Source organism: Symphalangus syndactylus, chromosome 22 (assembly GCF_028878055.3).
Source record: "Symphalangus syndactylus isolate Jambi chromosome 22, NHGRI_mSymSyn1-v2.1_pri, whole genome shotgun sequence".
Classification (NCBI taxonomy): domain Eukaryota; kingdom Metazoa; phylum Chordata; class Mammalia; order Primates; family Hylobatidae; genus Symphalangus; species Symphalangus syndactylus.
Window position 1 is genome coordinate 13,973,820 of NC_072444.2, and position 282,899 is coordinate 14,256,718.

Here is a 282,899-nt window from a genome sequence, read left to right on the forward strand (position 1 = left end):
CCCCTTTCAGAACCTGCTTCTGACCCTCCCCCATCTTCAGCTCTCCTTGCCTTTTTACTCAGTCTGGGGCCTATTCTCTACTTTCCCACTTTGACCTCTAATCCTGTCCTCAGTCAGCGCCCAGATTCCTCTACCGGCTGCTGAGACCTGCCAACTTGCTGAGTGATTGCCCTACTCAGTGCCGAAGGCCTGACATATCAGCCCGGCTCTCTCAGCAAGCCCCAGGGCTGTGAAGGAAACTGGGCAGAGGGTGCCACAAGAGTGGAGGGAGAAAAAGCCAAAGCAAGGGTCACCCATATCTCTACTCTGCCTGGAACCCACCTGCTACGCCTATTCATTAGAACATTCATGGCCATTTACGGAGCTCTTTAAGCTATGAGTCTTGCACACTTACAACAGCTCTCACAGCTGTGCCCCACTCCCCCATCCCTGGAGACCTACAAGGGCCCATATTAACTGTATTACTTCTCTGTTGCTGCTATAACAAAATGACTACAAACTTAGCCACTTAAAACAACTTAAGTTTATGCTCTCAAACCAATCTGATCTCACTGGGCTAAAATCAGGGTGTTAGCAGGGCCTTCCCTGTCAGAGGGTGTGGAAGATAATTGATTTCCTTGCCTTTTCCGGCTTCTGGAGGCTGACAACATTCCTTGGGTTGTGGCCCCTTCCTTCATTTTCAAAGCCAGCAACACGGCATCTCTCTGACCCTGTTTTCGTGGCTGCCTCTCTCTCTGACTCTTTTCTGCTGCCTTCTCCCACTTTTAAGGACCCTTCTGATTCCCTTGGACCCACCTAGATAATCCTGCATAGCAACCTTCTTCATTCCATCTGCAAACTTAATTCCCACTTGCCATGTAACAACACATTCACAAATTATAGGGATTAGGACACAGACATCTTTGGAGGTGACTATGATCCTGCCTACCACGTTAACCAACACAGAGTGGCAGGGACCATACAGCCCAGAGAGTACGTGCTCCTTCTCAAGGGAGCAACTGCTGCTCAGCTCCAGCTGTCGTCATCATGCATCAGTATGGGTTCAGTGTGGCTGAGTCTGCCAGTATTTCAAGTGAAATCAGAAAATTGGACTTTCAGGTGAAGATTTCCAGTTCTGACATCACTGTACAGACCAAAAAAGAACAAAAAATCTCATAGGCTAGATTTAGCCTGAAGCTACCCAGGTGTGACCTCTGGGACCTCCACCACATCAGCTGTGTGAGATGATTGAGATTTCTCTGGCATTTACAGGCTCTGCAGGTTCTGGGGGATGGAGAAGCAGTCAGGCCTAGAGGCCAGAGAGAATGTGGTCAGGAGCATAGCGGGTACTGAAGGGGGTGCCTCAGGGGAAAGTTCAGAGGGAGAAGGGACTGACCATCTCCCTAAGGGACTATCACCTGCAGGAAGCAGCAGTGCCTCAAAGGGTACAGGAAATCAGGCTGAGGCCGACCTGAAGAAATCAACCAGAGTGAGGTGGGCTTTATGGCTTGTGACCTCAGAACAAATCAAGCACACTCTACTTTCAAAAAGTATCAGTTCTTCCCCTCCCCACAAAACTAGAAACATTGGCTGGCTGTGAGAAGAGGATGGCAGGGGCCGGGGTGAGAAGGAGGCCTTTCACTTTATGCTTTTCGAGCTTTTTGAGTTTTTAACCAGGTGAAAGTATTATCTACTTAAAACATTAAATTCAAAAGCTTTTATTCATTTAAAAATATTTTAAGATACGATTGATTACATTAGAGGTAAAAACACGAAAGTAGTTGTCATGGTGATGCTACTGCACTTCCATGAAGATGGTATGTGTGGTCATATAGCAGGATGGTTTAGAAATGGTGAAATGTTCATACATTTGGCTAATTACTCCGGACCAATCGCCTGTCATTCAAACTGATGGCTGCTTTTCCTTATCCTTACATGCCAGCACTTGAATAAACCAGGTTGGTGTCTTCTGGAGTTCTTTTCCATTCTGACTGGCACAAAGCTAAGGCTCTGGAGTCAGTCAGCTTGCCTCTTCCATGCTGTGTGACCTTGAACAACATGCTTAGCCTCTCTGAGCCTGTTTCCTCATCTGTATAATGGCTTCATAGGCTTGTTATGAAGATAAATGAGTTAATGTGTATAAAGCACTTGAAACAGCACAAAATCAGTGCCCATAAATGTTGACTCTTATTATTAACTATTTTCACTATTCTTATAATCTTGTTTATTTTGAGTGGGGGGATTATTAAAACCATAACTTAAGACACGTAACAAAACAAGTAATGTAGATGAACTAAAATGAAGCGAATTTAACCTCTGGTCTCCCAAATCCTTACAAGCGCGCCCTCTAACAGGAGTATCATTGTCTATTTCATAGATAGAAAAACTGAGGCTTGGGGGAAGTGAGTGAGTTGCTCTAGGACACTGAGTTTGGAAATAGAGAAGATAGGAGCTTGAACCGCATTTTCAAGACTCCAGATCCCATGGCTTTCAACTCGAGGCTGTCCTACAGTATGATTATAAAGTAACAGGTGCTCCTTCCTTATTTGGTCCAAAAGAAAAAAAAAAATTGCAAGGCTGAGAGGGGAACTTGGCTTTTTGATTTGTTCAGTTTGGGGTCAGCCCTTCCCCGCTCCTGGCCCCAGATTCAGTAGATTCCAGCGTAGGGGGGTCAGGTCAGCAGGTCTCTGGCTTATATTCTGGCCTCAGCTTTGGAGCCAAGTTATTCTCTCCCCTGGGAGGGAGTCAGGGTTGGGGAGCGGGTGTCAGAGCCTGGAGACTGCTGTGGATGACCCTGGCCCAGCTGTGGCCTGAGCTATCTCACCAGGAGGCTTTCCCAGCATCCCCACTCTTCCCCAGGCCTTCTGCCATCTCTCCCACTTCTCACCATCCAAGAAGTAGTTGTTGCAGCTTGAAAACATGGCTGCTAGCAAACTTGTGGGTTAAATGCCCCAGGAAGATGGAGCGCACTGCCCAAGCAATTTCCAGGAAGCAGGACAGCCCAGAGGTCAGGAACACTTTGCAGTTTTGAAATCTGGCTCTTTTGCTTCTAGCTCTTTGGTCTTAGGCGGGTGGCTTCACCTTTCTGACGCTTCCGCAACTGTGAAATGGGATGATAATAGCATCTGTCACAAAAGTTGTTTGGAAGCCTGTGCAGCATAGAGAGACCCTGTCTCTACAAATAATTACAAAAAAATTGGGCCGGGCGCAGTGGCTCACGCCTGTAATCTCAGTACTTTGGGAGGCCGAGGCAGGCAATCACGAGATCAGGAAATTGAGACCATCCTGGCTAACATGATGAAACCCCGTCTCTACTAAAAACAAAAAAATTAGCCGGGTATGGTGGCAGGCGCCTGTAATCCCAGCTACTCAGGAGGCTGAGGCAGGAGAATGGTGTGAACCCAGGAGGCGGAGCTTGCAGTGAGCCAAGATGGCACCACTGCACTCCAGCCTGGGTGACAGAGTGAGACTTCATCTCAAAAAAAAAAAAATTTGCCAGCTGTGGTGGCATGTACCTGTGGTTCCAGCTACTCGGGAGGCTGAGGCAGGAGGATTGCCTAAGCATGGAAGGTTGAGGCTGCAGTGAGCCATGATCAGGCCACTGCACTCCAGCCCAGGCAACAGAGCAAGACCCTGTCTCCAAAAAGAAAAAAAAAAAAGTTGTTGGGAGAATTTTTAAAAAGAGATTTACTGGTGTTTAATTTACATACTAGAAAATTCACCAATTTTTACGTATATAATTCAATGATTTTTAGCACATTTATAGAGTTGTGCAACCATCACATCAATTCTAGAATACTTTCATCACCCCCGCATAAAACCCTGTATCCATTAGCAGTCACTCCCCTTCTGTCCCCTAGTCCCAGGCAACCATTAATCTACTTTCTGTCTCTATAAATTTGCCTCTTTTAGAAATTTCACATAAATGGAACTGCACAGTATATGGTCCTTTGTGTCTTGCTCCTTTCATGTAAGCATATTTTTTTTTTTTGAGACAGAGTCTCGCTCTGTCGCCCAGGCTGGAGTGCAGTGGCGCAATCTCGGCTCACTGCAAGCTCCGCCTCCCAGGTTCACGCCATTCTCCCACCTCAGCCTCTCCGAGCAGCTGGGACTACAGGCGCCCGCCACCACGCCCGGCTAATTTTTTGTATTTTTAGTAGAGATGGGGTTTCACCGTGGTCTCGATCTCCTGACCTCGTGATCCGCCTGCCTCGGCCTCCCAAAGTGCTGGGATTACAAGCGTGAGCCACCGCGCCCGGCCATGTAAGCATATTTTTGAGGTCCATCTATTTATTGTGTAGATTAGTAGTTCATTCCTTTTTTATAGCTGAATAATATTCCATTGTATGAATATACCACATTTTGTTGATCCATTCATCAGCTGATGGCCATTCGAGGCATTTCCACTTTTTGGCTATCATGAACAATGCTGCTGTGAACATCCCTGTATGAGTTTCTGGGTAGACATGTTTTCATTTCTCTTGGGTAGAGATCTAGGAGGAGAACTGCTAGGTCAGATGATAAATTGATGTGTAACTTTTTTTTTTTTTTGAGACAGAGTTTCACTCTTGTTGCTCAGGCTGGAGTGCAACGGAGTGATCTCAGCTCACTGCAACCTCCGCCTCCCGGGTTCAAGCGATTCTCCTGCCTCGGCCTCCCGAGTAGCTGGGATTACAGTGGGATTACAGGCATGTGCCACCACACCCAGCTAATTTTGTATTTTTAGTAGAGATGAGGTTTTTCCATGTTGGTCAGGCTGGTCTCGAACTCCCGACCTCAGGTGATCCGCCCGCCTCGGCCTCCCAAAGTGCTGGGATTACAGGCTTGAGCCACCACACCTGGCCAATATTTAACTTTTTAAAAATGGCCAAGCTGTTTTCCAAAGTTTTACCTTCCCATTAGCAGCATATGAGGGTTTGTTGAGATAATTAAACAAGATTATTAACACAAAGTGCTTAGCATAGCGCCTGGTCATAGTAAATCCTCAGTAAATGGCAGTTAGCACTAGCAGGTTTCAATAGAAACAGGAATAGTTACAGTACCCAGAGAACGGCTGCCTTCTTCCCTGAATAAAGTGGATCTCATAACCACAGTCACTCTGAAAAAACTGACCAAATTCTTTTTTTTTTCCCCTGGAAGTATGCTTACATTATTTGTGCTCTTTAGCCTGGCATTCAAAGCTCTCCAGATACCCCACCTCCATCTACTTCTGCAATCCTGGCCTGCACCTCTCCACCTCCTCGCTCCTGCCCAATCAAGTGATCTGCACCTGAGCAGCTTTGTTCATACCATTCTCTGCCCCCTTCCCTCCAGTCTTTCTCCTGCCCTGTCTTCACGTACCAAAATCTCATCTGGGCTGGGCATGGTGGCTCATGACTGTAATTCCTGTGGGCGGCTGAGATGGTAGGACTGCTTGAGGCCAAGAGTTTGAGACCAGCCTGGGCAACATAGCAAGACCTCATCTCTACACAAATTAAAAAAAAAAAATTAGCCAGGTGTGGTGGCACACATCTGGAGTCCCAGAGTTTTCCAATTGGTAGCCACTAGCTATGTGTGGCTACAGAGCATTTGAAATGTATCTAGTCCAAACTGAGATGTGCTGAATTGTAGACACCAGATTTTGATGACTAAGTATAAAAAATAATGTAGGAATAATAGTTTTTCTGTGTTCATCACATGTTGAAATCATGTTTTGAATAAATTGGATTAGGTAAAATATATTACTGAAATTAATTTTAAGTCCAGATACAGTGGCTCACATCTGTAATCCCAACACTTTAAGAGGTTGAGGTGGGAGAATAGCTTGAGTCCAGGTGTTTGAGACCAGCCTGGGCAACATAGTGAGACCCTGTCTCTACAAATCATTTAAAAATTAGCCGGGCTTGGTGGCATGCATCTGTGGTCCCAGTTACTCAGAAGGCTGAGGTGGGAGGATCACTTGAACCCAGGACATCGAGGCTGCAGTTTGAACATGATCATACCACTGAACTCTAGCCTGGGCAACAGAGCAAGACTCTATCTCAAAAAGAAATTAATTTCGCTGTCCTTGCTTTTTTAAGTATAGCTGCTGGAAAATTTAAAATTACATTTGTGGCTTGCATTATTGTTCTACTAGACAGCATTGGTATAAAGCATCAATATCCTAAATTTTTGTATCTGTTATCTGATATAATACCACAATTCTGTGGGGATGGATATCATGAATATTTCTTTTTTCCAGATATGAAAACTGAGGGAGGGTGTGACCTCCCCAAGGTCGCAGCTGGACACTGGCAGAGTCAGGATTCAAACCCTAGCTGTCTTGACTGCAAAGCCTGTGCTCTTCTTCCATGGGATTTTGCTGCACAGACTACTAAAACACCAAGAGCTTTTGGGGTCTGTCTAGGGTGTCTTTAGCTGGAATTGGGGTATCTCTGTTCAAGAGTCTGTCTAGGGTATCTTTGGCTGGGGTGTCTTTGTTCTTTGAATTAGACCAGTTCTGCATGGTAATGAAACATGCTAATCAGAAAGCCTGACTGAATGCTTGTCTTTCATAAACACAAAATATGAAAGCAGATTCATTAATATAAGCAATGCATTTGGAACAAATCAGATCTTAGAATCTGAGGGTGGAAAAAAAGGCTGAGGGCCACTGATCCAAACATCTCATTTTACAGGTGGGGAAACTGACGCCCAGAGAGGAAGAAGGGATTTGCCCCGGTTGTCAGGGAGTGGCAGAGCCCAGGCGAAAGCTGGGATTCCAAAATCCGGGGCTGAGTTCCCCAGTGTACCACGCTGTCTTCACATGGAAGGTCTCCTTCCTCAGCCACCTGGAAGCCCTTTGTCTTGAACCAGCCCCCTTCCTCCCACTAGTTTGTCCCAAGGACTAGAGAGGAGGGGGCCAGGAGACCCAACTCATTTCCCATCAGGGTCCCAAGGCCACCATCCGGTCCTGGGCCAGGAATTCCTTTCAGAGACTGAATTATACCGGGCCAAAAATAATTCCAAACCCTTGGAGGCTTCCATGAGTCCCCCATCCCTGCTCCATCCTGGTCTAGCTGGCCAGGCCTCCCCACAACTCCTCCCTGGGTCTTCCTGGGCTCCCCAGACTTCTCTGCCCAGCGCTCACCTGCACGCACACGTGTGTGGCGGGAGAGGGACATTTAAACAAACTGCCCACACCCTGGCTTGCTTTTCCCAGCCCTTCCAGATGGGCAGGAGAAAGGGCGACAGCGACGGTGCTAAATCCACCATCCCTGAGACCCAACCCAGGAAAGCCACCAAGAAACAGCAAGAGACACGGAAACAAAGAGGCATAGAGTGTGTCCCAGACAAAGAAAAAAAAAAGAATGTATAGATCAAGTCCCGGGGAGGGAGACGAGGGGAACAGACTTCAGCAAAAGGCATAGAGAAAGAGGTGGAGGACGAGAAAAGGGGACTCGCGAAAAGGAGAATTGGAAGGGAAAGTGGGAAGAAAGGAAGGAAATTAGAATGTGAGGAAATTGACTAGGGGAGGAAAAGCAGGGCGCGCGGGAGACGCTCAGCTGGCCGGAGGCGGCGTGCAGGGCGCGGGCGGCGTGGGGCGTGGGGACGCCGGGGCCGCAGGGACGCCGGGGCCGCAGGGGTCCGGGAGGTCCCGGGGGTCCCAGCGGGGGAGGTGCGGACCCTCCTCCCGGCGTCTGGCCCCGCCGCGGCGGTCCGAACAGCCACATTCCTTCGGGTTTCCCACACACTCGCTATCAAAGACTCCCCAAAGCCCCAGCTTTTCCCGCGCCCCTCCCCCGCCAGTGGCTGGAGAAGCTATTTTTCACCCCCTCCTGGTCTTTAATCTGTTGTGGGGAAAGAAAGCGGCTTTTGTTGGACGAGGGGCTGCGCGGGGGGCGGAGAGGGGGCGCCGGCGATTGTGTGTCCCGCAGCTGCGCGTCCGGGACCGCCGGGGGTGGGGGCCGCCGGGCGCGGGGCGCGGGCGGGGAGGGCCGGGTAGGGCCAGGGTGGGGCCGCCGAGGCGCGGGCAGGGAGGGCCGCGGAAGGTCGGCCAGGGCCAGAGAGGGGGCAGCCAGGGCGCGGGGTGCAGGAGGGGAGGGTGGCGGTGGGTGAGGGAGTGGAGGAAAAGGCCACCCGGGCGCTGGAGCCCATTGTCCTCTTGGCCTGTTCTGCACCTGGCCAGGAGACTGGGGGAAGGTGGACATACACTGAAGCACGCACACAGAAAGCCGCATACCCAGGGAAGATCCCATACTAGACCCGGGGACACATCACACACACCAGGCTGAAACACCCAGGAAGGAAGACATACGCGCACCCCGCGCACAGCCCTCAAGGAGAGCCCCACACCCAGACAAGGGCAGACAGCATATTCTCCGGTAGGAATACACTCAAACTGAGGCCGGGCGCGGTGGCTCACACCTGTGATCCCAGCACTTTTGGGAGGCTGAGGCGGGCGGATCACTTGAGGTCAGGAGTTTGAGACCACCCTGGCCAACATGGCGAAACACCGTCTTTACAAAAAATACAAAAATTAGCTGGGCGTGGTGGCGCACGCCTGTAATCCCAGCTACTCAGGAGGCTGAGGTAGGAGAATCCCTTGAATCCGGAAGTTGGAGGCTGCAGTGAGTCAATATTGCGCCACTGCACTCCAGCCTGGGCAGCAGAGTGGGACTTCGTGTCAAAAAAAAAAAAAAAGGAAACTGAGACAGACACACACACACACACACACACACACACTGCCTGACACCATAAAGTTCTGTGAAACAAAATCCATGTTAAATACGTATTTCTTTCTTCCATCCCTATTTTTTTTTTTTTTTTTTTGAGACGGAGTCTCGCTCTGTCACCCAGGTTGGAGTGCAGTGGCGCGATCTCGGCTCACTGCAAGCTCCGCCTCCCGGGTTCACGCCATTCTCCTGCCTCAGCTTCTCCGAGTAGCTGGGACAACAGGCGCCCGCCACCACGCCCGGCTAATTTTTTGTATTTTTAGTAGAGACGAGGTTTCACCGTGGTCTCGATATCCTGACCTCGTGATCCGCCCGCCTCGGCCTCCCAAAGTGCTGGGATTACAAGCATGAGCCACCGCGCCCAGCCTTTTTTTTTTTTTTTTTTGAGACGGAGTCACTCTGTCACCCAGGCTGGAGTGCAGTGGCATGATCTCGGCTCACTGCAACCTTCGCTGCCCAGGTTCAAGCGATTCTCCTGCCTCAGTCTCCTGAGTAGCTAGGATTACAAGCATGAGCCACCACGTCCAGCGAACTTATGTTGTTGTTATTTTATTTATTTATTTATTTAGAGACAGAGTCTTGCTCTGTCGCCCAGGCTGGAGTTCAGTGGCTTGCGATCTCAGCTCACTGCAAGCTCCGCCTCCCGGGTTCACACCATTCTCCCGCCTCAGCCTCCCGAGTAGCTGGGACTACAGGCGCCCACCACCACACACAGCTAATTTTTTGTATTTTTAGTAGAGACGGGGTTTCACCACGTTAGCCAGGATGGTCTCAATCTCCTGACCTCATGATCCACCCGCCTCAGCCTCCCAAAGTGCTGCGATTAGAGGCGTGAGCCACCCCACCGCACCCAGCTGAACTTAGTATTTTTAGTACAGATGGAGTTTCACCATGTTGGCCAGGCTGGTCTCGAACTCCTGACCTCAGGTGATCCGCCCACCTCGGTCTCCCAAAGTGCTACGATTACAGGTCTGAGCCACCATGCCCAGCCCCCAGTTTCTTATTAAGACAGTTGCCATTCTCCAGCATTTGATTCCTTTCTCCCTCCAACTGGTGACCTGGCTCATGCTGCAAACCGTAAACTCTGGACCCTGTTCTGCCTCCCAGTTGCTGTGTGACCTTTGGCAAGTCACTTCACCTCTCTGAGCCTCAACTGATACGAGGATTGAGGGAGATAATACATGTAAGATGTCTGGTTCATGACTGGCACTCTGCAAAAGATCCTTCTAAGCCTGCTGATGCTTGGGCCACTTGATTACACTCAAGATAGCTGTGGCCAGCAGGAAGCTCTCTCTGAGCTGCAGCCCCTGCCTCTAATTTCTGGCACCCCCGCATCTCTAGCTCACTGCAGAGCTCTGGCCCAGTTAGAGGAAGGGAAGCCCTTTCCTCTCAGGCAGGGTCAGCTCTGTCCCCAGGCCACATCCCTCCCTTCCCAACCTCTCTACTCTCTCAGCCATTGAACTACTGCTGAGACCTAGGCCAACACATTTGGGCAGGTGAATATTGTTTTTCAAGGCCTTTTTTGGACTTCATCTTTTCATACCTTGGACCCCATCATTCTAAGGCCTTTCCTGAACCCCAATTAGTGGAGTCCCAAATCCAACCATCAGCATCTGTCTACAGCAAATAACATTATGCCTGGGAGTCGTAGAATCAGAGTCATCCAGCACAGCCTGCATTTCAGTCTCAAATCCCCCCTCTAAGTTGTCTCCCAAAAGCAATTAATGGGGTGGAACTTAATTCAGTACAACTTTACTAAGTGCCTACTCGGTGCCAGGCACTGTGAAGGATATTGACTCCAGGGAGACAAATAAGACTTGATTACGAAGCAGGTGAGCTGTGTGCCCCATAAGGTGGTGGGGAGTGTTCAATGAAACTGAATGAAATTGCTTTGGAAGTAGTGAAACTCTGCATTATGAGAGTTCATGATTCTTTTTCTTTTGTTGTTTGTTAAGTCTGTAAATTCCTACACAACCTACTGATGCTCTCCAAAGTCTAGAAGTTTCAAACTTTTCCCTTAACAGAGAAATGAGGCAAAGGCTGTCTCTGTCCTCATTAGCCTAGAAGTGCAAGGATGAGAGAACCAGTCCTTTTGTGTCTGGACACTGAGCAGCTTGAAGATCTCTGTCTTTATGTGTATCAATGTTTGAGCCATAGGCCTGGATTCAAATCGTGATTGTTTTCTCCTTTTCCCCGTCAGCTGTGTGGATAAATCTCTTTGAACTTCAGGGTTTTTTTTGTTGTTTTTTTTTGAGACAGAGTCTCGCTCTGTTGCCCAGCCTGGAGTGCAGTGGCACGATCTCGGCTCACTGCAATCTCCGCCTCCCGGGTTCAAGCGATTCTCCTGCCTCAGCCTCCTGAGTAGCTGGGATTATAGGCACCTGCCACCACACCCGGCTAAATTTTGTATTTTTATTAGAGACGGGGTTTCACCATGTTGGCCAGGCAGGTCCCGAACTCCTGACCTCAGGTGATCCACCCACCTCAGCCTCTCAAAGTGCTGGGATTACAGATGTGAGCTACCATGCCCAGCTGAATTTCAGTATTTTTGTGGAGAAAATGATCATGATAATACCTACCCCCAAAAAACTCGAGGGCCAATTACTAAAATAAAATTTATGAAAACTTGAAAACATGACAGTTCCTCAGAAAATAAATTCCCTTCCTGCTTCCCTGTGGGTGTTCAGCCCTCAATCCCAGATAGTCCATGGGCATTCTATAGTTACTGCCTATCTGCTGAAGTAAGGGGTTAGTTAACTTCAGGGCGGCGTGGCTGACTGAAGCTAGGCTGACTCTGGGTTAGAAGAAGGAGCTCAACTCTAAAGCTGACTCCTAAAAACAGGAATAGTTACTGTGTACTTGCTTTAAGAATAATCTGGCCAGGCACAGTGGCTCACACCTGAAATCCCAGCACTTTGGGAGGCCTAGGTGGGTGGATCACTTGAGGTCAGGAATTTGAGACCAGCCTGGAATTAGCCCGGGTGCGGTGGCTCACGCCTGTAATCCCAGCTACTCTGGAGGCTGAGGCAGGAGAATAGCTTAGAACCCAGGAGGCGGAGGTTGCAGTGAGCCGAGATCATGCCATTGCACTCCAGCCTGGGCGACAGAGACTGTCTCAAAAAAATAAAATACAATAAAATAAACATCTCCTAAAACATAAGTATGGATATGAAGGTCTTTGATGGAGGAAAAGCTTTAGATTTCCAAAAAATTCCAATGCTTTCTGAGTCTCTCTGCATAGAAAACAATGTTTTCTCCTAGTACCCCAACACTTCAGTGACTGTCTCCCTACCTAATGGATTTGCCTTTGCTTTTCCCTAGCTGGTAGAATAAAACCCTCTCAGGTCCGGCCGGGCGCGGTGGCTCACGCTTGTAATCCCCGCACTTTAGGAGGCCGAGGCGGACGGATCACGAGGTCAGGAGATCGAGACCACGGTGAAACCCCGTCTCTACTAAAAATACAAAAAATTAGCCGGGCGTGGTGGCGGGCGCCTGTAGTCCCAGCTACTCGGAGAGGCTGAGGCAGGAGAATGGCGTGAACCCGGGAGGCGGAGCTTGCAGTGAGCCGAGATCGCGCCACTGCACTCCAGCCTGGTCGACAGAGCGAGACTCCGTCTCAAAAAAAAAAAAAAAAAAACCCTCTCAGGTCCAAGCTACCTTCCCAGGAGGTCCTTTGTGAGGGCAGAAGGAAAAGCATAGGTGCAGGAGGATACAGGCTTTGGGAGACAGGCAGATCTGGATGCAAATCTTGGACCTGCCGCTTATCTAGCTGTGTGACCTTGGGCAAGCACATTCACCTTTCTGAGCCACTGTCTCTCTGTCTATAAAAGGGATCAGTGGGAAAATGTGTGAGAAGGCAAACAGGACTTGGCAAACAGAACTCAATGAATGATGATGGTGGCGGTGGCGCTGAGTGCTTCTGAGCTAGAGAGTGGCCCATCCTGGAGGCCTTTGAAATCCCTACCCCTGTAAGGACTCATGCCTTAGATCCTGATGCTCCTCACATTCCTGACAAGAGCCTCAGCAGTAACCATTCAACTCACCTGGTACCACCTATCCCACTCAACCGGGCTACATCACATTACAGCACATAAAAATAACAGTTTCCCGCACCATTTTCCATCCCTTGTCCCCTTTGACTCTCCCAGCTGTGAGGTAGATGGATGGTATTTTCCTCCCAATTTAATAGAAGAGACAGCTGAGGCAGAGTGAAAGCAGGAGAAGTCTGGGCAAGGATTGAGCCTGGTATTGATTCTGAATCCCCTGTGCTTACCTTGTATCACCTGAATCTCGAGCAATACTTTGGGCTCCAGACTCTCTGAGGGGAGGAGAAGGAGAAGGGATGTTCTATGTGTGTGACTGCAAAGTCCTCACCACACCTTCTAGGCACTTATGAGCAAGGAGGTACATATTATGAAATGTGGCATTTGGGAATGTTCTGAGACCACAGCAGACCATCCTAATGCTATTAAGAGTGCTGGGCGCGGTGGCTCACGCCTGTAATCCCAGCACTTTGAGAGACCAAGTTGGGCGGATTATGAGGTCAGGAGTTCGAGACCAGCCTGACCAATATGGTGAAACCCTATCTCTACCAAAAATACAAAAATTAGCCGGGTGTGGTGGCGTGTGCCTGTAGTCCCAGCTACTCGGAAGACTGAGGCAGAAGAATCGTTTGAACCCAGGAGGTGGAGGTTGCGGTGAGCCAAGATCACGCCACTGCACTCCATCCTGGGCAACGGAGTGAGACTCCGTCTCAAAAAAAAAAGAGAGAGAGGGCAGAGTGGACAGAGAGTCAAATGAGAGGAGGTGTGGGTTCTGGCCACAGGTCAGCTACTGACATCCCGAGTAAACGTGAGGAAGTTTCTGAGGTCCCCATGATCCCCATGTCTAGAACATAAATGGGAAAAAGAGATGATAGATAGATAATAAATAGAGGCTCAGTTTAGACAAAAAGACATCTGCAATCCTTGTCACCATTACTTTGACTTTGAAATCAACAATTTAGAAAGCCCACTACCACGAAATTAAAAAAATTTAAAATTTTTTAAAAGACAAAACAGTATAACTTAAAGTTCTGCCAACTTTTCAAAGAAAAAAATCAGAGAGTACAACACTGAATTTTTTTTCTTTTCTTTTTTTTTTTTTTCTTTTGGCAGAGGAAGATTCAGTTCCTGGAAATGCTTACAAAATGATTCCTGACACTGGGAGGAGATAGAAGAAAGAAGAAGAAAAATTATACACATATATAGATAACGGAAGAAGGTGGAAAGAAAGGGAATAGACAAAAGAAAAGAAAGAACTAAAAGAGAAAGAAAAAAAGACTTTAAAGGGCCCCAATTGAAGGAACATTATCAAGTTCTCAGCATCTGCAATTCACAAGCCGCTCGCGGTTGGGGCGGTGCAGACCCCGCCCCTTTCTCGGGTGTCCGGCGCTCATTGGTGGGGGAGGCAGTCGCCGGCCGGTGACTGCCCGAGGAAAGGTTGCCTGGGACACGCATCCCTGTGTGAACGCATGACGTCCCACCCTGGCGCCAGGCTGTCTGGGGCTGAGTCTTAGATCAACACAGCTGTGGGACCGGGACCCACAGCTGGGCAAAGGAGCGGATTCCTCAACAAAAAATAGGATTGTGAGAAAAGTTCTGAAACAAAAACAGCGCAGACAAAAGCCTTAATGACATCCTTTCATAAAAATAAAAAATGCAAGAGGGGGGAAAAAGCTGGTAAAAGGAGCAGAACTGGGAACAGAAAGTTCAGAGGCATTTGGAATAAGAAGCTGAGGCTCCACCACCGCTAAACAAGTTGCAGAAGGCCTGAGCTAGCCTGTCCAGTCTGCTGTGGGGAAAAAGAAGTCTCTTGGGTTTAAACTCTATTCGGTGTTCCTAACTATAACCTGCTTCTTTCAGAATTAGAATCTTAGGCTAGAGAGGACCCTTAAAGATCACTTGCTTCCTCCCAACCTCCTCCTACCCACTATCTTTTTTTTTTTTTTTTTTAAGAGAAAATGAAGCCCAGGAAGGGAGGAAATTCATCCAAGGGCACACTGCAAATTATTGGCATGCACAGAACAGAATTTTGCTTGCTAATCCCACAGCATCCTTCTGCCTTATGTCACACAGCCCATGGGCATTTCAGCCTGGGAGCATCCTGGGAAATAATAAATGCGAAGGTGCTTTGCAAACCTAAACCACTATACAAGCCTGAGGCATCAGCTGTAGTAGTAGAGGAAGGAAAAGAAGGGAGGAGAATCTGGGTAGACTGAGCACCTTCCACACAACTGGCCCATACTGGGCCCCCCAGGCAGTAAGGAGACTAAGGTCAGATGAAGTGACCACATCAAGTGCTTTGCAGGGAAGAGGCATTCAATAATTATCGAATGAATGAATGAGTAGACCCAATTAGTTCCATTTTATAGATGGGAAAATAGAAGCACCCAGGGATAACTCAGCCAAAGTTCACACAATTAGTTTAAAAAAAAAAGAAGAATGGGCATTTGCACAGAAATCTGTCTGGCGTATGATTTGTCTAGAACCCTCTGGACTTGACCATTTTGCCAGAGAAATCTGCAAGACAGGAAAAGAAGGATCTTTTCTTTGGTTATACAGGAGTTCCTATAGCCACTATTTTGCCTTTCCTGACCAAATAGCTGGCACTTGACTGCTGTAGCATATAAAGACTGACTTGTCCACTCCCAGGTTTTCTTCCTCTTTTTTTATACTAAAGAGCCTGTCCTTGAAAAAAGCATTCCAGGAAGAAATCTTTCTTGGGCCACAGAGCCCTGTGGTTTGATGGAAAAGCACGAGGCTTCAAGACTGGCTCTGCTATTACTTGTAGTGTGACATTGGACATGTCTTAAATGCCTTCCTTGGGCCCCTCAGCATCCTTCACCTACATATCCAAATTTCACACAGCCTTGGACTTCTACAGTTGGAAAGGATTTTAAATAATCACTTAGTACCATCTTCTATTTTACTCACAAGGCAATTAAAGCCAGGGTACCTGGGCTTGTTCAAGATTACATGACAAATTATTGTCAGGGCTAGCACGATGAACCGAGGGCTCTCAATTCCCAGTCAGTGTCCTTTTTAATTGTTTTGAGACTGTCTTTGGCTCTGAGCCCCCCTTGTCCTGTTAATCAGTGCCACACACTATTGAACTCGTTTCCTGTGTTAATCTTGTCTTCCCAAATTGTGAGATTCTTGAAAGCAGGAGCCACTGTTTTATGTGGAGGGACTCCATAAATATTCACCAATGATTCATTAGGAAAGCAACTATTGGGGGAATCCCACTTGGCCATTTCCAAAATGGAAAGCAGCATCTTGGAGGTGCAGGTTCCCAAATGTCTAGGGAGGTGACAAGGCGGCAAGCAAAGAATCAAAGACTACTGAGCAGTGTCCTGTTGCAACACAGGACTTAGTTTGCCGGCCCTCTGGTTCTTTTCTTGGTCTTTCAGATGGAGCTGGAGCTACTTCAGCAGGGCGAAGAATAATCAAGTCCAGGTGGCTTGCCCTTCCACAGCAGAAAGGGACAGACAATAGAGCAATGAAATTACCATTGTTTTCTGCACAGAGGTGTGTGGAAAGTGAAGAGAGGGGAAGTTAAGAAACTTGCTGACCCAATGGGGGGCTCTTAAAAAGGTTTATATAGAAATTGTCCCATCTGTGCCTCCATATTTAAAACCTTGTCCAAAATTCTAATTGAACTCAGAAAGCACAACTGTGCATGTATTTGGCTCGTTATGGAGTTCATGGGGCAGAGGGTCCAGGCTCCCTTTTTCCCCACGCGAAAAGCATGGGCTCAAGCTTTCTTTTCCCTTGTTGCTCAAATAAATAGTGTTCTTTGCTCAAACCCCCTTTCCCTCCTCCTTCTGCAATCTCAGCGCCTAGCGCAAATCTGTTTTCTTCATTGTAACGTCAGCTTCACCGCAATTAATTTTTTTTCCCTCTGGTCACAAGATAATTCCTGACGCCAGTGAGTCTGGAGGTCAGGCGAACAGCAAATTGGGGAACAAGGCGGCACTAATTCCTTACAAGTTTCCCTTGAAAAATCTTTCGCTTAAAAAAAACGGGGGGTGGGGAAGCTTCTTTGCTGTTCAGGGATTTATGACCTCGGAGGAGCTGTGGGTTCGAACCAGTGTTGGGCTAAAGGCGGACTGGCAGGGGGCAGGGAAACTCAAAGATCTGGGGCGCTGCCAGGAAAAAGCAAATTCTTGAAGTTAATGGTTTTGAGTGATTTTTAAATCCTTGCTGGCAGAGAGGCCCGCCTCTCCCCAGTATCAGCGCTTCCTCATTCTTTGAATCCGCGGCTCCGCGGTCTTCGGCGTCAGACCAGCCGGAGGAAGCCTGTTTGCAATTTAAGCGGGCTGTGAACGCCCAGGGCCGGCGGGGGCGGGGCCGAGGCGGGCCGTTTTGAATAAAGGGGCGTGCCTTCCAGGCAGGCTCTATAAGTGCCCACAGCGGCGAGCCTACGCGCATTGCAGATCGCTGTAGGGGGACTTCTTTGGTTTTTCTTTCTTTTTGGGGGCACCTCTGGACTCACTCCCCAGCATGAAGGCGCTGAGCCCGGTGCGCGGCTGCTATGAGGCAGTGTGCTGCCTGTCGGAACGCAGTCTGGCCATCGCCCGGGGCCGAGGGAAGGGCCCAGCGGCTGAGGAGCCGCTGAGCTTGCTGGACGACATGAACCACTGCTACTCCCGCCTGCGGGAACTGGTACCCGGAGTCCCGAGAGGCACTCAGCTTAGCCAGGTGGAAATCCTACAGCGCGTCATCGACTACATTCTCGACCTGCAGGTGGTCCTGGCCGAGCCAGCCCCTGGGCCCCCTGACGGCCCCCACCTCCCCATCCAGGTAAGCCTCGAAGTCGGGACAGGGCTGAACACCCAGGCAAGGATGCTGCGGGACCCTCAGAGATCCCGATTGCCTTGCTTAACTCTTCCCTTTTTTCCTCCTTTCTCAGACAGCTGAGCTCGCTTCGGAACTTGTCATCTCCAACGACAAAAGGAGCTTTTGCCACTGACCCGGCCGTGTCCTGACACCTCCAGGTGAGTATCTCCTCTCTTGGAGAGGGAGGTTTAAACGGCAAGTCCTGGAGTTGGCAGGCGTTTTGAAAAATTGCCACTCCCTCGGTTTAGGGAAACTGAGGTCAGAGAGGGATAAGTGACTTGCCCATGGTTGCATCAAATGAATGGCAGAGTCAGTTTCCATGTGATGTGCATTTCAGCCTTAAATGCGCGTCGCCCCTGCCCTCCTGGCAGTGGCCGAGGGTCTGGGAAAGTAGACACGGGTCCGACTAAATACAAGTTTTTCTGTTAAATGTTGTATAGGGAGCTGTGTCTTTGGCAGCCCCCTCCCAGCTAGTGTCAATTCCAAGTGGGAGGGGTAGCGCAAGCTCCGCCTGTGGTCTTTGGCGCCAACTGGGTGGGGGCAGCGTGGGGCGCGGAGTTATCAGCTGGAGGTAGAGACCAAGTTTCCTCCCTGGCGCCGGCCAGTCTGCGGACGGCCCCCGCCTCGGCGCGCTTGGCGGAAACTAACTGCTCCTTGGTCTTCTTTCCTCCCCCGCCCAGAACGCAGGTGCTGGCGCCCGTTCTGCCTGGGACCCCGGGAACCTCTCCTGCTGGAAGCCGGACGGCAGGGATGGGCCCCAACTTCGCCCTGCCCACTTGACTTCACCAAACCCCTGCCTGGAGGCTGAACCTGGTGCTCAGGAGCGAAGGACTGTGAACTTGTGGCCTGAAGAGCCAGAGCTAGCTCTGGCCACCAGCTGGGCGACGTCACCCTGCCCCCACCCCACCCCCAAGTTCTAAGGTCTTTTCAGAGCGTGGAGGTGTGGAAGGAATGGCTGCTCTCCAAACTATGCCAAGGCGGCGGCAGAGCTGGTCTTCTGGTCTCCTTGGAGAAAGGTTCTGTTGCCCTGATTTATGAACTCTATAATAGAGTATATAGGTTTTGTACTTTTTGTACAGGAAGGTGACTTTCTGTAACAATGCGATGTATATTAAACTTTTTATAAAAGTTAACATTTTGCATAATAAACGATTTTTAAACACTTGTGTATATGATGACACCCGTCTCCACTAAGTACTAATGATGCTTTCTCCCACAGGGCCGAATTTAGGGAGCTTTGGGAAAGCGAACTTATTCCCATGAGAGGGAAATGAAAAACTGCCCAGTTGGGATGGGGTGGAGAGAGAAAGGGTTCATGATGGGAATCTCCTGTCCATTGAGGGGATGGGTGCAGAGAAAAGATCTGGGCTCTGCCCCGTGATTTCACGGATGAAGAAACCAGAGACTCATGCAAGCTCGCCCAGCAAGTTGGGGGCTCAGGCAAGTTGAGAACTGAGTTTTCATGTCCCTTGAGATCTAGCAGTAGCTTTCCTCTTTATTGTTGCTATTGACTATGCCATTCTAGCAGGAGATGTGGTAAGAGGAGAGCCTTAAGTTTGCTTCACCTGGTGCCCAGACATGGGTGGTGGTTGATAGACCAATTCCAAAAATGAATAAACTGATAACTGGGCCTAGTTTCATTTCCTTCTTGCTCTCTGGGCTGGCTTCCTTGCGGGCTTCCAAAGTTGGAAAAAAGGAGAGAGGAGGTCTCTCCTGAAATAGGTAAGAAAGATTTGGATGCTGGTTGGGAAGTACTGATACTAATCCCTTCTCTAATGCTAGGTGGTTGTAGAGTCCAACCCTGAACAAGGAATGTGAGGCAGAGACTCCACAGTCCTCATTTCTGCTGGTATTTCTACACCACCTCCATTGGGAAGCTATTCTGTAAGCATCCCTGTCCCTATTTCAGAAATGGGGAAAGGGAACCTCTGTGGGTATTACTTCTGAACCAGGTTTTCACAGCCCTTGAGAGGTAGAGATGGGATTTGAACCGTAATTTCAGTGACTTGTGGTGAACAGGAGCAGGGCTGGGGACTGGCCATTCCTTGAGGCCAGGCCTGGAAGTGGGGCAGAGAGCAAGATCCCAACCCATGCCTTCCCCCACACCCCTGGTGGCTCCCCAGGTGGGCTTTACCAGGTGCCTGGCCTCACTAGAGATTCCTGTTTATGGTATGATCTCATCTGTGTGTTGGTCCCTGGCATGAGTTACTTCAATATTTCATAACAAACAGGTCACGTCATCACCTTTAGTGCCTTAACCCTGGTGAGCTTGCTGGGGTGAACAGGGGCATGGGGGAGGAGGAGAACCTCTGGCATTGCCAACCAAACTCCCAGCCTTATCAGTGGTTCTTAACCTGTTCTGTGTCCTGGTCACTCTGATCTGAAGGAAGATATGAACACACTCTTCAAAAAATACACACAGTGCAGAGCAATAGCAGACTTCAATCCTCATGTGAGGAACCCTTGCCCCAAACCAAGTACAAGGCCTGGGTTGGGTCTATTTTGGATTGTTTTTTAGGTGTGCTGTGCTGGCTTTAGAGATGGCCATACAAGGGCATAAATCCCTGCGCTGTCACCTCCTAGCTGTATAACTTCAGGCTAGGGACTTTGCCTCTCTTGAGCCCCAGTTCTGCATCTGTAAAGGAAGCTGATTCTAAGGCAGCGGTTCTGCGGTGCTAAGCCCCACATTACACCATGAACTGCAGTAGAGCCAGGCATTGAGCTCAATATCTTATACCATTTTCTACCACAGCATGTTGCCTCCTGCTTGCTCAGAAGTTTCGGTACCGTGGAAGGCTAAAAAGGGCTGCGGTGGTCATCTGCCGAGTGACCTTGAGCAAGCATTCCACCTCTCTGAGCCATGCTCCTTCTGTGCCCTGCTGCCTCCCAGGACAGAAGATAATGGTGGGAAAGTTCTTTGAAATGCATCACACACCTACGAGGTATTATTAAGCTAATTCCAAGGAAATTGCCTGTCAGGACTCCCAGGACTGAGCTGTTCAGGTAGCCAGGACAAAAGATAGACCAGCATGCCAATCCATTAGTCATTAGAGAGTGAAAGCAATTTGGCCCTAGGTCAGAAAACTCCCAGAGAGAGGATAGTGTCTTCTGTCATAATCACCTATGGAAGTGCCTGCCAGGTTCCAAACTATTTTATCTTCATTTTTGTTCTAATCCTCACAAACCACCATGATGGGTATCATTCCCTGGTTTATAGAAAAAAGACTCAGGCTGAATAACTTGATCCAGCTCACACAGTAAGAAAGTGGCAGAGCAGGGTTTAGGAACCCCAGCTTCCTCTAGCTTCAAAGCTCATGCTCTTGCCTTCTCTTCAGATTGGCTCTTTTCCCTCGCCATTCCCACAGCCTGGCACATGCTTGGTCCCCAGGGAGTGCTTGTCCCAGGGAGCGCTCGTCCCAGGGAGTGCTTGTTGAATGAAAGACCTAAGACTCTCCCTCATCTGTGAAAGGGGGATGTCGGTACCTCCCTTCCATGTGTGTTGTTCGGATAAACTATAAGGCGCATAAAGTATCCACGAGGCTTCCTGAACTACAAGATTCACTGCTGAGTGTCTTGTGCAAATTGTCGCATGCGATCAGATTCAGAGCTGATGGCATCGGCTGTGAAATACAGACATTTGGGAGGTGTCTTTATTTTGTAAATAAACTAGCTCAGAACAGGCGAAGTAACTTGCTGGTGGCCACACGACTTCTAAGTAACAAAGGCCAGGATTCAAATTCATGCCTGTGACACCAGAAACGGTGCCCTTTCCATAAAGCCAGTTATAGCTCTCTAGCTGTGGACGCGCCGAACAACCTTCAATTATCTGTCTTGCCGGCCTCATCACCCCTCGTGGCCACCATTCTTCCCCATGCCCCAGGCTAAACCTGAGAACCTTCTGCCGCGCTCTTTCCCGCAAGTGCTGCTTCCAAGGGCTCCCCTCTGCCCACTCCCGGACCTCCCCGGAGACAGCCGCTCCCCACCAGCCGCGCTGCGGCGCCCGGGCTGGGGCAGAGCCTCGGCCCACGTGGCCCGGAGCCCGGCGGGGCGGAGCCGAGCCGGCCCCGCCTCCGCCCCGCCCCGCCCCTCCCGGCGCCCCACGCTCCCCCCGCGGGCCCTGGGGGCCGCTCGCAGGTGTTCGCTGGCGCCCGGATGTCTGAGCTCTGGCTCCGCTCTGGCTCCGGCTCCCTCCGCAGCCTGCGGGCGGGGCTCGCAGCCCATCCGGAGCCTCGCGGCGCCCCCGCCGCTCTGCCAGCAGCGCGGCCTCCCGGTTCCCAGCCTAGCGGCCTGGGGGGGCCCCCCACCCAGCGGAGTCGCTGACCCCACTGCTCTCCCGCTGCCCCCAGCTGCGCTCGGGCCGCTGCAGCCTCGGCGCACCCCCACCCGCTTCCTGCCCCGGCCGCGAGCCGCCCTGGATCGCACCCGGTTCCTTCCTTCCTTCGTTCTTTCAGGCAACTCGCATTCTTCGAGCGCCTGCGACGTGCCCTGCATAGGGCCTTACCGGCCTTCCGAGTGTGGCCCCGGGCCCGCTGGGCTCCTCCGAGAAGCCTCTGCCCTCTCGACTCTCCTTTCCCACCTCCGCCCCTCTGTTCCGTGAGGTGCTTCGCTCAGAGTCGAGCAATTTAATTGTTCTCTGATTAGTTCTCCTGTTAGAGGTCAGTCAGTGGCAAGGTCACGAAGTCTCTTTGTGTGGCTGAGATGAGGGGTCAGAGCGTGGCCGGATTTGGGGTTTCGCCACTCTGGGGCAGGCTTTAGGGATAAATGTGGGTAGTCAGGCTGTGGGGGTCCGTCTGTAGGCAGTGTCAGAGGCCAGGGTTAGTCCGTGTTTGGGTAGGGTCGGTGGGCAGTCGGGATCAGGGTAGTGAGACACCTTGAGACTGGGAAATGGGGGTTGCCTTTGACAAACCAGTTTAAGGAGGGAGGAGTTCTCTGAACTCATGTTCACCTCCCGCCGTGGCTGGGGGCTGACCAATGGCGCCCCCACGCCGGCCTCCGCCTTCTGAGCTATGGAGCTGTCCTTCCATCGGGGGACGCCTCCTCTCCTCACTGCCACCCTGCTTCTACTTTGTGCCCGATGCTGCAGGCAGAAGCTCTCACTGGGCCAGACTTGTCAAAGGGAGCCTGGGCTTACAGTGAGGGTGGCCAGGGTAGGGAGGCCTTAGGCTTCCTGGGGACCCCTACCCTGGAGCCACCCAGGAAAGTTGTTGTTCTTCCTTGCTGTCTGAGTCATTTGTTACAATTCTGAAGCCTGTCAGGGATGGAAGGACGGGCCCTTAGAGGTCACAAATGTAGCCCAGAGAGGAGTAGGAACCTGCTCAGGGACACACAGCAAGTTAGTGTTCAAGTCGGGATTGGAACACCAGCCTCCCACTTTGCTATTCAGGGCTCTTTTCGTGATGCTCTCCCTACCTCGAGTAGGGGTTGTTTTTCCCACTTTAGAGATGGGGCAGCGGAAGCCTGGAGAGGCCGAGAGACTGCCTCTTAGCTTGAGGATCTGCAAAAATGAAGTTAGGGAAGGGTGACTTCCCAAAGCATTGTCTCTTGGCATTGCCCACCTAGCCCCCTCCCTGCCACCCTCGTTAGGAGCAAATGGAACAAGGGTGGCCAAGCGTCGAGTTGGAAGGCGGGGAGGGAGAGAACACTGTTAAGAACTGCTGGGGAAAAGCTTAGCTGGGCTCTTAGGGAAACATATGGAACGCATTACCCGGAGTTAAGGTGGTCGCTGGCCAGCTGGCAGTTGGTCCCTTTGGGGCTAAAAATGTGCCTTGTGTGGCAATGAGGGTACCCAAGGCACGGCAGACTACCCAGAATAACCTCCCCACTCACTGATCCAAGTTACCAAGTTATTTCTGAATATTGTTTTGTTTCCTATGCCTGTGCCATTTCTTTTCTTCTTCTTCTTCTTTTTTTTTTTTTAACGGAGTCTTGTACTGTCACCCAGGCTGTAGTGCAGTGGCGCGATCTCAGCTCACTGCAACCTCCGCCTCCCGGGTTCACGCCATTCTCCTGCCTCAGCCTCCCGAGTAGCTGGGACTACAGGTGCCCGCCACCACGCCTGGGTTTTTTTTGTTGTTGTATTTTTAGTAGAGAAGGGGTTTCGCTGTGTTAGCCAGGATGGTCTCGATCTCCTGACCTCGTGATCCGCCCGCCTTGGCCTCCCAAAGAGCTGGCATTACAGGTGTGAGCCACTGCACCCGGCCTCCTATGCCTATGCCATTTCTAGCATCAGAAAAAGGGTTTCAAGGTCGGGCACGGTGGCTCACACCTGTAATCCCAGCACTTTGGGAGGCCAAGTGGGGCACATCGCCTGAGGTCAGGGGTTCAAGACGAGCCTGGCCAACATGATGAAACCTCGTCTCTACTAAAAATACAAAAAATTAGCTGGGCATGGTGGCACGTGCCTGTAATCCCAGCTACTGGGAAGGCTGAGGCAGGAGAATCACCTGAACCCAGGAGGCGGAGGTTACAGTGAGCCCAGCGTCTGGGCAACACAGTGAGATTCCATCTCCAAAAAAAAAAGAAGGGTTTCAAGACATGCCACTGTAGGTTATGCAGGGAAGAGATGAGAAATTGAGGACCATCAGGACAGACAAACATATTGCTCCATTCCCCACCCTACACCCACCCTGACTCTCTTCATCGGGGCCAGGGGCCACTTGGTCTTACAGTGGTTCCGTATCCACTGTTCATGATCCCAGGTTCCACTGAGGGTTCATCCAGGTGGGCCCCAAGGGTCCTAGATGTTAATCCCTGTCAATCACATTTTTCACTGCAGGTTCAACTCCATATACAAAGAGAGCGGCAAGAGAGTGTTTCAAAAGAGGCCATTCACTAGTGGGCAGCATTTTACAGTCTATGTGGTAACGTGGACTGGTTGGGGGATGCTTCCATTTCACCCCCCTCAGGGCTCATAGGTGTTAGGGGACCTGCTAAAGGTCACCGTGGAGTAACTGTCAGAGCCACAGTCTCCAGGATGGCCCCCTTACTCAGTGCTTTGGATGTCTGCAGCTGTTTTGAAACTTCATGCAAACCGATGGGTGCTGCAGAATTGGCCTCTTCCAGCCACAGCAGTAATCCTGTTACTTTCTCTCTGTGAGTCTGGGAAACAGACAGACACTGGTCGAAACCTCAGCTTTGTCATTTACCAGTTGTGCTATCACAGGTAAGTTTTTTGTTTTCTTTTTGTTTTTTTGAGACAGGGTCTCAATCTGTTACCCACGCAGGAGTGCAGTGCATGATCACTGCTCTTACTGCAGCCTTGACCTCCTGGGCTCGAGTGATCCTTCCACCTCAGCCTCCTGAGTAGCTGGGACTACAGGTGTGTGCCAGCATGCCTGGCTAATTTTTTTTTTGTATGTTGCCTAGGCTGGTCTGAAACTCCTGGGCTCAAGCAATCCTCCCACATTGGCTTCCCAACGTGCTGGGATTACAGGTCTGAACCACCAAACCGGGTCACAGGTAAGTTATTTATCATCTCTGAACCTCACGTGGTTGAATTGATGATTAAATTAGATGACATATGTAAAGCATCTGGTATTTGGTAGGCTCCAGATGACCCCCACTACAGAGTTTGCTGGGCTTGGTGTCAGATTCCTAGCCTTATTCCTTCTTCATCTTTCCAGAGTGGCAATGTGGTTGGCATAACCCGATCACAGCACCCCAGGACTCCTGTCCAACATTGCCGCTCTATATGCAGAGCCCTTTCACTCAGCCTGGCAGCATCCCATCAGCGTCGCAGCCCAGTGGATTGAGGAATAAATATAAACAGTGCAGAGACTAAAAGCAGAGCTCTGGTCCAGCACATCCACTCCCACGCTCTGCCACCCTGGACAAGCTCCTTCCCCTCTCTGAGCCTCAGTCTCCTCCCTGTAATACTGTGAGAACCCTGTCCACAGTTGTGTGCCGATATACTGAATGTAAAGCACCTAAAAGCCTGCCAGGATGTGGCAGGCACTCAAGAAGCATTACTAGATTCATTTCACACATGGAGAAACTGAGTCCCAGAGTGGGAAAGTGACTCGGGCAAAGATTTCCCTCACAGAACTGGGGATAAAAATCCAAATCTTCAAGCTCCCAGTCAGTGCCTAATTACTACTTTCTCATTCTTGGAATTTGTAATTATTTCATGACAAGTGTGCTTTTGGCTGCTGGAGGGACAGAACTTCAGAGGTTGTGAGCCTCCCCTGGCTCAGCCTGGCTCAGAACCAGCTCACTCATGAAACTATCCTCTCTTGCAGAGAACAGGAGTTGCGGGGACGAAGAACGTGACCCAGAGGCCAGAGAACCTGGAGGCCAGGGTTGGTGTAACTGTGTAGGTAAGAGCAGCAGCTTCGTGATCAGCCAGACCTGCATTTAAATCCTTCTCTGCCACTTCTTAGCTGTGTGACCAGCTACATGACACCATGTCCCTGAGCCTCAGGTTTTCATCTGTAAGCTTTCGATGGTACCTCTCCCATAGGGCTGTTGTAGGAATTAAATAAGTCAACAGAGGTAGAGTACCTGCTCCCAACTGGCAGCCCTTATAATTTCACGAAGAGGAAGCCAAAGGGGAGCCAGCTACTTTTTTTTTTTTTTTTTTTTTTTTTTTGAGACAGCGCCTCTGTCACTCAGGCTGGAGTGTGGTAGTGCGATCTCGCCTTGCTGCAACCTCTGCCTCCCAGGTTCAAGCGATTCTTGTGCTTCAGCCTCCTGAATAGCTGGGATTACAGGTGGACACCACCATGCCAGGCTAATTTTTGTATTTTTAGTAGAGACGGGGTTTCACCATGTTGGCCAGGCAGGTCTCAAACTCCTGACCTCAAGTGATCCACCTGCCTCGGCCTCCCAAAGTGCTGGGATTATGGGTGTGAGCCACTGTGCCTGGCCGGAGCCAGCTACTATTTATCCTCATTCTTGTGTATAAATCTTGTTGTAAACTTTAAAACAATTTTTTGTTTTATTTTTATTTTTTATATTTGAGACAGGGTCTCTCTCTGTCATCCAGGCTGGAATGCAGTAGCATGACCACGACTCACTGCAACCTCAGCCTTCCAGGCTGAAGTGATCCTCCCACCTCAGCCTCCCAAGTAGCTGGGACTACAGGTACCCATCATCACACCCGGCTAATATTTGTATTTTTAATGGAGACAAAGTTTTGCCATATCGCCCAGGCTAGTCTCTAACTCCTGGGCTGAAGCAATCCACTTGCCTTGGCCTCCAAAGTGCTAGGATTACAGGTATGAGCCACCTCGCCCGTCCTTGTAAACTTTTTTTTATTTACTGTCGCCCAGGCTGAAGTGCAGTGGTGCGATCTCGGGTCACTGCAACCTCCACCTCCCAGGTTCAAGCAATTCTCCTGCCTCAGCCTCCCAAGTAGCTGGGATTACAGGCACCGATCACCATGATTTGCATTTTTAGTAGAGATGGGGTTTTGTATTTTTAATAGAGACAGGGTTTCTCCATGTTGGCCAGGCTGGTCTTGAACTCCTGACCTCAAGTGATCCACCCACCTTGGTCTCCCAAAGTCCTGGGATTACAGGCGTGTGAGCCACTGCGCCTAGCCCTTGTTACAAACTTTTAATTGAACACACAATGGATAATAGAGACGTTCTAAGATTTGTCTAATGAAGTGCTTTGTGTTCCCATGCTCTTCCACATACTAGCTGTGTGAACTTGGACAAATGACTTAACTTCTCTTCTCAGTGTCTGCTAACAGTCCCTACACAGATGGTTGTTGTGAGGCTTAGTTACCATACAAAATTCTTAGATTAGTGCCTGGCACATAATAAGAACCACAGCCCCCAAATGCTAGTTGTCATTCATTATCTTAACATACCATGTGAAGCTTGTATTCTCTTACATTCTATAGCCATCTGTGTTTTAATATAAAATTGTGATGTCTCTCTTTCTTTTATTTTTATTTTTTGAGTAAAACGGACATTTCAGAACGATGTACCAGATTTTTATCACATGGCTTTGTGAGACCCGGCACCCAGCCAACTTCACACATAGTCACACATGTGCATGCATGAGGATACATGCATGCAGACACACACACTTTGAGAAGGCCATGCTACGCCAGGCTGTTTCCCAAATGGGCTGAAACAAGTCCCCGTGCCCTGAAGATCTGCCTGTCCCCTCTCCTGCCCACTCATCACGCTCCGTGGAGTGAGGCAGGAAAGGGTGATTGGCTCACAGCAGCAGCATAGCTCTTAGCAAACCTGACTTGGGAGAAAGGCCTGGCTCCAGCTCTTAGCCCAAGTGTCAGAGCCTGGGTCCCAGCACTGGCTCGATGCCCTCCTTTGCTGTGCAACCCTGGCCATGTAACTTCACCTCTCTGAGCCCCAGCTTTGTCGTTTGTGAAAGAGAGCTAACTGTTCCTACCTCTTGGGGTTATGAGGATTTGACAGACACATGGAAAGTGCCTGGCACATCGCTCTTGCTCCATCAATGAGAGCTCTCAAAAGTCTGGCTCGTTTTTTAGCTCAGTAAAGGCTATCTTTTATAGTCTTTAATAAAATGGGGCTGGCCGGGCGCGGTGGCTCACGCCTGTAATCCCAGCACTTTGGGAGGCCGAGGCGGGTGGATTACGAGGTCAGGAGATCGAGACCATTCTGGCTAACATGGTGAAACCCCGTCTCCACTTAAAAAATACAAAAAAATTAGCTGGGCGTGGTGGCAGGCGCCTGTAGTCCCAGCTACTTGGGAAGCTGAGGTAGGAGAATGGTGTGAACCCAGGAGGCGGAGCTTGCAGTGAGCCAAGATCACGCCACTGCACTCCAGCCTGGGTGACAGAGTGAGACTCCATCTCAAAAAATAATAATAATAATAAATAAAATGGGGCTATGGTCTATGTGCCTTACATAATTAATAGACTTTATTGCTTTTTGATGTATCTGTTAATCCAATAAAGGTGTTGTCTCCTAACACTATTTTATTTCATATTTTACAATGTCTGGGCAAGTCAATGAAGCCCACTGAACCTCAGTTTCCTTATTTCTTTCTTTTTTTTTTTTTTTTTGAGACGGAGTTTCGCTCTGTCGCCCAAGCGGGAGTGCAGTGGCGCAATCTCGGCTCACTGCAAGCTCCGCCTCCCGGGTTCACGCCATTCTCCTGCCTCAGCCTCTCCGAGTAGCTGGGACTACAGGCGCCCGCCACCATGCCCGGCTAATTTTTTGTATTTTTAGTAGAGACGGGGTTTCACTGTGGTCTCGATCTCCTGACCTCGTGATCTGCCCGCCTCGGCCTCCCAAAGTGCTGGGATTACAAGCGTGAGCCACTGGGCCCGAGTTTCCTTATTTCTAAAATGAAAAAGAAAAAACCTTCCTCACAGAGCTGTTTGGAGAATTTAACGAGATGGTATATGTGTGTCCAGGAAGTAAGAGATCTTTTTTTTGCAGCCCCCTTTCTCTCATTAGGCTGAATTTCTCAAAGACAGAAGGGAGTTATTATTATTTATTTAGTTAGTTATTTATTTTTTTAGACAGGGTCTCACTCTGTCATCCAGGCTGGAGTGCAGTGATAACCATCTCGGCTCACTGCAACCTCCACTCCCAGGGATCAGTCGATCCTCTCATGTCAGCCTCCAGAGTAGCTGGGACTACAGGGAGAGAGTTCTATTGACCTCTGTATCCCCAGCATTGAATATCTAGTAATACATTTAATGATAGCAGTGACGGTGACAACAACTTTCATTTACTGAACACTTACTGTGTTCGAGGCTCTGTGCTAAGTGCCTCTAAAGAGAAGGACAAGTAATAGACATGTAAACGATTTGCTTTTCTCTGCTGATGATTTAAACATGAAGGAATTGTTTTACATTTCCCTTGGGGAAGTTTTATATTCCATACTGGAGACAAAGTTTATTCTTGGGCCATGTACATTGTTTCGCCCAATCAGTTGTATAAAAATTAGAGCAATCCTTAGTTTACTTATCTACAAAATGGGGCTAATGATTAACTTGACTCATGTAAAGGTGTCCCATAAATGGGACATAAATGACAATGGTTTCTGCTTACTCCTTCCTTTCCTCCCCACATACACACACCCTTCCTTGGGGAGAAGGCAGTGACTAGGAAAGATTTGTTTTTTTTGTTTGTTTGTTTTTTTGAGATGGAGTCTCGCTGTGTCACCCAGGCTGGAGTGCAGTGGCGCCATCTCGGCTCACTGCAAGCTCCGCCTCCCGGGTTCACGCCATTCTCCTGCCTCAGCCTCCCAAGTAGCTGGGACTACAGGCACCTGCCACCACGCCTGGCTAATTTTTTTTTTTTTTTTTTTTTTTTTTTTTTTTTTGGTATTTTTAGTAGAGACGAGGTTTCACCATGTTAGCCAGGATGGTCTCAATCTTCTGACCTCGTGATCCGCCCACCTCGGCCTCCCAAAGTGCTGGGATTACAGGCGTGAGCCACTGCGCCCGGCCGTGACTAGGAAAGATTTGAAACTGAGTGGCAGAGAGCTGAGTCCCTTTGCCCCTCTGGGATTCTGTTTCTCCTTGGCATAGCATGGGAGATTTTTCTGGAATATTTTCCTGATTCTGAGACTCTCGAAGGCCTAGCTGAAGTCCTGCCTCCCTCAGAAAAATCTCCCTTAATTGCCACAGCACCAGAGTCTATTTACACAAATACCACATGCCCCTGTGATCACATGTTGCATATTCCAACTAGATTTAAGTCCTAGAAGATGGAGTTGTGTTAGTGTTTTGATTTCTGTTTTCCCACGTTCTCTCTTTTCTTTTCTTTTCTCCCCTCCCCTCCCATTCCCTTCCCTCTTTTCTTTCTGAGACAGGGTCTCAATCTGTCACCCAGGCTGGAGTGCATTGGTGCAATCATAGCTCACTGTAGCTTCAAACCCCTGGGCTCAAGAGATCCTCCCACCTCAGCCTCCTAAGTCTGAGACTGCAGGTGCACACCACCACACCCAGCTACTTTTTAAAAAAGTTTGTAGAGATTGGGAGGTCTTGCTGTGTTACCCAGGCTGGTCTTGAGCTCCTGACCTTGTGATCCTCCTGCCTCAGCCTCCTACAGTGCTTGGATTACAGGTATGAGCCACTGTGCTCGGCCAAGTACTTTGTTTTTTTTTTTGAGACAGAGTCTTGCTCTGTCACCCAGGCTAGACTGCAGTGGCGTGATCTCAGCTCACTCCAACCTCCACCTCCCAGGTTCAAGCAATTCTCCTGCCTCAGCTTCCGGCGTAGCTGGGACTACAGGCACCCGCCACCACGCCCAGGAAATTTATTTATTTATTTTTTAAACGGAGTCTCTCCCTATTGCCTAGGCTGGAGTGCAGTGGCGGGATCTCAGCTCACTGCAAGCTCTGCCTCCCGGGTTCACGCCATTCTCCCGCCTCAGCCTCCCGAGTAGCTGGGACTACAGGTGCCCGCCACCACGCCTGGCTTTTTTTTTTTTGTATTTTTAGTAGAGACAGGGTTTCACCATGTTAGCCAGTATGGTCTCGATCTCATGACCTTGTGATCTGCCTGCCTCGGCCTCCCAAGGTGCTGAGATTACAGGTGTGAGCCACCACGCCTGGCCATGCCCGGTAATTTTTTTTGTATTTTTAGTTAGACGGGGTTTCACCACATTGGCCAGGCTGGTCTCGAACTCTTGACCTCGTGATCTGCCCCCCCCCCCCCCCCCCCCCCGGTCTCCCAAAGTGTTGGGATTACAGACGTGAGCCACTGCGCCTGGCCAGGTGCTTCCTTTTCTTTCGAGGCAGGGCGGGCCTCACTATGTTGCCCGAGCAGGTCTTGAATCCAGGACTCAAGGAATCCTCCCACCTCAGCCTCCTGAGTAGCTTTCATCCTTTATAAGCATTTCAAAGTCTCCAAGTCATAGATGGAGCAGCTGAGACCCAGAAATAAGAAGGGCCTTGTCTAAGGCCACAGAGTGGGTACAGAGCCAGTCCCACATCCCAGGACCCCATCAACCCACCTGAGCTTAGGAACTCTGAGCACCTTCTTGGCACTAGGCTTTGTGCTCATTGCTTCCTCACACCAATTTTATAAAGTGGGTGTTGTCCCACTTTTGCGATAAGGACACGGGGACTCAGGAAGGTAAAATAACTTGCCCAAGTCACACAGCTAGTAAGGGACAGAATCATGACATGACTATCTGACTCCAAAATGCACGCTTTTTAAATACCTGGAGGCCTCTGCAGTTTGGCTGTTTGGGAGCCTCAGAGTTGCTTGAGTGGCTCAGTGGACAGCCTCTCAGAGTTTCTGTAGCAGTAGTGTTGTACCCCAAAGCGAGGAGTCGGTTACCAAGGCTCATCCCTGTCCCCAACTCCCTCTGTCCCAGCAGCTGGGGTCCAGGGGTTCACAGAGCAGGCACTCATGGCCCCTGCTCCAGCAATGATCTGCATGGCATGCCGCCCCATCCCCAAAGCCCATTGTCTCCCCAGGAGACAATATGGAGAAAGGACCCAGCCTAGTGGGCTTCCTGTATCCATCTGTAACCATGGAAACCCCTTAGGGAGACAATTACAAAACCCTCGTTGCCACCTCCCACCCTGCAGCTGTGGCTCCAGGAGCCCAGCCTCCAGCAGCAGAGGAATTACTGATAATTGCTGCTCCCCCAGCACTGCCACCACCAAATGGGACCCAGCTGGGCCCCCCTCCACGGGGATCTCCCCCACCCTCCCAGTCCCAGAATTGGTGTTGGTAAAGGGGCCTTAGATGGGTTTAAGGCCTAAGCTGTATTTCTTTTGCAAGAGTCAAAAGATCCTTGTAGCTCTCTACTGGTAAGATATGTCCTTGATCCCACATTTGGGCACAGAGAAAAAAGGGCTCAGCACAATTCTTAACCATTGAATGGTCAACCAGTCACCTGGGAAGGGCTTAGGTCTTCAGTGCATGACTCCCCTCTGGCGGCCAGTTGCTGCAATTGTCAGAGAGGAACAAAAATGATGACCTTGGCCGGGCGCGGTGGCTCACGCTTGTAATCCCAGCACTTTGGGAGGCCGAGGCGGGCGGATCACGAGGTCAGGAGATTGAGACCACGGTGAAACCCCGTCTCTACTAAAAATACAAAATACAAAAAAAAAAAAAAAAAGCTGGGCGTGGTGGCGGGCGCCTGTAGTCCCAGCTACTCGGAGAGGCTGAGGCAGGAGAATGGCGTGAACCTGGGAGGCGGAGCTGGCAGTGAGCCGAGATTGCGCCACTGCACTCCAGCCTGGGCGACAGAGCGAGACTCCGTCTCAAAAAAAAAAAAGATGACTTCTTTTCCTGGGTATTTACTGTGGTCCAGATACACACACATATTAGATCTAATCCTTACCACCTCTCGGTGAGGGGGGTCTTCTTGTCCTACTTGCACATGCTGAAGCCAAGGTGTCCAGAGAATATCCAGAGGAAGGATGACAAAGTGGTTGAGAGGGTGAACCTGGACAGCCCTGACTCAAAACCACCTCTACTGTCACCAGCCCTGTGGTCTTGGGCAAGTTACCTAAATGCTCAGAGTCTCAGTTTCTTCATCTGTAAAATGGGGGTGATGATATTACACATCTCATGGGGGTGATATGAGGATCATATGCGTGAAAGTTTATGAGCCTTCAGAAAGGTGACCCACACATAGTAAATAAAATTCAGGGCCCTGACACGCAAAGCTGTCCTTCAGGCATAATCATTGAACTACTCTTGGGCTCAGTTCCTTCATCTGTTCTGTGGGGCTAATGGTGGCTTCCTCATAGGGCTGTTGTGATAATTAAGCAGATCTGGGCATGAATGTGCATGCTTTGCAACTATTAGCTTTTTTTTTAACAGGGTTTCCCTCTGTCATCCAGGCTGGAATGCAGTGACACAGTCACAGCTCACTTCAGCCGTGACCTCCTGGGCTCAGGAGATCCTCCAGTCTCAGCCTCTTGAGGAGCTGTGACTACAGGCATATACCACTACGCCCAGCTAATTTTTAAATATTTTTGTAAAGACAGAGTCTCGCTATGTAGCCCAGGCTGGTCTTGAACTCCTTGACTCAAGCCATACTCCCGCCTTGGCCTCCCAAAGTGCAGGGATTATAGGAGTGAGCCACTGTGCCCGACTTCTTAGCATCATTTTTGATCTGCTTGTTTGGGGAGGAATAATCACAGGAGTGGGGTAGTGTAGGGGGCAGGGGGTGGGGGAGAGCAGTGGGCGGGGAGGTGGGTTAGAAAGTGAATTATAAGCCAGGTATGGTGGCTCACTCTTGTAATCCCAGCATTTTGGGAGGCTGAGGCAGGAGGATTGCTTGAGTGTAGGAGTTCGAGACCAGCCTGGGCAACATAGCAAGACTCTGTCTCTAAAAAAAGAGAAGTGAAAAAGAGAGAATAGGGAGAGAGAGGCAGGGAGGGAGTGAGTGGAAAAAAGTGAGTTATGTTGCTCTCCATGAGCCTGGAGGAGGTACATGAGAATTCTGGCTTCTGTGACTACTTTTTTGGCCTCACAAGGCCCCCCAACTCGCCATTTCCCCCCAAGCAGAGTTACAGAGGTACTCTGACAGTGGCCAGAGACTTTCTTGGAAAGTCTCTTGGAAAGGGATTGTGAGTGATCTTGCACCTATTCCAAAGAACCTTTCGTTGGCCGGGCTGCATGGCTCACGCCTGTAATCCCAGCACTTTGGAAGGCCGAGGCAGGCGGATCACCTGAGGTCAGGAGTTCGAGACCAGCCTGGCCAACGTGGTGAAACTGTCTCTACTAAAAATACAAATTAGCCAGGTGCAGTGGCTCATGCCTGTAATCCCAGCACTTTGGGAGGCTGAGGTGGGCAGATCACCTGAAATCGAGAGTCTGAGACCAGCCTGACCAACATGGAGAAATCCCATCTCTACTAAAAATACAAAATTAGCCAGGTGTGGTGGTGCGTGACTGTAATCCCAGCTACTCGGGAGGCTGCAGCAGGAGAATCACTTGAACCTGTGGGAGGCGGAGGTTGCAGTGAGCCAAGATTGGGCCACTGCATTCCAGTCTGGGCGACAGAGCAAGACTCCATCTCAAAACAAACAAAAAAACCTTTCGTTGAGTTTAGTTCAATAAGCAATTCTTGTCCTTGTACTCTGCAGTGGGTACTATGCTGGATATTGGGGTGTGAAAATTAAAAAGACAAGGAGAAGCTTAAATCTGGGGGTGGAGTGGGGAGGAAGAACATTAAAACAACTGTAATTACAATTGCAAAACGACGATAGAGGGCCGGCATGGTGGCTCACCCCTGTAATCCCAGCTCCTTGGGAGTCCAAGGCAGATCACTTGATTCCAGGAGTTCAAGACCAGTCTGGGCAACATGGTGAAACCCCTTCTGTACAAAAACAAACAAACAGGCCGGGCACGGTGTCTCACACCTGTAATCCCAGCACTTTGGGAGGCTGAGGCGGGCAGATCACGAAGTCAGGAGATGGAGACCATCCTGGCTAACACGGAGAAACCCTGTCTCTACTAAAAATACAAAAAAATAGCCAGGCGCGGTGGCGGGTGCCTGTAGTCCCAGCTACTCGGGAGGCTGAGGCGGGAGAATGGCGTGAACCCGGGAGGCGGAGCTTGCAGTGAGCTGAGATCGCACCACCGCACTCCAGCCTGGGCGACAGAGCGAGACTGCGCCTCAAACAAACGTACATACAAACAAGAACGATGATAGATTGAGATTCCTAACAAGAGGTGGGGTGCAGGGCTCAGGATCAGCTTCCAAAAGATGGCTGGCATAATCTACCACCACCCCTACTGTGGCCAACACCAAAATCACCTCGATTTCAAAACTGAATGTCTTGATTATTTCAAAAGAGATCTGGGCTGGGTGTGGTGGCTCACGCCTCACAGCATGTTGGGAGGTTGAGGCAGGTGGATCACTTAAGGTCAGGAGTTCAAGACCAGCCTGGCCAACATGGTGAAACCCTGTTTCTACTAAAAAGAAAAAAAAACACAAAAATTAGCTGGGTGTGGTGGTGGATGCCTGTAGTCCTAGCTACTCAGGAGGCTGAGGCATGAGAATTGCTTGAACCAAAAAAAAAAAAAAAAAGAAGAGTTCTAGCTGGGCACGGTGGCTCACGCCTGTAATCCCAGCACTTTGGGAGGCCGAGGCGGATGGATCATTTGAGGTCAGGAGTTCGAGACCAGCCTGGCTAACATGGTGAAACCCCGTCTCTACTAAAAAATACAAAAAAAAATTAGCCGGGCGTGGTGGCAGGCACCTGTAGTCCCAGCGACTCGGGAGGCTGAGGCAGGAGAAGGGCGTGAACCCGGGAGGTGGAGCTTGCAGTGAGTCGAGATCGCGTCACTGCACTCCAGCCTGGGCTACGGAGTGAGACTCCGTCTCAAAAAAAAAAAAAAAAAGAGTTCTGAGCCATTTTTCAATGTTAGCAATTGACCTCCCGGGTTCATGCCATTCTTCTGCCTCAGCCTCCTGAGTAGCTGGGACTACAGGCGCCCCCTACCACGCCCAGCTAATTTTTTGTAATTTTAGTAGAGACGGGGTTTCACCGTGTTAGCCAGGATGGTCTCGATTTCCTGACCTCGGGATCTGCCCGCCTTGGCCTCCCAAAGTGCTAGGATTAGAGGCATGTGAGCTGGATTCCTAATTTGGTCCCTGGTTTCTGTTCTCTTAGCCTGAGGAGTTAAAAATGCACCCTTTTAAAATTGAGTGCTGTTTAAGATCACGTGGGGGATATGGAGGTACACAGCATTCTCAATGATTTATTTATCTGGTTTAAGAAAGAAAAGAAAGGAAGAAACTTCTACCTGAGAGCAGAACGGTTTTTTCTGGTGGAAGAGATGGAGAGAGACATGTCAAGCAGGGAGGACAGCACAGGCAATAGGGAGAGCTGAGTAGTCACAGGGGGAGTTAGGAAGTGTGTGTTGGATTAGAACGTAAGGGGGCCAGGTGTGGTGGCTCACGCCTGTAATCCCAGCACTTTGAGAGGCCAAGGCGGGTGGATCATTTGAGGTCAGGAGTTCGAGACCAGCCTGGACAACATGGTAAAAACTCCTCTCTACTAAAAATATAAAATTAGCTGGGCAGTAGTGGTGCGTGCCTGTAATCCCAGCTACTTGGGAGGCTGAGGCAGGAGAATCGCTTGAGCTTGGGAGGCAGAGGTTGCAATGAGCAGATTGTGCCACTGCATTCCAGCCAGGGTGAGAGGGTGAGAGCCTGTCTCAAAAAAAAACCTAAGGCCCATGTGTGAAGGGTCTGAAATCAGAGGGACCTGGTGGTGGGGGTGTCTGGGCCGTGGTGGGGAGCTAGTTGCCAGACCTTGAGCTAGAGAGAGACAAGGTCAGGTGTGTGTGTTAAAGAGATCCCTCAGGAAAAGGGGGGAATAAATTGACAATTACAGGAATTATAGGGGTGGATCACGAGGTCAGGAGATCGAGACCATCCTGGCTAACATGGTGAAACCCCGTCTCTACTAAAAATGCAAAAGAAATTAGCCGGGCGTGGTGGCGGGCGCCTGTAGTCCCAGCTACTCGGGAGGCTGAGGCAGGAGAATGGCGTGAACCTGGGAGGCGGAGCTCTCAGTGAGCCGAGATCACGCCACGGGACTCCAGCCTGGGCGACAGAACGAGACTACGTCTCAAAAAAAAAAAAAAAAAAAAAGGAATTATAGGTGGCATTTCCCCAAGAGGCGCTGAGCAGCTCTGCTGGGACCTGACTCCCACGTGGGATGTCCCTCTTCCCGCATGGGATCACCTCCATGGGACCCAACATCTGTGAAAAACATTCCCAGGGCCTATCTGGAAAGAATCTGGCCGGTTTAGTAGCCCTGTCCTTCTCAGCGGGGCTGCATCTTTCACATCCTGTTTCTCTTCCCCAAGCCCATAGCGGGTGAGTTACCTTGTTGATGAGAAGACGCCTCGCAGACTTTGGCAGGTGCCAGGGTTGACCTCTAGGTGGCAGCCTTCACCTTTCAGCCCCACCAGCTTCCAGCCAAATGTCTGAGAGAAGGAAAAGGAACTAATGAAGACGCAGGGGGACCCACCAGGCGCCGCAAGCACGTTTACTGAGCTGCACAGCCACCCTCTCAGGCACACGTCATTCTCTCCACGTCACAGCTCAGAGACGTGTGAAGTCACTGATCCAAAGTCACACAGATGGGTGGCAGTTGGCTTCTCTGAGCCTCATGTTCTTTATCTGTACAGAGACTGACCCATTCCTAGCAATCACTAATCTACTTTTTTTTTTTTCTGAGACAGCGTCTTGCTCTGTCACCCAGGCTGGAGTGCAGTGGTGTGATCTCGGCTCACTGCAGCCTCTACCTCCCGGGTGCATACAATTCTCCTGCCTCAGCCTCCCAAGTAGTTGGGATTACAGTCATGCGCTACCATGCTTGGCTAATTATTGTATTTTTAGTTGAGACATAGTTTCACCGTGTTGGCCAGGCTGGTCTCGAACTCTTGACCTCAAGTGATCCACCCACCTCAGTCTTCCAAGGTGCTGGGATTACAGGCGTGAGCCACTGTGCCTGGCCTTTTTTTTTTTTTTTTTTTTTTTTTGAGACAAAGTCTCACTCTTGCCCAGGCTGGAGTGCAGTGCACGGTCTCGGCTCACTGCAACCTCCACCTCCTGGTTCAAGTGATTCTCCTGCCTCAGCCTCCCAAAGTGCTGGGATTACAGGTGCCTGCTACCACGCCCAGCTAATTTTTGTATTTTTAGTAGGGATGGAGTTTCACCATGTTGGCCAGGCTAGTCTCAAACTCTTGACCTCAGGTGATCCGCCCGCCTCGGCCTCCCAAAGGGCTGGGATTACAGGCGTGAACCACCACGCCCAGCCCCACTAATCTACTTTTTGTTTCTATAGATTTATCTATTCTAGCCTGTAATCCCAGTACTTTGGGAGGCCAAGGTGGGTGGATCACCTGAGGTCAAGAGTTCAAGACCAGCCTGGCCAACAGGGTGAAACCCCATCTCTACTAAAAATACAAAAATTAGCCAGCCGTGGTAGTGCACAACTGTAGTCCCAGCTACTTGGGAGGCTGAGGCAGGGGAATCCCTTGAACCTGGGAGGCGAAGGTTGCAGTGAGCCAAGATCATGCCACTGCACTCCGGCCTGGGTGACAGAGCAAGACTCTGTCTCAAAAAAAAAAAAAAAAAGATTTATCTATTCTAGATATTTCACTAAATGGGATCATACAAACATGGCCTTTCATGTCTGGTTTCTTTCACTTAGCATAATGTCTTGAAGAGTCTTCCATGTCGTAGCATGTATCAGTACCTCATTCCTTTTTATGGGGCCAGGTGTGGTGGCTCGTGCCTATAATCCCAACGCTTTAGAGGCAGGAGGATTACTTGAGCCCAGGAGTCCAAGACCAGACCACGGGATATAGTGAGGCCCCCATCGCTATTAAGAAAAAAAGGAGGCCGGGCGTGGTGGCTCACACCTGTAATCCCAGCACTTTGGGAGGCCGAGGTGGGTGGATCACCTGAGGTCAGGAGTTTGAGACCAGCCTGGCCAGGATGGTGAAACCCTGTCTCTACTAAAAATACAAAAATTAGCCAGGCGTGGTGGCATGCACCTGTAGTCCCAGCTACTCAGGAGGCTGAGGCAGGAGAATGGTGTGAACCTGGGAGGCGGAACTTGCAGTGAGCCGAGATCGCACCGCTGCACTCCAGCCTAGACGACAGAGCAAGACTCCGTCTCAAAAAAAAAAAAAAAAAATTACATTACTTTTTTTGGCTGAATAATATTCTATTATATAAATATACCACTTTTTTTTTTTTTTGAGGCAGGGTCTTGCTGTGTGGTCCAGGCTGGGATGCAGTGGCATGACTTCCGCCTCCCAGGTTCAAGCAATTCTCCCACCTCAGCCTCTCAAGTAGCTGGAACTACAGGTGCACGCCACCACACCCAGCTAATTTTTGTGTTTTTTTTGTAGAGATGGGGTCTATGTTACCCAAGTTGGTCTCAAACTTCTGGGCTCATTTGATGTACCGCCTTGGCCTCCCAAAGTGCTGGGATTACAGGCATGTGCCACTGTTCCTGGACTCCACATTTTGTTTATCCAATCATCAGTTAATGGGCATTTGGGTTGTTTCTACTTTCTGGTTATTATGGATAATGCTGCTATGAACATCTGTATACGCATTTTTGTGTGAACATATGTTTTCAATTCTCTTGGGTATATGGGAGTAGAATTGCTGAGTCGTGGTTAACTCTGTATAACTTTTTAAAAAACTGCTGAACTATTTTCCAAAGCAGTTGTACCAATCTACAATCCCACCAGCAATGAATGAGGGTTTCAATGTCTGAGAGTTCTCCACATCCTGGACGACACTTGTTATTGTCTCTCTTTTCTATTATAACCATTCTAGTGGGTTAGTGAAGTGTCATTTCATTGTAGTTTTGATTTGCATTTCCCTAATGACTAATGATGTTGAGCATCTTTTCATGTGCTTATTGGCCTCTGTATATTTCCTGTTTTTTTTGAGACGGACTTTGACTCTTGTCTCCCAGGCTGGAGTGCAATAGCACAATCTCGGCCCACTGCAACCTTTGCCTCCTGGGTTCAAGCGATTCTCCTGCATCAGCCTCCCGAGTAGCTGATACTACAGGTGCCCGCCATCACGCCCAGCTAATTTTTGTATTTTTAGTAGAGTCAGGGTTTCACCATGTTAGCCAGGCTGGTCTCCGACGCCTGACCTCAGGTGATCCACCTGCCTCAGGCTCCCAAAGTGCTGGGATTACAAGTGTGTGAGCCACTGCGCCCGGCCTGGCCTCTGTATATTTTCTTTGAAGAGTTGTCCAGCCAAATTGTTTGCCTTCTTAATAAATTTTGGTATACACACACACACACACACACACACACACACACACAGCACATTCACATCCCATCCCAGATTCACTTCAACGCAATGAACCCGAGACAGCTGTGATTAGCCCTGTTTATGAGATGAAGGAACAGAGGCCCAGAGTAATGCAATGATATGTCCAAGAGCCCATAGCTTATGGAGTGCCAAGATTTAGAATTGTGTGGTTTTTTCTTTATTTTTCTTTATTTTTATTTTGTTGAGACGGGTTCTCACTCTGTCGCCCAAGCTGGAGTGCAGTGGTGCAATCTTGGCTCACTGCAACCTCCGCTTCCTGGGTTCAAGTGATTCTCCTGCCTTAGCCTTCCGAGTAGCTGGAATTACAGGTGTGTGCCACCACACCTGGCTAATTTTTATATGTTTAGTAGAGACGGGGTTTTGCCATGTTGGCCAGGCTGGTGTCGAACTCCTGGCCTCAACTGATCCACCCACCTCGGGCTCCCAAAGTGTTGGGATTGCAGGCATGAACCACTGCACCTAGAATTTTTTTTTTTTTTTTTGAGACGGAGTCTTGCTGTCGCCCAAGCTGGAGTGCAGTGGCGAGATCTTGGCTCACTGCAGGCTCCGCCCCCTGGGTTCACGCCATTCTCCTGCCTCAGCTCCCAAGTAGCTGGGACTACAGGCGCCTGCCACCTTGCCCGGCTAATTTTTTGTATTTTTAGTAGAGACGGGGTTTCACCGTGTTAGCCAGGATGGTCTCGATCTCCTGACCTCGTGATCCACCCACCTCAGCCTCCCAAAGTGCTGGGATTACAGGCATGAGCCACCGCACCCAGCCTGCACCTAGAATTTTATGTACTTAATATTCATATAGTGTTTACTACATGCCAGTCACTGTTAGAAAAGCCCACGAACCCATCTTCCAACAATGTTCCAGTAAAAAGGTTACCACTAGCAGAACTTCCTTAAAGCAACACCTTGTTTCTCTTTTTAAAAAATAACTTTTTTTTCTCCAGTCACCAAAGTAATACATGTTTATTGCAGAATAGGAGAAGCACAAAGAAGATGGAGCAAGGATTTTTCTCCCTTGTTTCCCATAGCTCTGATCTGGTTTCTCTGTGATTTAGGATTCGTGTGAACAGGTGATGCACTGAGGAGCCCGGGACAAGGGATATGTACCTTCAGGAAGTGTCTGTCAAGCGGTTTGTATTCTGATTAATAGGACTTTGAGCACAAGGAATCTGTGGAATTTTTCAGGAGAAGATACACCAGCTGGAATGGAAGCTTGCTTTAGTTTGGGGATTTTTCCAGGACTATCTGGGGTTGTCTGGAACGGGAACTTCCTCACTTACCTGCTCTGTGGCCTCAGGCAAGTCGTGGCTTCCTCATCTGGAAAATAGTACTAAGCATCCCCAACTCATCTAGTTGTGGGACACAGTCTTTCCACTTCCAGCAATGTGTGCGGCACTGGAACCCCTGGTTCATTAGCAGAATGTACCCTCCTTCACATGGGGTTTTGGGGCTGAGTTCATTGTTCACAACAGCACTGTGCCTTGGGAGAGAGATCTGAGTTCAGATCCTGATTTCATCTTTAAACAGTTGTCAAGTTCCTTTACATATTTCAGCCTCAATTTCCTCATCTGTCCAAAATGTACCTGTGTTACAGGGTAGTTGGGAGGTTTCCACAAAATAATGTATGTAAAATACCTAGCTGGGGGTTTACGCCTAGGAAGTTCTCAGGAAATGGGAACTATTATCATTTATTTCAGGCCTACTTTGTGCCTGGCATCTCAGGGGAGGAAGGCACAAAAGTGAAAACAAAGCCTGGGTTCTGCCCCCAAGGAGTTTGAAGCTTGGTTGATTAGAGTAAAAGGGTCTTATGCACTGGAGATAGGATCAGAGACAGAAGAAAACTGCCAATTCTTGAGGCTCCTTATGAACCTGGTTCTGTGCTGAAAGCTTTATATGCATTATCTCATGAGATTTCCCCACAATCCTAGGAGGTAAGTGCTATTAGGATTAGAAAATCAGGATCAAAGATCAGAGAATTTAGGAAATTTGCCTGGGTCACACAGCTAATAAAGTATCAGGGCCTGAGTTTGAACCCAGGGATGTCTGACTTCAGATTCTTTGCTCCTTCCACTCCATTCGAGTTGGACCTTGAAGGATGAGTCAGATTTGGGCACATGGGGATGGAGGGGAGGAGGGGCCTGGAGAATAGGAGGATATGGAGCCAGGTAAGCAAAGCCTGGGAGATGGGGAAGTGTAAGGCATGTACGGCAGAAACTCTGAGGGTTTTGTGTGTGTGTGTGTGTGTGTGTTTTTTTTTTTTTTTTTTTTTTTTTGGTTGAGACAGGGTCTCGCTCTGTGGCCCAGGCTGGAGTGCAGTGGCACGATCTTGGCTCATTGCAACCTCCACCTGCTGGGTTCAAGCGATTCTCCTGCCTCAGCCTCAGTAGCTGGGATTACAAGCACACACCACCATGCCTGGCTAATTTTTTTTTTTTTTTTTTTTGTATTTTTAGTAGAGACAGGTTTTTGACATGTTGGCCATGCTGATCTCGAGCTCCTGGTCTCAAGTGATCAACCTCAGCCTCCCAAAGTGCTGGGATTACGGGCATGAGCCACCATGCCTGGGCTGTTTATTTTGAGAGAGTCTTACTGTGTCGCCCAGGCTGGAGTGCAGTGACATGATCGTGGCTCACTGCAGCCTTGACCTCCCTGGGCTCAGGTGATCCTCCCACCTCAGCCTCCCGAGCAGCTGGGATTACAGGCGTGTGTCACAACACCCAGCTAGTTTTTCTATATTTTGGAGAGACAGAGTTTTGCCATGTTGCCCAGGCTGTCTCGAACTCCTGGGCTCAAGAGATCTGTCCACCTTGGCCTCCCAAAGTGCTGGGTTTACAGGCATGAACCACTGTGCCTGGCCTGAAACTACAAGTATTTAGTCTGGTTCCATGTGAGGGCCTCTTTGGGTCCATTTCACATAAACCTTAGCCAAAATATATTAAGTACCTACCATGCACCTGACATTTCTCTAAGGACTTTATAACCAACACCTTACTAAGTCCTCACAGTAAATGGAGAGGTCACTTGTGCCGCCTCCATTTCAAAGATGAGGAAATTGAGACTCAGAATGGTCCAGCAACCTGACCATGATCACAATGCTAGGAATGAATGGGGCAGGAATTCAAGCTCAGGGAGGCAGATTTCAGATCTGTGCCCCACACCTCTTGCAAGAATTAGTTCCCAGGCAGTGAAACTCTAAAGCCAGCCCCAGCTGCCCGAAACTCAACCACAGAGAGCTGGCTCTCAGCCCCTCACTGGCTCCCTTCTCTTCTCCCAGCTCCACCCTGCCACCCCCATTTCCCTCCCTGGCCCTGGGGCCCTGCTCCTTCCCCAAACCTGCTCTGCCACAATTCCTTCCAGGTTCCCTCATCTGTAAAATGGGGATAATAATAGTGTCCGCCTCAGAGCAGTGTTGAGAGGATCAGAGGAGGGGCTCAAGGTGCTTAGAGCCCAGTGTATAGTAGGTTCTCAGTAAAAATCAGTGATCATCACCACCACTGTCATTTAAGTAGTGTCTCTGAAGTAATGTAAAATTGAATGAGTGATAGCATTATCCACATTTGATGGTTGAGGAAATTGTGGTTAAGAGAAGTGAAGCAGCGGCTGTCCAGTGTCACTTAACTAGGAAGTAGAGAGCGGAACTTACTTAATCTGGGCCTCCTGACTTTCTGACTTCAGATCTCATTAACTTCTCCTATTCTTTGCAGCCAGGCAGATGAGTGAATCATAATCAGTATTTATTACCTGCCTTCTGCACTCCAAGCCAGGCCCTAGATGCTAAGGGGCATTCTAGAGAGATCTGACCTAGATTCTTGAAGGAGCATAGAACCTAACTGATAAACAAGATATGAAAACAAAGCCTTGTTTTGTTGAGGTAGAAGACACTAAGGGTCCCAAGAGGGTAAGAGCCATTCTGGCTGAGAGGAAGCAGGCAGGGGAGGCTTCTTGGAGGAGGTGAGATTTAAGCTGGCCCTCAAAGGACCAATGAGATACTCAGACTAGAGTAAAAGGGTCTTATGCACTGGAGATAAGGTCAGAGATGTGACCGGGAGCGGTGACTCACACCTGTAATCCCAGCACTTTGGGAGGCCGAGTAGGGCGGATCGCCTGAGGTCAGGAGTTGGAGACCAGCGTGGCCAACATGGTGAAACCCTGTCTCTACTGAAAATACAAAAATTAGCCAGGTGTGGTGGCTGGTGCCTGTAATCCCAGCTACTCGGGAGGCTGAAGCAGGAGACTCACTTGAACCTGAGGCAGGAGAATTGCACCGCTGCACTCCAACCTGGTGACGGAGTGAGACTCTGTCTAAAAAAAAAAAAAAAAAAAAAGAGATACAACAACAGCTGCCAATTCTTGAGGCTCCTTATGATCCAGGTTCTGTGCTGAAAGCTTTATATGCATTATCTCATGTAATTTCCTCATGATCCTGTGAGGTAAGTGCTATTAGGATGAGAAAATCAAGGATCAAGGATCAGAGAATTTACAAAACTTGCCTTGGTCACACAATGAATAAAGTGTCTGGGCCTGGATTTGAACTCAGGGCTGTTGGCTACAAAGCCTGGGCTCTTAATCATCATGGGTTATTGCCACCTTGTCCTCAACCATCTAATGAGGAATTAAGCTGTGCACTGTCTGTGGAGGGCTTTGAATGCCAAGGCTCAGACTTGCATAAAAATCACACAGCACCAGGCGAGAAATCAGACCTGAAATGTAGCAGCAGCTTTTTACCACTCACTACCCAAGGTTGCTTCTCGGAGCCTCTCTAAACTGGAGTGATGAGGAATGTATTATCAGCAATGAAGGTTTTTGAATGAGGCAGAGAGGCTCTTGTGACAAAAGGATTGTTTAAAAGAAACCTAGAGATGTTCAAACATTTACTGAGTGTTGGGTCCTAAGAATACAACTGTGAACAAGACAAAGCTCTGCAGTGGGACTCTGACCTTGCTGTGCCCCCAGGCAGCTTGGGAGGGTAGGAGAACCCCTTAACTGGAAAAACAAGGGCTCCAGAGCTGGGACCTGTCCAAGATTCTATTGCCAGCTCTCAAATCAGGGAATCTCTCTGTATGACCTTGGGCAAGTTACCCAGCCTTTCAGACTATCAGTCTTTATCATGGGGATCATCATTCCTCTTCCCAGGATTGTTGGAATAAATTAACTAAAACAACGCTTGTAAGGATCTAGCATGGTGCTTGGCATCCTGTAGGCACTGAATAGATGTTAGTTTTCCCTACAAAGAAGTAGACTAGTTTGCCTCCGTCCCTTACCCCTCTACCATTAAAGGGAACAGGTTCCTGGCCTTCATTTCAGCAGGAAAGGGTCTATGAATGCACATGTGCTAGCTAAGCAACAATGCAAACTAACAAAAGGGCCTGTGGCCTGGGGAATACACTGCTGGGTCTGGGCTCAGGCCGGGACCCCGCGCCAAAATGTTTCCCTTCAATCCTAGAGAATCCGGGCCCATTTCTCGGGGCGCTGTGCACTGCTCTGGCCGCCTCTGCACTGTGCATCCCGGAACCACCCTGTCTCCGTCTCGCCGGCTGCTAGCTAGCGCGGCCGGCGGCTGGCGGCACCGACAGCAGGTGTGGCTGCCCCTTTAAGCAGCGAAGCTAGTGTTGCAATCGCCGCCTCGAGGACGGGTTCTTTCCGGGGGGTGGAGCCTGTACTGTTGCAGTAACCAACCGGAGCGCGGCATTTTCCGCGGGAGATCCGAATTTCGCGGCACGACGTTTGGCGCTAAAAAAAAAAAAAAAAAAAAAAAAAAAGAAGAAAAAAAGAGGCAGAGAAAGACTCAGGGACTAGAGAGCGAGCCGCAAGGAAGTCGGTGCAGTCGAGACCCCCCTCCCCATCCCAGCGCATCGCGTCTCCGCCGAGCTTGAGGGCACGCCGGGGACCCCTCTCCAGAGCCGGCCGGACCCCAGGTGCCGAGGCCTTGGGGAGCGCGGGGAGTCCCGGGTCGCGGTGCCCTCGGGACGAGACAGCCCCTGGCAGTGCCACCACCGCAGCCGCCGGGCGATCTCCAAGCGCTGCTCTGCTCGGCCGCGGGCCAGGAGGGGAGGGTCCGGCCTTGCCCCGCAGGCGTCCATTGGCGGCTTCCCCCGGCCTCCGCGCCATGCCGCGGGCCGTGTGAAAGGCGGCAGCGCCGGAATCCGCAGGTGTCCGCGGGCGCGCCAAGCCCTTTTGGGTAGGGGGCGCCTTACTCGCTATGCTGCAAGGGCCCCGGGCCTTGGCTTCGGCCGCTGGGCAGACCCCGAAGGTGGTGCCCGCGATGAGCCCCACAGAGCTGTGGCCATCCGGCCTCAGCAGCCCCCAGCTCTGCCCAGCTACTGCTACCTACTACACACCGCTGTACCCGCAGACGGCGCCTCCCGCAGCGGCGCCAGGCACCTGCCTCGACGCCACTCCCCACGGACCCGAGGGCCAAGTTGTGCGATGCCTGCCGGCAGGCCGGCTGCCGGTAATGCTGGGGGCCCCCACCGCTTCCCCCTTTGCTTTTCCAGGTGTAGGAAAGGAGGGGGGGGTGCCTGAGATCCAGTTTGAGTGGAGCAGGTAGAGTTTTGGGAAGAGGGAAGATGAGCTTTCAGTTTCCAGGACCCAGTGCCCCCAGTATCTGAGTAGAAGACCCCTTCATTTTCAGACTTTGGATGAAATAATCTCATCCATTGTAGTGGAGTGGAATGAGCACTGGATTGCGAGTCTGGAGGGAGACCCAACTCACTACTCCCAGTGCACTGTGTGACTTTGGGGAAGTCCATGCAGCCAACGTTGCGGCCATTCATTCATTACTTCATTGTTTGGCCAGAAACCAGTACTGGGTGCCTGCTATTGTCCAGGCAAAGAGTATGGCCTGGGGACACTGTGGGACTTTGGTAAGACAGAGGGATAGGTCTAGTGGGTCTCTCAGGTCCAATCTGCCATGGACAGACTCCAGATTGTCCAGCCAGCTCCTGGTATAGCCCCAAGTATCTGCCCTAGGTCCTCCCCCAGGCCCAGTCTTCGCTCCCAGACAACCTGTAGCAGATACAAATGTGGGCAGCCCCCTTGGGTTCTGTTCAGATTGGCTGCTCTCTCCTCAAGCTCCCGGGCTCGTTGTCAGAGAGGGCCCAAAGTGTAGTGGCACCAGGCTCCCTGCCGACCTGGGCTCAAGGTCTGTTTTGTGGGAGTGGAATTCCTGGAGCCCGTGTGAATCAAAACAACTTTAGGGTGGGGGGCGGAGTGGGAAAAGCCTGGGGGAGTGGAGGTGGTGGTGGTTGAGGAGCCTGGTTTCTGGTGTGACTCTGCCACTAATTCTCTGTGTCCTTGGACAAGTCTTGGCCCCAGTCTGGGCCTCAGTGTCCTCTCCTTCACAATGTGTGTGTGCACAGATGGCTGTGGGGCTAGCTCTTCTCAGCCACATTCAGCTCCAGGTCCTGGGTTTTGGAAGCAGGCTCCAGGGAGAGGAAGGGGGTGTTGTAGGTTTGCTTAGTTGTGAGTGCAGTGAATAAGTTTGGGTACAGGGATAAGACCACCTCCCACTGCCCCAGAGGCATCTGGTCAGACTTGTGCTAGTCAGCAAGCACGGATACCCAGCCAGCTCTGGATGCAGGCAGAGCCACCACTCCCTGCCAGTGGACTCAGGCTTTGCCCATTTTCAAAACGTTAACCTTCCTGGAGACCCTTCCTGCACATGATTTCTAAGTAGGAGAGCAGTGGGCAGGAATGGTATTATCCCCATTTTACAGGTTAAGCAACTGAGGATAACTGGGATTGGGTATCTTGTGTTCGGCGTTTTATAGCCTAAAACATCTTTGTAGTTTGTGAGATAGATGGCATTAATAGCTCCATGTTACAGGGGAAAACTGAGGCTCAGAGAGGGGATGTGACCTAAGGTCAGAGATGGGGATGGGGTAGAGTGATGGGACTCACAAGGCAGTCGGCTCTTCTTTTTTTTTTTTTTTTGTAGAGACGGGTCTCCCTATGTTCCCTAGGCTGGTCTCAAACTCCTGGGCTCAAGCAGTCCTCTTGCCTCAGCCTCCCAAAGTGCTGGGATTACAGGCATGAGCTGCTCTACTGCACCTGGTCAGGCAGTAGGCTCTTCTCTATGTAGCCTTGACTTTCTTTAATACTGCCTGACTTAGGAGCTGAGTTCCCCCCAGGGAAGGGAGCTTTGTGGCAGGCCCACTCTCCTCTGGCCTGCTGCTTTCAGACTGGAAGTTTCAGTAACAGCTGTGGTTTTACACTGCTTTGAACCCTCCCAGAGGAGCCCAAGTACATCTGTCTGTACCTCCCTCCCAGAAGGGCTCAGTGATCTTAGCAAGAAGGTCTCTCTTTTACTGAGTGCCTCTCCTGTGCCAGACACTGCTTGGCACTCTTCACCTTCATTATCTTGGTGGGGATGTCCAGAATGAGGCATCTTGCAGATAAGGAGACTGAGCAAAGAAAGGAAGTCACTTGCCTGGGTCACAAGCAAAGAAGCAGGGGAGTCTCCTTGCAGCAGACCACCCTAAAGGCCTGCCAGGCCCAGAGCTCCTGCTCCTGTCAATCCCCAGATGCCCGGGGCCCAGCCCCGTGGGCAGGCCTGCCCTCTGCTTACTCATTTTACAAGGGTGTGACCTGGAACGGCTCCAAACCCAACCCTGGGTGTGGCCGCTTGCTTTGTGGCCAGGCTGCAAAGTGCAGGGTGAGCAGGATTTGTTGGGGAGCTTCTGTTTAAAGGGACCTCAGGCACTGTCCAAGGATGGCAACCAAGTTCAATGGCAGAATGAAGGCCAGAACCCAGATCTCCTGGCTCCCTGTCCAGAGCTCTTTCCAAGTCCTCTGAGGAAGGCTCAGGGAATGCCCCTTTATCGCATGCCTCCTCTGGCCAGGCGCATGGCATCATTCTCTTTCATCCCGGCAGGAAGCTCTGCCCAGGCTGGCGTGCAATAGCACCATCTCTGCTCACTGCAAACTCCACCTCCCAGGTTCAAATGATTCTCTTGCCTCAGCCTCCCAAGTAGCTGGGATTACAGGCGCCTGCCACCATGCCAGGCTAATTTTTGTATTTTTAGTAGAGATGGGGTTTCACCATGTTGGCCAGGCTAGTCTTGAACTCCTGACCTCAGGTGATCCGCCTACCTTGGCCTCCCAAAGTGCTGGGATTACAAGCGTGAGCCACCACGCCCGGTCCTCCTTTTCTTTTAATTTGTCTACATTTTCCAAATTTCCTCTTGTGAGGCATGAGAGAAAATAAACATTTTAACACACAACTCTACAAGGCAGGTCAGGTGAGGAGATGTATGCTCAGAGAGGCAAGACAGTGAATCCCAGGCTGCCCAGCTACCAAGTGGCAGAGCTGGGATCTGAAAGCGAGGTTCGACCCCTTACATTTGCTCCTACCCCTACCATCTAACTTAGGGCTTAGGAGAGACCAGGCTCCACTCTGCGTGACCTTGGGCAAGTCACTTCCTCTTCCCCAAGTCCCAGTTTCCTCACCTTGGTGCCCGTAAGGGGGTTGTGCCTGGTGATCTCTGACCCTCTGCACTTGTGCAGCTGCCTGAGGAAGGAGCTGTACTCTTCTCCATAGGGGTTGGCTGGGTGGGCTTGAGTCCTGACCAGGCCTTGAAGATCCAGCCAAAGGGGCTGCCTGAGAGCGTCCAGGATAGAGCTAAGCTGGCCTCTGGCTGTGGCCATAGCCTTTGCTCTCCTCCCCTCATCGCAGTCTCTTTTCAGCTCACCCTTGAACTTTCCCCTTTTCCCACTGGTGCTCCCCATACATCAGTGCTAGCAGCTCCCCGGTGGGGACACTCCCTATGGGCAAAGTGCTGCACTATGTCACTGAATCCTCAGCATAGGTGGAGACAGTGATGCCCATTTTATAGGTGACTTGAGGTCAACTGATTTCCCAGCTAAGAAGGGGAAGGCCTAGATGCAAAGCCAGGCCAGTCTGACTCCAAGACTTGTGCTCAGCCTCACCTTGATCCTGATCCTCCTGGGCTTGTCGTCTGCCACCTGTGTTCTGCAGGTTCAGCCCAAGCCATAGGCTGACTTTCCTCTGGGCACTGCCCAAAGGTGTCAGGGAGGTATCCTTAGGGGGACACTTGCTGCACTGGGACCCTGGGAGTGCAGAATAAGGGTGAAGGAGAGTGAGAAAAGAGAGAAGGCTGTGTGTGTGTATGTGTGTGTGTGTGTGCACGTGCATGCAGTGATGGGGGCAGGTGGGCGTAGCCCAGGCCTTGGCCCAAATTCTAGCAAATCCTGGGGCAGCGTGTGTGGGATGCAGCTGAGGCAGCCTGGTACATGGCTTTGGAGTCAGACAGGCCTAGGTTCAAACCCTGGCCTGGCCTTTTGTGTGACCTTGGGCATGTGCTTACCCTCTGTAAGTCTCCACTTCTTGGCTTCCGAGAGCCAGTGCCAATACTGATGTGGCAGGACTGTTATGGGCGTGTAACAGGCCCAGCATAGATATTCTGTTCCAGGTCTTCCCGGGGTTCTTCCTGGTGTGTTCTGGTGGGGGAGGCAGGTGTGGCTGGGGAGGCCCTGGGCTGCCCCACCTCTGCCTCAGGTAGAACTCCACCTGAGCTTCCCTTCCTCTCCCTGCCCTTGGTGCTCCTGCTGGGGGATATATGAAGAATACTAGGATGTGCAGCCTTGGTCAGGATTGATGGAGGCCTTGGAGCTCCCCAAGCCTCAATTACTTCAGCTGTACAATGGGGATTAGTGGTGTGGGAAGATTCAGTGAAGTGATGAATGTTGGGGCGTGGTTCAGGGCATGTGGAAGGTCTCAGCCAGTGACTGGCACTTTCTCTAGTGACAGCGTGGGGCTAAATCTCTAGAATATAGGATTTCACCAGTTAGGAAGGTAGAAAAGGAATATTCGAGAGACTCATTCAAGAATGAGCAGTAAAGTGTTTGGATGGTTTCCAGGTCTGGGTAGTGGTGGAGAGCAAGAGTGTTATATCCAGGCTCCTCAAACCAAGGAGCAGGGCTCCTCAAATCAGCCCAGGAAGACTTCCTGGAGGGGGCAGGAGTGGGGGGAGGGGAACTGACAGCAGGAAGAGCTGTCACCACCTCCAACACCTGTCAGCCCAGCTGTGCTCAGCGGCAGTTAGAAGTCTCAGCCCTGCTGAGCATGACCTCACCACCAAATGTTAAAATAGGCCTCTCTGTCCAAGCCAGGGCAGGGGTGTCTGGGGGATCCAGAGTTGGAAAGAGGAAAGAAATGGGCTCGATGACCCCCAGAAGGATGTATGAAGGAAGAGGTCGAGATTAGATTTTCGGGAAGGGACTCTGTGTTTCCTGAACACCTACTGTGTGCTGAGACACAGGCTGAGAACTTTACAGAAGTTAAAGGAGCAGGAGCTAACCAGGGTCTTTCTCCCGCATGCAGACAGGGAGCTAAATAAGTGCTTCAAAGGGAAGCAACGCAGGGATTAATTCAGCGTGTTCCAGGGTTTTTAAGATGCAGAGGCTGCCCGGGTGGTGCCTTCCTTGAATCCTTACAATAGCCCCTTGAGGTAGGCATTTTTACCCCATTTACAGAGGAAGAAACTGAGGCTCCTAGATGTGTAACATTTCCCCCAACTCGTACAGTGAGCCTGCGAAGGAGCTGGAGATTCAAGCATGGGTCTCTGACCTATGTCCCAGTGTCCCAGTGCCCCAGCCCTGCCCCTGCCCTGCCCCTGCCCAGCCCTAACCAGGAGAGAGGCCCTTTCCGGGCCAGTGCAGCTCTGGGCCTAATTGGGGCCCGGGTGGCAACAGGGTGGAGAGGAGCAGATGGGTCTACGGTTTGATTTCCCCAGCAGGTGTTTCCCAAGCTTGGCGGGAACAGAGAGGGGGAGCGGGGGGGCGGGAGGGGGGTGTGGCCTCAGCTGCTTGTCCTTAAGACACGGGAAGGATTCATTGTCTGCCCCTCTCGGCAAAGAAAGAATGGCAAATGCAGTCTATTCAGGAGGCCCTGGGGCCCTCAAGCTGAAGTCCAAACATGGGGGTGGGGATGTTTGCACTGCTTCCCACTGTGGGCACCTCCCTGGGTTGTGGCACTGAGCCAGGAAGTCCCCTGGGTCTGGGCGGATGCCCAGCCCCGCCCTGATAAGGACCAGCTGTGGGACTGTGATGGGCACTCAGTCTGGCTGGGCCAGCTGCTTCTGTAGGGGGGCCCTTTCCCCACCCTGATGTGGTTTAGGCCCCACCCACTGCTTCCTCCTGGTATCATCCTCTGGGTGTGGTGGGGTGAGGAGTGGGTATAGGAGTCGGCTTAGGGCCCGTGGTTAAGGAACTCTGAGCCCTTGGCCAGACTGGCTTTGGTAGGGTCTTAAGTGCCTGGGCCTCAGAGGATGGGAGTTTTATTTGCCCTTCAGAAAACAAGTGTTCCCCTGAAAGCTCACTTCTCAGGTCACTGATGTTTTCCTATCAAGTATAGCAGTGCTTCACCAGGACTGGTGGTAAACTGAGGCACAGAGGTGGCTGCTAAGTGGCTTCATCGCTTTGGCCCCACATCAGGAAAGGCTAAAGGAGGAATGATGCTCAAAGTCTGCCTCTCTCTCCCCCTTCTCTCCAAGGCCAAAAGGAAGCTGGATCTGGAGGGGATTGGGAGGCCCGCCGTCCCTGAGTTCCCAACCCCCAAGGGGAAGTGCATCAGAGTGGATGGCCTCCCCAGCCCCAAAAGTAAGCAGTGCTGATGGGGCCTCTGGGGTGGGGTGGTGCAGGGGCAGAGGGCAGTGCCCTGCCCAATCACTGGTAGTCATATTTGGATCACTTTCCAGTTTACAAAAGCTTCCTGTGCATTTTATGATTTGATCCCGCCAGGTAGGTAGGCTTGTCTCTACTAATCAGGCAACTTGAGACTCAGAGAGCTTGAGTGACTTGCCCATAGTCTCAGAGTGGAGTCAGGACTAGAGCCTGGACATGTAAATCTTGCACTACTTCTATGTTTTTTTTTTTGTTGTTGTTGTTGTTGTTGTTGTGAGACAGGTCTCGCTCTGTCACCAAGCATGGATTGCAGTGGTGCCATCTGGGCTCCCTGCAACCTCCACCTCTGGGATTCAAGCAACTCTCTCACCTCAGCCTCCCAAGTAGCTGGGACTACAGGTGCATGCCACCATCCTTGGCTAATTTTTGTATTTTTAGTAGAGACACAGTTTCACCATATTGGCCAGGCTGGTCTCAAACTCCTGACTTCAAATGATCCACCCGCCTCGGCCTCCCAAAGTTCTGGGATTACAGGAGTGAGCCACCATGCCCGGCCAGTCTCGCACTACTTCTACCACACCATGTACTGCTCTCATGATCTAAACGCAATGACCAGTGTTTTATTTGGGAATTTATTATTCTTAAAAAGTTTTAATGTTTAGGTCAATGTAAATTTTTCTAAATCAGAGGAGCAGAGGCTAACCAGGGTCTTTCTCCCACATGCAGACAAGGAGCTGAATAAGTGATTCAAAGGGAAGGGAAGCACAGATTATTCCAGTCTCTGCCACCCCAGAGGGTTTTAAGATCCAGAGGCTGCCCAGGTGGTGCCTTCCTAAAGCTAAGTTGGAGGGGGTTGCTGCCTCTTGATATTTTCAGTCAATATCCTGGATAGGCTGAGCGCGGTGGCTCACACCTATAATCCCAGCACTTTGGGAGGCCAAGGTGGGCAGATAACCTGAGGTCAGGAGTTCCAGACCAGCCTGGCCAACGTGGTGAAACCCCGTCTATACTAAAAATACAAAAATTAGCCGGGTGTGGTGGCGCATGCCTGTAATCCCAGCTACTCAGGAGGCTGAGGCAGGAGAATCGCTTGAACCTGGAAGGCAGGTTGCAGTGAGCCAAGATTGCACCAGTGCACTCCACTCCAGCCTGGGAGAGAGAGTGAGACTCCATCTCCAAAAAAAAAAAAAAAAAAAAAATCCTGGTTAGAGCAGGAGTTTAAGCAACTGTGTTTGGGAGGAACACTAGTTTTGGGGGTCCAGGTAGGCCTCTGCCCCAACCTGACAGGTCACTCCTGTGAACCTCAGTTGTCTCGTGTAAAAGAAGACACAGCTAGATCAGGAATGGCAAGAAAGTTTCCTCTACATTTGATTGGTCAAGGCTGCCCAAAGCACTGTCTTGAAGGATCCTGAGGCTCATGATAACTGGTCCTTCTCCAGAGGAACCTAAGACTCTAAAACTCAGGTTCCAGAATTACTAGATTGGCCACTAACTTGCTATTTGACTTGGAAGTCACTCAATTACAAAAGTCCCCTCGTGGTTTTTTTTTGTTTTTTTTTTTTTTTGAGACGGAGTCTTGCTGTTTACCCCAGGTCGGACTGCAGTGGCGCTATCTCGGCTCACTGCAAGCTCCACCTCCCGGCTTCACGCCATTCTCCTGCCTCAGCCTCCCGAGTAGCTGGGACTACAGGCGCCCGCCACCGCGCCCGGCTAATTTTTTGTATTTTTAGTAGAGATGGGGTTTTACTGTGTTAGCCAAGATGGTCTCGATCTCCTGACCTCGTGATCCGCCCGCCTCCACCTCCCAAAGTGCTGGGATTACAGGCGTGAGCCACCGCACCCGGCCTCCTCGTGGTTTAAGATGCTGCAGCTGAGATATGGTCTTGCGACATCAACCTCATTGAGAAAGGGACCTTTTTCATGAACCTCCCCGACTTGATGTTACAGGACCGATTTCTCAGATAATCATTGTGATTCACATGGGAAGAAAAAGCAAGTGTGTGTCTATAAAAATGCTCTTAAATCCAGGCTTATCATTTCTACCCTATTCTAATTCCAAACTCTGGACATTTAAGTGGCAGGATAGGGTAATGGTTAAGAAGGAAAACTCTGGAGTCAGACTGCCTGGATTTGAATTCCAGCTTTGCCACTTTCTAGCTGAGTGAGCTGAGCAAATTACTTAAACTGTGCCTCAGTATTCTCATCTATAAAATGGGGATGATTGTACAGCAACCTTACAGGGTGTCGTAGGGTTTAAATGTGTTCGTATATGGAAAGCACTTAGAACAGTGACAGTAGTTGTGGGTGGTTGTGTGGCAGCCCTAAGCTGTGGTGGAAATGTGCATTTAACCAGGAGTCAGGACACTAGGCTTCCAACACTGCCCACTGGCTGTGAGACCTTAAGCAAGTCACCTTCCCTCTTAGGTATCAGGTTCCCTGTCTGGACAGTGGTGGTGATGGATGCCCTTGCTCACAGTGCTTTGTAAACTGGAAAGTGGTGAAAGGTGGTACTTAATGAGCCTACGTCAATGGACGAGGGTCCTGGGCGGGTCCTCCCCTCCTTGAGCTGTGACTGGGTCCCTTTCTTCCTCAGCCCCCAAATCCCCCGGGGAGAAGACTCGGTATGACACCTCGCTGGGGCTGCTCACCAAGAAGTTCATTTACCTCCTGAGTGAGTCAGAGGATGGGGTCCTGGACCTGAACTGGGCCGCTGAGGTGCTGGACGTGCAGAAGCGGCGCATCTATGACATCACCAACGTGCTGGAAGGCATCCAGCTCATCCGCAAGAAGGCCAAGAACAACATCCAGTGGGTGTGAGTGCCTGGGCGGCCAGTGGTACCCTCCAATGGGTACTTGTGCTGTGGGCGGAGCCAGAGGCAATAGCCAGTGGGTGTGAGTGGCAGGGGCAGGGCTGAGAGCAACATCCAATGGGCACAAGGGCTGAGGCGGACCAAGAACAACATCCAATAGGCTTATTGCTGGGGGTAGAGCCAATGTATGGTGAGGAAGAGCGCCGTGTACCTGCTGAAGTAATCGGAGAACGTGATGCGGGGCAGAGTGGAGAATGACATCTGGGAGGTGTAAAGGCAAAGGGAACCCCAGATTCTTCCTCTTGAGTCAGAGATCCCAAGATCTACTTCTTCTAGCTTAGGGCAGTCCCCTGGGAGCTGAGTAGGGGGATCCTGGACTCCCTCCAGATCTGAGATAGGAGTACTCAAGCCTCCTCTCTCCATTTCTACAGGGTTTAAAGAGCTGACCTATAGCCCTTGGCATAAATCCTAAGAGAACCCAAGCAGGGAAGTCAGGACTGAGGCTACTCCAGTTGGAGGAGGCTGGGGCATAGGGATGAACAGAGTCGAGAGCCCCTCAGAAGTGGGGTTCAGGCCTTGACTTGTTTCTTCTCCCAAGCCCAAGCCCCAAACCTCTAGTTCCAATCCCTGGTAGCTCCCTGAGAGACAGGCATGACCACTGATTTGCACAACCCAGGGAAGCACCCTCATAGACTACTTTTTGAATGGCCTTGTTCTGGAGTTTCACCCACAGACTGACACTGGGGGGCTGCTCTGTTCCCAGAGGCAGGGGAATGTTTGAAGACCCCACCAGACCTGGGAAGCAGCAACAGCTGGGGCAGGAGCTGCAGGAGCTGATGAACACGGAGCAGGCCTTGGACCAGCTCATCCAGAGCTGCTCTCTGAGCTTCAAGCACCTGACTGAGGACAAGGTCAACAAGAGATATCCTCTTTGGTTGGGGGAAGGTGTCAGGGAGCAGGAATCTGTTGCATGTTTATATCTATCCTGAGTTGATGCAGTAACTTACCCTAAGGGTCTGGCATCTGTTTCTTCCTTCCTGGGTGGCTTTTCTTCTCAAGTCTATTTTTCTAATTATTTCTTTATTTTTTTTAGAGACAAGGACTCATTCTGTCATCCAGGCTGTAGTACAATGGCATGGTCATAGCTCGCTATAGCCTCACACTCCTGGGTTCAAGTGATCCTCCCACCGCAGCCTCCTGAATAGCTGGAACTACAGTCATGTGCCACCATGCCTGGCTAATTTTTTATTTTTTGTATAGACAGGGTCTCGCTTTGTTGCCCAGGCTGGTCTCTAACTCTTGGCTTCAGTCGATCCTCCTGCCTCAGTCTCCCAAAGTGCTGAGATTACAGGCATGAGTCACTGTGCCTGGCCTCAAGTTTATTAAAGGTATTTTTTCATTATTGAAAATAAGCCAAGTACATTTCTTTAAATCTGGAAAATGGAGAAAAAGAATGACGAGCTGCCACCTTAACATAGCCATTGTTCCTGAACTGCACACAGAATGTGTTTTATTTAAATATAGTTGTAATGTAGTTGTGTGCCTGCTGAACATAGCTTTTTTTTTTTTTTTTTTTTTTGAGACAGTCTCACTCTTGCCCAGGATGGAGTGCAGTGGCACAATCTTGGCTCACTGCAACCTCCACCTTCCAGGTTCTAGCGATTCTCCTGCCTCAGCCTCCTAAGTAGCTGGGATTACAGGTGCCTGCCACCATGCCCGGCTAATTTTTTTTTTTTTCTTTTTGAGATGGGGTCTCGTTCTTGTTGCCCAGGCTGGAGTGCAGTGGCATGATCTTGGCTCACTGCAACCTCTGCCCCCTGGGTTCAAGCAATTCTCCTGCCTCAGCCTCCCGAGTAGCTGAGATTACAGGTGCCTGCCACCACACCCGGCTAATTTTTGTATTTTAAGTAGAGACGGGGTTTCACCATGTTGGTCAGGCTGGTCTCGAACTCCTGACCTCAGGTGATCCATCTGTCCCAGCCTTCGTAAGTGCTAGGATTACAGGAGTGAGCTACCACACCCGGCCTTCACACCCAGCTAATTTTTGTACTTTTAGTGGAGATGGGGTTTCACCACGTTGGCCAGGCTGGTCTTCAACTCCTGACCTCAAGTTATCCACCTGCCTCGGCCTCCCAAAGTGCTAGGATTACAGGCATGAGCCGCCACGTTCAGCCGAATATCTTTATACATAGAATGCTTTCCCATATTTTTACTTGTTTCCTAGGTCAGATCCCTAGGATTGAAATGATGAGGTCAAAGAGCATGGACTTTGCTAAGGCTCTTTCATGCATTTTCCAAAATCATTTCATATCTAATTGGTTTTGGATCTGACCTTGTATTTTTGGAAGGATGCTAGGCATTGTGAGAGATATAAAGAAATAAAACACGTTTTCCTGCCTTCTCAGAGCTAATGATCTAGTTTGAGAGATGAAGCCTTTACATGAGGCAACATTTTTTATGATTGATAATGTAAGGCAACATTATATGATTGATAATGTAAGGCAACATTTTTTATGATTGATAATGTAAGGCAACATTATATGATTGATAATGTAAGGCAACATTTTTTATGATTGATAATGTAAGGCAACATTATATGATTGATAATGTAAGGCAACATTTTTTATGATTGATAATGTAAGGCAACATTATATGATTGATAATGTAAGGCAACATTTTTTATGATTGATAATGTAAGGCAACATTATATGATTTATAATGTAAGGCAACATTTTTTGTGATTTATATCCCCATCTGCTTTCCAAAGGGATCCAAGGTAGCTTATGATATTAACAGGTTACGGATTGTATTATTTCTAAGTTGTACAAGGAGTGAGAAAGTAATGTTCAGAGGCTTAGGAGAGGTGGGTGAAGGTGCCTCCTGGCAGGTTTGGGGTTTGAATTTTGACCAGACAGTCACTTTTCTTGACTCTCCTGCCCTACGCTGGCCTATGTGACTTACCAGGATATCCGTGCTGTCGGCAACTTTAAGGAGCAGACAGTGATTGCCGTCAAGGCCCCTCCGCAGACGAGACTGGAAGTGCCCGACAGGACTGAGGTGAGAGGGGAAATATTTGGTGGAGAGCAGGGTTGAGACCCTGCCAGGGAGGGTTCCAGGCGGCTCTGCAGACTCTGTCCCTGGCACTGCCTAGCCCCATGCTTCTCAGGCCCATTCTGGTGTCCATGGCAATACTGGTGGCCTTCAAGCTTGGGCAGAAATGGCAGAAGCTGGAAAGGGCAACGGAGACTGAGTAGTGACCTGAGAAGATGTCTGTTCCTAGTTTCTTTCCGCATCCCACCAGCCCTGGGTTCCTGCGCACATGCACACTCATGCCCACACGTGACGGTGTCAGTACTCGTGAAAATCCTTTCATGCTGACCGTGCTTTCCCAGGTTAAAGACCAAAATTCCTGACACTCCCTATGAGGCTTCGGTGCTCTGAGGCCCCAGCTGACCTTGCCAACCTCCTTTTCCGTGCTGCCCCATCTGTCTTTGTTTTGGCCACACTGACCTGTCTGCAGTTTCTCCATTGCACTAAGCTCATTCCTAGTGTGAGATCTTCTGTTTTGTTTTATTTATTTATTTATTTATTTATTTATTTATTTACTTATTTTTGAGACAGAATCTCACTCTGTCGCCCAGGCTGGAGTGCAGTGGTACGATCTTGGCTCACTGCAACCTCCGCCTCCCGGGTTCAAGCGATTCTCCTGCCTCAGCCTCCCAAGTAGTTGGGATTACAGGCGCCCGCCACTACGCCCAGCTAAGTTTTGTATTTTTTTTAGTAGAGATGGGGTTTCACCATGTCGGTCAGGCTGATCTTGAAGTCCTGACCTCATGATCCACCTGCCTCAGCCTCTCAAAGTGCTGGGATTACAGGCATGAGCCACCACACTCAACTTATTTGTTTTTTTTTTTTTTTTTTTTTTTGAGACGGAGTCTCGCTCTGTCGCCCAGCCTGGAGTGCAGTGGCGCAATCTCGGCTCACTGCAACCTCTGCCTCCTGGGCTCAAGCCATCCTCCCACCTCACCCTCCTGAGTAGCTGGGACCACAGGTGCATGCCACCATGCCTAGCACATTTTTTGTTTTTTTTGTAGAGACGAGGTTTTGCCATGTTGTCCAGGCTGGTCTCGAACTCCAGCATAGAAGTGATTTGCCCGCCTTGGCCTCCCAAAGTGCTGGGATTATAGGCATGAACCACCACACCTAGCCGTGCAAGACCCTCCATACATGCTCTTCCCCTCGAGCTGAAATGCTCTTCCCTCTCTGCCTGATTTACTGCTATTCATCCTACAGGTCTCAACTCAAATGTCACTTCCTCAAGGAAGCCTTCTCTGATTACCTCCAGACTTCATAAACACCAGTGCTTTTCCACTGCCTTTAATCTCCATTTGCTGAGGTATATTTGGCATGATTACACGATTGCATTCTGCTTCATCTATTAGTGTGTAAGCTTCACAAGAGAATGTTCTGCTCACCTTGTATCCCTTGCCCAGAGCCTGGCATATTATAAGGACTCAAGAAATAATTTATTTGAAGGAAGAACTGGGGTTGCAGAGACAATTAAGGTCCCGCCCCTACCCTTGGAGGAGTTCAGGACTTAGTGGGAAAAAGACGCTGTCATTTATAGACTGAAGATGTGCTTTGAGAGCATAGAGAAAGGGTAGTTAGAGGAGGTATCCCAGGTGGGGACAGTTAAACTAGGTCTTAAAGAATGAATAGGGTTTTTGCTAGGTGCAGTTCTGTGTGAATACAGCCATGGAGACCTGGACATGTGCCTCGATGGCATGCGTGTCATCAGTTGTGGCTTAAGTTGCGGTTATGTGGTAGGGAAGAGACAAGGTGGGAAGACCAAATACTAGGACTCTTGGTTACAAGTAACAGAAAGCCAAGTCCAACTGGCTTCAGCAGGAGGTATGGGTAGGGGTGGTGGGAACCAAATGACAAGTCCCAGAGGAGATTCAGAGATTGCGGGCAAGGCTGGATGTTGATGCTCAAACTATGACTTCAGGTCTGTCTCACGCTTTTCATCTCTCTGCTTTTCTCTGTGCTGACTCCATTCCCAGGTGGGCTCTCTCCTTGTGGTGGCAGAGGTAGCTTTTATGATACCAGCTCAGCAACCCCAGTGGGAAGGGGGCTTCCGTTTCCCACAAGTCCAGCAAAAGTCCTGGGCCTAGTGCTGGTTGGATCCACCTGAGCCATGGGCCATCCTGAACCAATCATGTCACACTAACTTTCCTGGCTGCGTCACAAGCTCATCCACTGGCATTGGGGAAGGGTGCTGCCCCCCCGCCCCAAAACTAGATGACCTGAGAGTGGGGGGAAGAGTGATTTCCCACAGGAAAATCAAGGTGTTCCCCCTAAAAGAAGTGGGCTTCGGGGCCAGACAGCAGAAACAGCGGAAGTCCACCTTAGGCCAGATGGAGTTGGTCTCAGTGCCAGCCCAGGGTTTGAGCTTGCACCCATGGATGGCAGCAGCCACGTGCGTCTGTCCATACACACTAAGTGTAAGTGTCCAGCTGCCCAGAGCAATGACCTGGCTTCTCCTCCTCCTCCAGGACAACCTGCAGATATATCTCAAGAGCACCCAAGGGCCCATCGAAGTCTACCTGTGCCCAGAGGAGGTGCAGGAGCCGGACAGTCCCTCCGAGGAGCCTCTCCCCTCTACCTCCACCCTCTGCCCCAGCCCTGACTCTGCCCAGCCCAGCAGCAGCACCGACCGTAGCATCATGGAGCCCACAGCATCCTCAGGTAGGTCCCTTGTCCAGAGGGACAGGAGGTGGGGGGAGAGACCGGCCTTAGTTTTCCCTTCTACATCAATGTTTGTTGAAAACCTCCTGTTTTATCCAGCAGCTGGGGATGTAGTCATCCTACCCCACACATGTGCATTGTACTTAATGCTTTATAAAGCCTCACTAGGAAGGCTGGTGCTGCTCCAGGACAGAGGAAAGCCTGGATCTGAATCCCAGCCTGTCCACTTACCGGCTATATGACCTTGGACAATTTACCTAACCTTTCTTGGCCTCAATTTTTCTCATCTGTGAGTTGGGCGCAGTAATTAATACTGTCTAACTCATAGGATGTTGTGAGATTATAGCTCACGCCTATAATCCCAGCACTTTGGGAGACCGAGGCAGGAGAATCATTTGAGACCAGGAGTTCAAGAGCAGCCCGGGCAACATAGGGATACCCTGTCTCTACAAAAAAATTTACAAATTAGCCGAGTGTGGTGGCACAAGCCTGTAGTCCAGCTACTCGGGAAGCTGAGGTGGGAGGATCACTTGAGCCGTAGAGGTTGAGGCTACAGTGAGCTATGATCATGCCACCACACTCCAGCGTGGGCAACAGAGGGAGACCCTATCTCAAAAATAAAAATAAGAATAAAATTTTAAAAAATAGGCCAGGAGCTGTGGTTCCCACCTATAATCCCAGCACTCTGGGAAGCTGAGGGGGGAGGATCACTTGAGCCCAGGAGTTCAAGACCAGCCTGGGCAACATAATGAGACTCCATCTCTAATAAAAATAAAATAAAATAATAAAATTTGCCCATTAAAAAAAAATAAGACATAGAGGTGATGTGTTTTACCTAAGGTCTCCCAGCTGGGAGGCAACAGAGCCGTGTCTTGAGCCTTGGTCTACACACTCCCAGCCCAGTGCTCTCTCCACAAGGCATAGATCAAATCAAAGAAGGGGCTTCTGGCTGGGAGGTGGACAGTATGGTTAAGAGCTGGCTACCCCTGATGGAAGGTAGTACAGGTAAGTTGCCAGGGAGCAAAGTTCCTGAGAGCTTCCCAAAGAGGGTGGGAGTCTGGAAGGAGTACAAATGGAAGCCTTTAAACGCCCCTCTCCAGAACAGTTTTTGCCTTTTCCTGGGTCACACATCTGGTTAGACTGGCAGGATTCTTCAAGGCTGTGTAGGCCAGTGTTCCACTTTTTGTCTTCTTAGCAGCAGAATCCTCTTAAGTAGAACCCTAGTGTTTAGACAAAGGTAGAGCTAGAGCTGGGCTGATGGGAGAGGCTTGCTGGAAGGGCTCTGCAGTACACCGGTTGTGTCCATTTCCCTAACTCAGAGGTTAATAAACTATTGCCTGCAGGTCAAATCTGACCTGCTTTTAATGGCCCATGAGCTAAGAATGGTTTTACATTTTTAAAGAGTTGTGGGAGACAGGCCGGGCGCGGTGGCTCACGCTTGTAATCCCAGCACTTTGGGAGGCCGAGGCGGGCGGATCACGAGGTCAGGAGATCGAGACCACGGTGAAACCCCGTCTCTACCAAAAATACAAAAAATTAGCCGGGCGTGGTGGCGGGCGCCTGTAGTCCCAGCTACTCGGAGAGGCTGAGGCAGGAGAATGGCGTGAACCCGGGAGGCGGAGCTTGCAGTGAGCCGAGATCGCGCCACTGCACTCCAGCCTGGGTGACAGAGCAAGACTCCGTCTCAAAAAAAAAAAAAAAAAAAAAAGAGTTGTGGGAGAAAGAAAAAGAAGGCAACTATGTGACAGAGACCACAAGTGTCCCACAAAGCCTAAAATACTCTCCAGCTTTTTTTTTTTTTTTTTTTTTTTGAGACAGAGTCTCGCTGTCACCCAGGCTGGAGTGCAATGGTGTGATCTTGGCTCACAGCAACCTCTGCCTCCCGGGTTCAATCAATTCTCCTGCCTCAGCCTCCCAAGTAGCTGGGATTACAGGTGCCCGCCATCACACCCAGCTAATTTATTTATTTATTTATTTATTTTTTGCATTTTTTAGTAGAGGCCGGGTTTCCCCATGTTGGCCAGCCTGGTCTTGAACCCTTGACCTCAGGTGATCCACCTGCCTCGGCTTCCCAAAATGCTGGGATTACAGGCTCCAGCTCTTTATAGAAGTTTGCTGTCCCCATCTAACTCAACCCTTCTTTTTACACATGAATGAACAGAGGCCCAGAGAGGGCAAGTGGCTTCCCTAAGGTCACACAGCAAGTTGATGGCAGAGCTGGGACCAGAGCCCAGCCTCCCAACTCTTCTCTAATGATCTCTTCTGTGTCTGTCAGGCCTCATCAGGGACCAGAGCTTCTCCCTGTGCCAGCCATCTGTCCCTCGGGGCACCTCCCCAGTGCCTATCTCCCATCCCAGACCTGTGCCCCACCCTCTGGTCCATCCTCCTCCTGCTGTGCCTCCTCACGCAAGTGTCAGCATGCGCATAACCCTCTGAAGCTGGAAGCACCTTTGCTTCAGTTGTCCTCTGAGACCTTGGGTGGAGGTGGCAGATCCCAAAGCATAAACAAGGGTGTGAAGTTGTTGGTTTTTTTTTTTTTTTTTGAGACAGAGTCTCACTCTATCACCCAGGCTGGAGTGCAGTGGCACTATCTTGGCTCACTGCAACCTCCGCCTCCCAGGTTCAAGCAATTCTCCTGCCTCAGCCTCCCGAATAGCTAGGAGCACAAGTACATGCCACCATGCCTGGCTAATTTTTGTATTTTCAGTAGAGACAGGGTTTCACCATGTTGGCCAGGCTGGTCTCGAACTCCTGACCTCAGGTGATCCACCCACCTCAGCTTCCCAAAGTGCTGGGATTACAGGTGTGAACCACAGAGCCCGGCCCGGTGTGAAGTTTTTACCTGAGTTTTACAAATCAAGATCCTGAGGCCCGGAGAGAAGTAGAGGCTTACAGAGCAGTCAGTGGTGGGGCCAGCTCTCATGTCATGGCTGTCCCCGCCGACCCTTGTCACATGGACTCATAGTATTATCCCTGCTGAAAGGAGGAGGAGGAAGTTTTCCTGGTCTCGGCTCACTGCGACTTCCGCCTCCCAGGTTCAAGCGATTCTCCTGCACAGAAACACACACACACACACACACACACACACACACACACACACACACACACACGTGTTCCCTGCTGTGTTCTGAAACAGTATGGTTTTGAGGTCTGAGTGCCAGAAGCCATGTAAGAGAGGAAGCCACTACAGTCTTGGGACATGGGTCCTGGCCCTGGTTCTGCATTACCAGGGGAAGTGTTCTCTTCAGCCTCAGTTTCCCTCATCTGTAATGGAAGGGGTTTGAACAACATCGTCTCCGACATTTCTCCAGGCCCTGACATTCTGAGATGCACCTAAATGTAGCTGATGGCACAGGATTTGAAATTGGGAGACCTGGGTTCAAGCCTGTATCTCACCTCTTAGTGACTTGGTGACTGTGAGTGAATCACTTTTAACCCCTCAAAGCCTGAGTTCCCACATCTCTCAAATGGGGACACTTGAAATTTCCTCATGAATATTGAGTGGGTTATAGAAGATGACATGGCATAAATGTGATTTTAAAAAAAAAAAAGCTTATGTGGCCGGCTGCGGTGGCACACGCCTGTAATCCAGCACTTGGAGAGGCCGAGGGAGGTGGATCACTTGAGGCCAGAAGTTCCAGACCAGCCTGGCCAACACGATGAAACCCCATCTCTACTACAAATACAAAAATTAGCCGGAGGTGGTGGTGCATGCCTATAATCCCAGTTACTCAGGAGGCTGAGGCACAATAATCACTTGAACCAGGGAAGCAGAGGTTGCAGTGAGCTGAGATCACACCACTGCACTCTAGCCTGGCCGACAGAGTGAGACTGTCTCAAAAAAAAAAAAAGCTTATGTGAAGAGCATCTACTGAGCTGGGCCTGGTGCTGTTTTAGAGACAGAAAAGCGGTAAGAGCCATTCAAAGTGTGGTGGAGAGACACTTATTACAAAAGGTGATTCTATTTCTGGACGTGATCAACAGCAGGAGACAGCAAGGTCTGACCTATAATAGAGATTTTCACATGTGTTTTATCAGTTACTGCTTCTAATACTCATCCCTGTTTTTCCACATGAGGAAACAGATTTCTGGGGTTCCATGACTGGTGAGAGGAGGCGCTAGAGTGTGAGCCCATATGCTCCCCGCTCCCAAGCCAGGCCTCTGACTGTAACATCAGCAGCGTGCCAAACAAACCTTAGATTTTTTTTTAATGCAAATACATTTAATGGACTTCTTTGGGCCCTAGTTTTCTCATCTGTAAATAGGGGTAACAGCACGGACTCCCCTCAGGGCCGTTTGAGTGTCCAAGGAGGCTGAACCACGCCTCGCCTCAAGGGCAGTGCCACCACCTCCCCCATTAGCCTTGGTAAATGGGAGCAATTTTTAACGGGAGCAAGGGCAGCATGCAGACGCAACAAACTAGTGCTTATTTATTTATTTATTTATTTATTTTTATTTTGAGACATGAGTTCTCGCTCTTGTTGCCCAGGTGGGAGTGCAGTGGCGCGATCTTGCCTCACTACAACCTCCACCTCCTGGGTTCAAATGATTCTCCTGCCTCAGCCTCCCTATTAGCTGGGATTACAGGTGCCTGCCACCACACCCGGCGAATTTCTGTATTTTTAGTAGAGATGGTGTTTCACCACGTTGGCCAGGCTGGTCTCGAACTCCTGACCTCAGGTGATCTGCCTGCCTTGCCCTCCCAAAGTACCGGCATTATAGGCATGAGCCACCGTGCCAGGCCAAACCAGTGCTTCATATGCACTTACCATGCAGTCCTCTGAGTAACCCTTTGAGGTAGGTAGAGTTATCATGCCCCATGCAGAGGGGAGGAAATGGATGCTGTAAAATGTGAAGTCCAGAGCAAGACTCCATCTCAAAATAAATTAAATAAATAAATAAAAGGTGAAATCACATGTCCAGGGGTGCACCACCAGTCTCAACAGGCAGACTAGCATCCCATCACAGTTGTATCTTCAAAATAATACTTGGCTGGGGCTTAACGAGTGACTCCAATGTGGGGGATTCTCAGCATCAGGATATATGTGGCAGGCAATTTCCAGTGCCTCATTGCATGTCCCTGTATGGGAAATCACCATCTTACATCTAAGTGGAAATGAGCAGGTTGGGTGTGGTGGCTCATGCCTGTAATCCCAGCACTTTGGAAGGCCGAGGCAGGAGGATTGCTTGAGCCCAGGAGTTCGAGACCAGCCTGGGCAACAGAGTGAGACCCCCGTCTCTACAAAAAAGTTTGAAAATTAGATAGGCACGGTTGCATGCACCAGTGGTCCCAGCTACTCAGGAGGCTGAGGCGAGAGGATTGCTTGAGCCCAGAAGGTTGAGGCTGCAGTGAGCCGTGTTCACCCTACTGCACTCTGCACTCTAGCCTGAGCAAGACCCTGTTTCAAAAAAAAAAAAAAAAAGAAGAAGGCGAGAAAGAAATGAGCATTGAGTGCTGGAGAATGGCTACTGAAAGGTCAAATAAGATGAGGCCAGAGAAATGACCATTGGGTTTAGCAGCATGGAGGTCACTGGCTCAGGGACATGGTGGGGAGAGACCCCAGACTGGAGTGAGTTGAAGAGAGAATAGTAATAGGGAAGAAGAGACAAGATCAGGCTACTCTGGAGAAAGTTTTTTTTTTTTTTTTTTTTTTTTTTGAGACGGAGTCTTGCTCTCTCCCCCAGGCTGGAGTGCAGTGGCACGATCTCGGCTCACTGCAAGCTCCGCCTCCCGGGTTCACGCCATTCTCCTGCCTCAGCCTCCCGAGTAGCTGGGACTACAGGCACCCGCCACTGCACCCGGCTAATTTTTTGTATTTTTTTAGTAGAGACGGGGTTTCACCGTGTTAGCCAGGATGGTCTCGATCTCCTGACCTTGTGATCCGCCCGCCTCGGCCTCCCAAAGTGCTGGGATTACAGGCTTGAGCCACCGCGCCCGGCTGTGGAGAAAGTTTACTGTGCAAAGGAGCAGAAAAATGGGCCAGTAGTTGAAGAGGGTGATGAGGTCAGGTATAGTCGCGTGTGGTGGAGAGCAGAGTCAACATAACAAATTTACCATCGTAACTATTTTTAAATGTACAGGTCAGTGGTAATTAATACATTCATAATGTTGTGTAACCATCACCACCATTCGTCTCCATAACTCCTTTCACCTTGTAAAACTGAAACTCTGTACCTATTCCCCATTCCCCTCTCTGCCCAGCCCCTGACAACCACCCTTCTACTCTCTCTCCCTGCGATTTTGACTAAGTATCTCATGTAAGTGGAATCACACAGTGTTTTTTTGTGATTGGCTTATTTCACGTAAGCTTAATGTCCTCAGGATTCATCTATGTTGTAGCACGTGTCAGAATTTCTTTCCTTTTTGGCCGGGCACAGTGGCTCAGGCCTGTAATCCCGACACTTTGGGAGGCCAAGGGAGGTGGATCACTTAGGGTCAGGAGTTCGAGACCAGCCTGGTCAACATGGTGAAACCCGATCTCTACTAAAAGTACACACATTAGCTGGGTGTGGGGGTGCGGTGGTGCGTGCCTGTAGTCCAGCTACTTGGGAGGCTCAGATGGGAGAATTGCTTGAACCCAGGAGGCGGAGGTTGCAGTGAACCAAGATCGCAACACTGCACTCTAGCCTGGGTGATAGAGTGAGACCTGGTCTCAAAAAGATAAAAAATACATGAAAAGGGGTAGGGTTGGGTGTAGACTCTGGAAGGTGGATTTTGAGAGCAGGACAGTCCACCCAGGCTGAGGAGAGAGGAGAAGGGTGCAGTCATCCAGAGAACCGGGAGTTTGTCCTTGCGTGCTGAGGAGTTGGATGCTAGGGCCAGGCGTAACCTTTGTCTGTTTGTCTCCAGCGCCAGCGCCAGCACCAGCGCCAACCCCCCAGCAGGCCCCACCGCCTCCATCCCTGGTCCCCTTGGAGGCTACTGACAGCATGCTGGAGCTGCCGCACCCACTCCTGCAGCAGACTGAGGACCAGTTCCTGTCCCCGACCCTGGCGTGCAGCTCCCCTCTGATCAGCTTCTCCCCGTCCTTGGACCAGGACGACTACCTGTGGGGCTTGGAGGCGGGTGAGGGCATCAGCGACCTCTTTGACTCCTATGACCTTGGGGACCTGTTGATTAACTGAGTGGCCCTGCCTGCCCCCAGCAGCCTGCCCCCGACTCTACCTCCTCACAGACAGGCTGACAGCCCCTCTGCCTGCACAGGGACATTGGACACTAGGTGCTGCCCTCAGGGCATGGGGTCTCCTCGCCTTTCCCGCCCCAGCCGGCGGAAGCTGTGCGGGGAGATGTGAATGGTACGGGTGAGGAGTGGATAAGGGGTGTGTCCTCACCTTCCTAATGGAAGCTGGGCCTGGGGAGGCCCATCCAGTCGTCTGACTTCTGACCTCTCACGAGAAGGCTGCAGGTGAGGTGGCCAAGTCCAGGGAAAGGCCCTGCTACCTCCTTTTGAGGGGTAATTAGGACCCTCGACGTACCAAGAATTACGTAATGCCTTTGTATTTATTTCAGGTTGAGTTGTTTGTTTGTCCTCCCTGAATTTTAGCAGGGAGGTTGTTCTAGTTTTTAGTGAGACCTCTGCAGACAGGCCCATCAGGGCCCATCGCTGTCCATGTTCCAGGGCAGGTCTGGGTTTCCAAGGGAGGGGCCCGGGCCACGTCCCTGGTTTCTCCACCGTGGTGGGGGCTGGGACTCTGAGGGGCTGTCCAGTCTGCCAGAATGCTAATTGCACTTAGCCTCATAGTTCTAGTAAACGGCAGCTGTAGGCCCTTTTGCTTCTAGCCCTGTTCTTGGCCTCACATCTCCAGCTGAGCTGCTGGTCTTGGCTTCCTGGTTGCCTCTGTCCCAGAGATGGTCCCAGGGAGCCATCCTAGGGCAGGTAGCGCTGAGGCTCCTGTGGAAACAGGAGCCCCCTGCTCGGGAGACCCCTTTCCTGAGGCCAGAAGTCCTTACCTCTCCCTCCCCTTGAGATGTAAAAATCGTCCAGCAGAGACAAGCTCCCGCGGAAAACAGGAACATGAGGGCAGCTGTCATGGCTGTGGCGGGCACTTTTCCTCAGAGTTTCTGCCTTGCGCTGGTCCAGGAGCCATTTTGCACCAAGGACTTGGTAGGCAGAGGCAGCCCCACTGTAAAGAAGGGTCAGATTAAAACAACAAACTGCCAAAAGCATCCCCTCTGCCCCCCATGTGGCACTGGCATCATTCTTTGATTCCCTGGGAGGAATTTTTTCACCATATTTATTGAAGGGGATGGTTCCTTAAGGACGTCTCTACCCGTCAGAGCTCACTCAGACCCCAAGGACACAGGTGACTGGGGCTTGGTGACTTGTTCACTCCTTTTTTCCTAGGTATACTGAAGGGGTGACAGAGAGAGGTCTTCATGGCAGACCAGGACTTTGCAGCTAATGGGGAGAGGAACTCATGTGACCTCTTCAGGCCTGGGGTCCTGAGGGGGTCTTTTGGCTTCAGCCTGTTCTCCCAGAGGCTTGATCATCCCACACTGTCCCTTCAGTCCAGCTGCTCTTCTCCCCCACCCACCCCGGGATGTGGGTGCTCTGGGCTGAACCAATGCCGTGCCTTCTGGAGAGAGGCTCAGGGGCTGGTCTGAGAGGCCTGCCACCCACCCTTCAGGGAGCTAGATTTTCTCAGAGGCTCAGCTGGACAGCACTTTTTAAAAAAAGTTTGTAGCATTAAGCTGGTTTAAAATATGAAGTTGGTTTTGTTGGATGACTCCTGAGCTGACTGACTGATGTCTGAAGTTTGAGACGAGGGATTATTTCAGGGTGGGGCCCAATGTGATCTAATGCCCAGCTGGGGACAATTGTGCCTCATCATTTGCTCAAATTCCTGGGCCCCCAAGTTAGCCCCCTCCCAGGAGTGGTCAGCAGGTCACAGCTGCCCCCACTCTATAAGCAGGGCTAATTGCGTACCCTTCACAGAAGTGCTTTTGGTCTCCTCCTCAAATACTCACAAGGGTCTTATCAGAAGCCCGTCTTGAAGTCCGGCATGCGCAGGGATCCTGTGTGGGATCTTGTTTGTGGTGAGTGGGCTGCTCTGAGGTCTCCACTGGGCTGCCATTTAGCCATGTGCCATCTCTGAAGTCAGAGGTGTTTGACTCCCATCCCTTGGGCTCTGTCTGGAGCTTTCCCCAAGAATCACATCAGAGAAAAGGAAGAAAAGGCCTGCAGGACCCGCTGGGAATGAGTTTAATACTGAAGTCTGGAATGTAAGCTCATGCCCTAGAGGCCTCTCCATGTGGCTGGACGGGGGAGCTGCCCTCAGGCTTGTGCCCTGTGTCCTCAGCAGCTGTCTCTGTCCCCCTCTGCACTGTGCCTTTTGCACCTTGCCTGGCCAAGGGGCTAGACCTCCCAGGCTAAGCCTTAGATTCAGTGCAGGACACAAGCTCATGCCCCCTTCTTGCCAGTGACACTTGAAGCCTCCCGACTTCCACAGAGCGCTTTCAGGACGCATTGTGAGTGGTATTTTCTTTTCTTTCTTTTTCTTTTTTTTTTTTTTTTTTTTTTTCAGATGGAGTCTCGCCCTGTAGCCCAGGCTGGAGTGCAGTGGCCTGATCTCGGCTCACTGCAACCTCTGCCTCCCAGGTTCAAACGATTCTTCTGCCTCAGCCTCCCGAGTAGCTGGGACTATAGGCATGCACCACCATGCCCGGCTAATTTTGTATTTTTGGTCGAGACGGGGTTTTGCCATGTTACTCAGGCTGGTCTTGAACTCCTGACCTCAAGTGATCCACCACCTCGACCTCCCAAAGTGTTGAGATGACAGGCACGAGCCACCGGGCCCAGCCTGAGTGGTATTTTCTTTAGGGACCAGGTAGACTTTAAAACGAGGGTAGGAGAAGAGCTAGTTTCTTTCTGAGGTAAATAATTCCTGCCAGGAAACTTCCCAGCCCCACCAGCAGCCCCCCTAAAAATCACTCATATCCCCAGGGACTTCTAAAGCTTGGGCCTCCAGGAAATCATCCAGTAGAGTTGGAGATTCAGAGATTTCTTGAAGCCAGGGACATGCTCGTAACTCCTTTCCCATTAAAGGTGTTAGAATAGACCAGAGGGTGTCCCCTTTCCACAGTAATGGCATCGGCTGGTGTGCCTTCAGGGAGGAAGAGGGAGGTGGGCAAGCTTGAAAAACTGGCTTTAGGATGGTTCTGACTTTGTTCTCCCTCCCCAAGTGTTCTCAACCTCCATCCTGCAGTGTTCAGAGTTCAGGGAAAGGGTTTGGGTGCCCCAGCATCCAGGTGTTGTGTGGCTTAGCGCATGTGAAGTGAAAACCTTTCGGGGTTGTTTGGAAGCAGCTTTCTGGTTCTTGTCATTGTATCCTGAGGTCCCAGAACCCCATTCTCCCACGAGGATCCTCAGTGACCATGGTGGCCACACACCCGGCCAGCCTGCTGGCTCCTGGGGGAGCTGAAGAACCTTGCCTGTGGCACTTTTTGAGGGTGAGCTGGACCCGAGAGAACATGGTCCCCGTGCTGGGACTTGTGCGGGTCATTTCCCACCGGCCTGGTTTCACCTGGTCCTGTCTTGATGAGCACCGTGTAAGCCTCCTTGTATTGAGATAATTGGGCATTAGACATTAAACTGCAGCTCTGGGCATCTTGTCTTTGTCGTGCTTTCTGAAGCTCATTACCAACTGTGGATCTGGTCCCTCCAGGCTAGGTGTTGGGGGCTGTCCTGGCCAATGCCGGGGGGGTACATGATTGCCCAGTGGATTTCCCTCCAAGATACAGCCTCTTATCACCATGCCTGCAATCTCACCTTTAAGGCACTGAAAAGTTCTCAGCACCCAGATCTAAAATGTGATCAGCCCTGACTCTGTCTCCCCTATCTGGGCTATTTCCACAGCTTCCTGAATGGTCTTGCTGCCCACACTGTCCCTCCCACCCTCTACATCAGTGGGTCCAACTGTAGTCCTCAGACCAGCAGCAGCAGTATCACCTGGAAATGTGAGACATGCATATTCAAGACCATGCCTCACACTGGGTGCGTTGGATCACTTGAGGTCAGGAGTTCAAGACCAGTCTGGCCAGCATGGTGAAACCCCATCTCTACTAAAAATAAAAAAAAATTAGCCGGGCATGGTAGCGGGCGCCTGTAATCCAAGCTACTGAGGAGGCTGAGGCAGGAGAATCACTTGAACCCAGTAGGCAGAGGATGTAGTGAGATCACACCACTGCACTCCAGCCTGGGCTACATAGTGAGACTGTCTCAAAAAAAAAAAAAAAAAAAAGGCCAGGTGCAGTGGCTCACGCCTGTAATCCCAACACTTTTGAGAGGCCAAGGCGGGTGGATCACAAGGTCAGGAGATCGAGATCATCCTGGCTAACACGGTGAAACCCCGTCTCTACTAAAAAATACAAAAAAAAAATTAGCCGGGGGTGGTGGCGGGCGCCTATAGTCCCAGCTACTCGGAGAGGCTGAGGCAGGAGAATGGCGTGAGGGGAGCTTGCAGTGAGCCAAGATTGTGCCACTGCACTACAGCCTGGGTGACACAGCGAGACTCCGTCTCAAAAAAAAAAAAAAAAAAGAACTTATGCAATTAACTACAGTGCTGTCCCGAACAAGGGTCATTTATTTATCAGACATTTATTGGGCATCTACCCTGTTCCAAGGTGGGGTCATAACTACTGCTCCCTCCTTGTCAAGGGTGTTTACCTGCCTTAAGAAATTGCTTCCTCTTTCCCTGGGTGGCCAAGGCCTGGCAGGTGTGCATCTGCAGCAGGGTTTTTTTTTTTTTTTTTTTTTTTTTTTTTTGAGACAGGGTCTCACTCTGTCACCCAGGCTGGAGTGCAGTGGAGTAATCTCGGCTCACTGCAAACTCCGCCTCCCAGGTTCACGCCATTCTCCTGCCTCAGCCTCCTGAGTAGCTGGGACTACAGGCGCCCGCCACCACGCCTGGCTAATTTTTTGTATTTTTAGTAAAGACAGGGTTTCACCGTGTTAGTCAGGATGGTCTCGATCTCCCGACCTCGTGATCTGCCCGCCTCGGCCTCCCAAAGTGCTGGGATTATAGGTGTGAGCCACTGCACCCGGCCGCAGCAGGATTCTTGAGGTGCCTCAAGCTCTGGGTTGCAGCAGGGATAGAAAACCAGACATTTCAGGGGGTTCTGAGAGTTTCAAAGGGCTCAACAGTGTGACAATACTTTTTTGTTATGTATATTAAGCTGTTTACTTTGCTTGTAGATCCTTCCACGGATCCTGGAAGAGAGAACAGGTAATAAAACTGAAAACTGAACTTTGGAAAATCTGAGATACTGAGAACCATAAAAAGAACCAAAAGGGCTCTTCACTCATTTGTTCATTTGTTTCACAAAACTTTTCCTTTTTTTTTTTTTTTTTGAGACGGAGTCTTGCTCTGTCCCCCAGGGTGGAGTGCAGTGGCGCGATCTCAGCTCACTGCAAGCTCCACCTCCCGGGTTCACGCCATTCTCCTGCCTCAGCCTCCCGAGTAGCTGGGACTACAGGCACCCACCAACACGCCCGGCTAATTTTTTTTTTGTATTTTTAGTAGAGACAGGGTTTCACCGTGTTAGCCTGGATGGTCTCGATCTCCTGACCTCGTGATCCGCCCGCCTCAGCCTCCCAAAGTGCTGGGATTACAGGCTTGAGCCACGGCGCCCGGCCTTTTTTTTTTTTTTTTTTTTTTTTGAGACAGGGTCTATGTCGCTCAGGCTAGCGTGCAGTGACGCGATCTTGGCTGTACCTCCAGAGTTCAAGCAATTCTTGTGCCTCAGCCTCCTGAGTAGCTGGGACTACAGGCGCACACCACCACACCTGGCTAATTTTTGTATTTTTAGTAGAGATGGGGTTTTGCCATGTTGCACAGGCTGGTCTCGAACTCCTGACCTCAAGTCATCCGCCTGCCTTTGCCTCCCAAAGTGTTGGGATTACAGGCATGAGTCACTGAGCCCGGCCCACAAGCCTTTTTTGAGCATCTACTATGTGCCTGCCTCTGCCTGGTGCTAGGGAAACCATGCGCCCTCACTTTATGGAGCTTACAGCCAACTCTAATTCAAACCACATAAAGTTTATGGATTGAACATATATTTAAACAAACACCTTTGAGCCTCCATGTGCTGGCTGGTAGATCCCAAGCTTTAGCGCTCATCAGAATCAGAGGGCTTGTTAGAGTACAGCTTGCTGGGCTCTATCCCTAGAATTTCTGATTCAGTAGGTCAGGGGTGGGACCTAAAAATGGACATTTCTGGGCTGGGCGCGGTGGCTCATGCCTGTAATCCCAGCACTTTGGGAGGCCAAGGCAGGCAGCTCACCTGAAGTGGGGAGTTCAAGACCAGCCTGACCAACATAGAGAAACCCTGTCTCTACTAAAAACACAAAATTAGCCGGGTGTGGTGGCGTATGCCTGTAATCCCAGCTACTTGGGAGGCTGAGGCCAGAGAATTGCTTGAACCTGGGAGGCGGTGGTTGCGGTGAGCTGAGATTGTGTCATTGCATTCCAGCCTGGGCAACAAGAGTGAAAGTTCATCTAAAAAAAAAGGGCATCTCTAACAAGCTCCAAGGTGACGTTGAGGATACTGGTCAGGAGGACCACTGCACCAGATAACATGCAATGCCCACACTGGGATTCAGACATTGCAAAACGTAAAAAAGAAAGAGAACAATCCTTATTCCTGAGGAGCTCACAGCCCAGTGGATTCACTCACTTGCTCATTCATTTATTCAACAAATTAGGACCTTGTGTGCATAACATCATTTAGCTTCCGGCCAAGCGTGGTAGCTCACACCTGTAATCCCAGCCCTTCAGGAGGCAGATGGATCACTTAAGCCCATGTGTTTGAGACCAGCCTGGACAACATAGTGAAACCCCATATCTACAAAAAATACAAAAATTAGCCAGGCACGGTGCTGGCATGCCTGTAGTCCCAGCCCTTTGAGAGGCTGAGCTGGAAGGATCACCTGAGCCCAGAAGGTCTAGGGTGCAGTGAGTCATAAGCATGCCACTGCACTCCAGTCTGGGCAACAGAGTGAGGCCCCGTCTCAAACAACCAAAAAAAAAAAAAAAACCACAAACAAACAAAAATCTATTAGGTTGGTGCAAAAGTAATTGCGGTTTTCGCCATTAAAAGTTATGGCTAAATGGTTTCCGGCAAAACCCTATAAAGTAGGTATTGTTATTAGCCCCATGTTTACAAATGAGGAAATTGAAACTCAGAGAGGTTGGGCAGTGTGTACAAGGTCACACAGCATGTGATGGAGCCCAGGCCATGCATCCCCAGGAAACCCTACTGTTAACCTCTAGCCAAACTTCATGTATTATAAATATGTCGTTTAATAAAGTGTTATAAATGCCACCATCAAGGAAGAATGGAATGCTCTGGGAGCTCGCCTGGGCTCCATCTATGGAAAGATGGACTCGGAGAGGGTTGGGGATGGGGCCTGAAGGAGATGCTTGCCAAAGGAAAGAAGGGGAGAAGGCTGCACAGCAGGCAGAAGTAGCTGTTTGGGAAAAGGCCAGCTGGCTCCATGGTTAAAATACGTAGAACAGGGCCAAGTGTGGTGGCTCACGCCTATAATCCCAGCACTTTGGGAGGCTGAGGCGGGAGGATTGCCTGAGCTCAGGAGTTCACCACCAGCCTGGGCAACACGGTGAAACCCCGTCTCTACTAAAATACAAAAATTTAGCTGGGTGTGGCGGCGTATGCCTGTAGTCCCAGCTACTCAGGAGGCTGAGGCAAGATAATTGCTTGAAACAAGTGACCACAGCAAAGGGTGACCAGCAGGATGCCCAGTGTATCTGTTGGCTGGTGGTTGTATTGACCCAATTATGGCCACACACCTCTTCCTGGAGTGTGCAGTCCCTCAATTAAAGGGATCCCTGACCACGCTGAGTGTTCCCCTGGTCAGCGTTAGCGAGGCCTCTGCCCAGGCAGGTTATTTTCCCAGCATGGGGACCACTGCCCTCTGGTGGCCACTCTGCCAAATGCAGAAATTGGGAAAAGCTACCTTTTATTAAGATCTCTTTAGGGACTAGGTTTTAGTCTATGCAATCTTTTCAAAAACCTTATAGAATAGGCATTATTATCACCAGTGAGGCTCAAAGAGGTGAATTTACTTATGCGAGGTCACACAGCTAGTAAGGGTGAGCAAGAGAGGCGCTTCACCTGCCTCACCCTAGTCCTGGTCCTGGTGATACAACCAGACTGCAACGTGGCCATCTAAGCTCCAACACCCATACTTGTGACTTCCATGTGGTCCAGCCTCCTAACTGGCATTATGGGGGCTCCATTCTGACCTTTGAGATTTTCTGTGTGTGTACACTGCCAGATGCTGGGGAAACAAAGACACAGTCTTTTGCCCACAAACAGTCTGACTAGTGGTCCCTCAAATATAAACTGTGAGAAGACACCTGGCTTCAGGAGCAGCAAAGAAAGCATATTTGCATGTGTGTGTATTTGGTATTCTAAGGAAATAGGTCCTTGGGGAAGCCTGCAGGCAGTGTCCCAGCCACAGGGAATCCTCTTCCCAGACAACGCGTGCCCTAAGGCCAGCAATCCCCTATCCCACCACCACTACTAGGCTGTACTTTCAGGTCCCTGGGACAAGACCGATCCTGTTATTTCTTTATTTTCTTCTTCTTTTTTTTGAGATGGAGACTCGCTCTGTCGCCCAGGCTGGAGTGCAATGGCACGACCTGGGCTCACTGCAACCTCCGCCTCCCGGGTTCAAGTGATTCTCCTCCCTCAGCCTCCCAAGTAGTTGGGACTACAGGCGCCCGCCACATGCCCAGCTAAGTTTTGTATTTTTAGTAGAGACGGAGTTTCACCATATTGGCCAGGCTGGTCTCGAACTCCTGACCTTGTGATCTGTCCGCCTCAGCCTCCCAAAGTGCTGGGATTACAGGCGTGAGCTACTGCGCCTGGCCCCCTTTTTTTTTTTTTTTCTGAAATAGGGTCTCCCTCTGTTGCGCAGACTGAAGTGCAGTGGCACGATCACAGCTTACTGCAGCATCGACTTCCCGGGGCCAGGTCATCCTCCTATCTCAGCCTCTCAAGTAGCTGCGACTATAGATACACAACACCATGCCTAGCTGATTTTTGTATTTTTTTTAAGAGATGGGGTCTCACTAAGTTGCCCAGGCTGCTCTCAAACTCCTGGGCTCAAGCCATCCTCCTGCCTCAGCCTCCCAAAGTTTTGGGATTACAGGTATGAGCCTGGCCTCATTATTTCTCTACTTACACAAATCTTCCTCATGGTCTGAGCCCTTTTAGGACCACCACCTTCCCTTGAGCTCTGTAACCCTGGCAGGGCCACCAGCCACCAGGTCCTTTGGAGGTACTAGGGAAGCTTTTGTGGATGAATAACCATGAACTTGCAATACAGTTGATCTGCTGTCACTTCTGACGTGCTTGTTATCGTCAGGAAAATGCTCACCAGTGTGAAGGTCATTCATTCCTTTAACCCAGACATACCCACCTCTTCTCATGTTGCCAGCTTTTTTTTGAGACAGAGTCTTGCTCTGTTGCCCAGCCTGGAGTGCAGTGGCACAATCTCGGCTCACTGCAACCTCCACCTCCTGGGTTCAAGCGATTCTCATGCCTCAGCCTCTTGAGTAGCTGGGACTACAGGCGCACGCCACCAAGCCCAGCTAATTTTTTTTTTTTTTTTTAGTAGAGATGGGGTTTCACCAGGCTGGTCTTGAACTCCTGACCTCAAGTGAACCGCTGTCCTCTGCCTCCCAAAGTGCTGGGATTACAGGCGTGAGCTGGTATCAGCTCCCGGCTGCCAGCACCTTTTTTCCAAGTGTCCAAGGCAGTAGTTTCCCCTAAAACCAATTCACAAGTTTTTATTGAGCACCTACTAGGAAGCCAAAACACAGGGAGAGGAAAATTTTAGAGGTAGAGCTTCAGGCCTTTTATTAAGAACCTGCAATTGTCCTAATTGGAATTGTCCTAAGCCTGTTACTCCTCACATCCTAATTGTCCTAAGCCTGTTACTCTTCACATCACCCCAGGGGGGAAGGGAAGATGAATCTTTTTATAGATGAGAAAGCAGCTTGGAGAGGGATAGGGACATATCCAGAATCACAGAGTAAGAGGCAGAGCTGAGATTTGAAGCCAGGTCTAGCCTGATGACAACATCTCAGCTTCTGTGCCTGTGGTTCTCAAAGTGTACTCCCCAGACCAGCAGCATCAGAACTACCTGGGTAGTTGTTAGAAATGCGGATGACTGGCCAGGCATGGTGGCTCAAGCCTGTAATCCCAGCAATTCAGGAGGCCGAGGCGGGCGGATCACCTGAGGTCAGGAATTTGAGACAAACCTGGCCAACATGGTGAAACCCTGTCTCTACTAAAAATGCCAAAAATTAGCCAGGTGCAGTGGCGGGCACCTGTAATCCCAGCTACTCAGGAGGCTGAGACAGGAGAGAATCGCTTGAACTCGGGAGGTGGAGGTTGCAGTGAGCTGAGATCGCACCATTTCACCCCAGCGTGGGTGACAGAGCAAGGCTCTGTCTTAAAAAAAAAAAAAAAAAAAAAAAAAAAAAAAAAAAAACAGGCCGGGCGCGGTGGCTCACGCTTGTAATCCCAGCACTTTGGGAGGCCAAGGCGGGCGGATCACGAGGTCAGGAGATCGAGATCACGGTGAAACCCCGTCTCTACTAAAAATACAAAAAAAATTAGCCGGGTGTGGTGGCGGGCGCCTGTAGTCCCAGCTACTCGGGGAGGCTGAGTCAGGAGAATGGCATGAACCCGGGAGGCGGAGCTTGCAGTGAGCCGAGATTGTGCCACTGCACTCCAGCCTGGGCGACAGAGCGAGACTCTGTCTCAAAAAAAAGAAATGCAGATGACCAGGTCCCATTCCACATCAACTGAATTTGAAATTCTGGATGTTGGCCCCAGGAGTCTGCATTTTAATAAGTCCTCCAGGTGATTCAGATGCACGCTCAAGTGTGAGAACTGCTGACCTATGCTGCGATGGACTCCGTGGTCCAGGTGCCCACGCTTAGACGGGAACGACCCCCAACTGGTACATACACAAACAACTCCCGTCAAGACAAATTTCATAATAGCAACAGTGGAGGGAGACTCATTCTGGGGGTTCTGAAAAGGTTTCATGGAAGAGGCAGCATTTGAACTTGACCATAATCAATGGAAGGACTTTCAAGATCATAAATGGAAGAATAGGGCTTTCAGGTAGAGTGGAAGCAAGGAAGCCAGAAAGTACCTATTCATAAAATGGGAATATAGGTCAATTCATGACATGCTTTGCCTGCTAGGCTGACACATCTTGCCCTTATCCTGGAAGCAGTGGGAATCCCTGATCCTTGGAAGCTTTTTTTTTTTTTTTTTGGGACGGAGTCTCGCTCTGTCGCCCAGGCTGGAGTACAGTGGCGCGATCTCGGCTCACTGCAAGCTCTGCCTCCCAGGTTCACGCCATTCTCCTGCCTCAGCCTCCCGAGTAGCTGGGACTACAGGTGCCCGCCATCATGCCCAGCTAATTTTTTTTGTATTTTTAGTAGAGATGGGGTTTCACCGTGTTAGCCAGGATGGTCTGGAACTCCTGACCTCATGATCCGCCCGCCTTGGCCTCCCAAAGTGCTGGGATTACAGGCGTGAGCCACCGCACCCGGCCCCCTGGTAGCTTTTTGAGCACAGGTGTACTCATAGCTCAAAGTCCCTACATGTCATTGCCCAACAACAGTGTTGTTTTTGTTTTTGTTTTGTTTTGTTTTGTTTTTTTGTTTTTTTGAGATGGAGTCTTGCTCTGTCGTCTAGGCTGGAGTGCAGTGGCATGATCTCGGCTCACTGCAACTTCTGCCTCCTGGGTTCAAGCAATTCTCTGCCTCAGCCTCCTGAGTAGCTGGAATTACAGGTGCCTGCCATCACGCTTGGCTAATTTTTTTGTATTTTTAATAGAGACGGGTCTTCACCATCTTGGCCAGGCTGGTCTTGAATTCCTGATGTCGTGATCCACCTGCCTCAGCCTCCCGAAGTGCTGGGATTATAGGCGCGAGCCACTGCACCTGGCCAACAATGTTTTCTTACTTACCCATCATAGTAGGCAGAATAATGCCCCACTCCCAAAAGATGTCCAATGTCCTAATCCCCCGAACCTGTGAATATGTGATATTACATGGCAAGGGAAAATTAAGATTACAGGTGATAAGATTGCTAATCAGCTGACCCTGAGATGGGTGATTATCTTGGATTATCTAGGTAGACCTAACATAATCATAGTCCTGACTGGTCACAGTGGGTCATGCCTGTAATCTTAGCATGTTCGGAGGCTGAGGCAGGCGGATCATCTGAGGCTAGGAGTTCGAGACCAGCCTGACCAACATGGCGAAACCCGGTCCCTACTAAAAATACAAAAAAATTTAGCCGAGTATGGTGGTGTGCGCCTGTAATCCCAGCGACTCAGGAGGCTGAGGCACGAGAATTGCTTCAGCCTGGGAGGTGGAGGTTGCAGTGAGCCAAGATCACACCACTGCACTCCAGCCTGGGTGACAATTTGAGACTCTGTCTCAAATAATCATCATCATCATCATCGTCATTATCATCATAGTCTTTTTGTTTTTTGAGACAGGATCTCATTCTGTTGCCCAGGCTGGAGTGCAGTGGTGCGATCACAGTTCATTGCAGCCTCAACTTCCCTTGGCCCAGGTGATCCTCCTGCTTCAGCCTCCCGAGTAGTTGGGACTACAGGTGTGTGCCACCACACCCAGCAAATTTTTTGTAGAGATGGAGTTTTGCCACATTGCCCGGGCTGATCTTGAACTCCTGGGCTCAGGTGATTTGCCTGCCTCAGCATTCCAAAGTTCTGGGATTACAGGCGTGAGCTACCACACCTGGCCAATCGCAGTTTAAATTGGGTGGTCAGGATAAGCCTCCCTGAGATGGTGGCATTTGGGCTAAGACTTGGCAGAAAGAAGTGAGAACATTGGCCATGTGGATATCTGTGGGAAAAGCATGCCAGGCAGGAGGAGCAGCCAGTGCAAAGGTCCTGGGGCACAAGTGTGCCAAGTGTATTCAGGGAACACTAAGGAAGTCAATGTGACTGGAGCAGGGGAGGAGACGGAGAGTGAGAAGGGATGAGGTCAGAGGAAGGCAGACTAGGTAAGACCTTCAGGCCATGCCAGGCTTGGCTTTTGGCTTGAGTGAGAGGCATTAGAGGGTTTTGCAGAGCGCAATGACATGATCTGGTATCAGAGTCACCTGCTGCTCAGTTGAGAATAGGCTATAGGCCGGGCATGGTGGCTCACACCTGTAATCCTAGCACTCTGAGAGGCCAAGATGGGTGGATCACTTGAGGTCAGGTGTTCAAGACCAGCCTGGCCAACATGGTGAAGCCCCATCTCTACTAAAAATACAAAAATTAGCTGGGCATGGTGGCACATGCCTGTAATTCCAGCTATTTGGGAGGATGAGGCATGAGAATTGCTTGAAGCTGGGAGGTTGCAGTGAGCCAAGATTGTGCCACTGCACTCCAACTTGGGCAACAGAGCGAGACCCTCTCTCAAAAAAAAAAAAAAAAAAAAAGAATAAGCTGTAGAACAGCCAGGGTGGAAGCAGAGAGCACAATGAAGCCTCCTGCAGTGATCCAGGCAAGAGATCACGATGGCTTGGACCAGGCCACTAGCAGTGGAATGATGAGGAGTGGGGTTCTAGATATATTTTAGGGCTAGAGCCAGTGGATTTCATGATGCGGGGTGTGAGAGAAAGAGAAGAGTCAAGAATGTTCATCCTGAACGCTAGAAAATGGAAGTTGTAGGCCGGGCGCAGTGGCTCACACCTGTAATCCTAGCACTTTGGGAGGCCGAGGTTGGCAGATCACGAGGTCAGGAGTTCAAGACCAGCATGACCAACATGGTGAAACTCTGTCTCTACTAAAAATACAAAAATTAGCTGGGCATGGCGGCGCACACCTGTAATCCCAGCTACTCGGGAGGCTGAAGCAGGAGAATCGCTTGAACCCGGGAGGCGGAGGTTGCAGTGAGCCGAGATTATGCCATTGCACTCCAGCCTGGGCAACACAGCGAGACTCTGTCTCAAAAAAAAAAAAAGAAGAAAATGGAAGTTGCCACCAGTTTAGATGAGGAAGAGGTGTGTGCATGTGTGTGCATGTATGAATGTGTGTGTGCATAGCTGCTTTGGGTAGGGAAGCCAGGAATTCAGCATTGCATAGGTTAAGTTCAAGAAGGCCCCTTAGACTTCCAGGCAGACGTGTCTGGAGGCAGTTGGATATAGTAATCTGCAGGTCAAGGGAGAGGGTCCAGGCTGGAGTTACAAGTTGGGAATCATCAGGATCTAGATGATATTTAAAGCCATGGGACTGGGTGGAATCCCCAAGGGAGTGAGCACGGAGAGTGGAGAGGAGTCCTCAGTGCCGAGAAATCAGAAAGAAGAGGAGGAACCAACCAAGGAGTTCAAGAAGGAGCCACCAGTAAGAGAGGAAGAAAATCAAAGCAGTGTGGTGTCTTGAGGCCAAGTGAAGAAATCGGGGAGACATTAGGCAGCTGCTGGAGGGGCTGCAGGATGAGGACTGAGCATTGACCTCTGGGTTCAGCGGGTGGGGGGGTCACTGGTGGCCTTGATGAGAGCAGTTCAGTGGCTGGTGGGAGCAAAATTCTGATCAGGCGGAGTTTAAGAGAATATCACAAGGCCAGGCATGGTGGCACACACATGTAGTCGCAATGACTCTGGAGGTTGAGGCAGGAGGATCGGTCAAGGTTACAGAGCCATGATCATGCCACTGTGCTCCAGCCTGGGTGACAGAGCGAGACCCTGTCTCTAACCAGTGGCATGATCAAAGCTGTGTATAGCCTCACACTCCTGGGCTCAAGCAATCCTTCCACCTCAGCCTCCCGAGTAGCAGAACGTAGCAGGACTACAGACACGTGCCATCACACCTGACTAATTTTTAAATTTTTTGTAGAAACGAAGTCTCACTATGTTGCCCAGGTTGGTCTGAAACTCCTGGGCTCAAGTGATCCTTATGCCTCAGCCTCCCAAAGGCATGAGCCATTGTGCCCAACCCCTTGATGGTTTGATTTTATCTGGAAAAAAACTTGCTCCAGAGAGCAAGCATCCTGGGACCTCTCTGAGCTCATTTCTTACCCTCCCCACTGCTTCACCCCAGAGGACTCTCCTCTTGGCAAATGGCAGTTTGCCAGTGAACCAAAATCAAGCACAAGAATCTAATAATACCATCATAGGTGTTTAAACTAGAGTGACTCCATCTTGAATAGGGGCTGGGTAAAATAAGGCTGAGACCTACTGGCCTGCATTCCCAGAAAGCTGGGCATTCTAAGTTACAGGATGAGATACAGGTCACAAAGACGTTGCTGATAAAACTGGCTATGGTAAATAAGCCAGCCAAAATCCACCAAAACCAAGATTGCTGCAAAGTGACCTCTGGTCATCCTCACTGCTCATTATATGCTAATTGTAATACAGTAGCATGCTAAGAGACACTCCCACTAGTGCCATGGCAGTTTACAAATGCCATGGCAACGTCAGGAAGTTACCCTATAGGGTCTAAAAAGGGGAGGAACTCCCAGTTCTGAGCACCCCTTTCCGGGAAAACTCATGAATAATCCACCCCGTTTCGCATATAATCAAGAAATGACCATAAAAATGCGCAACCAGCAGCCCCTGGGGGCTGCTTTGCCTATGGGTTATCCATTCTGTATTCCTTTACTTTCCTAATAAACTTGCTTTCACTTTATGGACTTTGTGCGAGATCCAAGAACCCTCTCTTGGGGTCTGGACCCCTTTCTGGTAACGGTACCAGCAGAGGACTGTTCAAGCAGTTGCTCCTGACTCTCTATTTATTGATTGTATGCAGAAATGAGGAGAGGCTATCTTGAGAGGTTCTATTTTAAAAATTATGGCACTGAAAGTACAGTATTTGCATTAGGTACATCAAACACTTGGAATCCTTACAGTTTTCTCTCCTCTATTTTGACCCAATATAAACATAGTCGGGCATGACATACTATCAAACACCTATAGATTACTTAAAGATTACCCTAAACCTGGAAGTTCAGAAAAAATTTCACTGTAATTGAATTGTTCACATAATATTTAAGTAAAAACAAAAAGTTATTTTACTTAAAAAGAGAGAGAGAGAGAATGGCCAGGCTCAGTGGCTTAGACCTAGAATTCCAGCACTTTGGGAGGCTGAGGAGGGAGGATCGCTTGAGCTCAAGAGTTCAAGACCAGCCTGGGCAAAGTGAGACCCCTGCCCCCCGACCTCCATATAAAAATTAAAAGTGGCCAGGCGCGGTGGCTCACGCCTGTAATCCCAGCACTTTGGGAGGCCGAGGCGGGCGGATCACGAGGTCAGGAGATCGAGACCATCCTGGCTAACATGGTGAAACCCCGCCTCCACTAAAAATACAAAAAATTAGCCGGGCGTGGTGGCGGGCGCCTGTAGTCCCAGCAACTCGGGCAGGAGAATGGCGTGAACCTGGGAGGCAGAGCTTGCAGTGAGCTGACATTGTGCCACTGCACTCCACCCTGGGTGACAGAGCCAGATTCTGTCTCAAAAAATAAAAAAAATTAAAAGTTAGCCCAGTGTAGTGGCACATATCTGTGGTCCCAGGTACTTGGGAGGCTGAGATGGGAGGATCCCTTGAGCCCAGGAGGTTTAGACTATAGTGAGCCATGATCATGCCACTGCACTCCAGCCCGGGTGACAAAGTGTGACCCTGTCTCAAAATAATAACAATAAAACAAAACAAAGAAGGCTTTGAAGTCATGCAGACCTGGGTTGGAATCCTGGTTATATTACTTGTTCATTCTGACTTTATACAAATTAATCTCTCTGAGCTTTAATTTCAGTGAGATGGGAAGCATAACGTCACCTACTTCATAGGGTTGCTGTGTATTGAGTGAGCTATCACTTGTATAGCCCTTGGCCCTGTGACTAGTACATAGTAAATAAATAAATAAATAGGTGGGCCAGAGCCCCAGACCAGAAAACTGATTATTACAGTCCACAGTGGTAATTGCTGTGGTGGGGGATACTGGGTCCCGTAGGAGTCCAGAGTAAGTACATCAAGGAAGGGTTCTTGGAGGAATTGACATCTAAGTTGGCCCGCTGAAAGAACATGGGACAGCATTACAGACAGAGGGGAGAACAGTGAAGGGGCTCAATCACAGTGGGGACAGAGAGGTGAGAGATTAGCCTGTGAATGGCAGGAGCAGCAAGACCATGCAGGGCTAGACGTCCATGAAAAGAAGTTTGGCTTTTATTCAGAGAGCAATGCCGGGGGCACGGTAGAAAGTTCTAAGCAGAGGAGCAACAGAACAGATATGCAAGATTAGGGGCTGGGAGACCAGCGAGGAAGTGAGAGGTGGTGGTGGTCTGGACTGGGGTTGGCCTGCAGATGGAGAAGGTGGTCTCACTGGTGAGACTAGTGACAAGACTTGTTTGAGGGGAGGTTGGTAGAAGAAGGGAGGAGAAGGATGACTCCGAGGGGGTGCATGGTAGTGCCTTCCATCAAGACAGGGACAGAAAACAATCTGGTGCAAGGGGTGGGCGTACAAGATGGTGAGTTCAGTTTTGGACCTGTAGAGTTTGAGGTGTCTGTCTGTGAGACAGTGAAATGAAACTGTCTCATAGGCAGCTGGATACATAGATCTTGAACTAGAGAAGAGTACAGGCTGGAAATACAGCCTTGGAAGACGTGATTGGCTCAGTAATGGCTCCCAAAGATATCCAGGTCCTAATCCATGGAACCTGTAAATGGCACTTATATAGCAAAAGAGATTTTGCAGATGCGATTGAATTAAGGATTTTGAGATGGGGAGATTATCCTGGATTATCTGGATAGGCCCTAAATGTAATTACAAATGTCCTTATAAAAGGGAGGCTGAACACTTTGGGAGGTCCAGGTGGGCGGACCACTTGAGGTCAGGAGTTCGAGACCGGTCTGGCCAACACAGTGAAACCCTGTCTCTACTAAAAATACAAAAATAAATAAATAAATAAATAAATATAAAAATAAAAAATTAGCCAGGTGTGGTGGCATGCACCTGTAATTCCAGCTACTCCGGAGGCTGAGGCACAAAAATCCGTTGAACCTGGCAAGTAGAGGTTGCAGAGAGCCGAGATCACACCACTGCACTCCAGCCTGGGCGACAGAGAGGCATCATGCCTCAAAAAAAAAAAAAAAAAAAAAAAAAAAGAGACAGAGAGAGAGAGGTTGAATTAGCTGGGCGTGGTGTCATGCACCTGCAGTCCCAGCTACTCGGGAGGCTGAGGTGGGAGGATCGCAAAACCCCAGGAGGTTGAGACTTCAGTGAGCTGTGATCACTCCACTGCTTGGAGTGACAGAATGAGACCCTGCCTCAAAAAAAAAAAAGAGGGGGCCGGGCACCATGGCTCATGCCTGTAATCCCAGAACTTTGGGAGGCCGAGGTGGGTGGATCTCCTGAGGTCAGGAGTTCGAGACCAGCCTGACCAACATTGATAAACCCCATCTCTACTAAACATACAAAATTAGCTGGGCATAGTGGTACATGCCTGTAATCCCAGCTACTCTGGAGGCTGAGGCAGAAGAACCACTCGAACCCGGGAGGCGGAGGTTGTGGTGAGTTGAGATCACACCGTTGCACTTCAGCCTGGGCAACAAGAGCGAAACTCCATCTCAAAAAAAAAAAAAAAAAAAAAGAAGAGGGGTGGGGAGGCTGGGTGAAATTTGACCACAGGGAAGAAGGCAAGTAAGATGCTTGAAGATGCTGCTGCCCTTGAAGGTGGAAGGTGCCATAAGCCAAAGAATGCAAAAACTACAGCTTTCAAAGCTGCAAAAGCAAGAAAACAGATGCTCCCTTATAGCATCCAGAGGTAGTACAGCCCCACTGATACCTTGATTTTAGCCCAGTGAAAGTTATTGCAGACTTGTGACCTCCAGACATGTAAAAGAATAAATGTGGCCAGGCGCGGTGGCTCATGCCTGTAATCCCAGCACTCTGGGAGGCCAAGGTGGGCAGATCACCCGAGGTCAGAAGTTCGAGACCAGCCTGGCCAGCATGGCGAAACCCCGTCTCTACTAAAAAATACAAAAATTAGCTGGGTGTGGTGGCATGTGCCTGTAATCCCAGCTACTCGGGAGGCTGAGGGAAGTTAGTGGTGATTTGTTATAGCAGCAACAGGAAACTAGTACAGAAGACATCAACCGTTGGGATTGGATAAAGAAATCCAGGAAGGCTGATAGGGTGAGACATGCAGAGGATTTAGCAGAGAGCTCCCAACGACTCCAGCATTTAAGATCCCTGCGGAGAAAGTGCATCTCAGAAAAGGCTCTTGGAGCAGCCAGAGGGAGGAGGGCCACCAAGGAAAATAGTTCTCCTAGGATTCAGGGGAAAGGGTGTTTCAAGGAGAAGGGAGTGGTTAACATTGTCAAATGCTCCCAGAAGTCAAGCAAGAAAAGTGCCTGAGCTCAGGACTTTGAGGCTGCCCTGAGCTATGATCATTGCACTGCACTGCAGCCTGGGCAACAGAGTGAGACCTCGTCTCTAAAAATGAATAACAAGAAAAGTGCCTATTTGGTTTCAAGAGGAGAAGCTGACCTTGAAAGAACTCTTGGAATATTGGAATAGTTGTCTTCTCTATCATATGGTACACGTTTTTTCCAATTTTTAATTCTTTTTTCTTTCTTTCTTTTCTGGTTTTTTTTTTTTTTTTTTTTTTTTTTTTTTTTTTGGGACAGGGTCTCACTTTGTCACCTAGGCTGGAGTGCAATAGCAGGATCTCAGCTCACTGCAAACTTGACCTCCTAGGTTTAAGCCATTTTCCTGCCTCAGCCCACCAAGTAGCTGGGACTACAGGCAAGAGCCACCACGCCGGGCTAATTTTTGTATATTTTGTAGAGACAAGGTTTCGCCATGTTACTCAGGTTGGCCTTGAACTCCTGAACGATCCGCTAACCTCGGCTTCCCAAAGTGCTAAGATTACAGGCATGAGTCACCGCGCCCGTCAACTTTTAATTCTATTGCACAGTGGTATATGGTCATTGTATAAAAGTTAGGATATACAGATTCACCAAAAGAAAAGAAAATTACTCATAATGTCTTCAGCTAGTAATATTTTAGTGCATATCTTTCCGGGTTTTTTTCTTTTCTTTTCTGTGCGAGAAAAGAAAAGATTCTCTCAATCGCCGCCCTGTGGGGTAAAATACCATGAGGCCATTTTAAGAGGGGGAAATTCAGGCTTAGAGAAGCAAGCAATTTATCCAAAGTAACCAAGATTGGAATCTAGGTTCCTCTGACTCCAAAACCAATGTTCCTTGACGCGGTGCTTTCCTAGCTTTTTACTTGGAGAACTTTTCCCCAGAGGACCTCAGGCTTCAGAACTAAAACTAAGTGGATTTCTATCCTGAACCCCATCCCTCATCCGCCCCAAAGGATGGTGAGCCAGATTAAGGGGTGAAAGGCAGGAGCAGGAAGAGTAAAGGCGTGGCTGCGATCTACGGTCGGGTAAGAGGGAACTGGTACACGAACGTGTTCGGTTTTTCGCAACATCACAGTCAAGCGGGCATCAGGCTTCCCATTGTACAGATAAGGAAGCTGAGGTTCCAGGAGAAGTAATTTCCCCCAAGTCACACAGCTAGCCAGGGGCCCCGAGCCACATATCCCTGGGGCGGCGGGGGTTATCAGGAGGGAGTCCCCGGATGCCTGCAGAGCTGAGGCTAAGAGCTGGGCGTACGCAGCAAGGGAGGGGTGGGGCGATTCGGGGCGGAGCGAGGCAAGGAGATTGGGCGGGACTGGGGAGAGAGGAGTGAAGGGTGGCGGGGGGGCGGGTAGGGCAGAAGGGGCGAGGTCACGGGGAACTCGGAACGAATCAGCAGAAGAGGGAGGAAGAGGCAGGGGGCTCTAAGACTGGGCGCGGAGATGGAGCAGCCTGGGCAGTGCGAGGGAGGAGGATTTGGAAGACCCAGAGCGGGATGAAACGGGACAGAGCCCTGGAGGGGCAGGGATGGGGGAAGGCGGAGGAGTTTCGACTGAGGCCAGGGGCGGGGCATCGAGCCAGGGGGAGGGGTCTGAGGAGGTGAGGGGCTGGGGGCGTGGCCGAGGGGGCCGGCGAGGGGCCGGGGAAGCGGCCTGAGGCGGCGCGGGGCGGAGACCGGACCCGGGGCCGGGGCGGGGACCGGGGCCAGGGCCGGGGCCTGGACCGTGGCGGTGGAGGACGGCGAGGAGCCGGGGGCGGGACCGTCCCAGCTGAGGATCGGAGAGCGGCTGGAGGGTCGGGGGCGGGGCGTGCAGAGGGGCGGGGCGTGCGGAGGCCGGGACGGCGCCCCCGGCCGGCTCAGCGCGGAGCAGCTCAGTGCCCCCCGTGCCCCGCTCCGGCAGCCCCACGCTCGCGCCCGCCATGCCGGAGCAGTTCAGCGTCGCCGAGTTCCTGGCCGTCACCGCGGAGGACCTCAGCTCCCCGGCTGGGGCCGCCGCCTTCGCCGCCAAGATGCCCCGGTACCGGGGGGCGGCGCTGGTGCGGGAGGAGGTGAGGGGGCCGAGGCGGGAGGGGTCCGGGGGTCGGCGCCGGGCCTGGCCTTGACCTCCACAGGCGTGTCGCAGCCGAGCTGCGACGGCCCTTCACCGCGCCCCGAAGCCTGCCCCCTCCCTAGGTCTGGGAGGACCGAGCGCATCTCCAACAGCTGCGTCCTCACCGTCGAGGCGGGGGGAGGCCCGAGGGACCGTTTTGGGGGGCCTCGAGGTCACTTCGATGACAAACTCCACAGGTCGGGGGACGTACCCCAAGTGCCCCGCGTGACCGCCTCATCACATATGTGTTTGCCTAGCGCCTTCCAGCCTCAGTTTGCGTTTTCATCTTCGGAGCCCCACAAGTGTGCCCCCGAGTCACTCTCCTGAGAGGCAGGCTTCCCGCCTCAGTCCTGAACTTTCTTCCCCCCGGCTGCAGAGAGGCCCCCTCCCCCTTGCGGCTGGTTCGGAGATTTGGCCCGCGTTTGTGAAATGAATGCGGATGGGAAGGCGCCAGGAGTCGGGGTTCACCTTGGCCGGGCTGTTGGCAAGTTTATCGTCTCCTCTCCCCTCCCCTCTCTTCTTTGTCTTTCCCAGCAAAGCGTCCCAGGCCTTTTCTTTCGGCCTTGCAGGCTGCCCCACCCCATTCCCATGCTCTTCGGAGTTCCTTCCATTCCTCTTCTCCGAACCTGCTTCAGCTTTCCCCAGCTCCTCTGCAAGGAATATTCTAGGACAGACACCCCGTGGCCTTGGTCTAACGGAGAATAATGTGTTTTTGCAGCTCCCCATCCAAAGGATGCCCTCAATTTGGGTGGCATTTTGGACCTCAGCAAAGGCTCTAGCCTTCCACCCTTCACCCTAAGTGTACTAGGCACCCACTGCGTGGCAGATACAAAGCTCAGTAGTTAATAACACCCTGCGCCAGTGTCAGGAAATCTCTCCTTCTCTTCTCTCTTGGCAGGCTGACCCTCCATCTCGGAGTCTGTTTGTATCACTTTGTAAGGGTGATAGAGGATTGTGGAAGGAGCATCGACTTTGGGGAAGGCAGACCTTTTTTCTGTCTTTTTTTATTTTGAGACGGAGTCTCGCTGTGTTGCCCAGGCTGGAGTGCAGTGGCGCCATCTTGGCTCAATGCAAACTCCGCCTCCCAGGTTCACACCATTCTCCTGCCTCAGCCTCCCAAGTAGCTGGGACTGCAGGTGCCCGCCACCACGCCCGGCTAATTTTTGTGTGTGTTTTTAGTAGAGACGGGGTTTCACCCTGTTAGCCAGGATGGTCTCGATCTCCTGACCTCATGATCCACCCGTCTCAGCCTCCCAAAGTGTTGGGATTACAGGCGTGAGCCACCGCGCCCAGCCAAGGCAGACCTTTTTTCAAACGCTGGCTCTGCAGTTTGCCATTTGGGTGAACGTGGGCATGTGACCTGTTCTGTCATCTGTGGAGTGGGGGTAATAATATGTACCTCACATGAGACAATGCATATAAAGCATGTATCTTTTTTTTGGAGACAGTCTTGCTCTGTCTCCCAGGCTGGAGTACAGTGGTGCGATCCCGGCTGACTGCAATCTCTGCCTCCCGGGTTCAAGCAATTCTCAAGCAGCTGGAATTACAGGCATGCGCTACCACATCCAGCTCATATTTGTAGTTTTAGTAGAGACAGGGTTTCACCATATTGGTCAGGCCGTTCTTGAACTCCTGAGCTCAGGCAATCTATCTGCCTTGGCCTCTCAAAGTGCTAGGATTATAGGCCTGAGCCACTGTGCTGGCCCATGCCTCTTGATAAATGGAATGATTATCATCAGGTTAATCGGCAGATCTCTTTAGACAGCGATTGGGTCTCTTTTGTCTTCATTTGTCTCACAGAGCCTCGCCTTGTCTCATTTGTCTCACGGAGCCTAGCCTACTACTTTTCACATAGTAGGGGTACATGTTTTATTAAAATAAGAAGCAGCCGGTCAGGTTTGGCTTCCTTCCTTGGGCAGAACCAGTAGCTTGGAGTCCACTGCCTGTGGATGTGGGTTATGTTTTACTGTGGGGCTCACAGGGAAACAGTGCTGTCCAGCCCATCCTTTGGAGAGCTTCCTGAGGTTTGTCTTCATAGCCTCACATTTCATGACCCAGAATAGCTCAGTGCCATCCACATTCTTAGGGATTTCATGGTTCATCCTTCTCCCCAGGTTGTTCATTAGAATCTTAGAGCAGGAGAATGGGCTCCAATATGAACCTTATCCGGACGGAAATGCCCATTTATGCCCATACATCTGGCCTTGCCTGGCTGTGTAAGTGTAAGCACTGTGTGTTGGGGGAGAGGCCCTTAGAATGCGTCTGGAGGCCGAAAAAGGCTCTTCAGGGCTCAGCTTTGCCCCAGTTCAGGCAAGACAAAATCCATCCTCCTTTGCCTTCAGATTTTTGGTTTGGTGCATGTAGAGGTTCGTTGTTACAACAGAAAGGCTTGTGGCACCTAAACACAGCTTTTCTCTTCAGCATTTCAGGGCCCAAAAAGTTAGAGTCTGAACTTTGGATTAGACTTCCCTGAGGTTTCCTGTTTGGTTTTGCATTTGCATTTATATTTTACGATTACATTGTGTTTACACGTAGTTTGATGCTGCAATTTTTTCCCCCAGTTCTGGGCTTGACTAACCACCCCCAGGCTTGTAGCTCTATTTGACTGAATCAAAATGCAACTGATTCTCAAGTCAAGTCTTCCAGTTCTGACTGGTTTCCTGGGAGTAACTAGGGACCCTGTCCTGGGACTTGCAGCCCTTTTGTACAGTCCTGCTGGGAAGGACCCTGGGCAGATCACAGGAAACTAGAATGTCAGGGCTGAGGGACCCTTTTAAGATAGAGACCAGCTAGAAACTCTCTCAGATAAGTTGGAGAAACTGATGTCCAGAGAGGCCAAGAGACTTGTCCAAGCTCCTGCGGTTGGATAATGTGAAAGTTAGCATTTCTACCCACGTGTTCTACCCCTGGTCCTGTTCTCTTTCCTTTTAAAGTCCATCTGTCTGTCCTCCCTACGTAACTTCTCTGAACCTCGTTATTTTATCCTTAAAATGGATCTGTTAATCACTCCCTGCTTACCTTACTGGGTTGTTAAAGTTTTTTGTGTTCAATTATGAAGCACCATGCAAATGTGAGGGAGTATATTAAGATAGTCATTATGTCAACCAGCCTCTTCCTGTCTTGGGCCCGTTTATGCCCATCATCTCGTTGATATTCACAACAACAGGTGAAACCGGGCCTAGGGCAGTGGAGGCAGCTGCCCTGTGTCACATAGTGGGTCTCTCTGACTCTGCTGTGCTCTGCCTGGGCTCTGTCCAGCTCTCTGTGCCATCTCTATGGACATAAAGGATGCTAAGGACATAAAGATGCTACTTTGATTTGCTGACTGACTAGAGAGAAGTAGCCTGTTACAGGAAGATCAGTAAGAACCCCAGGAGTTTGTCCTGAGTCCCCAGAGAAAGGTACAGTCAATGCCATAAGAGGCAAGTGGAGCAGGAGAGGGAGAGAGCAGTAAGGACTGGTGCAATGAGGGAAGAGTTCCTGGAGGAGGTGACACTTCCAGGTGGAAGGATAGATGAACCCCACTTAGCGGAGAGTGAATTCAGAGACTGGTGGGAAGAGAGCATATTGAGAACCAAGTAAGCCATTTTGACCACAGCTAAGAATTCATACTATATTGTGTGCCTCAAACTGCTAGTGGACACACCCCCTCCAGTAGGTCTCAGATGAAGCAGTCTGCCACAAATAGGAGATCTTCAAAGGCTTGTTTTGTATATATTTTTGAAATTTTAAAATAAAGTTTTAATTGGACAAGTGGCAAATTTATTATTATTTTATTTTTTGAGACAGGGTCTCACTCTGTAACCCAGGCTAGAGTACAGTGGCACAATCATGGCTCACCGCAGCCTCAACCTCCCGGGCTCAGGTGATTTTCCCACCTCAGCCCCCTGAGTAGCTAGGATTACTGGCGCTGGGTTAATTTTTGTATTTTTTGTAGGGCTGGGGTTTCACTATGTTGCCCGGCTGGTCTTGAACTCCTGGACTCAAGTGATCTGCCCACCTCAGCCTCCAAAAATGCTAGGATTACAGGCGTGAGCCGCTATGCTCGGCCGGGGCATAATTTGTAATAAGTAATTTAAAACATAACAGAAAAGGCCTATGAACAACTATCTCAATCCCTATATTCTCCCCAGAGGTAATTGCTGTGGAAATGTACATGCTTCCCAATGTATGTCCTCATGGAAAATATATTATCAGTGGGGGAATGGGAGTGGCCAGGGGAATGTTTACCTAAATTGGTATCAGGTCTTATAATGCACAGTTTAAATTGTTTTGGAGTTACATTTTTCTTTTCCTTTGTGACTTTTGCTTTTTTGAATCTTGTTTTATAAAGGATTTCCTTCTTAATTTTTAATATTCTTGTGAATTTTACAATTTGCTTTGTAAAATGTATTTTAGTGTTAAAATTGTGTAATCTTAGAGATTGTTTGCAAGAAACATAAACCCTGTCAAGCTTGTTTCTGTTGGAGGGAAATTTGTTTGTTTGTTTTTTGATCGTCAGAGAAGAAGGTTGAGGGAAATTGGCTTTAAAGAATTAGAGGTGCCTCATGGGACTGAAGAGCTGGAGGTAAAAGTACACCTCTCCAGGGCCTGGAACTGGAGGCTGGGAAGTTGTCAGGAACTAAGGCAGCTGCTTCGTCATTCTTGTTCTCTCCTGCCTCTGCTTCTCTCTGCACATCTGATCAGTGCTTTCGCTCATTCATCATCACACAGGCCCCAAAGCACAGCCCTCATGCTCACGTGACCTCACTGGGCCAGTGTCTAAAGGTAACCGGACACAAGATTGAGCCAGTCTCATGTCCCACTTCCAAGTTCCTGGCAGAGGTTGACAGCCCGGCCCAGCTTCTGGACTGGTTCCAGTAGCTGGGTCTCCACCCCTGGTTTCATCAGCAGAGGTCATGGAGGGAAAGTGACAGGCAGGGTAAACATGGCCATTGAGACCTATGGTGTGGGAGGGGGCACTTCTCAGAGAAGGGGCAGGGCCTGGAAAATCCCCTCAGAAGTATCTATGGCGATTCCTCTTTATTTCACACAGTCCAGGTTCCGGGGAGAGGTGCTGTGCCCATCCTGTTCTGTACCTCCCCGGTTTAGATCATTTATGCATACTCTCAGGTATAGAAGAACCCGTTTAGAAAACTCAGGTATAGGAGTTTTTTTATTTTTTATTTTTTAATTTTTTTTGAGATAGAGTCTCGCTCTGTCGTGCAGGCCAGAGTGCAGTGGTGCAATCTCAGCTCACTGTGAGCTCCACCTCCCGGGTTCACGCCATTCTTCTGTCTCAGCTTCCCGAGTAGCTGGGACTACAGGTGCCCACCACCACACCCGGATAATTTTTTGTATTTTTAGTAGAGATGGGGTTTCACCGTGTTAGCCAGGATGGTCTCGTTCTCCCGACCTCATGATCCGCCCACCTCGTCCTCTCAAAGTGCTGGCATTACAGGCGTGAGCCACTGCACCTGGCTGGAGTTGTTGTTTTTTTTTTTTTTTTTTTTTGAGACGGAGTCTCGCTCTGTCGCCCAGGCTGGAGTGCAGTGGCGCAATCTCGGCTCACTGCAAGCTCCACCACCCGGGTTCACGCCATTCTCCTGCCTCAGCCTCTCCGAGTAGCTGGGACTACAGGCGCCCGCCACCATGCCCGGCTAATTTTTTTGTATTTCTAGTAGAGACGGGGTTTCACCGTGGTCTCGATCTCCTGACCTCGTGATCCGCCCGCCTCGGCCTCCCAAAGTGCTGGGATTACAAGCGTGAGCCACCGCGCCCGGCCTTTTTTTTTTTTTTAAGACAGAATTTCACTCTTGTCAGCCAGGCTGGAGTGCAATGGCACGATCTGGGCTCACTGCAACCTTCACCTCCCAGGTTCAAGCGATTCTCCTGCCTCAGCCTCCCGAGTAGCTGGGATTACAGGCGCCTGCCACCACGCCTGGCTAATTTTTGTATTTTCAGTAGAGACGGGGTTTCACCATGTTCTCCAGGCTGGTCTCAAACTCCTGACCTCAGGTGATCTGCCCACCACTGCCTCCCAAAGTGCTGGGATTACAGGCGTGAGCCACTGCGCCCAGCCAGGTATAGGAGTTTAAAAGATTTAAAAGATTAGAATGCTAAGGGGGTGCAGCAAGACTTGGAGAGTTTTGAATGCCAATTGAGCATTCTGACTTTTTGTTGGGCAGTGGGGACCAGTGCACCCAATCATGTTGTTCAAGGAATGGATGAGGTTGGCCCTGCCAGCATAGTGCCTGGGGGACTGCTCCATGCCAGGCCCTGCATGAGGCACTGGGCAGATGCATCGCTCAGTTGAAGAGATGCAGTCCCTGCCCTGTGGACCTTAGAGTCTTCTGGCAAAGCCTGACAGTAAGCAGGTAAACAAATAAGTCACAGCCGGGTGCAGTGGCTTATGCCTGTAATGCCAGCACTTTGGGAGGCCAAGGTGAGAGGATCACTTGAGCCCAGGAGGTTGAGGCTGCAGTGAACCCTGATGGTGCCACTGCATGCTAGCCTAGAGCAAGACCCTGTCTCCAAAACAAAACAAAACAAACAGAACAAATGTCAGAAGTTGCTCATTGTACTAAGTGGCACGAAGACTCATCCTCCTCGTCAAGGCCTTCTTTGAGGTTTGTTCCGGGTCCTCATCTCTTCAGGGAATCTTGTCCACACGTGTGGCCTTAGTTACCTCCCATCTCCAGGTGACTCACACATTTGTACCTGTAGCCCAGATCCTCATGTCCCAGTGCATACTTGACCACACTCCTAACTTCCCCCAGGCTCCCTTCCAGAGCTCTTTTCACAATGAATGGTGTGACCTCTCACCTCCACGTGTGCCCCTCATCACCAAGGATCATCAGTTTTCTTTTTTTTTTTTTTAAGATGAAGTCTCGCTCTGTTGCCCAGGCTGGAGTGCAGTGGCGTGATCTCGGCTCACTGCAACGTCTGTCTCCTGGGTTCAAATGATTCTCCTGCCTCAGCCTCCCCAAGGCAGATGGATCACCTGAGGTCAGGAGTGTGAGACCAGCCTGGCCAACATGGTGAAACCCTGTCTCTCCTAAAAATACAAAAATTAGCTGGGTGTGGTGGCACGTGCCTGTAATCCCAGCTACTCGGGAGGCTGAGGCACGAGAATCGCTTGAACCCGGGAGGTGGAGGTTGCAGTGAGCCCAGGTCACGCCATTGTACTCCAGCCTGGGCGACAGAGCGTTGCTCTGTCGCCCCAACAAAATATTATTTTATTAAGATCTAATTTGTCAATAGATTTTGACTTCTATGAGAATAGAAACTAATCTCACCCTAGTATTTACCATAGAACCATAGTGTGGTTTCAGAAAATATTAGTTGAATAACAAATAAATGAAAGAAAAAACCAAAAAGGAGCATTCATAGAGAATAATGGTATGGGGGTGATCCAGATGGAGGGGACATCTTAGGCAAAGGCGCTGAGGCAGTAAAGAAGCTGAAGTATATGTGACCCTGAAAGGGGGCCCAAGGGGCAAAAGCACTGAGATGGGCAAAGGGAATAGTGGCACCTGCTGAGTTCGGGTGGCGGTGGCAAGGCCATATTCAAGTTTAATGGCCCTGGTAGTGAGTTTAAGTTTTATTTCATATACAGGAAAGCAACATAATCCAGTTTATATTTTAGAAAGATCGTATCAGTTGCCGTGTGGAAACTAGATTGGAAGGGCCAGGAGAGGACCTAAGGAAGCCATGCTGTTATTTAGGAAAGAGATGATGGTGGTGTGGATAGGGTTGTGGTTGGTGGAGGAGGAGAGAAGTGCACAGATCGTAGAAGTGTTTTATAAGCAGTCAAGATTTGTTGATGGAGTACATGTGGGCAGTGCTCAAGACTGGGTTCCACATTTCTTTTTTTCTTTTTCTTTCTTTTTTTTTTTTTTGTTTGATTGGGATGGAGTCTCACTCTGTTGCCCAGGCTGGAGTTCAGTGGCACCATCTCGGCTTACTGCAACCTCCACCTCCCGGTTCAAGTGATTCTCCTGCTTCAGCCTCCCAAGTACCTGGGATTACAAGCGCCCGCTACCACACCCAGCTAATTTTTGTATTTTTAATAGAGATGGGATTTCACCGTGTTGGCCAGCTGTTCTCAAACTCCTGACCTCAAATGATCCGCCCGCCTCAGCCTCCCAAAGTGCTAGGATTACGAGTGTGAGCCACTGTGCCTGGCCTTACATTTCTGATGGAAGGGTGCCATATACTGAGAAGGGGAAATCTGGCAGGGGAACAGGTTTGGGGAGAAATCAAGAAATCTTTTTTTTTTTTTTTAATTTTTTGTTTTTTAGAGACAGGGTCTCCTTCTTTTGCCTAGGCTGGAATGCTGTGGTGCAATCATAGCTTACCACAGCCTTGAATTCCTGGGCTTAAGCAATCCTCCTGCCTCCACAGGCACATGCCACCACATCCATGCTAATTTGTTTCTTCTTTTGGTAAAGATGAGGTCTCGCTGTGTTGCCTAGGCTGGTCTCAAACTCCTGGGCTTAAGTGATCCTCTTGCCTTGCCCTCCCAAAGTGTTAGGGTTACAAGCATGAGCCACTTGCCCCTGGCCAGGAATTCTATCTGTATATCTTTATAGGTCTTGAGACATCCAAGCAGAGATGTCAAGAAGGCAGTATGTGAGTTTGGAATTCAAAGGAACGGGCTGGAGATACACATTGGAGAGCTGTCAGCATCGAGACAGTGGGTTTCAAACCTGCATCTGTGTCAGAATCACCTGGCGTCATTCCCAGAGAGTATGATTCAGTGGAGGTATCTTAGGCTTTTTCTGGCAAACAAGAGAAACCATCCTGAGCTGATTTAAGCAGAAAAGGGCTGCAGTGAAAGGGAATGTTCAGTAGATCACAGAATTTCTGGGAAGTTGGAAAATGGGCTGGGCAGCAGGCAGGATCTCAGCCAAAATCATGCCACGGAGCCAATTTGGCAGGACACTGCTGCCACACACTAAATGCCATTGCTGTGTCACTGTCCCCTGGACACTAGGCACCATTGCTGCGGTTGCCACCAGCATTGGAATGGATCTTCCACTGTGCTCCTGATTCAAAGTCTGTAGTGAGGGCTTCTGATTGGTTGAGCTTAGGTATAAGGGAGGCTGGAAAAGCAAGAATTTGTTGTTTTCAGCTTTCATAGGAGGTGAAACTCTGCCAAGACTTGTGCAGTGAGGAAGTCCCCAGACATAGGAAGGAGGTCAGGTGCCAGACTGGCACACAATGACAGATGTACTTGACAGCAGGTTTGCCAGCTTGTGGGAGTGTCTGGGAATCTGCATTTAAACCAGCACCCTGGAAATTCCCATGCAGGTGCTGCCTGAACCATATTTGCATCCATTGCTTGAACTGGTACTTAAAGCTGTGGGGGCTGGGCGCGGTGGCCCACACCCGTAATCCTAGCACTTTGGGAGGCTGAGGCAGGGGGACCACTTGAGGTCAGGAGTTTGAGACCAGCCTGGCCAACATGGCGAAACCCCGTCTCACTAAAAATGCAAACAGTTAGCCAGGCACGGTGGCACGCACCTGTAATCTCAGCTATTCGGAGGCTGAGGTAGGATAATCACTTGAACCTGGGAGATGGAGGTTGCAGTGAGCTGAGATTGTGCCACTGCACTCCAGCCTGGGTGAAAGGGCAAGACTGTGTCTCAAAATAATAAAAAAATAAAAAATAAATAAAGCTGTGGAATGGACAAGATCACCTAGAGAGAGGAATGAAGAAGGCCCAGGCCCAAGCCCTGGGGATCCTCAGTATCAAGAGATTGGGATAGGAAGAGGAATTAATAAAGGAGACCAAGAACGGGCTGCCAGTGGGGAAGGAAGGAAATAAGACAGTGTTGTGCCTCAGAAGCCAGGAGAGAAGTGTTCTGAGGAGAAGGGGTGCTCGGCTCTGTTAGATGCTGCCCAGATGCCCAGAGGTAAAATAAGACAATGACAGACACAGCCTCTGGCTTTGGCAACATGGAGGTCATTGGGAACCTTAAGAGCAGATTTAGGGCCGGGCGCGGTGGCTCACGCTTGTAATCCCAGCACTTTGGGAGGCCGAGGCGGGCGGATCACTAGGTCAGGAGATCGAGACCACGGTGAAACCCCGTCTCTACCAAAAATACAAAAAAAAAATTAGCCGGGCGTGGTGGCGGGCGCCTGTAGTCCCAGCTACTCGGAGAGGCTGAGGCAGGAGAATGGCGTGAACCGGGGAGGCGGAGCTTGCAGTGAGCCGAGATTGCACCACTGCACTCCAGCCTGGGCGACAGAGCGAGACTCCGTCTCAAAAAAAAAAAAAAAAAAAGAGCAGATTTATGGCTCACGCCTGTAATCCCAGCACTTTGGGGGGCTGAGGTGGGTGGATCACCTGAGGTCAGGAGTTCGAGACCAGCCTGGCCAACATGGCAAAACCCCATCTCTACTAAAAATACAAAAATTAGCCAGGTATGTTGGCAGGCACCTGTAATCCCAGCTACTCAGGAGGCTGAGGCAGGAGAATTGCTTGAACCCGGGAGATGGATGTTTCAGTGAGCCGAGATCGTGCCACTGCAGACACAGCAAGGCTCCATCTCAAAAAAAAAAAAAAGCAGATTTAATGCCATTTTCGCCTCCACACCATCCTGGACTGATTTGAGGAGGGGGCAGATGAGAAGTTCTCCCTAGAAGGGGAGCAGAGACATAGGGTGTGGCTAGAGCCCTGGGATCAACACGGTTTTCTAGGATGGACTGGGGACCCAACTGCACTGAACCAGCCTCCTCCCTACCAACAGCCTCTGCACAGGGGGCTGAGGGTCTTCCCAGAGTTGTCAACGTTGAGCCTGTCTCTCAAAGTCTCCTTCTCTCCCCGAATTTGTCTTTTTTTGTGCTCACTTCCTTGCCTAGTGTTCAGCTGTTTCTGGCCACTGAGGTGCAAGGAGACAGATGACTCAGGCAGATTTGGAGGCAGAAACTGTAACTTTAGGTCAGAGCAGAAGGAACATCTTTACCTGAAGGCAATTTGATCATATCATTCTCAGACAAGATGCTGCTAGAAGGTCCCTTCGATGGGCCTAGAACTTGGGCCCAGGGCAGATGAGGGAGTGAGACCCACAGGGGCACAGTGAGTGGCTTCTGTGACTCTAGGGCAGGGCCCTGGGAAAACTGCGATTCCACCTCACCAACGTCACTGGAGGTGCTTTGGAGGGCATGGGAGGCTGAGCTGGGAACAGCTGCTGGAGGTTCTCTAACTTGACTGGTTTTAGACCTTGAAAGAGCTTTTAAGAATCTCAGCTGCCGCGGGCTACACCCAAACCCACTGAATCAGAATCTCCCAGGGGCGAGGCCTGGGCAAGTGTGCAGTTCGAAGTTCCCAGGTAACTGATGAGCAGTGGGGGTGAAAACTATTGTGGTAAGCTATTGCATGCCCACTGAAGGTTAGTAATCCATTAAGCCATATTTACTGAACGCCTGTGGTGTACAAAGGCAGGCTGTGAGGGCATGGGGAGAACTAGACAAGATCTCCTGGGTGGGAGGACTCTGCCAGTGAAAAGTTGATTGACAACCTGTAGCGTACAGGGATGTGGCTGAGGTCTGTGGCGAGAGTCCAGTAACTAAAGTCAGACAGACTTGGGTTTGAATTCCTATTCGCTGTGTGACTTTGGGCAAATGACTTAACCTTTCTGAATCTCGGCTTTCTGATCTGTGAATTAGGGATGATGATAACTGTCTTATCGGTTTGTTTGAGGGGATAACACATAAAAAATCTAGCAAGCATAAACCTAGCACGTAACAGGTACTTAGTTAAAATTAAAATTAAAATTCTCTCTTACTATAAACACAAGTACACCTGCACACAGGGTAGTTAAAAAGAACAGGAAACATACAGAGAAAAGAGGAAAGTAATTGCAATAGGGATGTGGTAATTACCATGAGTGAGTGTTGAGATTATCTGTGCGGTCCTGGCACCAGAGCAAAAAGGGAAACCTTGTGTACCTTGGAGGTGTTGGAGAATGAACAGCTGAGCCTGATTTTGGACAAGGCAGGGTCTTCCCTCAGCTCTGCCCTTTGCTCTCTGCCTTCTGTTCATTTCTTTGTCAAACATTTGCTAAGGCCAGCGTGGTGGCTCATACCTGTAATCCCAGCACCGTGGGACGCCAAGGTGGGAGGATCACTTGAAGCCAGGAGTTTGAGACCACCCTGGGCAACAAAGCAAGACCCTGTCTCTACGAAAACAAAACAAAACATTTGCTGAGAGGCTACCTAGCAATTCTCAGTCCTGGCTGTACCCTACAATCCCTTAGGTTGCTTTTAGGTAGATTTCTTCTCATTCAGGTAAAATTCACATAACATGAAACTCACCATTTTAAAATGTACAATTCAGTGGCCTTAAGTATATTCACCGTGTTGTGTAGTCATCACCACTATGTAATTCCAGAACATTTCCATCACCCTAAAAAGAAACCCTGTATTGATTAGTAGTTACTCTCCACTCCCTTTTCCCCAGCCCCCGACAACTTTCCATCTCTATGGCTTTACCTATTCTGGACAGTTCATGTGAATGAAATCCTACTATATGTGGCCTTTTGTGTCTGATCTCTTTCAGTTGCATAATGTTTTCAAGGTTCATCCGTGTTGTCTGGGTTGTGTTAAAAAGCAATAAAAATAGGAAAAACAAACACACCAGGCAGTGTTGTAAGCATTTTTCAGATATTAGCACATCATAACACAGGGCCTGTCCAGTTATTTGGATACAGAGAAGGTGTCTGCTGGGCAGGAATATCTACTGTGAAGCCCTTTCTGTGTGTCATATGCTGGGCCATGTGCTTAAATGCCTGACTGAGTTCAGTCTGATTAGATAGATGCTGTTATTATGCCATTTGACAGATGGGGAACATCTGTCAGAGAAGCTGTGTCACTTGCCTCAGGTCACACAGCTAAGAGGACTGGAACCAGAATTTGGACTTTAGGACAGTATGACTTAAAAGCTGGAGTCCTTAACCCTTGCTCTCTTTTCTGTATTGCCACTGGGCCTTGCTAATATGTATTCATACATTTAATCATTCATTCATTCCACACATGCTTATTAATACCCACATCCTGAGTCTTGTGTTGAGTGCTGCAGATACAAAGGTAAATGAGCCATTCCCTGCCTTTCTGGAGTTTTCAGCCCCGTAGAGATCAGACATGTATGGCAAATAAGGGCCAGGATGCTCTAATGAAAGCCTGTAGTGGGCACAGGATGGAATAAAGGTAGGCAGGATCAGTTCTGTTGTGGTGGGGAGGGGGTGACCTGTAAGTTGAGTCAGGAAAGATGAAGTGTTTACTAGACAGAATGGGGCAAGGGCCCTCCAGGCAGACGGAGCAGCATGAGCAAAGGTCTGATGGCTGGAAACAGTTTGGCATATTTAGGAAATTGCCAAGAGTTCGATAGGGATGGTTTTAAGGGACCAGTGATGGATAGCAAGCCCAAGTTGGGGGCAGGGAGGGATTCATCCTGGCCAACAAGGGAACCCAGAAGGTGGGAAGTACTGTTTGCTGCTCTGTCCAAGAGGGCAGGCCAGGTTCTTCCCCAGGGTTGAGTGGAATTCAGGGCTTGAGGCCAGGGGTCGGGTAGGAACCTTCGGCGGTTAGTCCAGCAAAGTTCTTGTTCTCTTAGCTCATCACCGCCAAGCAATCTCCTGAGGAAAATCCCAGCCAGGAAACTTGGGGTTTGCAGAGGCCTCAGCATACATCGAGCGTGTGGCTCCCTTCTTGCAACCCCTCTTCCTCCCTGCTTCCTACCACCCCACAAGGGACAGCCGGTAAGGCTGAGCTGGTGAGGCTGGACAAGTGCCCAGGCTGGGAAGATGTCTGCAGAGGCCTGACCAAGGGGCGCACAGCCAGTCACAGGCTCCAGCAGTGCAGGAAGGAAAACAGCAAGAGGCCAGAGGATCCTGAAATAATAAATGTCAGAGCAGACAGGAGCCTTCCCGTCACCACCCAAACCCTTCATTCAAGAAGAGGAGTCAGAGGCTCAGGGTGGGAAGGAGACTGGCCAGGTCATACCGCGGGACAGGGGCAGGGCTGGGGCTGGCCCTGGGTCCTGGCTCCCAGGCCTTGCAGTGTAGCCACCGCAGGGGCTGTGGGGTGGCAAGCAGGGCCAAGGGCCACCTTGGTATGGATGAGGCAGAGGGATAGCTGGGAAGAGCACTGCCCTCCTCTGGCATCCCCTTCTGCCCCAGCCTGGACTCTCAGGTGCTGGGGGTTGGGGCTGATCCAGAGGAAAACCATTTGGAGTCTTTCGCTTGCTCCTGCTGGTGGCTGAGGTTGGAGCAGCCTTGTAGGGTATGACTAACCTCAACTGTGTCCTAGCGCTTTGGCCTGGAAGGGGATTTAGAGCTCTTGTCTGTTAGCTCAAAATTGGACAGATGAGGAAACTGAGGCATAGAAGGAGGAAGGAACTCGCTCAGAGGCACACCGAGGGCTTAATGGCAGAGACAGCCCTAAAATTCAGCACTTTCCAGTTCAGGGCTCTTGGTCTCATGGCCTTGTTCTATATGCAGTAGAAGGCCATTCTCTCAGAATGTTTCTGCTGCACCTCTGAAGATGCCTGGCATCCATCATTAGAAAAAACATTACCTCAATTTCTTTTCACAGCAATCCTTACAGAGATAACTGGGGCTAAGAGAGAGAGGATTTAGCTCATAGTTTGCTTTAGTGTGATAGCAAGGAAGGGCTCTGGAGGCAGAGGTCTCTGCGCTTCTTAGAACTTCCTACATGATCTTGAGCAAACTGCCTAACCTACCCCAGCCTCAGTTTCTTCATCTGTAAGATGGGGAGGATAATAACTACCTCACAGAGCTGTTGGGAGGAATAGGCCAGGTAACAAACATAAAGTGCCTGCCCCAAAGTGAGCAGTCAGTTAGTGGGGCGGTAGGTAGTTGAATTCATGCTAATAATAGACTCAAGCTGGGAGCTTGGAATGGGAGTCCTTCCTGTTGGGTGATCTGCTCCAGGCCAGGGCCTGGCTGTGTTCCCATCACCCTGTCATGCTTGGGGAACAAGGCTGAACCCTCTTTGTCCCGCTTGAACATGGATCTGCAGCCGAGCCCTGGAGTTAAACTTTCTATGTTGAGAATTACCAAGTAACTGCCCTATTCAGAACCCTTCAGGAGCACCCCATCATTTATAGAATAAAACCTAGAGGTTTGGTTAAAAGCATGGACTCTGGAGCTCAACTGCCTGGGTTTATTTTATTTATTTATTATTATTGTTATTATTATTTTTGAGATAGGGTCTCGCTCTGTTGCTCAGGCTGGAGTACAGTGGTGCAATCAGAGCTCACTGCAGCCTTGACCTCCTGGGCTCAAGTGATACCCTACCTTAGCTTCCCAAGTGGCTGGGACTACAGGTGTGTGCCACCATGCCTGGCAAGTTGTTTTGTATTTTTTGTAGAGACGGTTTCGCCATGTTGTCCAGGCTAGTCTCAAACTCCTGGGCTCAAGCAGTCCGCCCACTTGGGCCTCCCAAAGTGCTGGGATTACAGGCAGGAGCCACAACACCTGACCTGCATTTTCTGTAAATTGGCAATTGGATCTAGAAGTGAGAAGCCCTGGGTTTTTTTTTTTTTTTTTTTTTTTTTTTGCATTTTCTTTTTTTGTACTTTATCATTTTGTTAAATATTTTAAGTGTAACTTGGTTTGCTCATTAAGGTATTGTATTTTGTATTTTTTTTTTTTTTTTTTTTTGAGATGGAGTCTCACTCTGTCACCCAGGCTCTAGTGCAGTGGTGTGATCTTGGCTCACTACAACCTCCACCTCCTGAGTTCAAGTGATTCTCCTGCCTCCCGAGTAGCTGGGACTAGCCAGGGTGGACCACCACACCTGGCTAATTTTTGTATTTTTAGTAGAGACAGGGTTTCACCACGTTGGCTAGGATGGTCTCAAACTCCTGACCTCATGATCCGCCCCCCTCAGCCTCCCAAAGTGCTGGGATTACAGGCGTGAGCCACCGCACCCAGCCAAACGTTGTATTTTTAGGATCATGTCTAATATGTAGTACATATAATTTAATCATCTTTGTGGACACTGGAGTCAAAGACCAAAGAGCCAGGATTCAGCCACCCCACAGGAAAACTCCTTTTTAGCGTTGGAGTTTCATTGATCTTCCCACATCACTTATACTGTTAGTATTGATTGATTGAAAAATATGGGAAAGAACAGATGAATTCAAGAATGCTTTTAAAGAGTTCTGTGTCTTATTGATCATAGAGTTGCGCATATTTGGAATGTGGTCAAACTAATTTGTGAAACATTTTTATACTCGTCAGTAGTGCTTATGATAAGTGTGGCTTCACAGGGTCCTGCTAGTAACACCATGGACCTCCAGGGTCTGGGTCCATTGCCTGGAAATGAACAAGGGAGTTAGAGTCTTAACAGTTTAGTTCCCAGGTCCACATTTTGGCTGTGTGAGCTCAGGCAATGATCTTCACTGTTCTGTGCCTCGCTGACTCATCAGCCAGATGGGAACAAAAACGATGACTGCCCCATTCAGATGCTGTGTGTCTGAAATGGTGGGTGTCAAACTCCCTTACAAACTGTAAAGCTCTATACAAGTTTTAGGTTGTATTGTTTTTTTCCTTTTTTTTTGAGACGGAGTCTCACTCTGTCACCCAGGCTGGAGTGCAGTGGCGTGATCTCGGCTCACTGCAACCTCTGCCTCCCGGGTTCAAGCAATTCTCTGCCTCAGCCTCCTGAGTAGCTGGGACTACAGGCACCTGCCACCACACCCAGCTAATTTTTTTTATATTTTTAGTAGAGACAGACTTTCACCATCTTGACCAGGGTGGTCTTGAACTCCTGACCTCATGATCCACCTGCCTCTGCCTCCCAAAGTGCTGGGATTACAGGCGTGAGCCACCACACCGGCCTAGTTTGTATTTGTTAGTTTGCTTGCATTTCCAGTGAAACCTGGGGCAAGAAACTCACCTGAGCCTTTATTTTGCAGTCTGTAAAATGAGGAGGTAATGTTAGATAATCTCTAATATTCTGTGACTTCGTCTCTTAAGGAACACCACCATAGTCCAAAGCAAAGATAGAAAATGTTTTTCATCTCTCTGCCAACTCTAGTTTAATTGGTAGAGGCTACCATCATATCTTAACAGAATGATGAACCAAATCCACAGTCAATGGGGAAAACACTGTGATTGATTAATAATGGCTATAATGGGCCAGGCGTGGTGGCTCACACCTGCAGTCCCAGCACTTTGGGAGGCCGAGGTGGGCGGATCACGAGGTCAGGAGATCGAGACCATCCTGGCTAACACAGTAAAACGCCATCTCTACTAAAAATACAAAAAAAATTAGCCAGGCATTGTAGTGGGCGCCTGTAGTCCCAGCTACTCGGGAGGCTGAGGCAGGAGAATGGCATGAACCCAGGAGGCGGAGCTTGCAGTGAGCCGAGATCGCACCACTGCACTTCAACCTGGGTGACAGAGAAAGACTTCATCTCAAAAATAGTAATAATAATAATAATGGCTGTAATGGGCCAGGTGAGGTGGCTCGCGCCTGTAGTCCTAGCACTTTGGGAGGCCAAGGCAGGCGGATTACCTGAGGTCGGGAGTTCAAGACCAGCCTGGCCAACATGGTGAAACCCCCGTCTCTACTACAAAAAATTAGCCGGGTGCAGTGGTGCACACCTGTAATCCCAGCTACTCTGGAAGCTGAGGCAGGATAATTGCTTGAACCTGGGAGGCGGAGGTTGCGGTAAACTGAGATCATGCCATTGCGCTCTAGCCTGGGCTACAGAGTGAGATTTCGTCTCAAAGTAATAATAATAATAATAATAATAATAATAATGGCTGTAATGGTCATGGGATGACACAGAAGTGATACCTATGCACTATATTATAATGGTCCAAAGGAATGAATGTCTAATGGTGAAATGTAATCTGTATCTCCAAAGGCCTTAGCTCTAGCAGCTCTGCCCCCTTGTCTGAGTTGCCTTGGTAACCACAGCTGGCTCTGAGAAACCATGGGAATGAAGAATGGGTCCTATTGATGAATCCTGACCCAGGAGGGGGCATGCAGAAGGCCCTTCTAGGCAGGGCAGCTGGGCATGGTCTAGTGCTGCCATCTGTGGTCTTTTGCCTGCAGAGAACACAAACCAGAGAGCCAGAGTATGGGGTGTGTGTGTGTGTGTGTGTGTGTGTTGGGATCAGAGTAGGGGACACAATGGGCAGTGCCAGCAGCTGGAATTTAGGCCTTGTCTAAGGCCAGGGTAGGCTGCCCAAAGGACTCCAGTGGGCTTTCCAAGCTCAGACATGTCTCTTACACTAAGACGTGTTTCAGCCACCTTTGCCCAGTGCCTGCCAGGCTCTTGCATGGATCCGTTGACTCTTAGCTTTGAATGAAATCTAAATAGCTGTCCATTCTAATCCAAAATCCAGTGTCTGAATCACTCTCTAGCACCTAAAGTATTTGAATACTTCAAGTGACATGGAGCTCACTGCCTTCAGGGGTGGCCTGTTCTTCCTTAGGAATGTCCCCTGTTTGAGCTGAAATCTGTTTCTGTCTCCCTAATTTCCACCTCTCAGTCCTGGGAATCCTCTCTGAGGCCAGCCTGAACAAATCTGTTTTCTTTTTAGTAGGACATCCTTTACAGTGTTTGTATTCGGGGCCTCACCATTGCTGTCAACCTTGTTTTCCTTGGACAGATCTCCCTCTGTGCCCTGCCTTCTCCCTCTCCTAAGCCTGAGGGGATGGTGAGGGAATATGGTAGAGGTGGTGGAATTGGGATTTAGGTGTGGAGGCAGATCCAGTCCCAGGATCAAATAAGCTGTGCCCCCTAACCTTTGTGGGGCAGCTTAGAGATGGGGAAAGAACATTGGCCCTGGATTTGGCTAGTCCTGGGTTTAAATTATAACTCTGGGCCAGGTGCAGTGGCTCATGCCTGTAATCCCAGCACTTTGGGAGGCGGAGGTGGGCAGATCATCTGAGGTCGGGAGTTCTAGACCAGCCTGGCCAAGATGGTGAAACCCTGTCTCTACTAAAAATACAAAAATTAGCTGGGCATGGTGGCACACGCCTGTAAACCCAGCTACTCAGGAGGCTGAGGCAGGAGGATCGCTTGAACCCAGGAGGCAGAGGTGGCAGTGAGCTGAGATTGTGTGTCTGCACTCTAGCCTGGGCGAGAGTGAGACTCTATCTCAAAAAAAAAAAAAAGAAAGAAAAAGAAAAGAAAAAGTTACAGCTCTGCCACTGTTCATCACTGTGTGACTTGGACATGTTCCTCCTCCTGACAGCTTCATCTTTAAAATGGGAATGGCAATGCCTTCCTCAAAGAGTGGCCAGGATAGTGACAAGTAATGAGGCTGCACAGAGCAGGCACTCGGGATATGCTGCTTGCAGTCTCCCTGCCCTGCAGCAGAGGTCTGCTGTGGTCTCTCTCCACCTGTGCTTCCACACAGCTTGCTGATGAGGATCAAAGTGGAGTTGGGGGTGTGAGGAGATATGTTTAATTAATTCAATGAAAGTTGAGAAATTCCTAAACCAAATTCAATTTAATTTTGAAGTAGATAACATTTTTAGTTATCAAATAGTGGACAGTATTCTAAGCACTTTACCTATAGAATTTACTTAATCTCCCCAATAACCTTATGTGGTATGCAATATTATCATCTTCATTTTATGAATGGGGAAACTGAGGGACTGAGAGGTCACATCAGGTACCTGGTGGAGCTGGAATTCAAATCCAGGTAGTTCGGGGACAGCCCCATACTTTTAGCAATGATGATGCACTGCATCTCTGAAGAGAATTAGAACAGTAATTCCCAAACTTTAGCATGCATTAGAATCACCTGGAGGGCTTGTTAAACCACAGATTGCTGGACCTCACCCCCAGATTTTCTGATTCAGCTGGAGAATTTGCTTTTCTAACAAGTTCCTGGATGATGCCTGCTGCTGGTTGAGGGCCCCCACCTTGAGAATCTCTGACTATCAGGGGCTAAATGGGCCCACCTGAACCCAGAGGCTGATTTTTTTTTTTTTTTTTTTTTTTTTTTAAAGACAGGGTCTCATTCTGTCACTCAGGCTGGAATGCAGTGGCATGATTATAGCTTACTGCAACCTCGAATTCATGGGCTCAAGAGATCCTCTCACCCCAGCCTCCCAAATAGCTGGGACTACAGGTGTGTGTCACAGTACTTGGCTAATTTTTTTTTAAATTTTTTGTAGATGGTTGGGTGCAGTGCCTCATGCCTGTAATCCCAGCACTTTGGGAGGCCAAGACAGGAGGATCACTTGAGGTCAGGAGTTTGAAACCAGCTTGGCCAACATGGCGAAACCCCATCTCTACTAAAAATACAAAAATTAGCCGGGCATGGTGGTGGGCACCTGTAGTCCCAACTACTTAGGAGGCTGAGGCAGGAGAATTGATTGAACCTGGGAAGTGGAGGTTGCAGTGAGCCCACTGCACTCCAACCTGGGCAACGGAGAGAGACTCTGTCTCAAAAAAAAAAAAAAAAAATTTTTTTTTTTTTTTTTTTTTTTTTTGGTGTAGATGGGGGTCTCACTTTGTTGCCGAGGCTGGTCTTGAACTCCTGGGCTCAAGTGATCCTCTCACCTTGGCCTCCCAAAGTGCTGGGATGATAGGAGGGAACCACCACACCTGGCTTTTCCTTAATCTATCCAGTTTCATGGGGAATGAGGGCTGATCTCACACAGAGGCAGAAAATAAACCACAGTAAGAACCATACTCGTGTTTTCCAAATGCCTCAAGCCTTGCCACATGCCGCCATGTTTGTGATCTCATTAAGCCTCACGGTAATTCTGTGAGTTAAGCAGAGAATGGATTTTTCTGCCTGTAATCCCAGCACTTTGGGAGGCCGAGGCAGGCAGATCACGAGGTCAGGAGTTTGAGACCAGCCTGGCCAACATGGTGAAACCCTGTCTCTACTAAAGATACAAAAAATTAGCTGGGCATGGTGGTGGGCACCTGTAATCCTAGCTACTCGGGAGGCTGAGGCAGGAGAATCATTTGAACCTGGGAGGCGGAGGTTGCAGTGAGCCGAGATTGCGCCATTGCACTCCAGCCTGGGCAACAGGGCGAGATTCTGTATCAAAAAAAAAAAAAAAAAAAAATCTATTTTAAAGGAGAGGAAGTTTAGAAAACTAGCTGGGCTAGTGTCACCCAAGGAGATAATTTTGGAGATGAGGGGCTAGAATCTTAGCTACTGACTCATCACAGCACTCTGGAAATCTCTCTGCCTTTCCCCAAAATACCTTCCTTTCCCCAGGAAAGACAATTCCTATCAGAATTGTCTCCTTAAAACTAAATTTTTTTATCAGTGTGTGGATGAGTGGATTAAAAAAAAAAACCTGCATTTCTTTAGCTTAAATCTTTGAGCCCTATTATACCACGGGATAGGTGTTATCAGTCATTTATACCTCAGTGTGAATGATTTTCAGATATTTTCTTGAGAAAGGGGTAATTAGAACTTTTCCCTTTTCATGCTCCCTTTGGGCACTTGCATGTTCTTAAGTCTGTGGGTCTCTTGAAGGAAGGGGCCGTGTCTTACGTGTCCTCACCATCTGGCACCATGCCTGGCTGAAACAGTCACCAAGAAATGCTTGTTGAAATGAATGAATGAATGGAGGAACTATGTTCCTGTCCTTGCCCATTCTTCCCAGAGCACACCTCCCTTCCTGGCAGTCCTGCCATTTATACCAAGCGTTCCCCTCCCTCTACCTCGTAGTGCAGTCTCTTTAGTCTCTTTTCTGCCTGTCCAGGGGCCAGAGTTTTTTTTTTTTTTTTTTTTTTTTTTTTTTTTTTTTTTGAGGCAGAGTCTCGCTGTGTCACCCAGGTTGGAGTGCAGTGGCGCGATCTCGGCTCACTGCAAGCTCCGCCTCCCGGGTTCACGCCATTCTCCTGCCTCAGCCTCTCCGAGTAGCTGGGACTACAGGCGCCCGCCACCACGCCCGGCTAATTTTTTGTATTTTTAGTAGAGACGAGGTTTCACCGTGGTCTCGATCTCCTGACCTCGTGATCCGCCCGCCTCGGCCTCCCAAAGTGCTGGGATTACAAGCGTGAGCCACCGCGCCCGGCCTCAGAGTTAAGCAACACAGCTTACGGGACGCCTTCCCCATTCCTTCAAAGCAGACATGGCTCTGTTTTCTCTGGATTCCCAGGAACCTTCCATCATAGCCCTTATCACATTGCATGATAAGTGTCTGTTTATAATGGCTTTTTCTTCCCTTCAATGATGATGTCCTTGAGAGCTGAGATTGTGTCTTTTTTTGTTTGTTTGTTTTTTGAGACGGAGTCTCGCACTGCCCCCCTGGCTGGGGTGCAATGACGCGATCTCGGCTCACTGCAGCCTCCGCCTCCCAGGTTCAAGCAATTCTCCTGCCTCCGCCTCCCGAGTAGCTGGGACTACAGGCACATGCCACCATGCCCGGCTAATTTTTTGTATTTTTAGTAGAGACGTGTTAGCCAGGATGGTCTCGATCTCTTGACTTCGTGATCTGCCAGCCTCAGCCTCCCAAAGTGCTGGGATTACAGGCGTGAGCCACCATGCCTGGCCGAGATTGTGTCTTTTTTACACAGGGTGTAGTGGGCACTCAATAACTAGTTGAATGAATAAACAGCCATGTGAACTTGGCTGCCAAGAGCAGTAGGGACGGGAATGGTATCTGGCTGGGAAGCTGTTTGCTGATAGATGTCTGACAAGGGCATCGAAAAACAGTCTGTGGCTGGGCGCGGTGGCTCACGCCTGTAATCCCAGCACTTTGGGGGGCCAAGGCAGGCGGATCATGAGGTCAGGAGATCGAGACCATCCTGGCTAACACGGGAAACCCCGTCTCTACTAAAAAATACAAAAAATTAGCCGGGCGTGGTGGCGTGTGCCTATAGTCCCAGCTACTCGGGAGGCTGAGTCAGGAGAATGGCGTGAACCCAGGAGGCGGAGCTTGCAGTGAGCCGAGATCGTGCCACTGCACTCCAGCCTGGGCGACAAAGTGAGACTCCATCTCAAAAAAAAAGAAAAGAAAAGAAAAGAAAAACAGTCTGTGAGTGATTCAGGTGACTTGTCTCCCTTTACCAGTTAGAGCTCGTTTCAGCCACAAGTGGCAGAATACCTACTATAACAGTGGCTCAAATAAGAGATTTCTCTTTCGTATTAAAGAAGTCCACAGATAAGTAGACTGGGGCTGCTAGGGTAGTTTCCTAATCACTAGGGACAAGGCTGATATCTTGTTGCTCCGCCATCCATAACAAATGGCTTCTACTTCATGGTCCAGGATTGCTACCTGAGCTCTAAACATCGCAAGCACATTGTGGCAAGAAGAAAGGGGTGACAGAGGGTACCCTTGCATTCCCCTTTTTTCTTTTCGTTTTTTTTTGGGGGGCGGTTTGACACAGGGTCTTGCTCTGTTGCCCAGGCTGGAGTGCAGTGGCACAATCACAGCTCACTGTAGCCTCAACTTCCTGGGGTCAAACAGTCCTCCCACCTCAGCCTCCTGAGTAGCTGGAATTATAGGCACATGCCCCATGCCTGGTTTTTAATTTTTTGTAGAGACAGAATCTCACTATGTTGCCCAGGCTGGCCTCGAACTCCTAGGCTCAAGCAATCCTCCCCCCCAGCTTCCCAAAGTGTGGGATTACAGCCATGAGCCACCACACACCAGGCCCTTTTCTTCTTAATTAAAAAAAGTCAACTTTATTTTTTAGAGCAGTTTTAGGTTCACAGCAAAATTGGGCAGGAAGTACATAGAGTTCCCATATACACACAGCCTCCCCGTCTGTCGACAGCTCTTACCGGAGTGGTACATTTGTTTCAGTGACCATACATTGACACATCATCACCAAAAGTCCATAGTTTACATTAGGGTTCACTCTTAGTGTTGTACATTCTGTGGGATTGGACAAATGTATAATTCCATGTATCCACCATTATAGCATCATACAGAAATGTTTCCTTGCACTAAAAACCCTCTGTGCTTCACCTGTTCCTCCTCCCTACCCCCATCCCTGGCCACCACTGATCTTTTTACCGTCTCCATAGTTTTGCCTTTTCCAGAATATCATATAGTTGAAATCATGTAGTAGCCTTTTCAAATTGGCTTCTTTCACTTAGTGATATGCATGTAACTTTCCTCTGCATCTTTTCATGGTTTGATAGCTCATTTCTTTTCAGTGCTGAATAATATTTCACACTCTGGATGTATGACAATTTCTTTATCCATTCACCTACTGAAGGACATCTTGGTTGTTTCCAAATTTTGGTAATTATGAATAAAGCTGATGTAAACATCCATATGCAGGTATGCATACGTTTTCAACTCATTGAGAAAATATGAAGGAGTATGATTGCTGGCTCATTTGGCAAGAGTATGTTTAGTTAAGAAACTGTCAAACTGTCTTCCAAAGTGGCTGTACCATTTTGCATTCCCACCCACAATGGGAGTTTCTGTTGCTCCACATCTTTGCCAATATTTTTGTTTTGGGGTTATTTGTGTATGTGTGTTTTTTTTGTTTTTTTTGAGATGGTGTCTCGCTCTGTCACCCAGGCTGGAGTGCAGTGGCACTGTCTCGGCTCACTGCAACCTCCGCCTCCCAGGTTCAAGTGATTCTCCTGCCTTAGCCTCCCGAGTAGCTGGGACTACAGGAGTGTGCCATCATGCCTGGCTAATTTTTGTATTTTTAGTAGAGACAGGGTTTCACCATGTTTGCCAGGCTGGTCTCGAACTCCTGGCCTCAAGTGATCCACCAGCCTCAGCCTCCCAAAGTGCTGGGATTATAGGCGTGAACCACCGTGCCTGGCCTCCCTTGCCAGTATTTGGTGTTGTCAGTGTTTTGGATTTTGGCCATTCTAACAGGTGAGTAGTCCCTCCCTTCCTTTTTATTTTTTATTTTTTTAAAGCCACTTTATTAAGGTAGGATTGACATGTGAAAAGCTGTCCATAGTCAGTGTATACAACTTGATGAGTTTGGGGGTTATCTCCCTTCTTTGTAAGATACTTCTTGGAAGTTAACAATTAAAATATTATATTCCATGGCCAGGACTTAGTCCCATGACCACAGTTAGCTGCAAGGTAGGAAATGTAGTCTTTATTCTAGGTCGCCAAGTGGCCATCTGAAAAGTCAGGTTTCTTGTGAAGGAAGAAGAGAGAATGGACACTGGGAGCCACCCAGTGATCTCTGCCACACTACAGGGAAGGGAAATCTCTCAAACTTGCTTAAAGGAACTTCGTTGGGTGGGTTCAGGGGTATTTCATGGAATTTCACCAAAGACATAATGTGTGGAGTTTGCCTCTGAACAGGCAGCATCTGGAAAGTTGCCAGAAACCAGCACCACTCTTCCTCTTCTGCCTTGCTGTGGTGGTATGGGGCTTGTTCATTTCGTTCTACACATCTGCTCTGTTCTTTTCTCTCTGCATGTGGCAGGAAGGACATCCCAGCTTTAGCATTTCAGTCAGTCAACTAGCTTTCCAGAGCCCAATTCCAGAGTCCTTGGAGAAAGAATCTGATTGGTCCAGCTTGGATCAGGTGGAGAGAGAATCTCATTGGTTTAGCTTGAACCAGGTGTCTCTTGACTCTGGCTAGAGCAAACAAGGCTGCAGGGGCCCACCTCCAGAGGAACGGAAGGCAGTTTTCAGAAAATGGGTGTCATGGGATGGGAAGACTCCTCAAAATGTATCTAGAGCATGAACATACTCCTGTCAGGTCCATGTCCCAGGACTTTGCAAACCATCATTCATTTAGGTAAACATTTGTTGAGCACCTTCTGCGTGCTAGGCACATGGATCGGCCCTCTAGGGATTTTGGAAATCTTTTTGGAAATTGTTCTTATCTTTTTTTTTTTGAGATGGAGTCTCGCTCCCATTGTGCAGGCTGGAGTGCAGTGGTGCAATCTCAGCACACTGCAATCTCCACCTCTCAGGTTCAAGAGATTCTCCTTCCTCAGCCTCCTGAGTAGCTGGGATTACAGATGTGCACCACCACACCCAGCTAATTTTTGTATTTTTAGTAGAGACAGTGTTTCGCCATGTTGGCCAGGCTGGTCTTGAACTCCTGACCTCAGGTGATCCACTGCCTTGGCCTCCCAAAGTGCTAGGATTACAGGCATGAGCCACTGTGCTGGCCCAATTGCTCATATCTTTAACCTGAATCGTCTTTTAGAGCGAAATCATAGCTCCTTAAATTACTCACCTTTTAGCTTTCCAGGTTTCAAGATGGGGATCAAGGGATTTGGTAAACACGTGCTTCTGTTTCCCCATCAGGATTTTGGGGAACCATAGAGATGGCCATGTTCTCGCCTCTTTTTTTTTTTTCTTTTTCTGTTGGCCAGTTTAGAAAGAAATGTTCTTCCCTCCACCTCTTTGTCTCTTTAGTAAGAAACATTTTGGTTGTTTTTTGTTTGTTTGCTTTGTTTTTTGAGACAGGGTCTCCCTCTGTCACCCATGCTGGAGGGCAGTGGCGCAATCAGGGCTCACTGCAGCTTTGACCTCCCCAGGCTCAGGTGATCCTCCCACTTCAGCCTCCCAAGTAGCTAGGACTATAGGCACATGCCACCACATGGAGATGGGGTTTCGCCAAGCTGCCCAGGCCGGTCTTGAACTCCTTGGCTCAAGTGATCCTCCTGCTTTGGCCTCCGCAAGTGCTGGAATTACAGGTGCACCCCACCACACCCAGCTAATTTATTTGTTTATTTTTCTTTTCGGTAGAGATAAGGTCTCACTATATTGCCTAGGCTGGTCTTGAACTCCTGGCCTCAAGTGATCCTCCTGCCTCTGCCTCCCAAAGTGCTGGGATTATAGGCATGAGCCACCACGCCCAGCCTCATGTTTTAACCAACTCAAATATGATGCCCTCTCCTTAATCTTCCTGATTCTTTTGTTTTCTTTCTTCAGCCCTGGGATGGGCCTCCACAGATCTCAAATATGAAAGTGTCTCAAGTTCACACCCGAGGAGGAGAATGTTAGATTTATAGCCCCTGTAGGAAAAGAACCCAGAACTTGGCAGACCTTCCTAGCATCAGCAGCAGCTAATGATGATGATCACAGGTGCTGTTCATTTTGAACATACTCCATGCCCAGCACCAAGCTAAATCCTGTATGTGCATCCTCTCATACATATAGCCCTCATACCAACCCTGAGAGGTAGGCATCAATTTCCCCATTTTACACATGGCTAATCAGGAAGCTCAGAAAGAATAGGCAACTTGTGCCCAGGCACGGTGGCTCGGCCTGTAATCCCAGCACCTTGGGAGGCCAAGGCAGGTGGATCACTTGAGGTCAGGAGTTTGAGACCAACCTGGCCAACACAATGAAACCCCATCTCTACTAAAAATACAAAAAATTAGCCAGGTGGTGGGCACCTGTAATCCCAGCTACTCAGAAGGCTGAGGCAGGAGAATTGCTTGAACCTGGGAGTCAGAAGTTGCAGTGAGCCAAGATTGTGCCACTGCACTCCAGCCTGAGCAATAAGTGCAAAACTTTGCCTCAAAAAAAAAAAAAAAAAAAAGAAAAGGCAACTTGTTCAAGGTCACATAGCCCCTGAGTAGTGGAGCTGAACTTCAAAACTAGACCGCCCTTCCTCCAGAGGCTTCCCACGTGCCACTGGCCTCTGAGAACACTCCACATTGCCTCTGAGTTCTGTCCCATGCATGTCCTCTGGTGGGTATCATTTTGAATCTTTGGCGGTACCATTTCAAATGTGTTTACTAACTCTCATCATGTAACTCTGGAAATCAGACTCTGATCCCATTTTATTTTTGTCACTGGGAAGAACAGCTGGGCTGGGGTCAGGGTGGGGCTGTGGTGCATGGATGGAGCACTGTTCTGTTGCACCCGGGAAGTCCAGCTCTGTGGCGTCCCCACCATGTGACTCTGGGTAAGGGCCTACCCTCTCTTGGCTTCAGTTTTCTCATCTATGGGCCTCTTCCAGCTCGACATTCTGTGCTTACCAAGTTAACTGTGCATTTCACAAGGATTTTATGAGGTTGTCAACTTCCACGCCCCACTGAAGGGGGTAGTGTTTCTCATCTAGGCTGAGCCTGCCTGGGGCATATGAGACTTGCTTCTTGCCATCACATCCCTGGCATTTCCCACATTCTGATGTTTGTTCTGCAGTCTCTGGGCTTTGGGGTTATCTGGTGTTGTCTCTCCAGTTCTTCCCAGTGGGGATGGAGTGTGCCCCCTCCACCCTCTGCTATCTCCCCAGACCCAGGTAACTGAATGCCTCCAACCTCTCTCTGCTCACCCATAGCATCCTGGCCTCTTCCTCCTTGTCCTGACATAACTGTTAATTGAGCCTGGGGTTTGGTGAACAAGTGTCCCCTGCTTTGTATCTTAAGGGAACATAGAGATGTGTGTGTTCTCCCCTCTGGCCTTTTGCTCAGCATTTTGTACATATTTACAAATCATTCATCTTCTCAGCAACTCCACAAGTCCCCTAGTATCATCCCCATTTTGTAGGCAAGGCACTCAAGGCTCAGAGAAGTTAACAGATTTGTCTAACGGACACACCAGCTAGTGCCAGAGGCAAGATTCAAACCCAGGCCTGGCACACCCTGTCATGCCACGTGCCTTTGACTCACTACATTTACGCTGCATTGGATTCAGGGAGAAAAGTCTGTGGTCTTCTTGGAGTGGTGTGACTGGTCTGTGGTTTCTGTGTGGTTTTTTGTGTTTGGTAGGGTAAACAGGAAGATCCTAGGGATAGGTTCCAGAGGACAGCAAAACTCAGCGTATTTGTTTGGAGGGTGGTGAGGGGGTGGAAATCATAGAGACAGGGTTCCTGAAGGAAGCACCCTTTTCCAGCTTGGCATCCCTGAACCTCTGTCCACATTTGCTTCCAGATCTTGGAAGGAGACCAAGCCATCCTGCAAAGAATAAAGAAGGCTGTGCGGGCAATCCATAACTCTGGCCTTGGTAAGTGAGCCTGCTGGGTGCCCTGTCTGGTCAGGAAGCCCCTCTCCCAGCCCCAGCCTGGAGCTAACTCCAAGTTCCCGTCTGTACCTCCACAGGCCATGTGGAGAATGAAGAGCAGTACCGAGAGGCCGTGGAATCCTTAGGCAACAGCCACCTGTCCCAGAACAGCCATGAGCTGTCCACAGGCTTCCTAAACTTGGCCGTGTTCACCCGCGAGGTCGCTGCGCTCTTCAAGAACCTGGTGAGGCCCCTGTCTCTTCCTTGCCCAGACTCAGGGTAAATCTAGTGGTCTTAAGAACCTGACTAGGAAAGGGTCCATTTCCTTCCTTCTCCCAATTTGCCCTTGACCTCTGACCTGAAGTCAGACCTGAGGTCCCTTTCCAGCCCTGACCCTTCTTTTGGATAATCCTCCTTTCTTTCTGGCTTCTTACCCAACTAACTCTTCTCTCTCTGTTCTCCTCCTTCTCTTCACCCAGGAGCAGAGGGGGTCTCACAGCAGGGAAGAGCCCCATGCAAGGGAGGGTTCCCTGGAGGAGCTTTGGGATAAAGGAGAGACAGGCTCGAGGGTTCCTACCTTTATACCGCTACTGCTGCCACTGCCACCACCACCGCTGCCACTGCCGCCACCACCGCTGCCACCGCCTCCTCCTCTACTCACTCCCTCTTTGTCCTCTGCTTTCCTAATCCACATCTGCTTCGTACTTAAATCCCAGGACCTGTCCCTGCCTCTACAAGCCTCTCAGCCCCTGTACATGGCCCAGTGGCCTCAGGTTGCTTCCTGATGGCTTCCTTGATGACTGCCTCCTCCATGGTTCAGTTTGAACCCAGGTTGCCTGGCTCCAGAGTCCAAGCATAAGCCTGGCTACACTGCCTCCCAGGAAGGCCTCTCGTCTCCCTCCAGGCTCCATGGCATTGGAGCAGCTCTTGTGGCTCCAGTCCTACCCAGCATCCTCCCTGGTTGGCAGGGGCACATCATCCTTGAGAGGCAATGTGCTCAGTGGTTAAGTACCCAACCTTGGACCTAGACTCCAGCTTGGAATCCCCACTCTGCTGCTTACTAGGTCAAGTCGCTCAGTCTGCCCAAGCCCCAGGTCTCTCATCTGTGAAACTGGGATAATAATGCTACCTACCTCACAGAGCGGTAATGAGGATTAAGCAAGTTAGTGCCTACTTTATGGTAAGTGCTCAGTAAATGTTGGCTAATATTATATTAATGGCAAAACAGCAATTACTTTTGCACCAACCTAATAAAATCTATCATTGTTATAGCTTTTGGCATAGCTGTGCCTCGTACACTGTCCTGCACGTAAAAGCCTTTAACAGTGTTTGAGGCCGGGTGCAGCGTTTCACACCTTAATCCCAGTGCTTTGGGAGCCTGAGGTGTGTGGATCGCTTGAGCCTGGAAGCTCTAGACCAGCCTGGGCAATGTAGTGAGACCCTGACTCTACAAAAAATATGAAAATTGCCAGGTGCGGTGGCTCACGACTGTAATCCCAGCACTTTGGGAGGCCAAGGTGGCGGATCACTTGAGGTCAGAGATTTGAGACCAGCCTGGCCAACATGGTGAAACTGTCTTTGCTAAAAAATACAAAAATTAGTTGGGCGTGGTAGCAGGTGCCTGTAATCCCAGCTACTCAGGAGGCTGAGGCAGGAGAATCACTTGAACCCGGGAGGTGGAGGTGGCGGTGAGCTGAGATCATGCCACTGCATACCATCCTGGGTGACAGAGCGAGACTCCATCTCAAAAAAAAAAAAAAAAAATGCCAGGTGGGGTGGCGTACGCCTGTGGTCCCAGCTACTCGGGAGGCTGAAGTAGGAAGATCAGTTGAGCCTGGGGGAAGTCAAGGCTGTAGTGAGCGTGATTACACCACTGTGCTCCAGCCTGGGTGACAAAGCAAGACCCTGTCTCAAAAAAAATAAAATAGTATTTGAGTTCAATTGAATTAGTGTCCTTCTTTGTTTTCACCTCTTCTCTCCCTGTTTCAGTCAAACTAGTGTTTCCTGGGGGTCTGCTGTCTAGTGGGCATTGTACCAGGTGACACAGGAAAGTGTCAGACTGCCTCAGAGAACCACAGCCTAGGGGGGGAGAGAAAAACTAGTGTGTGGACTAGTATCAAGAAATACCAGCAGCATGGCGCAAACTCAAGGACCCAGCAGCTGGTCACAGAGGCCTAGTGCTGCCATGGTTCAGAAAAGGGGAGATCAGCATAGACCAGTCGGGAGGAGTAGCCAGGAGAGGCTTCCTGGAGAAGAGACCCAAGCTGTACCTTGGAAGCTGGTTGAAATATTAGGCCTCTTTAGGTTGTGAAATCACAGAAACCCAACTCAAACTAGGTTAAATTTGTAAAAGGGAATTCATTAGCCCCTGTAATGAGAAGTCCAGGGGCGCAGCTGGCTTAGGCTCCATCCTTTCCTCTTTTTTTTTTTTTTTTTTTTTTTTGAGACGGAGTCTCGCTCTGTCACCCAGGCTGGAGTGCAGTGGCACGATCTCAGCTCACTGCAAGCTCCGCCTCCCAGGTTCACGCCATTCTCCTGCCTCAGCCTCTCTAAGTAGCTGGGACTACAGGCGCCCGCCACCACGCCCGGCTAGTTTTTTTTTTGTATTTTTAGTAGAGACGGGGTTTCACCGTGGTCTCGATCTCCTGACCTCGTGATCCGCCCGCCTTGGCCTCCCAAAGTGCTGGGATTACAAGCGTGAGCCACCGCGCCCGGCCCATCCTTTCCTCTTAAGATAGTTTCTCTGTCTGCTCAGTGGGCAGGATAGCCCAGCAGGCCCAGATGCCCATCTTACCAGAATAAAGATGGTCTTTCTCCCACAACTTAGGCAGAAAAATCCCAGTGAGGATTGTGATTGGCTGGCTTGGGTTGCGTGCCTGTTCCCTATCCAGTCCCTCTATCCTGGGGCTGGGGTGCCCTGCTCAGATCTGACTTCTACGTTTACCCCATCTGACCACAGAGGAGGAGTTCCCCACGGGAAAGGGGGTTCTATGACCATTAGTAGGGGAGGCTCTGAAGCGTTAGCCAGCCCAGAACAACAGACGTGCACTAACAGGTCAATTTGAGAGAGTCAGAGAAGAGAAGGGAGGCTGCTCCTGGCGAGGAACAGGGAAGAGACTGACCATGGGGTGCTGCTGGAGCAGTGCAGCAGTGAGGCTGGAGCCATCAGGGGAGGGGTCACTCCGACACACCTCAGCCTCCCCTCCTGCCCCCTGTCACACAGGAAGCCTGGCGAGCAGCAGGTCAGCCATCCTAAGCTGACCCCAGAGCCAGGTCCTCTAGTCCTCCCCAGGCTCAGCACTCCTGCCATGACGGCCCCCCTCACTTGGCTGTCATCTCTTTGATAACATCTTTTCCTCTCCCCTGCTTCCCTTCCCTGCTGCTCTCTTTGCCAAGTGATACTTCACCGTACCCTGAATCCCCAGGGGCTGGATGCCAGTCACCTGAGGCGGGAATGGGCGTCTCTGTTTTTTCCAGATTCAGAACCTGAACAACATTGTCTCTTTCCCCCTGGACAGTCTGATGAAGGGGCAGCTGAGGGATGGGCGACAGGTGAGTCTCCATGCTGGGAGTGGTGGTGGGACAGAGTAAAAGAGGGATGGGCGGGAGACTGTTGGGGGGCAGGGCTGGACTGAGGGTGGAGGGGAACAAGTGAAGGGGCTGTCTTAGCGAGAGCGATGAGCCTGGGGAGGTCTGGAGGACCTGGCTTGGGTCAGCCTAGGATGGCTGACCTGCTGTCTGCCAGGCCCCTTGTGTGAAACATCTCATGTAAATCTTACAACCATCCTATGAGGTAGGCTTTGTGGGTATGCTTATCCCCATTTTGCAGTTGAAATTCGAGGCCCAGGGAGTTAGGTAACCTGCTGATGGTTTACATAACTAGGAAGTAGAGAGCCCATGTGGGAATCCAGGGATCCTGAATCCCATACTCAAGCTGCCCTGTCTGTGCCTGGCAGCCCCTGGCTGGATGCAGAGTGGAACTCAAAGAAGGTGGCAGAATAATCTCCCTGGGCAATCTGCCCCAGACGGCCCAGGGGAGGAGCCGTGCTCCCCCAAGAGGGTTCCCTCCCTGCCATAGGCTGCCAGCCTGGCACCAGCCTGCTAACCACACAAACCAGACAGGCAGCTTTTTCACCTTGGCAGTCTCGAGGTTGTTCAGAAGGGTGTGAGCAGCCTGGCTGGATGAGGCTTAGGCAAGCTAGGCAGGGGGTAGTCAGGTCTCCCTGGCTTGCTGTATGGCCTTGGGTAGACTTCTCAACCTCTCTGTGCATGTTCCTTGACCTGTACCCTTGCTCTAAGAGGATGATCTAGCACCAGGGAGGAGAAAATGCTGGGCTAAAGTTAGGTGGGGGGAGTTTGGCCTTCATCCTCCCATCCTCATGGTCATGACTGATCTCTCTTCTGAGCAAGAGGACTCAGGGTAGAGCCCAAATATCTCTTCACACCCCAAGCCATGGCCCATCAAACCTGACTGATTCTTGGCATCTCTGGGGAGGAGAAGGTCTGTTGGGAGGAGGGCCTCAGCCCTGAGAAATGGGGTCAGCTGAGCCTGTTTGGTGGGGGCAGATTTGCAGCAGGACTGTGGGGGCAGGGGCTGGTTAGAGAAGGGCTCTGAGCAGCACAGGGGAGCACACTAGCAGGTCCCCCTGCAGGCAGCAGAGCATACTGTTTATTCCAGTGCTCCAGCTTCCCTTTGGGCAAATTGTCCTTTTTTAACCCCCAGGATTCCAAAAAGCAGCTGGAGAAGGCATGGAAGGACTATGAAGCCAAAATGTAAGTGGCCACAGCCAGGGTCGTTTGTCTGGGAGAGTAGCGCTTAAACTGCAGCAGGGGGCTGGATAGGGAAGAACCTAAATGCTGCCAAGACATGTCATCCAGAAGTGGGTGGCATCTGGCTCTGTAGAGGCATTTACAGGGGATTGTTTATACCCAGACCTGACTGGATTCTGGGGACTAGGCCACGAGACCACCAAAGGAGCTATTGTGAAGGAACCTCAGGATACTGCTCTCAGAGTCCCATCTGCTCGGTGGTGCCAGACATGGGCAGGGATGGGAAGGAGCTAGCACTGACCGAACACCTCCACGTGCTGGCCATTTAATCTTCACAGTCACCCTGTCATGTGAGAGAAAGGTATTAGTATCACAATTCCCACAGGAGGACTCAGAGAGGTTAAATCACTTGCCCAAGGCCCCACAGCTTGGCAGAGGCAGAACTGGGGTTTATGCCCCTTGCTCCTCGTTCCTCAATGTCAGGTGGTATATCTAGAGAAGGAAATGGCTTCCTGTGTTCTGTGCACACCACACGATACTCCAGATCTCTCACCAGGTATTGGGACATCATGGGGAAAGAAGGAGCCTCAGGCAACCAGTGGCCAATTCCTCCTGGGCAGAGACTCCTTGGGCTCTGTCTTCTGAGGAATCTGTCCAGATCCCACCCCTTGCCCTCTGCCCACCCAGGCCCATACGGTAGAGCATTGTTTGTGCTTTTTTGTAAAATTTTGTTTTCTCTTGCATTTTGCCAAAGCAATTTATGCTTATTATGAATAATTTTGAAAATATGGAGAAGTAAAAGAAGAAAAAAAATTAATCATCCTTAGCAGAGGATTAGGGTCATGGCAGGGGGATAATACTCTCTGTTGTTTGAATTTTTTTTTTTTTTACAAGGTCTGGGTAACATTGCAATTTTCATCATTAAAAAAAAAGGTGGGATGGGGAGAAACTACCCAAAAATAGGAGAAAAATTATTAATTTTCAAGCCTAAAATATTAACATTTTAACATTTATTTTCCTATGTACGAAGAAATGTTTTTATAAAAATGAGATCATAACAACATACTGTTTTGTAATCTGCTTTTTTCATTCAAAAAATACATTGTGACCATCTTTGTACACCATTACATATTCTTCCACAGCATCAATCAAACAGGTGTGCCAAAACCTACATAATCCATCATGTATTTAATCTGTTCCTGTCATTGGAGAAGCATCCTTGGATTTAAATATTTGCCCCTACTCATAATTATTTCTGGAGGATCAATTTCAAGAAGTAGATCCTGGAGCTTTTTATTGTTCCCTCAGCTCCCAGAGCCATGGCATCACTCCAAGTCTGAAGCAAGGTCACATCTTGTCCCTGCACAAGCATCTCCAGCCCCAGCTGTGGGCATAGATCCTGTGATGAAGGGTGTAGGCACTGTGTGGCCATCCCTGTGGGGCCCCATCCTTGCCTGTGATGGGGCACGGCCGTCTGCTCTCACTGGAGGCCCAGGGATGGGTAGTGAGGGCACAGGCTGACCTTGTCTTCATGATTTGCTACGGGGCCACATGGCCTTCTTCTTCCTGAGTTACCTTGACTAAGCCCTTAGACTTTCGGGGATCGTCTACCAAATGGAAATAATAAGCTCTACTCTGCTGACCTTCCCAAAGCAGGTCTGCTTTTCCTAGGTTTTTATATTGAGCCTTCCTGTAGGATTTCATTTACAGACCAGACTCCATTTAGTTGATGGGAAAGGGGGATTGGCTGAGGTTATTCAGTGAGTTATCGACAGGACCTGGACTAGAACCCAGGGCTTCTGAGTCTAGTGCTATTTCTGCCACGTGGTCTCCTGGCTCCCACCATGGAGCCACATAATTTGAGCTAATGTCTTGGCACGGGTGACTGTACACTCCTTTTCATACGGGCTCCAGGTGTAGCCAGATATGCGTGAGCCATAAGTTACTATGTAATTCCACCACATTCTTACCAAACAAGTCTGAGCAGCAGCTGGAAGGGCCCAGGGCCCTGATAGCATCTGTCAAATACCACTGAGAGCTTCACCCCTGGCTGTTCATATAGGAGGAGGATTACCTCTCCACGTGGGGCTGCTGAGAAAGGCATCCCGGGCCCTGTACAGAGGCCAAGTTTATCTAGGCAGCTCCATTTACAGGTCTGTTTCCTCATCTGTACAATAGGGACAGTAATACCTTGCAGGGTCAATGTGGCAATGAATAAGCACAGTGCATATAAAGCACTCAGCACTTCAGTTCAGCAAGTATTTATTGACCACCTCTGAGCCAGAACTAGGACCAGAATAACACAGGAAGAGATTGAGAGGCAGAAACTCACATGTCTGCTGGTAGCATTTACCCTAGCCAGCTTTTAATCTGTGCAAGCCATTTTCCTTCTCTGGATCTCAGCTTCATCATCCGTAAAATGGTCCCTGTTCTGAGAGAGACTGTTATCTCTCAGAAAATAAACAGCGTGACTGTCAGCAGCTCGCAGGAATGAGGCAGGGAAGAAGGAATGGAACAAACCTCAGTCACAGTGTTGGTTGTTAGGGCTGCCCCTAAGGCTCAGGCACCAGCCAGTCCTGGGTTCAACTCCTGGCCCCACCACTTAACAGCTGTGTGACTTGGACAAGTGACTTATCTCAGCCACAGGCTCCTCTTCTATAAAATGGGATAATGATCCTGCCTTATGGGGCTATCATTTTAGCATGTGAAGGGCCTAGCAGAGTGCCTGGGCCTAAAAATTATAATTAGGAACCTGTAATCCTAGCACTTTGGGAGGCCAAGACAGGAGGATCACTTGGGCTCAGAAGTTCGAAACCAGCCTGGGCAACATAGTGAGACCTTGCCTCTATTTTAAAAATTAATAATAATAATAATACATATATAATAAGTATAATACATATATTTAGAAGCCACACGTGGTGGCTAATGCCTGTAATCTCAGCTACTTGGGAGGCTGAGGCAGGAGGATTGCTTAAGTCCAGGAAATTTGAGACCAGCTTGGGAGACAGAGCTAGACCTTGTCTCTAAAAAAGAATAATAATAATAATTAGTAATAATAGCAGCTTCTACTTATTTAGAGTTTCCTTTGTGCCAGGCACTGGAATAAGGTCTTTGCATCTATTACCAGATTTATTCTCCCTGGCAGGGAAAGCTGCTATTGTTATTCCCAATTTATAGGTAAGTAGTGAGGAACCCCTGCCACCTAAGCGTGGCTCAAGGTTTCAAGGTTGGTGGGTGTGTGGTATTTAAATACTTTCCTGCCTGCACCAGGAGTACCTGTACCCATCCCATGAACAACACTGGACTGTTGCTGTAGTCTCCTTCTGCAATGATCTCGGTCTTAGTAACTAGCATTTAAGTACTTTCACCCACTATTTCATTTCATTCCTTCTATTGCAATTCCACTCATAAGACAGAAAAATGTTTCTAACATTTGAAATGTTTTAAAAATGTTGGTGATCCTTTGAGGATAGGGAAGGAATGGGACTTGTTATTTTATAGGGGAAGAAAAGCAATCCCCAGCTATTACGTCATCTCAGAATGACTATGTCAGACTTTGTAGGGAAAATCTCTATGAATTATCTTCTCAGCTGAGGCTGAGGGACAGAACTATGATAATTGACAAAGCCATTTTGTCAAAGCTGTGTACATTTTGTCAAAGCTGTGTACATTTTGTCGAAGCTGAAGCACATTGACAAAGTTGTGTACTTCATGGCTTATCTACACCCTGAGTTAAGTAGCATCTTTTAATCTCTACTAGCATTCAAAAAATAAAGAAGAAAGTACCATATGCTGAAAAAAATTATCTAAAAGGGATCACCAGTATTTACTACTCTGTCATCATTGCCATTACTAGAATCATCATAATCCTGCCATTCATTGAGGGCTTGCCATATGCCAGGAACTGTACTGTTTCCTATGCATTATATTATCCAAGGACTAGGTGTCATTACAGTGGTTCCCCCTTATCCTTGGGGGATACGTTCCGAGACCCCCAGTGGATGTTTGAAACTGAAGATGATACTGAACCTTACATTAGGTTGGTGCAAAAGTAATTCCGGCAGTTTTTGGCATTAAAACATAATCTATGCTTTTTCCTATATATACATGCCTATGATAAAAATTAAGCACAGTACGAGATGAACAACAATAGTAATAAAATAGAACATAGTAGCATCACTACCCTTGCATTCTGGGGCCATTATGAAGTAAACTAAGGGTTACTTGAACACAAGCACTGCAATAATGAAACAGCTAATCTGATAATCAAGAAAGCTACTGAATGACTAATGGCAGGTGGTATAGACCAGGGGTCCTCAACCCCTGGGCCATGGACTGGTACGGGTCCAAGGCCTGTTAGGAACCTGGACTGAACAGCAGGAGGTGAGCGTTGGCAGGCGAGCGAGCATTACCGCCTGAGCTCCGCCTCCTGTCAGATCAGCATGGCATTAGATTTTCATAGGAGCACGAACCCTATTGTGAGCTTCACATGCCAGGGATCTAGGTTGCATGCTCCTTATGAGAATTTAAGCCTGATGATCTGAGCTGGAACAGTTTCATCCCAAACACCCTCCCCCACCTTGCTATCCATGGAAATATTGTCTTCCATGAAACCAGTCCCTGGTGCCAAGATGTTGGGGACTGCTGGATAGACAGTGTAAATACACTGGACAAAAATATGATTCATGTTCCAGGCAGGATGGAGCAGAAGGATGCAGGATTTCACATGCCACTCATAATGATGCATAATTTAAAACTTACAAATTGGGCTGGGCATGGTGGCTCATGCCTGTAATTCCAGCACTTTGGGAGGCCAAGGCGGGCAGATCACCTGAGGTCAGGAGTTCGAGACCAGCCTGAAACACATTGTGAAACCCTGGCTCTACTAAAAATACGAAAATTAGCTGGGTGTAGTTGTGGACACCTGTAATCCCAGCTACTTGGGAGGCTGAGGCAGGAGAATCGCTTGAACCTGGGAGGCAGAGGTTGCAGTGAGCTGAGATGGCGCCATGGCACTCCAGCCTGGGTGACGAGCAAAACTCCCATCTCAAAAAAAAAAAAAAAAAAAAAAAAGACAAAAAAACTTAGGAATTGTTTATTTCTAGAATTTTCCATTTAATATTTTTGGACAGGGTTTGACCATGAATAACTGAAACCACAGAAAGCAAAACTACAGAGAATGGGGGACTACAGTATTATTCTCATTTTCCAAATGGGAAAACAAGCTCAGAAAGTTTTATAAAGGTTAAGTAAGTGAAGGAGCTGCCGAATATACTTTTCTAACCACTGTACTATATTGTGGTTTGCTTTTTGTCCATTTAATCTGGAGCAGATATCTTTCCATGTCAGTACAGTCATCCCTCAGTATCCATGGGGCATTGGTTCCAGGACCCCTGCAGATATCAAAATCTGAGGATGCTAAAGCCCCTTAGTCAGCCGCCTATATCCTCAGGCTTTACACCCACAGATATGGAGGGCCGACCGCATGTACAGATATTCCTTCTTTTTTTTTTTTTTTTTTATTTATTGAGACAGAGTCTACTCTGTTGCCCAGGCTGGCGTGCAATGGTGCAATCATGGCTCACTACAGCCTTGAACTCCTGAGCTCAAGTGATCCTCCTACCTCAGCCTCCCATGTCGCTGGGACTTACAGGACTGTGCTACCATGCCTGGATAATTGTTTAAAATTTTGTTTTAAAGTAGAAACGGGGTCTTACTATGTTGCCCAGGCTGGCCTTGAACTCCTGGCCTCAAATGATCCTCCCACCTCAGCCTCCCAAAGCACTTGGATTACAGGCATGAGCCACTGCACCTGGCCAATCTTCATTCTAACAGCTGCATAGTATTTCTATATATAGCCATACTATTATTTGTCTAACTGCTTTCTACTGATGGACATTTAGCTTATTTTCCATTTTTGACTATTGAAAGATATGGTAACATTGTACACTGGGAGACTCCCCCTGCCCCTGCCCACCTGATGTCACTTCGTCTCCCTCATTCCTTTTTTTTTTGGAGAGACAGGGTCTTGCTCTGTCACCCAGGCTGGAGTGCAGTGGCACAATCACAGCTCACTGCAGCCTTGACTTCGTGGGCTCAAGGAATCCTCCTGCCTCAACCTTCTGAGTAGCTGGGACTATAGGCACACACCACCATGCCTGGATCATTTTTAAATTTTTTGTAGAGACAGGGTTTCACCATGATGCCTGAGGTGGTTTCGAACTTCTGGGCTCAGGCAATCCTCTCACCTTGGCCTCACAAAGGGCTGGGATTACAAGCATGAGCTGCCACGCCCAGCCCTCCCCAATTCCGTAGCAAGCTGCCAGGCACTGCTGCTGAGATGCTGCTGAGATGCCGCAGGCCCAGCCATCACCTTCCCCTTTCTGCTGCTTTTTTTCAGATTCATAAAAAAAAGTCTGTCCTGACCCTCAGGCCTGGTTCACAGGATCAGTTCCCACCCTACTTCTACCACCCTTTACGAACTCTTGCTTGAAGTATCAGAAAGCTTAGGGAAATACAAAATAACTCCCACTTTAAAATTAAAAAAAAAAAAAAAGCCTACAGAGCCTGCAATGTCTGGAGACATTTCTGGTTGTCACAGCTGGGGGGATGCTACTGGCAGCTAGTGGGTGGAGATCAGGGAGGCTGCTAAACATACAAACCACCAGGCAGCCCCCCATAACAAAGAATCATCTGGCCAAAAATGTTAGCAGTTCCATGGTTGAGAAACTGCTCTACAGGTCCCCAGGGACAGATTCTGCATATGAACACTATCCCAGAAGTCTTACCTACTCAGGAGGGCCCAGAACTTTAGAGTCAGAAGGGACCTGAGAACTTACCGTAGACCACTGCTTCCTCCATTTACAGATGGGAAAACAGAGGCCTTGAGGGGCCTACAGTAAAAGCTGCCATGTGTCTTCTATGTGCTGAGTCTTTTGCATGCTGTGCCTCATCTGGGTACAGATAAGAATCTCCATTTTCCAGATGAGGAGACCGAGGCTCAGAGAGGGGAAGAAATGCAGCTAGTAAGCAGCAGAGCTTGTATTAATCCCACTCTGTCTTTGTCTTCTCTGCTCAGGGCTGGCCCCCACTTGAGAGCAGAACTATTAAGCAAGACCTCTCCTTTACATGGGATTTGGAGTCCCATGCACCCAGCTTGAGATGTGGAAATACTCTCCTGGCTGCGAGTGGGTAGTCTGCTGGGCGTGGGATTTCCAGGAAACCATTTACACACAGATCCACCCATCCCCAAAGAGGGAAAACAGCCAACCTCTGAGGGGGAAGGCCCCGGTTACTCTTAGCTACCAGGATGGGAAGCACTTTCTGTCTCCACTTAAAAAGAGAAGAGCACAGTGGGGCATGGTGGCTCATGCCTGTAATTTCAGCACTTTGCGAGGCTGAGGTGGACGGATCACTTGAGGCCCGATTTCAAAGACCAGCCTGGCCAACATGGTGAAACTCCGTCTCTACTAAAAATACAAAAGTTAGCTGGGCATCGGCTGGGCGCGGTGGCTCACGCCTGTAATCCCAGCACTTTGGGAGGCTGAGGTGGGTGGATCACCTGAGGTCAGGAGATTGAGACCATCCTGGCTAACATGGTGAAACCCCATCTCTACTAAAAATACAAAAAATTAGCCAGGCATGGTGACACCCACCTGTACTCCCAGCTACTCACGAGGCTGAGGCAGGAGAATCGCTTGAACCCAGGAGACGGAGGTTGCAGTGAGCCGAGATCACGCCATTGCAGTGAGCTGAGATCGCACCACTGCACTCTAGCCTGGGCAACAGAGTGAGACTCCGTCTATAAAAAAAAAAAAAAATTAGCTGGGCATGGTGGTGGGCACCTGTAATCCCAGCTACTCAGGAGGCTGAGGCTCAAGAATGGCTTGAACCTAGGAGATGGAGATTGCAGTGAGCTGAGATTGCGCCACTGCACTAAAAAAAAAGAAAGAAAGAAAAAGAAAAAGAAAATAAAAGAACAAAGGTTTTCTGAGCTTTAAGTGTAAAGCTCCATGGGCTCAGAAGAATGAAAGCACTTTGAAATAACTCAGAAACAGAAAGTCAAACACTGCATGTTCTTTCTCCCTTATAAGTGGGGGGGTAAGCAATGGGTACATGTGGACAGACAGAGCAGAATAGTAGACATTGGAGACTTCAAAAGGTGGGAGGGTAGGTGAGGGATGAAAAATTGCCTATTGGGTACCATGTATACTATTTGGGTGATGGGTACTCTAAAAGCCCAGGCTTCACCACTGCGCAGTATATCCACGAAACAAAACTGCACGTGTACCCCTGAATCTATAAAATTAATACAAATAAAAAAGATTGAAGGCACTTGTGCTCTTAATACCTTCCAGGAAAATCAGAACTGTTTGCCCCAAATCTCACTTGGCCCTTGTTTGAGTCCTTCATCCCCCTGCACAAAAACCTTCAAATCCTTCCCATTACTCTTGGGATAAAGACCAAGAATATATTAATGTGGTGTGAATTAGACCCTGCATGGTCTGGCACCTCTTCACCTCAGCTGGCACCAGCCCTCTCCATCTTGGCACTATCGCTCCTGCCTTGGGGCCGTCACATGGTCCAGCCCTCTTGCCCAGCAGTAGCTTCCTCCAAGCTTCTCAGGCTTCAGATCCCAGCTCAGACATCACTTCCCAAGCAGCCGCAATGAGGTTGGATCCCCATTTTCTCTCCAATAGTTCTCTGTGTGGCTGTGATTTGATTCATGTCTTTCTCCCCCAACACTCTGGATTCCCTAAACTGTCTTGTTCATTGTACCCAGCCCCACCACACAGCTGGCACGGGAGGGCCTCCTGTACCATGTGGCCCCTTTGCTCATGCAACCCTGGCAGAAGAGGATTAGGGGCTGGTGAGAGTTGTTCAGGCTTCTCTTTCCTTGGGGTCTAGGGCCAAGCTGGAGAAGGAGCGCGATCGGGCCAAGGTGACAGGAGGGATCCCTGGGGAGGTGGCCCAGGACATGCAGAGAGAGCGGCGCATCTTCCAGCTGCACATGTGTGAGGTAAGGAGTGCTCTGGATGAGGGAGGGGGGTGTGGTCTTCCTGTCTGCCTCTCCAGGAGACCAGTCACAGCCTCAGTTCAGGTCCTGGCCACATGGCCCTGTGCGATGTCACCAAGGCCCAGTCGCAGCCAGGAGGATTAGCCTGGGATGGGGACTGCAGCCCCTCGTTCCCAGGATTCTGCTTCAGCTCACATCATGTATCTTGCCCTGCCCTCCTCCTAGTATCTGCTCAAAGCTGGGGAGAGCCAGATGAAGCAAGGTCCTGACTTCCTTCAGAGCCTCATCAAGTTCTTCCACGCCCAGCACAAGTAGGTATCTCCCCACGTCCCTGCCACTAACCCTTCCAGTGTCACAGAACAAGGCCCCTCTCAGGGTGTGATAGACCTGCAAGTCTCTTTGGAGGCCTGCATCTTTTTGGCAGAACTTTCATAGCTCCTCACTGAGTGCTCACCGGGTGTCAGGCACGAGTACTTTACAAACATCAATTCACTCAATCCCCCAACACTTCTGGGAGCAGGTACTATATTATCCCCATTTTATAGATGAGAAAACTGAGGCTCATTTTCTGATTACATAGCTAGTAAGTGGGATTTGAACCTAGTCAAGAGAGACTCTTGTCTATGGAGTGTCTGTTCTTGACTGTCAGACTACAATGCCCTGAGGTGCCCTGTGATCCTTACAGCAGCTTCTCCCACACTTCTGGCTTCATCTCTCATTTCCATCTTTATCTGGACCCTTGTTTGGCCTCTGACACCTCTTAGCTTTTTCCAAGATGGCTGGAAGGCTGCCCAGAGCCTGTTCCCCTTCATCGAGAAGCTGGCAGCCTCAGTACATGCAGTAAGTTGGGTCTCACCCTTGGGCACGTGATCAAGCCCCCTGTCCTTCCAGGAAAATCTGTGGGTGTGGAAGAGCTGGCTCCTGCCCACAGAGTAAGGCTACTGCTCTGCTCTTCTGGGTCTGGGCTCTGTGCCTGACATATTTGTTGGCTGGTGATGGGATCTCATCCTCTGTCCCATAGCTCCATCAAGCCCAGGAGGAGGAGCTACAGAAGCTCACCCAGCTCCGGGACTCCCTCCGAGGGACACTGCAGCTTGAGAGCAGAGAGGTCAGCCCCTGAACTATCCCAAAAGGAATGCCCTCCCCCAAGGCCCACCATAGAGGGAGAGAGAGAAGGAAGACCCACAGGGTCCCCTGGAGAAGTCTCCCTGAGTGAGCCCCTGCAGAATGGGGCTCTTCCCAGAGATGCCCTGAGGTCTCCTTTGCATGTCTGAGGGACAGGAACACCTGAGCCGGAAGAACTCAGGATGTGGCTACAGCATCCACCAGCACCAAGGCAACAAGCAGTTTGGGACGGAGAAAGTGGGCTTTCTATACAAGAAAAGTGACGGGTAAGTGATTCAGAGCTTACATAATTTGCCCAATGTCACACTGCAAAGCAAGTAAATGACAGGGTTGGGGAAGCTGCCCAAAGGAACTGTTCTAATCATTTGTGTAGACACTGAGGGTTGCAATGTAAAATCCTCAATTCCTGGGTTGTCCAGGACACCTGGGCATGTGAACTTCTGCTAAAGGTGACTGGTTATTTTAAGTTAAAGAAGAAGAATAGCAGTAGCTAACACTTTTTTTTTTTTGAGATAGAGTCTCGCTCTGTCGCCCAGGCTGGAGTGCAGTGGTGCGATCTCCGCTCACTGCAAGCTCCGCCTCCTGGGTTCATGCCATTCTCCTGCCTCAGCCTGCCGAGTAGCTGGAACTACAGGCACCCGCCATGACACTCGGCTAATTTTTTTTGTATTTTTAATAGAGACGGGGTTCACTGTGTTAGCCAGGATGGTCTCGATCTCCTGACCTTGTGATCCGCCCGCCTTGGCCTCCCAAAGTGCTGGGATTACAGGCATGAGCCATCGCGCCCGGCCAGCAGTAGCTAACACTTATTGCAACACTTAGTATGCCCTCATTCTTTTTTTTTTTTTTTTTTTTTTTTTGAGATGGAGTCTCCATCACCCAGGCTGGAGTGCAGTGACGTGATCTCAGCTCACTGCAACCTCCGCCTCCTGGGTTCAAGCGATTCTCCTGCCTCAGCCTCCTGAGTAGCTGGGACTACAGGTGCCCGCCACTACGCCCAGCTAATTTTTTGTATTTTTAGTAGAGATGGGGTTTCACCATGTTAGCCAGGATGGTCTCGATCTTCTGACCTTGTGATCTGCCCGCCTCAGCCTCCCAAAGTGCTGGGATTACAGGCATGAGCCACCACGCCCAGCCTATGCCCTAATTCTTAACCTCTACAATATACTGAATATGCCTAGAAATGAAAGTATTGGCTGTGCCTTGCTCCCTAGTGTAAAAAAAAAATCAGTCTGTGGGCCAGGTGCAGTGGCTCACACCTGTAATCCCAGCACTTCGGGAGGCTGAGGCAGGCAGATTACTTGAGGCCAGGAGTTCAAGACCAGCCCAGCCAACATAGTGAAACCCCATCTTTACTAAAAATACAAAAAATTAGCCGGGTATGGTGGTGTGAACCTGTAGTCCCAGCTGCTTGGGAGGCTGAGGCATGAGAATTGCTTGAACCTGGGAGGCAGGGATTGCAATGAGCTGAGATCGTGCCACTGTATTCCAGCCTGGACGACAGAGAAAGATCCTGTCTCAAAACAAAACAAAACAACAACAAAAAAAACAAACAAAAAACAAAACTGCTGTGAAATGCAAAGGCCCTTGTGGGATATATTCATGTTTCTACCTACCAATCAGTTTAATCAGAGAAGAATAACTTTGAAGAAGAAACCGATGAATATTTACCTGTTACAGGAGAAGTGTTACGTAGTTTTGGATCATGGACTTGCTAATTTTATTTTGGGGATATTAATATTGATCTTGCTTAGTTGAACCGTAATTTATTTGTTGTTGTCAAGAGCCTGTGCCTCTCAGAATAGGAGCTCCCTAATGATATAAGCTGTGTCTCCCCCATCAGACTGGAAGCTCTCAGAGGACCAAAGTCACATCATCCCCTTAGAATAAGGATTCCCAGGGAGTGAGGCTGTGTTTCTCCATCAGACTGGCATCTTCCTAAGAGCAGAAATGTGTCTCCTCCATCAGAAGGGAGCCCCAGAGAGTCGGGGGTCGGCAGGTGGGGGTGTAGGGTTAGGAGAAGAAAGAGGTAAAGGGATGTGGCTCGAGATCATACAGGTGGGGGCAAATCTCTGTTCTCTGACACCAGGGAACTAGGTGTGAGCCTTGGGTCACTGTCCTTCTATCCCTCTGGGCCTTAGAATTCGAAGAGTCTGGCAGAAAAGGAAGTGTGGAGTCAAGTATGGCTGCCTGACCATCTCACACAGCACGGTGAGGCCTAGAGGTGGTGGGAGTCTCAGGGCACGATGGACCCTATTCTTCTGGTGTTCTGAGCAAATAATGTCAAGCCCTCCCTCCAAGACTGGCCCCCAAACCTAGGTCCAGGGAGCTGGAGACCCGTGTGGGGGGACAGATGGGACCTGAAGGCCCCAATCTAGTCTTAGTCTACACACCACATCCTTGAGGTGCTGCTGGGTGAGGAGAAACACAAATGGAATAGGGTGATTATGCCCATTTAACAGAGTGGGAAATGGAGGCCTAAAGAGTGTGGAGGGCCAGAGGTAACACATACATCCTCCACCCCTAAATTCCCACAGATAAACCGGCCCCCAGTGAAGCTGACCCTGCTGACATGCCAAGTGAGGCCAAACCCTGAGGAGAAAAAGTGCTTCGACCTGGTGACCCGTGAGTGTTCCCTGTGCTTCTCCCCCACCCGCAGCTGCTCAGGGCTTCTCTAAGACACCCGTCAGCTCCCGGCGGGCTTCAGTGAGGGGTCTGTGTCCAGTTCCACACATGGTATTGAATTGCTGCTACTGCAGACATAAGAATCCTTAGGTCCGGGACACCCACATCACATTAAACGTCAAAATGCACCCACTTTCCATAATAAATGTGACTATTTATATAGAGCATATTTGAGTGGATTTGGGTCATCTGGGTTTTGAAATTATTTCTTTTTTTTAAATTTTACCTGTTTTTCCCAAATACCCAGACTTGAAGGAGATGAAATTATTGTTTCTTTACATTTTCTACTTTTCGTTCTTCGGAGCCTTTGGTGCAGGCTTTATGTGAGAGCAGACACAGGCTGAGAAAGACCTAGATCTTGTCCTCAGGAAGCTCTCTGGCAGGGGTGTGGGGTGGGTACCCAGGACTGTAAGATGAGGGGGCTGTCCAGAAGATGGGTATAGATACAGCCCCGTAGAAGATGAGGGAGCAGGAAGGCCTGCACTGCTGTGGGGAATCAGGAAGGGCTCCTGGAGGAGACAGTATTTGAGTTTAGCCTTGAAGGACATGTAGAATGAAGAGTTTGTGGGGTGGGGGCTTTTGAGGTGACAGGATTAGCATGATGAAAGGCATGGAAGCAGGAGAGTGGGTCTGGCCAGTTTGGCCAGAGTAGAGGGTTCATGTAGCAGAGTGAGAGATGAGGCCTGGAAATCCCTCATAAAGTTTGGACCTTATTTCATGGCAATAGGGAGCCATGGGAGATCTTGGGGCAGGGCAGTGGTGTAATTAGAGCAGAGCCTTGGGCACAACAGTTGGGAGCTGGTACAGGCTAGGGGAAAGGGGAAATGGGAAGCAGGGAGACCAGACAGGAGGCCTGGTCGCCCAGGAGGAGACCAGGAAGGGCCCAGTGGGGTGGTGACAGTTGGTTCAGAGGATGCCCTGCCTCTGAGCTGGGTTCTCTGGGGTTCCAAGCCCTTTGAGACCTCGTCTGAGCCTGGAACCAGGGTTTCACGCAGAGGGAGCTTTGTTGGGATCCTACTTCAGAGGCCACTTCTGAGAAACTGCCCCTGCTGCTGGCCACTGTCATTCTGCTCCCTCCCCACTCCTAGCTTGAGAGTCCGACTTGTCAGGGACACATCTCCATGTGGCCCCAGCGGCTTTGGTGGGGGCTCCCTGGGCTCCGGGAAGGCCAGCAGCATTTCTGTGGGTCAGAAGCCCCCTTCTCTCCTGACAGACAACCGGACGTACCACTTCCAGGCGGAGGACGAGCACGAGTGTGAGGCGTGAGTGCCCCCTCGGCCAGCCCGGCCAGCCTTGTGGGTGGGGGCCAGCGGCCCTATCTCTTCCCACCCGACATCCCCATCCCACCCCGTTCAATCTCCGCAGGTGGGTGTCAGTGCTGCAGAACAGCAAGGACGAGGCCCTGAGCAGCGCCTTCCTCGGGGAGCCCAGCGGTGGCCCGGGGTCCTGGGGGGCCGCCGGGCATGACGGGGAGCCCCATGACCTCACAAAGCTGCTCATCGCGGAGGTGAAGAGCAGGCCTGGGAATAGCCAGTGCTGCGACTGCGGGGCTGCAGGTAGGTCCCTGGTGCTGGGGCAGGAGGGAGGCTTAAGTGGAGGGGAGGGGCTGCACCTCCAGGCTCCAGCTGCTTTCCTCTGCAGACCCCACGTGGCTCAGCACCAACCTGGGCGTGCTCACCTGCATCCAGTGCTCGGGCGTCCACCGCGAACTGGGCGTGCGCTTCTCGCGCATGCAGTCACTCACCTTGGACCTGCTGGGCCCCTCCGAGTTGTTGGTGAGGGCGGGGCGGGGCCTGGAAGGGGCCAGACGCGGAGTTAGGGGTGTGGTTTCATCCGGGGGCGGGGCTTGCAGATTGTGGGTGGGACCTGGCAGAGGTGGGCTGGGACAAGCCAGGTAGCGGGTGGTCAGGGGCGGGGCCTGAACCGGGAGGGCGGCCGAGGGGCGGGACTCTGGGGGCTCGGAGCTCCACCCTGTGCAGGCTTAACCGCTCGGTCTTATTACGCCCCACTCCTATTTTCCTACGACTCCAGCTGGCCTTGAACGTGGGAAACACGAGCTTCAATGAGGTCATGGAGGCCCAGCTACCCTCACACGGCGGCCCTAAACCCTCAGCTGAGAGTGACATGTAAGGGGATTCTCAGAGAGAGGGGCACCCTGCCTAGGGGATTCTGTCTCCGCAGTGTCCAGGGTCTCAGAAAGGTCTTGGATCAGAAGTCTGGGGAGGCTGGGCGCAGTGGCTCACGCCTGTAATCCCAGCACTTTGGGAGGCCAAGGCGGGCGGATCACTTGAGGTCAGGAGTTCAAGACCAGCCGGGCTAACATGATAAAACCCCGCCTGTACTCAAAATACAAGAATTAGCTGGGCGTGGTGGCACACACCTGTAGTTCCAGCTACTCAGGAGGCTGAGGCATGAGAATTGCTTGAACCCTGGAGGCAGAGGTTGTAGTGAAACAAGATTGTGCCACTGCACTCCAGCCTGGGCGATAGAGTGAGACTGTGTCTAAAAAAAAAAAAAAAAGCCTGGGGAGAGGGGAGCCTCAGATCTGGACATCTTCAGGACATGGTTCTGGAGAAAAGGAGAGCTGTATCTGCTGTGGGAGGGCCCCAGGGATCAGCTGGGCAGACACAGTCCATTCTCTGAGATCCTATGGTTATCTTTGGTAGGGGCACCCGCAGGGACTACATCATGGCCAAGTATGTGGAGCATAGGTTTGCACGCCGGTGCACACCTGAGCCTCAGAGACTCTGGACAGCCATTTGCAACAGGGACCTCCTGTCGGTACTGGAGGCCTTTGCCAATGGGCAGGACTTTGGACAGCCACTGCCAGGGCCTGATGCACAGGTGAGAACCCCCTCCAAGGGCCACTTATAACCCACCTGTCTCACATATTCCCCAGTTCTTCTCCAGGACCAGCTGTTACTCCCCTCCGCCCCCCGCCCCCGACATCTGCTCAAATCTCACCCATCAGAGTGGTAAGTGGGAAAGCGCACAGCTTCAGTCAAGCAGACCTGGGTGGGAATCTTGGCTCTGTTTTTTCCTAGCTGTGTGATCTAGGGCAGGTTACTTCTCTGAGTCTCATTTCCTCATCTATAAAAGGGGTTAATAATAGCACCCACGGTGATGAAGTGAGAAGTCATGTATATAAAGGGCTTAGTGTACAATGGGTATGCAATAAATGTTAATATCTTTTTCTTTCACCTAAATAGCCCTGAAATGTAAGGGCAGGTCAGTTTAGAGCCAGGAAGGCCACATTGCTTTGGCTATTCCAAGAACAAACGCATGAGCACGGAGAGAGGATGTCAGAGACATTTGAAAAAGTAAATCAACAGGAGTTGCTGACTGATTGGACATCAAAAATTGGATGTTGGCTGGGTGCAGTGGCTCACGCCTGTAATCCCAACACTTTGGGAGGCCAAAGTGAAAGGATCACTTGAGCCCAGGAGTTCAGAATCAGCTTGGGCAAAATAAGGAAACCCCCATCTCTACAACAACAACAACTAAAATTAGCTGGGTATGGTGGCACACACCTGTGGTCCCAGCTACTCAGAAGGCTGAGGTGGGAGGGTGGCTTGAGCCCAGGAGGTTGAGGCTACAGAGAGCTGTGATTGCACCACTGCCCTCCAGCTTGGGTGACAAAGCGAGACCCTGTCTCAGAAAAACTAAAAACGGGTATCTTTGAAGTGTCTGTCTGATATCTTGGTGGGCTATCCAATGGGCAATGCAGCACTTAGGTGAGGTGAGAATTTGGAACAGCCAGCACATGTGTGATAGTTGAAAATGTGAGGTTGCTGAGGTCTTGGTGGGGAAGTGCGATCAGGGAGAGGAGCCCAGAGCCGAGAAAGAAGTTTGGGAAACACTTGTTGGGGGCAAAGGAGGAAGAGCCGTGAAAGGGAAAAATGAGAGAATGGCCCTTCACCTTCCTCCCAGACATGAGGCTGTGCCCTTGCAGTCTTATCTCTCCAGGGTTCTGGCAGCTTCCTATGGGGGGATAAAGGGGTAGCAAGAGTTCAAGAGGGAAATACTGGGTTGGAGGCAGGTGCACTGGGGGGAAACTCAGAGGTGTAGATGTGTTTTCAGGCACCTGAAGAGCTCGCCCTGCACTTGGCTGTCAAAGTCGCCAACCAGGCCTCCCTGCCTCTGGTGGATTTCATCATCCAGAACGGGTGAGAGCCTCCCTGCCTGTCTGTCTGGCTGCTGACACTCCTGCTCCTTTCCTTCCTCTTCTCCCATTCTCTTCCCTCCTTTCCCCTCCCACTTTTTCCCCTGACTTTGATCCCCTCATTGATCTGTTCCCCTTCCTTTCTCCCTGAACCCTCCTCTCCCCAGTGGTCACCTGGATGCCAAGGCTGCTGATGGGAACACGGCTCTGCACTATGCAGCACTCTACAACCAGCCCGACTGCCTCAAGCTGCTGCTGAAGGGGAGAGCTTTGGTTGGCACAGGTGGGGCTTGAATACCTCCTCCGTCAGACTCCTATTCCTGACTACCCCTTGTGTGGACTTCCGATGGTCTCGGGCTGTAATCCTGGCTTGCTTCTGACCACTTCTGTGATCTTAGGGGTTTGTCATTCATCTCCTGAATTTCGGCTTCCTCATCTGTAAAATGGGAATAATACCACTGACCTAGCAGGACTGCTAAAGAGAAAAGAAAATAATATTTCCGGGAGTACTTAGGCAAATAAATATTAGCTAGATCTGAATGATAATGATTATAATAGCTAATATGTATTGTTTAACATATGCCTGGCAATGGGGCAAGTGCTTTATGTGTGTTAATTAATCGAATCCTTATAACCACTTCATCAGGTAGTTCCAAGTATTATACTCATTTCATAAACAATTTTGTCCCAAAAGGTTATATAATTTGCCTATGGTCACATAGCCAGAAAATGGCAGAGCCAGGATTCAAACCCAGACATTCTGATTCCAGAGGCCCATCTAAGCTGTAATATATCTTTGACCATGACCATGACCATGACCCCTGACTTTCCCCGCTACAGTAAATGAAGCAGGCGAGACAGCTCTGGACATAGCCAGGAAGAAGCACCACAAGGAGTGTGAGGAGCTGGTGAGGACTTGGGGAGGCAAGGGGCCCCTGACCCTTTCTCTCTCCCTGCTGAGCCCCCAACCCTCTGAACCACCAAGCCTTTGTTTTTGGCAGCTGGAGCAGGCCCAGGCGGGAACCCTTGCCTTCCCTCTACATGTGGACTACTCCTGGGTAATTTCCACAGAGCCTGGCTCTGACAGTGAGGAGGATGAGGAAGAGAAGGTGGGTCCCAGCCCTGTCCCTCAGGCCTCTGGATGGCAGAAGGAAAGAGCCAGATTGGGCCTGGTGTGTGTTGGCGAGGGCGGTGAGGCGGGGGGACAGGGCTACACCAGAGGAACCAGTCCTCATCCTCACTCTTTGGCTCTTGGCAGCGCTGCTTGCTGAAGCTCCCAGCCCAGGCTCACTGGGCCAGTGGCAGGCTGGACATCAGCAACAAGACCTATGAGACTGTCGCCAGCCTGGGAGCAGCCACCCCTCAGGGCGACAGTGAGGACTGTCCCCCGCCCTTGCCAGTCAAAAACTCTTCTCGGACTTTGGTCCAAGAGTGTGCAAGACGTGCCAGTGGAGGTACAGTTGGATGCCCAGATAAATGCTCACCATGCCATTCACAGAGGGCCTGTATATGCTGGGGCACTGAGCTGAGTGCATATGTTAGTCCGTAGCATCCTTACGATGACCTCCCAGGGAGGGGTTCTCATCTTCTCCTTACAGATAAAAGAACCGAGGTGTTAAGTCACATGCTTAAGATCCCACAGCTAGTAAGTCTCTGATGTAGGATTCAAATCTCAGCCCATCTTATTCCAAATTCCTCAATGCTCCACTTAACAAGAGAGAAAAGAGTTTATTGAGCATATCCTTCATCCTGAGTCCTTTGAGGGCTACCAAGACACAGTCTAGTAGGGGAGATAAAAACTGGAATGCAATTCATTATAATACAAGGCACATTGTGATATAGAATGTAAATCCCAAAAGGACAAGGACTTTGAATGTTTCATTGAATACTATTTGTCCAGCGCCTAGCTCAGAGCCTGGCTGTTCTCAAGAACTATTTGTCGAATGAAGGAACAGACTTGTTCTGGGAGGTTGGGGCTGTTGGGGAGGGAGCATGTCCTGCTGGGATTGGGGGTTGGTTTAGGAAGGCTTCCTGGTGAGGATAGCATCTGAGTGAACCTGAGGAATGAGCAAGGGAATCCAAACTGGAACAGGGTATGAGCACAAGCGAAAAAGTGAGTCAGCATGGCCCTGGCCACCGCGAACAAAGGCTTCATCAGTTGAAGGAGAACACTGGACAGGTAGATGGGGAATGGACTATTGGCAGAGAACCAGAAGAGATCCTAGGCCGGACGCAGTGGCTCATGCCTGTAATCCCTGCACTTTGGGAGGCCGAGGCAGGCGGATCACCCCAGGTAGGGATTTTGAGACCAGCCTAGCCAACATGGTGAAACCCCATCTCTACTAAAAATGCAAAAATTAGCCAGGCATGGTGGCATGCACCTATAATCCCAGCTACTCTGGAGTCTGAGGCAGGAGAATCTCTTGAACCTGGGAGGCAGAGGTTGCAGTGAGCCGAGATTGCACCATTGCACTCCAGCCTGGGTGACAGAGTGAGACTCTGTCTCAAAAAAAAAAAAAAAAAAAAGATCCTAGAGGCCAGAGACTGCTTTGAGGTTGAGCACAGAGCAAGTGATAAAGGAAAGCTTTATCATTCCTGATTCCAGATCGTTCTGAAGTTTCCAGCCTGAGTTCAGAGGCCCCTGAGACCCCTGAAAGCCTGGGCAGTCCAGCCTCCTCCTCCAGCCTCATGAGCCCCTTGGAACCTGGGGGTCCCAGCCAAGCCCCACCCAACTCTGAAGAGGGCCTCCGAGAGCCCCCAGGCACCTCCAGACCCAGCCTGACATCTGGGACCACCCCTTCGGAGATGTACCTCCCCGTCAGGTTCAGGTTGGTGAGGGCCCAGCTGTGCAATCAGGGCAAATCCCCTGACTTCTTTGAGCACCCATTGATTTCCACACCTCTAAATAGTACCTGCCTGAAGACTGACTGGGTCACACTCCATCTCTGAGCCTATCACTTATTGTGCAGAAACACTGAACCCTGGGACCCCTTCCCCCTTCACACACTTGCTCCCAAATCCTGCATGGATAGCTGAGGAGGAGCCAGGGATCCTGCCTGCTGACGTTGGAGTAAAGGAGGCTTAGCCCCCTGTGTGGCTTATTCTAGAGGCTCTCAGTGCGGTCTTCACTCTGTCCCCACCTCCAACCCAGGATCTTCTCCCTTCCATACAAACCCATTCAGTCTGGAGTTTGGGGAGAATTAGACCTGCAGATATCCACAGAGTCTTCTGGAGGTCAGTTCCAGCCTTCTTGGGCCTGTGATGGGCCTGGCCTGGGGGCCTTGTGGACTCTACCCACCCATCCTAAGCCCCCAGACTGGCTCTGTTCCTGAGCCCTTTCTCCCCACTCTGAGGTGCTCTCTGGACATGAGGGTCACGTTGGCCTTTCCCTGCCTTCCAGCTCCGAGAGCACTCGCTCATATCGGCGGGGGGCACGGAGCCCTGAAGATGGTCCCTCAGCCAGGCAGCCTCTGCCCAGAAGGAACATGCCGGTAGGAACTCTGGGACCATGGTTTGAGGGGCGGTGGCAGGGTGCCTGGGAGACAGAGTTAGTCAAGAGTAGGCGTATTGGGGTGGGAGACCTCCCCATGGTTGGGGTACAAATGGGCCCAGGCAGCCACAGTTTGGCCAGTCCCTGTCCTGGTGCCCAGGTGGTCGTGGTTTGGCCAGTTCCTGTCCTGGTGCCCAGGCGGCTGCAATTTGGCCAGTCCCTGTCCTGGTGCTCCTCTTTCCCTGCTCCAGCCCAAGGCTGGGTGAAGCTGAGGAGAGCCCAGGCCTTGAGGGGTGGCAGCAACGATGAGGTCCAAGCTCTGGCTTCTCCCCAGGGGAGGATGAGGAAAGTTGTGTTAGGCAGGCCAGTAGCTCAGAGAAGGCATCACTTCCCTGCAGAAGAGGCAGGATTAGGTGGCCGTGGACCAGCCCTTGTTTACCTAACTCTCCCCTTGTTCATGAGTCTCCTGGAATCCACAGAGACTTTCAGATCCCGGGCATAGAGGGATGTGAGAGGGACAGGGCAAGAGCTGTCATCCTTAATCCAGCTTCTCCCTGCTGAATCACCAAGTCTCCAACAATGGCATATATTTGTTGAACCTAGGAGTGGGCACAGATCAGAGCCAGTTGTGTTGGGAAGGAAGCCTCTTCTGTCCCTTGTTCCTCTGGGAATTCCTCAGAATGGCATTGGTTGTGTTGGGAGTCAGGATGGCAGGGGCAAAAGCTGGTTCTGTCTGGGGAATCATCATCTTTAGTCCACCAGAGTTAGTCACCAGACACAAATCTATGTCCATATCCTGGTTCCACTATTGCCCTGAAAACCAAGTATCCATCAGATGGCATTTAATTGATGCCTGTGATTGTGGTGTGTATGATAGCAAGAGCTTGGGCTTTAGAGTAAGGAGACTTTGGACAAGTGGCTTCACTTCGTCAAGCCTTAGTTTCTTTGTCTGTAAAATGAGAATAATTTAATCTATCTACAATAGGACAGATGTGAAACTGAGTGAGATGAACACCTGGTACGTTACAGGTGCTTTGAAAATGTCAGTTTCATCCTTCTTTCTGCAGGTTGGCATCAGTGAAGGAGATGGCTCAAGGACTGGGAGTCTCCCAGCAAGTTCTGTGCAACTTTTGCAAGAGTAGCTCCTTGCTGGCCCCCACATGCCTCATGCCGGGCCCCAACGTTCAGAGCTGGGACTTGAGCTCACAAAACTGGGGAGCTGAGACGTTTGTTCTGTTGGATCTCACTCTTTCTGTCCCTTGTGCCTCTGTGGCTGGCCTGTTTCCTGCCACGGGCCATACCTCTACCAAGGACACATGGCCTTTCCTTGTTAGGGCTGATGGCAGTTCTTTCCTATCTCATTACCCGCTAGGGGCCTGGGAGCCCTGTGGCTGGATCTGAGTGCTCCTGAGCTGGCTTCAGCTGCAGAACTCTCAGTCCCTCATCAGATCGAGACTCTATTTCCCCCATCAGTCTGGGGGCTTCACAAGGGAAGGAGAGCCCTCCATCACTGACTTCCAGATCAGGGACCCTGCCAAGTAGGGACTGTCTTCTCAGCCAGCCGTTTATTAGTCTAATATTCCTTCACTAAATTCCACCTCTATGTCTGGACCTGTGTTAGGCACTTCAGATACCACACGAGTAAGACAAGGGCCCTGCAGGGTGGTCCTTTGGTGGAAAGCTGGTCTTAAGGGTTGGGCTTGGGAATAGGCAGGGTCAGATTCCAGGTAATGGCTCTGGACTCAGCTGGTTTATACCTGGATGACCATTACAGTTGTCTACAGATCACATCCATTCTGGCTGGTCAACATGCATGCTGTACTGGCTGTTAAATAAAAATATTCTGAATGTCACTCCTTTTGAGGGACAGCACAGCCTTCCCTAGGGACTCTCCTGTATTCCCCAGCCGAATAGTAGTGTCAGATGCCCCCACATTTGCCTGTGTCCTTGATTTAGCAGGAAGGAAAGGAATGGTCTGGGTTGATGGATGCCCACTTCTCTTCTCTTTCTCTTGGTCAACTCAGGAGGCTTTTAGTCTGAGGGAATGGAGAGGCAAAGAAAGAAGGGAGAGTAATAGAATTGGGAGGGCAGAGACTTAAGGGTTCTGCTTCCCAGCACTAGAAATTCTATCATTGCTCAGCCCCAGTGAGAAAGCAGATACAACTAAGCCATCATCAACCACTAACATCTCAACTTGCCAGTTGCTGGGTGCTGGGCCCTGGCAGAAATGGGCGAAGCCAAGCAGGGGAGACTAGAGAGCACCAATGGCCAACACAGCTGCCTGGCTGGGGAGGCTGTGCTGTCTCCCCGGAGACCTGACTGGTCTGTGGTTCCCGCAGGAACAGGGTTGTCCTTTGAGCCCCCAGTGTCTGGTTTCATTCATCTCAGACTTGTTATTTCACTCTTTAATAAAGGACTAGGGGGTCAGTTTCCAGTGGTTTCATTTATGTGATCTGAAGAGCAACAGGGAGGGGAACAGAATCTTGGGGCTTGAAATTCTTTCTCTGGACCTGGCAAGGGAGATGGCCTGATGTAGAATAGTGGTTTGCAACCACAGTGTTTTGCCCCAGGGAACTTTTGATAAAGCAGAAAACAGTTTTGACTGTTCCCAACTGGAGGGTGCTAGTGGCATTTAGTGGATGAAGGTCAGGGATGCTACTAAACATCCTGTGGTGCACAGGTCAACCCTCCATAGCAATGCATTATTCAGTCCAAAATGTTAATAGTGCCAAAGTTGAGAAACCCTGGAAAGAGCACTGGACTAGGAGTCTGGAGACCTGAAATTCTACCTCTCCCATGGTCCTCTGCCACTGTCTCTGTTGATTGCCCCTGAGACAAGGATTTGGGAGCAAGTAGCTTATCTGTGAAATGATCCCAGGAAGCATAATGAGGGAATAGAGAAGTGAAACAAAGTCAAAGAGCAATAAAGAGCTGGGCGTGGTGGTGAGAACCTATAGTCCAGCTACTTGGGTGGGAGAATTGCTTGAGCCCAGGAGTTCAAGTCTGCAGTGAGCCATGATGGCGCCACTGCACTCCAGCCTGAACAACAGAGCGAGACTCTGTCTCTAACTCTTGTTGGGGACATGTGAGAAACAGTATTGACTAGAACATGCCTTCAGGTTGTCCCATTGAGAGTGAAGAAACTGGATGTTTTCCACCAACTCTGGTTTCTTGCTGGTTGGGGATGTTCTTTCTGAGGGCATCAATTTCCTACCACCCCAAAGCTCCTAATCAGAGAAATGTGGGGAGCTGTCCAAGGTGTGTCCAGGAATTATCTTCCAGTGACCTGCAGAGTGGATAGGTAGGCAGAGGGGATATGATGGTATCAACAGGGTCCAACCCTGAGAGGATCATCACCCTCTTTGGGCCTCGGTCTTCCCATCTATACAATAAAGAGGTTGGACTCCATGTTTCCTTAGGATCCTTCATACCCTGACATTCTAGGAGTCTTAACTTCTTTTGATGTTGCACAGCTTAGGGTGGGGACTGGGTGGAAGTTGGAGAAAAATCTTTTTTTTTTTTTTTTGATGGCTCTGTCTCCCACACTGGAGTACAGTGGCACAATCAGAGCTCACTGTAACCTTGAACTCCTGGGCTCAAGCAATCCTCCTGCCTCAGCCTTCCGAGTAGCTGGGACTATAGGCCCACGCCACCATGCCCAGCTTTTAAAAATATTTCATAGAGACGAGGTCTCTCTCTCTCTCTGTTGCCCAGGCTAGTCTTGAACTCCTGGCTTCAAGCAGTCCTCCTGCCTTGGCCTCCCAAAGTGCTAGGATTACAGGCATAAGCCACCACTCCTGGCCTTTGTTTGTTTGTTTGTTTTTATAAGGCAATCCTAAGTAGCCTCAGGCTGCTGAGGTTGAGTCTCTTCAACCCAGAAGGGCTTGGCTGGGATTGGCAAAAAGGCCTCCCAGAATCCCAAACCATTAGAGTCTAACCTCCCAAATGTGACCGGCAGGGCTGCATGCTCAGTTCCCACGCACTGCCTCTCCCCACACTCCTCACCTCTGTGCTGCAGCCACGCTAATTTTTCAGTTCCTCCAACACTGTCAGGCAGGCCAGGCACCCTCCCATCCCTAAGCTTTGCACATTTGGAACTCCAAGAGGAGAGGACTGTTTTGTTCCTCTGGATGTCCAGAACAAGAACTACCTGGCACATATTAGGTGCTCCATAAATATATGTTGAATGCCTCTTCCTTTCTTCTGTGAACACTCTTCCTCCTCCCCTCAATGCCCACTGTGTACTTCAGCCCAAAGTTTAAACTTCGTTTCTTCAGAGAAGATGACACCCTAAACAGTGCAGTTCCCCTCAAATGTGTCCTTAAGCTATTCTCCACTGCTTCCTGCCCTTCACCCCAGCTATGATAAATGCATTAATTGACCATGTCTGTTTTTGTTTAAGGTTTCTCTTGCCCATAGACTGAGTCTCAAGCTTTCTGGGACTGGGTCTGTCTGGTTCATTGCTTGGACACTCAATATGTATTTGTTGAATGGATGAAAAAATCCCACTCTGTCCTACCTTGATCCCAGTCACATAGCAACGAGAAGATAGGTGTCCACACCAAGCTGCCTCTGCGACCCAAGCTGGAATGGGGTTCTCTCAGGAAAATCAGGAGATTTCACTCGACACCCCAACCCCAGCTCCCACAGTCCCAACCTGCGCACACTGTGGACCACTTTTCATGCCTTCCCTCCAGGTTCCTGAGCCCCACCCCCATCACAGGAAGATCATTTTCTGTCCATTAAACTCACTTATTTAGCAAGAGAACTGGGTCTGCAGGAGATACTTGAAGATCATTGGAGATCATTCCACAGGAAGGCAGATCCGTGCATGGCTGGGGAAGATAGACACAATTGTGTTTCCACCCCTCCGCTAAGATGACTCTTCCAAACCCAGCCCCACTGAGGGGGCACTGGCCTGACCTGGCAGCCTTGCACCTGGATCAGTATTTCTCAAAATTTGGTGCACTTAAGAATGAATCTCGGCAGGGCGCGGTGGCTCACGCCTGTAATCCCAGCACTTTGGGAGGCCGAGGCAGGCGGATCACGAGGTCAGGAGATCAAGACCATCCTGTCTAACACGGTGAAACCCCGTCTCTACCAAAAATACAAAAAATTAGCCGGGCGTGGTGGCGGGCGCCTGTAGTCCCAGCTACTCAGGAGGCTGAGGCAGGAGAATGGTGTGAACCCGGGAGGCGGAGCTTGCAGTGAGCCAAGATGGCGCCACTGCACTCCACCCTGGGGGACGGTGCGAGACTCCATCTCAAAAAAAAAAAGAATAAATCTCAACTGTAATTACAGCACTTTGGGAGGCCAAGGCAGGAGGATCACCTGAGACCAGGAGTTTCAGACCAGCCTGGGCAACATAGTAAGACCCAGTCTTTACAAAAAATTAAAAAATTAGCTGGGCATGATGGATGGCTCACACCTGTAGTCCTAGCTACTCAGGAGGCTGAGGCAGAAAGGATCAGTTGAGCTGGGGAAGTCGAGGTAGTGAGCCTGATTGCTCCACTGCACTCTGGCCTCAGCCACAGAGGGAGAGCCTGTCTCAAAAAAATGAAAAGAATCTCCCCAATAAGCTCTCACTACTCAGAGTGTAGTTCTGGGACCAGCAGCACCCCCAGCACGTAGGAGCTTGTTAAAAATGCAAAGCCTTACTAACAAAACAGCCAGCAAATGAAGTTTTAGGTAGACAGAGGCAAACAGGAGCCTGGATCCACGTGGCATGCACAGGCCGTGTGCACGATGGAGTGAGTGCAGGTTAAAGCAGAGCTGGATTTAGTGATCTACACACACGCGCGCGCGCGCGCACACACACACACACACACACACACACACACGGGATCCGAGCGCACCGAGTTGCCTCCACTTGGCATAGGCGCGGAACTGAGTCCTCCCGCTTTGAGATGCAACGGTGCAGAGACGCGGGAGCCCAGAACGCTTCCTGGGGCCCCTGGGACACCCTCGGGCGACCGCCGCCTGTGGCCAGGTCACAGCCTCCCACCTCGCCAGAGAGCCCTCTTTCCCAAATCTCTCTTCGGTTCCCCGGCGCCCCTGGAAGGGCCGAAGGTGGAGGGTCCCCTCTCTCAGCCTGGTCCCTCCCCTGAGGCCCGACCGGCCGGCGCGGGCAATCAGTGCCCGGGCAAGCCCTTGAAGTCTATATTTAGTGCCCGCCACCCCTCCCCCGCACAGTTGCGAGGCGGGCGGTGGGGGGTGGGGGTGGGGAGAGCCCCGCCCCTCCGGGCGTGTGTGTCGTGTGTGTTTGGGGCCCGCGCGGGTTGAGCGCCCTCCGCCTTCGCGCCTCCTGCCCCCGAGGCCCTACGGCTGCCCCTGTGCCCCTCGCCAGGCCGGGCATCGCGGGCCAACATGGGCCAGGAAGAGGAGCTGCTGAGGATCGCCAAAAAGCTGGAGAAGATGGTGGCCAGGAAGAACACGGTGAGGCTGCAGAGTTTGGGCCACGGCCCCCGCCCCCGGGAGGCACGGGCGAGCCCCGGATTCCGGGGTGGGGACGTACTGGCGGGGCGCCGTGCGGGTGCGTACGGGACTCGGGGACCCGAGGGAGGAGCGGCTGGTGCAGGGCCCAAGGCCCCTTGGGGACCCTTGCTGAGTACCTCGAGGTGGGCGTGTGCGTGGCCCAGGGGGATCGTACGGGTCCCGGAGGCGCGACTTGTGCACGTCCCTTTGGATGTGTAGGGTACACTCTGGGCAGCTAGTGCAGGGCCCAGGAAAGCGGGCGAAGAGAGCTGGACGTGGGAAAGGACTTTCGGAGTCCCAGGACTTGGCGTGTGCAAAGCCCAGGGAGCGGCGGCGATGGCGGGGGCGGGGCGGGGGGGCGAATCCTGGTGGCCCGAGAAGTGGCAGAGAAACTTGGGCTAACGGGGGTACTGAGCTGCATCCCTGCACCCCGGAGTGGGTCTGCGGGAGAGAAGCAAAAGGCTGTGGATCCTGCGACCCCACCGCTTGGTGCGTCAGGAGCGGTTCTTTTGGCAACTTTCCATTTCCTTGGCCTTGGGGTGCGGCCCGGACGGGCGGGGGCTGAACAGGTGCGGGGGCCCGCGGGGTGGGGGAAGGGGGCCGGGCTGGAGGCCTGTGCAGCGAGGGCGAGGGCGGAGGGAGGAGCGGGCTCGGCGGGAGGTTGGGAGCAGGGCTGACAGCCCTACCGGAGGGTCCTGGCCAGAGCGCAGACCCAGCTGGAAGTTAATGTTTGATCTTCCCCGTGATCTTTGCCTGGGGCTGGCGGCCGACTGGTCGCCTGGCCAGAGCAAATTTGGTCTTGGGTCCTGGAAGGCCTGGGCTCATCCTGGGAGGGAAAAAAAGGGAGCCTGGTGAGCATGCCCATCCCACCTCCCTTTTTTGTTCCAGGGTCCTCTTCCTCCCACCATCAGTAGCCTTGTGCTGCAGCCACCTGCATTTCCAGGACACCTAGGAGCCTGGGAAAGTAAGAGACACTAAGGGAAGTTTTAGAGCCAGGAAGAGTAGCCAAGGCCCAGGGAAGGGTCGCTGGAACCATGAAGTGGCAGGGAGCCCTGGAGTGGACACTGGGCAGTCATGAGTTGGTGTCCATATAAAGGCCAGAGCCTCAGCTTCTTCATCTGTAAGAAAGAGATGAGATTATCTGCTTCTGGAGAAGGGATGTCACTGGATTCTTGTCTCTGCTGGCAGCAGTGAGGATTGGAGAGATGAGATAGAGATGTAAAGCCCTTAGTCGGACTCAGACCTGTGCTTGGTAAGAACTGGCGAACAAGACCTGCTTCTACGCAGCCAGGTCCAACACAGAAAGATACAGCACAAACCTGCAGAGTGTTGGGAGCTTCTCACCTCCATGCACTCCCCATTCCAGGCTCCTCCACAATCCTCAGTACAACTGAGCCTCAAGTCATGGGGGAGCATTTTCTCAGCTGGGGTTGGCAGAGCCCAGCCGGGGATTCTGAGCCAAATTCCAGTTCAAATAGACAGGTTATCCCAGCCCAGCTCCTTACTGACCCCCAAGCTTGGGCCAGGAAAGAAATTCTGGGCCCCTGGGTAAGAGGGGTAGGGTGGGGATGCCTAGAGACCCGGGGAGAGGCAGCCTGCTTGGGGTAGAGCTCTGGCTGAAGAGGACAGGACCTGCCCTGGCCTCCCCCTCACTCCTTTTATGGTCCTAGGCAAAAGCCACTCAACCTTCGCTCCCTGGGCCTCAAGTTTCCTCTTCTGTGAAACAGGAAGAGGAAATGGTGTCTTTTGGAGATAGATTCCTGTGGAAGTGCCCAGAGCTGTCCCCAGAAAAGATGCAAGTCTGGCCGCAGGGTCCCTGCAGCATGGATCCAGTTTACAGCCACGTCCGCGCCTGGGCTCTTGGCAGCATCTGGGTGGGCATGGAGCTCTAGGCATCTGGCCGAGAAAGGTGGGGCCTGCTCTGGGAGTGAAAGTGGACCCGCCTAGCAGTGGTTAGGCAGGGGAAGACATACTTCCTGTAATAAGAAGGATCCTCCACGTTGCGGCTCAGGCCTGGGGTTTACTGCCAGTTGCTGAAGTCTCAGCCACTTAAGGCTTTGTCACATCCTCTGAGCATGCACTAACAGAAGCAACTTCAAACATGCAATCAAGTGCCTACGGTCACAGCTACACACACTCATATAGCTATAACATGCAGCCACAACACAGTAGTTAAACAAGCAACTGAACCTAACTGTGTATGAGACACGGCTACTGACACCAACATGACAAGCATACTGACCCGTATGACCCACATTGACCATTATAGTTACAGAACGATACACAAAGACAGCCACACACATGTGCATGCAGCACAGCTACACCCAGACATGCAATGCTACAGACTTAGCAAACAGCCACATTTATACATTCAGATCTTATATCACACGCATCATCCCACAAAGCCAGATAGATACAGCTGTGCCTGGAGCTGCATATTCACAGCTCCACACTTAGACCAGAGATACTGCTGGCTACAGAACCCATTTGTGTGTTCAGAGAGATACACCCAGCAACATTTGCACAAGGCTTTGTTTACTCAGCTACAATCCAGGCTCATGGCTATTCTCCTCCAATATGACCCAGTTATACAGCGGTGACACACGAGGCATACACCCAGTAGAGAGGTGGAACTGGCTTAACACTGATTGTTGCATTTTCAGGAATTTTGCAACCTGGTGGTTAAACACAGCAATTGTTTCAAAAAATTACATTATCTGCTTACAATTAAATAAATTATATTAGAAACAAAGGTAAGGAATCCTCCAAAATAATCACTTCCTGATTGTTTTACTACGTTGTACTGCTATGTATGGTCAGAGGTAATTTACTTCTATTGTTATCTGTACGGTGGAAATACCATATGATGGTATGGTACTGTACATCTCCTCCCAAAACTTCCTTCAGTTCAGTGACAGCATGTTGGCAGCTTGAAACTGGCCATGGGATGAGTGTTTACACCACAGAAACTGGCAAACACTACAGGTCATTTTTTTTTTCCTTGAGAACTGGTTGTTAAATGTTGGCCAGCACACCACTGCACTTACCCATGTTGATATTCCATGATTGTGTATGTCTAGACAGATCTACGCCCACGCTAACACAATTTGTATAGTACCCAAAAGGCCTGAGTTTGAATCCCAACTTGGCTCCTTATAAAGCATGTGACCTTGAGAAAATTATTTAACCTCTCTGTTTCTTGGATTGCTCTTTGGTGAACATGGGATAATAATTCTGTAAGAATGGGAATAATACACAGGACCTACCCGATAGGGTCATTGTGAGAGTTAAATGAGATAATACACGTAAAAAAGCTTAGAAGAGTGCCCAGTACATAGCAAGCCTTTAATTAATGTTACACTTGGAGTTGTGCACCCCCAAGTTCACATACACACACATCTGCAGGTCATGCCTCTGAAAACATACCGTGAACCCAAGTTCTCAGGGAGGCTAAGGACTGACAGAGGGCAGCTCTTGGGACATGGTCCAGGTCCTGGCAGGGCAGGGATTGGCAGCTGGAACCATGAAGTGTGGGCCAAGGATAGGAACATACAGGACACCGTCAGCTGGTGCTCCCCGGGGAACTGATCTCAGGACAGCAGGCAGGTATGGCTTCTAGGAAGGGGCTGGGGGAAAGGAGAAGGCCGAAATGAGTCAGAGGGTGTCCAGGGCCTGGCAGGTCACAGATTTTCAAACCTAAGGCTTTTTCTCCCTCCCGCCTTCTTTCTGCTTTACTCCTGCACAAGTTCATCCACTCAGGGAGCACTGGACTCTCTGCTGAGCCCTAAGGTCTCAGAGATTAGAACGGTTCTCTTTACCCGAGAGAAGTTAAAGTACCTGTTCACACAAAGACTTGAAATGAATGTACCTAGAAGCTTTATCTGTAGCAGCCCCAAACTGGAACCTATCCATAAGTCCCGTCAACCGGTGAATGAATTTAAAACATTGTGGTAGACTGGGTGTGGTGGCTCACGCCTACAATCCCAGCACTTTGGGAGGCTGAAGCAGGAGGATCACTTGAGGCCAGAAGTTTGAGACCAGCTTGGGCAACATGGCAAAACCCCATCTCTTCAAAACAATACAAAAAGTTAGCCAGGTGTGGTGGTGCATACCTGTGGTCCCAGCTATTCAGGAGGCTGAGGTGGGAGGATCACCTGAGCCTGGAAAGTCGACGCTGCAGTGAACTGTGATTGTGCCACTGCGCTCCAGCCTGGGCAACAGTGAGATCTTGTCTCAAAAAATGCCAAACAAACTGTGGTACATACGTACAGTGGAAACCACTCAGCAGTAAAAAGGAGCTACTGATCCACGAGACAACATGGATGAGTCTCAAAAATAATTATGCCGAAATAAGCCAGATAAAAAAGGGTTTTTGCCCTACATACTCTTTACATAAAATCCTTAAAGATACAAGGTCACCTATAGTAACAGAAGGCAGAATTGTGGTTGTTTAGGATTGGGGATGGGGAAGGATGGATTAGAAAGGGGACAGAAAGAAGCTTTTGGGGCTGGTGGTTGTGCTTTTATCTTGATTGTGGTGAGGGTTCCATGGGTGTATACCTATGTTGAAACTTATCAAATTTTACACTGTAAAGTGTGCAGTTATTGTATGTCAATTATACCTTAAAAAAGCTGTTTTGTTTTGTTTTGTTTTGTTCGAGTTGGAGTCTCGCTCTGTCACCCAGGCTGGAGTGCAGTGGCATGATCTTGGCTCACTGTAACCTCCATCTCCTGGGCTCAAGTGATTTTCCTGCCTCAGCCTCCTGAGTAACTGGGATTACAGGCATGCGCCACCATGCCTGGCTAATTTTTGTATTTTAGTAGAGGCGGGGCTTCACCATGTTGGCCAGGCTTCACCATGTTGGCCAGGCTGGTCTTGAACTCCTGGCCTCAAGTGACCTGCCCACCTCAGCCTCCCAAAGTGCTGGGATTATAGGTGTGAGCCACCGTGCTGGCCAAGCTGTTTTGTTTTGTTTTTTAAAAAGTCCCCAGTCCTCACCCTGTGAAGTTCACAGTGGGGAGGTAAGGGAAGGACGCTACAGGCACACGAGCAACAATAAGCCAGGAAGGAATTCATTTTGGAGGAAAGATGGGGAAGGGGGAGGGCATTCCTGGGGAGAGGCACAGCAGAACCAAAGGCTGGAGGTCAGGAGCCTGGCTCAGAGGGTTTGAACCCAGCAGGTGGCGGGGGATGAAGTTAGAGCACTGTCTAGGACAGAATGTTTCTCGTCTCTCTCCTTCCTTCTGCCCCTTGCCTATCCTTCGGCCACGTGTCTGTCTGTATCCTCCTGCTCCCTGTACCAAGGCCACACAATAGTCAGAGAAGCCTGGTCAGGACCTGGGCCCCAGTCCTCACCTTGTGGCTTCCCACAGGAAGGGGCCCTGGACCTTCTGAAGAAGCTGCACAGCTGCCAGATGTCCATCCAGCTACTACAGGTGGAAGCCTTGGGACAGTGCCTGGGGGGAGAGCTGGTGGGGGAGGGAAAGACCCCTGGTGGGGGAAGGTGGAGTCTGGGAGGAATTTCTGAGGGGAGGCCTGCGGGGAGGGGATCTTGAGGTGCAGACCTCCCAGGGAGGGACTGAGGGGGACACAGGGGCATCTCGGGGACGGAGAGGGTACCTTCTAGGTGTAGGGGACCTCTGGGCCTTGGAGCAAGACTGGTTTGCTTTTCTTGAATACCCCAATTCCCAAGGCCCTGGGCCTGTGGGATCCAAGAAGCCAATGATCCAGGGAGAGAGAAAAGTCCCCCATTTAAAAATCCCCGTGTGGCCCTTAAAGTCCCCAGATTTACCAAAAGCTCCTGGCCCTGAAAAATCAGCACAGACAGATGCAAGGTCTCATAGCTGGAGCTGCTGTCTCAGTTGAAACTGGAGCTCAAAGACACTAGAGGGAGCTGGCCACGGTGGCTCATGCCTGTAATCCCAGCACTTTGGGAGGCCGAGGCAGGCAGATCACCTGAGGTCAGGAGTTCGAGACCAGCCTGGCCAACATGGTGAAACCCCGTTTCTACTAAAGATACAAAAATTAGCTGGGCAAGGTGATGCACGCCTATAATCCCAGCTACTCGGGAGGCTGAGGCACGAGAATCGCTTGAACCTGGGAGATGGAGGTTGCAGTGAGCTGAGATTGCACCACTGCACTCCAGCCTGGGTAACACAGCGAGACTCCATCTCAAAAAAATAGACACTAGAGGGTTGGGAAGGGGAGGGGCCCTGACAGTCAGCCAAGTGCCTCCCCCAACCCTAGGTGCAGGCTTCCACCAAAGCCACAGGTATCCTCCATGTCAGGCTTAGCCCTGGGCCCTCGGCCTCGTGCAGAGCAGGGCCTCAGTTACAGCAGTGGGGTTCTGACCTCAGCCAGGAGTCAAGGCTAGGACTCTGGGGGTCCAGGTTGAAAGGGGAGGTGGTGGTAGAGCTGGGGCAGGACCTGCCAATGATGGCAGCCATTCCTGTGTATCCATTCCCAGATCATGCCTTAACCCTCTCACTTTGCAGACAACCAGGATTGGAGTTGCTGTTAATGGGGTCCGCAAGCACTGCTCAGACAAGGAGGTGGTGTCCTTGGCCAAAGTCCTTATCAAAAACTGGAAGCGGCTGCTAGGTGAGAGAGGACAAGGTTGTCTTGAGCCCTGTTTTTCTCCTAGAGCTTAGGACAGGACTGGGCCTGGCTCATAGCCAGCACTCAGTGTACGTCTGTTGAGTGACTTAATCAGTGACAGATGGCCTCTGGATCCGGGAGGTAGCTAGTCGGGGACTGCCAATGTTTGTGTACACAAGTGCAAGATTTGTAGACTTGTGAGTTTTGAGCACATGTGCCCCTTATGTGTTTGTGCTCTCCTGCATTTGTCTATATAATACATGTCTACATACACACATTTGTCTGAATATGTGCAGAGGTGTGTTTGCCAATGTATTAATGTCCCCATGTGAGAATGTGTATTTGTACACACGTTCCTGTTGTATGTGCATTTGTGTGTAAATGTGTTTGTGTGTATGTTGGGAGTGTGTGTGCTGCTGTCCTTGTCCCTGCCCTTTGCTCCCTCCCCACTAAAGTCATGCTGGGTTCTGCTGGGACAGAGCTTAGCTGAGGGACAATGCCACCCTTTTGTTTTCAGACTCCCCTGGACCCCCAAAAGGAGAAAAAGGAGACGAAAGAGAAAAAGCAAAGAAGAAGGAGAAAGGGCTTGACCGTTCAGACTGGAAGCCGGAAGCAGGCCTTTCTCCACCAAGGAAAAAACGAGAAGACCCCAAAACCAGGTATTCTTTTCTGGGATGGAGAGAAGGGAGCTGACACTTGTCATGTCCACTGACAGCAACTCAGTGTATATTATCTCATTTAAACCTCACATCCTGGGGAGGAAGATACGGGTATTATCTCCTGCAGTGCCCCCTCTGGGGGTCTTCTTTGGCTCAACCAGACGTTAGACTCACAAGACCCAAATAGGCCATAAATGGCACTGGCTTTGCCTAGAAGGATGCAGGGACAGGAAAGAGTGCATCTGCAGGAGGGCCTCCAGCATTTCTCTACAGAGAGTTCCCACAGGAGACCACACAGCAGTCTAGAGCTCTTCTCTGGCCTACTCAGGCAACAGCCTAGGTGCAGGGAAACAAGACCACAGCGGGTGTAAGCCTCACATCCCAAATCTTGTAACAGTCCCAAAGACAAAGTTTCCAAGATGCTAGCAAAGGCAATAGCCACTTATAAGATTCACTGCATCGGGCGCAGTGGCTCACACCTGTAATCCCAGCACTTTGGGAGGCTGAGGCGGGAGGATCACTTGGGCCCACAAGTTTGAGACAAGCCTGGGCAACATGGCAAAACTCCGCCTCTACAAAAAATACAAAAATTAGCCAGGCTTGATGGTGCGCACCTGTAATCCTAGCTACTCTGGAGGCTGAGGTGGGAGAATCGCTTGTGCCCGGGAGATGGAGGTTGCAGTGAGCTGAGATTGCACCACCGCACTCTAGCCTGAGCAACAGAGCAAGAACCTGTCTCAAAAACAAACAAAAACCAAGACATATATCATAAATTAAAAGGATCTCTACTTTCTGTATTATACAATAACAATTTTAAATCTGAATTGTTGGGTTTTTTTCACAATGATCCTGTACTGCTTTTGAAACAAAAAATAGTAACAGTGCTTTTAAAAACTAAACAAATAAGAGGGATAAAAATCTGTTGTAGAAAATAACGGAAGGCCGGGCGCGGTATCTCACCCCTGTAATCCCAGCACTTTGGGAGGCCGAGGTGGGTGGATCACTTGGGGTCGGGAGTTCGAGACCAGCCTGACCAACATGGAGAAATCCCATCTCTACTAAAAATACAAAATTAGCTGGGCGTGGTGGCACATGCCTGTAATCCCAGCTACTCAGGAGGCTGAGGCGGGAGAATCACTTGAACCCGGAAGCTGGAGGTTACAGTGAGCTGAGATTGCACCATTGCACTCCAGCCTGGGCAACAAGAGCAAAACTCCGTCTCAAAAAAAAAAAAAAAAAAAGGAAAATGTAGAAAAGTAGAAAAAAAAATCACTCACATTCCCACCACCCAAAGACAATCACTGTTGATGAGTTAGTGTATGGCTTTTCTTTCGGTTCTCTTTGACTTGTTTGCTATAGTCATCCCCAATTTTAATAGCCTGCTTTTTAAAAGGTAATGCCTGTGAAATGGATTTGTCACATTTTCTATGTTCTGTTCCTTTCCATTGCTCATTTTGCAAGTGTATCCTACTTGGAAAAACCCTAATTGGCATCTAACTTTTCACACGAGTGTGATTTCTTTTCCCAAAGGGATTAGAAGTTTGGCTCGGGGAATCCCTGACCATCTCCACAGTGCCTAGCACAGAGTGAACATTTACTGAATATTGCTAGCCCGTTTGTAGCAGCATGGTCCCCTGCCCTGTGGATTGCCTCCTGTTCATGCCCTGGCTGGTCTGGCCATGTCTGGAGCACTGTGTGGTTATGAGAACTTTGGCAAATGAAGGACCAGGAGCAGGAGAGCTCTTGTGAGATGAAGTTGAAGGTCTCATTACCCGCTAGAGGCTGAACTACTGGGGAGGGACCAAATGGGATTTGGGACTAATCTGTCACATGGGGAGTGTAGGCATCCAGGTAAAGGTGGCAGCCTGAACATATGCAGTTTTTGTTTTTGTTTGCTCCATCCCCAAGCCCCACTAAATGAACAGTAAAGAGGCTGGGTGCAGTGGCTCATGCCTGTAATCCCAGCACTTTGGGAGGCCGAGGTGGGCGGATCACCTGAGGTCAGGAGTTTGAGACCAGCCCGGCCAAGATGGTGAAACCCCGTCTCTACTAAAAATACAAAAATTAACCAGAGATGGTGGTGCATGCCTGTAGTCCCAGCCACTCAGGAGGCTGAGGCGGGAGAATCGCTCGAACCCGGGAGCAGAGGTTGCAGTGAGCTGAGATCCCGCCACTGCACTCAAGCGTGGACAACAGAGCGAGACTGTTAAAAAAAAAAAAAAAAAAAAAAGGACAGTAAAGGGATTTCTTTTAAAGGCCTGTATGAAGACAACAGGTGTAGGAGAAGTAACAATGAGAAAGCAGAAAGCCAGGTTCTGGGCTGAACTTGGTCACTTATGGCCTTCATCTCTGAGACTCAGTATTATGGCCTGAAACACAGACATCATTTTCTCAGTTCTTTCTTCTTAAAAATAAAATGTTTTATTTGTAATAGTCTTTAATTATATTTTAGTTGTCTTAGTTTAGCTATTTTGTATTTTTTATAATACAGATAATTACTTGTTCATTGTAGAAAGTTTTAAAAATACAAATAAATAAGAAAATAGGCCGGGTGCAGTGTCTCATGCTTGTAATCCCAGCACTTTGGGAGGCTGAGGCAGGTGAATCACGAGGTCAGGAGTTCAAGACCAGCCTGGCCAACACAGTGAAACCCTGTCTCTACTAAAAATACAAAAATTAGCTGGGCCTGGTGGCGGGCGCCTGTAATCCCAGCTACTCAGGAGACTGAGGCAGGAAATCGCTTGAACCCGGGAGGCAGAGGTGGCAGTGAGCCGAGATCGCACCACTGCACCCAGCCTGGGCGACAGAACTAGACTCCGTCTTAAAAACAAAACAAAACAAAACAAAACAAAAGATAAGGGTCAGGCACAGTGGCTCACGCCTATAATCCTAGCACTTTGGGAGGCTGAGGCGGGTGGATCACGAGGTCAGGAGTTCAAGACCAGCCTGGCCAACATGGTGAAACCCCATCTCTACCAAAAATACAAAGATTACCTGGGCATGGTGGTACGTGCCTGTAATTCCAGCTACTCAGGAGGCTGAGGAGGAGAATTGTTTGAACCGGGACCTGGGAGGCAGAGGTTTCAGTGAGCTGAGATCGCGCCACTGCACTCCAGCCTGGGCTACAGAATGAGACTCTGTCTCAAAAAATAAAATAAAATAAAATAAAATATCATTTATTATCTAGAAACAAGCACTCACATATAATTGTGTGTATATATACATATAAAATTTATATATGTATATATACATCCTGTTAGACTATTCCTATGCATTACTACCTATAAATAGGTATAAAATACCTATTTGTTTTAATAAAATTGAATTACACTCTGGATACTATTTTGTAACCTTTTCATGTACATAAATGTATTCATTTCAGTAGCAAGGTGTGTTTAGTGTAAAAAGTTTAGAAAATCAAACACAAGAAGAAAATAACAGAAATAACCATTGTTAACATTTTGATGTATATCTTTATAGTTTTTTAAGAACATACAGGCCAGGCCAGGCTCAGTGGCTCATGCCCTTAATCCCAGCACTTTGGGAGGCCAAGGTGGGCAGATCACTTGAGGTCAGGAGTTCGAGACCAGCCTGGCCAACATGGTGAAACCCTGTCTCTACTAAAAATACAAATATTAGCTGGGCATGGTAGTGGGTGCCTGTAATCCCAGCTACTCGGGAGGCTGAGGCAGGAAGGTCACTTGAATTTGGGAGGCTGAGGTTGCCGTGAGCCAAGATTACCCCACTGCACTCCAGCCTGGACGACAGAGGGAGATTCTGTCTTTAAAAAAAATAAAAGAACATACATATGGGCCGGGCAAGGTGGCTCATGCTTGTAATCCCAGCACTTTGGGAGGTGAAGGCAGGTGGATCACTTGAGCTCAGGAGTTAGAGACCAATGGCAAAACCCTATCTATTAAAAGTAGAAAAAATTAGCTGGGCGTGGTGGCATGCACCCGTGTTCTCAGCTACTTGGGAGGCTGAGGTGGAGGGATCACTTGAGCCTGGGAGGAGGAGGTTGCAGTGAGCCAAGATCGCACTACTGCACTCCAGCCTGGGTGAGGAGTGAGACTCTGTCTAAAAAAAAAAAAAAAAAAAAAAAAATTCACATGTACATTTATATTTATATTTTGTTAATAAAATTTGAAGTGCACTATACATTTTCCTGGGACACTAAATTGTTATGCCCACTCACTTTTCACAGCCATGGGGCTCGGAAATGAAGCTATTGCTGGGGCTGAGCAGAAAATGGAGAGGTATCTCTTCATTCTGCTGGGAGAAGCCAGTTGTCAGGGGTTCTATTTCAGCTCAGTTAATTAATTTCCTTTCTTTTTAGTTTTCTTAATGATAATTTATTATACAAACACTGTAACCACATTAGTGAAACTTAGAATAAGCATGGGAAATATTTGTGCACATCAGACAAATTAAGCAGCTTTTATTTTTCTTCCTCTCCTTTCCCAGGCCTGGTCTAACTACATACATAATTTTTCCATTCCTTTAGGCAGAGTGTACAACTTTGTTTTTTTTTTTGAGACAGAGTTTCACTCTTGTTGCCCACGCTGGAGTGCAATGGCGCGATCTCAGCTCACGGCAATCTCCACCTCCCAGGTTCAAGTGATTCTTCTGCCTCAGCCTCCCAAGTATCTGGGATTACAGGCATGTGCCACCATGCCCGGCTAATTTTTGTATTTTTTTTAGTAGAGGCGGGGTTTCTCCATTTTGCTCATGCTGGTCTCGAACTCCTGACTTCAGGTGATCCACCTGCCTCGGCCTCCCAAAGTGCTGGGATTATAGGCGCGAGCCACCATGCCCGGCCTTTTTTTTGTTTTTTTTGAGACAGAGTCTCACCATGTTGCCCAGGCTGGAGTGCAGTGGCGTGATCACAGCTCACTGCAGCCTGCAACTCCTAGGCTCAAGTGATCCTCTCACCTCAGCCTCCTGAGTAGGGGGACTATGGGCGCAAATTATTTTTTTAAATATAAAACAGTATTTGAATTTTTGTCCTTAGGAACTATAAAGATTATACGTGACTTGGACATGAGACTGTAGCAAACAATGGCCAAAGAAGAATCATCCATTCTATGCCTTCTCCTTTGTCTGGTCACTCAGAAATATCCTACTATCAGCTATCATTGCAGGAAACTGAGGACCAGAGAGACCAATAGGAGAACAGGAGGATTGTTTATTTAAGGTATGCACCGGCTCAGTGGACTCATATCTAAACAGCTGAGCATTTTAACAAAGACAGAGTGGGGTTTTTATAAGCAAGCTTACAGAAGCAAAACAAAAGCAGTTAATCATGTGATAGGTCACATAATCTATAGCATAGCATAACTTGTGGCCTTGCATAGCTGGTGGCCTTCTAGCTGCATTGAAAGAAAAACAAGAACTGGCTAAATACAGACATTTGTAAAATACAGTCATGCTTAAGAAGCCAGGGAAAGGAGTAATAGTAAAGGAATTTGTCTTTCTCTCTTTTTTTCCTTCAACCTTGCTCTGGAGGGGAGGGGTGTCTGGAGCCTATTCATTTGGCCTTGGCTTCCCAAACAGCATTATCTTATAACTGTCCTTGAAGTGAGCTTGCTAGGCAGAGGAAAACTTGTTCTTTTCTTTTTAACCCTTGCCTTGCCTGTTACTTTTCTTGGAGTGAATGAATGCATATTTATTTTTCAATTTCTGCCTCACTATGATTGTTGTTGCTTGTCACCTCCCATTATTTTTATCCATGTATTCACCATAGTCTACTTTTTCTTCTGCATAAATTCGAGACCCCTGGCTGGGCGCAGAGGCTCATGCCTGTAATCACAGCACTTTGGGAGGCCACGGCGGGCAGATCACTTGAGGTCAGAAGTTCAAGACCGGCCTGGCCAACATGGCAGAACCCCCATCTCTACTAAAAATACAAAAATTAGCTGGGAATGGTGGCGCGTGCCTGTAATCCCAGCTACTCGGGAGGCTGAGGCATGGGAATCTCTTGAACCCAGGAGACAGAGGTTGCAGTGAGCCGAGATGGTGCCGCTGCACTCCATCCTGGGTGACAGATTGAGACTCCATCTCAAAACAAATAATAAAAATAAATTCCAGACCCCTTTTTCACTGATGTGCCACATCTCCAAGGCCTGGCTAGAATGCTGATATTCTGTGCCATGTCATCTTGACAGACATTACCCATTTGGTACACTTCCTTGTCCCCTGATCACCACATTTCATTTGTTGCTAGAGAAAACATTGTGCTGGAGTATTTCCTTCCATCTGTCTCATGATAGGGTCCTAACCCACTTGCCCAAGTAACTGCACACAATTCAGGGAGCTTTCAAGAACCAAACTGCTAGCTGTTTTGGACTCAGCCTTACAAACTGATGAAGTACCTGTAATACAGGTCTTTGAAACATGGTTTCTACTTTCTTTCTTTTCTTTTTATTCTTTTTTTTTTTTTGAGATGGAGTCTCCCTCTGTTGCCTAGGCTGGAGTGCAGTGGCACAATCTCAGCTCACTGGAACCACCATCTCCCAGGTTCAAGTGATTCTTCTGCCTCAGCCTCCAAGTAGCTGGGATTAAAGGTGCATGCCACCAAACTTGGCTAATTTTTGTATTTTTAGTAGAGATGTGGTTTCACCATGTTGGTCAGACTGGTTTCAAACTCCTGACTCAAGTGATCTGCCCGCTTTGGCCTCCCAAAGTGCTGGGATTACAGGTGTGAGCCACCACGCCCAGCTGGTTTCTATTTTCTTACAGTCTAATCTGTAGACTTTTCCTGATGCTCTAGCTCTAGTATTAACTAATAGGTCACCTTTTTATTTATCTTGCTATTGTATTCTAAGCATTTTTTTATGTTCCTGAATGGTTTTCATAACAGTCATTTGCAATAACTGCGGAGTATTTCTGATTTGTTCTAAAAAGAAAAGTAAGGCCGGGCGCGGTGGCTCACGCTTGTAATCCCAGCACTTTGGGAGGCCAAGGCGGGTGGATCACGAGGTCAGCAGATCGAGACCACGGTGAAACCCCGTCTCTACTAAAAATACAAAAAATTAGCCGGGCGTGGTGGCGGGCGCCTGTAGTCCCAGCTACTCGGAAAGGCTGAGGCAGGTGAATGGCGTGAACCTGGGAGGCGGAGCTTGCAGTGAGCCGAGATTGCACCACTGCACTCCAGCCTGGGCGACAGAGCGAGACTCCGTCTCCAAAAAAAAAAGAAAAGTAACGAGGAAGAGTCAGAAAGTGGTTCTCCAGGGTGGAGTCTCATGTCTTCTCTCCCCTCTCCCACTGTAGGAATTCCAGCTTCTGGTTCCTGCTTGCATTGTCTATCCCCAAAGGGCACTAGGGAGAAATCCCACAGAAGAACTCCCAGAGCCTGTTGTGGGAGTGCAGGGGCATGTGAATGAGGACCTCTCTTCCCCTCTTCCATGTGTCTGGTGGAGGGCTGCTCCTGGGGTCATTAGTTAGTGACCAGCACTTCCAGCCAGCCTAGCTGAGGGGGAGAACTCCCTCAGACAGAGGCCCTGGGGAGCTTGCAGGAGGCAGCTCTTAGGTCCAGAGGCACTGAGAGAGTGAGCACCCAAGGGGAAGTGGGCTGAGCACAGACAATGCTCACCACAGTGACCAAAACCCACCAAATGCTGCTCTTGTGGAATTTACATGGGGTGTCGGACAATAAATATAATTAAATATAAATAAGTAAATTGGCCAGACGCAGTGGCTCACACCTGTAATCCCAACACTCTGGGAGGCCGAGGCGGGCAGATTACCTGATGTCAGGAGTTCGAGACCAGCCTGGCCAACATGGTGAAACCCCCTCTCTACTAAGAATATAAAAATTAGCTAGGCATGGTGGCGCATGCCTGTAGTCTCAGCTACCGGGGAGGCTGAGGCAGTAGAATCACTTGAACCCAAGAGGTGGAGGTCGCAGTGAGCCACTGAGATAGCACCACTGCACTCCAGCCTGGGTGACAGAGTGAGACTCTGTCTCAAAGAAAAAAAGTCAATTATGTAGTATGCTAGAAGGTGACATGTGCTATGGAATTAAAAGGAAGGCAGGGTAAGTGAGATGGGGAGTGGGGTTTGCAATTAACAAACAGATTGATTTTTTAAAACCAGTAAAAGGAATAACTACATTATATATCATAAAAAGAATGTAGCTACGTGCATTTTGGAAAAATTGGAAAAAAAATCACCTTTAATCCCATCACCCTAGCTGTAACAGTGGTTAGCATTTGAGTATATTTTCTTTAGATCTGCTTTTCCTCCTATGCATTGGTTTTCTTGCGTGACTTTAGGCACAGTCCGCATCTAATTTTGTCTCCTGCTTTCTTGATTGCTATTTTAACTCAGCTCTTCTATCCCCAAGGCCCATGTGTTTCTCCTCTCCTCCTCCTAAAGTGCCTGCCGGGGAGGCTGAAGCTGATCTCTCTGTTTCTCTGGCTCTAGATGGGTACAGACAACTCCAGGAATCCAATCTCTGTGGACTCCAGTTAGCTAAGGCCTGCCTGACAGCCAGGAGGACAGGGGCCTGCTGAGAATAGTTGTTAATAATGAGCAACACAACCCATGTCACGTACATGGCATGTATTAGGCCCTTGGCAGATATTGACTTCCTTCCCTTGTATTGGTTCACTTGATGGAGGGCAGGTGAAGGTCATGAGTAGCCGGCACCACCTGGAGCTCCGTCTCCCAAGTAGCTGTGGCCCGGGTGGGCTTCCTTAGCCTCAAGCCAGCTGGCCTTTTCCCAGGATGCTTTCTCCCCACCTCCCTGTCAGTACTGATGCTAGTCTACAAAACAGTCTCATCGCCAATTTTCTTCTTTCAGGAGAGACTCTGTGGACTCCAAGTCTTCTGCCACCTCCTCTCCAAAAAGGCCATCGGTGGAAAGGTAAAAGAAACCACAGTCTTCTCCACCCAATGTCCTATTTAGCCTGTGTCCCCTTCTCTGTTTTTATGGAGGAAGCCCAAGGCAGAGGAAACGAGGGAAGGAAGAAACCTCCTACGTTATGTTGCCCCCATATTCTAAGACCCACACAGTCTTCCCACATTTCAGCCCTCGGGGACCCTCTGGATGTGCCTTTCATCTCTCTTGGTCAATTCTTCGATTCATCATGTATTCATTCATCCATCCATTTAGCAAGTGGGCCCCCGAATCAGGGGTGTGGCTCTTTCCCTGGGGTGGCTGACTGGTTGCTGTTGCCCCATCACTGTCAGGGGACCAGTCTCAAGGTCCGATTGAACCCAGTGAGGACAGAGGTCTTGAAAGCCGATACCTAGGCTGGGCACAGTGGCTCATGCCTGTAATACCAGCACTTTGGGAGGCCAAGGCAGGTGGATCACTTGAGGTCAGGAGTTCGAGACCAGCCTGACCAACATGGCGAAACCCCGTCTCTACTAAAAATACAAAAATTAGCCAGGCATGGTGGTGGGCACCTGTAATCCCAGCTACTCGGGAGGCTGAGGCAGGAGAATCGCTTGTACCCAGGAGGCAGAGGTTGCAGTGAGCCGAGATCGCGCCACTGCAATCCAACCTGGGCAACAGAGTGAGACTCCGTCTCAAAAACAAAACAAACAAAGCAAAACAAAACAAAACAAAAAAAAGAAAAGAAAAGAAAGAAAAAGTGGCCGGGCGCGGTGGCTCATGCTTGTAATCCCAGCACTTTGGGAGGCCGAGGCAGGCGGATCACGAGGTCAGGAGATCGAGACCACAGTGAAACCCCGTCTCTACTAAAAATACAAAAAAAAAAAAAATTAGCTGGGCATGGTGGTGGGCGCCTGTAGTCCCAGCTACTCGGAGAGGCTGAGGCAGGAGAATGGCGTGAACTCAAGAGGCGGAGCTTGCAGTGAGCCGAGATTGCGCCACTGCACTCCAGCCTGGGCGACAGAGCGAGACTCCGTCTCAAAAAAAAAAAAAAAAAAAAAAAAAAAGAAAAAGCAAGCCTATACCCGGAGTGGGCTCTCTCTGGATTTGGGCTGAACTGGCTAGGATGTCTACCCCAAAGTAGCATAAATCATCAACTCATTTAGTCATCAAATATTTGAGGGCCTATTATGTGCCGAGAACTATTCTAGGTGCCAGGGATACAGACATGCATGAAAGAGACAAAAATCCCTGCAGTGATGGGGGCCTTTATTCTAAGTAGGGGGAGGCAGGTAAAGTTTAGAAGGTGACAAGTCCTATGGAAATCAAAAGAGGAGAGGGAAGAGGATCGGGGAAGGATATTCGTGGAGTTGTCAGAAAAGTCCTCATCGAGGAAGTGACCGTTAGGCAAAAGCTTGAAAGAGGGATTTAGCCAAGCAGATATTGGGGTCATTCCAAGCCAAGTGCCCTGAGGTGGGGGTGTGCCTGGCAGAGTCAAGGAAGAGTGAGATGGCCGACGGCTGGAGCAGTTTGAGTGAGGGGGAGGGTTGGGGGAATGAGTAAAGCTGGAGCTATTGGAGGGTACTGAGGGGGGGAATGATGTCACCAAATTTATCAGGATGGCTCTGGCTGCTGTGCCAGGAATGAAGGAACAGCAACACCAGCCAGTAGGCTGTTGCGGTAATTCAGGCAAGATATCGTGGTGGCTTGGATCAGGGAGGTAATTGTGGAAGTGGGGTGAAGGGGTGGTTTCAGGATATATCTTGACAGGAAAGCTGACAGAACTTCCTGACAGATTGGATGTGGGGAATGAGAGAAACAGAGGAGTCAGGGATGAGTCCAAGATTTTTCACTTGAGCATCTGCAAGGATGGAGTTGCCATGAATTGGCATGGGGAAGACTGTGCTTATGCAAATCAGGCTTGGGGTGGAAAATCCAGAGTTCAGGTCTCGATGTGTTGGATTTGAGGCGTGTGTTAGTCATTCAGTTGGAGAAGTCAAATATGCAGTTGGATTATATGAGGCTACAACTCAGGAAGAAAGTCTCAGCTGGAAATATAAATTGCAGAGTCAAGGCCAGGTGAGGTGGCTCATGCCTGTAATCCCAGCACTTTAGGAGGCCAAGGCGGGCAGATCACTTGAAGCCAGGAGTTCGAGACCAGCCTGGCCAACATGGCAAAACACCGTCTGTACTAAAAATACAACAGTTAGTGGACATGGTGGCAGGTGCCTGTAATCCCAGCTACTCAGGAGGCTGAGGCAAGAGAATCACTTGAACTCGGGAGGCGGAGGTTGCAATGAGCTGAGATTGTGCCACTGCACTCCAGCCTGGGGGACGGAATGAGACTCCATCTCAAAACAAAACAAAACAAAACAAAAATTATAGAGTCATTAGTGTGTAACTGACATCTGAAGAACCTGGATGAGAGCACCAAGGAAAGATTGGAATAAAGGAGTGGGTGTGAAGTGTGGTCCAAGAGAGGGGTCAGAGGTCAGAGCAGGAGAAACAGGGCCAAGGAGAGCAGGCCAGGCCAGGAGGTGACCAAGCAGAAGATCAAGGAGAACGATTAGGGTCCATGGGCCCCATTGGGTTTTGGGGCACCTTGGTGGGATGATAAGGGTGTTGGCCTCTGGGACAGTAGGTGTGGGAGCTGCAGAATTATTTTAAGCCTAATGTATCAGTAAGATTGCCATTGGAAAGAAAAGTAGAGACACAAAAATTAGGTTGTTTAAGGTTTTATGAAGATTCAACGGGCCTAGGCTGTATTGCACACCTCCAACATGGCAGCCGGCTCCAGCTGATGTGTGGAAGCTATCTGGAGTGCTGATTGGAGAGGGAGTCTGAGGCTGTAGAAAAAGTTCTGCAGTCAATTAGCAATGTCTGATGTGGGTCAGGCCTAGAAATGGTGGCTCCAGTGTCATCCTAGTTCTAGACCAGTGGATCTCAGCAGCAGTCATTTAGAAATGTGTGGAGGCGTTTTTGGTTGTCACTATGACTTGGGCCAAAGTAGGGGTAAGGTGAGAAGGAGGGGGATACTCCTGACATTTTGTGGTGGGAATCAGAGATGCCAAGTGTCCCGGAGAGTGAAGGACTTTCCTGGATAATGAAGGGTCATCCTATCCCAGATGAAACACTGGTCACTAATGACATTCTGGGTTTGATGCTGTAAGCAAAACACTCAACATTCATGTAAGGATTTGAGCCTCTGGACTCCTCTCCTGACTTTGCCTTCATGGTCTTGAAACCTCCTGGCTCCCTCCCCTAATGCATTCTTTCTCTGAAGGTCAGTCAAACAGAATCTATTTGTCCTTCCAGAAGCTGTGCCATTTCCTGCTGGTTCAGTATTGAGGGTAGGAAACCAAAAGGGACACAAGCAAGTCTCATTAATTTTTTTTTTTTTTTTTTGAGATGGAGTCTCGCTCTGTTGCCAGGCTGGAGTGCAGTGGCACTATCTCAGCTCAGTGCAGCTTCCACCCCCCAGGTTCAAGTGATTCTCCTGCCTCAGTCTCCAAAGTAGCTGGGACTACAGGCGCATGCCACCATGCCCAGCTAATTTTTTTGTATTTTTAGTAGAGACGGGGTTTCACCATGTTGGCCAGGATGGTCTCGATCTCTTGACCTTGTGATCCACCCTCTTCAGCCCCACAAAGTGCTGGGATTACAGGCGTGAGCCACCGTGCCAGGCAGCAAATCTCATTAATTTATCTCCTACCCAGACTCTTTCCTGCATGATTTACTTCTCTATTTCATTTTTCTCTTCCATTCATTCATCCATTCATTGATTTGGCAAGCACATCTATTGAGCACTTCCTTGCAAATTCAACATTCTCCGGGGATCAAGGGCACATGCGTACACTGGGTGACTAGTGGAGATCACGACAAACTAGAAAGTATGTGCCTGTCTGAAGGGGGCAGCCACTACCCCACCCCAGCTGATTGTTGCTTTGGGGAAATGCAGGTCCAGGGTGCCATGTCTTCTAATTTTTTAAAGAAAAGCCAGACACCTAGATTTTCATATGGAACTCCCCCACACCACCTTTTTTGAGACAGGATCTCACCCAGGCTGGAGTGCAGTGGTATAAACAGGGCTCACTGCAGCCTCAACCTCCTGGGCTCAAGCAGTCCTCCTGCTCCAGCCTCCTATGTAGCTAGGACCACAGGTGCACGCCACCACACCTGGCTAACTTAAAAAAAAGTTTTTTTTGTAGAGACAGAGTCTCACTTTGTTGCCCAGGCTGGTCTCGAACTCCTGGGCTCAAGCAATCCTCCTGCCTCAACCACCCAAAGTGCTGGGATTACAGCTGTGAGCCACAGCACCCGGCCAAAACTCCCAATTTTCAATATCAGCAACATATTCACATTTTTCTAAGACACAATAGGGAGACAAAATATATTTGCAGCCCACCCGTTTTTGACCTCTAAGGCCAGGCAAAGGTTGAAACTCATCACCTCTCCCTTCTTAGGGCTAACCATGAGTACAGAGGCAGACACCAAAATGTATGTTTTTAGAAAGGGGTAGGTATAAAACACCGTGGGAACATAGGAAGTGTGTCTCAATATGACTATAAAAGTCAAAGGAGGCTTCGTGGAAGAGAAAGTATTTGAGCTGAGAATGGAAAGTCTAATAGGAGGAGTTTGGTAGGCAAGTCAGGAGAGTCATTTCAAGCAGAAAGAAATGGCACACGCAAAGTGTGGAAGTGGGAGTGAGCACGATGCTCTGGGAACTGTAGCTGGAGTACCAGGAAGCAGACCACGAAGGATACCATGGTGACAGGGGAGAAAGTTGACTGTTCTCAGTTGTCCTTTTACCTGGCTGTCAGAATGATTTGCCATTTGCAGAGCATGCTCGCTGATGCAGTAACTGAAATGCCCTCGAGGTGGCGCACAGAAGCAGCGAGCCCGGCCTCCAGACGCCTCTACTCAGACCTGGGGCAGGAGGATTTTCTAAGGACTGGTGCGGTGCGGGCACATCCGGGGAGCAGAAGGAAGCTGTTGATAAATCCAACCTCTAACCCCGGCCGATGATGCCCTCTCTGCAGTTTGGCTCAGTTCCCAGGCGTGTGCATTGAAAGCAAAATGAGTGTGGCTGCCTGAAATGCTGCCCAGACACGAATTCCAGCTGGCCAGCCAGCTCCTAACCGGGGAGGCGGGACCAGGGCTGGGTGTGCCCTGCCAGGAAGGTGGGAAGAAATGCTCCAAACAGCCTAGTCTTGCTCAGGTAGGAGGACTCTGGAAACCTCTCTTTTAAAGACACAGTTGATGTGTTGAAAAGAATTTGGAAGGGCGACAGACAGGTTCGTGGTCTGACTATACTCTTTGCTAGTTGGATGGATAACTTGGGACAGTAACTTGGATGGATAATTCAGTTCAGCTCTCTGAGCTTCAATCTATTGATCTGTAAAATGGAGACAATTATGAACCCCTCTCAAGGTCATTGTGAGGATTAAATGAGGTAATGAAATACCCAGCACTGTTCCCAAACCATGTAAATGCTCAATAAATACATAATACTTTGTAATAATACTCACATGAAACCTGGTTATCTATGTAAACTGCCTAATACTTTGTCACTTAGTTGCTTTCATCTGCCCCATAAGATGGGTATTATTGTTATTCCCATTTTACGTGTGAAAAAAAATTGAGGCACCTAGGGGTTAAGGAACTCACCCAAGGTCACATAGCTACAAAGTGTTGGTATCAGGCTGTGAACCTGGGAGTTTGACTCCAGAGCCTAGGTTCTTAATAAGTAAACCAACTCAGTGCAGTCATTTCAAAAATGACCACCATTATTACTGTTATTCACTGGGGCTCCTTCAAAGCAGCATGTTGCAGGCTCCCCTGATGGTTTTCCTGTGGTGAGTCATAGCTGTTGAGAATGTGCAATGGCGTACACAGGTTGGCGAGGCACCATCCCAGCTGCAGGAGATGGCGTTGCCTGGGTCCTGGAAGTTGACAGAGGCTGGCTTTGAGAGAGAGATCCCTCTCGTACTCCCAGAGAGAGAGATCCCTCTCAGGCCCAGAGAGTGGGGCCACTGTCCTTCCAAAGAGGACCTTCCTCTTTCCACATTTCAGCCCTGGGGGACCCTCTGGGTGTGCCTTTCATCTCTCTGTGGTCAATTCCTCAATTCATCATGTATTCATTCATTTATTCAGTCATCCATCCATTTAGCAATGATGTATCAAGTGTCCACCTAGAGCACTGTTACAGGAACTGGAATGCAGTGGTGAACCCATGACAGGGTCCCAATACTCTGGAGCCTGTAATCTGCAGATGGAGGCAGACGATGTTTATAAACACATAAACAAGTTAATCATACACTTGGATAAGTGCTGTAAAAGAGAGAAATCAGGTGATGTGCTAGAGAATTACCGGGCGGGGACCGTCAGCCTCGGCTGAGGTGGTGAGGGAAGGCCTCCCTCTTGTGAGCTGAGACCTGGAGGAGGAAGAGCATTCCAGGAAGGAAGACCAGCCTGTGCAAAGGCCCGGCAGTGGGAGGGATGGGTATGTTTAAGGAACAGAAAGAAGCAGAACTGTGGAGGCCTTCCGTAAACCATGCGGAGAGCATGGCATAAGATTACATCAGAAAGCGGGTAGGGGCAGGACGTGCAGGGGCTGGGAGGCTGTGGTGAGCTTTTGGTTTTGTTTTTGTTTGTTTTTTTTGAAGACACAGTCTCGCTCGGTCACTCAGGCTGATGTGCAATGGCGTGATCTCGGCTCACTACAGCCTTCACCTCCCGGGTTCAAGCGATTCTTGTGCCTCAGCCTTTTGAGTAGCTGGGATTACAGGCGTGCGCCACCATATCCAGCTAATTTTTATATGTTTAGTACAGACAGTGTTTTGCCACGTTGGCCAGGCTGGTCTCGAACTCCTGACCACAAGTGATCCTCCCACCTCGATCTGCCAAAGTGCTGAAACTTTAGGCATGAGCCACTGCACCCGGCCAGGAGTTTTACTTTATTTTAAAAATAATTGGAAGCTGTTACACCACCAGTCCCCAACCTTTTTGGCACCAGGGACTGGTTTCATAGAAGACAGTTTTTCCATGGACCAGGGCTTGTGGGGGATGGTTTCAAGATGAAACTGTTCCACTTCAGGCCGGGCGCGGTGGCTCACGCTTGTAATCCCAGCACTTTGGGAGGCCGAGGCGGGCGGATCACGAGGTCAGGAGATCGAGATCACGGTGAAACCCCGTCTCTACTAAAAATACAAAAAATTAGCCGGGCGTGGTGGTGGGCGCCTGTAGTCCCAGCTACTCAGAGAGGCTGAGGCAGGAGAATGGTGTGAACCCAGGAGGCGGAGCTTGCAGTGAGCCGAGATTGCGCCACTGCACTCTAGCCTGGGTGACAGAGTGAGACTCCGTCTCAAGAAAAAAAAAAAAAAAAGAAACTCTTCCACTTCTGATCATCAGGCATTAGATTCTCGTAAGGAGCGTGCAACCTAGATCCCTCACATGCGCAGTTCACAACGGGGCCCACCTCCTGATGTGTGGCCTGGTTCCTAACAGGCCACAGACTGGTACCAGTCCGTGGCCCCAGGGGGTGGGAACCCCTGTGTTGGAGGGTTAGAAGCAGAGGAGTGACTTGATCAGCTGTGAATTTTTGAAAAGTCCCTCTGGCGGCCCTTTGGCAAATGGATTGTAGTGGGGGAAGAGGATACAGGGAAACCAGTTTTAGGGCTATTGTGACCATTCAGGCGAGAACCCAGTGACCAGGACCAGGCTTGGGGGCAGGAGCATCCGTTTTGGTTGCTGACAGCCCTGCTAGTTCATGCCCTGTCCAGCCTTTCCTCACCCAAACCTCCTGCTGCAATCTGACTCCAGGAGAAATCTGCGTGGATCTCAGCTTCCCTGTCCCTCCACCATGCTGCCAGGCAACCCAGTTGTCAGGCAGGGTCGGGTGGAATCAAGGCTAGATTAATCTAGGACAGTAAGTTTCAAACTGCATTAAAAATAAATAAATAAAAGCTAGGAAATGAATCCCTTTGGACAAAATTTTAGAAATTCAAAATGTAAACCTTATAAGAACAGAGTTTACCATCCCCGGCCCACCTCACCGGTATGCACGGAGGCACTTTTGAGGAACCTCAAGTCTCTAGAGAACGCAAAAATCCCAAAGGTCCAGGGGTCTGGAGTGAAAGAGGAGATCCAAGGTCAGGCCAAACAGCAAGAGGTGGGGGACAGGGAGGTCACCAGCAGAGTCCACACTGAGCTGTGCCCAGCAGGATGTTGGATGGGATTCCCTGGTAACTCCAGGTTGTTGATCCTGAGAAGCCTGGGCTACTCAGTCAGTCTCACTCTCAGATACAACTCTCTGGGCCTGAGAGACTTTGTCAGAAGTCCAGAATCCTCTTCTTCCTGAAAGGAAGTAGCATGTCCACAGCCTGAAAGTGAACATGAGAAGCAGCTGTGGATCCAGGCCCCAAGTCTGCCTGGTGCAGCTGCCCAGGCTGTGCACTGTATAATTACAGGAGGTACCAAGCTAATAATGTAGATGGTGCCTCCTGGAGTGAGGAAATGCAGCAGCTCTCTGGGTGCTTCCACAAGGGCTCAGTTTGGTAAGACCCTCGAGTGGGTCTTAATTTCACTCCAGGAGGGGGCCTTAATTTTTTCAACTCTGATGAGTCCACTGTTTTCAGAGCAGAGATATAGGGGCTGGCTGGCAGATTCTGATGGGTTATTGAAAAAAGAGGTGAGAAGAGCAGAGGAATGAAGACAGAGACTTCCTGATTTCCTGGCTCCTACCCTAAGAATAGTGCAAAAACATCTTGGGAGGGAGGGAGTTGTGCAACTATCACAAAGTCATGCCAGGCACAGTGACTCATGCCTGTAATCCCAGCACATTGGGAGGCCAAAGCGAGTGGATCACCTGAGGCCAGGAGTTTGAGTCCAGCCTGAGCAACATATTGAGACCCCCATTTCTACAAAAAAAAAAAATAGTATGGTGTGGCGGTATCTGCCTGTAGTCAGTCCTAGCTACTTGGGAGGCTGAGGCGGGAGGATTGTTTGAGCCCAGGAGTTTGAGATTGCAGTGAGCTATGATTGACACACTTCACTTCTTCAAGGCTCCGTTCCATCATCTGTAAAATGGGCCCAGTAATTTGTAACTTTTAGGGTTATCAAGAAGAATAAACAGCAGACCTGTGGTAAATGGTGGCTTTTGTTTTACTATCCTTAACAAACCCCAGAGTCTGGTTAGATCCTTTCTCTCCAACTCCCTCTCCTTCTTATAAGCTCCCTCACCCTCACACTACAGCTGCATTGAGCCCTTTGACATTGCCCATGCAAACCTTGGTCTTCCACACTTCCATGCATTTCTGCCAAGAATGCATTTTTTGGCCGGGCACAGTAGCTCATGCCTGTAATCCCAACACTTTGGGAGGCCAAGGCGGGTGGATCACCTGAGGTCAGGGGTTCAAGACCAGCCTGGCCAACATGGCAAAACCCCATCTCTACTAAAAATACAAAAATTAGCCAGGCGTGGTGGTGCACACCTGTAATCCCAGCTACTAGGGAGGCTGAGGCAGGAGAATCACTTGAATCCAGGAGGTGGAGGTTACAGTGAGCCAAGATTGTGCCACTGCACTCCAGCCTGGATGACAGAGTGAGACTCCCTCTCAAAAAAAAAAAAAAAAAAAAAAAAAAAAAAAAAAAGATTTCTCACATCACAAAAGTAGATATATTCTTTATAGAAGATTTAGCAAATAGGCATAAGCAAACGAAGAAAATGAAATCTCGTATCATTCCATCTCAGAGAGATAATTGCTATTAACATGGTATTATGGGCTGAATGTTTGTGACCCCTTAAAATTCATATATTGAAATCCCAAACTCCATCGTGACTGTATTTGAGGATAGGGCCTTCATTAAGGTTAAATGAGGTCATAAGGGTGGAGCCCTGATCCAATAGGATTAGTGACCCTATGAGAAGAGACACCATGTGAATACAACGAGAAGACTGCCATTCACAAGCAGAGAGAGCCCTCACCAGAAAGCAAATTGGCCAGCAACTTGATCTTGGGCTTCCCAGCCTCCAGAACCATGAGAAATAAATTTCTGCTAGCAAAGCCTCCCAGTCCCATATTTTGTTATGACAGCTTGAGCCACATAGTTAGCCTTCTAAATGTCTGTGCATATATGGATATATATATATATATATATATATATATATTAAAACAAAACCTGAATGAGATAATTCTTAGTACATCACAGATTATAGCATAGGTGTTGGCTGGGTGTGGTGGCTCACACCTGTAATCCCAGCACTTTGGGAGGCCAAGGCAGGTGGATTGCTTGAGTCTAGGAATTTTAGACCAGCCTGGGCAACATGGTGAGATCACATCTCCACAAAAAAAATGTAAAAATTAGCCCGGCATGATGGTGTGCTCCTGTGGTCCCAGCTCCTTGGAGGCTAAGGTGGGAGGATTGCCTGAGCCCAAGAGGTCAAGGCTGTAGTAAACCATGATTGCACCACTGCACTCCAGCCTGGGTGACAGAGACAGAGACCCTGTCTCAAAAATAAAATAAATTAATAAAAAGAGCATAGGTGTTAGAATTAGACAGATGTGGATTCAAATCGTGGTGGTGTATAGCCTTAGGCAAATCTCAGTGGTGTACCTCTCTGGGTTTATTTCCTCGTCTTTAAATGGAGGTGATGAGAGTATCTACCTCCTGGGACTGCTATGAAGATTAAATTGGAAAATTCTTGTAAAGTGCCTGGCACAGTTCTGGCATCTAGTAAAGCCAGCCCTTTTAAATGGTGGTAGATAGTCACTATTCACTAGACTGTAAGCCCCTTGTGGGAAGGAGCTTTGCTGACTTATCTGCATTATCCCTTGTTCTTGCCAGGTGCCTGGAGAATAGGTGTCTAATAAATATTTAGTGAATGAGTGAATAAACAGTTCATATATTTAGGAGAGCATAGATACAGAGCAGCTAGCACAGTGCATAATCAATTGCATATAATTATTGGTGGTGTTACACTGTTTTATAATGAGTAAAGCACAGTGGCTGGTTAAGAGCTGACTGCCTGGGTTTGAATTCTGTTTCTACTGGTTCGTCGATGTGTTACCTGAGCCAAGTGCACCTTTAGATACATCTTTCTCTACCATGCACTTTAAAATGCGTCTCTCAAATGGGGATAAGAATAGTATAAACCTCATGGGTTTGTCACGAGGATTAAATGAGATGATCCATGTCAACTGCCTAAAATAGTACCTACCTCATGGGGTTGTTATGAGGATTATAGGAGATCATCCATCAAGACATCTAGAATGCTGCTCAATAAATGCTTTACTCTCTTAATGTCAAATGTCTGTTACTGATTGTCATTCTCAGATCAAACAGCAGCAAATCAAAAGCGGAGAGCCCCAAAACACCCAGCAGCCCCTTGACCCCCACGTTTGCCTCTTCCATCTGTCTCCTGGCCCCCTGCTATCTCACAGGGGGCTCTGTCCGGGACAAGTGTGTGGAGATGCTGTCAGCAGCCCTGAAGGCGGACGGTGAGAGAGCCTGGGCTAGGGATGAGGGAGGGAAGGAGTCCCTTTTCCCAATCTCACCAAGGGCAGATGAAATTCAGACTTTCTCAGCACCCCAAGGGATGGTACAGGAACACTCTAGTCCCTGGTACAAGCAGGCTTCACTGCCTACATTGTGTCTGGCTGATACCTGTATTTCTCAAATCTCTTTTAGATGATTACAAGGACTACGGAGTCAACTGTGACAAAATGGCATCAGAAATCGAAGATCATATCCTTGAACCGTGCTGGGGCTGTGGGTGTCTGCACCGTCTAGCAGCACCCCTCCAAGGTGCAAGCAAGCTGGGAGAGTGAGGAAGGAGAGGAAGGGCTCCGGGAACAGCCCCTGCTCTGCCCCTGAACCAGAGTTCTTAATTCTATCTAACATTCATTATTATTTTACACCTGCCAGCAAAACTTGAAAATGAGCAGTACCTCATTCAGTGTTGATAACAACCCCACAGTAAGTTCCCTGATTTATCCAGTTTCATGGGTGAAGTCACTGAGACTCAGAGAGGTCAAATCATTTCCCAAAGTCCATACGGCTAACAGTAGTAGCAGAGATGGGATCTGAACCCAGAAAGTGTGACCCTGCAACTTGGAGGCTCAGCAGCTGTGCCAGCTAGGCTGTGTAATAGCGTGCCTCAGTTGGCCAAGTCGTTACTTCCAGGAACAGACTAGACTGAGAGGTCAGCATTTCCCATGCTCAGCCTTTTCCCTTCTCCCATCCTCTGATGTTAACAGCTCCCCCCCCTTTTTTTTTTTTTTTTTTTTTTTTTTTTGAGACAGAGTTTCACTCTTGTTGCCCAGGCTGGAGTGCAATGGCGCAATCTTGCCTCACTGCAACCTACAACTTCTGGGTTCAAGTGATTCTCCTGCCTCAGCCTCTCAAGTAGCTGGAATTACAGGCATGCACCATCACACCTGGCTAATTTTGTACTTTTAGTAGAGATGGGGTTTCACGATGTTGGTCAGGCTGGTCTCGAACTCCTGACCTCAGGTGATGCACCCCCCCCCCTTTGCATCCCAAAGTGCTGGGATTACAGGCGTGAGCCACCACACCCAGCGCCCCACCCTCCGTTTTTTTACTCCCAAGTATATATCAAGCACTGCAATGGCCAGTTGACACTTCCTACCTCTGTTAGCTCTCACAGCATTCTCTGTGAGGCAGGGACTGTTTCCATTTTACGGACAAGAAGTCTGAGGCTCAGAACTACTCGGTGTCAAAGCAGGACTGGAGACTTTGTCTTTGGATTCCATGTACTGAATCCTTTCCATGTGCCCCCCGCTCCCCAACTTCTCACCTGAAAGGGGCCTTGTGTAGACAAGAGAGGTGACCACCACTGGGATATATTAATAGATCTGTTGCACCAAAAGATGTTTGGCTTCGGAGAAAAAAAATCTCTCCTCACTTGGCCCCCACTGAATGAAAACGTGGAGCTTCTTTTACTAGAGACAAAGGTTTACATGGTGTTGGAGGGGGGAGACAGTCAGGGGACAGGAAGTCTAAGTGTCACACCGAGATGTGAGCGACCCTTTTGAGGGCTCCTGGGTTCTACCTGGGGAGTTCAGCAGGGTCCGTTGGGGAGGGCCAGGGGCCGATCTGCAGAGGACAAATTTGCGTTTCCATCTCCTTCCTGTGGCTTACCCTAATTCCCTCCAACTCATTTTCTGGTGGTTCCTCTCTACTCTCATTTAATGATTAATCAGCAATACCTCAACAAGTCTGGAGACATTCAGCACCTCAAAAAGTACATTTTCACCATTTCTCGTTAATTCAGGAAGGCAGAACACAAGGTATCAGAACTATCATGAGTTTCATCTTCATTTTCTCCTGAACAGTCATACCCCCAAGCAGGTCCTTTCCACCTTTAAGCCCAGTTTGAAACAACAGCAGATGGTCCAGTACAAAGTTCCACTCCGAGCCTTTCCTCCATCCACTGAAAGTTCCTCTTTTTTTTTTTTTTTTTTTTTTTGAGATGGAAGCTTGCTCTGTTGCCCAGGCTGGAGTGCAGTGGCATGATCTCAGCTCACTGCAACCTCTGCCTTCTGGGTTCAAGTGATTCTGCTGCCTCAGCCTCCCAAGCAGCTGGGATTACAGGTGCCCACCACCACACCTGGCTAATTTTGTTGTATTTTTGGTAGAGATGGGGTTTCACCATGTTGGCCAGGCTGGTCTCGAATTCCTGACCTCGGGTGATCCGCCCTCCTCAGCCTCGTAAAATGCTGGGATTACAGGCGTGAGCCACCACCCCCAGCCTGAATGTCCCTCTTCTAAAGGAGAGGAAATCAAAGCTGCATCAAACCCTTTAGCCCTTTGTTCTTAGCTAGCTGGAGGTCAGGGGGAGGGTACATTTGGGGGCTGGACTGCTCCATGTCCTAAAATAGATCTGTCCTCTTTGGAGTGGCCCTGTGCTAACAATGCAGCCAAAAGTTCCTCTGAGGGGCCGGTGCCCCTGGGCTGCTCTCCACCTCATCCCCTCCTGTGGCCTTGGGACGTGGAGACGGAGTCAGAAAGAGGCTGGTGAAAGTATCGCCAGCCCTGCTGGCTCCACATATCAATACACCCCAGGAATCCCGAGTGGTACATTTTAAAACACATTTTTTGGCTTTCACATGCATTGTGGCATATTCTTTGCTTTTCACACTTTTATTGTACAAACAACATTAAAACAATAACAGAAAAAAGAAAGAATACCACCTCCCCTCCCACTACTTCTAGCAAGTCATCTGTTTTCATTTTTCCACATTCCCCGCAGTCTCTTTCTTGTATATGGCTTTTCCCAGCAACAGCTTTGTCTTCCTGATCTTCTTTGGCTCAGGAGACCAAGAAAATGAGGCTGTGTTCCCTGAGCTCCTCCAGAGGGTGGAGGGAGTGGGAGGCTCGGAGGCCTGCCTAGGATGCAGTGTTTGGACAGAAACTCTGTGGTTGGTGGCCAGGGATGACTTCCTGCCGGGTGAGTGGAGAGAGTGTTACCGTCAGGAGGGGTCTGGCTTCCAGCCCTGTCTCTGCCGGGAATTTGCCCAGTGGCCTTGAGCAAGGTCCTGCACCCTTTCTAAGCCCCAGCTGCCTCATCTATTAATGGGAGAAGTAACTCTGACCAGCAGTTCCCAGCGTGGGTTCCATGGGATGGTAACAGGTCTTGTAGGGGAAAGGACGGAGGGGAAGGGGGCTCTATAATCAAATTTATTGGGAACACCAGATTAAACAAAGCTCAGTGGTTTCTTTTTTGCAATACTTCTTAGAGCCTTAAACATTTGGCTCTTAATCTTTTCCTCTGATAGCTGGACTCAACCTCCAGGGGCCCTTCCAAACTAGAAGTTATCCGCATCCTTGTCATCATCTTAGCAGCCCATACATGTTGAGCATTTGATATGTCCCAGACGCCACACTAGTGCATCATGTGGCTTAGCTCACAGAATCCTTGTATTTTATAAATACGGAAACTCGGGCATGTAGAGGTTGTGTGACTCACCTGAGGTCACACAAGAGGCTCAGACAAACCCAGGGTCCTGGTGTCCCTGACACTATAGTGCTTGCTATGATCTGATCTTACCCTAGAAGCTACTTTTCTTCTTGCTACTTGGCTGACCACAAATGCCCAAGAGAGATCCCCACTTGGGGAGTCAGAGGTCACAAAAGAAGGGCCCAACCCCTGTAGAAGTCCAGGGAGAGGAAAAAAGGGTTCTGGAGCTCCTCAGGCGTCAGGGCCAGGCCTGCACCCTTCTGTGCCCCTCCATGAACGGCTGGCCGGCCCTTGACTGTGTCACATATCTACCAAGAGCTCAAGAGCACCGACATGAAGTACCGGAACCGCGTGCGCAGCCGCATTAGCAACCTCAAGGACCCCAGGAACCCCGGCCTGCGGCGGAACGTGCTCAGTGGGGCCATCTCCGCAGGGCTCATAGCCAAGATGACGGCAGAGGTGAGAACAGGGCATCTGCATGGTGGGGCAGGAAGCCAGGTCCCCCCAGCCCTGCCTAGTGCAGCGGGTCAGTGGCTCATGACTCAGCAGCGATGAACCAGGGAGCTTTTCCAACCAGCCTCATCTCAGCCTCCCCACCGGGCTCTGGACTAGCAGGAGCCTGAACACAGCTAATACGTTCTAAGTGCTGTGCTAAGTGTGTTCAGCGAATTGGCCAAGTTTATGTTCACACCAACTGAGATAGAAAGGTGTATTATCCCCATTCTACAGATGAGGATCCTGAGGCTCAGAGGAGTAAACGGATTTGCCCATGCACACAGCTAGAAAGAGTTGAAGCCAGGAGGCAAGCTGTCTGGCCCCAGAGCTAGATTGTGTGGTATGTGTGGGAGCTGTACGTGTGAAGTGCGTGTCTGATGTGTGTGGTACGTATGATGTGTGAGGTGTGTAGTGGATATATGTGGGGTGTGTGTGTGTGGTGTGTATATGTGGAGTGTGTGTGTGGTATGTTTGTGTGTGTATGTACGGAGCATGTGTGTATGGTATATATTAGGGATCCCTAACCCTCGGGCCACCAGCTGATACCTGTTGGGAACCAGGACACACAACAGGAGGTGAGCAGTGGGCAAGTGAGCGAAGCTGCATCTGTATTTACAGCCTCTCCCCATCACTCGCATTACCGCCTGAGTGCCGCCTCCTGTCAGATCAGTGGCGGCATTAGATTCTCATAGGAGTGCAAACCCTATTGTGAACTGTGCGTGTGAGGAATCCAGGTTCCCCGCTCCTCAGGAGAATCTAATGCCTGATGATCTGTCCCTGTCTCCCAGCACCCCAAGTGGGAACCATCTAGTTGCAGGAAAACAAGGGATCTCAGGGCTCCCACTAATTCTACATTATGGTGAGTTGAATAATTATTTCATTATATATATCACAATGTAATAATAATAGAAATAAAGTGCACAATAAATGTAATGTACTTGAATAGTCCTGAAACCATCCCCTACCCCGTCTGTGGAAAAACTCTGCCAGGAAACCAGTCCCTGGTGCCAAAAAGGTTGGGGACCACTGGTGTATATGATGTGTGGAGTGTGGGGGCTGTGTATGTGTGGAGTGGGTGTGTGTGTGGTGTGTATGATGTGTGAGGTGTGTTTGGTGTTTAGTATATGTGTGTGGTATGTATGATGTGTGGAGTGTGTGTGGTGTGTTTGATGTGTGGAATGTGTGTGTATGATGTGTGAAGTGTGTGTGTGTGATGTGTGGAGTGTGTGTATGATGTGTGGAGTGTGTGTGTATGATGTGTGGAGTGTGTGTGTATTGTGTATGATGTGTGGAATGTGTGTGATGTGTGGAGTGTGTGTATGATGTGTGGAGTGTGTGTGTATGATGTGTGGAGTGTGTGTGTATGATGTGTGGAGTGTGTTTTGTGTATGATGTGTGGAGTGTGTTTTGTGTATGATGTGTGGAGTGTGTTTTGTGTATGATGTGTGGAGTGTGTTTTGTGTATGATGTGTGGAGTGTGTGTGTATTGTGTATGATGTGTGGAGTGTGTGTGTATGATGTGTGGAGTGTGTGTGCACTGTGTATGATGTGTGGAGTGTGTGTGTATGATGTGTGGAGTGTGTGTGTATGATGTGTGGAGTGTGTGTGTATGATGTGTGTGTGTGTGTGTGTGTGATGTGTGGAGTGTGTGTGTGTGATGTGTGGAGTGTGTGTGGTGTGTATAATGTATGGAGTATGTGTATGATGTGTGGAGTGTGTGTATGTGTGTATGATGTGTGGAGTGTGTGTGCACTGTGTATGATGTGTGGAGTATGTGTGTATGATGTGTGGAGTGTGTGTGTATGATGTGTGGAGTGTGTTTTGTGTATGATGTGTGGAGTGTGTGTATGTGTGTATGATGTGTGGAGTATGTGTGTATTGTGTATGATGTGTGGAGTGTGTGTGCACTGTGTATGATGTGTGGAGTATGTGTGTATTCTGTATGATGTGTGGAGTGTGTGTGTATGATGTGTGGAGTGTGTGTGTATGATGTGTGGAGTGTGTGTATGTGTGTATGATGTGTGGAGTGTGTTTTGTGTATGATGTGTGGAGTGTGTTTTGTGTATGATGTGTGGAGTGTGTGTGTATGATGTGTGGAGTGTGTGTGTATTGTGTATGATGTGTGGAGTGTGTGTGTATGATGTGTGGAGTGTGTGTGCACTGTGTATGATGTGTGGAGTGTGTGTGTATGATATGTGGAGTGTGTGTGTATGATGTGTGGAGTGTGTGTGTATGATTGTGTGTGTGTGTGTGTGATGTGTGGAGTGTGTGTGTGTGATGTGTGGAGTGTGTGTGGTGTGTATAATGTATGGAGTATGTGTATGATGTGTGGAGTGTGTGCGGTGTGTATGATGTGTGGAGTGTGTTTTGTGTATGATGTGTGGAGTGTGTTTTGTGTATGATGTGTGGAGTGTGTTTTGTGTATGATGTGTGGAGTGTGTGTGTATTGTGTATGATGTGTGGAGTGTGTGTGCACTGTGTATGATGTGTGGAGTATGTGTGCACTGTGTATGATGTGTGGAGTGTGTGTGTATGATGTGTGGAGTGTGTGTGTATGATGTGTGGAGTGTGTGTGTATGATGTGTGTGTGTGTGTGTGTGTGTGATGTGTGGAGTGTGTGTGTGTGATGTGTGGAGTGTGTGTGTATGATGTATGGAGTATGTGTGTGATGTGTGGAGTGTGTGTGGTGTGTATGATGTGTGGAGTGTGTGTGTATGATGTGTGGAGTGAGTGTATGTGTGTATGATGTGTGGAGTATGTGTGCACTGTGTATGATGTGTGGAGTGTGTGTGTATGATGTGTGGAGTGTGTGTGTATGATGTGTGGAGTGTGTGTGTATGATGTGTGTGTGTGTGATGTGTGGAGTGTGTGTGTGTGATGTGTGGAGTGTGTGTGGTGTGTATAATGTATGGAGTATGTGTATGATGTGTGGAGTGTGTGTGGTGTGTATGATGTGTGGAGTGTGTTTTGTGTATGATGTGTGGAGTGTGTTTTGTGTATGATGTGTGGAGTGTGTTTTGTGTATGATGTGTGGAGTGTGTGTGTATGATGTATGGAGTGTGTGTGTATTGTGTATGATGTGTGGAGTGTGTGTGCACTGTGTATGATGTGTGGAGTATGTGTGTATTGTGTATGATGTGTGGAGTGTGTGTGCACTGTGTATGATGTGTGGAGTATGTGTGTATTGTGTATGATGTGTGGAGTGTGTGTGTATGATGTGTGGAGTGTGTGTATGTGTGTATGATGTGTGGAGTGTGTTTTGTGTATGATGTGTGGAGTGTGTTTTGTGTATGATGTGTGGAGTGTGTGTATGTGTGTATGATGTGTGGAGTATGTGTGTATTGTGTATGATGTGTGGAGTGTGTGTGCACTGTGTATGATGTGTGGAGTATGTGTGTATTCTGTATGATGTGTGGAGTGTGTGTGTATGATGTGTGGAGTGTGTGTGTATGATGTGTGGAGTGTGTGTATGTGTGTATGATGTGTGGAGTGTGTTTTGTGTATGATGTGTGGAGTGTGTTTTGTGTATGATGTGTGGAGTGTGTGTGTATGATGTGTGGAGTGTGTGTGTATTGTGTATGATGTGTGGAGTGTGTGTGTATGATGTGTGGAGTGTGTGTGCACTGTGTATGATGTGTGGAGTATGTGTACACTGTGTATGATGTGTGGAGTGTGTGTGTATGATGTGTGGAGTGTGTGTGTATGATGTGTGGAGTGTGTGTGTATGATGTGTGTGTGTGTGTGTGTGTGATGTGTGGAGTGTGTGTGTGTGATGTGTGGAGTGTGTGTGGTGTGTATAATGTATGGAGTATGTGTATGATGTGTGGAGTGTGTGTGGTGTGTATGATGTGTGGAGTGTGTGTGGTGTGTATGATGTGTGGAGTGTGTTTTGTGTATGATGTGTGGAGTGTGTTTTGTGTATGATGTGTGGAGTGTGTGTGTATGATGTGTGGAGTGTGTGTGTATTGTGTATGATGTGTGGAGTGTGTGTGCACTGTGTATGATGTGTGGAGTATGTGTGCACTGTGTATGATGTGTGGAGTGTGTGTGTATGATGTGTGGAGTGTGTGTGTATGATGTGTGTGTGTGTGTGTGTGTGATGTGTGGAGTGTGTGTGTGTGATGTGTGGAGTGTGTGTGGTGTGTATAATGTATGGAGTATGTGTATGATGTGTGGAGTGTGTGTGGTGTGTATGATGTGTGGAGTGTGTTTTGTCTATGATGTGTGGAGTGTGTGTGTATGATGTGTGGAGTGTGTTTTGTGTATGATGTGTGGAGTGTGTTTTGTGTATGGTGTGTGGAGTGTGTGTGTATGATGTGTCATGTGAAGTATGTGTGTGGTGTGTGATTAGCATATGTGTGGCATGTGTGGTTTGTGTATGTGTGGCATGTGGAAGTGTGTGTCTGTGTTATGTAGTGTGTGTATGTACATTCTTCTGAGGAGAGGGTTCACTGCTTTCCTCAAACGCTCAAAACAAACAGCAAAGAGCCTTGGCTTTAGGATGAAATGGGGAACTTGGCACAGGTAGACCAGGGTTATCTTTCTGCCTAATTTAAAATAACTGATCTTTTTGGGTAAATAGCAACATATGCCTGGAGTTATAAATTGCAACTTGGCTTTACAGTGTGTCTTTCGTCAGTTCAGACTGCTACAACGAACATCGCCTGGGTGGTTTATAAATAACAGGCATTTATTCCTCACATTTCTTTTTTTTGTTTGCTTGTTTGTTTTTTTTTTTTTTTTTTTTTTTTTTTTTTTTTTTTTTTTTTTGAGACGGAGTCTCGCTCTGTCGCCCAGGCTGGAGTGCAGTGGCGCAGTCTTGGCTCACTGCAAGCTCCGCCTCCTGGGTTCGCACCATTCTCCTGCCTCAGCCTCTCCGAGTAGCTGGGACTACAGGCGCCCGCCACCACGCCCGGCTAATTTTTTTGTATTTTTAGTAGAGAAGGGGTTTCACTCTGGTCTCGATCTCCTGACCTTGTGATCCACCCGCCTCGGCCTCCCAAAGTGCTGGGATTACAAGCGTGAGCCACCGCGCCCGGCCTGTTTGCTTGTTTTTTTGAGATGGAGTCCACTCTTTTGCCCAGGCTGGAGTGTAGTGGCACAATCTCGGCTCACTGCAGCCTCCACCTCCCAGGTTCAAGTGATTCTCCTGCCTCAGCCTCCCGAGGAGCTGGGATTACAGAGGTGTGCCACCATGCCCGGCTAATTTTTGTATTTTTAGTAGAGATGGGATTTCACCATGTTGGCCAGGCTGGTCTCAAACTCCTGACCTCAGGTAATCCACCCGCCTCAGCCTCCCAAAGTGCTGGGATTACAGGCGTGAGCCACCACACCTGGCCTAGTTCTCACATTTCTAGAGATTGGACAGTCCAATATCAGGGCACCAGCAGATTCAGTGTCTAGTGAGGGCCTGCTTCCTCATAGACAGCCATCTTCTCACTGTAACCTCACATGGTGGAGGCGTCTTTCTCAGGCCCCTATTAGAGGGGCACTAATCCCCTGCACCAGGGCTCTGCCCTTGAGAGCTAATCACCTCCCAAAGACCCCCTAATAACCATTGCCTTGGGGTTAGGATTTCAACAGGCCGGGTGAGGTGGCTCATGCCTGTAATCCCAGCACTTTGGGAGGCCGAGGTGGGCAGAACTCCTGAGCTCAGGAATTCAAGATGGCAAAACCCTGTCTCTACTAAAAATACAAAAATTAGCCGGGCGTGGTGGCACACACCTGTAGTCCCAGCTACTTGGGAGGCTGAGGCAGGAGAATCGCTTGAACCCGGGAGGCAGAGGTTGCAGTGAGCTGAGATCCTGCCACTGTACTCCCAGCCTAGGCGACAGAGTAGGACTCCGTCTCAAAAAAAAAAAAAAAAAAAAGAAAGAAAAAAGAAAAATCATAGCTTGGGCTTGGGCTGCCTGCTGTGCAGGGAAGCGCCCATCAGGACCCATGTGGACGGTGTCTCTCTCAGCATTCCCTTCCCTGGCTCCCGTTTTACACCTCTTTCCTTGTTTACCTGACTCCCTCCTTCTTCCTTCTTCTCTTTTCTTCCCTACCCAGACATAGCAAAGAATGGAGTAGGCTCTGAGATACCCATGAGTGCTGCTGAGTGGACATACCATCCTGTCAGTCCCCTGAGAACCGGCATTCACGGTCCACCCAGCACTGACAACAGTGTCTGGAACATCACAGGGCTCAACAAATAGGGATCGAATTGTGGTCTCTGGCTCTCATTTCCTTCATTTTCTACCTTATTTTCTACAATGTTGTACTTATTCTCCGTGTCTCTGATGCTGCCTCATTCTAATGAGGCAGGGCAGGGAAGTCAATGAATTGGCACATGGCTGGATAGATTTTTCTGTTCTCTATTTCCTAGCTGGCACACAAGACCTTCCTTCCACAATCTGACCTCCAGCCACATCTCCCACACTTGATTTGAACCTACCCCAAATACTTTTCCCCAAACATGCTGTTCTTGTCCTCTGATCTTTTGTGCCTGCTGTTTTTTGTTTTTTGGTTTTTCTTTTGAGATGGAGTCTGGCTGTCACCCAGGCTGGAGTGCAATGGCACAATCTCAACTCACTGCAACCTCCACCTCCCGGGTTCAAACGATTCTCCTGCCTCAGCCTCCCAAGTAGTTGGGATTACAGGCATGCACCTGTAACCTTGTAACCATGTAACCATGCCTGGCTAATTTTTCTATTTTTAGTAGAGATGAAGTTTTGCCATGTTGGCCAGGTTGGTCTCAAACTCCTGACCTCAGGTGATCCACCCGCCTCGGCTTCCCAAAGTGCTGGGATTACATGTGTGAGCCACTGCGCCCGGCCCTGCTGTTTTATTTGTCTGGAATGTGCCACCACCCACCCTAAGAACTCCTATCTTTTGAGACTGGTTAAAGTACTAGCTTCTTCATGACCCACCAGACCCCAAACAGTTAACCACCTTACCCTGTTGCTTTCCCCTGCACCTTATATACCTTCGCTTTAGTACTTCCTTCCCTCTCTTGCAATCTCGTGTAAATACTTGGTTACCCTATCAGATTAGCACTAACTGGGAGGAGGAACCAGATCTTCCTTTCTGAATCAATTGGACTCAGAGGCAGTAGCATGCTTGAGCTAGCTCCTACCAGCTCAGGGGAGCTGGTGATGTGTAGCTCTTCTCAACTCTGTGTTCAGTTATATCACATTAGCAGCTTGAAATTGGCCATGGAATTTTGTCCCATTGACCATAGCATTTTGTCCCATGGAAGCTGACAAACGCTACAAATCAAGGCATCCCCACAACCAAAGCTGGTTTATCTGCAAACTGATACAGTTAAAGACATTCAGTAAATTGGCATCCAATAGATTTTGTTTTTGTTTTTTGAGACGGAGTCTCGCTCTGTCGCCCAGGCTGGAGTGCAGTGACGCGATCTCGGCTCACTGCACCCTGCACCTCCCAGGTTTAAGTAATTCTCCTGCCTCAGCCTCCTAAATAGCTGAGATTACAGGCATGCACCACCATACCTGGCTTTTTTTTTTTTTTTTTTTGACGGAGTCTCGCTCTTGTTGCCCAGGCGGGAGTACAATGGTGCAGTCTCAGCTCATTGCAACCTACACCTCCCAAGTTCAAGCAATTGTCCTGCTTCAGCCTTCCAAGTAGCGGGGATTACAGGTGCCCGCCACCACGCCCAGCTAATTTTTTGTATTTTTAGTACAGATGGGGTTTCACCATGTTGGCCTGGCTGGTCTCGAACTCCTGACCTCAGGTGATCCACCTGTCTCAGCCTCCCAACGTGCTGAGATACAGGCATAAGCCACTGCGCCCGGCCACATCCAATAAATTTTGAATGGGCAAATGCTTTATGCTCTGGAAAATCCCCCCATATTAAAGTCAGCTACTTTTTACTCATATGGGTAAATGACTTTCGTTGACTTGTTTTTCTATATTCTCCTGCCATTGGTTAGGGCCTAGTCTTTGAATTTAACACACTAGGACTTAAACATTAATATGTACCAGAATAACTTGAGGACACTAGTGAAAATGCATATTCTGGCCGGGTGCAGTGGCTCACGCCTGTAATCCCGGCACTTTGGGAGTCCAAAGTAGGCAGACCGCTTGAGCTCAGGAAACCAGCCTGGGCAACATGGTAAAACCCCATCTCTACAAAAATATACCAAAAAAAAAAAAAAAAATTAACCAGGTTTGGTGGTGCATGCCTGTAGTCCCAGCTACTTGGGAGGGTGAGGTGGGAGAATCGCTTGAGCCTGGGGAGGTTGAGGCTGCTGTGAGTCATGATCGCACCTCTGCACTCCAGCCTAGGTGACAGCAAGACCCTGTCCCAAAAATAAACAAATAAATAAATAACTTTTAAAAATGCATATTCCTGGGCCTGCCGTTAGCAATTCAGATTCATAGGAATCTGCATCTTATCAAGAGGCCTAAGTGGTTATAATGAAAGGTGAGCACACTGAAATGCTTTGACCTTTATGCCAGCTTTCTTCTCCATGGTTTAAGGAATCAGAACAGACAGCAACAATTAAAATGTTTAGGCCAGGCATGGTGGTTCACACCTGTAATCCCAGCACTTTGGAAGGACGAGGTGGGCAGATCACAAGGTCAGAAGATCGAGACCATCCTGGCCAACATGGTGAAACCCCGTCCCTACTAAAAATACAAAAATTAGCTAGGCGTGGTGGCATGACCCTGTAGTCCTAGCTACTTGGGAGGCTGAGGCAGGAGAATCGCTTGAACCCGGGAGGTGGAGGTTGCAGTGAGCCGAGATCACACCACTGCACTCCAGCCTGGTGACAGAGCGAGACTCCATCTCAAAAAAAAAAAAAAAAGTTTAAAATCCTCATTTTGACATTCGCGTCAGCCACCCTCCTTCCCCTTCCACCAACCCTTAACTGGAGCTCCCTCTCTGCTGTCCTCTGGCAGAGGCTTAAGGGGAGACAAGTGGCCAGGGAGACGGACAGAGAAAGCAAAGGTATGAGTGATGCAGACCCAGAGTGTCTACTGTGAGCTGGTGGGAGACCGGAGACTCTTCTGTAGAAACTCTCAGAAAAAGGTGGTCTGGGGTGCATGCTCATCAGATGAACAGCTAGTTGTGTGAGCCCAGGAGCTTCAGGGTGGGGGTAGCAGCAGCAAGTCATGGGTAGTTGCGCCAAGGTTCCCACTAAGCAGACCAGCAGGGCAGTGATCACAGCGTAAAAGAGCACTGGGTCAAGTCTAGAGAGGAAGGCTAAGGGGAACATTATAGACCAGGTGGTAGTGATCAAGTCAGCTCAAGCAGGAAGGTTCAGGCCAAGGCCAAGGTCCTGGCAGGCAGGATGAGCCCCAGATCTGAAGAAATGTACACAAGAGTGCTCGTCCTTGGGCAGAGGCTGTTTGCCTGCTGCTCACCTGAACGTGCCTTATGACCTTCCAGCCGTGGGTGGCATGGGGACTCTCTGTGGGGACAGCTTTCTCCCAGCTGGGGCAAGACCTGGAATCCAGGCCTCCCTCCAGCTCCTTGCAGTCAATAAAGCATGTTACCTCCTCTTCTGTTCAGGCTTTCTAGAAACCGGGTGTGGGGCAGGTCCCCTGCAACTCCTCAGCCCTGAAGGGCAGACTCTTTTTTCTCTAGGAAATGGCCAGTGACGAACTGAGGGAGTTGAGGAATGCCATGACCCAGGAGGCCATCCGTGAGCACCAGATGGCCAAGACTGGCGGCACGACCACTGACCTCTTCCAGTGCAGCAAATGCAAGAAGAAGAACTGCACCTATAACCAGGTATGGACAGTGAGGGGACGGGCCAGAGGTGCAGGAGGCCGCAGGGTCATAAAGGTGGAAAATCGGAGAGAAGCTTAGGGAAGAGCCAGAGGGGAGAAAGGGTTAAAACTCTCTAGGCTTTGCCGGGTGCGGTGGCTCACGTCTGTAATTCCAGCACTTTGGGAGGCCAGGGCGAGTGGACCACCTGAGGTCAGGAGTTCGAGACCAGCCTGGCCAACATGGTGAAACCCCATCTCTACTAAAAATACAAAAATGCCGGGCGCGGTGGCTCACGCCTGTAATCCCAGCACTTTGGGAGGCCAAGATGGGTGGATCACGAGGTCAGGAGATTGAGACCATCCTGGCTAACACGGTGAAACCCTATCTCTGCTAAAAATACAAAAAAATTAGCCAGGCGTGGTGGCAGGCACCTGTAGTCCCAGCTACTCGGGAGGCTGAGGCAGGTGAATGGCATGAACCCAGGAGGTGGAGCTTACAGTGAACCGAGATCGCACCACTGCACTCCAGCTTGGGCGACAGAGTGAGACTCCATCTGGAAAAAAAAAAAAAAAAAATTAGCCAGGCGTGGTGGCATGTGCCTGTAATCCCAGCTACCCTGGAGGCTGAGGCAGGAGAATCACTGGAACCTGGGAGGTGGAGGCTGTAGTGAGCTGATATTGCACCACTGTACTCCAGCCTGGGCAACAGAGGGAGACTCTGTCTCAAACCAAATAAACAACAAAAAAAAAACCTCTCTAGGCTGGGCCAGCTCAGTGGCTCACACCTGTAATCCCAGCACTTTGGGAGGCTGAGGCAGGCAGATGGCTTGAGCCTAGGAGTTTGAGAGCAGCCTGGGCAACGTGGTGAAATGTCATCTCTACTAAAAATACAAAAATTAGCCAGGCTTGGTGGTGTGTGCCTGTAGTCCCAGCTACTGGATGTGGGGGAAATGGGTGGTGATGAGGCAGGAAAATCACTGGAGCCCAGGAGGTTGAGGCTACAGTGAATTGAGGCTGCAGTGAGCCATGATTGCACCACTGCACTCCAGCCTGGGTGACAGAATGAGACTCTGCTTCAACAAAACAAAGAAAACCTTAAAAACTCTCCAGGCTGCAGAGAGAAGGGCAAGCCTTGGTACACTAACGTTGTGCACCTGTGGCTTCTAGATAACGTTCTCCTGAGTTTAGAATCATCCCACTATGTGTCTACGAGGCTTGGTCAGTGTGTTCTGGTCTGCCCTGACGTGACAATAAGAAGAATCAGACTCATGGCGGCTGAAGAGTCGTAGACAGTTGGAAGGGAACTTGGCAATGTGAAACCCAGCTCCCTCATTAAACACCCAGGGAAACTGAGGCCCACACAGGCCACAGATGGGCTTTTTAGCCTTGCCCAAGAAAGGAGGCCAATGTCAGAGATAGTAATAAACCAGATCCAGACCTTTCTGCCTGCAATCCAGCTAACTTGGTCAATAAAGCCTAAGGGCTTTAGCTCTGAGTCCTAAAGTTGAAGACCATTGCCCTGGCATGGGGAACTTGGGAAGGCTGTGGAGGCCCCTTCTCTTAAAACCAGAGAATGGCCTCCTCTTTCTGGGTTGCACGTGGTATGCCCTTAGAGCACAAATATCCTTGGATTCTAACTGGTGTCTAGTCATTCTAGAACTCTATTTAGAGTTCTCCGTCTGTTCGGCACACACCATTTATCAAGAGCACCTTGCCTGCGGCATTCTGTGGCCAGGGCAGAAATGCGGTCAGCCTTGCCATTCCGGAGGAGTCCCTTGGAGTATTCCAGTTCTGGAATTCGGAGATGTTTGTGCAAGCTTCTGCTCTCTCTCAAGCACCTTTCCGTGTGGAGTGATGCGCTTCCTGTGCCTCACTTCTTTCTAGAAGTAAACTGCCCACTAGCAAAGTTTTCTCTCTGCTTGTCACTGCTTTCCAGTGACCAGGCTGCGCTAAGCTGTGTCCGCCTGGCAGACTGCTAGGCTGCTGGGGCTCACTCAAGGAGGGTGGCGGGCATAACTCGTCCCACACCACAGATTCCCAGCTGACATCATTCGTAGCTGATTGTCAGCAAAGTAATGACTTGCTACATGTCGTGGCCAGGCGAGGACAGCCTTAGAAAACTAGAACAGGAGGTGTTAAATCTGGAAATGCCAGGGCTTTACTGTGGGATACCCGGTTCCTGCACCTGAATGATGAGGCTAAGAGGATGAGAAAATGTAACATTAAATAGTCCCAATGATATTTAGGACTTTTCCTCTCTGGGCCTCAGGTCTTCCACCAGTAAAATAAGGAAGATGAACCAGACCACTAAGCCTGCTTGCAGCTCACTCCAGTGAGCTTGTCCAGTAGGGTGTGTTCAGGGCTGAGTCAGGGAATACTTCCTGTAGGAGATAAGTCTTGAGGCAATAGAATAGAGATCTGTTACAAAAGATCAACAAGAGTGACCAACAAGAGTGAAAGTCCAAATTAGCTGAGGGTGGTGGCGAGCGCCTGTAATCCCAGCTATTCAGGAGGCTGAGGCAGGAGACTCACTTGAACCCAGGAGGTGGAGGTTGCAGTGAGCCGAGATGGCACCACTGCACTCCAGTCTGGGCAACAGAGCAAGACTCCAGTGTCAAAAAAAAAAAAAAAAAAAAAGGGTGAAAGTGCAAAAGGCCAGGTTAAGCCAGTAAGATACTGGGAGTGAGCTGATGGGCTGCCTGCCAGAGCAGAGGAATGCATAATACTAATATTATGGAGTTGTCAGTGACAAGGAAATTGCCAACGGGGGGTGGGAATCTCAGTGCCAACCTCTGGGATTTGGACCTACTCCTAAAGGCAGTGGGAGCCATGGCAGGTCCTAGAACAGGGGAGTGACTTCATGAGTGGCTCTTCTCTCTCTCAGGTGCAGACACGCAGTGCTGATGAGCCCATGACGACCTTTGTCTTATGCAATGAATGTGGCAATCGCTGGAAGGTCTGTATGTTTATATATTTCCCCCTTCCCTGTCATCCACATGCCTCGCCCGCATAAGGCGTAGCATACCCACAACCCAGAAGGGGCCTTGTGCATGGCAGCGCTTGCCAGCCTGCACAGAGTAGGCCTGCAGAGCCAGAGATAGTGGCGGATTGCTGTTGGGGAGGTGGGGAGAGAACACACATGCATGTTTTCATTTTAGAAGGGCACCAAGCTGGGGTGGGGGCAGCAGCCCACATTTTGTCACAGGATGAGCAAGTCTGTCATTTGAGCACAGATGGAATTGGCTTCCTGAGATCCACAGAGGAGAGGAAAAACATTCTGCACTTGGACCACGCCTCTTTGGAAAGTGCTTCCACAGATGGTATTTCCTTTAAACCTGGCCACAGCCAGGATGGAAAACAGGAAGGCTGAGCCCTGTCAGAAAGGAGTTGAACCTAAATGCCACCAGGTCATCCTTCCCTCCTAAGGGAGCTCTGGAAGTCTTACCCAAGTCTGTAACTCAGACTGCCCCAGCTCCTGCAAAGGCAGAAGTTTTGTTTTCACGCATGGGAGCCAAGCAAAGACTCCTCCCAGAGTGCTCCTTCCTGCCAAGTCTCCTGAAGGAACAGAGTGTGGTCACGTGACTAATGTCAGTTTCCAACTGCTATCTGACTTGCACGTGCACCATGTGTTGTCTGGGCCACCAGGCAGGCTGCAGGTGCTCCAAAAGTTCTAAGGTACTTAGCAAGAAGTACAAGACAAGTCAGGATCCCTGGCTTCAGGTCCCATTCTGCCCTACTCACCCTGAGCATGTTACTCACCTCATTGAGCAAAAGAGTAATAATAATGCCTTTCTTCCAGGGTTGAGGATGTGAGGATCTTTTTTTTTTTTTTTTTTTTTTTTTTTTTTGAGACTGAGTCTCGCTCTGTCACCCAGGCTGGAGTGCAGTGGCGCGATCTTGGTTCACTGCAAGCTCCGCCTCCCGGGTTCACGCCATTCTCCTGCCTCAGCCTCTCCGAGTAGCTGGGACTACAGGCGCCCGCCACCACGCCCGGCTAATTTTTTTTTGTATTTTTAGTAGAGACGGGGTTTCACCGTGGTCTCGATCTCCTGACCTCGTGATCCGCCCGCCTCGGCCTCCCAAAGTGCTGGGATTACAAGCGTGAGCCACTGCGCCCGGCGAGGATCATTTTGATATGAGGGTTATTATGTATGCATAAACACTTTGTAAACAACTACAAGAATTGTTCCTTTATAATGTTATTCTTACTTTCAGACAAGGAAATTGAAATACGGAAATAGTTAATCAGCATAAAGCCACAGTTTGGAGCACTGAAAGCCGATGCTCCGACTTCCTGATCAATTCCTTTACTTTTTTTTTTTTTTTTTTTGAGGTGGAGTCTCGCTCTGTTGCCCAGGCTGGAGTGCAATGGCGTGATCTCCGCTCACTGCAAGCTCCGCCCCCGGGTTCACGCTATTCTCCTGCCTCAGCCTCCTGAGAAGCTGGGACTACAGGTGCCCGCCACCACGCCCAGCTAATTGTTTTGTATTTTTAGTAGAGACGGGGTTTCACCATGTTAGCCAGAATGGTCTTGATCTCCTGACCTCGTGATCCGCCCACCTCGGCCTCCCAAAGTGCTGGGATTACAGGCGTGAGCCACTGCGCCCAGCCTCCAATTATTTTTCTTACTAAGGACCTCAGTAGCCCTTACTGGGGCCTCATTAGAACTGCCATATTTTTTAAGGTAAAAACCAGATGATTATTTTCCTTTTTACACTTATTGAGCACTTAGGGATGGGGCCAGTATAGTGGTCTACTGGTTTAGAGCATGGGCTTTGGCATCAGGCTCAAATCCTAGCTTTATCCCTTACCAAGTGACTTAACTCAGTGACCCAAACTCACTGAGCCTGGATTTCCTCATCTATAAAATGAGGGTATTCATATCTAGCCCACAGAGCTGTTTTGAGGAGTAGAGAAGGTAACACACGTAAAGCATTAACAGAGCCTCTGAGAGTTCATATGGCATCTTTATCAAATTAGGAAAAGGTGTCCCTTCCTCCAGGCGACACAGCCTCATGCCAGGGTACAGAGCAAACAGAGCAGGGGCTACGTTTCAGCCTCAGCTTGCCCCTTTGGCCAGGCTCTTTTGTGAAGTCAACAAATTATACAACCATACAAAAAAAGCCCTGAGCACAGACATGCCTGGTACATAAAACCACTATTCTTACTATTTTGGGTATGTCATCTACTAGTATTATGGAAGTTTGGGCAAGTTACTTAACCTCTCTGATCTGCTTCCTTACCTGTAAAAGTAGGAGTGATAGGCCAGGCACAGTGGCTCATGCCTGTAATCCCAGCACTTTGGGAGGCTGGTGGATCACCTGAGGTCGGGAATTTGAGACCAGCCTGACCAACATGCAGAAACCCCGTCTCTACTAAAAATACAAAATTAGCCAGGCATGGTGACACATGCCTGTAATCCCAGCTACTCAGGAGACTGAGGCAGGAGAATCACTTGAACTCGGGAGGCGGAGGTTGTGGTGAGCCAAGATTGCACCATTGCACTCCAGCCTGGGTGACAAGTGAAACTCCGTCTCAAAAAACAAACAAACAAACAAAAAAATTGGGAGTGATACTAGTGCCTACCTCAGAGTGACTGTAAGGGTGAAATGAGTTAATACATGTTAATACTGCCTAGCACGGAGTCAATGCTCAATAAATGTAGCTCTTGTGATTTTGTTACTGTTAGAGAAAGGACATTCTGAATGCTCTAAATCCAGCTCCTCCTCCTTGACTCTTACTAGTTGGAGGGACAGGATCCACTAGAGGTAACAACAGCAGACTTCTGAACACGTTTTCAGATGGTCTCTGTTGCCATGTGGGAGACCGAAAGTCTAACCAAGTGATTAGTAGTCATCCCAGTGATGTTCTTGACCATAAATTGAGAGCTCAGCACATTCCTGGCACCGAATTGTCATTCATTTATTACCTGATATCATTCTCACATTCACAAGCATTATGAGCTCATTTTACATGTGAGTGATTTGTTCAAGATCACACAGCTAATAATGGCAGAGCTGGGCTTTGGACTCTGGTCTGTGTGGCTCCAGACACCACCTTCTTTTTCATATTCCCCCACAGCCTCCTTGTAGGATGCTGAGAAACCTTTCAAATTTTGTTGCCTTTCTGGTTTTGTAGTTCTGCTGATGGAACAGCCAGGACCACCATGAACAAGGTGAGGAAGAAGAAAGAGGAAGCGCTGAACTGTATGAACTGGAGAAGCAATAAAAATTAAAGTGAAGGAAAATACTGAACTCTGAGTGGGGTGGTATGAGTTGGAGGAAGAATTCTCTTGCAAATTAATAATCGGTCACTAGAAACAATTGGTTAATGGGGGAGCCTAATTGGAGAATGATGCTGAGATTCTGTATTGATGAACCTCTTTTAGAAACTGCAGAGGGCTGGGCACGGTGGCTCATGGTTGTAATCCGCAAACTCTGGGAGGCTGAGGTGGGAGAATCGCTTGACCCCAGAAGTTTGAGTCCAGCCCAGGCAACATAGCAAGACCCCATCTCTATAAAAAAAAAAAGAGAAAGAAAAAATAAAGAAACTGCAGCGCCTTAGACCTGAGGTGTCATATCTTGGACAGTGGGCTGGCAGACCTTTGCTTTGAGTTCCTTGTCTCCCATCTGGATCTCCCAGCCTTTTCCGAATTGGAAAATCCCAGATCAACACAAACCTCACCCCACCCCCACCTTAGAGTCACATGTGCAGAACAGTTGATACACCATTTGGCTTCAGCAGATATTACTTCCCTACTACGTATTAGGTTGCTGCGAAAGTAATTGTAGTTTTTGCAATTACTTTTGCAGTGGCCTAATAGAAATATTTCTTCCCTACTCTTTCCTCATCTCTTCCCAAACTCTCTGCTATTCCCTGTTCACGGCTGGCTGTGGGGGCCTTTGAGGACTCCAGATCATATCTCTCTAGGCAGGGAACAGATCCTCTTGAGCTGGGCTTTCTGAGTAGGCTTTTTTGAGTGGGCTTTCTGAAGATTACAGCAGCACTCTGACTTCCATGGCCCCTTGAAAGTCCTGAGCCTCAGAACCCGCCCAGGCCCTAGCACTGTGTCCCTCACAGCTCCATCTGTGACCTGAGCTTCAGAACACATCTGCAGAGCACAGAGACCTTGCCATGCTTCTCCCATGATAATTATTGGCTTGCTTTTTTTTTTTTTTTTTTTTTTTTTTTTTAGAGGCTGGAATGCAGTGGTGTGATCTTGGCTCACTGCAATTTCCACCTCCCAGGTTCAAGCAATTCTCCTGCCTCAGCCTCCTGAGTAGCTGGGACTACAGGCATGAGCCACCAAACCCGGCTAATTTTTTTATTTTTAGTAGAGACGGGTTTTCGCCCTGTTGGCCAGGCTAGTCTCGAATTCCTGGGCTCAAGTGATCCACCCTCCTTGGCCTCCCAAAGTGCTGGGATTATAGGTGTGAGCCACCGAGCCTGGCCTCGGCTTGCTTTTGATGCTGACAGGAACTTTTGGCAAAGCTGGAAACTTCTAGAAAAGCCTTGGGGAAGCTGTTGGGGCAACTGTAACCCAAGTTCCTCATATACCCTGGACATCATTTACTCTAGAATTGGTTACTGTCTTCTTCCTTCCATCCATAAGTGCCTTCTCCTGTAGATGAAGCCCGGAAATAAACTAGGTACGGGAGTCTTCCACCGTCTTTGACTTTTATTTATTTTTATTTATTTATTTTTGAGACAGGGTCTCTCTCTGTCACCCAGACTGGAGTGCAGTGGTGCAATCTTGGCTCACCGCAACCTCTGCCTCCCAGGCTCAAGCAATTCTCCTGCCTCAGCCTCTGGAGTAGCTGGGATTACAGGCACGCACCACTACCACCCGGCTAGTTTTTGTATTTTTATTAGAGACAGGGTTTCACCATGTTGGCCAGGCTAGTCTTGAATTCCTGACCTCAAATGATCTGCCCACTTTGGCCTCCCAAAGTGCTGGATTACAAGCCACTGTGCCCGGCCCCATCTTTGACTTTTTTTTTTTTTTCTGAGACAGAGTTTTACTCTTGTTGCCCAGGCTGGAGTGAAATGGCACGATTTTGGCTCACTGCAACCTCCACCTCCTGAGTTCAAGAGATTCTCCTGCCTCAGCCTCCCGAATAGCTGAGATTACAGGTGCCCGCCACCAAACCTGGCTAATATTTTTTTGTATTTTTAGTAGAGATGGGGTTTCACCATGTTTCCCAGGCTGGTCTCGAACTCCTGACCTCAGGTGATCCACCCACCTTGGCCTCCCAAAGCGCTGGGATTACAGGCGTGAGCCACCACGCCTGCCCTGTCTCTGACTTTTAAACAGTTAGATTTGGGGTGAATCCCTTCCTTGGAAAGATCGAAAATCCTCTCACAGATGATACAACACAAAGAGCTCATAAATGGCAGAGCCAGGACAGAAACCCAGGTCTTCTGCTTCCTGTCATTGTGCTATAAGAGATCCAGAGCTATACACAGCGCTCAGCCCCTACCTTCCAGGAAGTTGCAGCCTGGCAGGGAAAGAAACCATAGGCACAGATTTCCACACCAGATGGGATGCGATAAATGCCACATATATCTGAGGGACCAATATTATCCACAGACGTGCAGGGGGATGTTGCTTAGAAACCCAGATGTTTCTTAAACTTTAATACAGGTGAGAATTCACTGGGCATTGTGCTGAAATGCAGATTCCAATTCAATGGGTCTGGGGTGGGCCTTGAGATTGTTCATTTCTTTCTTTCTTTTTTTCTTTTTCTTTTTCTTTTTTTTTTTTTTTTTTTAAGACAGGGTCGGCCGGGTGCGGTGGCTCACGCTTGTAATCCCAGCACTTTGGGAGGCCGAGGCGGGCGGATCACGAGGTCAGGAGATCGAGACCACGGTGATAACCCCGTCTCTACTAAAAATACAAAAAAATTAGCCGGGCGTGGTGGCGGGCGCCTGTAGTCCCAGCTACTTGGAGAGGCTGAGGCAGGAGAATGGCGTGAACCCGGGAGGCGGAGCTTGCAGTGAGCCGAGATTGCGCCACTGCACTCCAGCCTGGGCGACAGAGCGAGACTCCGTCTCAAAAAAAAAAAAAAAAAAAATAAGACAGGGTCTCACTCTGTTGCCCAGACTGGAGTGCAGTAATGCCATCATGGCTCACTGCAGACTTGACCTTCTAGGCTCAGGCGATACTTCCACCTCAGCCGCTGGAGCAGCTGGGACTATAGGCATGGACTATAACCACCACGCGTGGCTAATTTTTTATTTTTTATAGAGATGGGGTCTCCCTATGTAGTCGAGGCTGGTCTCAAACTCCTGGGCTCAAGCAATCCTCCTGCCTCAGCCTCCCAAAGTGCTGGGATTATAGGCATGAGCCGCCACACCCAGCTGGTTTTTCATTTCTAACCCCAATGCAGCTGGTCCACAGACCACACTTTGAGTAGGAAGACCTTAGATGTCCAGATTTTTCTCTGTATTGTCTAATCCTCCATCCAAATGTCTAGAAACCAAAAGCAGAACAAAAAGCAACCACTGTTAATTTAATAAGGCCAATAAAGGTTACTTTCGGGTGAGTTTTTTGTTTTGTTTGGTTTTGTTTTGAGACAGAGTCTTGCTCTGTCGCCCAGGCTGGCGCAATCTCGGCTCACTGCAACCTCCATCCCCTGGGTTCAAGCGATTCTCCTGCCTCAGCCTCCCAAGTACTAGAACCCCAGTACTGGAACCACCACACCCGGCTAATTTTTGTACTTTTTTTTTTTTTTTTTTTTTGAGACGGAGTCTTGCTCTCTCCCCCAGGCTGGAGTGCAGTGGCGCGATCTCGGCTCACTGCAAGCTCCGCCTCCCGGGTTCACGCCATTCTCCTGCCTCAGCCTCCCGAGTAGCTGGGACTACAGGCACCCGCCACCGCACCCGGCTAATTTTTTGTATTTTTTTAGTAGAGACGGGGTTTCACCGTGTTAGCCAGGATGGTCTCGATCTCCTGACCTTGTGATCCGCCCGCCTCGGCCTCCCAAGTGCTGGGATTACAGGCTTGAGCCACCGCGCCCGGCCGTAATTTTTGTACTTTTAATAGAGATGGGGTTTCACCATGTTGGCCAGGCTGGTCTCAAACTCCTGAACTCAGGTGATCCACCCGTCTCAGCCTCCCAAAGTGCTAGGATTACAGGTATGAACCACCACGCCTGGCCTTGAGTGAGGTTTTTTTTTTTTTGAGACAGAGTCTTGCACTGTCGCCCAGGCTGGAGTACAGCGGCGCGATCTCGGCTCACTGTAACCTCCACCTCCCGGGTTCAAGCAATTCTCTTGCCTCAGCCTCCCAGGTAGCTGAGATTACAGGCACCTGCCACCATGCCTGGCTAATTTTTTTTTTTTTTTTTTTTTTTTTTTTGTATTTTTAGCAGAGACGGGGTGTCACCATGTTGGTCAGGCTGGTCTCGAACTCCTGACCTCATGATCCGCCCGCCTCAGCCTCCCAAAGTGCTGGGATTACAGGCGTGAGCCACTGTGTCCGACCAACCTCGGGTGAGTTTTTTAAACACGGCACCTTGGGGCGATTTTCAGTAGTCACGATCTAAATAACTGTTGTGTTTCCTGTGTCACAGCATAGGGATTTACAGCATAGAAAAAAAAAAAAAAAAAGAAAGAAAACTAATCTTCACCCTCAATAACCTTACTGTTTACAGAGGAGATGAATCAGATTAAGCAGCAAAAGAACAAGTCAGCTCAAGTCCACACGTCTATACAGTATACATCCACATTCAGAAAAGGACACAAAAGAGTATGAATAGGCCACAGACTGTCATCAGCAGGCGGCAAAACTCTCCCTGCAGGCCTTCCCGTGTCCACTCCGGATCCAACTGACTGGAACAGGCTTTTCCACATTGTAAAACTGATCCTTACAGTCCCCCACTCTACACCCCCACTTAAAACCTTTCTTTTCTTCCCCCCCCCCACTACTCTTGGCAAGGTCTACAAGGCCCTGCAGGGCGGGCCTGTGCCTCGCCCCCGCACTTTGTGCTGCAATCACACTGGCCTTCTCTCAGTTCTTCACGACATGCTGTGCTCCTCCTTGTCACAGAGTCTTTCCACATGCTGTTGGCTGGAACATGTGGTTTAACCCCATCTCCTTCATAACCAAAGATGAAAGTGCAAGCTACAAGCGAGTTAGCATTCACTTCTGCCACCCAGGAGGGCTTCCTAGGAGGGGAGGTGGTTACCATATGGGAGGAAAAAGACAAGGTCAAGTGAGGTAAAACAGGCAACACGCCTGGAATGAAAGAGCTCACCAGAATGCTATGGCCAAAAGAACTTGAAAATAGGCTGGTTGCGGTGGCTTACGCCTGTAATCCTAGCACTTTAGGAGGCCAAGGTGGGCGGATAACTTGATGTCAGGAGTTGGAGACCAGCCTGGCCAACATGGTGAAACCCCATCCCTATTAAAAATACAAAAAAAAAAAAAAATAGCTGGGCATGGTGGCACACGCCTGTAATCCCAGCTATTCCAGAGGCTGAGGCAGGAGAATCACTTGAACCCAGAAAGCAGAGGTTGCAGTGAGCTGAGATTGCCACTGCACTCCAGCCTGGGCGACAAGAGCGAGACTCCACCTCAAAAAAAAAAAAAAAAAGAACTTGAAAATGGAAGAATGGAGGGTCGTTGAAGATCCTATGGCCAATTTAGGTGTTTTCAAAAGGTTCCAGGAACCTAAAATACTGTATAGGATGAGAAGTCTTTCTTAGTATTTCCGTCCAGACTACCAAATCTCTTATTAGCCCTGGTTTTTCTTTAGCTCAAGACTTACATTGCCAAGGGCCTATTTGGATATCTCCTCGCAAGCACCCCACTGACCCTCTCAATACTATAATACAGTTAATCTGAAATTGAACTCACATCTCTGTTTTTTAATTAAAAAAAATTTTTTTTGAGATAGGATCTCATCCCGTCACCCAGGCTGGAAAGCAGTGGTGCAATCACAGCTCACCGAAGCCTTGATGTTTCAGGATCAAGTGATCCTCCCGCCTTTGCCTCCTGAGTAGCTAGAACCACAGGTGTGTACCACCACCCCCTGCTAATTTTTTTTATTTGTAGAGATGAGAGCTTGCTGTGTTTTCCAGGCTGGTCTCGAACTCCTGTGCTCAAGTGATCCTCCCACCTCAGCCTCCCAAAGTGCTGTGATTACAGGTGTGAGCCACCATACCCTGACATTGTTTGTTTGTTTTTTGAGAGACAGGGTCTCACTCTGTTGCCTGGGCTAGAGTGCAGTGGTGTGATCATAGCTCACTGCAGTCTTGAACTCCTAGGCTTAAGTGATCCTCCCACCTCAGCTTCCTGTGTAGCTGGGACTACAGGCACATGCCACCACATCTGGTTAATTTTTTTTTTTTTTTTTTTTTGTCGGTCGTAGTGGCCCATGCCTGTAATCCCAGCACTTTGGGAGGCCGAGGCGGGCAGATCACCTGAGGTCAGGAGTTTGAGACCAGCCTGGCCAACATGTACTAAACACCTACTAAAAATACAAAAATTACCCAGATGCAGTGGCGCATACCTGTAATCCCAGCTACTCAGAAGGCTGAGGCACAAGAATCGCTTGAACGCGGGAGGTGGAGGTTGCAGTACAATGCCACTGCACTCCAACCTGGGCGACAGAGCGAGACTCTGTCTCAAAAAAAAAAAAAAATTTTGTAGAGATGGGCACGCGAGGGGGGTCTCCCTGTTACCAAGCCTGGTCTCCAACTCCTGACCTCAAGCGATCCTCCCACCTGGGCCTCCCAACGTGTTGAGATTACAGGCGTGAGCCACTGCACCCCATGCATCTTCTTTCTTTGGTCCCCTCTTCTGTCTTTCCTATTTGTCAGCTAATCCTTAAAACCATCTGTGACCCTTTTCCCTTGTCCTCTTCTCTTATTTCCCAATTCTATAGTCTCTCCCTTGACCACCCCTTATCTCCATTCCCATCACTGTCAACATGGCCTTTCAGGTTTCCTTTTTTCTTTTTCTTTTCTTTTCTTTTTTCTTTCTTTCTTTTTTTTTTTTTCTTGAGATGGAGTCTCTCTCTGTCACCCAGGCTGGAGTGCAGTGGCGTGATCTCGGCTCACTGCAAGCTCTGCCTCCCGGGTTCATGCCATTCCCCTGCCTCAGCCTCCTGAGTAGCTGCGACTACAGGCGCCCTCCACCACGCCCGGCTAATTTTTTGTAATTTTAGTAGAGACGGGGTTTCACCGTGTTAGCCAGGATGGTCTCAATCTCCTGACCTCGTGATCTGCCTGCCTCGGCCTCCCAAAGTGCTGGGATTACAGGCGTGAGCCACTGCACCTGGCCCAGGTTTTCTTTTTTTCTAGGACTGGTGCAAAGGTCTTCTGCTGATCCTCCAACTCAGAGCACTATCTTCCCTACATCTGCCCTGCCTGACTAAGCGTCATTCCTTGTCTTCAGCAGGTTCCACCAGCTATCAAAATTCAACTATTTGGTTTGATTTTCAAAGCTCTATCTGCCCTCTGCCTTTTTGGGGGGTGGCCGGGGGTCCTAGAGGCTTTTATGTCTGACTGTGCCGATGGACCCTGTCACGCGCATCCGTGTGAAGAGACCACCAAACAGGCTTTGTGTGAGCAACAAGTCTGTTTATTTCACCTGGATGCAGGCGGGCTGAGTCTGAAAAGAGAGTCAGTGAAGGGAGATAGGGGTGGGGCCGTTGTATAGTATTTGGGTAGGTAATGGAAGATTACAGTCAAAGGGGGTTGTTCTCTGGCGGGCAGGGGCGGGGAACACAGGGTGCTCAGTGGGGGAGCTTCTCAGCCAGGAGAAGGAATTTCACAAGGTAATGTCATTAGTTAAGGCAGGAACCAGCCATTTTCACTTCTTTTGTGATTCTTCAGTTACTTCAGGCCATCTGGATGTATACGTGCAGGCTTGGGCTCAGAGGCCTGACAGGCCCTTGCCCTCTGCTTGGCTTTGGTGGTTCATCATCCACCTCTGCTGTCCCTTATGCTCCAGGCTAAAGGAGATATTTGCCCTGTGTTTGAATACCCAATGGGCCTTCCCATTTGTGAATGCCTATACTGCTTCCTTCTCCCCAGCCAGATCCAAATCTTATCCATTCTTCAAGGCTCACCTCAGATGTACATCTTCTTATGAGGTCTCTGATCCCCTAGCAACATGAGATGGTTCCTCAGAACTCCCATAGCATCGTGAAATTCTCTTAGCACACATTGCATTCAACCTTCATGATGATGATGATTCCTTTAAAATTTCTTTGTATGACAGTGTCAGTACTATCTATTAATCATTGAGCATTTACTAGCTGGATATCTTGGGCACATAATACAACTTCTGCATGCTTCTGGTTTCATCGGTTAAACAGTGGTAATAACAGCTCCTAGCTCAAAGAGTTGTTGTGAGGATTCATTTAGTTAATACAAAGAGAGCAGCAGAATCAAACCTGACAGAGTGACTGATTAGTAAATATTAGCTATTGTTACTATGAGTGCAGGGTAGCACATTACATTGATTGCCTCAATGAGCCCTCTGACCTCATGAACTAGGTTACTATTATTATACTGTTTTTTAAAAATTGTAGTAAACTACACATAACATAAACCATCTTAGCAGTTTTTTAAAAATCTATTTTGAGACAGTCTCTCTCTGTTGCCCAGACTGGAGAGCAGTGGCACCATCTCGGCTCATTACAACCTCTGCCTCCTGGGTTCAAGTGATTCTCGTGCCTTAGCCTTCTAAGCAGCTGAGATTACAGGTGCACACCACCAGACCTAGCTAACTTTCGTATTTTTAGTAGAGATGGGGTTTCAACACGTTGGCCAGGCTGGTCTGGAACTCCTGGCTTCATGTGACCCACCCACCTCAGCCTCCCAAAGTGCTCGGATTACAGGCATGAGCCACCGCGCCCAGCCCATCTTAACAATGTTTAAGTATATAGTTCAGTAAGGTTAAGTACATTCATACTGCTGTACACCCAGTCTCTAGAACTCTTCATCTTGCAAACAGAACCTTTATACTCCTTAAATAACTCATTTCCTCCTCCCCTCAAGCCCTGGAAAGCACTATTCTACTTTCTATGAATTTGTATTATTATAGTCTTTGCAGACTGAGAAAACCAAGGTTCTGAGAGTAATTTTTTTTTTTGAGACAGAATCTCACTCTGTCGTCCAGGCTGGAGTGCATGGCACAATCTTGGCTCACTGCAACCTCCGCCTCCCAGGTTCAAGCAATTCTCCTGCCTCAGCCTCCTGAGTAGCTAGGATTACAGGCCCACGCCACCATACCAAGCTAATTTTTGTATTTTTAGTAGATACGGGTTTCACCGTGTTGATCAGGCTTGTCTCAAACTCTCGACTTCATGATCTGCCCACCTCGGCCTCCCAAAGTGCTAGGATTACAGGCATGAGCCAAGTAATTTGTTTTTAGAGAAAGAACCTGGATTTGAACCCAGAGCCCAGGTCATGCTCTGAGCCACTTTGCAATATGTTCACCTCACAGAACAGCTGTGATGTGTTTTCCCTCCCCCCGTAATAGTGATGGCCACAGTATGCCAAGGCCCTCCTCTGTACCATTCTCACATTTAATCCAGGCAGCAGCCCTGCAGTTGTTGTGAGGGGTGGTGTCCTATTTCCCAGCTCAGCAGCTGGTACAGAATAGGGTTCAGTGAGTATGGGTCTGTTTGATGTCTTTAAGTAGGCCAAATAATACTAAATAAGTTTGTATTGCATTTTTAATGCAATTGTCTACATTTTTAGAAAATAGATTCTTTTTGGAGAGAACCAGCTGAAATGCATGAGGTCATAAGGGCTTCCCAATCATCTCCACTTCCCCCTCCTCTGCAGAGTCAATCTGCTCTCCTCACCCCAGGCCAGTCCCTGGGCAGCCCCGCATCTTTACCTCATCACTAGCATTGCTATTCACAGCCAAAGGCAGAGACAAACAGGCAGACAGGCAAGGGGACATAGGAGACTCTCCGTGCTCTGCTTCCTCCCCCTGCTGCTCCACCCCCACACTATTCCCTCTAGCCATAACCAATCCTGACCAGCCTGGAACATGCTCTGGCCTTTCACGCCTCCATGCCTTCGCACATGCTGTTCTTGAAGACTGGAATGCTTTCCCTCCCACCTTCTCCACCTCCAAACTCCTACAGTCTTACCAGCTCAGATATCACCTCCTCTGTGAAGCCTCCCCCCTCCCCGCCAGCTAGGAGTCCACCCCCTCCTGGGTGCAGACGAGCTCACCCCTTATTATAGCACTTGGACTGCAATGACTGTTTGCAAGTCAGTGTGTCCCCCATGTCCCCAACTCCTTGTGCAGTGATGAGCCTTTATCACCCCTCCTAGCAGGGCTCACGAGAAGCCCAGGTCATTTTGATTTTTTGAGGTGCCCCATCTGTTTGAAAATGAAGAGATGACAAAACAGGATTACACACATCAAGGCATGTTTTAAAATGTTTAACAAATTAATGTTTTTGATACAAAAAACTATGACAATTGTGCTGCTCACAAGATAATTATAAAATTTGTTAAAAGGTAAGAACTTACAGTGCTCCACAGGCACAGTGGCCTGGTAACAGAGTACAGGTTTAAAGATATATAAGGAGGGTCTTTGATCCCATCAGCCAGTGGAGCTGACATAATGTATAACCTTATTTAGAGAGAATGTTGAAAGACTAAATTGGAGACCCTGGCCAAATGGCTCTTCTGGCCTCTTTCCCAGTGATGACAGGCTGTCCTGCTGCCTCTGCACACAGTAGGTGCTCATTGTTTGCTGAATCATGGGAACAAATACAGCTTTCCAAGTTGGTTACTGAAAATCCATACAGTAAGTATTCCCAAGAAACACTGCAGTCCAGAACAATGGGGCAGGAAGCCACCTCCTCCTCCAGTGACCCCAACCCTGAGTCCAGCTGAAGGCTGCAACAGGAAGCCCCTCAGCCACTGTCCTTCCACTCCCTCTTCCCCACTCCCCCCAGGGGCTCCAGATGCAGTCATGCTTTCCATCCGCTCCCAGCCTCTCTTCTCTTTCCAACCTCTAGAGGGTCCCAGGTGAAGAAAAAAAAGCACTTACAGAAGGAGGCAGGCAGCCAAGCTGAGCCCGGGGAGTCGCCCTGGGCGCCACCCCGCCCCCGCCCCGCAGGCCTGAGGAATAAAAGAAACAGCAAGAAGACAAAGAAGGGCTTAAAGCACTGGGGCAAAGGGGTGGGGGGAAGGCCTAAAAAAGTTTACAAAGCAGCCTGTCAGAGAAGGGATGAAAAGGGACCCCCGCTGGGCTGAGGGGCTTAAGCCCTCAGCTCACCTTAGGACCAGTTAGAAACCTGCAATTACTTCAGCTAGTCAGAAAGGCTCCCCTCCTCCTCGCTCCAAGGAGCGTGGTTATTAACCTCTGACCCAGAAGTTTCCCTGAGCGTGAAGCCTCAACTTGCTGGGGTTTTGGCAACCCCAAATACCTATGCTCTACTAGGCTCCACACACCGCTCACTGGAACCCATCAAACTGGCCCAACCTCTGTTGCGTCTGAATTTCTGGAAGAAACACAATGTGAAGATAAGGTCACCCACAGTTCCTCACAGCTATTGAGCCACTTTGATTTCCCAGATTTTCTGAGCTATCCAATATACCCACAAGCATTTCTGGAAGTTTCCCTTACCACCAAAGCCAGGGTTAATAAAAAGTAACGGCTATCATCCAAGAGCGCACTCTCTGGAACGCTTTAATCATCTCACTCACGCCTCACAACATCCTTAGGTATGATGACCCTTATTTTAGAGAAAAGGAAATGGGCCTGCTGGATTCAATGACTTTCCAAAGGATACACAGCCTGGATTCCAAACCAGGTTTGTCTGACCTTGAGGCCCACGCTCCTTCCACTGGGGATACTGCCTCTAGGGGACCCTCCAGGATTCCATTTTATATGGTGCTCGGATCAATTTTATTTTTATAGTCAAATTTAGCAGTGGGGGGTTGTATACTAACTTTAGAGATATTAATGTTACTAAGTTCTGGTAACCCACTACCATCGGACCAGCCTCGGATCGATTTTAGATGAGGTAGGATGGTATAATTGTGACATCTGAAGAACTGAAGAATTCTTAGCCCCACAGTTGCGGGTGGAAAGAGAAGGAATGGGAAAGTCTGCATTATGGCTGGGCCGGGTCCTTCTAGTTCTTTTTAGACACTTGGGTAATTTAATCATAAATAACCGGGCACTGGGAACAGGACATTCACCAATAAAAGCAAGGCCTGGAGTTATGTTTGAAAAAAATTTTGAAGTTCCTCAGTGGGTGGATCTATCTGCAAAACAAAAGAAAGGCCCCTTTCCCAGCCCAGGCAGAGAAGTCTCCTGTACAGTTAGAGACAACAGGCTTCCGGGCACGTAGCCAAGGTTCTGGGGATATTTATAACTTGAAGAGGGTGGGAGTCCCTAATAAGCTGCTATATTCTTTTTCCATCACTTCCCTCTCCAAGGCTACAGCGAGCTCGGAGCTCTTCCCCACGCAGAATGCCTGCTTTCCCCAGTGCTCGACTTCCATTGTCTAATTCCCTCATCCTGGCTGGGGAAAGGGAGAGCTGCGAGTCCTCCCGTTCCGAGGAACTCCAGCTGAATGCAGCTTAGTTGCTGGTGGTTTCTTGGCCAGCTTCTGTGGTCTCAGGGTTCTGCCTGAGCCTGTGGTTGCTCTGAGCTGCCTGCGAGTCTGAGGCCTCGGGAATCTGAGTCTTTCGGATCAGCCTATGATATCTGGGCTTCGCCTGCAAGTCTACGGATCCGAGATCTACCTACGGGTCTGAGACCTCCGGGACCTGCCCGTGCCCTCTAGAATCTTTCTGAACGCCAGGTCTGAGAGAACGCTGCGGCTCTGGAATCCGTTCGCGGTCTCTCAGGTTTTGGAGACGACGATCTAGTGGATCTTTTGCGGGACAGGAGGTAAGTCTGTTCGTCCCCCACTCGGGTTTTCGGCTTCCTACCTTCAACCGGACAGGGACTGCTAACATCCTCAAGGCCCGCCCGGATCAGGGCCTCAGACGCCCAGGGTCCCTTCGGTGCGGAAGGCCGCTGGGAGCCCGTGTAGCAGACAAGCCCTCTGGGACGATAAGGAGGGCCCGCCCCCGCCCAGGGGCCTGGCTATCTCCTCCTTACACGCCCTACACCGCCACCTGCTTTTGAGTTCCCCCACGGTTTTCGCCTCCCCGCCGCTGGACGCCACTCAGCCCGCCGCTCGAGGGGCGCCCTCTTGAGAAAGACGCAGTCGCACGCCCCTACAGGGTTAAAGCGCCGAAGACAAGACACCGCCAGGCTCTACTTGCCGACCGCACTCCCGAGTCGCCCCGGTGGCTCGGGGCCTCTCGGGAGTTGTATTCCGCACAGAGCCGCGCGGCCGCAGGCGCTGCTGGGAGATGTAGTGCGTGGGCGGGGCTCAAAGTTCAGCGCGGCCTCCGAGTCTCCCCTGGGGAGTGGGCGGCTGCCGCTTCCCTCTCCGGCCTGTGCTGTCAAGCAGGGGCTAATTCTAGCTCAGCTCAACACAGGCCAGCTCCTAAATTAGGCCTGACTTCGCAGATAATAAGGCCCGACTCAAGAGAAGCTTCTAGGGACGTGAGGCGAAGCAGGGCAGCCTCTAGCTTCATCGTGCTGCAGTCTCCATAAGAAAAAAGCGAGAATACTCCGCCCTGACTGGGAGGACGGGCTTACTTCTTCACCCTTTTGTTCTTTTCCCTCCTTGGCTTTTGGCCTCTGGCTAGCTTTTGTACGCGGGAGTGGAACTCCAACTCCCGGCAGGCCACGGGGGCAGGCACAGGCGCACTAGAGGCTCTTGGCCAGGCTGTGGGAGGCGGGCCTAGTGTTCTGCCTCTGATTGGCAGAGTGGTTCACGAACTTCGCTCGCTGACTGGCTGAGGCAGCTGCCGGAAAGGACCCGGCCTCGAGACGGCAGAGCGGAGGCGTTCCCTGGGCTGGGCTGAGCGCCTCCTCCCTGAGACAGCATCGGTCTAACCCCCGGCGCGGGAGGGACCCAGCCAGGGGGCTGTCCTAGTAGATTCCTTCATTGCCTCCACCCCTCTGTGGCAGAGACACAGAGGGCGGGTCGCGCTCGAGGGTCAGGGAGGAGAGTGACCCGGCTCTGGTCCAGGGCCCTCCCTGCCCGCCTTGGGGCCAGAACTCCAGCCCTGGGGAGTGGGCAGGGCCTGTTTTCCGTGCCTCACGCCCTGCTTTTCGCCTCCTTCAGCGCTGTCTGCTAGCTGCTTTTCCTGCTCTCTCTCCCTGGAGGCGAACCCTTGTGCTCGAGATGGCAGCCACCCTGCTCATGGCTGGGTCCCAGGTAAGCCGGGGGTGGTTTCTCAGACCTTGTCTCTGCTTACCCACCTCGTCCGGCGTTTCTCTGCTCTGCAAGTCCCTGTGGGAAATTCCCTGGGATTAGTAATTCGCTGGCTTCGATATTCTGTCTCCAGGGGCCTAGTACCAGGCCAGTATAGTCACAAACAAGCATATATCGAACACCTGCTGTATGCCTTTAAAAACTGGGGAGATAAAAGATGGACGAGATGGGCGCTACCTTCTAGCTCACAGCTCACAGTTCCCAATCTGTAGGGAGGAAGGCGCATCCACTTAAGCGTGGCACAACGTAATAAGTGCTCTATTTGCTGTAGGAACAAAGTGCTGTAGTGTGGGAATCACTCCCAAGAAGTGGGCGTGATTAAGTCTATCTGGGGCATGCAAGGGGAGTGGAGCAGTGCAGAGGGGTAGGGGGCATTGAAGAACAGTTGGTACTGGAGCGGGACCTTAAAGAGTAGTAGAATTTCGCTAGTGTGAGAAGGATATTCCAGGAAAAGAGGAACATTATAAGTAAAGGTATGGAGCGATGCAAGTGCCAGATATGTCTTGAGAAAGTCACAGCCGGAGGATAAAGTTCCTGAGTGGGGCAGGGATAGCTGGCCATGGGACCAGAGCAATCAGCTCGTAAATTGCTGCCTTCTTTACCACATCTCTTTTTTGCTTGTGTATTTCTTATTTGGACTCTATAGGTCACATTTAATATCTTTTTCCTCCTGAATATTTCTAATCATGTTTCTAATTTCAAGAAGTCCTAAATACAGAATAGTAGGGAAGTATCGTGTGATTTCAGGCACCTGTGACTTTTGAAGATATGGCCATGTATCTCACTCGGGAAGAATGGAGACCTCTGGACCCTGCACAAAGGGACCTTTACCGGGATGTTATGCAGGAGAATTACGGAAATGTTGTCTCACTAGGTAAGTAAGGATTCTACCTTTCTTCACCTCCACGTTTTTGAGATCGTGTCAAAATGGCTTAGTTCTTTCAACACAGCCTAGTGGTTTGATTTTTTAAAGCACTTAATTGGATATTGGCTTGACTTGAGTCCTCAGGCAGATCTTTGAATGTGGGAACATCCAGGTCATATTGTCTAAAAAGAAAAAAACTGCTTCTGCACGTTTTAGAAACGTTCAGATTTCTTGTGCCTTGAGTCATTTTCCAATCTCCAGCCTGTTTGTACAGATCACTGACCAAACAGGTCTGGCGTAATAGTGCTTGCCAGAATATAAATGCCCCCGTAACTAGTGCTTTTACTCTAGGGTGCTAAAAGATGAGGGGATTCTAACCCAGGTTCGTGGGAGGGCGAAAGCCACCTTTTTGTGTTTGTTTTGGCTTCAGAGCCCTAGCTTTGCCTCAAGTTCCTTAGCTGAGTAGGTTCTCATCTAGAGATGTTTCAGTGTTGATGATGATAGATTTGTAGTGTGTCAAATGCTGTTCCAGAAGAATGCTGAAATAGTTCACAAATTCTATTAGAGAGGGCAGCTGATTTTTTTTTTCATGGTCTGCAAGCCTCTCTTCTCTCTTTGCTGTACTTTGGTCTGGGTGTAACTAGAATAAAGAGTATATTCTTGAGCTGAACCGTCTTTTGACTCACTTTGCCTCACGTCAAGACTTGACAGACATTATTAGCAAGCGTGTATCGGTCACTAGGTCATCTGCCATTCATTAGGACTAATCCTTTTTTTGAAATCTTTATTCCCATAGCCTTTTTCAGAACAAAAGGCAACTCTGAGTGCTTTCCTTTTTAACTTGAGCTTTCTCTGATGTCCCTGGTTTCTTGAATCCTTTCTTTATAAAAGTAACCATAAATAGTTATCCAGATCTATTGCAGTCTGTAACCCAAATATTCCACTTAATCCAACAAAAGCAAAAAATGACAATCTTTAAAAAATGTGAATTTACAATTCTATAGTTTAGCCCCAAAAGCACTTGTTAGAAGGATGGAAGCGCCAAAAAACTGGTTTCTTGCCCAAATAAGTTTGGGAATGGGAATGAGTTTAAAAATGATTACAAGGCATTTTTTTGTTTTGTTTTTTGTTTTTTGGTTTTTTTTGAGGCAAGATCTTGTTCTGTTGCCCAGGCTGGAGTGCAGTGGCACGATCACAACTCATTGCAGCCTTGACTTCCCAGGCCCAGGTCATCCTCCCATTGCAGCTTCCTGAGTAGCTGGGATCACAGATGTGTACCACTTTGCCCGGCTAATTCTTTTTATTTTTTTTTTAATTTTTAATTAATTAATTAATTAATTTTTTTGAGACAGAGTCTCACTCTGTTGCCCAGATTGGAGTTCAGTGGCCCGATCTTGGCTCACTGCAACCTCCGCCTCCTAAGTTCAAGCAATTCTCCTGCCTTAGCCTCCCGAGTAGCTGTGATCACAGGTGCATGCCACCATGCTCAGCTAATTTTTGTATTTTTAGTGGAGACGGGGTTTCACCATGTTGGTGAACTCCTGACCTCAAGTGATCTGTCCACCTCGGCCTCCTAAAGTGCTAGGATTACAGGCGTGAGCCACCATGCTCAGCTTCTTTTTATTTTTTTATTATTTATTTATTTTTTTGTGTGATGGATTCTTGCTGTGTTGCCCAGGCTGGAGTGCAGTGGTGCGATCTCAGCTCACTGCGAGCTCTGCCTCCCAGGTTCCTGCCATTCTCCTGCCTTAGCCTCCCGAGTAGCTGGGACTACAGGCGCCCGCGACCACACCCGGCTAATTTTGCATTTTTTTTTTTTTTTTTAGAGACGGGGTTTCACCGTGTTAGCCAGGATGGTCTCGATCTCCTGACCTCGTGATCTGCCCACCTCGGCCTCCCAAAGTGCTGGGATTACAGGCGTGAGCCACCGCACCCGGACTGCCTCTTTTTATTTTTAATAGAAGCGAGACCTCCCTATGTTGCACAGGCTGGTCTCAAACTCCTAGGCTCAAGTGATCCTCCTGCATCAGCCTCCCAAAGTGCTGGGATTAGAGGCCTGAGCTACTGCATCTGGCCTTATAAGGCCTTTTTACCTCAGGATTCCTTAGAACCTTTAATGGGTTATTAGGCATTGTGAATTTTGAAGGAAACGATATTGTATGCACCATTTACCAACCCAGTTTATCCATGAACCCTTTTCTCCCAAAATACATATTCTTTCTGAAGAGTGTACTAAGAAACCCAATTTGGAGAATGCAGTGTCTGGTATAAAACTCCTTGCAGATAGTGGTTGTGTGTTTTGAATTTCTTTTTCTTTTTTTTTTTTTTGAGACAGAGTCTCGCTCTGTTGCCCAGGCTGGAGTGCAGTGGCGCGGTCTTGGCTTGCTGCAACCTCTGCCTCCCAGGTTCATGCCATTCTCCTGCCTCAGCCTCCCGAGTAGCTGGGACTACAGGCGCCCACCACCATGCCTGGCTAATTTTTTGTATTTTTAGTAGAGACGGGGGTTTCACTGTGTTAGCCAGGGTGGTCTTGATCTCCTGACCTCGTGATCCGCCCACCTCGGCCTCCCAAAGTGCTGGGATTACAGGTGTGAGCCACTGCGCCCGGCATGTATTTTGATTTTCATTTGAAGACTGCATGTGAAATGGACAATGCCAAGAATGTTCTCAGCCAGACACCTTTTCTGCCTTCTTCAACTTTCCCACTCCTATTTTCATTAAAAGGTCACTGAAAAGTAGGAAGTGACATTTGTCAGTCACTTTTCTGTCAACTATGACATAGGTAAAGATTCATTTTTCTCCATATTAACATAGTTGGTTCCGGCCGGGCACAGTGGCTCATGCCTGTAATCCCAGCAGTTTGGGAGGCCGAGGCAGGCAGATCACCTGAGATCAGGAGTTCAAGACCAGCCTGGCCAACATGGTGAAACCCTGTCTCTACTAAAAATACAAGAAAATAGCTGGATGTGGTGGCAGGCACCTGTAATCCCAGCTACTCAGGAAGATGAGGCAGGAGAATCGCTTGAACCCAGGAGGAGGAGGTTACAGTGAGCAGAGATTGCACCACTGCACTCCGACCTGGGCAACAAGAATGAAACTCCATCTCAAAAAACAAAACAAAACAAACAAACAAAAAACCATAGTGGCTTCTTAGTAAATATTTTATGATGCTACTAATGATGAAGGCTTGGCAAGTTAAAAAATACATACTCACAAAATACCTAGAATCTTGCCTTTTAGATATTAGAGTCTCATATTTTCTGCTTCCAGTGTTCTTTCAAAACACGAATATATATAGTTTTTTTTTTTTAAGAGACAGGGTCTCGTTCTGTCACCTATATTGGTGTGCAGTGGCACAATCACAGCTTATTGCAGCCTTGAACTCCTGGGCTCAAGTGATCCTCTTACCTTAGCCTCCTGAGTAGCTGGGACTACAGTTGCATGCCACCACATCCACCTAATTTTTTAAATTTTTTTGTAGAGATGGGGTCTCTCTATATTGCCCAGCCTGGCCTTGAACTCCTGGCCTTAAGTGATCCTCCTGATTTGGCCTCCTAAAGTGTTAGGATTACATGCGTGAGCTATGGCACCTGGCCTGTATAGTTTTCTTAATGAATCATTAATTACAGTGATACAGAACGTGAATTTTGACAGACCTGAGTTTGAATGCTGGCTCTATCATTTACCATGGCCTTGAGCAAGTCATTTCACTTGTCTGGGTCTTGAATTTCTCATTAATGAAGTAGAAGTAATCACAATTCCTGACTCTCAGAATAGCTGTGATAAAGAATATATGTGATGAAGAATATAAATAATTTAGGCTGGGCACAGTGGCTCAGGAGTTCAAGACCAGCCTGACCAATATGGTAAAACCCTGTGTCTACTAAAAATAAAAAAATTAGCTGGGCGTGGTGGCATACACCTGTAGTCCCAGCTACTCAGGAGGCTGAGACAGGAGAATTGCTTGAACCCGGGAGGCAGAGGTTGCAGTGAGCCAGCATCACACCACTGCACTCCAGCCAAGGCAACAGAGCGAGACTCTGTCTCAAAAAAAAAAAAAATTTTAGTATAGTGCCTGGCACACAATAGGTAATTTTTGTACTTACTAGTCTTATTGTTTACTTTTTATTACAGATTTTGAGATCAGGAGTGAGAACGAGGTAAATCCCAAGCAAGAGATTAGTGAAGATGTACAATTTGGGACTACATCTGAAAGACCTGCTGAGAATGCTGAGGAAAATCCTGAAAGTGAAGAGGGCTTTGAAAGTGGAGATAGGTCAGAAAGACAATGGGGAGATTTAACAGCAGAAGAGTGGGTAAGCTATCCTCTCCAACAAGTAACTGATCTGCTTGTCCACAAAGAAGTCCACACAGGCATCCGCTATCATATATGTTCTCATTGTGGAAAGGCCTTCAGTCAGATCTCAGACCTTAATCGACATCAGAAGACCCACACTGGAGACAGACCCTATAAATGTTATGAATGTGGAAAAGGCTTCAGTCGCAGCTCACACCTTATTCAGCATCAAAGAACACATACTGGGGAGAGGCCTTATGACTGTAATGAGTGTGGGAAAAGTTTTGGAAGAAGTTCTCACCTGATTCAGCATCAGACAATCCATACTGGAGAGAAGCCTCACAAATGTAACGAGTGTGGAAAAAGTTTCTGCCGTCTCTCTCACCTAATCCAACACCAAAGGACCCACAGTGGGGAGAAACCCTATGAGTGTGAGGAGTGTGGGAAAAGCTTCAGCCGGAGCTCTCACCTAGCTCAGCACCAGAGGACCCACACGGGCGAGAAACCTTATGAGTGTAATGAATGTGGCCGAGGCTTCAGTGAGAGATCTGATCTCATCAAACACTATCGAGTCCACACGGGGGAGAGGCCCTACAAGTGTGATGAGTGTGGGAAGAATTTCAGTCAGAACTCCGACCTTGTGCGTCATCGCAGAGCCCACACGGGAGAGAAGCCGTACCACTGTAATGAATGTGGGGAAAATTTCAGCCGCATCTCACACTTGGTTCAGCACCAGAGAACTCACACTGGAGAGAAGCCATATGAATGCAATGCTTGTGGGAAAAGCTTCAGCCGGAGCTCTCATCTCATCACACACCAGAAAATTCACACTGGAGAGAAGCCTTATGAGTGTAATGAGTGTTGGCGAAGCTTTGGTGAAAGGTCAGATCTAATTAAACATCAGAGAACCCACACGGGGGAGAAGCCCTATGAGTGTGTGCAGTGCGGGAAAGGTTTCACCCAGAGCTCCAACCTCATCACACATCAAAGAGTTCACACGGGAGAGAAACCTTACGAATGTACCGAATGTGAGAAGAGTTTCAGCAGGAGCTCAGCTCTTATTAAACATAAGAGAGTTCATACGGACTAAGTCCTGTAATTATGATAAATGATTCATTTGAAGATACAATTTTATTATCATTGAACACCCTCAAGACTGAGCTGCTTTTATCATAGTCTCCTAGTTGTGGGCCACGATTTAAACCATCAGAGATGACAAGCCATTTGAAATTCTGACCCTCAGCCTTGGGAATGTTATCTCCTCCAAAATGGTGATTTTTATTCACTCAGTGGGCTACTTCATTAAAATCAGCCCCACAGGTAACTGGAAATCTGAAGACCAGGGGACAAATGCTGGTGAATGCCCAGGCCTGGAAATAGAGTAAATCTTTCAATGTTATTTTCTCTCATCCTTGGCCCAAGGAACTATGCTAAGTGAAACGTGGGACTGTAATAGGGTGGTCATGGCTGCTTTGGAAAAAGGCAACTAGAGGCTCTGCCTGAATTGCCACACCTATTCACACACCATAGTAGTTGGGCACACACATCTTCCCCTCCAAAGGGCTTTTTCCTTGAGTTGCTCATGCATTTGTATCTTTTCCATCTTCCTGAGGGCAAGATTTTGCACGAAGAAGGCAATGATTGTAACTTTTCTCCTTCTCATTGTTTCTAATTAGCTCCTTTAAAGCTTGCATCTTTGTGAAAGCTAACTGAAGATACAGTTGGAAAGGAAAAATAAGACACAGGTTTGGGGACCAAGGACCCATCAATGATGGTGACTTTAGCAGAAGATGCCCACAGTTATTACTGCCATTATTCAGATTTATGAATTTTCTTTGGGGATCACTATAGAGAATATTGTATAGAAAATATCTTCAAGAAAAGATAGGACCATCAGTGACAGTTAAGTGTAAGGAGCAAGTGGAATTGACTCCTTCAGGGAAGGAACCAGAGTCCCTTCCCAAGGAATGTAGGTCGTTTCTGTGTTCTTTCCCCTCTAATCTTTAAGATCAACTCTTCCTATCCTGCTAACTCTAAGATTTGATAAGGGCCACATCCCAGTGTTTATCTTAGCTTGCATCAGGGCATGTGTATGTACAGTAATGTGTATTCCTGTGGTTTTTCTAATAGCAGAAACTGAATTTACAGAGACTTAGCATGTTCTTGGGTGATGTGAGTCATGTGACAGAAGTATAGACATAACTCCAATGTGAGAAATGTCCTTTTTTCATTATGGAAAATAATTTAAACACTAGTGCTTTAGTGTGCACTCTCCTGTAAGGTCTGTCTTTGTACAGAGCTAAGTACTTGTTTGTATGTGTTTGTCAATTGTGGAAGATAATGACCGGACAAATAGGTCGATTGTCCTATTCTCAGAATGAATTATCTTCTATGGCAATGAAGAACTCTTTGGCTTAGTCAGAAGGAATTAACAAACCTCGGTAGGAATGTATTTCCATCCTCCCACCCTACAGATATAAGTGGTTAAAATAACAGTTCACCCAATTTAAGCCCAGTAGTGTCAGTTTTCCTAATCTCAGTCCAGGTAGGAATTAAATATCTCAAGTGTTGATGCTATCCAAGCATGTTGGGGTAGAAGGGAATTGGTACCCAGAAAATGGGACTGGAGTGAGGAATATCTTTTCTTCTGAGAGTACCCCCAGTTTATTTCTACTATGCTTTATTGCTACTGTTCTTTATTATGAACGTTGTAACATTTTAAAAATGTTTTTGCCATAGCTTTTTGGGACTTGGTGTTAAAGGAGCCAGTGGTCTCTCTTGGGTAGGGTACTATAATGAGTTATGGTGACCCACAGCTGTGTGGGACCACATCACTTGTTAATAACACAACCTTTAAAGTAACCCATCTTCCAGGGGGGTTCCTTCATGTTGCCACTCCTTGTTTTTTTTTTTTTTTTTTGAGACGGAGTCTCGCTCTGTCGCCCAGGCTGGAGTACAGTGGCACAATCTCGGCTCACTGCAAGCTCCACCTCCCGGATTCACGCCATTCTCCTGCCTCAGCCTCTCCGAGTAGCTGGGACTACAGGCGCCCGCCACCACGCCTAGCTAATTTTTTGTATTTTTTAGTAGAGGCGGGGTTTCACCATGGTCTCGATCTCCTGACCTCGTGATCCACCCGCCTCGGCCTCCCAAAGTGCTGGGATTACAAGCGTGAGCCACCGCGCCCGGCCGCCACTCCTTTTTAAGGACATACTCAGGCAAGGAGCATGTTTTTTTGTTATTTACAAAATCTAGCAGACTGTGGGTATTCATATTTTAATTGTCGGGTGACACTTGTTCTTGGTAACTAAACTCAAATATGTCTTTTCCCATATATGTTGCTGATGATTTTAATAAATGTCAAAGTTCTCCTGTTGCTTCTGTGAGCCACTTTGGGTATCAGCTTGGGAGTGGCCATAGATGACCGCATTTCCATGACCTAACTGTGTTTCACCCCCTTTTCCTTCCCTACTGTTCTTGCCCCACCCCAACCAGTTCCTGCTGCTGCTTTTGGCTTCTTAGAGGTGAAGGGCTCAAAACAAGACTTCTAAGCACCCAGCTATCTCTGTACATGAACAATCTAGCTGGGAAACTTAAAGGACGAGGGCCACACCAGCTGTCTCCTCTTTCTGCCAATTGTTGCCCGTTTGCTATGTTGAACTTCGTGTAGAACTTATGCATCAGACTGCCTTCACTAATGCTTTTTGCATGCCTTCTGCTCCCAAGTTCCTGGCTGCCTTTGCACATCCCGTGAACAGTTTGTGCCTGTTTTCTATGGTTGTGGAGAGTGAATGAACAAATCAATATGTAGAGCAGTTTTCCTTATGGTATTGGTCACAGTTATCTTAGTGTTTGTATTATTCTAACAATATTCCATAATTAAAAGCATAATTTTTAAAGTCAGCAAACCTGAGAATTATTTTAGTAACCCAGCACTGATTCGTTTAATGGCTTTTCGTCAGAGTCATTAAAATTGGGCATGATTGTCTTTACACTGATGCATTCCGTACAGACGTACAGATATTTTACACAGATGTTCTGTAGGAATTTGGGAGTACAGTATCTTGAGCCCTCTGGTTATTGCCATATCTTGGGAAGATGAAAAAACCTGAGTAGTTTTCTATGAAGGTTATGCTGGTGACAGAAGCCACATAGGAATATTTGGTATGGGTGACTCATTAGCTTTGGGGAAGGAAAAAAAAATCCAGAAAGAAAAATGAGAGAAGGTCTTGTTGCTTTAAGGAGATATTTTGGAGTATTCATTAAGAATAGTAAGTCTGGGTGCGGTGGCTCACACCTGTAATCCCAGCACTTTGGGAGGCCAATGCGGGTGGATCACCTAAGTTCTGGATTTCGAGACCAGTGTGGCCAATATGGTGAAACCCCATCTCCAGTAAAAATACAAAAATTAGCTGGGCATGGTGGCATGTGCCTGTAATCCCCATTACTCGGGAGGCTGAGGCAGGAGAGTCACTTGAACCTGGGAGGCAGAGGTTGCAGTGAGCTGAGATCACACCACTGTACTCCAGCCTGGGCAACAGAGCGAGACTCTATCTCAAAAAAAACAAAACAAAACAAACAAAAATACAACTAAAACGGTTTCTACCACACTAGAATTGGGTTCCTAGAACAGATACTTCTTAGAAACAAAGGTTCTCTATTCGTGACACAGTTGTACAGTCTGCCTAAGGCTGTAATTAGGTATTACCAGGGTGTGGCCACAATTTTCAAATTACTTACAAGTAATTTTCTCTCAATAAAATCTTTTTTTAAATGGACAGCCAGCCTAGGCAAAGGTAGGGATGGAAGTGCTTTATATTGGGGGAAAATATAAATATCAAAGAAATGTTTTTAATTGTGTAGCCAAGACTTGCAAAGAAGAGAAACTTTACCAAAAAAAAAAAAAAAAAACAAAAAACACTTTTTTTTGTTTTTTTGGGACAGAGTTTCGCTCTGTCACCCAGGCTGGAATGCAGTGATATGATCACAGCTCATTGTAGCCTGGACTTCCCCAGGCCCAAGTGATCCTCCCCACCTCAGCCTCCTGAGTAGCTGGGACCACAGGTGTGTGCCACTACACCCAGCTAATTCTTACTATTTTTTTAGAGATGGGGTCTCTGTATTTTGCCAAGGCTGGTCTCAAACTCTGCGGCTCAAGTGCTCCGAGTCAGCCTCCTAAAGTGATGGCTTGCAGGTGTGAGCCACCAGGCCTGGCCCCAGAATATTATTTAAGCTACTCTAGGCCATTCTGCCTATGGGTGAACCCTACTCTGTCTATAGAGCAGCCAGAAGTATATATACATGTAAACTCTTAGCCGGGCGTGGTAGCAAGTGCCTGTAGTCCCAACTACTTGGGAGGCTGAGGCTGAGTTCGAGGCTGCAGAGCAAGACCTCATCCCTTAAAAACAAAAGCAAAAAAAACAAAAACAAAAACAAAAAAACTCTTCTTACTGCATGTTGAGCATTTTTCATTGCTGGGAAGGAAAGTTAAGGGAAGATGCTAATTCACCTGGAGAAGTGTAGCTCAAGAGCCTCCCTCTAAGAGTATTTGATATGTTAATATCTTGACATTGTTATTATTGAGCAAATTTCCTTCTGTGTGAACTGTTCTCTAAGACCCTAGAGGTAGGTTAGGCCTGTGTTTCCAGGCCATTAGGATATCACTGAGTGCACTGAAATGATAATTTGTTAAGTGGTTCCCTGGTGTTTTAGAAGTTAGTGTAGCTCCCAAAGGAGTTCCCAAGCCCTGGGAGAAATTGACTCTTTGGAAGCAGTTGTTAGATACCCACCTCTGCAGTAGAGTAGCAGATGTAGGCCCTGCTTCTCAATAGGAGACTTCAAGAACTGAAAGACTGTTAAGATCGTTAGTGAAAAACAGCTGAGTTAATGGGAGACAATTACCCTGTAATGACCTAAAATGGGTCCGTGGGAAATCCCATTGCATGATCTGTTTTTCTAAATGCTTCATTCCCAAAGTTTATATCATTTTCAGCTTCTCCAAAAGTGGTTTTGTTTTATTTTTCCTTTTGGGAAAGATTGAGGCTGATGACACCAAAATCTGGCAGAGTTTCACACCAGCCCCTGCAGCTGCCTTCTGGACAGCTCTGCTTGGAAATTATCCATCAAAGCATGAACAAAATAACTAAGTTAAAAAATTATAATAGGAAATTACCCAGACATCTTGAAATCAAACCCTGAAGTCAACTTGCCACATTTTCCCTTACTCCCTGCCTGCTTCTCCTGTTCCTAACTCAGTCATTGCCCACTTATCCAAGCTAGAAACTTGCATATCATACTTAACTCCCGTTCCTTTAGCCACCCTCCCCAAATCGGTAACAAATATTGTATAACTATGTATCCAGTCATGCCCATACCACCTCCTAAATAGTTCTCAGATCCTTCTGCCTCGCTCTCTCTACTGCCACCACTTACCATGTGACTTTGGGCAATTATTTAGCTTTTCTGTTCCTTGGATTCCCCATCCGCAAATGGGAGTAATTATGTCTACCTCATAGAGTTGCAAAGATTAAATGAGATCACGGGGCTCAAAATATTAGTGGCAATTATTCAGACCATCACTGGGCCATATCTCGCTTACTGAAACGACCTCCTAATGAGTCTCCTCTTTTCTATTTTGATTCCCGTCAGTCTGTTCTCCCTTTCTGCTAGAACAATCTTTCTGAAAGGCAAATCCTTTTATGCCACTCTTCTGTGTGAAGCCCTATCATGCTTCCCATTGCCAGCAGCAAACAGTGAACCTCCTTTGGTGTGATTTCTGAGGAGGTCATTCATGACCTGGCCTCTGCTGCTCTCCCCAGCTCTGGTTCCCTCCTCTTTTCCTGCACAGTCCAAGCTGCATCTCTCCCTCCACTCTTCTGGCCAACTCCTACTCAGCCTGCAGGTCTAATACCTAACTTGCTCTAGGAAACCTTTCCCAATCCCGTAAGACTGGATCAGGTGTTAACTTTTTCTGTTTTCCCTGGGTTTATCCCAATCAAAGCACTTTATCCCTGTTTTGTAATTGCCTACTTACTTTTTTGTCTCCTCCATTAAACTTTGATATCTTTGAAGAAGTCACTGTCTTGCTCACCGTTGTGTCTTCAACCCCCAGCAAATGTTTGGCATAGAATAAGCAGGCAACAATAAAATAAGGAGAATATACATAAACTTTATTCCCTTCATATTTTTGACTGTCACCACACCAAGCTACTCTTTCTTGGTAGACAGAGTCTCACTCTGTCACCCAGGGTGGAGTGCAGTGGTGTGATCTCGGCTCACTGCAACTTCCGCCTCCCAGGTTCAAGCTGATTCATGTGCCTCAGCCTCCCGAGTAACTGGGATTACAGGTGCCTGCCGTCACGCCCAGCTGTTTCAGTATTTTTAGTAGAGACGGGGTTTCGCCATGTTGGCCAGGCTGGTCTCAAACTCCTGGCCTCAAGTGATCAGCTCACCTCAGCCTCCCAAAGCGCTGGGATTACAGGCTGTGAGCCACTGCGCGTGGCCGGTACTCATTAAAAGAACTGTAGAAATTCTGTCATTAGTGCATCTGGTGAGGCCTTGTGGAAAGAGGAAGAAGGCTTCCAGAAGTAATGTGACCCATCTAAGATCCTCCAGGTAAAGCTGAGGTAAAGGGGGGAGGGGGGAGGGACAGCATTAGGAGATACACCTAATGCTAAATGACGAGTTAATGGGTGCAGGAAATCAGCATGGCACATGGATACATATGTAACAAACCTGCACATTGTGCACATGTACCCTAAAACCCTAAAGTATAATTTAAAAAAAAAAAAAAGCTGAGGTAAAGACTCTCACTCTGTCACCTAGGCTGGAGTGCAGTGGCACGAACACAGCTCACTGCAGTCTCAACCTTCTGGGCTAAAGGGATCCTCTTACCTCAGCCTTCCCAGTAGCTAGGACCATGGGCATGCACCACCATGCTCAGCTAATTTTGTTTTTTATTATTTGTAGGGCGGGGTCTCCCTATGTTGCCCAGGCTGGTCTTGAACTCCTGGGCTCTAGGGATCCTCCTGCGTCAGCTTCCCAAAGTGCTGGGATTACAGGAATGAACCAATGCACTCGGCAGAGTATGCTATTAAAGGAACCAGAACATGCAAAGAGGAGGAGTCTGGGATTGGGGAAAAAGATTACAAGTAAATGAAGTCATTTAACAAAAATTCATTGAGCACCGCCGGGCGTTCTGGCTCACGCCTGTAATCCTATCACTTTGGGAGGCTGAGGCAGGTGGATCACCTGAAGTTAGGAGTTCGAGACCAGCCTGGCCATCATGGTGAAACCCCATCTCTACTAAAAATACAAAAATTAGCTGGGCGCAGTGGTGGGCATCTATAATCCCAGCTACTTGGGAGGCTGAGGCCGGAGAATCGCTTGAACCTAGGGGGCGGAGGTTGCAGTGAGCCAAGATCGGGCCACTGCACTCCAGCCTGGGTGACAGGGTGAGACTCTGTCTCAAAAAAAAAAAAAAAAAAAAAAGCCAGGCACAGTGGCTCATGCCTGTAATCCCAGCACTTTGGGAGGCCAAGGTGGGCGAATCATGAGGTCAGGAGTTTGGGACCAGCCTGACAAACATGGTGAAACCCCGTCTCTACTAAAACTACAAAAAAGTTAGCTGGGTGTGGTGGCACATGCCTGTAGTCCCAGCCACTCGGGAGGCTGAGGTGGGAGGGTCACTTGAACTCGGGAGGTGGAGGTTGCAGTGAGCCGAGATCGCACCACTGCCCTCCAGCCTGGGAGACAGAGCGAGACTCTGTCTCAAAATAAATAAACAAATAAAAATAAAAATAAATTTAAAAATAATAAAAAAATTCATTGAGCACCAACTTATGTGCCTGGTATAAAACCGAATGAGACAAAGATTCTGCCCTTGTTGAATTTCTGTTTTCTGGGGATAGGGACAATAAACAAAGACATATATAATATTAGCTGGTAACAAGTGTAATGAAGACAAAAGAGACTGCTTTTAGAGGAAGTGGCCATGGAAAACCTCTCTAAAGAGGTGGCATTTGAGCATATCTCTGACTAAGACGTCAGGATATCTGGGGTAAGTGTTCTAACTACTCAGTTTATTGAAGAGCAAATGTGAAGATGCTGAAGCAGCAGTTGGTATGCTGGAGAAACCACCACCAGGGGGTCGCTATGAGTGGGGCTCAGTGAGGAAGGGATCACACGGCAGGAGATAAAAATCATCTTTAGTCATTTAGTTTGAGGAAACTGTTACATCCAAGCATATATTCATATGCCCAGCAGGCAGTTGGAAATATGAATCCAGAGCTCAGGACCAAACGTGGTACTATAAATAAATGGGAGGCTGGGAGCAGTGGCTCACGCCTGTAATCCCAGCACTTTGGGAGGCCGAGGCGGGCGAATCGCTTGAGGTCGGGAGTTCGAGACCAGTCTGACCAACCTGAAGAAACCCCGTCTCTACTAAGAATACAAAATTAGCTGGGCATGGTGGCACATGCCTGTAATCCCAGCTACTTGGAAGGCTAAGGCAGGAGAATCGCTTGAACCTGGGAGGCAAAGGTTGCAGTGAGCCGAGATCAGGTCATTGCACATTGCACTCCAGCCTGGGCAGCAAGAGCGAAACTTCGCTAAAAAAAAAAAAAAGAAAAGAAAAGAAAAGAAAAAGAAATAGGGAATAGGCCGGGCACAGTGGCTCACACCTGTAATCTCAGCACTTTGGAAGGCCAAGGAGGGTGAGTTGCTCGAGCCCAGGAGTTTGAAACCACCCCGGACAACATGGTAAAACCCCATCTCTACAAAAAAATTTTTTTGAAAAATTAGACGGGCATGGTGGCACATGCCTGTAGTCCCAGCTACTTGAGAGGCTGAGGTGAGAGGATCACTTGAGCCTGGGAGACAGAGGTTGCAGTGAGCAGAGATCGTGCTATTGCACTCCAGCCTGGGTGACAAGACCCTGTATTAAAAATAAATACAGGGAAAAAAAAAAAAGAAATGGGAATAGCTGGTATCTGCACGGAGATGGTAGTAGTAGTGAAACCATGCAAGTGAATGAGATGACCGTGGCAAAATGTGAGAACAGTTGTCAGGGATGAAGTCCTGGGAACGCCAACAGATAATGATGGGCAGAGGAGAGGACCTACAAGGACGTATTACAGGGTCCAGAGAAGAACCAGGAGAGGAGGGTCACAAGCCAAGTTCACGGCACATTTTAAGATGTTCAAATGCAGCAGAGATATCTCATGAGATACAGTACTTGAAACTCATTTACAGGGGAAAACTGTTAAGTGCAAGGTGTTGTTATTATTAATGACAATTAGAGAGCACTTGCCCTCTTCCTCGAATGGATTTTTTTTTTTTTTTTTGAGATGGAGTCTCGCTCTGTTGCCCAGGCTGGAGTGCAGTGGCGTGAGGCGCGATCTTGGCTCACTGCAAGCTCCATCTCCTGAGTTCTCGCCATTCTCCTGCCTCAGCCTCCCGAGTAGCTGGGACTACAGGCACCCGCCACAACGCCCGGCTAATTTTTTGTATTTTTAGTAGAGACAGGGTTTCACCGTGTTAGCCTGGATCTCCTGACCTCGTGATCCGCCCGCCTCAGCCTCCCAAAGTGCTGGGATTACAGGCGTGAGCCACCGTGCCCAGCCTCTAATAGATATTTTAACTTTAGGGTAGTGAGAATTTAGTTATATCCACAATCTATTTATAACCAATTCTTATTGTTTTATTGAATTTTCAAAACATATGCAAGTTATACTGAATGCTATAATTACTCCATGACACTACACTGATATTGGGAACAGGACTCACAATCCCTGCAGAATCTGATTTGCGGAACTGTATATTTGAATATGAGTAATAATACTTATCTTAGATTTCTACCAGATTTTAGTTAAAACCGCACAGCAACACCTCCACCAAAGATTTGCAGCATGCGGCTCTTCCGTCTGTCTATAGGGAAGCCTGATAATAATGAGAACTCAATGGGGTTATGTACAACAGTCTCCTAGAATTCAGTTGATGGAATTAGGCTGCAGCTGTTGCTGTTGCCTCTTTCTCCCTTCCCCCTTTCCCCACCCTTCTTTTGAAACAGGGACTCACTCTGTCACCCAGGCTGCAGTGGTACAATCGAAGCTTATTGCAGCCTTGAATTCCTGGGCTCAAGTGATCCTCCCACCTCAACCTCCCAAAGTGCTGGGATTACAGGCATGAGTCACCACGCCCAGCCACCTGCAGCCTTTTTAAAGGCTCAGGCCTGTAATCCCAGCACTTTGGTAGACCAAGGCAGGAGGATCACTTGAGCCCAGGAGGTAAAGGCTGCAGTGAGCCATGATGGTGCCACTGCACTCCAGTCTGGGCAACAGACTAGAGTGAGACCCTGGCTTAAAAGAAAAAGGCTGCAGAGTTTACTGTCAGTGAGTGGGTGCACCAAAGTCCTGGTGAAGAGTTGCCAGGGAATTCCACTGTTGTGGAATGAGAGAATGTTGTGACTGAGTGTTCAGCACTCTTAAATTGGATTTAACAATCCTAAGAGGACTTATTTTTATTTGTTTATTTATTTATTTTTGAGACAGAGTTTTGCTCTATCACTGGATTACAGGTGGGATTACAGGCAGGCACCACCACATCCAGCTAATTTTTGCATTTTTAGCAGAGACAGGGTCTCACCATGTTGGCCAGGCTGGTCTCTAACTCCTGGCCTCATGAGATCCATCTTCCTAGGCCTCCCAAAGTGTGAGGATTACAGGAGTGAGCCACTGCGCCTGGCCAAGGCATGTTATTTTCTAACAAATCTACCCAAAGCGGTGTTGCTTTCCAAAGTTGAGACCTTGTGAGGCTATAATTTTATTCTTGCACTGTTCATTTCTCAGAACAAGTTTAAATTGTGTTGTAAGGCCAATTTGCAAACCACACAAGGTAAATGTGAGAACTCGTTATCTTATATCATAGTTGGCTTTGGTCCCTAACTAGTGTTTTCTAACCTATTCATCAGATCAAACAGACAATTTTTTTTTTTTTTTTTTTGAGACAGGGCCAATTGCAGTGGTGCAAACGCGGCTTGCTGAAGCCTTGACCTCCCCAGGCTAGGTGATCCTCCCACCTCAGCCTCCCAGGTAGCTGGAGCTACAGGTGTGTGCCACCACACCCAGCTAATTTTTTGTAGTTTTTGTAGAGATGGGGTTTCACTATGTTGCCCAGGCTGGTCTCAAACTCCTGCACTCAAGCGATCCACCTGCCTCAGCCTCCCAAAGTGCTGGGATTATAGATGTGAGCCACCACTCCTGGCCACCTATATGATTACTTGACTGGTACCTTCAAGAGAAGAATCTGCCAACACTGAGACAATAATTGAAAAGTTGCTTGGTAAAGTAGCTTTGGAGTTACACACACGACATATGTTTGAGTCTTGGTTCAGGAGTGTGGTGTGCCTTTAAGCGAACGTTTCAATCTCTGTAAGCCTATTTCCTCAATAAAATGGGATAATATTACTGAGGTTGCAGGTTCCATGTAAGGATCAGCAATAGCATATGTGGAACACTCGACACACAGTAGGAGCTCAAAAATGGTAGCAATAGTGCCCCTAAAATGGAAATACACTTTCTTTTCATTTTAAAATGGCTTTGATACATTTGAGAACTAGAAGGGCATTCAATAGACCAGCTCAAGGATAACCTTCAGAAGAAAAAATGCTAGAAAAATGATGATGAAGCCGGGCATGGTGGCTCACGCCTGTAATCCCAGCACTTTGGGAGGCCAAGGAGGGCAGGTCACCTGAGGTCAGGAGTTCAAGACCAGCATGGCCAACATGGTGAAACCCCATCTCTACAAAAATACAAAAATTAGCCGGGCATGATGGCGGGTTCCTGTAATCCCAGCTACTCAGGAGGCTGAGGCAGGAGAATTGCTTGAACCTGGGAGGTGGAGGTTGTAGTGAGCCTAGATTTCGCCACTGCATTCCAGCGTAGGTGACAGAGCAAGACTCCGTCTCAAAAAAAAATTATTAAAAAAATAATGATAAGGCAAGCACTGCAATAAGATCTTGAGGTAAGCTAACTATAAGCCATTTGCGTCATCCACATGGCATTTTATTTTGGTAAAAGAAGCATCATCTTAGGAGGTATAAATGAAAGACAAACAGCTTAAGTGCTGGTCAATCTTAGTTGGAACTCCACCATTTTGCAAAGTGTTTTAAAATAATAAAAATGATTCGAGTTTTTTTTTTTTTGTTTCTTCGTTTTTTGTTTGTTTTGTTTTGTTTTAGGTAGAGTCTTGCTCTGCCGCCCACGCTGGAGTGCAATGACACAATCTCGGCTCACTGCAATCTCTACCTCCCAGGTTCAAGTGATTCTTGCACCTCAGCCTCCCAAGTGTCTGGAACTACAGGTGTGAGCCACCACGCCCAGCTAATTTTTTGTAGAGACGAGGTTTTACTATGTTGGCTAAGCTGGTCTCGAATTCCTGACCTCAAGTGATCCACCTGACTCAGCCTCCCAAAGTGCTGGGATTACAGGTTGTGAGCCATAATTTTTGTATTTTTTGTAGAAATGGGGTTTCACCATGTTGCCCATGCTGGTCTTAAACTCCTAAGCTCAGGACATCTGCCCACCTCGGCCTCCCAAAGTGCTGGGATTACAGGCGTAAGCCACCATGACTGGACCCTATAATTGTTATAAGAAGCAAAAGTATATTCATTGATATACCAGCTCAGACAACAGGTTTGGTCTGTAACAGGGAAGAGATGCAGAAGGGCCTGGCTGCACTATGTTACCTAATTTCAGAAATTATGGGTATAGCTGGAGCTTCCCTTAGCAACCCATTTTTTTTTTTTTCTTGAGACAGAGTCTCACTCTGTTGCCCAGGCTCTAGTGCAGTGACATGATCTCAGCTCACTGCAACCTCTACCTCCCTGCTTCAAGCAATTCCCCTGCCTCAGCCTCCTGAGTAGCTGGGATTACAGGTGCATGCAACCGCACCCAGTTAATTTTTTTTGTGTGTGTATTTTTAGTAGAGACGGAGTTTCACCATGTTGGCCAGACTGGTCTCGAACTCCTGACCTCAGGCAATCTGCCTGCCTCGGCCTCCCAAAGTGCTGGGATTACAGGCATGAGCCACCATGCCCACCCCCCTTTTTTTTAATGTTTATACTTGTCCTACCTTTCACCGAGGATGGAGGACAAGGATTGTGTTTTATTCATTTTATATTCCCTAGGTTATTTATTTGTTTATTTATTTATTTATTTTTAAGACAAGATCTCATTCTGTTGCCCAGGCTGGAGTGCAGTGGTACATTCACTTGCTCACTGCAACCTCCACGTCCCAGTCTCAAGTGATCCTCCTACCTCAGCCTCCTGGGTAGCTGGTACTACAGGCATGTGCCACCACACCCAGCTAATTTTTGCAACTTTTGTTGAGACGGGGTTTCAGCATGTTGCCTGGGCTGGTCTTGAACACCTGAACACAAACAATCCTCCCGCCTCAGCCTCCCAAAGTGGTGGGATTACAGGCATGAGCCACGGTGCCTGGCTTTTTTTTTTTTTTTTTTTTTTTTTTTTTTTGAGACGGAGTCTCGCTCTGTCGCCCAGGCTGGAGTGCAGTGGCGCCCTCTCGGCTCACTGCAAGCTCCGCCTCCCGGGTTCACGCCATTCTCCTGCCTCAGCCTCTCCGAGTAGCTGGGACTACAGGCGCCCGCCACTACGCCCGGCTAATTTTTTTGTATTTTTAGTAGAGACGGGGTTTCACCGTGGTCTCGATCTCCTGACCTCGTGATCCGCCCGCCTCGGCCTCCCAAAGTGCTGGGATTACAAGCGTGAGCCACCGCGCCCGGCCTTTTTTTTTTTTTTTTTTTGAGATGGAGTCTTGCTCTGTCGCCAGGCTGGAATGCAGTGGCGCGATCTTGGCTCACTGCAACCTCTGCCTCCTGGGTTCAGGCGATTCTACTGCCTTAGCCTCCTAAGTATCTGGGACTACAGACATGCGCCACCACGCCCAGTTAATTTTTGTATTTTTAGTAGAGATGGGGTTTCTAGCCATATTGGCTAGAATTGTCTAGATCTCTTGACCATGTGATCCACCCGCCTTGGCCTCCCAAAGTGCTGGAATTACAGGCATGAGCCACCGCGCCTGGCTTTCTCTACTCTTAACTCCATGATTTTTTTTTTTTTTTTTTTTGAGATGGAGTTTCACTCTTGTTGCCCAGGCTGGAGTGCAATGGCGCAACCTCAGCTCACCGCAACCTCCGACTCCCGGGTTCAAGTGATTCTCCTGCCTCAGCCTCCTGAGTAGCTGGGATTACAGGCATGCGTCACCATGCCTGGCTAATTTTTGTATTTGTAGTAGAGACGGTGTTTCTCCATGTTGGTCAGGCTGGTCTTGAACTCCCGACCTCAGGTGATCCACCTGCCTTGGCCTCCCAAAGTGTTGGGACCACAGGCATGAGCCACCGTGCTGGCCAACTCCATGATTTTTATATAGAGGCATGCAATACATATTTGTGGAATATTGAATTCGTGAATATCTGTATCTATACAATAATTTTCTTTCCAAGTAAAAAAATCAAGATATATGGTCTGAAATGTGGAGTATACCTTTGATGACTACGTAGCAGAACATTTGAAATATTATCCCAGAAAATACTGGGTGATAGAATCATTTTAAATTACATATCTAGGCCAGGTGCGGTGGCTCACACCTGTAATCCCAACACTTTGGGAGGCCGAAGTGGGTAGATCATTTGAGGTCAGGAGTTTGAGACCAGCCTGGACATCATGGTGAAACCCCGCCTCTACTAAAAATACAAAAATTAGCCAGATATCATGGCAGGCACCTGTAATCCCAGCTACTTGGGAGGCTGAGGCAGGAGAATCGCTTGAACCCGGGAGGTGGAAGTTGAATTGAGCTGAGATTCCACCACTGCACTCCAGTATGGGTGACAGAGTGAGACTGCCTCAAAAAAAAAAAAATTACATATCTGACCCACGGGTTCTCATCAATGGACTTAAAGGAGTCTCTAAATGGAAGTAAGGAGTACTTTAACTTGGATGGGGAAAAAAAATTACATCTTTGTTTTCTCTAACATCTAACTGAAATTTAGCATTTTTCCCCGTCGTGAATGTAGACAACATATCACAGTAGAGTTAGTATTAGCTTTCCCTCTGTAACCAATAGAAATCATTTTCATATCACTTTATTAGTCACGAATTTCTTGAAATATCACTCTACAATTTCTGTAGTTATTAGACCTGCTCTAAGATCTTAACAGTTATTGTGTTAATAAAGAAAAAGTTCCTGTCTGGGTAACATGGTGAAACCCCGTCTCTGCAAAAAAAAAAAAAAAAAAGCAACAATTAGCCCAGAGCGGTGGCCAGCGCTTGTAGTTCCTACAAGCCACTAGGGAAGCTGAGGTCAGAGGATCGCTTGAGCCCTGCAGGCAGAGGTTGCCGTGAGCCCAGATTGCACCATTGCACTCCAGCCTGGGTGATAAAGTGAGCACATCTTTAAAAAAAAAAAAATTATAAAGTAAAAGCTGGGCCAGGTGCGGTGGCTCACACCTGTAATCCCAGCACTTTGGGAGGCTGAGGTGGACGAATCACGAGGTCAGGAGATCGAGACCATCCTGGCTAACACGGTGAAATCCCCGTCTCTACTAAAAATACAAAAAATTATACGGGCGTGGTGGCTGGCGCCTGTAGTCCCAGCTACTCGGCAGGCTGAGGCAGGAGAATGGCGTGAACCCGGGAGGCGGAGCTTGCAGTGAGCCGAGATTGCGCCACTGCACTCCAGCCTGGGCGACACAGCGACACTCTGTCTCAAAAAAAATAAATAAATAAAAAATAAAAAAAAAAAAAAGTAAAAGCTTACTATATCACGAATGTGTTTTAAAATATATTTCCTAACTGTATTTCAATATAAATAGTTTCTTTCGTATTGCTCTGTATTTTGTTTTATGCATTTAAAAACTGAGAAGAGATTCATAGCTTTTACCAGACTTCCAAATGGCACAAAATAGGTTAAGAATTATGGCGCTAGAGGCAGATTTATGTGAAGCTAGTAAAATTTAAGCTTCAGGCTGGGCGCCTGTAATCTCAGCACTTTGGGAGGCCGAAGCAGAAGGATCACTTGAGGCCAGGAGTTCAAGGCTGGCCTGGGCAACATAGCAAGATTCCCTCCGCACCTTCCCGTGTCTCTATTAAAAAAAAAAAAAAGTTAAGCTTCAGGGTCCTCCCTCACTTTTACAATGCCCTTCTAAGACTCTGTTCCTAAATTTGTATTCATCATTTAATATGATTTTTCTTAAAGACTCCCACCATTTCTCTTTCTTTCCTTCTGCCTTTCTTTTCCTTTCCTTTTCTTCTTTCTCTCTCTCTCTCTCTTTCTTTCTAGAAGGAGTTTCGCTCTTGTCGCCCAGGCTGGAGTGCAATGGCGCAGTCTCGGCTACTGCAACCTCCACCTCCCGGGTTCAAGCGATACTCCTGCCTCAGCCTCCCAAGTAGCTGGAATTACATGCACTCGCCACCACTCTCGGCTAATTTGTGTCTTTTTGGTAGAGACGGGGTTTCACTATGTTGGCCAGGCTGGTCTCGAACTCCTGTGCTCAAATGATCGTCCACCTCGGCCTCCTTAAGTGTTGGAATTACAGGCGTGAGCCACCGCGCCCGGCCTAAGACTCCCAGCATTTCTGTAAATCTCACACCCCATAACACAAAACTTGGATCTACCCAGAGATTTAACTTGGTACTGGGCACATAGTAGTCGTTTTCAATATTTCTTTTTCTTTTTCTTTTTTTAAGACGGAGTTTCGGGCCGGGCGCGGTGGCTCACGCTTGTAATCCCAGCACTTTGGGAGGCCGAGGCGGGCGGATCACGAGGTCAGGAGATCGAGGCCACGGTGAAACCCCGTCTCTACTAAAAATACAAAAAAAAATTAGCCGGGCGTGGTGGCGGGCGCCTGTAGTCCCAGCTACTCGGAGAGGCTGAGGCAAGAGAATGGCGTGAACCCGGGAGGCGGAGCTTGCAGTGAGCCGAGATTGCGCCACCGCACTCCAGGCTGGGCGACAGAGCGAGACTCCGTCTCCAAAAAAAAAAAAAAAAAAAAAAAGACGGAGTTTCGCTGTTGTTGCCCAGGGTGGAGTGCAGTGGTGCGATATTGGCTCACTGCAACCTCCGCCTCCCGGGTTCAAGCGATTTTTCTGCCTCAGCTTCCGGAGTAGGTGGGTTTACAGGCACGTGCCACCATACCAGGCTAATTTTTGTATTTTTAGTAGAGGCAGGGTTTCACCATGGTGGTCAGGCTGGTCTCGAACTTCTGACCCGCCTTGGCCTCCCAAAGTGCTGGGATTACAGGCATGAGCTACCGCGCCCCGCCCGTTTTCAATAATTAAATCTAGGTTTGTAGGTTCTGAGAAATTTAATCATCCTTGAGTGCATCTGGAAATCCTGCAGACCACTGCTTGACTTCCTCCGCTTCCTAAGGGTGGGCATTGGAGTTTGGGGTTGGGGAAAAAAGGGCTTGCACCACAGAAGTGAGTTGGGAAGGTTTCTGTGAGATGAGACAGGTTTGGACTAAGGACAGGGAACAAATCAGTAGGAATGGCAGGTGAGAAATAGGTTTAGGACTAACAAGAATTATAGCGTCCTTTGGGAATTACCCCTTTCCCCTGCATGGCTCTTTTGGCTTCAGAGATGGATATAGCTGCTTTATTTTATGAATATCAAGTAGCTCCAAACCCTGTGAGGAAAAGCTCCCTGCTCTATCACTTGTGTTACACATTGCTTTTGAGTCATTTTAACGATTTCCCTCTCAGTCTGCCACCAACGATGTGTGGACGGCAGCCAGGGAGGGAAAGAGGCATTTCTCCGATCGTTCCAAGGAATGATTATCTAGACAAAATCCTCAGCAAAATGACCAGCCAAATCATCCTTAAATCGTGTGCTCACTCAAGGCGAAAAGATGACCGAAAGAGGCCCGAACGCGTGGCTATGGGCGTGTCTGGGGCGAACGCCGGCTGCGGGGGTGCGAGGGAGGACTCCGGGGCTAAGCGCGGCCGGTGGCGGGACGCGAGCGCCATGGCGGGGCCGGGCCAGCGCTGCCGTAGGGGGCGGGGCTCCGGAGGCGGCCACGCGGCGCGAGGCCTAGATTTTCGGCCTCGTGTCGGCGGCAGACGAAGAGGGAGGAGCCTAGTCTACCCAGGACCCAGTGCCCCCAAGCCTCGCAGCCACCAAGGGCTTCCACCACAGACCCCTTTGTGTGCCTGCCCCCGCCCCGGAGGCGCCCCAGCCAGCGGCGCTGAGCACCCTCATTGGTTCAGCCGACAGCTTCATCGATTGGCTCTCGAGTCGTCCGGCGTGGTCCGTTTTGCCTCGATACTACTGGTCGTCTGAGCTGCCTGTCAGGCCGCCTCGCCAAGCGATTGCCCCGTAGCTCGGAGTCCCTGGAAGCAGTTCCGGGAAACCCCGCGTGCTGCCGGGATCGCGTCTCAGTCCATGAGAGGGGGGAGGGGGTGGCGCGCGCGCCATTTCTAGTCGTTTTCAAAGCGCCTCGCGCTGATTCTCACGGGCCCGGCCGCCGGCCCCCGCTCTGCCCTGGTGAGTCTCGCGCCGGCCCGTGGGGGGAGGGGCCGGGAGCCCCGATCCGACCCGACTCAGCCCGGGCTCTGTGCCTGGTCCCGTTTCGTTTGCGCTCCGAGGCCCCGGGGTGGGGGTGGGGACGGGCTGGGGGCGGCTTCGGTCTAGTCCGGCCGCGCGGCTGTGGGCCTAGCCCGGCCGAAACGCTTCTCGCCCTCGCTCTTCCTCCCCCCCCGCCCCTCCAGCCCGCGGTCCAGCCTGCCTGGCGCTCTCCGCGCGGCCTGCCGGGGCCGGCCGTGCTTTTCCCGCCTCCGCCTGCTGCTCCATGCGGCCGGACCCGCGAAGGGCCTGAGGCGCCCGCGGCCCTGCCGCTTCTCCCCGCCGGAGCCGCTTAGCTCCCGCCGCGGCCGGCCTAGCCCGAGTGGGATGTGCTGATGATCCGGACGGGCCTGAGGGGATGGGGGTGGGGGGCGGAAGGCGGGGTGCAGATCCCAGGGTTATCTGAGCCGGGAGAAAAGTTTTGTGTGAGCAGAAACCGAAAGGCCGATTTGTGTGGGAAGCCTCCCTCCCCTCCCACAATCTGCATGCCGCGGGCTGAGATTTGAAGGAAAAAATGACTACTAGAGGCCGTGGAACTTAGGCTCCAAGCGGCGCCTGAAATGAATAATTCTGAGACTGTCAGAGGCGCACCAAATTGGAAAGGCGATCCTTTTTCTTATACGGTAGTGGCCGTATTGCCAAATTTTTTAAAAAGCCCAGGGCTTCTTGGAAGGTTCAGTCCTTTCACACTACCTGTTTGAGATTTTTGCAGTCCTCAAGTGGCTGAATTGATGTCTCATGAGTCAGTCGTAGGATGAGAGCTCCACACTCCTAAGCCATGAGATAACCGTTAGTCTCATTTCGTTGGTTCTTTTAAAGCCCGTCTCTTAATATGAAGAATTTGCACAGAGAGGTTCAGAAAAAGTCAGGGAGGAGTTAGTGCTGACATCCCGAATCTCCCAGCAGCCCTTTTAAATCTTTAAATGTCTCCTTTTTTTGCAAAAATGTTTAGATTAAATGACTCCAGTCACGTTAGTATATTTGCTGCATCCAGAAATATGGTTTGGCTGTGTGGGGCATTGTGTTGAATTGACATGAGTTTCAAATGGTCTCATATGACATAAAAAGTCTTTTTAAAATGAGCACTTTGTATTTGGCTTGAAGAGAGAGGGCTTTCCTTGATCCGAAGGTTTTATTTTCTGGAATCTAATTATTTTACGGTTTTTTTGTTAAAATTTACAAACTTTTTTTTGAAAATTTTAACCAATTTCAGTATCAACTTGTAGAGCCTTTGCAATGAAATGGTAGGCATGAATATTTCTGTCTTGTGCTTAATACACAACTTGTCTTTTTGCTTTACACATACTTAAAAACCCCACCTTAACAGATGTTCATTGAACTTTTCTGTTAAAAATTTGCCTCTTTTCTGTGACTAATAGTATTCCTAGGTGCAATGCTGTAAGGGTCTTGTGATACTGAGAACTTTTGAGTTCTGATGATCTTAAGGTAGTATGTGGGGCTGGGGGAGCATGGGAAAACAGAACCTTATGTTCGCAAGGAGATTTTGGGTTTTAGGATGCATCTTTGTAGAAATAGGTTGTGTTAATCAGTAAACGTATTCATCTCACACAGTACAGTTTCTTGATCAAAAGTGTGACAGTTTCGAATGTTTCCGTTTTTGCTAGTTCATCAGAATTTGAAGCTTGCCTTGAGAAACATCCACCCAGAATTTAACAACAGTCTGCGTCTATTAAGGGCTATCGAGTCTTAATAGTGTTTTGTAATTGTGAGGAGTCATGTTTATCTCATTTTCAGAGTAACCCTTTGCATTTTCCTTTCTTCTTCCTACTCTCTATTACCTCCTTCCCCTCTTGGTCTTCCTCCCTCTTTCGTTAACTTCAATTAAATATCCGTGGACTTTGAAGTGAAAAGAAGTTGTTTTAAGCCAGAAAACTGCACCTGGTGCATTTGCACAATGTTCGATAAGCTGTCTGGAAGTGTGGTTATGTTATGTGTCTTAGTACTTTGTAGGAGACTTGTTTCTTTATAGATGACTAGGTATCTTGAGTTTCATCAAGAAAAGTAGGCTGTTTCTTGAGATCCACCTTTATGTCTTTTATTTAGTATGTGTTGCAATGTCTTGTTCTGCTGCCTATTATCTTCATCACATTATAATTTCACCACAGACAAATGCACTTTAATTCCCTGTCTTTTGAGGCAGTATACAGACTGGCCTTGTATGGTTTATTGTTTACTCTCTCTCTTCAGGGAATCAGTCCATTTCAGCATTACCTACAGGCTGAATGTACAAAGTTATTTTTGATAGGTTAATCTGAGAAATCTGGCTGAAGTTTAGCCTAATTAGGTAACGTTTTTTGAAATATTTGGAAGAAGTTGTCCATTCTTCATTATGTTTTTACATCTTTATTTTACTGATACGAAAATTTCAACATGTACTCATTTTTTTTTAAGAAGCAACCTAAACTGTAGCTCACTTAGTATTTTATTTGGACTGAAAACAATTGTTTCGCTTTTAAACTTGGTCATTTTTTCTTTTAAATCTGTGGGAATAGCGAATTAATCTTAGAACAAAAAGTAATGTCAAGTTGGTTTTTTTTTGTTTTCGTTTTGTATTGTTAGGTGGAGAAAACCCAAACCACCAGCATGTTGAACTAGAGAAAACAGGGCACTTATTTCACACCGATACTGTATTTGAAGCAGAGCCAGGAAAATTTGAAAGTCCATAAATCTTGATTAAGTGGTCTGTGGGTGTTCATTCTGTTTTTAAACCAAAACTTTTTAAAACTGTGTAAGACCCGAGAGCTGAGGGGCTTTTAGGATTTTGTAGTGATTTTGATCTTTTCACCAGGACAGAACAGCTGCTTTTGTTAATCAGCAATTCTACCGTCAGTAAATTAAAGCCTTTATTTTACCTGGTGTACATGAAGTTCCTTAAAGAACTAATGCTTCCATGTACATTTTCTATGGTTTTACAGGATTATTATTGCCAATTTAGGTCAGATACATCACAGGAGGAATAAATTATTATTTTGATAGAGGTTATTAGCAGCATGTATACAAATTAGTTTAGATAAATCATGCATTGTCCTACAAACTAGTTATTTCTGGCTTAATGTAATATAGCTCCTGAATTTTTTCCAGCAGCATAATAAAATGGCTAATCAGGTGAATGGTAATGCGGTACAGTTAAAAGAAGAGGAAGAACCAATGGATACTTCCAGTGTAACTCACACAGAACACTACAAGACACTGATAGAGGCAGGCCTCCCACAGAAGGTGGCAGAAAGACTTGATGAAATATTTCAGACAGGTATAATATGCATTTCTTGTTTCTGACTGGTTATGAAAGTGAGGGCAAACCACTTTGAATTTTATAGATTTTTAAGGTTAAATAATACTTATTGTTTCTGATCTGTAGAGCTGAATGTTTGTTACTTTCCCTTCATTGAAGGCATATTGGGTTTGACTTTGATACTCTTATTTCATTATTTTGAAGCCTTCTTAGTGTTGAATATGCAGTCTTAGTTGTTTCAGAACAGCACATCGATTTGTCTTAGATTTACCACCCATTAAAATGTATGTTTCTGCATACCAAATTTTACATTTTTTTCTTAATCGAAATCAGTCATCATTTTGCTTTTGCTTTTCTACTTTTACCTTCTTAAAGTGATTGTTAAATCAGCTTAGGTCTGATTAGGTGGCATAATAAGAGGATAGACTGTATCGTCTGAAACCATAATAAATGTCAGACTCCTTGAGAGTTTGTGGCTTGTCTAGTTTCTAATAGAAATCCACATCTCTCCGTAATTTGGAAGTGTTTGGTTTGTAACAGCTGCTTTTTTTTTTTTTAAATCCAGAAGTGCCATGGTTAAGTGCTTAAGCAAATTTGAACATCTTAATATAGTTGGTTGTAAGTGGTTTGAAGTTTTAAAGAGGGAGAGAAATATTTACCCTTAGGGAGCGTTGTTCATAAATGAATGTGTCCTCCTCCTTTGGGGACATAGATGGAAACTTTCTTCCTCTGTGTTGTGTGTGCCTATTCAGATTCTGAGAGAGAATTGAATTGTCTCACTCACAAATGTGTCTTAAGTACAGTAGAAACAAATAGCTGGTTTTTATTTTTGTCCTTAAAAAATTTTTAAATCTGGGAAGCTTAGCATAATTTTAGACATTAAAATGACTTATAAAAATGACTCCTGGGTCATGGTCGCATTTGAAAATCAGTCCTCAGGAACTTTCTGTGACATTCTGCCATAGAGAATTGGCAGTGATCTGCTTAGAGATGCTCTCTTGTAGAGTGTTTTGTTATCGATAAGAGGCTGATGGTTTGGGCGTAGGCTTGGTTTGATAAAATGGATTGATGGGTGTCCTGAGTTGTGGCTTTGGGTGGTGGTATGGAATATTCAAGTGAGGCAGCTCCAGTTATTTACACATGCTCATTTCGAGCTTTTGAAACAAATCATGGCAACTTTTTAAAAAAGTAACTTTGGAAGTGGCATTACATTTATTTAAAATTTACTATATGGAATAAAGTTCTTTTTGGCTTTATCAAAATGGAGTTACTTTTCATGTTCATATGAACTTGGGGGTTTTAATCTATGAAATACTTCCATTTTACGTTGGATCAATTCTGAAATATATTCCATATATAAATATGACACAAACTTAACAGACTTAAGAAATTATATTTTCAACTTAGTAGATGTTCTGTGTGCGGTTGAATATACTACATATATGAAATGCAGTGTATGTATTTTCTGTCAAGTTTACTTGTAAGTCCATAAAGTCTTTATTGCCATTTGAAAAAGATTGTCATTCTTGACAGTCAGTGTGAATGCCACAGCATCTTTTAAATCTCAGCTTGTCACTTCAGAAGAACAAAGAATGCCTTAAAGTATGACTTTCAGAATTGATTAATCAAGCTGCACTTGCATTTGTAGAAGTTTAAAATTATGCCTTTCCGCATTCTGACTGCAGCAAAGTGGATACTCAGATAAACAAATGCATTTCAGTTTATCTTTGGTGTTCAAGAGGGAAAGCCTTTTGACACTTTCTGGAGAGTGGAAAGAATTACTTAATAAAATTTGTTTTCAGATTTTCCTCCACCTCTTATGTGGTTAGCATCAACTGTAACCGTCTGTAATTTGAAGGTTTATCCTTGGAAAACACAGTGTATTCTTATCACTCCAATATAAACCAAAATTTGTTATATTAATGCATAATCTGTAATCAGATTTAACTTTCAAGACTTACACCTTTGGGGGAGTGGGAAATGGATGTTAGGATTTGGCGGGGGAGGTTTGTGGATATGGAGATTGAAATTCATGTTTTTGGTTGTTGACATTTTATCTTTATTTTCATATTTGTCCTGGACCTTTCTATGTAGTATTTGGATAGCTGCATATATGCATATAGTTAAATGAAAATATAGTTTGTTAGTGATCATAATGTAAGAATTCTTGATTAAACATCAGTAGAGCTTAGGTTACCCCTTTTGTTGCAATAACGTTACCCCTTTCAATTTAATTTTTAGGATTGGTAGCTTATGTCGATCTTGATGAAAGAGCAATTGATGCTCTCAGGGAATTTAATGAAGAAGGAGCTCTGTCTGTACTACAGCAGTTCAAGGAAAGTGACTTATCACATGTTCAGGTAAGGTCATTACTCAGAAATGTCTTTGAACAATTAGTGATCTGAAATTATTTTACTATTACTTTTTTTCCTGTGGAGAAGTGGTATTTTTTGTTTGCGACTACCTCTTCTTGTAAAAAATTAGTTTAAAGGAAAAAAAGATCTGCTTGTGGCAGTTTCAGAAGCCCAAGTATAAAGCAAAAGTTTCCTCCCACCCCCTTGTGCAGTAAGTTATTTTAAAAACTTAAAATTAAAGCCAAGTTTTGATGGTTGTTACTATAGGTTTTTACATGTTACTCAGCTTTTTAACATTTGGGGGTTATTTGATCCTGTTTTATTATCTTAGTGGAAAATGTAGGTGGGAGGAATAGTTTCCGACATCTGGCAAAGACAGTCTAGATGCAGTCACATATCAACAAGTGGAAGACTGTGTTTTCCCAGGGTAGAAGGTAAGCTCCCTGAGGTCTATACTGCCTTACTGCTGTCTGCTCCAGTCTCTGGCACATAGTACCCACTCAGCAAATACTTGTTGAATGAATCAGTAAATCTTTTGTTAAGATCCTGGTTTTCTGAAATTTAAATTTAATTATGTATCTGACCCCTCAGAGATTTTTGGTGATTCTTTTTATTGAATTACTTGTCTGTTCTAGAACAAAAGTGCATTTTTATGTGGAGTTATGAAGACCTACAGGCAGAGAGAGAAACAGGGGAGCAAGGTGCAAGAGTCCACAAAGGGACCTGATGAAGCGAAGATCAAGGTAAAACTTGACTTGGGTAGTTGTAATGAAATTGCATTTAATGATGAGGTCAAATGCCTCTTTCCATGTTTCCTAGAAAGTTTCACTTTTTTTTTTTTTTTTTGAGACGGAGTCTTGCTCTGTCGCCTAGGCTGGAGTAGCGGCGCAGTCTTGGCTCACTGCAAGCTCCACCTCCCAAGTTCACGCCATTCTCCTGCCTCAGCCTCCCAAGTAGCTGGGATTACAGGCATGCACCACCACACCCAGCTATTTTTTTGTATTTTTAGGAAAGACAGGGTTTCACTATGTTGGCCAGATTGGTCTCGATCTCCTGACCTTGTGATCCACCCACCTCGGCCTTCAAAGTGCTGGGATTACAGATGTGAGCCACCACGCCCGGCCAGAAGTTTCACTTTTCAAAACATTTCATTTAGAAATGAAATAATTTAGAGGAATTACATAAGAAGGATCATCTTGGGGATCGACACTCAATTGCATGTTTAATGAAAAGCCCTAATTCATACTCTTCCTCGTTCCCTCTTTTGTGGCCATGAATGACGTATATTTATTGATGCTTCGCTGGTAGTTTCTTGGATTGATCCAGTGATGTCTCTTGGTTAAGTTATTTTCCAGCCACTTTGTTTCTTTTCTCTTGATAAAAAGGTTATAACTTGATAAAAAGTTGTTATAACTGCTTTCCTCCTTTTGAATATTCAGTTACCTCAGTTTCTTTATTTGTAAAATGGGAATAGTAATAGTGACTACCTTACAGAGTTACTGTAAGGAGTAAATGAATTAACATATATAGAGCACTTAGAATAATGCCTGGAATGTAGCAAGAACTATATAACCATGAACCATTATTATTATTACCATTTTATTACTTAAACAGCTTTGAAAGATAAATATGCAGGTTTTAATGAAAGACCAGTGAACCTAATTCCTTAGTTAAATGGACACTTGTGTCTTGCTGTAGTGATATACTTTTTTTTTTTTTTGAAACAGAGTCTCACTCTGTGGCCCAGGCTGGAGTGCAGTAGTGCCATCTCAGCTCACTTCAACCTCTGTCTCTTGGGTTCAAGCGATTCTCCTGCCCCAGCCTCCTGAGTAGCTGGGACTACAGGCGTGCGCCACCACACCCGGCTAATTTTTTTTTCTTTTCTTTTTTTTTTTTGAGACGGGGTCTCCCTCTGTTGCCCAGGCTGGAGTGCAGTGGCGCGATCTTGGCTCACTGCAAGCTCCGCCTCCTGGGTTCACACCATTCTCCTACCTCAGCCTCCCGAGCAGCTGGGACCACAGGTGCCTGCCACCACGCCCAGCTACTTTTTTTTTTCTTGTATTTTTAGTAGAGACAGGGTTTCACCGTGTTAGCCAGGATGGTCTCAATCTCCTGACCTCGTGATCCGCCCGCCTCGGCCTTCCAAAGTGCTGGTATTACAGGCATGAGCCACCGTACCCGGCCGCTAATTTTTTTTTATTTTTTGGTAGAGTCGGGGTTTCACCGTGTTAGCCAGGTTGGTCTCGAACTCCTGACCTTGGGGGATCTGCCCACCTCACCCTCCCAAAGTGCTGGGATTACAGGTGTGAGCCACCATATCCAGCCTGTGATAGACTTTTTAATTTCTATTATTATTACATTGTAATATGGAATGAAATAATTATACAACTCACCATAATGTAGAATCAGTGGGATCCCTGAGCTTGTTTTCCTGCAACTAGATGGTCCCATCTGGGCATACTGGTAGATAGTGACAGATCTTCAAGCATTAGATTCTCATAAGGAGCATGCAACCTAGATCCCTTGTATGCGCACTTCACAATAGGGTTCACGCTCCTGTGAGAATATAATGTGGCTGCTGATCTGACAGGAGGTGGAGCTCACAGCTCAGGCAGTAATGCCAATGATAGGTGTGGGCGGCAAGCCACCCAGGCGCTGAGGCAAGAGACCGAGGACACGAGCTGTTCCAGTATGATAAAATATAAAACAAGAATAGTCATACCAGATATAGATCTTAGATATGATTATATATGAATATCATTAATCATTAGTTGGTAGTAATTACTCTTTATCCCAATATTATAATAATCCCTGCTCTATAATCATAACCTAGGAAAAACCAGGCCATACAGAGATAGGAGCTGAGGGGACATAGTGAGGTGTGACCAGAAGACAGGAGTGCAAGCCTTCTGTTATGCCTGGACAGGGCCACCAGAGGGCTCCTTGGTCTAGCGGTGATGCCAGCATCTGGGAAGATACCTGTTGCCAGGTGGACCGTGGTCTAGCGGTAGCAAAAGGTGTCAAGGAACAACACCTGCTACTTAGCAGACCGGGAAAGGGAGTCACCTTTTCCCCAGGGGAGTTTAGAGAAGACTCTGCTCCACCTCTTGTGGAGGGCCTGACACCTGTCAGGCTTTCCCGCAGTTATCCAGAGGCCTAACCGTCTCCCTGTGATGCTGTGCTTCAGTGGTCATGCTCTTAGTCCACCTTCATGTTCCATCCTGTATACCTGGCTCTGCTTTCTAGATAGCAGTAGTAAATTAGTGAAAGTACTAAAAGTCTCTGATACATAGAAATAATGGCGTAAGCTGTCTTTCTCTTTGTCTCCTCTCTCTCTCTGCCTCGGCTGCCAGGCAGGGAAGGGCCCCCTGTCCAGTGGACACGTGACCCACGTGACCTTACCTATCATTGGAGAAGACTCACATTCTTTACCCTGCCCTTTTTGCTTTGTATACAATAAATAACAGCCAAGCCAGACATTCGGGGCCACTACCGGTTTCCGCGCGTTGGTGGTAGTGGTCCCCCGGGCCCAGCTGCCTTTTCTTTTATCTCTTTGTCTTGTGTCTTTATTTCTACACTCTCTCGTCGCCGCACACGGGGAGAGACCCACCGACCCTGTGGGGCTGGTCCCTACAGATAGGGAGGATGAGGAGCGTCTGTAAATACAGATGAAGCTTTGTTCTCACTTGCCCGCTACTCATCTCCTGCTTTGCAGCCCAGTTCCTAACAGGCCATGGACCAGTACGGGTGTGTGGCCCAGGGGTGTGGGGACCCCTGTTTTATATTACATTTATGGCTCTGTTTCAGTCAAAGGTAGAAGAATGGAAGGCCGAAGGCATGCATCCCTGTGAAATCCTAGTGTTCACTGAACTTGATGATATCTAAAGTCTCTTATTGTTCTGACATTGTGTATTTTAAAAACCTGGCTAGGTGTGGTGGCTCACGCCTGTAATCCCAGCACTTTGGGAGGCTGAGGCAGGTGGATCACGAGGTCAGGAGATCGAGGCCATCCTGGCTAACAACGGTGAAGCCCCGTCTCTACTAAAAATACAAAAAATTAGCTGGGCGTGGTGGCAGGCACCTGTAGTCCCAGCTACTCGGGAGGCTGAGGCAGGAGAATGGCGTGAACCCGGGAGGCGGAGCTTGCGGTGAGCCAAGATTGCGCCACTGCACTCCAGCCTGGGCGACAGAGCAAGATTCCGTATCAAAAAAAAAAAAAAAAAAACCTGAAGTGTAAATTTCTCTTTTCTAGGTAGATTGTGTTTCTTTGTTTACCATTGTGTCTTGTCTTCTGTAGGCTCTTGATATAAATGTTGCCTCAATTATAACATAAATTCCCGAGAGCAAGGAGATTATCTTCTTTTCTATGATTGCTCTTAATACCTAATAGAATGTAAGGAAGGTTGGTAATCGGGAAACACAAGATTTTACTTATTTTTCAAAACCTGACTATACTCATTTGGTAATTGCCAATTATTTTTAGTTTGTACTGTATGATTCTTGTCCGATTATCTGATTCTTGTGGAACTTACGATATGGCAGGAGTACAAAACAAAAGGATCAAACAAAATCAAGCTTAAGTTATGGAACTTTAAGTATACTAGAGGCTGGGCGTGGTGGCTCACGCCTGTAATCCCAGCACTTTGGGAGGCCAAGTCGGGTGGATCACGAGGTCAGGAGATTGTGACCGTCCTGGCTAACACGGTGAAACCCTGTCTCTACTAAAAATACAGAAAAGTAGCCGGGCATTGTGGCGGGCGCTTGTGGTCCCAGCTGCTTGGGAGGCTGAGGCAGGAAAATGGCGTGAACGCGGGAGGCAGAGCTTGCTGTGAGCCGAGATCGCGCTACTGCACTCCAGCCTGGGCCACAGAGTGAGACTCCGTCTCAAAAAAAAAAAAAAAAAAGTACACTAGAAAGACAGTGGGGGCCGAGCACAGTGGCTCACGCCTGTACTCCTAGCACTTTGGGAGGCCAAGACAGGCGGATCATATGAGGCCAGGAGTTTCTGACCAGCCTGGCCAACATGGTGAAACCCCATCTCTACTAAAAATACAAAAGTTAGCTGGGCGTGGTGGCACATGCCTGTAATCCCAGCTACTTGGGAGGCTGAGACAGGAGAATCGCTTAGACCTGGAAGGCAGAGGTTGCAGTGAGCCGAGACGATGCCACTGCACTCCAGCCTGGGCAACAGAGCAAGACTCCATCTCAAAAAAAAGAAGAAAAGACAGTAGGGAGAAATGGATGTGAGTGATAGTAAATGAGAGAAGCTGCATGAAGGAGGTAAGACTTGTTGCTAATTTTTTTAAGGATAGAGAACATTTTATTTGAAAAGACTCACCGGTAGAAACATGTCCCCAGTGCGGATTTTGACTTTTTTTTTTACGTAACCATAAAAATATATCTCCTAGGAAGCTGGGGTCCTTTTTGGAAAAGATTAATACACTGATGCTTGTGTGTGAGATTTAGTATTCAAGTATAAAGAGATGTATAATTATCTCTAGGCCTTGCTTGAGAGAACTGGTTATACTCTGGATGTAACCACAGGACAGAGGAAGTATGGTGGTCCTCCACCAGACAGTGTGTACTCTGGCGTGCAACCTGGAATTGGAACGGAGGTAAGTGTTCTTTAGCAGTTTACCAAGATCTTTCCAGTTTGGAAAGTGTTTTATCTACTATGCAGATACTGTACAGACGGGGGAAAATTCTTGATCTGTTTCAAAGTGTAGCTGTTGTTAGTTTTTAGATATCTGTGTGTATTTTGCTGCCATCATGAGGATGGATAATCTTGTGACTGGTAGACTCCCAAACACTTTATATAGGAATATAATATAGAGTTCTTGGAACAGGTTGCTAAAACCATGCTATTAGCAACACACCATTTTAGATACTTGGAGTAAAGTTACTTGGAAGACGCATTGCTTTATTCTGTTTTTTTTCCTCTCCCCTGAGATGGAGTTTCGCTCTTGTTGTCCAGGCTGGAGTGCAGTGACGTGGTCTTGGCAGACTGCAACCTCGGCCTCCTGGGTTCAAGTGATTCTCCTGCCTCAGCCTCCTGAGTAGCTGGGATTACAGGTGCGTGCCACCACACCTGGCTAATTTTGTATTTTTAGTAGAGACGGGGTTTCACCATGTTGGTCAGGCTGGTCTCAAACTCCTGACCTCAAGTTATCCACCCACCTTGGCCTCCCAAAGTGCTGGGATTACAGGCGTTAGCCTCCACACCCGTCTGCTTTATTTTGGTTTTTGCTTTTTGGGGATTGTTTTTGTTTCTGTAGAGACCAGGTCTCACTGTGTTGCCCAGGCCGGTCTTGAACTGCTGGCCTTGGCTTCCCAAAGTGCTGGGATTACAGGCATGAGCTACAGTGCCCAACCAAGTTTTTTTGTTTTTGTTTTGTTTTGTTTTTTGTTTTTTTGAGATAGAATTTTTGCTCTTGTTGCCTAGGCTGGAGTGCAATGGTGCAATCTTGGCTCACTGCAACCTCCACCTCCCAGGTTCAAGCGATTCTCCTGCCTCAGCCTCCCAAGTAGGTGGGATTACTGGCATGCACCACCACACCTGGCTAATTTTTTGTATTTACTAAAGACAGGATTTCACCACGTTGGTCAGGCTGGTCTTGAACTCATGACCTCAGGTGATCTACCTGCCTTGACCTCTCAAAGTGCTGGGATTACAAGCATGAGCCACCGCGCCTGGCCAAGTTTTGTTTTTTTGTTTTGTTTTGTTTTGTTTTTTAATGTCAATAATTTAGAACTGTGCTTGTCCTCTCCCTTGCCTCACCTATCACTTAGAAGGGACTTAGTATTTACAGAGAGATATTATTGATGGGCGTGGATTGCACAAGGGAACGATGTGGAATCAGATAAAAGATTGAGTATGTTAGTCCATACTTGAACAAAGAAGCAGTTCTTTCCCCATCTGTCTTCATAAAGCTTTTTCGATTTGCCTTATTGCTAGCCTGTTCTATTCCTTCCTTCTCTTCTCCTCCCCTCTCCCCTCTCCCCTCTCTCCATTCAGAGTCTCGCTCTGTCACCCAGGCTGGAGTGCAGTGGTGCGATCTCAGCCCATTGCAACCTCCGCCTCCCAGGTTCAAGCGATTCTCCTGCCTTAACCTCCCGAGTAGCTGGGACTACAGACGCCTGCCACCACCCCTTGCTGATTTTTCTATTTTTAGTGGAGACGGGGTTGTGCCAAGTTGGCCAGGCGGGTCACGAACTCCTGCTAATCCTTCAAATGGAGAAAACTATGTGCTGAAAAGTAACCTGTTATACCAGGGCCTTTTTTTTTTTTTTTTTTTAATAAGAAACGGTCTCACTGTCACCCAGACTGGAGTGCAGTGGTGTGATCATAGCACACTGCAGCCTCAGACTCCTCCTGGCTCAAGCAGCCCTCCTGCCTCAGCCTCCCCAGTAGCTGGGACTGTGGACTCATGCCACCAAGCCCAGCTATTTTGTGTTTTGCTCTTGTTTCCCAGGCTGGAGTGTAATGGTGCAATTTCGTCTCACTGCAACCTCTGCCTCCCGGATTCAAGCGATTCTCTTACCTCAGCCTCAGTAGCTGGGATTACAGGCATCCGCCACCACACCTGACTAATTTTGTAGTTTTAGTATTTTTAGTAGAGGAGGGGTTTCTCCATGTTGGTCAGGCTGGTCTGGACCTCCTGACATCAGGTGATCCGCCTGCCTCGGCCTCCTAAAGTGAAGCCCAGCTTTTTTTTTTTTTTTTTTTTTTTTGAGAAGGAGTCTCGCTCTTTCACCCAGGCTGGAGTGCAGTGGCACGATCTCGGCTCACTGCAGGCTCCGCCCCCCGGGGTTCACGCCATTCTCCTGCCTCAGCCTCCCGCGTAGCTGGGACTACAGGCGCCCGCCACCTTGCCCGGCTAATTTTTTGTATTTTTAGTAGAGATGGGGTTCCACCGTGTTAGCCAGGATGGTCTCGATCTCCTGACCTCGTGATCCGCCTGCCTCGGCCTCCCAAAGTGCTGGGATTACAGGCATGAGCCACTGCCCGGCCTTGTTTTTTTTTTTTTTTTTTTTTTTTTAATTTTTTGTGGAGATGGAGTTTCCCTGTGTTGCCCAGCTGGTCTCCTAACTCATGGGCTGAAGTGATCTTCCCACCTTGGTCTCCCAAAGTGCTGGGATTATAGGCGTGAGTCACCATGTCTGGCCTAATAAACTCGGAGATAACCAATTTGAAACAAATAGTTGATATGTTAATTGTAAAACACATATACATTCTCTTAGATTGCATTGTTCCTTTAGGAGAAAGATGCATTCTTCTGTATGTTAAATGTTGTTATATACAGCAAATATGATTCCAGCAAAATCCCTATATGTGATCACTAGCCTAAAACCACTCCTGTCAAGCAATCACTTTCAGCAAAATCCTAATGTAAAGTTTCAGATTTCTCTCATAAAGTTAGATTTCATGAGATTGTGCAAGTATTTGTTGACAAAGTTTTAAAAACTCAGGAAAAATAGGTTTTTAATATGTTGCTAGTAGATATAATAAATTGGTTTTAATTGTGATTTTTGATGTTGTGAGGTTTGGATTTTGTTCTTTTATATTTTCTTTCAGTCGTCATTAAACATTTTTAGGTCTTGATTCAGGAGTTTGAAGTTTGAGTCAGTGCCTGAGACTGTGCAGTATTAAAATTATGAGAGGACTATGATATCTCATTTTTGGGTAAAATCTGTAAATTAACCCATTAGATGAGCACTCATTAACAGACATTGTTGCTAAGTATTGTTCTGAGATGACAAATATACAAGGATGATAGGTAGTAATTTTGAAATATATTTTTTAGTGTGTCTAAGCTCTCAGACCTACTCTAGTTGTAGTATTTTTGTATTCTTCAGCTAGTATTGTTAAGCTGCTTTGGGAAGCAAGTTCTGTTTTTGTTTTTGTTTTTTTGAGATGGAGTCTCACTCTGTCGCCCAGGCTGGAGTGTAATGGCACGATCTTGGCTCACTGCAACCACCACCTCCCAGGTTCAAGTGATCCTCCTGCCTGAGCCTCCCAAGTAGCTGGGACTACAAGCATGCACCACCAAGCGCAGCTAATTTTTGTATTTTTAGTAGAGACGGGGTTTCACCATGTTGGCCAGGCTGGTCTCAAACTCTTGACCTCATGATCCACCCGCCTCGGCCTCCCAAAGTGCTGGGATTACAGGCGTGAGCTACCTCGCCTGGCCAAGTTCTGTTTTTGTTTCCATTAATGTAAGCAGTATTCATGGAGGTCATGACTGTATATAATAAATTCTTACCTATTTGCAGAGCATACCACTGATGTTTTGCAGAGTAATGAAAAGAAATGGTAGATTGAGATCTCATTCTTTGGTTTATTCATGGTGGTGTCACAGAACCCCAGTGTATTTAACAGAGACCTAAAGTATATGACTTTGTGGCACCTGAATTGTATTATGTATGAGAAACTGATATATTTGCAAGATAGCAAATGTAAGTAGGAGCTAGATAATAAGAATCCTAATAGATACCCAAAATACTCTGTTGGCTGGGTATGGTGGCTCATGCTTGTAATCCTAGCATTCAGGAGGCTGAGGCAGGAGAATCATTTGAACCGAGGTGTTTGAGACCAACCTGGCTAACATAAGGAGACCCTGTCTCTATAAAAAATAAAAAATTAGCCGGGCATGGCAGCATGCGCACAGCTATGGCCCTGGCTACTTGGGAAGCTGAGGTGAGATCTAGACTCAAGATCAGTTGAGTCTGGAGGTCACTACGGTGAGCTCTTACTGTGCCACTGTATTCCAGCCTGGGTGATGGAGCAAGTACTTTGTCTCAAAAAAAGAAAAGACTGCTGAATGACTTGGTTACTTCCTTTATTACTGTTGAAGTACTTGATGGATAAATAGTAGACAGCTAAAACTTTTTCTGGGTCTTCATGGCCAGTGAGTGAAGAAAGAAGTGTCATTATGGTATTCACTAGATTCTGTTGGTTCTGAAAAGGGAGGAGGGTTACCTGAAGATGACCGAGTGCTTACTCTGAAAGGGCTCACATGGATCCAGAATGACTCAGAGACTAAAAAGTTAATAAAAGGAAAGTATTCCTATTTCATTTTCGTTAATTAAAAATTGAGCTTAAAAACTTTAAAAGGAACAGTACTGAATTAGTTTTTGAAAACTTTAGCCTTTTGAATTCTTTTTAGGTCCCAAGTTAAATTGCTCTTGAAATGAAGATATTTCCTGTTTCTTAGATAAACCAATGTTTTCAATTCGTGGTCTGTTTCTTCATGGACTCACGTGACTATAGTATTGGGGACTTTATTGGCCACAGATTTGTTGATGTTTCCTCTATATTTATTTATTTATAAAAACAAGGTCTCACTCTTGCCCAGGCTGGAGTACAGTGGCACAATCGTAGCTCACTGCAACCTCAAACTCCTGGGTTTAGGGGAACCTCCTGCCTTAGCTTCCCAAGTGACTGGGATTACAGGTACATGGCACCACACTGAGCCAATTCTTTAAATTTTTTATAGAGGCAGGGTCTCGCTTTGTTGCTCAGGCTGGTCTCAAACTCCTGGGCTCAAGCAATCCTCCTGCCTTGGCGTCCTCGAGCGTTGGGTTTACAAATGTGAGTCACCATGCCCAGCCCACACGAGGAAGTTGAGACTCATTGCTTAAGAAACTTGGCCGGGTGTGGTGGCTCACACCTATAATCCCAAAACTTTGGGAGGCTGAGGCTGGCAGATCACTTGAGGTCAGGAGTTTGAGACCAGCCTGGCCAACATGTTGAAACCCCATCTCTCCTAAAAATACAAAAATTAGCCAGGCGTGGTGGCACATGCCTGTAATCCCAGCTACTCAGGAAGCCAACACAGGAGAATTGCTTGAATCCGGGAGGCGGAGGTTGCAGCAAGCCGAGCTGGTGCCACTGCACTCCAGTCTGAGCGACAGAGCGAGACTCCATCTCGAAAACAACAACAACAACAACAAAACGAAACTTGCTCAAGGTAACTAAAATGTAGATTTGAATCCAGTATAACCAAAAACTCACTGTTGCTCACATTCTTACCACCGTCATAGCTATCACCCTACTATACCAAGCCACCTTCATCTCTTTCCCAGATTGCCCTGTTCACCTGACTAGTCGGCCTGTTTCTCCATCCAGTCCATTTTCTACCCAATCGCTGAAATGTACCTTTTAGAATGTAAGTCATACCCAGTCATTTTTCTGCTCTAAACTCTCTGATGGCTTCCCAACACATCTGGGAGCAGAAATGCCTAACCATGGTTTAACTTACTCTGGCCCCGTTCTCTGTTTTCCCACCACTGTCACTTTCATTCTAGCCATTGGCCTGTGTGCTGTTCTTCAGGTTTGTCGAGTGTACTCCCATCTCACATCTCACAGCCTTTTGTACTTGTTCCCTCAACTTAGAATGCTCTTTCTTCAGATTTCTTTTTTCTTTTCTTCTGTTTTTTTTTTTGAGACAGAGTCTTGCCGTGTTTCTCAGGCTGGTCTAGAACTCCTTGCCGGCCTCAAGTGATACTTCTGCCTTGGACTCCCAAAATGTTGGGATTATAGGCATGAGACACTGCCCCCTCACCTTCCTCAGATTTTTACTTAATTTTCTCTTAGATCTCTTAGATCTCAGCTCAAATTCACCCCTGTAGGGAAGCCATCCTAGTGAAAACTCAGCCCCATCATTTATCCCCTTTTTCTGTTTTTTCCTTCTTCTTAACATTTAATACCTCTTAAAATCATATAACCACTATTTATTTATTTATTTAAGACAGAGTCTCACTCTGTTGCCTAGGCTGGAGTGCAGTGGTGTGATCTCTGCTCACTGCAACCTCCACCTTCCTGGTTCAAGTGATTCTTCTGCCGGAGCCTCCAGAGTAGCTGGGATTACAGGCTTGTGCCACCATGCCTGACTAATTTTTTGTGTTTTTAGTTACAGACAGGGTTTCACCATATTGACCAGGCTGGTCTCAAACTCCTGACTTAAAGTGATCTGCCCACCTTGGCCTCCCAAAGTGCTGGGATTGCACACGTGAGCCACTGCGCGTGACCCATATTGTTTACTTTTTTTATTTTTGTCTGTCTCTCTCAGTAGAATATAAACTTCATGAATGCCTAGACCTTGTCTGTGGTAGTCACTATATTTCTAGAATCTAGAAAAATATATGGCACATGAGTCCAAGGTATATCTAATTACTTGTCTCATGAAAGATTTGTATTATACAAGTTCTGAGTAGGGTGGGAGCCATGTGTTTTTTTTTTTTTTTTTTTTTTGAGACGGAGTCTCGCTCTGTCACCCAGGCTGGAGTGCAGTGGCGTGATCTCGGCTCACTGCAAGCTCCGCCTCCCGGATTCAAGCCATTCTCCTGCCTCAGCCTCTCCGAGTAGCTGGGCCTACAGGCGCCCACCACCACGCCCGGCTAATTTTTTGTATTTTTAGTAGAGATGGGGTTTCACCGTGGTCTCGATCTCCTGACCTCGTGATCCGCCTGCCTCGGCCTCCCAAAGTGCTGGGATTACAAGCGTGAGCCACCGCGCCCGGCCTGGAGCCATGTGTTTGTATAGGCTAGGCATTTACGTGGAGCAACTTCAAGCAGATACTTTAAAGATTAATTGGATATGGGTGGTAATGGGAGGAATTGAAAACATCTGGGATGTCTGTTTATGGAAGTAGTTCCTCAGTCACCTGGAGTTGGGGGCTAGGAGGGGAGAGAAACAGAAATTATATTCTTCTAAAGGTAGATGGGGGCAGTCAGAGGAGCCAGTTGACAAGGCTGGGTTTTAATAATTTTGATTTTTAGAAAAAATCATTTGTTACAAACATGTCTTCATCATAGATTTCAAGGTACAAAGGTGATATTGGTATTCTGAATACTTAATGGAAGAAAAGTTTTTGACGGTAGTAGTTGCATCACCAGTGTTAATACTTGTAGAGAAGGCAAGGATGATGAGAACTGAGGGGGAAAAATACCTTTTTTTTTCTTTCTGAGACAGTTTCACTCTTGTCACCCAGGCTGGAGTGCAATGGCGTGATCTCAGCTCGCTGCAACCTCTGCCTCCCAGGTTCAAGCAATTATCCTGCCTCAGCCTCCCGAGTGGCTGGAATTACAGGCGCCTGCCACCATGCCTGGCCAATTTTTGTATTTTTAGTAGAGATGGGGTTTCACCATGTTGGCCAGGCTGGTCTTGAACTCCTGACCTCAGGTATTCCGCCCGTCTTGGCCTCCCAAAGTGCTGGGATTACAGGCATAAGTCACTGTGCCTGGCCTGGAAAAAGACTTTTGAATTTGGTTATTAGAAGTTTATTAGTGACATCTGGGTACACGGTTTGAGTTAGAGGAAGAAGCCAATTATAGAGGGTTAAAGAGAACATAGATGCTGTGTGCTTTTCCGAGTATGTTTTTGTTAGAAAGATTGTTCTGCAGGAACATCACTTAAATCACATATAACAGTATCTTGTATCCCTAATTGTGATGATGCCATAGATGTCTTATTTCTACTTCTCTTTGGCTTCACGGTATTAAGCATGTAGTAGATGTGTTGAAAATAATAACTGTGTGAGTGAAAAAAAAACCATACGGACGGTGTGTTCAAAACAGGCCGGGCGCAGTGGCTCACACCTGTAATCCCAGTACTTTGGAGGGCCAAGACAGGAACAGGAAGATCACTTGAGCCCAGGAGTTCGAGACCACCCTGGGTATCATAGCGAGAGCCTCTCTCTACCCCCAACCCCCACCCCCAGATATTAGCTGGGCATAGTGGCAAGAGCCTGTGGTCCCAGCTACTTGAGAGGCTGAGGTGGGAGGATTACTAGAGTCTGGGAGTGTGAGGATGTAGTGAGCCATGATCATGCCACTGCGCTGCAGCCTGGGCGACAGGGTGAGACCCTGTCTCAAAAACAAACCAAACATTTATCAGTGAAAGGAAATAAATACAATACAAGCTAAAGTAAGGGATGTTTTGTTGTATTTTGTTTTTGGATTGTTTGGAGACAGGAAGGAACCAGTGGGAAGGGAAGGATGGTACTGAGCAAAATATGAGAGTTGAAGGAATAACGGTTTGCAGTTATTTCCAGAAAGTGGTAAGAAGAAATGGGCTTATTTATTGTGGTTAAGGAGTTAACCTTAGAAAGGAGGTAGATCTCTTTCTCTGAGGTGCGATAGAAGTGAAAGTAGACATTGTGAGAGGTAAGCATATGAAGAAACCAATGACTTTCTCAGGTGATATCCTTAGAATGAGGTTTAGTGAATGAGGATTGGGGACCTTAAGGAGGTAGAAGAATTGCAGTAACTATTGTGTGAGAATCATGCTAAGGAGTCAAAAGAATACCTCAAGTTTTACCAGATAGCAGTGAAAGTGAGTCTTGATTATTTTGGAAAGGATTATCTCTAGATAGTACATCTGTTGTAGAGCTTAACTTCAGAAACTTAATGTCCATAATAATGTCAGCATATTTTGGATTGGATTGCTATTATTACTTCATTATTTACCTATTATTCCAGCTATTTTTCAGACTGTGAAATGGTGATGTAGATGAGTTTCACTAGAAAATTTGTCATGCAAATACTAATTTTACTCATTCAGACTTTGTGGATTACAAATGTTTTAACATAAAATTTTTTTTTTTTTTTTTTTGAGATAGTGTCTCGCTCTGTCTCCCGGGCTGGAGTGTAGTGGTGCGATCTCGGTTCCCTGCAAGCTCCGCCTCCCGGGTTCACGCCATTCTCCTGCCTCAGCCTCCTGAGTAGCTGGGACTACAGGCGCCAGCCACCACTCCCAGCTAATTTTTTGTATTTTTGGTGGAGACAGGGTTTCACCGTGTTAGCCAGGATGGTCTCGATCTCCTGACCTCGTGATCCACCCGCCTCGGCCTCCCAAAGTGCTGGGATTACAGGCGTGGGCCACTGCCACCGGCCAACGTAAAACATTTTTAATGTTGCTTACATTGGGAAAAGCTTGAAGAAAATTGTAATTTGGTATCAAATGAGGGTTTTTGACTGCATAATTTTTAATTTATCATTGTATATTATAATCGTATATAATTTTGTAACTAAAGATAGATCACAAATTCTTCAAATGGTGAAGAGGTTTTTCTTCATACCTTAAAATTTAATATTTAATATCTGGATAGAGAAGGGAATAGATTGAAGCACTGGAGTTTCTGAAAAATATTGAGATTGCTTTTTATTTATTTATTTATTTATTTATTTTGAGACGGAGTCTTATTCTGTCGCCCAGGCTGGAGTGCAGTGGTGCAATCTCGGCTTGCTGCAAGCTCCACCTCCTGGGTTCATGCCATTCTCCTGCCTCAGCCTCCCTAGTAGCTGGGAGTACAGGCGCCCGCCACCATGCCCGGAGAATTTTTTGTATTTTTAGTGGAGACTGGGTTTCACTGTGTTAGCCAGGATGGTCTCGATCTCCTGACCTCGTGATCCACCCGCCTCGGCCTCCCAGAGTGCTAGGATTACAGGCGTGAGCCACTGTGCCCGGCCGAGGTTGCTTTTTAAGAAGTAAAGATTTTAGAGTTGAGGAGATAACTTGCGGAGGGCTATGACAATCTTTTATTCAATTATTTTATTTTTACTCATTTTTATTTATTTTTAATTTATAAATTAATTTTTTTATTTTAAATAGTAGAAATGGGGTTTCACCATGTTGCCTAGGCTAGTTTTGAACTCCTGGACTCAAGTGATCCACCATCCTTGGCCTCTCAAAGTGCTAGGATTACAGGCATGAACCGCTGTGTCCAGCCTCCTTTATTCTGTTTTTATGAGAAAAAGGCAAGTTATAAAAATTTAAAATTTAGAGTAAATACAAATTTCACACTCTTATTAGTCAGTTTCCATTTTTCAAGAGACTGTTGTGCTTTGATAACCCTAAGGTCATTATAATAAAAATCAGGATTAGCTCTGCAAGTCAACTGTAAGTTTCAGATTGTTTCCATTCTTACTTAACCATCTTCTTCTGCCCCCATCTTTAAAAACAAAAAGCAGTAGGCTTTATGGCTCTAAAATCAAATGCTTATGTTGGATTCTAATAAGGGGGTTTTATTTCAGGTATTTGTAGGCAAAATACCAAGAGATTTATATGAGGATGAGTTGGTGCCCCTTTTTGAGAAGGCCGGACCCATTTGGGATCTACGTCTTATGATGGATCCACTGTCCGGTCAGAATAGAGGGTATGCATTTATCACCTTCTGTGGAAAGGAAGCTGCACAGGAAGCCGTGAAACTGGTATGTGATAATTATCCACTGTCTAGCAAGTCACTATTTGAGGAAATAAACTTTAATTCAAAAATGTTTGTAGTTAACATTATTTTGATTTCTTCAGTTGTTGCTTGGAATGTTTTTATACTGACCAAGTTGGTATGTGACGTTTATTTTCTTCTGACTATAAAAGTAAAAAAGAACTGAAAATACCCAAGAAGTAATGTTTTATAGAAAGTCTCCCATTGATTTAAGAAGTTATCTATTAAATTGATTAATATCAGAAGTTTCATAAGAGTATTTGGCTTATGCATTTCTGTCTTTTGGTTTTAGGCAAAAGGATGTCAATTCTTGATGTTAAACTTTAGGATTCTTAAAGTATAATGAAGACTGGAATGGGCTGTGGGGAACATAATAGTGAATGACAGTGACTTTTAGGATTCAATTCAGAAAATAGTTGTGAATCTGTTTTATTTTTGTTACAGCCTACTCATTACGATTTATTTCATATTTTCTAAGTGTATTTTTGTTCTTTATGTTTCTTGGCCCTTGAGTCTTCTCTGTCTTTAATCTTTCTCTCCTCTCCTGCTATTCATAGCCAGTCTCATATTAATTTCCTTTCTCTAGGGCCTTTAACCACTTGGTGCTCATTTCAGACCAGTAGTAGTAGTAACAAAGTTCTGCACATCAAATGTATCTTCACTCCTGCTGTATTTAAGACACAGCTATCTCAGTATCTTAAAATAACAATGTCATTATTTTTTGGCATACTCTTGCCTGACTTCTGAGGGCCTCACTAAGTCTAGTTCTAGCCTTTCTAGAATGGTCAACCTCTTTCATCAAGGCTTTGGTTTCATTACTGGTGTGTGAATCAGTTCCACTACTAGCTTGACCCAGATTTTAGTTTTTATTTTGGATTTTTCCTTCAAACTTGTTTATTTAATATTAAGTTTTCATTTTTGGCAGCATATGGATGATTTTATTTTTAATAATCATATCTCTTAGTAAACTAATAGTTACATATTATTAAAGTGTAAGAAGCTAAAATTGGCCAGGTGTAGTGGCTCATGCCTGTAATCCCAGCACTTTGGGAGGCTGAGGCAGGCGGATCACCTGAGGTCAGGAGTTCAAGATCAGCCTGGCCAACATGGTGAAACCCTGTCTCTACTAAAAATACCAAAATTAGCTGGGTGTGGTGGCGCACACCTGTAGTCCCAGCTACTTGGGAGGCTGAGGCAGGAGAATCACTTCAACCCAGGAGGTGGAGGTTGCAGTGAGCAAAGATCGTGCTACTGCCCTCCAGCCTGGATGACAGGGTGAGACTCCGTCTTAAGAAAAAAAAAAAAGGGCTAAAATTTATCAAGAAAATCCACTATAGTGATTTAAATAAAACATTTTTAAAAATTTTATAAAACTTTGAAAGTATTGTGTTTGGTAGACAATTTAAAACTATATATTTAGAATTCTGTGACTTCTGTAGAATTTGAAATTTTTCTAATATCTTTGCATTGATTAAACATAGTTGTTACCCTTTACATATTGTTATTTTGACTATGGCTTACCTATATGCAATTACATTTCCAAGGACCCTGAATGATCAGTCTCAGGTATTTTTTTCTGAAAAATCTGTGGAAAAACATTTTCAGATAGATAAAATATGAAATAAGATATTTTAAACAATAGAGTGAGTCCTTTTTATATGGAAGAGTAGTGAAGGTTAACAAAACCAAACTAAAACAAGAGACTGTAACAATGAAGTTTAAAATATACATTCATATTATGGAAAGCATGAGGGAACTTGAGTTGATGAAGCAGGGAGCGTTTGGCCTTAAATTGTTGAATTTTTTAGATTAGGATCAATTGTCCTGAGTTTGGGGTGGTTTTGGGGTCTCTGGTTCTTTTCTTATTGCAGTGTGACAGCTATGAAATTCGCCCTGGTAAACACCTTGGAGTGTGCATTTCTGTGGCAAACAACAGACTTTTTGTTGGATCCATTCCGAAGAATAAGACTAAAGAAAACATTTTGGAAGAGTTCAGTAAAGTCACAGGTAAAACAAAAATGTATTTAGAAATTCCTTTTGCGAAATATGTTGTACTACTTACAAGTGCTCAAAAAAACTGAGGGGTTGTATGTATTAAATTAAGAATTGAGGTCTGAAGTATCTAAATTGCTTCCTTTCTGCTTTATAGTGGTTTGGGTTTAAGCAAGTTCCCTTATATCCTGCATTTCTTGGAATGTCCCCTTCACTTCTTTGTCTTAATTGAACCTTGGCTTTTGCTGGAGCTTTTGCTCTATAGCCCTCAAGTGAATGCTTTTTTCCCCTTGACAATTAGTGTATTTTAGGACCAAGAGGATGAAAGTTTTTACTCTCTCCCTGTTGCCTTGTCTAGATCACATTTTTTTTTTTTTTTTTTTTTTTTTTGAGATGGAGTATCGCTCTTGTTGCCTAGGCTGGAGTGCAGTGGTGCGATGTTGGCTCACTGCAACCTCCGCCTCCTTGGTTCAAGCAATTCTCCTGCCTCAGCCTCCCGAGTAGCTGGGACTAGCATGCGCCACCACGCCTGGCTAATTTTGTATTTTTAGTAGAGACGGGGTTTCTCCATGTTGGTCAGGCTGGTCTCGAACTCCCAACCTCTGGTGATCCTCCTGCCTCGGCCTCCCAAAGTGCTGGGATTACAGGCGTGAGCCACCGTGCCTGGCTGATCAGATTTTTTTTAAATACCCAATTCTAAATCCATGGAATTGATTGAGAAGTAGATTTATATCACAGTTCTATACACATTTATATATAACTGAAACAATTTAACAAAACTGTACTTTTATTTATTATATATGATCTATTTTGATATTTCTTACTGTATTTCATGTTTTAAAATGCCAGTTGTGATCTAATACTACCTATGATTTAAAAACACTGCGTTAGACCACTGCCTCCCCTTGTAAAAACCACTATTCTTTTACATTTTTATCATCCAGACATATCCTTTCCCTTTTGTCGAAGCTGTCATTCATTGCTCTTGTGGTTTCAGCCTTTCATTAATCTAAAGATTGCTTCTGGCTCACTGTCTTCCTCTTGTGCCCTAAATTGACTTCTTTCTAATACCTTTAACATCTACATTGGTGAACCATCCAGGGCTTTAGACTCCTACCTACTTCTATAACTACCTTATTTTTAGTCCTTTACTTCAGCTCCACCATATCCAGATTACATTCTAGATCTAGTCACCAGAAATTCTATGCACTTTGAACTCTTGATTTCTAGCGTCCCACTTTGTAACCACTGCTGCCACCCGCTGTATTGTGTTGTCAAGTACCCCTGCTGGCACAGTTCTTTGACCTCATCACTTTATTATCTATAGCTCCTCTTGGCTTCATGATCATTTATTCATTCTTTCAGCAGGTGTTCATTAAAGTTCCTGTTAAGTGCTGGCATTGTGCTATGTGCCTGGGGATACACTGGTGGCTAAGAGACATATTCTCTGCTTTCATAGATCCTATATCCTGAGAAAGGAGATAAGACCAAGAATATAAAAAATAAAAATTAAAGGAATATTTAGACATTGTGATAAGACACTGAAGTAGGAAATACAGGATATTTAGCTAGAGAATAGCTACTATCCCTGTTTCGATGGTTCTGGAAGACTTTTCTGATAAGATGACATGTCAGCCAGCACCTGAAGGATGTAGAGGATGTAGCACACAAAGAGGAAAAGGAAGTGCATTCCAAGACAGCAGCACATGCCAAGATTCCACGGCAAGAAAGAAGTCAGTAAATTACAGTAACTGAGGAGGCCAGTATTATTAAAAGGTAGAATTAGGAGTAGAATTGTATGAAATGAAGTAGGCAGGGCTTCTGTAGGCCATGTAAGGAGTTGGGTTTTTACTGTATATATAATGAGAAGGTATTTAAAGGTTTTAAGCAGGAAATAACACCTATTTCATGTTTATGGGATATTATTCCTACCGCTCTGTGGATAGGGGCTTGGAGAGAAGGGGCATGAGTGGAAGCTGATAAATTAGTTGAAGCTGTCCTACTAGTACAGATACAGGATTAGACTAGGGTAATAGCAGTGGAGATAGAAAGAAGTAAATGAGTTTGGAATTGGATAGGAGAGTTGAAGTAAAGGAAGAAATCAAGAATGTCTAACCAATTTCTGGCTTCAGAACCAGATGGATGGCACTGTTTATTAGATAGGAAGTCTAGGGAAGGCAGATTTTGGCCATGGTGGTTCAGTTTTGGACATGTTAAATTTGCAATGTCTAAGACATCAAAGAGGATACATCAGGTAAGAACGTAGGCACATCTAGAGCTAGAGAAGTCTGGGGTAGGAAAAAAATCTAAGTATTTATAAGCGTATAGGTAACATTTAAAAGTAGGGCTAGCTGACATTATTTAGAAAGAACACATACGGAGAGATAAGGGCAAAGGACTAAGACTAGAGGAACACTAATATTCCATTCTTGGTAAAAATAGTAACTTTTAAGTTAGCTTCAAGGAAGATTTTTGGCCATGATTAGTTGTCAAAAGTTAGTTCTCTTGGGTTTATATTACTAATTTTGTTTTTAAGATCCTTGTTAGTGCTTTTATAAAGTCATGTTATATCAAACGCTCTAAAACATTGTAGCATGTTAAATGTCAGAATATGGTAGATTTGTTGTATATGGCTGTACCTTCAGAACGCCTAAAATTAAAAAGGAACATCAAATACTGTCCCAAACCCCATATCTAATTATGTTGATCTAATTGTCTACAAAATTAGTGACTCATTTTGAGGCTGCTTCACTTATATTTTGCTCATCGTCAAGCGGATTTAGGTCTGCCTAATCGCTAGATGTGTGGTGGATGCTTTTGGCTTATATATCTGGCTGTTGGTTTAACAGAGGGTTTGGTGGACGTTATTCTCTATCATCAACCCGATGACAAAAAGAAGAATCGGGGGTTCTGCTTCCTTGAATATGAGGATCACAAGTCAGCAGCACAAGCCAGACGCCGGCTGATGAGTGGAAAAGTAAAAGTGTGGGGAAATGTAGTTACAGTTGAATGGGCTGACCCTGTGGAAGAACCAGATCCAGAAGTCATGGCTAAGGTAAATACAGTTGCTTGGAATGGGCATGGGGTCATCATTTAAATTTTGTACTCAGAGTAAAGTTCAAATATTTTGAGTTTTATGGTAAATAGAAATTGTAGCTTTAGACTTCAACTGTTTGGCAAGGAGTGGCTTTAACACTAAAGTTAACAGCCTGTCTTGGTATCCAGGAATTTCCATTAACCATCCCTTTTCCTGCAGATTAAATGTGCAAAAGGAACTGAAATGAAATTCCTTCAATTAAGTATTTTCATACACACTGGGTGTTTGTTTAGTGCTAGGTACTGTGAGGGATAGAGGGTTTTTTTTTTTTTTTTTTTTTTTTTTTTTTTTTTTTTAAAAAAGGTCCTGAGTAAAGAGAGAAGTAATGTTTTGGAGATTATAAATTATAATCTTCATTGACTATATTATGACTTTTATTACTTGGCCATGAATTATGTTTTATTTAGATTTATAGCTAATTTTTCTTTTTTTAAGCTTTTTTTGTAGTTTTTATTTTTTAAAATATTTTATTTATTATTATTATTTTTTGAGACGGAGTCTTGCTGTGTCGCCCAGGCCAGAGTGCAGTGGTACAATCTCAGCTCACTGCAACCTCCGCCTCCCGGGTTCAAGCGATTCTCCTTCCTCAGCCTCCCAAGTAGCTGGGACTACAGGCACCTGCCACCACACCCGGCTAAATTTTGTATTTTTAGTAGAGACAGCATTTCACCATGTTGGCCAGGCTGGTCTCGAACTCCGAACCTCGTGATCTGCCCGCTTTGGCCTCCCAAAGTGCTGGGATTAAGGCATAAGCCACCGCGCCCTGCCTGTTGTTTTTAAATTATCAAATTCCATAGTGTATTGTCCCCATGAAGAAAGGCAAAAGATTGTCGTGTTTGCTCTTATTTGTTAGTGGCAAAATATGCATGGCAAGTCCTGTAAAGGGCCCTCAATTCCCTCCTAATTCCTGTACTTGCGTTGTCAGGATCCTAATAGTGGTGCCTTGAGTACTGGTTCTTAAGCTTTCCTTTGGGCGACTCCTAGGACACATCAGAGTTGCATTTCTTTTTTTTTGAGACGGAGTCTTGCTCTGTCGCCCAGGCTGGAGTGCAGTGGCGCGATCTCCGCTCACGGCAAACTCTGCCTCCCGGGTTCACGCCATTCTCCTGCCTCAGCCTCCCAAGTAGCTGGGACTACAGGTGCCTGCCAGCACGCCTGGCTAATTTTTTGTATTTTTAGTAGAGACGGGGTTTCACCATGTTAGCCAGGGTGGTCTCAATCTCCTGACCTCGTGAGCCACCCACCTCAGCCTCCCAAAGTGCTGGGATTACAGGTGTGAGCCACCGCGCCCGGCCTCGGAGTTGCATTTCTGCTGCTTGCAATGAGCTCTTGAGCATTTTAATTGTCTCTTCCCTTCACAGGGAGGCAGCAACTCTGAATGCCCATGAGTTAATGGTTGGATTCTTATTGATAAGTCAGAAGTCAAGGTTTTTATTCCAGAATTTGAGGAGGCAAACCCTCGTTCTGAGTAGTTTGGAGGAGAACCCTGGTTTATACTTGTATAAAGTCTGGGTAGGCAATGACATCTTTGGGTTAAGTGGATAAGTTCTATTGAGAATGAACCAGAGAGACTCTCAGAAGTGCTACTCAGTATCTTTTATCTCATATTCCTTGAGTAGATGAGTGTCTAGGAAAGGGATAGAGAATTTAAATAGCTGTGAGTTTTTATTTTGATTTTTTACTAGCTTGATTTTAATTCCTATTGTTTCTTCTCCTAATACAACTATGACTTTGGGTAAACTACTGAACATGGATGTCATCTATTTTATTGAGCCTGGATCAATCTCTAAGATTCATCACAACTTTGAATCTACCTGTAGTAACTAAGTATAGCCTGTATTGCTTTTTCTGTAAAAATATTTTAAAATAGTATTATAGATGTATTACATATTATAAAAGAGGAATAAAATCCCATGAAAACCAAAAGTATAGCTTGTAATTTGCTTACCAGCCACTTCTCACATAACCTTTGGTAACTGCTCAGATGGAAGTTCATCCTAATCTTTTTTTAGGGTTAGAAAACTTCAAGATTTCATTCTGGTAACTCCTTTTTCCTAGATCTAAAACAGGTTTCAGAATGAAAAGGAGGTCTCTATAAACTTAGGATTAAATATTATAGAGCCCTTTATTGTTTTCTTTTTTTTAAGAGATGGGGTCTCATTATGTTGCCCAGGCTGGAGTGCAGTAGCTGCTCACATGTGCAATCATAGCACACTGCAGCCTTGAACTCCTGGGCCTAAGCGTCCCTCCCGCTTCAGCCTCCCAGGTAGCTTGGGACTACTGGTGCTTTGCAACCGCACCCAGCTCCTTTATTGTTTCCTAATTGAAAAGGAAAGTTTATCCATTTGAGTAAAGCTTCTGTTCTTCACATCAATTTACAATTCACTGAAGATTTTTTTGCCAAGTTGGGTCAGTTTTACAATGTACCAAAACCTAAAAGCCTAATATATGTCTCTTAAAGGGACCCTTTTTCCTGTTGAACATTTTAAACACCATTTTAGTAAGTGATTTTCATATAGTATGTTATCGTTTCATCATAAAAAAGTACATGTTGAATTTTTTTTAAAAAGCAACTAAACCAGTAGGAGTCTGTGTAACATAGAGGCTGGACCTTAGTATGACAAATTGAGAATAATAAAGGGGATGGAGCATTTGTGGAAAATGTTAGTTTTTTTCCTCCTTAAATTAGTATCTTCGTATTAGATAGCCCTTTATCTGAAGCAACAATTTGTTCAATATGTTAGTTTTTTATTTGGATAGGTACTATATTTTCTTAGTTCCCAAGTTATACAGAAAAGTATAGACAAAGAAATTGCCTTTCTACCCCTATGCCTGTGTCTACCAAATCCCCTTTTGTTTCCTATAAGGCATCCAGTTTTAATAGTTTCTGGTTTCTTTTTAGTATTTCCTCCGGCAAATATGAATATACTTCCTTAATTCTTACATGAGTGGTAGTAGTGTTGGTAGCCTACCATATCCACTGATCTCCCTTTTGTTTATTCACCATCTTGTTTCATCAGCTCTGAGGAAATACACCATTATTATATGTACTACTAAATAGTTATAAAACACTGCCAACTAAACTATGGCACAGTACTTGCTTATCACATTGACTGTAAGTTGTTTCTTTATTTCAGAGATGTAAAAACAGGAAAAACAGTGTATCCTATCATTCTCTATCAGCTCATAGAGCTCCTCTTCATTTTTTGGGTTTTTTGTTTTTGTTTTTTTTTTTTTGAGACGGAGCCTTGCTCTGTCACCCAGGCTGGAGTGCAGTGGTGCAATCTTGGCTCACTGCAGCCTCCGCCTCCCGGGTTCAAGCGATTCTCCTGCCTCAGCTTCCCGAGTAGCTGGGGTTATAGGTGCCTGCTACCACGCCTGGCTAATTTTTGTATTTTTAGTAGAGACGGGGTTTCACCGTGCTGGCCAGGTCAGTCTCGAACTCCCAACGTCAGGCGATCTGCCCACCTCGGCCTCCCAAAGTGCTGGGATTACAAGCGTGAGCCACCGCACCCAGCCCTCTTCTTCATTTTTTATGACTACGCAGCAGTCTATCCTGTGAGGTACTATAGTGTATTTAACCAGCTAGATATTGTTTCTAATCTTTAGCTCTTACAGTGCTGGAATGAATAAGCTTATGTCAGTTGATACAAGTGGAGATATATCTTTAGGATAGATTCTTAGGGGTAGAATTGTGGGCCAAAGGGTAGATACATCTGTAATTGTTAAGATACTGCCATATTCCTGTCTGTAGGAGGTACACTATTTTACATTCCTACCAGCAAAATACAAGAGAATTATTTTCATCATTCTTGACAAAATAGTGTATGATCAGACTTTTGTATTTTGCCAGCTTGATAACAAATGATGTCTCAGTGCCATTAATGATTAATGATTTGCTTCTTTTACTATGAATGGTTTGAACTTTAAATATATTTTAAGAGCCATATGTGTTTCTTTGTATGAACCATGTATTCAGGAATTTTGCCTATTTTTCTATTCAGTTGTTGAGCTTTTTCTTATTTTCTGGTGCTCTGATATAAAAGAGAGATTAGCTGTTTGTGATACATGTTGCAAATTTTTCATCCATATTTATTGTCTTTGCTTATAGTATTTTTTGCCATGTAGAAGTCATTTCTTTTTAGTAGTTGAATATATCATTCTTATGGCTCCTAGATATAAGTCATAAGGTCATCCTCACTCCAGTGTTATATAAAGGAATCATCCTTGTTCTAATACTTTCACAGTCCTCCCTCCACCCTTTTATTATTTAAATTTTCAATCTATTTGGAGTTTATCCTGGTGTATAGTGTGAGGCATGGACCAGCTTTTCTCCTTTTTTTCTAATTGACGCTACCTGATTTAATGATTTAAGCATTATAGTTTGTTTATATTTGGTAGGGCCAGCCTCTAAATTTCACTCTTTTTTTTCCTGGTTATTCTTGCGTATTTATTTTTTCATATGAACTTTTGAAAGTTATTCAGTTTTAGAGGAAAGAAACAGAAAAACTTGTTTTGAAAGGAACTTGGAAACCATGTTAAATTTGTTGATTAACTTGGTAATAATAATTATGTGTTGGTTCCTTGAAGGTTCTACTCAGTGTTAGGTGCTTTAATGACAACAAAGAGAAGGGAGGAACCAATAATTTTTATAAATTGGCGACTGATATCAGTGTCATTTTCCTAGCAATTTCTCTTACTACCTGTAACAATGCTTTTAGCACTTAATGTTTTAGAGGAGAAAAGCTATGCTATGAAGACAGGAAGAAACACTTTTCAGGTAAAATTAAGTGGCCAATGACAGTTTTGTTTATTTGTTGCTTACTAGGTAAAAGTTTTGTTTGTGAGAAACTTGGCTACTACAGTGACAGAAGAAATATTGGAAAAGTCATTTTCTGAATTTGGAAAACTCGAAAGAGTAAAGAAGTTGAAAGATTATGCATTTGTTCATTTTGAAGACAGAGGAGCAGCTGTTAAGGTAGAAATTTTGAAATTTTCGTTCTTGATATTTGAATTTTGTTTCTGAAACTTGCCAAACACAAAGTAACTTTAAAAACTGAAATAAAATTGGTTGTTAGCTTTTGCTGAACTCTTTAAAGTAACTTTAAAAACTGAAATAAAATTGGTTGTTAGCTTTTGCTGAACTCTTTCTATTTAATCTCTGTAAAGTGGTAATAGTATATAACAGATAAGACTCCATATTTCAAAGCCAGATTATTACTGGGTTTGTGATCTTAGGCAAGTTATTTTTAATCTCCGTATTTGTAAGATTCGATAGCATGATGCCTTGGAAGTATTACAAGGTATAAAAATTAGCTGCTGTAAACACTAAATAGGTAATGAATGCATTATAACTACTTAGTTTACCTCAGTTTGTGTACCTATGAAGGAAACTGAGTGGTGTACATGACTCATACAGTATACCATGTTTAATCGAGTAGATACATTTTGAGGGTATGATTAGTTTTACCTTTATTTAATCATTTTATTTTATCTTATTTTTTTTTTTTTTGAGACGGAGTCTTGCTCTGTCGCCCAGGCTGGAGTGCAGTGGCGCAGTCTCGGCTCACTGCAAGCTCCGCCTCCCAGGTTCACGCCATTCTCCTGCCTCAGCCTTTCCGAGTAGCTGGGACTACAGGCGCCCACCACCACGCCTGGCTAATTTTTTGTATTTTTAGTAGAGACGGGGTTTCACTGTGGTCTCGATCTCCTGACCTCGTGATCCGCCCGCCTCGGCCTCCCAAAGTGCTGGGATAACAAGCGTGAGCCACCGCGCCCGGCCTATTTAATCATTTTAGAGTTAAAATAGCATTCACTATGTTTTACTGATTTTGGTAATTGTTAGAGATATCACTTGTGTGTAATAGTTGATTTAGTCTTTGATGATAATGAAAAGTGTGAAGAAAGTATTTTCATATGGTATCTGGAACACAAAACCTGCTTTCTATTGACAATGGTTTAGGACTATCTTTAATGGGTGAAATTTTCAGTTTCTTTTTCTTATTCATCTCTCCTTCCTTGGGGAGATGGGAGCAAGGCAAAACACTACAAAAATCTTGTTTATGTTATTAGGAAGATAGATCCAGAATGCTTAGTGACACAGGCATGGTTCTTTTTCTGCATGTTTGGTCGGTGGGATACTGCCACCTCTAATTTGAGCATTTTTTGGTTTTGTTTTTTGCCCAGGCTACTGCTTTTAAAACAGGCTTTATAGAATCTCTGACTGGTTTATAATTAATCGGCTTGCTCATTGATGGTAGCTAATTAATGAGGCAGTATTGTTCATAAAATTCATAACTTGTCCAAGATCACAAACTCAGTAATAATCTGGCTTTGAAGTATGGAGTCTTATCTGTTATGCTGTTATACTCTTATCTGTTAATGTGTGGCTTCTGAAATTTCACTGGTATAGAATGCAGATAACTAATAATTTTATGCTTTCCAAATATTCCTCTTGATTTGACTGGTTTTAAATAACTGGTTGTCCTGATTGAAAATATTTATAGGATGGTTTGCCAAAGAAGCCTATGAAATTGTAAAATATCTAGTCCGGGAACTGGGAGTCACCAGGATGGTCAGGGCAGAGGGTGGATGTTTCATTTTTTAATTTATGCCAGGAAGCTTTTGTAAACTTGTTTAGTTGCTTTAACTGAAGCAATGCAAAGCTGAGGTGGTAAAAGGGAAAATTGCAGTCTTGAGGACTAGTTTTGTTTTTGTCTAGATACTTACAAATCACTGATAGCTCTAATAGAACATTTTTTTATGTGTGCCCAGAGTGGGGAAAGGTATAGGGAAACAAAAAATGAAATATCATGAAGAGGTGACATTTTGTTACTGAGTACGTGAACCTGTTGATGTACAGCAGAGGTTGTTAGGTGGAACAACATGAACAAAGGGCTAGAACATGGAATGTTTTATTACTGCTTTCTACATAATTGCTTGAGTCTTCATTAGTCCAGGCCTTTTCTGGCTCTATACTTTTAACTGTTCAAGCAAAGTACATTTTGGGTTAAGCATTGTGAGGGAAACCTAGGCTTTTTTGTGTTAATATCTTCTTGAATTTTACAGATAATCTCACTCAGTAACCTCATTTGTGCTTCAGATCCATGAAATTGTTGTATAAGAACAGTGTAAGACCTGTATGTTGTATGCTACATGTTTATTTTAAAATTCTAATCCCGAGAAGTTAATCTTTGTCTGGCTCGTATTAATACTGGCATTTTTCCCTGGTATGGATTTGCTTCTTTGGTATGGCTTATCTTTTAAGGAGTTATTTGGAATTAAGGAGCAGCAATAGGTGGCAGCCCTTTTATCTTTTAAATTATAATATCAGGAGGTCGGTTTTGTTCTAAATGTAATTTACGTATAAAAAGATAAGGTCAAGGGAAACATTTTCTTTGTGTGTTTGTGTTTAACTTTCTGGCTAGATTCACCTTTTGCCATTTAAAATAATTGTGAAGTAAATTGTTAAGTATATTAAATTACACAAGTATAATAGCTTACATACTATATAAAACATAATATAGTTTTATATTGTTGTAAAATAACTTTTCTAATTTTTTATAGGCTATGGATGAAATGAATGGCAAAGAAATAGAAGGGGAAGAGATTGAAATAGTCTTAGCCAAGCCACCAGACAAGAAAAGGAAAGAGCGCCAAGCTGCTAGACAGGCCTCCAGAAGCACTGCGTGAGTCTACATTTTAGTAGATATATCTTTGGACGAGGAATAACTTGATAATGGAGATCAGATTAATAAAACAAAATCAGAGTCTTGAAGCAAACTGATTTGTTTTTTCTTTTCTCCCTTCTCTCCTTTGCTAGGTATGAAGATTATTACTACCACCCTCCTCCTCGCATGCCACCTCCAATTAGAGGTCGGGGTCGTGGTGGGGGGAGAGGTGGATATGGCTACCCTCCAGATTACTATGGCTATGAAGATTACTATGATGATTACTATGGTTATGATTATCACGACTATCGTGGAGGCTATGAAGATCCCTACTACGGCTATGATGATGGCTATGCAGTAAGAGGAAGAGGAGGAGGAAGGGGAGGGCGAGGTGCTCCACCACCACCAAGGGGGAGGGGAGCACCACCTCCAAGAGGTAGAGCTGGCTATTCACAGAGGGGGGCACCTTTGGGACCACCAAGAGGCTCTAGGGGTGGCAGAGGGGGTCCTGCTCAACAGCAGAGAGGCCGTGGTTCCCGTGGATCTCGGGGCAATCGTGGGGGCAATGTAGGAGGCAAGAGAAAGGCAGATGGGTACAACCAGCCTGATTCCAAGCGTCGTCAGACCAACAACCAACAGAACTGGGGTTCCCAACCCATCGCTCAGCAGCCGCTTCAGCAAGGTGGTGACTATTCTGGTAACTATGGTTACAATAATGACAACCAGGAATTTTATCAGGATACTTATGGGCAACAGTGGAAGTAGACAAGTAAGGGCTTGAAAATGATACTGGCAAGATATGATTGGCTCTAGATCTACATTCTTCAAAAAAAAAAAAAAAATTGGCTTAACTGTTTCATCTTTAAGTAGCATTTTGCTGCCATTTGTATTGGGCTGAAGAAATCACTATTGTATATATACTCAAGTCTTTTTATTTTTCCTCTTTTCATAAATGCTCTTGGACATTATTGGGCTTGCAGAGTTCCCTTATTCTGGGGATTACAATGCTTTTATTGTTTCAGGCTTCATTTTAGCTTCAAAACAAGCTGGGCACACTGTTAAATCATGATTTTGCAGAACCTTTGGTTTTGGACAGTTTCATTTTTTTGGATTTGGGATAGATTACATAGGAGTATGGAGTATGCTGTAAATAAAAATACAAGCTAGTGCTTTGTCTTAGTTTTAAGAAATTAAAGCAAACAAATTTAAGTTTTCTTGTATTGAAAATAACCTATGATTGTATGTTTTGCATTCCTAGAAGTAGGTTAACTGTGTTTTTAAATTGTTATAACTTCACACCTTTTTGAAATCTGCCCTACAAAATTTGTTTGGCTTAAACGTCAAAAGCCGTGACAATTTGTTCTTTGATGTGATTGTATTTCCAATTTCTTGTTCATGTAAGATTTCAATAAAACTAAAAAATCTATTCAAAACATTACCTATTTCAAATTCAATTGTGTCCTAAAACATTATTTTATTCGTAATCCTTGCAAGGAATATTGTTTTCAAAGTATAACTGCCTATGTGAGTGATCAAATTCATGCAAAATTTCTTGTCTATTCCAACATGTATTGTGGATATTAGACTGAGGATTAGTCTAAATTCAAGTATTTATTCCAATTAGCACTTTCATTGATTGGTGTTCTCTCGTAGTCTCTTCTAATTTTGAAATTTTATCTTTTATTTAAATGGGCGACAGAGCGAGACTCCGTCTCAAAAAAAAAAAAAAAACAAACAAAAAAAAAAAAAAAACAGGTTCATAGACTTTTGAGCATTCTTGCAGGCATTGGATAATTTGCATTAAAACAAATAAAATGTGGCTGGGGAAGCAGACTGCAATTTATTTTGACCCACATTCTTTGTAAGGGATAATTTGTGACTGAAAACCTTATTTGCTGGATAAGTGAATGTACATACAGGGAAAACTGTTAGTACTGTGGCGTCAATTGCACTGCGGACTTTAGTGAAAATGATCGTGACTACCATTTCAGTTACTGGTTTAGGAGTATAATTTCCTATTACTATGTAAATTTGCTTTGAGAAACATTCATGCCTTGTAAGAGAGGCTTAAAAATATCCAGTAGTAATACCTCTGACTTTTGTTAACACCTCGCTTATTTTTATTTATCTGCTATCCCTGGTGCCTAAATTTTTTGTTGGCCAAGACATAACATCTATTTCCCTATTTCCTTTAGAAATTCTGATTTATTCTAATGACTTTTTTGCTTGAGAATGAGAGGAACAAAAGAATCTAAGCTTTACGGTACAGAAAAGTCTGAATCACTTTCAAATTACTATTAAGTTTTCCCCTTCATCTTATTCTTATGTGGTTCTCAAGTGTTTTTATAATGATAAAAATATCAGAAGCCATTGGGGAATAATTAAAATGGATACACCATTATTCTGTGTTTTGTTCCTGTTTGGTGTCTTTGTGATAGGAATATTAGATTTCAAAATCATAAGCCACTTAATTCTGTGTAATCTTGGCTAGATGATACTGGGTTTCATGGCTTCTTTTCATTTCAAGTAAGATTAATATTTACTGATGAAAGTCAATATATTTCATTTCTTTTTCAAAGTACACTCATTACACAGTATAGTCATTTAACAGACCTTATTTTAGTTTTTTGGAAACATAAAGGAATTATGGTCTGTTGTATGATAGTTTTGAGTTAACATGGGTATTTCTTTGGTAAGACAGATCCAGTTGTTTTTCTTATGCCCATGTATGCAAGTAAAGACACCAAACATTCTTTAAATGCTGCTTTTAAACTTTGAAAGTACAATTTGAAGTTGTAACTATACATCTAATTAGACTTAAGTAAAACCCTGATTTTTTTTCTGGAAAGAACAAAATCTACAAATAAAATTTGAGTTGTTTGTATTTCTTAATTAGGTATTACAAGCTACAAAGTTGTCATAAAGAATGCTAAGAATGGGGATAGAAATGATTCTGAGAAAACATAAACCCTCGCAAAAACATAAGATTAAAACTTGGGTTCCATGTCAAAATCCTTTCCTTTAATTGCAAATTATATTTTGAATTTTAAAGTGGCCACCTCCTCCTCTGTCCTTTTCACTAATTAAAAATACATTTGCAGAGGTACCCTCTAATATTTGGTTTATAGGTTTTGTGGCTATTTTAAATTGTAAAGCATAATTCTATAAGCATTAAAACTCAAGAGCTTTTCTTCTTTCATGTCTTGTAAATTAACACTGTAGCAGCATTCAGAGAAAATAGATTCAGAGCTCAACTTTTCACATAAATAAATCTAACAGTGTAATATATAAACCTGAAAAATGTCAATTGAGGGAGGTCTTTATTCTAGATTGGCATTTTTTTTTTTTAAATAGGTACAAATTATGAGTTTAAGGAATTTGGTTTCCTGCTCTCCTGTCTTTCCATCTTTTTTGTTCCCCAAGCTAATTGATTTGGCTTTATTTATGAGCCTGTTTCAGTAAAGTGTGTGTTGGGAAATATATTGAGGTATACAGCTATTCTTTGTAGGTACCCTGGTGAGACTGATACAAATATGCCCCTCCCCATAATGGAATACTAATTTTTATTTGATCACTCATTTATAGCAGTTGCTTAAATGTATGTATTTATATGAAGGTATTTTAATTTTTAAGAGCAAAAAAGTTCTAATAAGTTGCCAGATTTCTAATAAATCCAGGTTTATTTGGTGAACAGATAAGGAAAAAGTTATGATTCTGTAGTTTTTTTAAAATGAGTTTAGCATAATTGTTTTTCAGGTTTTTTTAGTTACTGGGGTTATTCTGCATAAGAAAGCCCAATGCTTTCTGATAGTAGGAGATAATTTTTCTCTCTTTTGACTTTGAAATCTGACTTAGGAGATGAATTCTTTTTAAACAGGTCAGCATGCAAAAAAAAAAATTATATATTTTAAATTCTAAAAGAGAAGGGACGTAAAATTTCACTCCTAGCATAAAGCCATATAATATTATTCTTGAAACTCATTACATCATTTGCCTCCTGCCCATTTGAATATAATCATACCTACATTTTATTAATTGTGTATTTGTAAAACCAAACCCTTCCAGTAAATACTTGCTATAAGGCTATTGCTTGTCAATTATCAAGGCTTCTAAATATGTTAAAACTTGTCATTTTGATTTTTCAAAGAGAATTTTATTATACTGAGCTACCAGTATTCTTAAACTAACCAAAGTTAATGTTAGTGTAGTCCATTATTATGTGGACAATTACTATGTGGAATCTCATAAGTGAGCAGCTAAGAAAAAGCCTTATAGAAAGCCTACACTGGATTTATAAGTGTGTTTATGTTTCTCTAAGAATGGGAGCTTCTGTTAACTTAGGGGTGGAGTTGTTCTGAGAAAACCAGTAGATTGGATGACTGACTGGAGAATCCAGAATAACAAATCCATTAGCCAGACATGTTTACTTTTATATTAGAGGTTTGTTGATTAGGTCTTAATTTTCAAATGCAAACACCAAGCTTTAAAAATATTGCATATACAATGTATTGGTCAGCAATTTAATAATATTTAATTTGAAGTTAATTATTGTTAATCCTTCTAGAAAAGTTTTTTTTTCTTTAAATAAAAGTACATGTATATACTTTTTTATTTAGAGGTTACCAGAAGCTCTGGTTTTGTTTCGTTTTGTTTTGTTTTTTTTGTTTTTTAATCATTTTCAGATGTTATCCAGAAATCTGCAAGTGTACTTTTCCTGTTTTAACTCCTTCCTTTTATCACCTGACTATCAGGGAAGCGAGGTTGAGGCTGCCCTGACCTGACATGTCATGATGTCGACTTGCTAGGTGGGGTTCGCTGGGGACGATAACCAGTGGAATTGTTGGTAAGAACTTTTTTTTTCCTATTTTTTTTTTTTTTTTATCAGTAGTGGGGCATTAAGTGTGGGAGAATGCCCATATCCTGTAAGTGGGCAATTATGTCAGCCTTGTAGAAAAATAGGACTTTAATATTAAATTATTTTGTTCTCAATAGGAACATATAATAACACTTCACTTACTCTTAAATTGGTAGCAGATCAGCAGGAAAGGCCTGCAAGTATGAAGTAATGAAATACTCAGGGTATATTTTAAGTGAGCAAAATAGACACCTTATAATCTTAAAAAGTCTGTTGGAGAGACAATAAATTAGCTTTAACTGTCATTTCAGTCTAGTATTATATTTTCTATATTTTGTTGGATAGATTAACATGCATCTTAAAGAGATGTTTATTGCACACTAATTTTAGTGAAAACAAGAAGACATTGATAGAATGGAGGGCTTAAACACCAAAGATACTGTTTTTAAAAATCTTCCAAACTAATCTTAACACTGTAAAATAAAACTTTAAAAAGTTTTAGCAGTTTGACAATAATGGCCTCAATTTAGAGATATGTTGAGACAATGACTTTGGGTCAAGAGGAAATTACATAGCTGAAATATTAAGACCTTGAACATAGCAGAAGCATAAACCTATGAACAACTTGTGTTTTGTGTGAAAGCTAGGATCGCTGATAGGATTAGTAGATATTGGTAGAATTAAGAGTCAATATTTAAATTATTGCTGAAGATTAAAATCCCTCATCTTATAGTCTGTAGGGGATTCCATGATGGTAAGGTATAGATTGAAATTAAATTTAGTCACTAGGCATTTCTGACCATACCATATAAAAAATAATTGTAATATGGTATCAGCACTGATTAAAAGTAATTATGGATTTTCATGCCTGAAGAACCTTCTCAGTATTCTTACAGCATTGTATCTTCTTTATTGGTTGAGAATATCAGTCTAGAAAGACTTTCCTAGGTGTTAAATATGCTAGTCAGTGTCATGAATATAAACCCTTACCTGTAAGTTTGCTATAGACTAGTTGTACAACACTAGAATGAAATTATGTAATAATTTTAAGAATTGCAGTGATTGCAGGGTTGTGTTAAGGTAACATTTTATGCATGTGTCAGTGACAGAAAGGATCGGGATATAAAACTTGCACTAAATAGCATGCTCCTTAGGAAGTTTTAAGATAAGCAGTAGGAATATTCATGTAATTCTAATGAGTTTATGTAAGTTAAGGAAAATGCAATGCCAGTTTGTTGACTTTAAACACTTAAAATACATTTCATGGAACCAACAAAGGAGACATTCTGGGGAAAAACTTAAATTGCTCAAATTTAAATAAGGGCTCTCACTTTATATAGTAGATTTGTCAGGATCCCATGAACATTGCTTTTCTTGATTTCTCACATATGAGGGTTGGGCAAAAGGGACTTCTCTAGCCTGTTCAATAACATAGGTAGACTTGTACTTAGTGAATCCTATTATAATGTTAGGTACTATGTTCTAAGACTATTTCTATAATTGGACTGAAGGCTCCTGCAAACATAAATTGCTGATATGGATATAGTAACATAAGAAATACCAAAATAGGGACATTTGCAAGACCTTTTCCATTTAATCATTAGTTTAATAAAAATCATGCTTTTGGTACAGTGTTCATGTACCATGAATGTATTGGAATATTTGTACGATGTTAAATATTTTTAATAAAATTTAACATGTTCAAAATGTTGTGTTGGTGATTTTGGGTGGGGTGTGATGGGTTTGATTGTGCAAAACAGATTTAGTAGTTATGTGATTGAGGCTTTTGTAGTCAAATGGAGTTTCTGTCTTCAAATTTAGTACTAGATACTGTACCTGTTCTAAGGAAGGTAGTGAAGGAGTAGGATAGTAAAAATGAAAAGGCTGAACTCCCCAGAGATTAATTAAATTATCAGGAAGCTTGACTGAGGTTAGAACTAGATCTACAGGTGGCAGATAGGAATATTGGCTGTGGCATAACAGGCTGCCAATAGCGTTTTTCTGAGGAAATTGTGGCATTTTGGAAATGATCCTAGAGAATCTACACAGGTGGGCAAACAGAAACACTTGTACAGTGCTTTAAGCAGGCTTTTTATTGCCCCAGTGCCCTTGTGCCCTTGATGTGACATGCCACAAGTGAAGGAGAAGTGGTGAGGGGATTATTTGAGGAAAGCTTTGTTGGACAGTTTGGATGCATCATCGGGGGAGATACTGCCAATTTACAGGAAGTACTGTATAAAGAGTTCTCTCTTTTTGTCTTAAAGTTAATTTTATAAGATTTCCTCTTCTCTTGCGGGTAGCCCTGATACAGTGGTTTTTCTTATGACTTATTTTTCTTGAGGGTGTACTTCGTTTCTCACCAGTCAAAAACATAGAAGTTCTGCAACTCAGAATGGAAATTCACTTGGAAGTAATGTGTGATTCCTCTGTAATCAGTGCCGTTAATAGCAAAAAATATTTAAAAGGAAGATGATTGGGACCTAATAGTCTATAAACAAATTGAGTAAGAAAGCATTAAGAAGGACTAGTAATGTATTCTGCCTTGTTTCTTTCAAATGAAGACTGTTAAACTGAGTTACCGGGAAGAAAAAGTGAATACCCTATTGTTTCAAGATAATAATGAGTAGACAGTATACTTCCTTTTGGTTAGTGTTTTCCAGAATTTACTGTTCTTGTTTTGTTATATTCTTTTTGTTCCAAGATCAAAAGATCACTCACTGAAACAGGAAGGAATGTTCTAAGAGCAGAAATATCTAAACTTGGGCATCTTTAGATGTTTGCAGAATGGGAGGTGGAATGAAAGGTGGGGCATCTCACTGATTTGCGATGTATTTCTTCCAAAAATAAAGGGTTGCTTAAGCTTTAGCTCTACCAAAAGCCCTGAATTTATTTAGTTTAGTTTTAGAAATAACAAGATTTTGTTAGGTATTTTCCTGTGGAGTATATTATATTCACCTAGGGAGATATCTTCTGTCTATAGCTATGAAAAGAAATTACATTTCTATTTCCTTAGAATTGAAAGTTGTGACCAAAATCAAGACCACGTGTAGACATTTCCTCCAACTCATAAGCAAGAGTAGTGTTTTATTCAGCTGTTTACTTAAAATTCCAAATGGTGACTTTTAGGCCTAGATGTCCATTTGTTAAGAGGCAGGAGGGGCTCTGTGCGGTGGTGGTTCACGCCGGTAATCCTAGCACTTTGGGAGGCCCAGGTGGGAGGATTGCTTGAGCTCCGGAGTTCAAGATCAGCCTGGGCAACATAGGGAGACCCCATCTCTACAAAAAAATCAGAAAATTAGCTGAGCATGGTGGCACACACCTATAGTCCCAGCCACCGTGGAGGCTGAGGTGGGAGTATCGTTTGGGCCTGGGAGGTAGATGCTGTAGTGAGCTGTGATCCTGCCACCACTGCACTCTAGCCTGGGTGACAGAGCGAGACTCTGTCTCCAAAAAAAAAAAAGAGGCAAGAGATTAAATTAGACACAGTTTAGTCCTGCCTTTTAAAATAACAAGGAGTTTGATCATTTTAAGATTCTTTCCCATGGGGTGAAGGTGAGGATCAGTATTGTCAAGTATGGTAACGTTGGTGAGAAAAGGAGCTCAGTTTTTAAGTATGTTAAGGGGTAATATTTCCTTAGATACAAAAATACCGGGTTATTGCAGATCTCAATACTGTTTAATAGAATTTGGAAACATTCCTATATGTGTGTTCTTGGGAGATTATTCTGTACTTCAGTTAGGAATCCTTTAAGTCTGTAAACTTCAGTTTCAGCCTAGGTTTTTAAGTAGATTAAGCAGAAGTTAATACTTTTTTTTTTTCTTTTTTTGAGACTGAGTCTCGCTCTGTTGCCCAGGCTGGAGTGCAGTGGCACGATCTTGGCTCAGTGCAAGCTCCGCCTACCGGGTTCACGCCATTCTCCCGCCTCAGCCTCCCGAGTAGCTGGGACTACAGGCGCCCACCATCACGCCTGGCTAATTTTGTTTTTGTATTTTTAGTAGAGACGGGGTTTCACTGTGTTAGCCAGGATGGTCTTGATCTCCTGACCTCGTGATCTGCCCTCCTCAGCCTCCCAAAGTGCTGGGATTACAGGCATGAGCCGCCGCGCCCAGCCGTTAATACGTTTTAAAAGGCCACTATTTTTATCAGCTAAATCACTTTTGAAAATTTTGTGTGTTATACTCAAAATATTAACAAAACATTCTGTTTTCATTTGAACCTATTGATTATAATGGTACTTATTTATTTGGCTATTGTTCAAGTACCTGAATTGGCTTGGTCAGAAGGACTTGGGTGTTCTAGCTAGCTGTCGTATAACTAAATATTTTTGGTTAAGTGATACATGTTTAGCATTGGCTTGTCATTTTGAAACCTTTTCATGCTTCCTGTTCAGAAATAGAACCTTACCAAATTAGTCATATTTAAATATAATCTATAGAGTTGGTATGGAAAACGATTTGATCTAAATACAACCAACAATAAATATTTTTATTGAAACTTCCTTTTAATTGATGAGTAGTAATGTGGATGTCTTCATTAGTTGTAATGTCATTTCTATTTTACTTTCCTAAATGTGAAAGAAAAGATGAAAGACCATTTCTTGCACATATCAAATGATTTTGAAGGAATTTCTAGTGATTATTTAAATTTTCTAGTTAAGCTGTCTAGGTCAGAATTCGTCATTCAAAAATGCTGCTCAAACTTGAAGTGGGTAGGAATTTCTGGGAATTTTGATTAAAATGCAGATTCTGACTCATTAAATCTGAGATGGGCAAGAGTCTGCATTTCTGACAAGCTCATAGGTGATGCCAGTGTTCCTGACTACACTTTCAGTAGCAGAGTTACAGATTATCTCACATTTTGGGGGATTTTGGAAAATGATCTTAGTAGAAAAGATAACAACAGATGTTTGCAGTGATTTGCCTGGATGTAGTTGGTCTGAGATTTAAAACTATGGTAAAGGCTGCCACAAATGTTTAATAGTGTTTAGGATCCCAAGGAAAGGTTAGGAACATTTTCTGCAAGAAAATGAAATGAATTTAGAAAAACAGGTTTTAGTAGTTTCAAGGAATTGCTAGAAAATAATGGGAAGGAATATGCAGAAAAGATCAGGATGCTGAGAAAATGTCATGGCATGTTTATTTAGGAATTAGATCTGAAAACAGTTACATGAGTTATAGAAAAAATAAAAATAACTTAAAGCTCAGAAAGGAAAGGTTGATAGGTTACTAAAAATGCCTATGTGGTTTTATTTTTGGAATCTGTAACTTTGTCTCCCCAGGAAGGTTTTCACTAACTAGTTCAAAGTAAATCTTGGGCCAAGTGTGGCAGCTCATTCCTGTAATCCCAGCACTTTTGGAGGCCAGGGCAGGTGGATCACTTGAGGTCAGGCGGGCGTGCACCTGTACCTAGCTACTTGGGAGGCTGAGACAGGAGAATCACTCAAAACCGGGAGGCAGAGGTTGCACTGAGGCGAGATCACACCACTGCACTTCAGCCTGGGCGAGAGAGTGAGTCTCCATCTCAAAAAATCAACCAACCAACCAACACCCCCACCACCAAAAAAAAAAAACCAAGTAAATCTTGGGTAGTAAGCAAAAGCAAACTAATGAAGAAAATTGTTAAAGGTGACTTATTTATTACTATTTTTTTTTTGAGATGGAGTCTTGCTCTGTCACCGAGGCTGGAGTGCAATGGTGCAATCTTGGCTCACTACAACGTCCGCTTCCCGGGTTCAAGTGATTCTCCTGCCTCAGCCTCCTGAGTAGCTGGGATTACAGGCACACACCTGGCTAATTTTTGTATTTTTAGTAAGAGGTGGGGTTTTTCCATGTTGGTCAGACTGATCTCGAGCTCCTGACCTCGTGAACCCCTCACCTCGGCCTTCCAAAGTGCTGGGATTACAGGCGTGAGCCACTGTGCCAGGCCTAACTTTTTTTTTTTTTTTTTTTTGAGACGGAGCCTAGCTCTGTCGCCCAGGCTGGAGTGCGGTGGCGCAATCTCAGCTAACTGCAACTTCCGCCTCCTGGGTTCAAGCGATTCTCTCCCTGCCTCAGCCTCCCGAGTAGCTGGGATTACAGGCACCTGCCACCATGCCCCAACAATTTTGTATTTTTAGTAGAGATAGGGTTTCACCATGTTGTTGGCCAGGCTGGTCTGGAACTCCTGACCTCAAGTAATCTTGGCCTCCCAAGGTGCTGGGATTACAGGCATGAGCCACCATGCCCAGCCGTAAAGGTGACTTTTTAAAAACAACTTTCAGCTGGGCACTGTCGCTCACACCTGTAATCCCAGCACTTTGGGAAGCTGAGGCCGGCAGATCGCCTGAGCTCAGGAGTTCCGGACCACCCTGGGCAACATGGTGAAACTCCGTCTCTACTAAAATACAAAAATTTAGCCAGGGATGGTGGCGCACGCCTGTAGTCCCAGCTACTCAGGAGGCTGAGGC

General features: G+C 47.6%; 6 protein-coding genes, 2 long non-coding RNA genes and 1 pseudogene across 31 annotated transcripts; 7 read left to right on the forward strand and 2 right to left on the reverse strand.

The window, feature by feature from the left end:
* The first annotated feature begins 16,995 nt into the window (after window positions 1-16,995).
* ID3 (inhibitor of DNA binding 3) lies at window positions 16,996-18,721 on the forward strand. The gene is made up of 3 exons (XM_055261634.2): window positions 16,996-17,515; window positions 17,625-17,709; window positions 18,232-18,721. Exons 1-2 carry the CDS (start codon window positions 17,216-17,218, stop codon window positions 17,682-17,684), a joined length of 360 nt encoding a protein of 119 aa, XP_055117609.1. The 5' UTR covers window positions 16,996-17,215; the 3' UTR covers window positions 17,685-17,709; window positions 18,232-18,721.
* Window positions 18,722-21,663: 2,942 nt separating this feature from the next.
* Window positions 21,664-41,841, forward strand: LOC134735627 (uncharacterized). Its single transcript, XR_010118931.1, has 5 exons — window positions 21,664-22,206; window positions 24,560-24,713; window positions 24,917-25,009; window positions 25,789-25,866; window positions 41,352-41,841. It is a non-coding gene; the product is annotated as an uncharacterized lncRNA (long non-coding RNA).
* A 4,116-nt stretch (window positions 41,842-45,957) lies between these two features.
* On the forward strand, window positions 45,958-72,103 carry E2F2 (E2F transcription factor 2). Of its 5 annotated transcripts, none has more exons than XM_063631557.1 (7): window positions 45,958-46,747; window positions 52,809-52,914; window positions 55,532-55,751; window positions 56,512-56,670; window positions 58,691-58,805; window positions 61,304-61,496; window positions 68,347-72,103. In XM_063631557.1, exons 1-7 carry the CDS (start codon window positions 46,496-46,498, stop codon window positions 68,619-68,621), a joined length of 1,320 nt encoding a protein of 439 aa, XP_063487627.1. In that variant the 5' UTR covers window positions 45,958-46,495; the 3' UTR covers window positions 68,622-72,103. The 5 variants fall into 5 exon arrangements, with proteins under 5 accessions (XP_063487627.1, XP_063487629.1, XP_063487628.1 ...); XM_063631559.1 differs by having other exon boundaries at window positions 45,975-46,747; window positions 68,359-72,103; XM_063631558.1 differs by having other exon boundaries at window positions 45,985-46,747; window positions 55,532-55,745.
* A 17,555-nt stretch (window positions 72,104-89,658) lies between these two features.
* Window positions 89,659-146,541, forward strand: ASAP3 (ArfGAP with SH3 domain, ankyrin repeat and PH domain 3). Of its 5 annotated transcripts, none has more exons than XM_055261837.2 (25): window positions 89,659-89,940; window positions 118,794-118,866; window positions 118,962-119,107; window positions 122,341-122,415; window positions 123,587-123,636; window positions 132,541-132,652; window positions 132,875-132,960; window positions 133,414-133,489; window positions 133,671-133,757; window positions 133,931-134,040; window positions 135,916-135,985; window positions 136,312-136,399; window positions 137,673-137,721; window positions 137,825-138,015; window positions 138,101-138,234; window positions 138,491-138,585; window positions 139,126-139,303; window positions 140,540-140,625; window positions 140,789-140,904; window positions 141,462-141,529; window positions 141,623-141,793; window positions 141,880-142,075; window positions 143,227-143,449; window positions 144,022-144,112; window positions 145,179-146,541. In XM_055261837.2, the coding sequence occupies exons 4-25, from the start codon at window positions 122,386-122,388 to the stop codon at window positions 145,251-145,253; spliced, it is 2,382 nt and encodes a 793-aa protein (XP_055117812.1). In that variant the 5' UTR covers window positions 89,659-89,940; window positions 118,794-118,866; window positions 118,962-119,107; window positions 122,341-122,385; the 3' UTR covers window positions 145,254-146,541. The 5 variants fall into 5 exon arrangements, with proteins under 5 accessions (XP_055117812.1, XP_055117808.1, XP_055117811.1 ...); XM_055261833.2 differs by having other exon boundaries at window positions 89,732-89,971; XM_055261834.2 differs by having other exon boundaries at window positions 89,733-89,971; window positions 133,925-134,040; window positions 141,623-141,730.
* A 3,489-nt stretch (window positions 146,542-150,030) lies between these two features.
* Window positions 150,031-198,768, forward strand: TCEA3 (transcription elongation factor A3). Of its 4 annotated transcripts, XM_063631599.1 has the most exons (12): window positions 150,031-150,100; window positions 150,458-150,546; window positions 155,959-156,021; window positions 157,081-157,186; window positions 157,701-157,842; window positions 166,646-166,708; window positions 178,016-178,179; window positions 178,370-178,425; window positions 181,965-182,120; window positions 191,755-191,901; window positions 194,764-194,835; window positions 198,018-198,768. In XM_063631599.1, the coding sequence occupies exons 2-12, from the start codon at window positions 150,478-150,480 to the stop codon at window positions 198,024-198,026; spliced, it is 1,047 nt and encodes a 348-aa protein (XP_063487669.1). In that variant the 5' UTR covers window positions 150,031-150,100; window positions 150,458-150,477; the 3' UTR covers window positions 198,027-198,768. The 4 variants fall into 4 exon arrangements, with proteins under 4 accessions (XP_063487669.1, XP_055117813.1, XP_063487670.1 ...); XM_055261838.2 differs by lacking the exon at window positions 150,031-150,100 and having other exon boundaries at window positions 150,340-150,546; window positions 178,370-178,426; window positions 181,966-182,120; XM_063631600.1 differs by lacking the exons at window positions 150,031-150,100; window positions 155,959-156,021 and having other exon boundaries at window positions 150,340-150,546.
* LOC129472321 (single-stranded DNA-binding protein, mitochondrial-like) lies at window positions 162,925-164,237 on the reverse strand (annotated as a pseudogene).
* Window positions 198,769-208,280: 9,512 nt separating the features above from the next.
* On the reverse strand, window positions 208,281-210,189 carry LOC129472261 (uncharacterized). Its single transcript, XR_008653860.2, has 2 exons — window positions 209,291-210,189; window positions 208,281-208,875 (listed from the first exon to the last, which is right to left on the reverse strand). It is a non-coding gene; the product is annotated as an uncharacterized lncRNA (long non-coding RNA).
* Window positions 210,190-210,240: 51 nt separating this feature from the next.
* On the forward strand, window positions 210,241-221,279 carry ZNF436 (zinc finger protein 436). 2 transcript variants are annotated; one of them, XM_055261712.2, is made up of 4 exons: window positions 210,241-210,765; window positions 212,060-212,152; window positions 212,957-213,083; window positions 217,209-221,279. In XM_055261712.2, the coding sequence occupies exons 2-4, from the start codon at window positions 212,120-212,122 to the stop codon at window positions 218,459-218,461; spliced, it is 1,413 nt and encodes a 470-aa protein (XP_055117687.1). In that variant the 5' UTR covers window positions 210,241-210,765; window positions 212,060-212,119; the 3' UTR covers window positions 218,462-221,279. The 2 variants fall into 2 exon arrangements, with proteins under 2 accessions (XP_055117687.1, XP_055117688.1); XM_055261713.2 differs by lacking the exon at window positions 212,060-212,152.
* A 15,431-nt stretch (window positions 221,280-236,710) lies between these two features.
* On the forward strand, window positions 236,711-273,033 carry HNRNPR (heterogeneous nuclear ribonucleoprotein R). Of its 12 annotated transcripts, none has more exons than XM_055262076.2 (11): window positions 236,792-236,928; window positions 240,109-240,277; window positions 242,501-242,619; window positions 243,249-243,356; window positions 248,115-248,228; window positions 258,649-258,825; window positions 260,711-260,846; window positions 263,681-263,886; window positions 268,757-268,906; window positions 271,495-271,616; window positions 271,751-273,033. In XM_055262076.2, the coding sequence occupies exons 2-11, from the start codon at window positions 240,121-240,123 to the stop codon at window positions 272,361-272,363; spliced, it is 1,902 nt and encodes a 633-aa protein (XP_055118051.1). In that variant the 5' UTR covers window positions 236,792-236,928; window positions 240,109-240,120; the 3' UTR covers window positions 272,364-273,033. The 12 variants fall into 12 exon arrangements, with proteins under 12 accessions (XP_063487622.1, XP_055118055.1, XP_055118056.1 ...); XM_055262075.2 differs by having other exon boundaries at window positions 236,807-236,928; window positions 240,112-240,277; XM_063631550.1 differs by lacking the exon at window positions 236,792-236,928 and adding an exon at window positions 237,441-237,629 and having other exon boundaries at window positions 240,112-240,277.
* The last annotated feature ends 9,866 nt before the right edge of the window (window positions 273,034-282,899 follow it).

What these genes read in the sequence shown, in the direction of transcription:
- ID3 (XM_055261634.2), top strand. Translation starts at nt 17,216, where the DNA reads ATGAAGGCGCTGAGCCCGGTGCGCGGCTGCTATGAGGCAGTGTGCTGC. An exon ending in GCCCCCACCTCCCCATCCAG is followed by an intron (nt 17,516 to 17,624) that starts GTAAGCCTCGAA and finishes CTCCTTTCTCAG; the next exon opens with ACAGCTGAGCTCGCTTCGGA.
- E2F2 (XM_063631557.1), top strand. Translation starts at nt 46,496, where the DNA reads ATGCTGCAAGGGCCCCGGGCCTTGGCTTCGGCCGCTGGGCAGACCCCG. An exon ending in TGGCCTCCCCAGCCCCAAAA is followed by an intron (nt 52,915 to 55,531) that starts GTAAGCAGTGCT and finishes TTTCTTCCTCAG; the next exon opens with CCCCCAAATCCCCCGGGGAG. An exon ending in AAGTGCCCGACAGGACTGAG is followed by an intron (nt 58,806 to 61,303) that starts GTGAGAGGGGAA and finishes CTCCTCCTCCAG; the next exon opens with GACAACCTGCAGATATATCT.
- ASAP3 (XM_055261833.2), top strand. Translation starts at nt 89,843, where the DNA reads ATGCCGGAGCAGTTCAGCGTCGCCGAGTTCCTGGCCGTCACCGCGGAG. An exon ending in CTGCGCTCTTCAAGAACCTG is followed by an intron (nt 119,108 to 122,340) that starts GTGAGGCCCCTG and finishes TGTTTTTTCCAG; the next exon opens with ATTCAGAACCTGAACAACAT. An exon ending in TACCTCCCCGTCAGGTTCAG is followed by an intron (nt 143,450 to 144,021) that starts GTTGGTGAGGGC and finishes CCTGCCTTCCAG; the next exon opens with CTCCGAGAGCACTCGCTCAT.
- TCEA3 (XM_063631599.1), top strand. Translation starts at nt 150,478, where the DNA reads ATGGGCCAGGAAGAGGAGCTGCTGAGGATCGCCAAAAAGCTGGAGAAG. An exon ending in CGAGAAGACCCCAAAACCAG is followed by an intron (nt 157,843 to 166,645) that starts GTATTCTTTTCT and finishes TTCTTCTTTCAG; the next exon opens with GAGAGACTCTGTGGACTCCA. An exon ending in TGGCATCAGAAATCGAAGAT is followed by an intron (nt 178,426 to 181,964) that starts CATATCCTTGAA and finishes TTGACTGTGTCA; the next exon opens with CATATCTACCAAGAGCTCAA.
- ZNF436 (XM_055261712.2), top strand. Translation starts at nt 212,120, where the DNA reads ATGGCAGCCACCCTGCTCATGGCTGGGTCCCAG. An exon ending in TGCTCATGGCTGGGTCCCAG is followed by an intron (nt 212,153 to 212,956) that starts GTAAGCCGGGGG and finishes GTGTGATTTCAG; the next exon opens with GCACCTGTGACTTTTGAAGA. An exon ending in CGGAAATGTTGTCTCACTAG is followed by an intron (nt 213,084 to 217,208) that starts GTAAGTAAGGAT and finishes TTTTTATTACAG; the next exon opens with ATTTTGAGATCAGGAGTGAG.
- HNRNPR (XM_063631550.1), top strand. Translation starts at nt 237,567, where the DNA reads ATGAATAATTCTGAGACTGTCAGAGGCGCACCAAATTGGAAAGGCGAT. An exon ending in CTGATGAAGCGAAGATCAAG is followed by an intron (nt 243,357 to 248,114) that starts GTAAAACTTGAC and finishes AATTATCTCTAG; the next exon opens with GCCTTGCTTGAGAGAACTGG. An exon ending in AGAGTTCAGTAAAGTCACAG is followed by an intron (nt 260,847 to 263,680) that starts GTAAAACAAAAA and finishes TTGGTTTAACAG; the next exon opens with AGGGTTTGGTGGACGTTATT.